This window comes from Pinus tabuliformis, chromosome 5_1, assembly GCF_031772625.1.
Source record: "Pinus tabuliformis cultivar Carrire ecotype Pingquan chromosome 5_1, CPIR1, whole genome shotgun sequence".
In the NCBI taxonomy this organism is placed as follows: domain Eukaryota; kingdom Viridiplantae; phylum Streptophyta; class Pinopsida; order Pinales; family Pinaceae; genus Pinus; species Pinus tabuliformis.
Genome location: NC_142305.1, coordinates 55,179,626 through 55,467,983, shown reverse-complemented (window position 1 = coordinate 55,467,983; position 288,358 = coordinate 55,179,626).

Genomic DNA, 288,358 nt, shown 5'->3' with positions numbered 1-288,358 from the left:
CCTCCCATCATAGATCCAAGGGGCTTGGATTATAGAGAAACACTATCAGTTTAGATACTTGAAATCATTGTCAAAATTAATGTTATACTATTGGATTGATGTTGCTATTGGTGTGATGATGGATTGGACTAAGCTGGATGAGAAACATGAGATGAGAACCACATTGGGTGTAACTTCTCCTACTATCAATCAATAAAGTTGTTTGTTCCTTTTCATACTTTTGTTTATATCTATGATGAATGTATGTTCAAATGTTGTCGATTCCATTTGTCTACAATAAATAGATCATATGCTTTGATTGTTGTTGTCTTTTGCTTATGTTGGCAAGTGCCAATTAAGCAAATTTAGTTTGAGCAGGAGCGACAAGGAGCAACTCAAAGGAGATCAAAGGAAGCGAAGGATCACAATTAGGTTCTTTTATCTTATCTGTTTATTGTAGGAAAAGGTTAAACATCTTTACTTCAGTTTTTCTAAGTGTAACTAACCACTTAGAGAAGATATACTTATCTATAGGTATAAATTCTGTATAAAAAATTGGCGACCATATTGGGGAATGACCATCATTCTTGGTAGTTATCCCTTGTCTTAGTAGCACCAGTAGACTTTGTTTGAGTTCACTTACCTATATTCAGTCATTTTGAAGGTTTTTTGGTCAAAATGTGTGCTTATTTGTGTGGTGATAGTGCTCTCTGGCATCAACGCACTGTTGTTCTTGACACAGTGTGCTGCAGAGTAGCCTTAGCCTAGAGACAATGCTCTACAATGGACTATCTCCCTCTCAAGGCTGCACTGGTCCCTGTTAAAGCCAAAAAACCATATTTTGGGTTGATTTTTTCCAAACTGTTTAACATCTCGTTTGCTGAATGGTCAATGTTTCTCTGTCCCTGAAGTCCAAATTAGAATTTCTTTTCCATGCCCACTTTGGATTTGTTTGTTCAATGTTTCTTTATGTTTTCTTTATCATTGTCGAATCAATTCCAAAGTTATCTTACATTGATTAGTCTTCACTTTTCTGAAAACAGAAATTGTCGTAAAGTCTTCATTTCTTGTGAAAAGCATTGATTGATCGTTTTTGCATTTAGTTTCTTTATGTTCATCTAAACATTAAAGGAATGAAAATAAAAACATGCATAATGCATTTAGAAGTTTGTGTGTGCTTGTAGGAATGGTATAGGGAAAGTTGCATTAGTTGTGTTCTATGCTCTTTGTTTAGAGATTTTGATTGCTCTATCCCTTTTAGTTATGGTTTTCATTGTTTAAATCAAATGAAAAGAATGTTTCCAATATTAGTTGCATTCTAGGAGTTTTAGAAACATCACGAGGTGAACCTGAAAGGCAAACTTTTAAACAAGATCAACTAAAATTTATCTGAATTAACCTAATGGAGCATTGTAACTTAATGCATAACATTTAGAGGTCTAGGCTAGAGACGTGTTCTGACGTTGTTAAACATAACAGCTGTTGCTAATGGCCTGCGATACATTCCGAGTGTGATACCTCATTCCACGTACGTAATTATATCATAGCTCGACCATGTACTTTTGGGTATATCAGGCGGTGTTACAGTGCGAAAAGTATAAGGGAATGCTATCACTATGCGGTTTCGCATTAGATGGTGCTAACACGGATTGGGCCTCCATGTACTTTCGGGTATATTTGGGAGGAATAAATTAGGTTTCTATCCATCCATAGGTAACCGAATCGACCACCTTGTATACTATGATACACCAAAAACAACATTCGGGGAGATTACTTGCATGTATGTTAAGTCCTTGGCTCCTCCAAGGCGGTATATTACAGTTCACAATTACTTGGTAATTATTTTGCCTAGATTAACCTATTTTTGTTTATTTATTTTTATAATAAAATCAATCAACAATCGTGGAAGAAAATCAACCTTTACCCCATCGTTTGTGTAGGACAGCGAGTAAACCGCCTTTACTGCCTGAAGCTACACCTAGTTGGTGAAAACAGTGTTGCTTAACTGAGTCTAGTACATCACTAACTTCTGGTTCTTCATCTGATTTACCAGAGTCACCTTTACCGGTATGTACTGCGATTCGAGTTACTCCTACTATTACTGGTTTATCTGCTACTGAAGTGGAACCTTTACAATTACCTGAGGACACTGAAAGTGAACTTAGTGAAATGGTAACTGAAGTTGTCCAACAAGAAGTTGATCCTCAACCCAAAGTTGTTCAATAAGAAATTACTTCTAAAATTGAGTTTGTTCAGCCAAAAGTTGATCCCAAACCTATCATAGTTCAAACAAGGAGTTACTTCTGAACTAGAAGTTGTTCAAGAAATTCATCCTGAACCCATTGTTCTTTTATGAGAACACTTGGATCCTGAAGTTGAACAACCAGAAGTTGCTCCTGTACTGGAAGACGATTGACCAGTTTATCCTCAAAAATCTATAACTATTGAGACTTCTCCTTTACCATAGAGTCAAACACTGGAAATTTATTATGGACCTGATGGTGAAATCCTTCCACCCGGTTTGATTGCTATTGAAAGTGAACTTGAAGAAAAAACTTCACCTAGAACTCCAACTCATTTTGGACCAGGGCTTTATCTTTATCCTTCTTTTTCTCGGTTAACTTATACTACTCCTCTTGATCCTGTTTACTTTCAAACTCCCGTAGATTCATTAGGAAATTTATTGGGTCATTTGACTATGGCTGAAACAACATCCTAGACTATATCATTTGTTACAACTGCGACAACATCTACTGTCGCTACTTCTTCGATGTTTACCACAACACTTGAGTCACATCTGTATGGTGGTTCGTCCATCCCACTGGGTTACTAATCATTATCTGGAACTCACTCCAGTGTTTCTTCTAGTCCATGGTCTTCACCCATGTCATCCACATGAATTTTACCTTGTTCTTCACTTATGGAGACTGAATAGTTTGATCCATCAAGTCAATATCAAGATGGTCCATGTGGTTACTATCCAATGTATCCACTTAATACTAGATTACATCGATATGGAGAACAATAAGCCTAATCTTCTTATTCTCCATACTCTAGGGGGCCACCATATGGTAGTATACCGTCATCTTTAGGTCCAACTTATTCTGGAATGACTGTTTGTCAATGGAAGCCTACAATTCCTATTCAACCAAGGCTTTTGTATTCATCACAACCAATACGACCTATTTCATCCATACCTTCTATGCCTGTCGTTACAACTTTACCATAGTCACAAGCTCAGTTGATTGTATCTCAACCTTTGCAAGCTGGTCCTTCAACCTCTTACCCTCAAGTTTTAGGTCTACAAACTCAGTCTTCTCAGACCATTTCACAACAATCGTTTGTGTTTGGAATCCAACAACCTCAGGCCAGTTTACCATTAACTAGGATGACTTAGACTTATATAGGTCCAATTTATCCACAACCTGGTCAAACTCATACTGGTGGGCAACAACCGTTGTATCAATAGCCATTCTATCAACAACTGTGGCAGCCACAATACCAACAACAACAATTCCAATAGTACCAAACTTATCCTAGACTTGGTCAACAAGCCTTTTCTAGGTTTGGTCAACAACAAGCTTACCCAAGTTCTAGACAACAAGGCTATGTTGGTTTTTGTCAACAAAAAATTTATCCTAGTTCACAACAACAACCTTATACTAGATATGCTCAACAAACCTACCCCTATCAAGGTTACTAGAAATAGATTCCTTATGCTGGTATGCAAAGGTCTATTTGCGAGGAAATTCCATCTAAACCTAGTTACGCTCAACCCGACCTAAACCGACAGTTGCATTTTGTCCTAACACTTGATTTACCAGATTTAAATTGGCTTACCAATTATCCCATTCTTTATTCAGCTTGGTGGCTGGTGATTCCACACAAATTGTTGGGTTGTGTTATATTATTTCCATGACTAACCCACGTAGTGAACTAGGGGGTTAGAGGGGGGCGGGTAGCCCGCCTCTACAAGGTTTGGGGCGGCGCACTAGGAAATTTTTTTTTGGACCCTATATTAGGTTGGGCGAACCTACCTATGGTTTTCGGTCCATGGTTTTGGACGCGATGGTTTTTTGGTCCATGGTATTGGATGCTTCGGCATGTATAAATATGTATTGTAACATTGAAAGGAATATAATGAAAAATTCAAGGTGGTAGTCCCGGTTTTGGGATCCAGGGGAAAATCTCTGTGTATATGTGTTTTATGTGTTATGCTCTCGCGTTGTTTATTTTCTATGTTTTAGAATTCGTATGCAGGTAATTTCTGTTCAGGGTTAAAACCTACATTTGGTATCAGAACTGTTTTGGCTTCAAGGGGACGCCTTTGTTGCTGAGGGGTTTCGCTCGGGCCTGTGGTAGACCATGTTCAGTGGGAGATCTGCGAGATCGATTCTGGTGGTGAAAGAAGATGGCGAGCAGCGGAAAGATAGAGATCGAGAAGTTCAATGGTCATAGTTTTGAGTTGTGGAAACTCAAGATGGAGGATCTGTTGGTGGATAAATATCAGTGGATCACGGTAGATCTAGGTACTAAACCAACGGGAGTGACCGATGAAGAATGGAAGAAGTTGAATCGGAAGGCAAAGAGCAAAATACAATTGTGTGTCTCCGATTCAGTATTGTTGAATGTATCAGGGGAAGCTACAGCGAAGGCTTTGTGGGACAAGTTAGGGACTTTGTACCAATCTAAGTCTCTGATGAATAAACTGTTCCTGCGGAAAAAGCTGTATAACCTGAGGATGAAAGATGGAGACTCAGTGACAGAGCATCTGAACGCATTTAATACTGTGGTAAGTCAGTTAGCGTCTGTTGATATGAAAATTTCAGATGAAGATAAGTGCATCAGTTTGTTGTGTTCTCTACCAGATTCGTGGGATAGTCTGGTTATTGTAATAGGTAGCAATGCAACTGCTTTACAGTTTGATGAAATAGTCTTAGCCTTGCTGACAGAGGAGATGAGACGGAAAAATATGGAGAGCCAGAATGGTGATGCCTTGTCTGTACGAGGACGGTCCCATCATAGAAACAAAAATAAGTCATCGAGTGGGAGATCTAAATCTAGAGGGAGATATAAATCTCCAGGAAAACCTGTAAAGGTGGTGTGCTGGAAATGCGGAAAGGAAGGGCACTTCAAAAGGGATTGTAAATCTAAAGCTCCTGATAAAGGAAATGGATCTGATGATGCTCCTTCTGCAGAGGCGAAAACCACCTCAGATGAAGGGGGGGATGTGTACTTGGCTTCTTCAAGTACACATGTAGATCATGAGGCATGGTTGATTGACTCAGGTGCATCCTTTCACTTCACTCCCCATAGAGAGTGGTTCTGCAAGTATAAGAAATACGATGGTGGTGATGTCTTCTTAGGAGATGATAGGAAGGCTAGAACCATTGGTTGCGGAAAAGTAAAGTTGAAGTTGCAAGGTGGAAGGGTTAGAACACTTCTGGGTGTTCTGCATATTCCTGCATTGGCCAGAAATCTGATTTCTGTAAGTAAGTTGGATGATGCAGGTGTAAAAACAATGTTCAAGAAGGATACCTGCAAGATGGTTCAGGGAGCACTGGTATTGATGCGGGGAGTTCGGACTGGAACTCTGTACAAGCTGCAAGGTAGCACTGTTGTTGATGGGTGCAACATTTCTGTGGTTCCTGAAAGTGGAGCTGAAAATCTAGTGGTCTCTGGAGAGAAGACCATGCTGTGGCATCAAAGGCTTGGACAGATTGGAGAGAAGGGCCTTCGAATACTTCATGGTAAAGGTATGGTAGAAGGTATGAGTAATAGCTCTCTGGATTTTGATTTCTGTGAAAATTGTGTATATGGGAAGCAGAATCGGGTGAGTTTCCCCTCTAGTGCTAAGAGGGCGAAATAGATATTAGAGCTTGTGCACAATGATGTGTTTGGACCTGTGAAGATTCCATCACTGGGTAAATCTGTGTACTATGTATCATTTATAGATGACTTCTCAAGGAATACATGGATATATTTCCTTAAGAAGAAATCTGAAGTCTTTGACAGGTTTAAAGAGTTTAAGGCTCTGGTGGAAAATCAGACAGAGAAGAAGATAATGGTGCTGAGGACAGATAATGGTGGAGAGTTTTGCAGCAAGGAATTTTAAGAATTCTGTAAGAAGTGTGGTATAGCATAGCAGAAGACTACTCCATATACACCTCAGCAAAATGGAGTCGCAGAAAGAATGAACAAGATGTTGATGGAAAGGGCAAGAAGCATGCTCGGTGGTGCCAGGTTAGGATAGGAATTCTGGGCAGAGGCGATGGATACTGCATGTTACTTGGTCAACAGGTCACCTTCATCAGCGTTGGAGGATAAGACTCCACAAGAAGTATGGACTGGTAAGAAACCCTCTCTTTCACATCTGAGGGTATTTGGATGTGATGCATATGTACATGTTCCAAAGGCGAAATGAACCATGTTGGATAGTAAATATGAAAAGTGCATCTTTATTGGGTATAAGGATGGTTTAAAGGGTTATAAGCTTTGGAACCCAGTAACAAGGAAGGTTGTGTACAGTCAAGATGTGGTGTTTAGAGAGGTGAAAGATGTTATTAAACATGAAGTCCAACCAAAGGAACCTGAGAAGATAGAGTTTGAGCTAAAGGAGGAAGAATCAGACTCTACAACGGAGGAGGAATCAGAATATGAAGAGCCACAAACTCCGGCTCTGAGAAGATCAATTCAAGAAAGAAGGCAGCCAGAAAGGTATAGTCCATCTGCTTTTTATTCAAATTTTGCTTTGTCTGTTATTGATGATGATCCTAGAACTGTGAAGGAAGCAGTGGATTCAGAGGATGGAAAACTCTGGAAAGAGGCCATGGTTGATGAAATGGAATCTTTGCACAAAAATGAGGCTTGGGATCTGGTGGAGTTGTCAGCTGGAAGGAAACCCATTGGCAGCAAATGGGTGTTTAAAAAGAAGACAAATGCAGAAGGGAAGGTGGAGAAATACAAAGCTCAGTTGGTAGCAAAAGGATATTCCCAAGTGCCAGGAATTGATTTTGGTGATATTTTTTCTCCTGTTGCCAAGGTAACTTCTATTAGATTACTTTTATCTGTTGCTACTGCTTTTAATTTTGAGGTAGAATAGATGGATGTGAAGACAACATTTCTTCACGGGGATTTTGAAGAGGAAATCTACATGAAGCAACCTGAAGGATTTGCGGTGAAGGGTAAGAAAGAACTGGTATGCAAGTTAAAGAAGTCTCTGTATGGGTTAAAACAATCACCAAGGATGTGGTATCAGAAATTTGATACGTTTATACAGAGACTTGGCTTCACAGAAGCAAAGTAGATCACTGTGTGTATTTTAAATTAATTGGTGACCGTGTTATTTATCTGGTCTTGTATGTGGATGATATGTTGCTGGTTGGAAATGACAAAGAAATTATCCAGGATTTGAAGACCCAATTGTCCTCCAAATTCGACATGAAATATCTTGGTGCTACTAACTATATTTTGGGCATGGAAATTAAAAGAGATCGGGCAAAGAGGAAGCTCTGGTTAAACTAGAGGAAGTATGTCAAGACAATACTGTAGAGGTTTAAAATGCAGGATAGTAAACCAGTGAAGGTTCCTATTCCTGTAGGTGTGAGGTTATCTGCTGAACAGTGTCCTAAGACACAAGAAGAGGAAGAGGACATGTCCCGTGTTATGCAAGTGCAGTCAGTAGCTTGATGTATGCAATGGTCTGTACTAGACCAGGCATTGCACATGCAGTGGGAGTATTGAGTAGGTTTATGTCAAAACCAGGGAAGGAGCACTAGACAGTAGTGAAGTAGGTTTTCAGGTATTTGCGTGGCACTAGTGATTATGGTTTGTGCTACCAAGGAAGACCAGGATTGGACAGAGTGTTGGATATTCGTGGCTTTGTTGATGCAGACTGGGCTGGAGATCTGAATCCGAGAAGATCTACAAGTGGTTATGTGTTTAACCTATTTGGAGGTGTAGTCAGTTGGATGAGTAAGAAACAATCTGTAGTGGCACTATCAACTATAGAGGCAAAATACATGGCAACCACTCATGCAAGCAAGGAAGCAGTTTGGTTGCAGAGATTGTGTTCAAGTATGGGGTTAGTACAGGGAGCTATAAGAATAGACTGTGACAGCCAAAGTGCAATTTTCTTGGCAAAGAACCCTGCTTATCATTCAAAGACAACGCACATTGATGTTCAATATCACTTTGTGAGGGATATGATAGAAGACAAAAAGATGTTGCTGGTAAAGGTGGACACTTTGAAGAATACTGTAGATGCATTGACAAAATCTGTGAGCTCCAAGAAGTTCTCTTGGTGTATAGAAATAATGGGAATTTCAAGGCTGGAAAAATGACTAAGCTCTCCTGTGGCCCCCTGTGGAAAGAAAACAACAAGTGGGAGATTTTTGGGTTGTGTTATATTCTTTCCACGACTAACCCACGTAGGGAACCAGGGGGCTAGAGGGGGGGTGGAGCCCCCCCTTCGTTGCACCGATTGCACAGCGGGGGGGTCACAGGGGGGGGCGGTAGCCCCCCTTGTCCGGGGGGTTTGAGGGGGGTGGGTAGTCCCCCTCTACGGGGTCCGGGGCAGTGCCCCGAGAATTTTTTTTTTGGACCCTATATTAGGTTGGGCGAACCGACCTATGGTTTTCGGTCCATGGTTTTGGACGCGATGGTTTTTTGGTCCATGGTATTGGATGCTTCGGCATGTATAAATATGTATTGTAACATTGAAAGGAATATAATGAAAAAATCAAGCTGGTAGTCCCGGTTTTGGGATCCAAGGGAAAATCTTTGTGTATATGTTTTTTATGTGTTATGCTCTCGCATTGTTTATTTTCTATGTTTTAGAATTCGTATGCAGGTAATTTCTGTACAGGGTTAAAACCTACACAAATTGCCTTATGATATTCCTAAGTTCAATGGAAACCCTAGAGAATATCTGTCCAATCACGTTATGAATTTTCATTAATGGTGTTCATCCAAATCCCTAAATGATGAGCCAGTAAGACTATGTCTTTTCCAGTGAATGCTCACTGGTCTGGCTGCAAAGTGGTATATTGAATTACCACGAACTTCATTTGACAACTTCACAACCTTAGCCACTACATTTTTAACCCATTTCCAGTTACCCATTAGACATGAAACTGGAACGGAACTATTGATCAACTTTAAACAGACCACTGCTACTCACATTTCTGATCATATTCATGAGTGGAGTCATCGTCATCGAATGGTCAAAACTTTTGTTCCTGATCAGCTTTTAGCTGATTGGTTTATTAAATCCTTGTTGCCATCTATCACTGAGGATGTGGCCAAAGGAGGAGTTGTTACTGAAGAGAAAGTAATTGCTTGTGCCCAATACTTAGACTTGATTTACACCCAGTTTGGCACACTCTATGAAAATATTCGAAATGCACCTAGACCAGATTTTACTATTCCACCACCTCCATCCAGTAAGGACTCTCATGTCAGTGACAGTGTGATAGTTCTTCAAGCACTCAAACAAAAAGTAGAGCATCTAGTCAAACACTTGTTATTTCAAATCAAACCTCTAATACACCCGATAATACACTTGCTTCCGAAATAAATGTCGTGTCATCTGACAAAGGTAAAAATGAAAAGTAGCCTAGAAACAAGAAAAAGGAGAAAACCAAAAAGAAACAAAATTCTCCCCCTCAAGAGAAATCATATGATTCCTTTTCTCCAGCTAGGAAACCTCGTTACCCATGTTTAATTTGTAATGGGGAGCACTTTACGCGAGATTGTCCTCACTGCTCTGAAGTCTCAAAACTTCTTAAGACTTCTAGTACATTCATTGTGTTAACAAACCCTTTTCCAAACCCAAAGATTCATTTGGTTGCTACAGATCATGCATCCACTTCACAAGTGCTTATGCTATCCGCCACTAAGCATAAGATTGATGTTTTGGTGCTTCAAAATTGTCCCTCCCAAAAGCATGCTTTATTGTCAGCAATTGGTGGAATTGATCCAATGGATTCCAATCTTGTAGTTTTTAACCATTCGAGTTATATGCCACAATTACCAGCACAGTTAGCATTCTTGATCCAAGTAAATTCTTTGAATCACCTCATTCACCGAACCATTGTTGACAAAGGTGCATCTACTTGTATCATGTCAATGAATTGCTGGAAAACACTTTGTTGGAGAGGTAAATCCCCTCTACGGATAGAGGCGATCCCTACTAGCCCAGAATGGGTCTAGCAACAATCAATCAATGCTACTGTGCAAGTTCCTAATTGCAGATAAAAGAGAGGCAATGAACACCTACTTGGATTCCAACGCTATTGTCTGATGAAGAGATGCCGCTCTCGCTCCTTCGCTCTGGCCGGTCACGATCCTCCACGATCTCCGTGAATAGATACCTGCACACACGAAGAGAAAGACAAACACAAGCGTGAAATCTAATAAGAGCAATTATACATCATTCAGAAAGGATGTAATTCACATTGACCATTATAAAGACAAATGAGAATGGAACCATAACAGTAGTCATCTATTATTAAATCAATAACAGAGAAAGGTACAACCAAAGTTCTGACGCTGAGTCCTTCTCTAGAGGGTCCAGCCAGCAAGTCTCTTAAGCATTCACCCTTGGAGGTAGATTCTCCCACCACAAAAGCTCTCTCTCACACAAGCAATACTCACAACCTTCCTTAAGCTTCCTCTAGCAAAACCACACTTGTCACACCAACTACCTACTAGCAGCAGCAATCCAAGCACTATGAATTCCACACTATCCAAAACTAGCTGCTCATGGCAATGGTGGAGGTTTAAATAGGAGAAGGAGTCTCCATGAATGGTGGGAGGATGAGCTTATCCTCAAGGAAGGTGGTTTCAAATGACGAATAGACATGCCATAGAAGGGAGGGCGATACTCACAAGGCCAACGACCAAGTCTGGAACCATCTGGAAGGCTAGCTGTTGGAACAAATTCGCCCAAACTGGATCAGCGCGGGTGTAACACTGAACTGGAGCGCTGACAGCGCATCATAATAACGGAGCAGGCTGTGTCAGCATGGCTTAATACTTTAATAGGATGCGCTGGCTCATGAAATTCGACCAGCGCGGAAAACCCGTGTGCTTCCGCGCTGGCAGCGCATCAGTTACATTATCAGCCACCCGTCAGCGCGGTTATTTTAATAACAGACGCGCTGATGAAATAAACTTTGGCAAAGTGGGTCATTTGGCCAGTTTAGAGAGCATGAGCATGGTGCATTTGATTTCATGACACAGTAGGGAGACTGACAAGGAGACAGTGACAATTTACTGCGTAACAGATGCCCCCTAAAGCATGAAGCCCGAGAGAGTGGGAGGGGTGAAATGCTTTACAAAACTGCTGAACTGGAACACCACCAGGAAGGACCTGCATGAATGTACAACTGATATCTCGATCACATGTAGTCTAGGCATGGGCGCAGCCATCCAAAAGACATACGAAGAAGGTCTGTGGTATGGACGCAGCCACCCAGCTGAAGAGACCATGATGATAAGAAGGTATGGTCGCAGCCATCCCAAAGACTCAGGTATGGTCGCAGCCATCCATCAATGAGTCATGTAATAACAATCCACAAAATCGCAGCCTGGTTCGTAACAGACAAAAACCAGGGTCTTGCGCTCCATCCCAACCCGAACAAAGTACAAGTCCAAGAATGTGAATACATGAGCTGGTGTCGAACATGCATGAACATCGTCTGATTACCAGTCAATGACGAAAACTGTTAACAGACGCGAGAGGTACCACCAATAATGACAATGGTCCTCAAGGTACTTATAGGTACAATCCGCGGCGTGTGAATCAATGAGCCGGTGTCGAACACCCGCAGAATCATCCGATCGGAGGCCAATGATGAAAACCTCACGTCGAACACGAAGAACCTGCCATTGAGGCATGCAGGCTCTAAGGCACCTGAAGGGAGTCTCTAGGTCTCTTTCCTGGATAATGAGCTGAAGTCGACAGGAAGTAGCCTTGATCGAAGGTGGGCCATAATGTTTCCCACATCATTAACACGAGACAGAGAAGGCTAAAATATTTTGTGTGAGACATCAGAGGGAGGTGGTAAGCTTGCAGAGGCCAACTTCTCTTGAACATATCGGCGGCACAACAGCGGATTTGGCAGTATCTGACATCAAATGAGCAGAGGTCATGGTGACAAGGCAAACAAGCAGATGAGAGGCCAAATAGGATAACCCAAACCCACGGAGGTCAGTGTAAAACAAGATGAGAAATCCCCACCCAGACATGAATGCAGACGAGTGCCATGTTCAAGAGCGACATACTGCCGACACGACCATTATTACAGTTTCATTTTCCCCACCATTTCTGGCAGGTACCCCGGTTATTTTTGGGTGACAAGCTTGATGGGGATAGCATATGCTTGGAAAGCATCATTTCAACGGTATCCGATGTCATTAAGTTTTAACGAGCCTGACAAAGGAAGAACTCGGCGTCTTTTCCTATTTAGAGAGTTTGAAAAGACAGCGGAAAAGGAAACTCCAAGGGGGGTCCTTTTTCGTAAAGTTGTGTCTCTCGAGCCCGAAAAAGTATAAAACAATGCCCGAAAGAACCGCCCGACCAGTATGATCGAGGAGTACTTTTCGTGAATAGTGACTTCGACCTGAAAAAGTAAAAAAGCGGTTGGAAGCACGTCGTTTTAGAGCCAATAACGAGCGCGAAACGAAAAACACCCGACAATATTTTTAAGTTAAACGGTCGAAAAAGAGCTTTAAAAGTGACCGCCTCTCGTTCCTTTTAACGAGCCGAAAGGAAGCTCAGCCATCTTTTCTTGGTTTATGTCGGAAAAGAGCTTAAAGACGACATTTTTTGGGACCAAGTGTACATAGAATCGTTACCACCACGCCGGTTACTAGAACCTGCACAAGCACTCCACCCGCATAAACCTGTTCGACATGCTTAAAAACATAGTAAAACATGCATAAAAGCATCATATAGTGACATTAGTGCCAAATCCATGGTGAAAATACGACAAAAACCCACATTGATAAGAAACTATAGTTAATTATGAATTTTTTACCATAAATAGGGGGGTAAAAGTCATTTTTACCATAATTACCATTTTGAGTTGTGAAGAACGTTGTGGAGCTGCAAGGTTGACGGAGCGATTTCCAGCCCGTACGGACACCATTCATCCGGCAGCTTGTTCCAGGTAGGTTCTCCTCTCCCCGCATTTCATTTTGAGTCTTTTTGAGAGCAATTCCACGGTGGGATTTGGCCGTTTGGGCAAATTCTTTGAGCGTTGATGCGCTCTCGGTCAGCGCGGATTTCCTGCTCGGGTCCGCGCTGATCGATTTAAATTTACACATACCACCTCTTGGGTCAGCGCGGAAAACACGTGTGCTTCCGCGCTGACCCAAGGAAAAAACAACGGTGCGCCATGATCAGCACGACTGTTTTAAAAACAGCCGCGCTGACGCCATAAAACTTTGTTTTTAAGAAAATGAATGTACAAAATCCAACGATTAGCGCTCTAATGTTTTTTCATGGTCTTGCAGGACATAATGTCTTTTGTTTGGCAAGAGAGAGCTCACGATGATGAGGATATAGCTGCTTATGCCATTGCCGAATGCCGAAATGCAATGCGGGCATGCGGGTTCCTGAAATTCTTCCTCACTCCGCGCCTGAGGGCGCAACCTGATCTCCTCGAGCTCTTAATCAGAGCTTGGAACCCAGTTGACGGAAAATTCACAATCCGTGGCCGGGACATTGAGTTTGATTCCACGGATATCTATTTTTTGACTGGATTATCACGCCGGGGCCAGATGCCCATCCTGGAGGGGCAACGACCCAGCTGTGAGACTCTTGACCAGCTGATGGCTTGAGTGTGCCCATGGGCTGTTAAAACACGGAGCGGGAAAGTTGGTATTCCGACGGTGGACGACATGGTTCTTCGCACCATACTCTTTATGGTGACATGGGCAGCGGGCTCTTTGGCCAATCATGAGGCCTCAAAGACCCATCTACTACTGGCTCTTGAGTGCTTACAGCCTACCATTTTCAACTGGGCAGCAGCAGTGACGACCAGCATGAAGAGGCAATTGAGCAACTGTCGACGCGGAGAGTCGAAGCAGTTTTCTTACGGGTCGCTCTTACTTCCGCTCATGCTGGAGCGGGTGCCGGCCCTACAGCTGCAGAACATGGTCGTGGATCCACCCAGAGGTCCCCGGGAGACGAGGGCCAGCCGATGGGCCCGTGTCATGCCGCGCGGAGGTGGCGGCCGCCCAGTAGCTTGGGGAGTGTACTTTCGAGAGTGGCTGGATTAGCAGGTCATTTTCGTAGAGGACTGGCCATATGCCGGTATGGACTTTCGCAACGATCTCGACATGCCACTGCCCGCGGGAGAGCATTGGGACGATGGAGGTATGACACTTGATCTCTTTTTAATATGTTTTTTTAATGTTTTTGATTTTTCATGTACATGTCTTGATAAATGTCACGGTGCGCAGATGTGGGACCCATGAGACCCATTGGTCTAGCCCCAGAGGCATGGAGAGAGGGGTAAGGTGCTGGAGTCCTGGCCCTGGCTCCTCCAGGAGTTGACACGTCGAAGACTATAGCTCGCAACCTCGAGGGTTTACTGGAGGGGGTGCCAGATTACCAGGGGGTCGAGGAGGTTCCCATAGCTCATCAGATCCACACAGTGGGGGTGGAACCCAGGATGCACCGCCTTTTGAGGCGGGTGGCACGGGCAGCTGTATGCTATAGAGAGCATAACCCAGCTCAGTAGTCATCTAGGTTTTATTTCCACTGATGTTTTGAGAGACATATGTCTCAGATGTACTGAGGACACCGGTTTTACTTTTGGACATATACACTTATTTTTGAGCGCCTTAGCGCGCCACACGATATATATATATATATATATATATATATATATATATATATATATATATATATATATATATATATATGTTGTTTTTGAATGGATCGTTTCACATGTGATGATGTTTTTTAATATGTTATGCAAATGTCTAATACAAATGTGATCTAATGTATCAGTTGCACAACACACGACCCATGTATTTTAATTTTTATGCAAGCTTAAAAGCACATATGCAGGCACACATGCAAACTATGCTTGGAAAAGAAATTATTTACACATGCTTATTCTACAGTCTTATTATGTTTTCTATCTCTTCTTGTATGATGTTTATCTATTACGCAAATGTCTGTCCAACACATGGTTTGCCAATGCATCGGTTAACGTATTTAATCGTCTCGGAATGTGTTGATATGTGATATAATCAAAATTCCTTTCTAACAATCTCACACGTAAATACAATCTTAGAATGCGTTGGTCTCTGATGGAATATCGCCCGTTGAGTTGATGGACGACAAGTTGAGAGTCCAGGTTTACCACCAATGCACGAATGCCAAGATCAACTGCTTCGGCTAGTAATTCAATTACAACACTGTATTCGGCAACATTGTTGGTGGTACGGCCCAAGCACACGCCTTGAAGATCTAGCAACTCGCCGTGAGGATCGTAGATCGCCCACGCCGCAGAAGACAAATTGCAAGTACTACGGCAGGCGCCATCGGCAAAGCCAACATAAGGTGTACTAGACATCTGCACAAGAAGCAGAAAACAAAATAAGAGGCAAACACGCCTTCAAAGCAAAACAAGAAATCATGCACATATAACACACTTGCTAAGAACACACGTATGTACAAACTAGGTGCACGAAATCATGCATAATATTTTTTCAAATAGAGCCCGTTACGGGGCTTGTCGAGAGGATTTCCTTCGTAATCGATCAGCTCATATGCCCCCTTTTGCAAAACTCTCTTCACGATATAGGGGCCTAGCCACATGGATTCGAGTTTACCTGCCCCCAGCTTATCCTTAGCTTGATCATAGAGCAGTACTAGATCTCCCTCAACAAAGGAACGAAGTTGAATGGTATTGTCGAAGTGAGCCTTAACCCTCTTCTTCTGTGCTTCAATAGCTAGAGAGGCTAAGCGACGGGTCTCGTCTAGCCATTCTAAATAAAGAAGTCGTTCCTCCACCGGAGTGGTGTTTGGAAGCAACTCGACAGCTAACTTTAACGAAGGGATCTCACACTCAACAGGAAGGGTGGCCTCCAGTCCATAAACAAGCTGAAAAGGAGTGAAACCGGTGGCATCCTTCACAGAGGCCCGGTAAGCCCACAAGGCGGGGAACAACATCAGATGCCAGTTAGACTTGTGCGTATTCACGGTACGTTGGAGCATTGTGATCAAAACTTTGTTCACAGCTTCAACTTGGCTGTTGGATTGAGGGTAATACGACGTCGAGCTATCTTGACGCAAGCCTAGCTGGGTCGTTAGTTCCGTCATCATGTGATTACGGAAATGTTTTCCATGATCCGTGACGATAGCCTGGGGGACTCCGAACCGAGTAATGACATGATTAAACAAGAACTGCGCCACTGTGTAACCATCTTCGTTTAATGTAGGCATCGCTTCGGCCCATTTGGTGAAGTAATCCACGGCAACGATGATATATCCATGCCCCCCAACCGAACGAGGGTTACAAGATGTATAATCGACGCCCCATTTGGCAAATGGACCTATGGTAACAACAGGGTGTAGCGGTGTAGGAGGTGCACGCATTTTCCGGTGGTAGACCTGACATTCATGACATGCACGGACGGCAAGGATGCAATCCTTGAAGATAGAAGGCCAGAAATAACCAGCATGGAGGATTTTCTGGGCGGTGGCATATCCGAACATGTGGCCGCCACAAGCACCGGAGTGGCAGTCATTCAATACCCGCTCAGCCTCCTCGAGAGTCAAACATCGGCGGAGAACAGAATCAACGCCGAGGCGGTACAGGGTATCGCCAATAATGCGATAGGGTTGAGATTGGTGACGAATCCTTCGTCGAGCGTCTTTTGATGCGTTAGGACGGAAGTAAGACATCTGCAAATATACTATGATGTCCCCATACCAAGGGTCGAGGGTGCTGATTAGAAACAATGTTTCACCCGGGATATGCTCTTCCACATGAGATGGTACAGAAGGGGATGGCAAAGAACAGAGCAATTCGGCAAAGACCAGAGATTTCTTAGACTTGGCAGCAGTAAATTCCAAGTCAAACTCTTGTAGGATGACAATCCATTTCGAGTATTTGCCCCCCAGCAGCTGACGCGACAAGATGTAGGTCATTGGGTTGCAGTCGGAAATCACGGTCGTAGTGCGCAACAGGATATAGTGCCGGAATCGTTGGACGGCGCAGACAGCTGCCAATGCCAACTTCTCGACATAAGCGTAACGAGTTTCCGTATCCAAAAGATTGCGACTAAGGTAATAGATAACGTGCTCATTGCCATCATCATCATCCTGCACCAGAACCATGCCGATGGTGGTGTCAGCGGTAGCTAGATAGAGAGAATAATCACGGTGGTAGTTTGGAGGTCTTAAGAGTGGAGCCGAGACAAGGAGGTCCTTGAGTCGCTCGAAAGACTCTTGGGCGATGGCATCCCAATGAAAGGGTGTGTCTCGCTTTAATAACCGTGTGAAACCCTTAGCCACCTCGGCATAATTCAGAATGAATCGTCTAAGGAAATTCGCTTTGCCTTGCAAGCTCTGCAATTGCTGCAAAGAGGCAGGGGGAGGAAGATTCAGGATGGCATCAACTTTGAGGGGATCCAGACGGATGCCTTCTCGGGAGACGATGAACCCAAGTAGTCGGGCTGATTCTACGCAGAAGACACACTTATGAGGATTAAGCCTTATGCGGTAGTGTCGACAGCGGAGAAAAATCTCGCGAAGATGAGAGGGATGGTCCTGACGCTTAGCTGAATGAGCCGGAAGGTCATCCAGGTAAGGTTGTACAATGTGACGAATATCATGAAAGGCATAAGACATTTCACGTTGAAATGTAGCGCCGGCATTCTTTAGACCGAAAGGAAGCTTCTTATAGGCAAAGGTGCCCCAAGGACAAATAAAAGTTGTCTTATGCTGGTCCGTAGGTGTAATGTTGATCTGGTTATAGCTAGAGAAGCCGTCCATAAACGAGTAAATTTCACTTGCTGCGCACACGTCAATAAGCTGATCGATGAAGGGCGTAGGGAAGTTATCCTTCAGACAGGCACGATTGATATCACGATAGTCAACACAGACCCGGATAGTGCCCTGCTTTTTATTCACAGGGACTATATTAGACACCCAATCCGTAAGGGGAATGGGGTAAATGAAACCAGCTTTAAGAAGCTTTTCGACTTCGGCCTTGATGGCTGGAGCCTTTCGAGGGCGCACAGGGCGTAAGCGCTGACGAACAGGCTTAGCACCTGGATATGTAGGTATTTCGTGCACCACTATACTAGGATCGATGCCGGGCATTTCCTCATAGGACCATGCGAAAACATCACGAAATTCGCGAAATAAAGCAGTATAGAGTTGAACTTCCTCAGGAGTGCAAGTGACTCCGATATGAATATGCTCGACAATCCCTGGTTGGACAGAGATGTCAATTGGTTGGGTTTGCGTGATATTTCCCATATTGCCCTCTGAAGACACTTGATAAAGCTGAATGGGCGTTTGGAGGGGTGGGGATGGGACACACGAAGCAAACTGCTTGAGACATACAGTCATTTCCGGATGGGGAGGGAGAAATGAAGAGCGATGGTGGTGATTTGACCAAGGGAGCTCTTCGAGAGACATGGTCTCTATGATGGCTTCGTCGGAAGGAAATATTTCCTTCAATGGATCCGAAGTAGCCTCATCTCCTAGCCAAGGGAAATGATCATATGAATCGGGAACACTGCTCGGGAGAGCAGGTTCATCAGGGGGAGCCGATGCAGCGACAATCTCGATGTAGTTGAGTTCAACAGGACTCAACGGCATCATATCACCCCAAGAGTCTTCCTGATTAGCAGGAGGAAGAACCCACGGATCAGAGCGTACAGAGATCATGTTGATAGGGGCGAGATTCGGAGGTGGGAGGGGAAAGACTCCCATTAAAGTGGGATCTTTGAAAAGTCCAGCACCCACGTTCACGAGGGACTTTGAGGTATGCTCCACGAATGGCACATTACCTTCAGAAGAAGAGGCGAAGAAGGAGAGCTGGTCCACCGTGACAATCTTCCCCTGATGAGGGAAACGAATGACCCGGAACAGGGAAGAAGCCACGGCTTGCATGGAGTATGTCCAGCTCCGCCCGAGGAGGAGGTTGTAGGTAAGATTGGCGTCAACAACTTCGACCTCCACTTCTACGGTCTTTCCTTCCAAAGAGATGGGTAAGCATTGGAGGATACCGTAAGGACGGGACTCTCTTCCATCGAAAGCTTCTAACGTCGTAGGGGACTGACTCAAAGCAGGGGAACCAATCGCCTTCCGGCAAGCAACAGACATGATGCAGGTGGAGGCACCTTCATCAATAACCGTACGGTGAATCGTTCTGCTATTGATTATGACCTGTATAAGGAAAGCGACTTGGTGAGGCAGTCTCTGTGTAAAACCCTCGAGATCGAAAGAAATCAACTCTGAATCTGCCGGGTCGATGCCACCAATTGCTGATAGCAGGGACTTCCTCTAGGAGGGGCAGCTCTGGAGGACTTCTAAAGCGGACATAACAGACGGAGCCTGAGCTAAGTCCTCAACAATGCTATAGTGCTGGGCAGCACGAGCATTAGGGTTGTAAGATGACTTCCTGAGTACACCTTTTGGAGGGGGTCGGGGGATCGTCTCAGTGCTGGGCCTTTCGATGTGGAGAGGACCAGAACTAGACGGAGGAGCGCTGGAGGGAACCTCCGGCTCTTTCCCGGCACGAGATGGATAATCTTTTGCTTGAGTTGAAACATGGATGGGAATCATGCCAGCCATGAACACTTGAGAACCAAACGAGGAAGAGGGTTGAGACGGGTCTGCCACCATTTGGGTCTGCTAGGAAGGGAAAGGCTCTTTAAGCACGGCAGGAGTCCCAGGAGCACCTTTCAATAACCGACTAACTTCGGACCGCCTTGGGTAGTCCTTAGTGTAGTGATATTCATCACAGATGAGACAAGGATACTTAGGTTTTCGTTTAGCTCCTTCCTCGGGTGGAGGCTTAGGGGCATCCTGCTTGGGCTGTCCAGATTTATCTTTAGCTTTCCCTTTCTTTTTCCCTTTTGAGGATTTATCCGCCGCGGTGGACTGAACAACGTTTACCTCGGAGGTACTTCCAGGATTAGATTGGCCCTGAGGAGCATTTCCATTAGAAGCATTTTGTTTTTACTTCCCAGGGTTTGCGGCCGATTTCTTTGATGACGAATTTACAGAGCCAATGACTCCATCAACAGATGGTTTGGGCAGAGCCTTGGTCTGTCCAGGCCTCGGGGCATCTGGAAAATAATCATATAGAGTACCCGACTGAGAATATACTAAGTCTAGGTACTGAGCTCTCGCGATCGCTTGCTCTTCAGTTACACAAGCTCCCATGGCTATGTCTCGCGCAATCGCAGGGACAAAGGAAGTCGTGAACCAATCGGTCAAGAGTTGATCAGGAATCCAGAATTTGATCAAACGACGACGCCTTCTCCACTCATGTATATGATCAGATATGTGGGTCGCCATGTCCTGTTTGAGAGACGTGAGGAGATGTGTCCCCGTCTCGTACCGAATGGGTAACTGAAAATGAGTTAAGAACGCCATAGCCAGCGAGTTGAAATCTTGAAACGTGCCGCGATTTAGCTCAATGTACCACTTAGCGGCTGAGCCGGTGAGAGTTCTTTGAAAGAGGCGAAGTCGGATAGAGTCATCAAGCCATGAGTTCGATGAACACCAAAGGTGATAGGTCATAACATGGGCTTGAGGATCTTCACCAGCTTTGCCATCAAATTTTGGACAATCACCGGGTATTTTAGTTGGAACTGGTGGCCAATACAGATTATGCAAAATGGGATCATTTGTTAACTTGGACACATCCGGGAGTTCCAACGTCGCTAAGAATGGCAACTGAGGGTTAAAGGACATTTGTGGTTGTGGATTTGAGGCAGTATTAGGGTTCCAACCAGGTGGTGGTTGCCCCCATGGACTCTGCCCAGATGGACCTGGCCCAAAAGGGCCTGGCGCATAGGGACCTTGTCCGTAGGGGTTCTGCCCATATGGATTCTGTCCATATGCAGACAGTTGACCTTGGGTCTGCCCCCCAGCACCCCACGTGTTAGCAACTTGACCCGCAGGTGCAGCATACTGATAATTTTTGTAAGGAGTGACCTGAATCTGTTGATAATTTTGATAAGGGGTAAACTGAGTTTGCCCCTGGGGTTGCTGGTAGCCATACATTTGCTGGGCTCCATACTGAGCCTGATAAGCAGGCTGCGCTTGGTAGGAAGGTTGGGGCTGTGGCCCGCCTTGCATTTGATAACCCATTTGAGTTTGAGGCCCAGAATAATGTCCTTGAACTGGCTGGGCTTGGATCATTTGGCCGGAAGGTTGGCCTGGTTGAATTTGGGATGGACCTGCTTGCCCAGAAGGAGGTACTCGCTGGGTGCCAGGTTGTCCTTGAGCAACCAAGGGTTGTCCTTGCGGAACAGATGGTCGAGCTGGCTGGATGGCTGGTTGACCTTGCGGTTGGCTAGCCTGTCCAGATGGATGAGTAGGGCGGACAGTGGGTTGGCCTTGTTGCACAAAGGGCTGGCCCGTTTGTCCGGAGGGTTGTACTGGCTGAGCAATGGGTTGCCCTGCTGTACGTAGGGTTGCCTCCCTTGCCCAGAAGGTTGCATGGACTGAGCAGTGGGTTGGCCCTACTGTACGTAGGGTTGCCCCCCTTGCCCAGGAGGATGCACGGGCTGAGCAGTGGATTGGCCCTGCTGCACGTAGGGTTGCCCCCCCGCCCAGAAGGATACCCCTGCTGGACTACTGGTTGACCTTGAGGAGTGTAATTTTGCCCAGCTTGTCTAGCGGGATAACCCTACTGGAAACCAGGTTGGCCTTGTTGGGTGTAAGGCTGTCCTGGCTGACTAGACGGATAACCTTGCTGGGTACCAGGTTGCCCTGGATAACCAGAAGGTTGACTCTGATAGGAAAAAGATGGACCGCCCATGGCCGAAGGTTGTCCCGGGTAGGGTTTTCCTTGTGGGCCCCCAGATTGTCCTGGGTAAGACTGGCCATAAAGTGGTTGCCCTTGGGGGGCTTGCACATAAGGTGGCTGGCCTAGATTAGGTGGTCCTTGAGGCTGTCCAGGAATTGCCTGGCCCCCATGAAAAGAATGAGTACCGGGATCATAAGTAATGTTTAATGGTACCGAGACTTCAACGAAAGGTTGAAGAGGTGCGGATTGAACGAACTGGAGGTACTGACCGGTAGAATCATAATAAAAGAGTGGACCTTGGTAATTCGGGTCCACAATGGGTTGCCCATGGGCATCATACGGCCCCCCTCCTGGAACAGGACCAGAAGAGGGCTGAGCACTTTGTGCAGGATCGATGACTCTAGACGAAAGCCCTGGTTGGCCATTGCTCACTTGACTGTGAGAGGGACCAGCCCCAGGATTTGTAGATGAAGATGCTGTCACAGCACTGACGACTGGAGTTGAGTATGCTACACAAACAGTTGGATTCGTGGGAACTGAGGTAAAAGGTGTATTAGGGGGTTGCGAAAGAAAGGGTTCCGTGGTGGCAATGAGACTAGGATCCCATATAGTCGTAGAAGGCATTCTGGCAGCTATTCTATCCCTCATCGACTGATACCGTGGAGGGAGTGGGGAAGTAGCTGGAATGGGAGATTCAAAATTTGACACCATGGGTGTCTCGCATGCGCTGGGAGATGTCTCATCCATGTGGGAAGTGGACATCGGAGACGACATACCAGGAGGGGTAACAGGAATATCGTCCTCGTCAGGCTCCCAGATAGGGTTCCAATCTTCTTCGTAATCCTCGTCGCCCGGGGCACGTACATTGATAGGTTGGATACTCGGGATAACCGGAAGAGTACGGCTTACAACTAGTACCTCAGGGCAACAGAAGATGGAGAACCTTGATCACTTGGACGGGGAGTTGATGGGTCAGCCAAGATGACCAACCCCACACAAAACCCTAAAGGAAACTAACGACAAAGACCCTACTCAAACTAACGCATACAAAATATAACCAGGTAATGTTATCGTGGCTGAATAAATTTTTAAGACACAGGAACTGAACTTGACCTTTTCATGTTTCAAGAGTCGAGAAAAGGACGAAAAGATGACTCTAGTCTCCTTCGAATGTTTAATGAGCACGAAGTGACAAGAAGCTCACTGGCACCTTTTCATTTAAGGAGTTCGAAAAGGATCAAAAGTGACTACTCTGGAGATTCTAGGCAAAGGGTTTGCCAAGCAATCCGTAAAACTGCTTATACACCTTGGCAATCGTATGAGAACCAAGGACTTTCCGTACTGCAGTCAATCTTCCCGAATGCTGTGTTCGGTGCGTTACGGTTCGCAGGGCGGCAGACTCGGCTTCCTATGGATCAAGAATAAAAGCCTAGTGGGGTCTCCCTATATACGCGACGGTACGTGGGAGCACAGTCCGTGTTAGACCACTATCGAGTCACAGAAGGAGGAATCACCCAACCGTAATGTGAAACAATAGTGACTATGTTTAAAGACGCCGGAACACGTCTCTAACCTAGACCTCTAGATGTTTGCGTTAAGTTCCAATGCGTTTTTAGGTTTATTCAGTTTATTTTATGGTTGATCTTGAATTAAGTTTCGGTTTCAGGCCTTATCGTGTGATCTCTCACAATTTCCTAGATGCAAACTACATGCCAAAGAATACCATTTCGTTCGATGAATTCTAATTACGAGAGGGTTAAGAGTTTTCAATCAAACAAAATGAACTCAAACAATCAAACAATCTAATGCAGCTAATGACAAAGAAACGAACTTTTTCTTTTGAGAACACAAATCAACGAAATGCTCTTCTTTTCACTAACTATTGAATGCAAAAGACATTAGTTTGATTTCTTTTTCAACGGCACTGTGCACTTTAAAATGAATTTTGAGAGACAGCAACACCGAGCAAAAGAAGTAAAATCACTCAATGACGAACACAACAAGCGTGAAAAGAGCTGATTGAACCCTAGCAACTGTGATCTGTGTCTTGGGTAGCAAAACAATCCGAGGATCGGTTCGATGACAATCACCTCAAACAAACAAGCAAAGAAAGCAAAAAGAGGAAGGTTTCCGCAATAGCAAAGGCAAGTAGCAACGAACTTTTGTGAACAAGTGAACAAGTGAATAAAACAAGGTCGGTCCAGTGAAAGCTGGATGATGGCACTAGGTCACGGGACACAAAAACGAAATTCGTCCGACAAGACTTTGCAAGCAAGTGTGTCACAATTCAAACAATAAATATCAAGTCATAAACCAAGTAGAAAGAGCTGGAGATAGTCGAACCAACAGGCTCAGGAGGCAAAATTGAAACAAATTCAATTTTACAGGATCAACGCGGGTAGCGCTCAGCAACAATGCGCTGACAAGAGGTCACGCGTAGCAACTAGGCGCTGTCAGCACGGAAGGACACGACTTAAGCGCGCTGGTTCGATTTCAGAACCGTCGCGAATGTTTTACGTACAAGCGCGATGACAACAGGGTTAAAGAAACAGCTATGCGCTGTCAGCGCAACTGTTTTGATATAAACCGCGCTGAGGCTAAAAAGAGGCAGCATCAAGCCAAAAACTCCCAAACCAAGGCCAGAACTCTTTAAACAATTTATACACCTCCCAGACTGAACCAGGAAGCCTAAAAGCAGAGAACTAATCCTCAATTTTGAAAAGAGAGAACAATCAAACTCAAACACAATAATGAACAAAAAGAGACAAAGGCCAGCTCCCCAGCGGAGTCGCCAAATTGTTGGAGAGGTAAATCCCCTCTATGGATAGAGGTGATCCCTACTAGCCTAGAATGGGTCTAGCAACAATCAATCAATGCTACTGTGCAAGTTCCTAATTGCAAATAAAAGAGAGGCAATGAACACCTACTTGGATTCCAACGCTATTGTCTGATGAAGAGATGCCGCTTTCGCTCCTTCGCTCTGGCCGGTCACGATCCTCCACGATCTCCGTGAATAGATACCTGCACACACAAAGAGAAAGACAAACACAAGCGTGAAATCTAATAAGAGCAATTATACATCAGTCAGAAAGGATGTAATTCACATTGACCATTATAAAGACAAATGAGAATGGAACCATAACAGTAGTCATCTATTATTAAATCAATAACAGAGAAAGGTACAACCAAAGTTCTGACGCTGAGTCCTTCTCTAGAGGGTCCAGCCAGCAAGTCTCTTAAGCATTCACCCTTGGAGGTAGATTCTCCCACCACAAAAGCTCTCTCTCACACAAGCAATACTCACAACCTTCCTTAAGCTTCCTCTAGCAAAACCACACTTGTCACACCAACTACCTACTAGCAGCAGCAATCCAAGCACTATGAATTCCACACTATCCAAAACTAGCTGCTCATGGCAATGGTGGAGGTTTAAATAGGAGAAGGAGTCTCCATGAATGGTGGGAGGATGAGCTTATCCTCAAGGAAGGTGGTTTCAAATGACGAACAGACATGCCATAGAAGGGAGGGCAATACTCACAAGGCCAACGACCAAGTCTGGAGCCATCTGGAAGGCTAGCTGTTGGAACAAATTCGCCCAAACTGGATCAGCGCGGGTGTAACACTGAACTGGAGCGCTGACAGTGCATCATAATAACGGAGCAGGCTGTGTCAGCGCGGCTTAATACTTTAATAGGATGCGCTGGCTCATGAAATTCGACCAGCGCGGAAAACCCATATGCTTCCGCGCTGGCAGCGCATCAGTTACATTATCAGCCGCCCGTCAGCGCAGTTATTTTCATAACAGACGTGCTGATGAAATAAACTTTGGCAAAGTGGGTCATTTGGCCAGTTTAGAGAGCATGAGCATGGTGCATTTGATTTCATGACACAGTAGGGAGACTGACAAGGAGACAGTGACAATTTACTGCGTAACACACTTGGCTCACCACCTTTTTCACGATCACCTATGATATTAAAAGCTTTTGAGAGTCACACTTATAGACCTTGTGGAATTTTAAGTAACCTACAGATAGAACTAGGGGGAAAAACTGTAACTGTTGAAGTTGAGGTCATTGACGAACCCCTTGACTACAACATTTTACTAGGAAGACCATGGGTTTATGCTATGGCTGTTGTGGTTTTGAAATACTTTCATATGATCACTTTCCCTCATAAAGGCGAAATCACAGTGATTGATCAACTCGCCTTCTTCGCCTCTAGTTCACAGGAAAATAGAAGTGTTCCATTAGTTCACAGACCTCTACTATCTCTTCATAACATTGGAGTAGGTCTCTTCAAATATTCTTCCCTAATGGGCACCTTTTCACTACCGTCACCATCACAAATGGCGGAAGTTGCAAAAGTTGAGACCTGTAACATGATATCTTCCACTTCATCTGACTCATGGAATATTTCCAATAATTCTGAAGTTGATATGCATAATGAAACCATGCTGCTAAGTCCAATTGAGCTTGCATAACAATCAATATTTTTGTCTTGTGCAACAAATCCAAATCCATCATCACCAATTGTATGGGTTGATCATTCGTTAGAATATGGTACTTCCTCTGATCCTTTTTCATGTACATTTTCTACTGATGAAGGAATCATCCAATCAATGATGACAGAAGAAGAACCATGGGCAGATTATCATCATTGATCCCATCTTCCAGATCACATAGAAGATATTCCAAATGAACTAAATCATCCTTCAATTGTCGATTTCCTTTCAAATTCTGTATTTATAGACACACTCGATTCTGAACAAAACTTATTAAATATCGAAGAAACCATTTCTATCGATATTTCGACCAAACCTGGAATTGTAGAAAACATCCATGTTGGCAAACCTTGTTCTCCATCGGAACTTGAAACTTACCATGCTCTTTTTTGTGAATTTCGCGATATATTTGCTTAGTCATATGAGGAAATTCCAGGTATTGATTCTAGTAAAGTTCAATACGAGATTAAAATGTATCCTGTTGTCAAGCCGGTATGACAACACCTCAGTCCTATTCATTCGAAGAAGGCTGCTGCCATAAAAGAAGAAGTTAAAAAACTTTTTCATGCTGTTTTCATATACCTCGTTCCTCTTACCAATTGGGTTTCCAATATTTTTCATGTCAAGAAGAAACAAGGAACAATACGAGTGTGTGTTGATTATAGGGATGATAATCATGCTTGTCCAAAAGATAACTATCCCACTCCCGTTATCGACCAGATAATTGATGAATGTGCTGGATGTAAAATATTTTCATTTATGGATGGCTTTTCCGGCTATAATCAGATCAATATCCACCTAGCAAACCAATCTAAAACTTCCTTTATTTGTCCCTGGGGCACATTCGCATATAGGAAACTCCCTTTTGGTTTGGAGAACACTAGGGCAACTTTTTAGAGGGAAATGAATTATGCCTTCCACAACATCAAACACATCATTCAACCCTATCTAGATGACTTACCTGCTCATTCATGGAAATGGGCTGATCACCTGCAACATTTGAGAGGCATCTTTTTACGTTGCCGACACTACAAAATTTGACTTAATCCACATAAATGTGTGTTTTGTGTTGGTTCTGGTTGTTTGCTTGGTTTCGTAGGTCCAAAGAAGGAATTTGACTCGACCCCTTCAATCTATACAGAGATTTCGCCATTATATCCTACTCCGAAAGACCACTGTCATTTCGGATTGAAACCCTATGACATACATCTTGTCATGTCAATTGCTAGGGGACAAATATTCAAAATGGATCATCATTTTGCTAGAATTTGATTTGGAATTCATCAAATCCAAGTCAAAGAAATCTCTAGTTTTTGTTGATCTTCTTTGTGACCTTCCCTCTACTGCCATCGACTCAACAATGGAACCATCAATTCCAAATGAGTCTCTATTTTTGATCTCGTCATCTAACCCCTGGTATGGAGATATACTGATCTATCTCCAAACCCAAACTTTCTGGTCTGATACCTCTCGCTTGCAATAATGACGTATTCGACATCAAGCCAAAGATTATTTGATCATTGGTGACACACTTTACCGTCGCAGTATCGATACGATTTTTCATAGGTGCCTCAAACATGAGGAAGTCGAGAAAGTTCTAAATGATTGCCATTCTAGTGCTTGTGGTGGAAATTTATCTGGTTATGCTACCACACAAAAAATTCCCTGTGCTGGTTAATTCTAACCTACCATATTTAACGATTGCATTACTACTGTTCGAAGTTGTCATTCATGCAAGATTTTTGACCGTAAAACTCAATTACCACCTACACCACTGCATCCTGTCATCACTGTTGGACCATTTGCAAAATGGGGCATTGATTTCATGACATGTAATCCTCACTCGGCCGGGGGGCATGGGTAAATTATTTTCGTCGTTGACTATTTTACGAAATGGACCGAGGTGATGCCTACATTAAACAACAGTGGTGAGACAACTGCACGTTTTTTCTTCAACCATGTGGTTGCACAGTTTGGTGTACCACAAGCTATAGTTATAGATCATGGTTCGCATTTTTGCAATCACACGATGACTGAATTAACTGCCAAGTTAGGACTCTCACATGATAGTTCTACTCCTTATAATCCACAGGCTAATGGACAAGTTGAAGCCATTAACAAAGTCCTTAAGTGAATGCTTCAACAAATGATAGGAGTTCACAAACAAAACTAGCATTTGATCCTATACTCCGCTTTGTGGGCTTACTGAACCTCAGTAAGAAACACAACTGGATTCATACCTTTCCAATTGGTGTATGGTCTTGAGGCAATCTTTCCAATGCAATGTGAGATTTCATCACTAAAACTCGCAATTGACTTGTTACCTAACACTTCTGATGAGGAAGCATGTTTCTTAGAACCCATCCATCTAGATAAAACACGTCGTGAAGCCGCATTGGCCAACGAAGCACATAAGAAACAAATTAAGGCACAATATGACCGCAATGTCAAGCCTCGCATATTCTCAGAAGGAGACTTTGTTGTAGGGAAAAGTATCCGACTCGGATGACCCTATCCCACTCTAAGGGTGATAGTTCCTTAGCAACAACTGTAAAACAAACTACTTAAGGTTTACTTCTTTATGAAAGCAAAAGAGAATGGAGAAAAGCACTAACCGTTGCCTTGCGCTTAATGTCGAATCCAAACTCTTCTCTTTGGCCACTTGCTCCTAGCTCCTTGTTCTTTTGCTTGCCCAGCTACAATGAGATCCTGCAAAATAACAAAGAAGGAAACTACAAGAGGCATGCAATCATAACTGGTTCATGGATTAGTGTAAACCAAACATGCAATCATCACAATATATTATTGAAACAAGAGCACATAGAAGAACCTCAATAGCTTTTATTAATGAAGAAGTAAAGGTTCTGAGAGTATTACAACCATTGAAGGCTCCAACCCAGCAACACCTCCCAGCAGAAAGAATTTCTCCTCTTCACCTCTCTCAAACAATCACCCAATAGTTCTATAGTGAAACCAACAACATATCATTACTTTGCACAAAATTCCAGCCTCCTGAGCTCATAGGAGAGAGCTCAATATATAGATGAATTGAGAAAGGATGAGTCAGCTTGCAACTGATGTGTAGCTGCCTTGTGTCCTCTCTCTCTTCAGTTAATCTTTAGTTGATCTTCAGTTCTTGAGTCCACTTGGAGAACCTTGCTTCCACTTGGAGAAACAGAGCCTCTGACTCATCACAAGGCGAAATACCTGATCCAAGTGTCATTTTTGGAAGATTCCAGAGCAATGACTCAGTGTGCCACTTGTCCCATCTCGCTCAGCGCAGGTGGCCTTTGTTCCACTTGCTTTGCAACGCAGGTACACCATGGAGCAACTGAGTTTCAGCGCAGAAACCTAGTGGAGCACCTGCTTTGATTTCAGGATTGCTTGTTTTTGAGTGTTTTCAGGTGGAGAACTGATCTGAGAGCTGTTGGTTTGCTGACCTTGTTCCTCTAGGGGTAGGAACATCATGTTTAGGGAACTTTGGATCCCTTGGATTATTGACAATTCATGCTTGTTGCTGTAAGGCACAAATTTGTCTATAACAGATGCCCCCTAAAGTATGAGGTCGTTTATCGGGTGAAATGCTTTATTGAGAGGATCCGAAGTTCATTCAATCTACTGAGAAGTGTCCTGTAATAAGATACAATACGATACATTATTTTTCATACATTTTCATGATCTAGCTGAGGCGGGCATTCCCATGCTCAGCTTTATAAATACATTTTGGTACATAGAACAGACGATCGTCTGATTGTAGACTGATAATTCTCTGCTGAAATTATCATCCTTTGAGAAGGATGATCATCTGCTGCAATGATGTACATATCAAATGTCTTTATATCCTGAATATATATCGCAGCCCGGATGGATGAAACTAGATCCGGGGTCTTCAATCTCTTCCGATCTTCACTCGATGTACAAGTCGATCCATGTGAGAATTTCTTGAAGTCGAACATGGAAAGACATCGCTTGATTACCGGCCAATGATGTAAACCGTTAACAAGCGCGAGAGGAATCACCGATAAGGATGATGACCCCCAAGGTACAGCAGTACAATTCACATGGTGGGAATAAAGGACTTGGCGTCGACCACCATGCAAAATCCTCTGGTCGAAGGTCATTGATGTATACCCATCGCCGGAAGTGAGAAACTTGCCATTGAGGCATGCAAGCTTCAAAGTACTGAAGGGGTTGTTCCTAGATCAACTCCTTGGATAATGAGCTGATGTCGACAAGGAGCGATCCGTCAAAGGAGGGCCTTAATGAATCCCACATCAGTGACATGGAACGGAGCTAGTGATTGTGATGAGGTGAAAACAAACTGTGATGTATGATTCAGGGTGGCGGTCATGAAGTGGATGAAGGATAATGTATGGCAGTGGATGGGACACGATTGACTCTTTGCAGAACCACATCTCTTGAACATATAACGACACTGATGTGATGGATCGGTAGCATTACCCCAATTGTGGATGGTGTGGCGAGGACCATGGTTATGAGACCGGTGAATGAAACAACCCAACCCGATGTGATACGGAGGACAAAGTGTCATGTTCAAGAGTGACTTGCTACCATTAATGCTGTGAGGTTCTCCCAATTTTTCCCCAGTCATTGCTGACCAGTACCTCTTTATTTTTGTCAAGCTTGAGGAGGATAACATATGCTTGTTCTATAACCTGCCCTTCGGGCAAGCCCATCGCTATGTTTTAACGAGCCTAGCGATAGGGAAACTCGTTCTCGTCTAAAGACAAGTTTGTCGCTATTTAATCATTTTAACGAGTCTAACGACAAGGAAAACTCGGTCCTTTTCATTTTTAGAGAGTCTGAAAAGGTACGGAAAGTTAACTCCAAAATTCCTTTTTCGTCTTCTAATCCCTTAAGTCCGAAAAAGTATAAAACAATACAGAAGGGATGAATTTTCGATTGCTTTAACGAGCTGAACAAAACAAGCGCTCGATCTTTTTGTGCAATAATCCCTCAGGTCCAAAAAGATTAAAATCTAGAGGAGGGATAGCTTTCCGGTCGCTTTAACGAGCTGGAAGGCCAAAACTCGGCAATCTTTTCATATTTTACGAGTCAGTGAAAAGAGCTTAAAGACGACTCGTCTTTCGAGGAACGAGTGATTAACAGGGCAACAGCAGATTCCAGGTACAGGTTGGAATATTCCAATCACAGCAGTGTCACAAGGATGGCTTAGTGAAATCACTCTTCGCAGCTGTTCCTCGAAATGGGTAAACAAACATATGGAGATGAACGATTGGCCAAATGAACGGATGGAGGTGAGACTGCAAGAACACGACCAAGGGCTTTAATATGGCTGTCAAAGGTTACATTTACCAAGGTTATTTACCGGTTCATTTTTTCTGGGTGAGCTTGAACTCTAGGGGAAGATTGCTCACAACTTATGTTTATTTTTTAACGAGCATGAACTATGTGCTAAAACTGCTCGGATCTTGCGTTTATTTTTTAACGAGCATGAACTGTGTGCTAAAACTGCTCGAATCTTTTGCATGCCCCCCAGACTCCAAGGGGCCGCTTCATTTTTTAATGAGGTTGACACAACAAAGAACTATCCTCTTAATTTCTCATTTTTTAACGAGGTTGACCTGAGATAGGAACCATCCTCGATCTTTTAGATCCATTAGAAACAAAAGGTTTCATATTCCACTGTGGCCATTTCCGCCAGATTACTTGAAGGCGGCAATGCGAAAGTACCCATTAAATTAGGGTCTTTTAGGAAAACGACTCCGATATTTCGGAGAGAATGATTCCTTCCTTGGATCATCGGAATGCTTCCCGTAATAAATGGTGGCACAACTTCTGTCGAAGTTGTCGTCGAGCTGCTCGGTTGATCACTTCCTTTTCCGTTCAACGACTGCGGATTCCCGCAGTTTTTGCATTTTGTCGAAATCAAAGCATCATCCTGTTGCTCAGAGGTCGACACCATTAGCACCTGGCGCGGGGAAGCATTTCCACTATCAACCAGATTTTGACCTTGATTAGGAAATGGATCAGTTAACACAGCTGGATTTTTAGGACTCTTGAAGAATCTTTTTATCTCAGCTTTGTATGGATAGTCCGCTGTCCAATGATCTTCGTCACATATAAAACATGGACTTTTTGGTTTCCCTTTCCGAGGAGAGTTCGAAGAAGACTTTTTAGGAGATGATTCTCCTTGGTCTTTCTTCTTCCCTTTGTTTTGTCTCTTCTTGCTTCCTGGTTGATTGGTTTCTTTGCCTTTATCTGTCGATACGGCATTTACTTCCGAAGCAAGAATTTCCTCATGCGCATTTTGATTCGAATCCTTACGGGCTTTCTTTTGATTGGCCCTTTTTGGATTCATGTTTGCCGTGCCAATCACGCCATCGCCGGCATGAGAGTCACTGTTTGATTTAGGAGGAGGAGGGATTGAAAACTCTGGTCTAGGGGCGTCTGGTATTTTGTCATAGAGCGTGCCGGACTGAGTATATACTAAGTCCAAATATTGCGCACGAGCAATAACCTGCTCTTCTGTTACGACTCCCCCCTTCGCCACATCTTCCGTTATGGCCGGAAGTAACGACTTTATAAACCACTCAGCTAAAAGCTGATCAGGAACGTATGTTTTAACCATTCTTCGTCGACGTCGCCACTCATGTATATGATCTGATATATGAGTTGCGGTTGTCTGTTTGAAGTTAGTCAATATTTCTGTTCCCGTTTCATACCTTATTGGTAATTGAAAGTGGGTTAAGAATGTCGTGGCAAGGGAGCTAAAATTGTCGAACGAAGCTCTTGGCAATTCTATATACCATTTTGCCGCTGGACCTGTCAATGTCCTCTGAAAGAGGCGAAGCCTTATCGAATCATCATTTAGAGTGTTCGACGAACACCACAGATGAAATGTCATCACATGATTCGACGGGTCTTCACCTGGATTTCCATTGAATTTAGGAATGTCGGATGGAAGTTTGTGTGGGATCGCTGGCCACCATGGGGCGTAAGCAATTGGATCATTGGTTAACCGATGTAAATCAGGCAACTCTAAAGTCGCCACGAATGGTAACTGTTGATTCAAGTTAGGTGAAGCGTAACCAGGGTACGATGGAATCGCCTGGACAGTTGGTCTTTGCATACCAGCATAATGGAGTTGATGTTGGTATGACTGATACGGTTGACGGACTTGACCACTATAAAGTGGTTGTCTAGTATTCGCAAAGATTTGCTGTTCAGAACCTTGGTACACTTGCTGGAATTGTGGCTGTTGGTATTGCACTATCGATGGTTGCGATACCATGGGTTGTTGTGCTACACTAACCATTGGACCAAGATGTGGGGTACTTGTACCCGATTGTACTTGTGTTGCCCCACCAATAGGCGATTGTGGTTGGGTTGCAGGGTCAAGGGGCTGTTGCATGAGAACCTGAGAAATCTGAGGTTGACATACAACAGGCATCGTTTGAACTTGCAACATGGTTACAATAGCCGGTGTAGTTGGGATGTTCGTCACAGGTACACACTGTTGCATAGAATATACAACTCTTGGTCGCTGGGATAGCATAGGTACCCAACTACTCGTTGCAATTCCACCATAACTTGAGTAAGGTTGAGAACTCCTGTATGGGTACCCTCTCGGAGGGGGTAATGAAAAGGCATACTGCCCCCCATACGGTGGTAATCCAGAACTCAAGGCAATTGATTGTCCTGGAGGACTGGATGGCCTAAATTGATTCCCAAAAGGGTCAATTTGATGAGTCTCACCATAAGAGTTACCAGACATTACTCCGGAACAGACAGGAACAAACCATACTGTCGAGATAGTCCCTTGGTGGACTCCTTCTAGCGATTGAGAGCTAGTTGGGACAGATGGTATGCCGGCGAACATTGTTGGATTTGTAGCAGGTAATTCTGCTGTCGCCGTGTCATTTGACACAGTCCTAGATGTCGACGGTTGTTCAGACATTTTGAGTCTATCCAATTGATTGCCTAGTGATTCTACAGGAACTTCCACTGGTGACGGACAAACTTCTGTTGTAGCAGGAAATAGAGTGACCTCTACTCCAAAATGAATTGGAGTGGATACTTGCGGTTCCTCTATAATTTCCTCTATCGCAATCAGACCAGGTGGAAGAGGAAGACCGTCAGGTCCGTAAAAGATTTCCGGTACCGAAGAAGGGGTTGTATCAACAGCGACAGATGTTTGAGGAACAAAACTCTCTGGACCAGTTACAGATGGAACTGGTTCAGTTATACAAGTATTTGCCCCCAGACTAGGATCAGTATTACTGTCCTTCTGTGGCGGTTGAACTTCTTCTATAGAGGCAGGATTTCCGGAAATGTTTGGAGTAACCAGAATCTCAGATGTTGTCGGAACACTTGTTCTAACTTTTAAAGGAGATTTTGAACTAGTTTCACGAGCTCGCTTTGTCCGGATTGTTTTCGATTCCGGAGACAAAGATGGTTGACTCGCAAGCCTCCGAGAACGACGGATATTCAATTGACTTTCTTCCACGATTGTGGATTACTTGATCAACTAAAATATAAAGGGGGAAATTTGTGTTTCCGATTTGAATGAATTTTATTAGACGCTTTTAAACATAACTTTGCTTTTTCATGTTTTAAGAGTCGAGAAAAAGCTAAAGATGACTCTAGTCTCCTTCGATGTATTAACGAGCCCGAAGTGACAAATGCTCGGTTGGACCTTTTCAGTTATAGAGTTTGAAAAGGGCCAAAATAAACTGCTCTGGAGATCTAGGAAGAGGGTGTGCCAAACCTTTCGCGAAACCACGGAATACGTTTTACGGTACGGGTGGTCGATCTTCGTGAATGCTGTGTTCACTGCATCGCGATCAGTAGGGCGGCCGACACGGCTTCCTAAGGATAAAGGATAAATGCCTATAGGGGTCTCCCAATATATACGCGACGGTACGTGGGAGCACAAGTCCGTATTAGTGCCACCGACTCTCAGGAGGAATCACCCACCTTCGTGGAGATCGACAGTCACTATGTTTAACGACGCCGGAACACGTCTCTACCTAGACCTCTATGTGTTTGCGTTATGTTTCAAATGCGTTGTTAGGTTCATTCAGTATATTTTAAGTTGATCTTTTTTTAAAGTTTGCCTTTCGAGGTTCACCACGAGATGTATATGAACAATTCCTAAATGCAGCCTAAGATGAGAAGCAAGCTTTTTCAAATCTTTTTGACTGATGAAAATCTTAACTACTGAGGGAGAAGAAAGGCAAATCTTTTCACACAGTTCATACAGCACAAACTAATGCACTTTCTCCTAAATCATCATGCAAGCTTTTTCAAATGCAAAATGCACAATGCATGTATTTTCTTTTCCCCTTTCTTAATGTGGATGGGTTACAAAAAGAAAGTTGTTATATAACTTTGATTTCGATTTAAAGCGAAAGTAAACAAGTTTGTCCAAAATCAAAAGACACCTTAAGATTCACTTGCTTAATCACTGGAAATGCATGAAATCAAACAATAATGACGAAAGTAAATGACTAATCAGCTATGGACAGCAAACAAGCTAACTCTTTAGACCAGCAAAATGCCTAACACAGGTTCAGATCTAAGAGGCCAAAAGCAAGACTAGTTTACTTTTCGTTATGGGAAATTGTAAATGAGTAAGAAATACAAAGAACAAGTACAATTTCGTTATATAACAGAGGCGGAATGATGGCAAGTAATATTGGTTTCAGAACAGGTGCAAGATTGGTAACTGGCAGCCAAATCAATAGTGAAAACAGGCAAGAGAAAAGGAGGAAACCCCAACAGCACTAGGCAAAATTGGGCCAACGCAGGTGCTGCACAGCCAATCTGGCTCTCAGCGCAGGTAGCCCCTTCGGGACCTGCTTTGCAAAGCAGGTAGCCTGTGTACTACCTGCTTTGGAAAACGAAAGTTGCGTTTTCTTAGTTTCCGGGTCACAATTTTCTCAAAAATGCACAGTTTTTGCTCAAATCAGAAGCAATCAGTCAAGCACACTCAAAGGGATGATTAGGAAGGTGAAAAGCTATCACTAAGAGCTTACAAGGATCCTTGTAGATCAGCTCTTCAAATCATGAACTTGCTCAGAAATGAGCCAGAGTAGCTGCCCTCTACTTCGCTTTTGATATAGTCAAAAGCTTTTCGATTTGGTACTCTCTTGTTCAGGAAATGAATAGCAAAATACTACAAACACAATCAAATGGATACGATCCCCAGCGGAGTCGCCAGTTTGTTGTAGGGAAAAGTATCCGACTCGAATGACCCTATCCCACTCTAAGGGTGATAGTTCCTTAGCAACAACTGTAAAACAAACTACTTAAGGTTTACTTCTTTATGAAAGCAAAAGAGAATGGAGAAAAGCACTAACCGTTGCCTTGCGCTTAATGTCGAATCCAAACTCTTCTCTTTGGCCACTTGCTCCTAGCTCCTTGTTCTTTTGCTTGCCCAGCTACAATGAGATCCTGCAAAATAACAAAGAAGGAAACTACAAGAGGCATGCAATCATAACTGGTTCATGGATTAGTGTAAACCAAACATGCAATCATCACAATATATTATTGAAACAAGAGCACATAGAAGAACCTCAATAGCTTTTATTAATGAAGAAGTAAAGGTTCTGAGAGTATTACAACCATTGAAGGCTCCAACCCAGCAACACCTCCCAGCAGAAAGAATTTCTCCTCTTCACCTCTCTCAAACAATCACCCAATAGTTCTATAGTGAAACCAACAGCATATCATTACTTTGCACAAAATTCCAGCCTCCTGAGCTCATAGGAGAGAGCTCAATATATAGATGAATTGAGAAAGGATGAGTCAGCTTGCAACTGATGTGTAGCTGCCTTGTGTCCTCTCTCTCTTCAGTTAATCTTTAGTTGATCTTCAGTTCTTGAGTCCACTTGGAGAACCTTGCTTCCACTTGGAGAAACAGAGCCTTTGACTCATCACAAGGCGAAATACCTGATCCAAGTGTCATTTTTGGAAGATTCCAGAGCAATGACTCAGTGTGCCACTTGTCCCATCTCGCTCAGCGCAGGTGGCCTTTGTTCCACTTGCTTTGCAACGCAGGTACACCATGGAGCAACTGAGTTTCAGCGCAGAAACCTAGTGGAGCACCTGCTTTGATTTCAGGATTGCTTGTTTTTGAGTGTTTTCAGGTGGAGAACTGATCTGAGAGCTGTTGGTTTGCTGACCTTGTTCCTCTAGGGGTAGGAACATCATGTTTAGGGAACTTTGGATCCCTTGGATTATTGACAATTCATGCTTGTTGCTGTAAGGCACAAATTTGTCTATAACAGACTTGGTCTTGCTTTATGATCAAGAAGCCGATAAATTAGGAACAGGAAAATTTGAACCACTATGGATGGGCCCCTACATTGTCAAGCGTGTTTTGGCAAAAGGTGCTTACGAGTTGGTTGATTATAATGGAATTCCATTTTTGGCAGCCTTGAAATAGGATTTATCTTAAATGTTACTATGCTTGATTATGCGTAGTAAAAACACTATATATATGCTTTGATTGAGTTTGTGTGTCATAGTGTGACTTTTAGAGTTTTTATGTGGTTAGTAATCCATTTTGCATTTGTTGCAGATGTCAGAATATTTGGAACCATTTGTTGGTTATGTCAATGGTGCTAATCATAGTATGCAAAACCTATCCTCTACAGCATGGGCCATATTCGCTCCAAGTGGCGTGTTAGTGAGTTTTCAAGGGATTTGTATCGGTTGTTATACGAACAATATCGCTAAGTATATCGCATTGATTGAACTCCTCTCTGATGCCATTTCACTTGGCATTTGTCGAATCATAATTAGGCTAGACTCACAACTTTTCGTACTACAACTTACAAATGTTTATACCCTCCGAAATCCAACTATTCATCGTATATTCCTTTGAGTTCGTCTCTTGGAAAGACATTTTGATTACATTCAATATCAACACATTTCCATAAAATTTAACACATTGACTGATTCTTTAGCGAATTACGTGTTAAATAGACATTTACGACATATGTAAAGAGTAAATTTTTAATTCACATCAACAGTTGAATAGGATTACACATAACCATACAAAAACACTGAAAGTAAAATAGATAGATGTTCAAAGTTTTTACAAAAATTTGTGTCCAAGACATGTTGGTCATCTAACCTCAAAACCTCAAAATGCATATAGTAAATCATCCTAAGTAGATCTAATGATGCTCATGATAACAAGTCACTGCCTGAGCTATCATGCGCAATAGCCTCATCCAACGGCTAGGTACACCAATAGTATGGCATTGTAGTCTCATTGGTAACTCCTCGATCTGAACATCCAATATACCGAGGGTTAACCCCTCTATATGATGCTACAACTCTGCCAGTGTCTCGATTAGATCTAAATCCTGAAGAACTTCTCTTCCAAAATTTCTCCCTGCTAGTCCACCTACCTCCTGTTGATGACCCATTGGTCGAATAGTGCCAACATCTGTATACATGAGAACACTTTTAGTTTAGTCTTGGAAACATCAAGAAACACAAAAACATGTAAAAACCCAAAAAATAAAAAATACATGGTCAAAAAAATTTACCTATAGCACCCCATTGAGCACCCACTGGTAATCTCAAATCTGGATCTTTGTGGAAATCCATCCCTGCATATGGATGCACCTCTATGACAATATGTTGTCGATGGATCCAACTGAAGGATGCGGTAGAAAATGAGATTGATGACTGACCAACATGTCTAGCCATCAACTCTACCATCTTTGCATTCGTAGATCTCTAAGACCAGCTAAACTCAGTGTCACATGTTGAGGTTGCATCAATGGAATTCTCTCAAAAGTAAAAGCGATCAAGATCAGTCTGTAGCTGAAATTTTTCATCTTACCACTTTTTACTTTAGTCAGCTGCTCTTTCATCAAAGAGAATACTGCCTCACACTAGTTGAACATAGTTGGCTCGAGACACTCGAGCGCATACTACATGTATGATCTATTCGCGACATGAAGTGTCACGCCACCCACCAACTTTGTGATAGTAAAAAGGGTTGTTCACAAGGGCGTATCATAAAAATCCTTGATGTTTATCTTTCCATCTTTTCTAGGCCATGTACTTGGCCGACAGAATTTTCAAATGTAGTCCCTCACTGATTCACCCAAATGGGTGGAACCTAAAAGAGAAATGGGGGCACCACGTATTGACAATCCTATGAAAAAGTAAATATCATCGATCAATATAGGGAGCACTTTGTCCCCTATGTGAAAAACTTGTTCCACCGGATCCCATGAATGAACCAAGAACTGCAATAGTTCTAACTGTTGCCTCATCTCGGATAACCTGAAATATTTGAGTAACCCACAATCTCTGAGGGCCTCAAAAATACCAGGATCATTTAGGGCAACCATATCCCATTCTTCATGTTCTCTTTCACGCCAAGTGATAGCCATTCTGATCCAATCAAAGTATGAAATCACACCATAGGCTTATTTAGGATCCATTTCTTGCAAAAAATTGAAGAGATTTTGCGTAGAAATGATTATTCAAATTTCTAAATTGTTCCTAATGCACCCCTAATCTTTAGACAATGCGATGCAGAGCAGTTTCTCTTCTGTTTGACTACTTTACATCACAGTTTTCGATTTATAAGGGTGTGTTGATCCCAGGGAATGATAGGGAATGATATATTTACCATAGGGACCCCAAAACCCTAAAAATTTTGCCTGAAATTGAAAAAGAATGACCTTAAATGAAAGAGCAGAGGTAGATATCCTACCTGGTCCTGATGGCACGAAGAATGATCCACAGAATCTCCCATAATCAACTACTAAAGTTTGAGGTAAAAAACTGGTTTAGAGCACAAAACTGAATGGTAAATGTCAAATGGTAAAATGACTTGGTAAATTATTGTTTTATGGTTATTTCATGTTCATTAAATGAATAAATTATAGTTTTTACCTATTTTTACTAATGAAACAGGTATGTTTAATCTGTTGGTGGTTCTCTGAGCAGGTTTACAAATGACGTAGTGAATTTGACGTGCACGATCGTAAAATGTACTTTTGACCATAGAGCATACTTTTATCTCTTTTTCGAGCTCTGTTAAAAATTGAAAAAGGAACCCCCTAGAGTCCTCTTTCAGCTCTTTTTAGACTCTCAAAATATGAAAATATTGCCAGGCGCTTGTCCTTTTCAGCTCGTAGATAGATTGGAAATGACATCTACTCAGTATAAGTTTAACCCTTTTCCGAATTGAGATAGATTACTTACGAAAAAGGAATACATTGATCGAACATGGTCAATAGGTTCTCTCTTGTATTATTTTACGCTTTTTCAGACTTGAAAGACAAATTTATGAAAAAGAACTTGTGGAGTTTTCTTTTTGTCCCTTTTCAAACTCTCTAAACATGAAAAGGACTGAGTTCTCATTGTCGTTAAACTTGTTAAAGGATAAAATAGCGACAAACTTGTCCATCATGGCAAGACCGAGTTTCACCTTCACTAGACTCATTAAAATATCACATAGGGATGGATTCACTCGAAGGGTAGAATTCTGCATCAAGCATATGTTATCCTCCTCAAGCTTGTTACAAAATAAAGAGGTACTGGTCAGCAATGACTGGGGAAAATGGGAAAATGGATAAATCACTTTATGTTAGCAAGTCGCTATTGAACATGACACTTTCACTTCATCTCTGTGACTATTTAGGTTGGGTTATCTGCTTGATGGTTATCATACCTATGGTCTATCACACCATCCATCACTTTGGTTTTGGGTCAATGCTACCAATTCATTCAGTGTCGCCGACATGTTCAAGAGAAGTCACTCAGTAAATTTCATCCTTTGCAATACTCATAAACCTTCATTTTCATGACCGCCATTCCTGAACATTGTGTCATTAGTCACATTCTGTCTTCAAAATCATTACACTTGTTTCATGTCGTTGATGGGGGAATACTGTTATCACTCCAAGAAACTCTCCTAGGTTGCAGCTCGGAGATGCCTGGTAACACATAATCTTCAATCTTGTTCTCTGAACTATTGGAATGAATGATGGTTTGGATCAAGTCAGATAACCATTTCAACTCTATTCTCACTCAAGACATGCATGAACACCCTCAATAATACAAGGCTTTAGACTATTAATGCTCAATAGTTTATAGACTCAATGGATATATGGAAAATACTGACTGTACCAACAGATGCATACATAAACATATATGAATGGCCAGCTACAAGAAGCAAATCAAACTTGCAAATCTAGTTTATCAATGCAGAGATAAGATGATAGTTGTATGGCATTAGACATAGTAGAAAACATGAATAACCTATTCATGTGCAAGCATAGAACATCAGAGAAAATGGAACTGAACATGTAACAACAAAAGAAGCTTGTATTCATTAGAATGAAGATGAGAAGCTTGAAGGAACAGAGTATTAATAATCTCCAGAAGTTGAACCCTTCATACATTTAGCTTTCAGCCTTTTATAGGCCTTTTACAATGCTCTTGAGCTCTCAAAGGCTCAGAGTGTCTTAATCTTCCTCTTTGTCTTTTCAACAGTTTGATGCCTTGACTAGACATGCATGGGCTCAGAAGTTTCTTCTTCTGACAGCTGAGTAACTGCTTTAGGGTAGTTTGATGCGCTGTCTGGGAACTCTCTCATGCCAGAGATGCTCCATGATCATTTTTTGGCTTTGGATAAGCTACGCTGTTGATGCTTTAGGACCAATTCTGTTTTGGGCGGTGTTATGTTGTTGATGCCCATGATATTTCTGTTTCAGGCTAGTTGCGTTGTGTTGCTCCATGATTGCTTTTTTGGTTTTGGATGAGCTACTCATGCTGTGGCCCTTGTTATTCTCTTTCCGGTCTCTGTTTCCCTTTAAATATTTAGAATGACTGTTTTTCTGTTTAATACAGAGAACACAACAACACTGTAAAAATCCTGCCAAGCTCTGCTCTCCCAGACTTCAAAAGTCCTTAATCATGGCCTATCTTCCTATTGGGTCCACCTTTGTAGTGATATTACCTCTCCACCATTGATCTGGGAGTTCAAGATTCAACGGTTGTGATCCATTTTAGCTCTACTGGAGTTAACCTCCCAATGAGGGTGGTTTTCTCTCTCCTCATCGTAGACATGTGGCATCTGATGTATGGCATCAGGTGGAGCTCGACCTAAACCACTTATCACCTTTGGCTCTCCTGAAATCTTGCTGGTTTTGTTATTTTCCCTTTATATTGGAAAATACATAAAAATGTGAAAATCCCGCTTTATCGAACTTGAAATGGTGTTCAATTGCCTTAATAAACCCTTTCATGTTCAGGTCTTATCACATATCGCAAATGAAGCTTCCCTTTTTATTTCATTATATAACAAAATACATTAAAAACGGCCTCCCTCGGACTTCAAATTTTATGAAATATACATATATATATATAACCGTCAGGTCTGGTCATTGGGTCACACCCATATATATGTAAAGCCCCACCCATTGGTGTTGTTCTGCTACAATACGACGATGCAATCTAATCGCAATCGCACATTGCCCAAGCTAGAGGTCCATGGTTAGCGCTCATAGTAATCCCTAATAGCGATATCACGATGCGACGTGGGCCGTCAATCTGCGCGCTTGATCGATGGACCACGTTGAATCGCCAATCGTCGTCGCCATTTCCATGCTATCTGCGCCGATTGCCACTATCTGCGACAGCCAATTACGACCATCGATTGCGCTCATTGGCGATCGCTGATCGGGAGTGTCTTGCGCCCATCCTTAACTCATCCTCTCTGCTTGCCGATTTTCGATTTTCCACTTAGATCTGGGCCATTGATCAGCCAGATCTAATGACTGCTGTGCTTTATCAGTTTAAACCTGTGACAATGGGTTTTTCACTGTTTTTCTCTGTTTTAGCCTCCCGATAGTGTTTTTCCTCCCTTTTAAGGGCTCTTGGCATGCGATTGTTGTGATTTTTGCATGATCCTTGTGCAATTCTTGAAGACTTCAAGAGCATATTTGGATCCATTTTTGGGCCATTTTCCAACAAGGCTAACATTGGCTCCTTTTGGGGATGACATTATCCCTATGAGGTTTCAAGAATCTAAGACCGATGCCTTTCCTGTAACAACAAAATTAAAGATTCCTCGTATTTCATTAGGCATGGAGTCTATTTTGTAATGAAAATAAAAGATGGAAAAAACATATTTACAATAACAAGGCTTTAAAGCCTTAAATGAAACAAAGTTTCAAGAACCGCCCATTTACTGGGCTACCAAAAGTATCTCCTCCTTCCAGACTGTGCAAAATGAATGTATTGTTCTGCTAAATTTGAGTGATGACAAATAGACCTGTCCATAAGGAGTCAAACTTGCCATGATTTCCTTTCTTTTCCTTAAATGCATCCCATTTAAGCACCCAATCACCAAATTGGAAATTATCCACTTTTTCCTTCCTGTCAAAGGTTTCTTTGATTTTCTTCTGATGATATTTTGACTTCTCAAACAACTGCTCTATGATTTGCTATAGTTCAAACAGGTTATTCATTCTTCTTACCATGTCATTCTCTTCATCTTGTTCTTCTTGCAAGAATTTAGCCATAGGGAGAATCAAATGGATAGGGAAAACAACATTAGCGCCATAAAACAGTTTAAATGGAGAACTCCCTATGGACTTTTTGATGGTAACTTTGTCAGCCCATAGCGCAAACTTCAACTTGGAATCCTAGCTCTTTTTGTTGTCCTCTAACATTTTTTTGATTACCCTTACCAGACTCTTGTTATATGATTCTACTATGCCATTGCCTTGACGATAATATGAGGTAGAATGCACTACTTGAATGCCCATGGATTCAGTCATGCCCACCAATTCATTTTCCTTGAAATCTATTGCATTATCAGTGACTAGTTTGGTTGGGCAACCAAATCTAGTGAAAATATTCTCATTTAAGAACTTTATGACAACTTGATGATTGGCATTCTTAGTGGGTATAGCTTCAATCCACTTGGTGAAATAATTAGTGGCTACTAATATCCATTTGTATTGGCCATTGGAATGTGGGTTGGTCTCACCTATAAAGTCCAAGCCCCATTTTTGGAAGGGACCATTGACATGTGTTGACCATTGACATGTATTGGCTTCAAGGGTAGAGATTTTAGCTGCTGTCTTCCTGCAAACCTCTGACACTTGTCACAATATTTCACAAAAGAAAACACATCAGAGAATAGAGTAGGCCAATAATACCCAACCCTCAGGATTTTGTGGGTTGTGGTTTTCCAATAACAATGCCCTCCACAAATGCTAGAATGGAACTAGTGTATGACTTCCACAGATTATTCTTTATCTAGACATCTCAAGAGGATTCTTGATAGGTCTTTCCAATAAAGAAGATTTTGTATTAATGTGGAATTTGGCTGATCTGAGTTTAATGGCCCAGGCTTGACTTGAGCTAAGCCCTGTAGGGACTTCTAGCTTTTGCAAAAAATGAACTATGCTGGAATACCATTCACAGGTGGCTACATTTTTAGCCAAAGACTGATTCTTCTTTTGCTCTTCTACTACTCCCTCTATCTTCTCATCATCTAAAGTTAGACCCATGCAATTTATGTCTAACAAGCTACAATTTTCTTCAGCCATAAGTTTAGCCAAGCCTTGGTCTTTGACAAGCTTAGTGGGCTTCACCTCTATGTTAAAGTCTATGAATTTGGCAATCCATTTAGCTCTCTTTCCATCAATATCTGGCTAAGTTAAGACATATTTTACTGAGGTTGAAGGTACATATGCAACCACTTTGGAATGCATAATATAAATTATGAATGTCTTTAAAGATTTTATGAGAGCATAAGCTTGTTTTTCAATAAGGCCATACCTCAGTTTAGCATCCCTTAGAGTTTTGCTGAAAAAGGCCACAGGGTGTTCTATGCCTTCATCATTTTTCTACAACACAACTACTGCAAGTGTATCATAAGAGGCAAAAGAGAAGATACAAAACTCCTTAGTGTAATCTAGGTTGATTAGAGTGGGAGCTTCCATGATAACTTTCTTGATGGCTTCAAAAGAGTTTCTTGAAGCATATATCCATTTTATTTTTGATCCTTTCTTCAACATGGAAGTGATGTGTTTTACTAACTCTGCAAAGTTTGGAATGAACCTCCTTACAAAGTTAATAATACCCAGGAAGGATTGAATGTCCCTTTTTGACCTTGGGATGGACAATGTCTAAATAGATTGAACCCTTGTTGGATCAATCTTCACACCTTCAGCAGAAACAATATGTCCCAGAAGTTTGCCTTCTTCTAGAGAAAACTGTGACTTCTTTGGGTTCACCGAAATTCCAAACTCTCTGCACTTTAGGAAGACCTTCTTCAAATGCTACAAATGGTCTTTGTGACTACTGGAGAAGAATTTTATATCATCATGATAAATAAGGACAAACTTGTCCTTCTCTCCCATGAAGGCTATGTCCATGGCCCTCTGAAAAGTAGCCCCAACATTCATCTGTCCGAAAGGCATCTTGGAATACATTAAAGTGCCCCAAGGAGTAGTGAAGGTAGTCTTTTCCTGATCTTCTGGATGTACAACAATCTAATTGTACCTTGAAAATCTATCTAAGAAGGACATGACTCTAGCCCCTGAAACTCTTTGCAGCAAGTGTTCCATCTTAGACAGGGGGTAGTTATCTTTTTTAGAGCACTTGTTCAAATTTCTGAAGTCAACACAAACCCTGATTTCTCCATTTTTATTTCTTACTACCACAAGGTTAGCTATCAAATTTTAATACCTTAGGGGAACTATGATTTTTGCATCCAACAGCTTCTTGATTTCTTTCTCAATCAAAGGCAATGAGAGAGGGCTGATAGGTCTTAATTTCTACTTAAAAGGGATGGTGTTCTTTTCCAGTGGAATCTTATGCTGAATGATGTCTATGTCATAGGTTTTAAGATTGTTGTAGAGTCACACATGGACAATCATATTTTGATATATCATCTCTTGGGAAAAAATCCATTGAAGAACATGATTCCTTACTTATTCGATGGGTTATTGTTGAAGATTTCTTCCACTTGATCATAAGGCATAAATATTTCTTGTCTAAAGAAGTTAGAGGATTTTATATAGGCAGGGGGAGTTGGTTCATCACATGAAGAAATGTAAACACATCTATCATGGATCACATTGCCAAAAGGAAGAGCACCATGATATCGGGAGTAACATACCTATGAGTAAATACTGTTGATGAAGAAAAGAAGTAGCTTGACAGGGGGAGTATTTGGGCACCCTGTTTGCCACTGATGTCAAAGCCAGAGCGAATCTTGGAAGGGGAAGAATATTTCCATCAATGAAAAAGGGGGAGATTGTTAATCAAGGTTGTCATTGATGTCAATATGGCATTGGCCAAGATGGAAAATATTCTTGAGATGCCTGGTTCCAGATGATGATGTCATAACTCTTATTTGATAAATATGCCATTAATGAAGATGCCAAGCTATTAATGATGCCATTATGATGTTAAGCCACTAAGAAGAAGTCTTGTCCTAGATGCCTATTTTTCATAATGTCCTTGAACTAACCATGAAGACATCATAACCTCTTGTATCCTTGCTCTTGATGAAGAAGCTCTCCTTGTGATGATCTAGCCCTTGCTCTAACAAATTGATGAATGTTGCATATGGTTAATGACATATCACTGCACTATCTTGATGACATGGTAACATTGATCGCACACATGATGACATATATGGTGATGTTACATTTGATGACATGGAAAATGAAGGAATTGGAGATCACTTGACGAATGCATGATGACATGGATGACTCACATACACTATGGTGAAGAACTTAGAAGCTCTAATGACCTCTTGTTGTCCTAATCACCCTATGCACTAAATATTTCAAAGAGAAGTCACAAAGAAAAATAGCTTTTGACACCTTGGATGTATCTTTCCACAATGAGACCTATACCATCTTATAGAGTATATTTTTCCCTTTCTAATGAGCCCTCACTTAACCTCAATCTCTTGATGGTTTAGGAGATAATGAATTTGTAAGTTAGAAAAATTTATTTGGTAGCCTAGCCGACCTACAAAAAGTCATTCAAGTCAGCCTACTCCCAGAAGACGTGTCCTTTCATTTCTAGACGAAATCACTATAAATATAATTCAAAACATTTCATTTTAGATCATAAAAAATTGAGTGATTATTTCATAAACAAGACACAAAACAACAAGGAAAGTTCACGTCTTGTGAACCAAGGCCGAGGAGGATTTTTAATCATAGTTTGGGCATTTAAGATATCTCCTATATATTTGGATCTACACCTATGAGTATTGTGTGTGGACAAAAGTGCATTTAAGATATCTCCTATATATTCAGATCTACACCTATGAGTATTGGAAGCTCATGGGAGACTCACTCATGAGCCAGGGGCCATGGTATTGTATTAGGAAAGCTATAAATATTTGAGTCTTAGTGATTCTTAGAGAAATTTTTTGATAGATAATTGGGTACATTAAAGAGTTTTGTTGTCTTGGGCAAGAACTAAGGCATGAAGGATTTGCTTCTTGTGCTTTGGTAGAGAAGGGAAGGCTCCTGCAACAGAGTGCGCAAGATGTCTAGGTAGAGTCCGCAGTTGAGTGCATGGACCCTTGCAGCTATGTGTGTAGGGTAAGAAGAGTCGGTAATCAATGACTTGAAGATCAATAAAAATGGGCTTTCAAAGAATTACTGACTTTTTCCGTTGTATATGTTTATATTATATGCTGCCGATTAATGATATGTTTTATGAAATAATGATTGAATGCTATGAAAATTCACTGAATCTACCTTAATAATGTATGAAATGAATGCTTAGCCACTTCCGCGAAGTTACATGCCATTTCTCTTATGTTTTCTAATGAATTAAGTATATTTACACAAACTCTGATCTAGGGTTGCTTGTTGATCCACAAAAGTAGGTCAGTTGGCTGTTTAAGGTCTGGAAAGATTGATCATGGACCTCCATCAAGGTTTGAAGGCGCTTTAAATTAGTTATAGTAACAAGCCATAGAAGTATATCGATCTACGCAGAGGCAGATATAAGGCGCTGGAAGACATCACACTAGTCTTCGGATGCAAAAACTTGGTTCTTACATCCCCCAATAATGCTTCGGGTGAGACTGTATCCTGCACTCTGCGGGTTGTTGCCAAAACGGCCAGAAATGTAGGTTTTTTTGGTTGGTGCAACTAACTCTGAACCTGGGTCAGGACCCCTTAAGCCAAAAAATGGTTTTGTTTCCAGGACCTGCATCTGCTTAAAAGAGATGTGTGATGTCGCATAATTGGAATCTGACCAAGAAAGAGATTGAAAAGTGGCTAGATCGAAATATTCACGAGTTTGCAGCTCAAGAAAATAGGAATCCGCGACTGTTGAAGGAGGATTGGTTAAATAGATATCTGTATATAAAAGTACATGAAACCTTCTTCTGCACTTTCCCAATTGAACTGTACAAGTGGTTAGCTAAATTGACAGACAATCAAGGAAGGTTGAAGCTTGATAGTCCTATAGGGTGGAATCCAGAATTGGTGCAGCGACTAGAGGCCCCTAAAAACAAGACCGCATGAGTTGTCGATCATTGGATTGATCGAATTCTAGGAGGATTTGCTACAGAATTTAAAGTTGACACCTTAGTCAACTTTAGAGAAGTAGAGCAAAGATTCTTCAAAGGACCGCGAGGTAAGTATTTAAGGTCATTGAACACTTGGATTAAAATGCAATTATGTGAAAATTAGGTAATTTCATTACCTTGATGTTAGGAGCTACGCGAAGTGGAAAATTCTTTAGAAATCACGAAGAATCAGGACCAGAGTATAGCCCATTGATTGGACCTCCTTCAAGTGGTGATGAAGGGGTGGTGCAGACTACACTACGAAGTGTTGTTCAGCTAATAACTGAGGGTATTCATAGAACACATGCTCCATCCACTCCACCTCCACCTCCACTTCCACCACATACACCTTCACCCACACCTCCACCGCCACCATTCAAAATGGCGAACACAATGAAGATGTCGATATTCAAGGGCATAGGACGTGAATATCCATAACAATTTTGGTGTTTTGCGAATGTTGTATGGAAAACGCAGAAAATCACAGATGATAATATAAAGAAGGTGCAGTTGGTTACTGCCTTGCAGGATCGCATGCTAACATGGTACATTAAGTATTGTGTTGACAATCCTCATGCATTGCTAGTGTGGAGCACTGGAAAGGTATGTTTTTGATGAACAATTTAGTGACTTTTCAGTAACAATTGTAACCCTTTCTGCATAATGAACTTAAAGAAATAAAGAATTTTAATAGAATGTGTGAGAATTAGTATGGAAAGCTTAATCGCTGATAATTGTTATTTTTCCATGAAGGAAAGGGTGGAAACGAAGGGCTGCCATTCGAAAGGAAAAGACAAAGGAGGAATAACTGCTGTCCCTTTAGGAGGGAATCGGATGCGAACAAGATCGAACAGATCGAAGCAGAACGACCTTGGAAAGAAAGAAGGGTTATCAATTCGGTGGAACAGGGGAAGAAAAGTAAAGGATTAACGGCTTGGCGAATCCCTCAGGATCTTTGATCCTGAGGGATCGCTGTTTTGCTTATTTTTGCTACCTAGATACCTCCACCGTTATTCTTATAAAAAGGGACAACATTGTTAAGCAAAGGGATCTCCTTTTTCATATATGTAACTGTGAATTTCAGACTCAACTTTGATCATCGACTCTCACTAAGACTTGTTTTACTGTATATTTGTTGATGCATTAATACAAAAGACTTGGTGTTTATTTCATCTCTGCGTCTGGAGTAATCTAGGGCGGTGTACCGTTGAAGCTAAGGGCCCGGCTCCGAAGGACACTTGATTTTGTATCATTATAATTTGGATTCTGTGTGGTTTGTTTATCTTTATAGTTTGGTAATCTGACATGTTTTTCATATGCTATTCCATGCTCTGTTACGATTAATTCATTAATGGTTTCTTTCAAGAGATTTATGTAGTGACTCTGTATTGTATGAGTGAATCTTTTCAGAGTTGATTGCATGTTAACAATCTAAGCCAACTGTTTCTGTTACAGAGCCTTCATATTGAATATTGCTGTATTGGATTCATTCGAAATCTCAATTATTGGAATCCGGATGTAATGTTATTCCATTTGGAAACATAGTCATATTCTCTTTAATCATCAGATTGCTATATTAAGCGTGTTGTGTATATATGGTTGATGATTGTTGTTCCATAATTCATTTGTGAATACTGTTCCATAAAGTATAATCCATTGAAGTTGCTTTAAGGGAGGAGACTGCTATTTTATTACAGAGTGTGAGTTTGGATCAATAGAACAAGTTTAGTTCGGACTCGCGAGGTTTAGTTCCATTTATTGTTGTTCCATTTACTGCTGTTCCATTTCAGATTTGCTGTTCCATTTCCTGTTTGCTGTTCCATTTCACTTTCTGCCGTTCCATTTACTTGCATTTGTTGTCTTGGTGTGAGAGAAGGTCTAAGGCTGTAGTGAGCCTCAGCAGTCGCTGCCTAGCTCCCAGACCTATGGTCCATGCTCTAATTTCCTTTCCATCAGTTTCTAGAGGGATGGGTTATCGCTTCCGTACCCTTGACTGATAAGCTGCTTTGTGTGATTTTATTCTTTTAGAGCAATTTAGTCATAAGTTTAGCATCCGTTTACTCTTGTATTTTCTAAACACTGTACTACTAAGCATTACTCTGACGAATAGCCTCGGATTGAGATACTCTTTGCAATAACAAAGCATTCCCGGATTGACTTATTAATGTGGCATAACTAGAGGTGAAAGAGACCCTTGTTACAGCTCTACATTTTGGCGCCGTTGCCGGGGAAAGAGTATAGCCATTTGTCTTTTACAGAGTAGTGTACGAGTCTGCTAGGGGAGAGTTGGATTTTAAAAATGGAAGGTAAGAACCTGCGTACGGAGCATGTAAAAACCCTACTCCACCGTCCACTTTCCTGGCAGAATTGTGGGTTGAATAGAATTTGGTAGTTTATAGAGTGCATGACTAAGCAGAAAAAGCCCGAAAAAATTATCAAACCTCCGTTCAAACCCGAAAAAACCAAAGGGCCGGTGACCCTTGGCCGAACAACCTTCATAGACGAAATCTATAAGAAAACTGAATCTCAGCCATCAGTAGGGTTCAGGAAAACCAATTCTAAACAACCTACTAGCTCCCTTCAGGCCACATAATCACCATCTGTAGCCTTCGCTGGGGTGCATAGTCAGACTGATGAACAGGACTTTCAAGAAATTGAAAATTCTATTCCAGAACGACTGCAGGAAGGGAATCTAAGTAATCTTTGTGAAGGAGAAGGGGAAACAGGAGAAGTTGAGGAGCCAAGATCTCCTCCTAGGATAATTCAGCCATTAAAAAGCCCAGATAAAGGAAGCGCTGTAAAAATCATTGTTGAAGGGATTCAGTCTCCTCCAGCAACAGGGACTCTCGTTATTCCAGACGAAGGAAGTGCTATTAAAACAATCCCTGTTAAGGCCGTTCCTTCTCCACCTAAGAATACCCTCATAGAAATCCTGGAAGGTTACTGGCACATATTCGATCCCATGGCACAGAATCAGCCAAACACTCAAACTTCTACATTACAATACCCTATAGTGGATTCCGCAGAAAATGCTCCTATGAAAGCAATTCCCCTTCAACACATTCCTACATTTCACGGACTTACATCAGAGGACCCCGATGCATTCTTATTCGAATTTGATGTATTATGTAGGGGATATGATTACACCACTGACCCCCAGAAATTAAAGTTGTTCCCCTCCACTTTGAAAGGAGCAGCTTTAAGATGGTTTATGGGTTTAGGTGGTGGGGTTATAAATAACTGGGAGCAAATGAAAGAATCTTTCCTAAAGAAATATCAAGATTATTGTAGGTCTAGAGAACTGAAAGATGAAATATTTCAGATGACAGCTAGACCAAATGAAACACTAGAAGAATATGTAGAACATTTTCAGTATAATTTGCAAAGATCTCCATATGCATCACTACCTCTGCCTGATAATGTGTTAAAAACAACATTGATTAGAGGCATGAAGGAACAATGGATTGAAACATTAAATATCATGGGAAAAGGGGATATTTATCAAGAAAATTTTGCTGACATCATTGATTTATGTATCAGGAGCTCGAGAGGTAGCACAAGGATAAAACCAGCAGAATATGATCCGTTTGTCAGAGATAACAAAATATCAACAGAAGGAGTAACACGTGTAGAACTTGGAAATTTATTAGAAAATTTTAAAATGGATATCATGGGGACATTGACTACACAACTTGATATTGTGCAGGCTAAACAGAAGCAGATAGAGGCAGAACAGAATTTGGCGAACTTCTGCCCCTGATGTAGAAGAAAACATAGCCACAAGGAATGTCCACTGGATGCAGTTCAAACATGTGCTATCTGTACAAAAGATCACCTTACTGAAAGTTGCCCCTCACTTCCTGGATTGAAGGCAGTATATAAGGAAGTAGAAGAAGAGCCAGAATCAGCATACTTCATTAACCAGCATCGCCAATGGCAACCAAGGCAATCGGGTATGTTTTCAGACCCAACTTCTTCTTTTCAGCCTCCACAGTATAACGCTCAGCAATATAGTATGTGGCAAAACCAATCTCAACCCCCATTTCCGAACTGGTCATCACAACCATTTCCTTCTCCAAATCCATGGATGAATCAGCCAAGCCAATTTGGTTGGCCGAATTTTCCTTACGCCCCACCATATTGGCAGAATAGCTCATATCCTCCACAATGGACCCCCCCTACTTCACAAAGTTCACTCTGGCAGACAAATTGGCCAAGATCGACATATCAGCCAACAGGAACTATTCCGCTCCCTCAACCGACTCTGCCAGCTTTGCAACAAAATCCCCAGTCTAATCTGAGACCGCAACTCCCAGCCCAACCCAATCCTAATCCTAATAATAGGCCGGTCCAATCCCTCCAAATTATAGAATCAGCAGAAATCGGACCTGAACTGAGGGAGTGCAATGATCTTCAGTTAAGATCTGGACGTATAATAGAAACAGAGGGAGATAAAACAGTTCACATTGAAGATCAGTTACCAATAGAACAACCGTTACAACAAGAGGGTGCAAATAAGGAGCAAACTCATCATCAAGCGAATACCCTTCCCAGAACGAATAGTCATACCACGACCTGTACAATATCTAGACTTTGACATTCTGGGAGAGCTACAAAACCTGTACATACGAATTCCTTTCCTCCAAGCCATTCAAGATATCCCTATATATGCAAAAACTATAAAAGAATTATGCATAAAAAAACCAAGGAGGAATGTAACCACTAACCCAAGAGTCCAAGTAGTCGGTACTTTATCTGACCTGTTATCAGGAACACCCATTAAATATGAAGATCCAGGAAATCCAATCGTAACTGTTCAAATCTACGGTCAGACTCTGACTAATGCTTTAGTTGATTTAGGAGCTGCAATTAATATTTTGACAACTTCTACTTGCCAAAAGCTCGGTATTACATCAGTAGAACCCACTTCTACTTTGTTAAAATTGGCTGACCGATCTATAGTTCGACCGGAAGGAACTCTATACGATGTCATGGTCTCTATAGATTCTTGGGAATACCTAACTGATTTCCTGGTAATTAATCCAAAAACCCGACTGGATGGACACCCGCTAATTTTAGGTAGACCTTGGCTTGCTACCGCTGATGCTTACATTGGTTGCCGACAGGGGAATATGACCATAACTAGAGGACCAGATATTAAAAATTTAGTTCTATACCCTCCAGCACAGCCAAGTCTTACAATGATAAAAACTAACCAGCACCCTGTATCATACCTTACTGACAATATCAGATCACCATTGACTATACAGAAGACCCTAGACTTTAAAGACCAAATAGAAGATGATGCCATCAATAACTTCGTTAGTCAAACTGAATCTAGACCTCATGCACAGTGTTTCATGATAGAGGCTGCATTCTATAGCGAACTAGAAGAAGATCCCTTGAAAGATACACATGACCAAACGATACCTGTGACTTCTGTTGCCAATAGTAAAGCAGTGGAAATTGAACCGGGAAAAACTCTAAACATCAATGCCAAGCTTACACCGGACCAAGAAATAAAACTCATCCATCTGTTACGGAAGCATCAAGAAGCATTTACGTGGGATTACCCTGATATGAAAGGGATTGACCCCCAATTGTGCACTCACCATATTTATATAGAAAAAGATGCAAGACCTGTCCATCAACCGCAAAGAAGACTCAACCCTCATCTAAAAGATGTTGTAAAAGCAGAACTTCAGAAGCTTTTAGATGTTAATTTTATCTATCCTATTTCTGATAGTAAGTGGGTCTCTCCACTTGTGGTTGTACCCAAGAAGAATGGGAAATGGAGGATTTGCGTGGATTATAGAGAGTTAAACAAAGCCACACAAAAAGACCATTTTCCCCTCCCATTCATAGACCAAGTATTGGACACTTTAGCAGGGAAGAAATTCTTTTCTTTCCTGGATGGCTTCAGTGGATACAATCAGATTCAGATTGCCCCTGAAGACCAGGATAAAACTACCTTTACTTGTCCTTGGGGAACGTTTGCCTATAGAGTTCTACCCTTTGGCCTATGTAATGTCCCTGCCACATTCCAAAGGGCTATTCTCAGCATCTTTGCAGATTTAATAAATGATGGACTTGAAGTATACATGGATGACTTTACACCATATGGAGATGATTTTGATTCAGCTTTGGACACCCTAGAGAAAGTCCTACAGCGTTGCATTGCTACCAGGCTTTGTTTAAGTCACGAAAAATGCTATATGATGATGACTGAAGGGCTCATTCTAGGACATTTCGTCTCAGCAGCTGGCATTCAGGTAGATCCGGCCAAAATTCAAATTCTTTTGCTTATCCCCACCCCCACTACTCAGACAGAGGTACGCAGCTTTCTTGGATTTTCTGGGTATTACAGACGATTTATAGAACATTATTCACACATTGCTGCACCTTTATATGCATTAACTGGTAATGTTGATTTCATGTGGACAGAGAAATGCGACCACGCTTTCTAGGAATTAAAGAAGCTTGTATCAACAGCTCCAGTCCTTCGAGGACCAAACTGGAATTTACCATTCCAAATCTCATCTGATGCCTCAGACACAGCAATCGGTGCAGTCCTTGGGCAGGAGGAGGATAAAAAACCATATGCTATTTATTATATCAGCAAAAATTTATCCCCTGCTGAATTAAATTACATTGTCACCGAAAAATAATTCCTCGCTGTAATACATGCTGTCAATAAGTTTAGACATTATATTACAGGCTATCCCGTTGTTTTATATACAAATCATTCTGCTATCAAATATTTAGCAAATAAGCCTGTTACAAATGCTAGAATAACGAGATGGTTGATCTTATTGCAGGAGTTCGATATCACAATCAAGGATAGACCCGGCAAGGAAAACCCTGTAGCTGATTTTCTCTCACGAATACCAAAATCAATTGAGGCAGCAGCAGTGGAAGACCAATTTCCAGATGAGCACCTGTTTGCTGTTGCTGTTCAAACACCTTGGTATGTTGATGTTGCAAACTACCTTGCAGTAGGTAAGCTACCAAAACACTTAACCCCTAATGAACGTAAGCAGATTGTTCAGAAGAGTACTCGATTTTCATGGATCGGGGGTTATTTGTTCCACACTGGGCAGACATGCAAATTAGGAGGTGTATTCGAGAAGATGAAATTTTTGACATCTTAAAAGCTTGTCATAATGGACCATGTGGAGGACACTTTGTCGAGAAAAGAACAGCACATAAAGTGTTGCAGTTGGGATACTACTGGCCTACAATTTTTAAGGATTCGAAGAAATTCGTTCAAGCCTGCGACAACTGCCAGCGAGCAGGACGACCTGGTCAAGTCGACGAAATGCCTCTGAGGCCACAATTAGTCAGTGAACCATTTGAACGATGGGCCCTTGATTTCGTTGGACCCATCAACCCATCATCAAATCAGAGAACATATATCTTGGTAGCCACAAAATATGTTACCAAATGGGTTGAGGCCGAAGCGTTGCCTAGAGCTACAGAAGATTCGGTAATACAGTTCCTGTTCCATTTGTTTGTACGATATGGCCTTTCGAGAGAAATAATTACAAATGGAGGACCACAATTTTCCAGAAACAAATTAGCTGCAACACTTAACAATTATCACGTCCAGCATAAAATTAATACCCCATATCACCCGCAGGTGAATGGACAAGTAGAAAGTAGCAATAAGGTAATAGAATCAATTTTAACAAAAACCATTGCTTCACATAGGCGTGATTGGGCCGCCCGACTACCTGAAGCACTCTCGGCCTATAGAACCACCTGGAGAAGTACCATTGGTTATTCACCCTATCAATTAGTGTTTGGGAAACAACCTATTTTCCCCATAGAATTTGAAATCCAAACGCTACGAACTGCACATGAAGTCGGCCTAGATTTAAGTGAGGCACAAATCAATCGACTACAGCAGATTAATGAATTGGACGAAATAAGGCTCTCTACATTACAAAATACAACACTTATTCAGCAGCAGCGAGCTAAATGGCATGATGCACTTATCAAGAACAAAGTCTTTCATGAAGGAGACTGGGCTCTGTTATATGACTCTCGGTTTCAGGATTTCCCGGGGAAACTGCAGACTCGTTGGCTGGGGCCATACGAAATCCAGAAAGTACATGATAATGGGACCCTTACTCTCATCACAATCGATGGTTCTGTATATGCATTCAAGGTAAATGGCCACCGATTTCGTCTCTATCGCAGGCCACTCACTCGGGAATCCTTCTGTCAGCAGCTACGTCAAGACACTAACATGGAAATTTTAGGGGAGGAAGTAAAATCTTCCTCACCTGTAATTCAGTAAGGAACGCATTTTTTTGACTTGTACATAAGTTCTTGTATATACGTTTTCTTAATATTTCTTTGATCTTTCTTTTTTTAAGTTTTACAGTCAGCGTGTCTTTGCTGTTCCTTTTTTCAAAAGGAACAACAGTTGCTTGTTTTCGTGTTTTTGCTGTTCTTTTTTCAAAAGGAACAACATTTCTGGTTTTTATTGTTCCTTTTTCAAAAGGAACAGCATTTCTGAGTTTTTGCTGTTCCTTTTTCAAAAGGAACAACAGTTGCTTGTTTTCGTGTTTTTGCTGTTCCTTTTTCAAAAGGAACAACATTTCTGGTTTTTGCTGTTCCTTTTTCAAAAGGAACAACATTTCTGAGTTTCTGCTGTTCCTTTTCAAAAGGAACAACATTTGTGAGTTTTTGCTGTTCCTTTTCAAAAGGAACAACATTTCTGAGTTTTTGCTGTTCCTTTTCAAAAGGAACAACATTTGTGAGTCTTTGCTGTTCCTTTTCAAAAGGAACAACATTTTTGGGTTTTTGTTGTTCCTTTTCAAAAGGAATAGCATTTGTGAGTTTTTGATGTTCCTTTTCAAAAGGAACAGCATTTTTGGGTTTTTGCTGTTCCTTTTCAAAAGGAACGACATTTATGAGTCTTTACTGTTCCTTTTCAAAAGGAACAGAATTTGTGAATTTTTGCTATTCCTTTTTCAAAGGAGACAGCACTCATGATCTTAGGCTGTTCCGTCTCAAAGAACGACATCTCAACTATTTGTTTGCATGGATTCTTCTCTGTTGTTCCTTTTTTTTCAAAAGGAACATCATAGCCATGTCTTTGCTCTCTGTGATGATTCATATTGAGGATTCTTTTCGCCCATCTTCTCTCCAGTCTTTAAGATACAACTATGCACTTATGCAATGAACATAAATTACGACATACCGAAATCAACAGATCATAAGATCGCTATCTTTATAGAACCTAGTATTGATAAGAGGACAAGAGGAGTGACATACTTACTTCTCATCTCCGTTGTCATTGACTTATTCCCATTGTTCTGGTTGGTTATCTTTATCATGGCAATTTCCCTAATTTTTTTTTTTTTTTTTTGATTATTATTCAGGAATAAGAACAGAGGATTTATATCTTCCTGTTGGGATGATAAGACTTCTTCCACCATTCCCACTCTTAAGGAGGGCTGAACCACCCTTATGTGTAACTAAATAAGAAAAAGTGATGTGCAAAAAAAAAAATGATGAATATATTGTCAAATGCATGATAGGGGGTCTCATCAAGAGCCAGCCTACCATGATCATCAGGTTGGAAGCGAAGTGGCATTCCCACTATGGCCACCACACCAGGGATATGGTCCAAAAGGTACACTAAATAAACAGACCTTGGAACAGGGGGTCTCATCACGAGCCAGCCTGTCCACATTTCGCACCTTCCTTATGAATGGCATTATGGCTAACTGGTTACCAAGCCAGCATAATGGCCTGCGTTTTGAAAAAATACTTTTTATACACATAAAGGATCATGGTTCCGGGGGTGAAATAAACAACTCTGCCAAGGTTATGAACACCTGTCGGCAGCAGAGCTCTGTTAATGGTATCGAAGTCATAATGGTTACACCAACAGGGATGATATTAACACCTCTTTGTCTCTTCTATCCCATGAATAATTCATATTTTATTTCCCGATGAACATATCGCACGAACATTCATTACTACCAATCATGGCAAAGGAACTGACAATGACCTCTGGGGATTTCATACGATTGACAGATGTCCCATCCCCCGGCCTCGAATCATATTACGCAGGCTCTCATGTAAAACGCGATCCACCTTTTTGCCTTGATTTCGGTATTTCGTTGTCCATCTAAAACATGGCGTAATTTTATATGATGTTCCTTTATGACTGGTTATATGATGGCTGCTGCTCCTCTATTTGATGGTTGGGGCAGCCTATCACATCGCGGGGGGGAAGGTAATCTCATTACTCCACGAGTTACGTGTCAGCACATCATTCGGGGTAGATAGTGTACGAAGGTATGGCATGGTTTAACGGTATGATAATTCTATTTTACGCAAAGTTGCCATCCACAATCCATTTTTGTTGCATACTCTGTTTTTTTTCGCAACGATCACCTTCTCTGCGTCTCAAAACAGCACAGGCAGTTGCTGTTCCATTGGAAATCCTTAGTAGAACCATGGGAGGAAAGGCAGTTCGAAGCGAACCTTAGGAATTGACAGTCTCTGCTGCTGCTCGGGAGATCCTGGAAAAGGCTGGATGGCTGAATTATTTCAGTCGCCTACAAGAATCAAATGAGACAGTGGCGTTGGAATTTCTGCAAAACTTGCAGGAGGACTACTCCATAGTGAGAGAAAGGCGGATAGCGGTCACTGACGATGTAATTGCAGAAGTCTCAGGACTACTAGCCACCGGACCTGTATGGACGCTGAGGAAAGAAAGAATACAAAAGATTATGGAGATTTTCAGGATGAAGGCCAAAGCTTGACAGTGAAGGGGAAGGGAGTTCTGCCAGCAACGTTAGGAGAAACTTGGACCGAACTAGCAAGGATAGTACAGAGCTACATTACTTGCGAAGGAAGGAAAGACGTGGTAAGACCACGCCATCTTAAAATCTTAGCTGTTTTGAAAGAAAAATGTTTTGTAAATCTGCCTGCACTTTTAAATTCACTATTGCATGATGTGGCCCGAAGCCTAAAAACGGCACAACACGTAGAAGCAGTTGTTAGCCACCATGGATTGATTCAATTGATAGTGAGCCATAGTATCACTCAACAGCAGAGCAACTGGGTCCGCTCGTTGCATTGATTGAGGGGAGATTGGCTGCACCATCCCCAAAACCTAAACATTCCTCTAGCACACTAGAACGATCAGAGAAACGCAGAGAAGTGGCAGTAGGAAAACGTGTTGCTCCAAAACGTAAGCATTCTTCAAGTACACCGGAGCGACCAGAAAAACATAGAGAAGTGATAGCAGAAAAATCTGTTGCTTGTACACCTGAACAACCAGAGAAACCAAGAAAATCAATCCGGCTAGCTCGAATACAGGGGAGGCTAGAAAAGATTCGGGAAAGCACCAGCCAACCAATTGAGATTATAGACGAACCTCTAGAACTAGAAGGAGGACCTTCCGAAGGAAATGTTGGACAATCTGGGGATGAGGCTGAGCAATCCGGAGAAGGAGGTGAGGAGAGAGAAGTGCACTCCGAAACAAGAACAGAAGCTGAACACTCCAAGGCAGTCACTGAACAGGACAATCGGGAGGAGGAAGTAATACAGCCAGAAAGCAGCCCGCTGCGAGACCCTGTGGGCGAAGAAGAATTGGCCGCAATCCTGGCCAGTATGGGGGAATATGGCCAACCCTCCAGCCCAGCAGGTCCTCCTGATGGACCTCCAGAGGAAGACATACCTGAGAATTTACATGCAGAAAAGGAAGGAGAAGAAAACCCGCCCGTTCATGAGGAAGAAATAAGGGACACCAACCGGGAACAATCTGTTCCCAAGGCACCAGAAGAAACTCTAGATAGAGTAGGAGCAGATTTAAGGGCCAGTCGTAAACCCTCTGCTGAGGCAAGGGAAATAAAGAAATTAAGGACTAAACAACAAATGCTGCTGAACACTATAGCCCGGCTCCGACAGCAAATTTGGATTTTGAAAGCCAGTCTGAGGATACGAAGGACCATAAGGAAAAGAAAGAGGACCACTGCAGCAAAATCCCGTAGAACAAGAAGACGAAGGACTTATAGTCGCCCTATTGGTCGAAACCCGGCTGGAAGACCTGCTGCTGTTCCAATTGTCACTGAAGAACAGACTGCTGTTCCAAATGACGCTGAGGAACAAACTATTGTTCCAATTGTTACCGAAGAACAGACTGCTGCCCCAAATGATGTTGAGAAACAGACTGCTGTTCCAATTGACAATGAGGAACAGACTGTTGTTCCAATTGATAATGAAGAATAGACTGCCGTTCCAATTGGGACAAAGGGACAGGATGACGTTCCATTAACAGAGGAACAACAGCAAACTTTCATTCGTGTTAAGAAAGAAAAGGAGAATAAGGAGATCCAAACAGAGGCACCGCCCTTAGAGGTGATCCGGGTTCTGAACTCCAAAAAGTATAACAAAAAGGTTCAGGTAAAACTCCCGGCCTCTACAGCCCTATGGAAAAAGGATCCAAAAACAAGAACCTTGCACAAGATGATGAAGCAAGCTCAGCAAGAAGCTGAACAGTTGAAGGAACAAACAATCCCCCGGGAGAAATATGAAGAATTGCAACAACAACTTCGGGATATTAGTCAGTCCGAGAGCCAGGCCTTCGAAGGCTGGCAAAAGGAGCAAGAAAAGGTTGCAAAGGTAACTCATCGATTAGATATTGTTGTTAGGCAGATGGACACTGTGTGTTCTTTGTATAATGACGTTCTGGCCTGTAGGGCCCCTGCTAAAAACTATGCTTTATTTTTGCTTGAACGGTATTTACGATTAAAGATAAAAGCTGTCAGGGCAGGTGCCCCTATACAAATCAATACTGTTAATGATTTCATAGATTGTTGCAAGCATTATGGAATTAAGGTTCAAAGATTATTATGTGAATTTTACTTGCATAACCTCGTGCTAGACCAGGAAACTGATTTAAATCCTGGCCCTTTTTTTGGGGACATCCAATTGCAAGCCTTCGTTTCATTCGGGGTTAATCAGCTAAAATGGCTCAGGGCTTATAACACTTTTCAGAGACAGGAAAATAGCCTAGACTTGTGGGTAAGAGCCGAGCCTAGAGACCCAGTACTGTTATGGAGAGCACATAGGAACCTTATGAGAACCCCGGGTGTTATGGGGACATTAGGACCCATGCACGAGGACCTAATCCGAAAAAATCTGGAATATTTTCTGACTATTAAGGACCTCGCCATCGATGCTGCAAAATTCTGATACCAGACTTCGAACCCAAACATCCAGCTCAGGGAACTGTTCAGATATGAAAATTTTGAGCTAGCTGCCAGCCGATTGAACCTTTATGGCGAGCGTATTTTGCAAGCAGGGCCATCCTGGTCAGGGTATCGATTTCGTAGTCCAATTATTTGGCACCCTGCACCCGGATATCAGGCCTTGTATGAAATGCCTGAAGGTCAAACAAATCAGTTCTTTGATGATCTAGTTGCTCATCATGGCTGTAGGCCTCCACACGAGGTTCCCTCTCCAACCTATTCTCTTACCGCCTTGCATGTCAACTATAATGTTTTCATGAGGGCATGAAACAGGGTTAGAAGGGGGTGTGTGGAGCACTGGAAAGGTATGTTTTTGATGAACAATTTAGTGACTTTTCAGTAACAATTGTAACCCTTTCTGCATAATGAACTTAAAGAAATAAAGAATTTTAATAGAATGTCTGAGAATTAGTATGGAAAGCTTAATCGCTGATAATTGTTATTTTTCCATGCAGGAAAGGGTGGAAACGAGGGGTTGCCATTCGAAAGGAAAAGACAAAGGAGGAATAACTGCTGCCCCTTTAGGAGGGAACCGGATGCGAACAAGATCGAACAGATCGAAGCAGAACGACCCTGGAAAGAAAGAAGGGTTATCAATTCGGCGGAACAGGGGAAGAAAAGTAAAGGATTAACGGCTTGGCGAATCCCTCAGGATCTTTGATCCTGAGGGATCACTGTTTTGCTTATTTTTTCTACCTAGATACCTCCGCCGTTATTCTTATAAAAAGGGACAGCATTGTTAAGCAAAGGGATCTCCTTTTTCATATATGTAACTGTGAATTTCAGACTCAACTTTGATCATCGACTCTCACTAAGACTTGTTTTACTGTATATTTGTTGATGCATTAATACAAAAGACTTGGTGTTTATTTCATCTCTGCGTCTGGAGTAATCTAGGGCGGTGTACCGTTGGAAGCTAAGGGCCCGGCTCTGAAGGACACTTGCTTTTGTATCATTATAATTTGGATTCTGTGTGGTTTGTTTATCTTTATAGTTTGGTAATATGACATGTTTTTCATATGCTATTCCATGCTCTGTTACGATTAATTCATTAATGGTTTCTTTCAAGAGATTTATGTAGCGACTCTGTATTGTATGAGTGAATCTTTTCAGAGTTGATTGCATGTTAACAATCTAAGCCAACTGTTTCTGTTACAGAGCCTTCATATTGAATATTGTTGTATTGGATTCATTCGAAATCTCAATTATTGGAATCCCGAAGTAATGTTATTATATTTGGAAACATAGTCATATTCTCTTTAATCATCAGATTGCTATATTAAGCGTGTTGTGTATATATGGTTGATGATTGCTGTTCCATAATTCATTTGTGAATACTGTTCCATAAAGTATAATCCATTGAAGTTTCTTTAAGGGAGGAGACTGATATTTTATTACAGAGTGTGAGTTTGGATCAATAGAACAAGTTTAGTTCGGACTCGCGAGGTTTAGTTCCATTTATTGCTGTTCCATTTACTGCTGTTCCATTTCAGATTTGTTGTTCCATTTCCTGTTTGCTGTTCCATTTCACTTTCTGTCGTTCCATTTACTTGCATTTGTTGTCTTGGTGTGAGAGAAGGTCTAAGGCTGTAGTGAGCCTCAACAGTCGCTGCCTAGCTCCCAGACCTATGGTCCATGCTCTAATTTCCTTTCCATTAGTTTCTAGAGGGATGGGTTATCGCTTCCGTACCCTTGACTGATAAGCTGCTTTGTGTGATTTTATTCTCTTAGAGCAATTTAGTCATAAGTTTAGCATCCGTTTACTCTTGTATTTTCTAAACACTGTACTACTAAGCATTACTCTGATGAATAGCCTCATATTGAGATACTCTTTGCAATAACAAAGCGTTCCCGGATTGACTTATTAATGTGGCATAACTAGAGGTGAAAGAGACCCTTGTTAAAGCTCTACAGCTAGCAGAAACTCAAATATCTTTGAACAAAGAGTTTAGTAAGCCTAAATCCAAGGCATAGTTGATACCTTGGGATTTTGATCAGAGGTTGAAGTGCCATATTAGATAGGCTAACATGAAATATCAGATAGCCAGTATCGCGAATGGTTTATCACGTTGCTTCTACCCCATTTAAGAATTGCTCTGTCACAACAGAAGCCTTAGAGATCATGATGAGGCTGAATGCATCGCCTATTGAGGATACAAAATGGGTACAACAGATCCACTCAGTTAGTAAGCCTACAACTAGAGTTACATAGTTTGAAGAAACAAAAGGAGACTAAGCCAGAAGTGCACAAAGAGATTTGGTGCTTGAAGTGCAAGGGCTATCAACATGATAAGGTTCATTGTCCAGTATACATAAACTATCTTATGGGGGAAGGGCCAACCCCCTGAAGCCAGAAGCCCCAGCTGGGCCAAGCACAGGAACTACACTATGTTGCCCCATTTGTTAAGTCACTGAGGAACATGCGACGAATAACTGCCACTTTCTTTAGAAGTTCGTTTAGACACCTTAACAACTGTTCTATAATTTCTGTAAATCTGTGGGCCACGATGAGCACCATTGTTGAAGCTATGAGATGATGATGGAAAGAACCCCTACTTACCATATGCAAGTAGAAACTCAGCCTCCAGATCAAGGCGTTGAAGGAGCACGTGTGGGTTTTTAAGGCCGAGGACGAGGGTAAGGAGGAAGACCTGGTAGAGGTCATGTAAATACTGTAAATAGTTCGACTATGCCATAGAATAATTTCCAGTGTTAATAGCTAAGATGAAAGAGAAGAAAACGCAGCCTCAGTAGCCTACACAAAATTTTTAAATTATGAGGGTTGAACCTTGCGAGGAGGATCAGAGCATTAATATTGTACTAAGAAGTGGTATGATGGCTAGCACAAATAAGGGTAAGAATCCTAAAGAAGATGGATGGGTCCACAAAGCTCCTGAGAAATAAGCCAGCTTTGACCTTAATCACACTAAGGAAACATTCATGGAAGCCAAGAAGAGCTTTATTGAGGCCTCCACCTCAGGAATCTAGGATGAGACGCAAGAAACCAATGCGACACAGGAGGTCGATCCTTCTTTACTCACTACCTTTTTGGACACCTGCATAAAGCTATTGCGTGACAGGAAGGTTGTGGAAGGATTGAATGACCCGATAGAAAAGTGCACCAATAAGGAAAATACTCCTTCAGAGCAGTGCGTGGTTAGAAAAATCGGTATGCATAAGGCACGAATAGGATGAGAGATGTGGTTAACATTATAGAAAGGTTAGTATGAAATGGAGCAGGTCATTTTGGATTTTGGGTCCAATGCTAATGTCCTACCATAACAGACATGGGAAAGGATGGGGAGACCTACACTGCAGTGGTTTTCGATTCAACTCGGAATGGCGAATGAGCAGAAAATCATCCCCATGGGATGCTTATACAAAGTAACGGTTGATATTGAAGGTGCAAGTGTAGTCACAGACTTTGAAGTTATAGAAATTATCAATGACATAAATCCCTACCCTACGCTCCTAGGAATCGACTAGGCTATTGACATGAATGGGGTAATTAATTTTAAAAATAGGACAATGTCGTTTGAAAGAAAGTCACTTAGGGTTATAGTGCCACTGGATCCTACAGAAGGGGCATGCTATACTGAACCAGTCTCTGATTATGTGGAAAGTGACGATGAGCTGGACCAAATCTACAAGATAACAATGTGAGATAAGGATTGGATCAATCCAACAACAGATGGATGGATTGCATGGGACTGGGAGAGTTCCTGAACTTCTGGTTTAGATGAGGAATTAGAGCTTGGCAAAATTGCTTACATGAAGTTTCTACATTGCGATGTAGTATGATGATGAAGTCACTACGCTATGTTTCGTCAAAGGTAAGAAAGTTACCTTATTATGATGGTTTGACTGACGTAGATATATTTTTAGATGAATTTGAGTGTGAAGTCCCTGAGGACCACCACTTTCAAGCATTAGAACTGGCACTGCGAACTAAGCCCACATGATGGTGGGGTACATAGAAGGATAGTTTTGCTAGATGATGAGATTACAGGAGAATGATGAAGCTACGATTTGGGAATGCTAATACTAGAATGACTAAGAAGTACAATGGATGGGATAATCCGCACGATCACCTGGCAAAGTGGACTCAAGCATGGGGGACAAAACCATGACCAGAATGGGTACATACATTTCGCCATACCTTAGATATGATCCCCATGAACTGGTACCTTGAAACAGAGCTTCCTGATGACGCTGCAGAAGGGGATGTATTGAAGGAAGGTTTTTTATTGACTTTCAGCTTCGAAGATGGATTTGCAAGCATCGATGAAGTGCTTCAAGAAATTAAATTGGTTATATTCAAGACACCAAAGGAAGCGATGGAATGGACCCAACCAGACTAGAGCACCCAGTTGCGCCATGCCTTGGAATGTTATAATGTGACTGCAGAAGAGGAGTAAGAAGACCCGATGAATATCAATATTCTGAAGATAGAAGGGCATCACGAAGTCGAAGGCCCACAAGTAGAGAACCCAGACATCTTTGCACCTTTGAAAATGAAGCAAGTAAACATTGGCACTAAAGAAGAATTGAATTTCACGAAGATTGGTGACTATTGGGACGATGCTACATTAGACAAAGTTGTTGAATTACTTCACGAATACCAGGATCTCTTCCCCACTAAGTTTTCGAACATAAAGGGCATACTTGGTGATTTGGGCATTATGAAGATCACATTGAAGCTGGACGCAAAGCCTATTAAATAGAGGCCTTATCACCTCAACCCTAAGTATAAGGAAAAGGTTTGCCAAGAGCTAGATAAAATGCTGGAGGCATGCATTATAGAACCTATTAAATATTCTGATTGGGTGAGCCCGATGGTGGTCCAAGAGAAGAAACAAAAGGGCGAAATAAGGATTTTTGTAAATTTGCGAAAGCTCAATGATGCCTGTGTTCACAATCCATTTCCAATGCCATTTACAGATGAAGTGCTAGACAATGTCGGAGGGAAGGAGGCTTATTCCTTTACTAATGGGTTTTTTGGGTATCATCAAATTAAGATTGCCCCAGAGGATAGAAGGAAAAACACCTTCACAACAGAGTGGGGCTGCTTTCAGTATATTGTTATGCCATTTGGATTGAAGAACAACCTGCAATATTTTCTCATGTACTCATAACAACGTTCAAATAATTCATTCATAAGTTCCTGGTAGTGTACTTTGATGACTAGACGGTGTTTGGATTGGTGAAGCACCATGTGGCAAGCCTGCACCTTATGTTGGATACATGTCGAAGATACTAGATAGGGTTGAATTTAAAAAAAATGTATATTCTATTTTCCTTTATGGATCTTACTGGGTCATGTTGTGTGCAATCAAGGATTGATGGTGGACCTTGTTATCACTCCAGGAAACTCTCCTAGGTTGCAGCTCAGAGATGCCTGGTAACATATAATATTCAATATTTCTTTCAGAACTATTGGAATGGATGATGTTTTGGATCAAGTCAAATAACCATTTCAGCTCTATTCTCACTCAAGACATGCATGAACACCCTCAATAATACAAGGCTTTAGACCATTAATGCTCAACAGTTTATAGATTTAATGGATAGATGGAGAATACTGACTGTACCAGTAGATTGCATACATAAACACATATGAATGGACAACTACATGAAGTAAATGAGAATTGCAAATCTAATTTATCAATGCAGAGATAAGATGACAATTATCTGGCATTAGACACAACAAAAAGCATGAATAACCTATTCAAGTGCAAGCATAGAACAACAGAGAAAATGGACATTGAACATATAATAGCAAAAGAAGCTTATATTACTAGAATGAAGATGAGAAGCTTGAAGGAACAAAGTAGCAACAATCTTCAGAAGTTGAACCCTTGCTCCATCTAGTTTTTAGCCTTTTATAGGCCTTTTACAATGCTCCTAAGCTCTCAAAGGCTCGAAGTCTTGATCTATCCTCTCTGTCACTTAACTGTTTGATTCCCTAAATAGGCAAGCATGGCTCGGAGGCTTTCTCTTTATGACAGAGCCACCTTCAAGTAGTTTTATGCGCTGTCTGGGAGCTCTCTCGTGCCAAAGATGCCCCATGATTGTTTTTTTGATGAGCCGCGGTGGGTTGTTTATGCTTCTATTTGTTTCGGGAAAGCTGCATGTGATGTGGCCCTTTCAAATATTTAGCAATGCATGCTTTCTGTTAACATAGAACAACACTGCCATATTGTGGACTTCTACCGAAAATAATGATTGTTTCTATTTTAAACAAAAAATACAACAATATTGAGAAATCCTGCCTCTCTCTGTCCTTTTTGGACTTCAAAAGTCCTCAAAAATGGTTTATTCCTCTATCGGGTCCACCCTTCGGGTCACTGTCACCTATCACAAGTGGCCTGATCCCTTTCTTCCTTTGTATTTTGAATTACGCTTGAAAAAATCTGAAAACACTTGAAAATGGCCTTTGGCAGACTTTAAATATTATATATTTCACTTCTCGGACCCTTTCGGGTCTGGGCTTCATCGCTATTGGCGCTGCCAAGTTCCCCTCTGTATTTCGTTATATAACAAAATGCATTGAAACTGGACTTTCTGCGGACCTCAAATATTATCAAATACTATTTAGAATACCATCGGGTCTGCATCATTGCATCGCCCATATGAAGGTATAAAGGCTCTACCCCTTGGTGCTGCTCCACTACGATATAGCTATGCGATCCTATCGCAATCGCTTATAGCTCATACTTAGGGCCCTTACTTAAATCGTCGATGCCTCCCCCAATGCGACCCGTCGATCTAATCGTTGGAGATCACTGATTGATGGTGTTTTGTGCCCCTTCTTTAAGTCGTCCTCTCTGCAGTGCCGATTGTGATTTGTTGCTTAGATCTGGGTCATTGATCGGCTAGATCTAACGACTATTGTGCCTTGACTATTTTTCATGGTTTTTCCATGGTTTTGGAGTGTTTTTTCCTCTTGATAGTGTATTTCCACCCTTCCAAGGGCTCTCCTCTTGTGCTTATTTTGACCTTTGGATGATCTTGAGAAAATATTAAAGATTTCAAGAGCATTTTTGGATCCATTGGCATGATTTTAAGCAAATTTGGATACTTTAAGAGCATATATGGATCCATTTTTGGGCCTTTTGCCAGAAAGGCTAACACTGCCTCCTTCTACAGATGAAATCCTCCCTATGAGGTTTCAAGGATCACAGATCAATGCCTTTCTTGTAAAATCAAAATCAACTCTTCCTCCTAGTGTTCCATTGGGTATGGAGTCTATTTTGTAATGAAAATAAAAACTGGAAAAAACATATTTACAATAACAAGGCTTTAAAGCCTTAAACAAAATAAATTTTCAAGAATCACCCATTTACTGGGCTACCAAAAGTATCTCCTCCTTCCAGATTGTGGAGAATGAATGTATTGTTCTGCTGAATTTGAGCAATGACAAATAAACCTGTCCATAAGGAGTCAAACTTGCCATGATTACCTTTCTTTTCCTTAAATGCATCCCATTTAAGCACCCAATCACCAAATTGGAAATTTTCCACTTTTGCCTTCCTGTCAAAGGTTTCTTTGACTGTCTTCTGATGAGCCTTTGACTTCTCAACCAGCTACTCTCTGATCTACTGTAGTTCAACTAGGTTATTCATTCTTATTACAATGTCATTCTCTTCATCTTATTCTTCTTACAAGAATTTAGCCACAGGGAGAATCAGCTGGATAGGGAAAACAACATCAGTGCCATAAACCAGTTTAAATGGAGAATTCCCTATGGAATTTTTGATGGTAACTCTGTCAGCCCATAGCGCAAACTTCAGCTTGGAATCCCAGCTCTTTTTGTTGTCCTCTGATAGTTTTTTGATTACCCTTACCAGAATCTTATTAGATGATTCTTCTAGGCCATTGCCTTGAGGATAATATGAGGTAGAATGCACTACTTGAATGCCCATGGATTCAGTCATGTCCACCAATTCTTTTGCTTTGAAAGTTATTGCATTATCAGTGACTAGTTTGGTGGGGCAACCAAATCTAGTGAAAATATTCTCATTCAAGAACTTTATGACAACTTGGTGATTGGTGTTCTTACTGGGTATATCCTCAATCCACTTGGTGAAATAATTAGTGGCTACTAAGATCCATTTTTGTTGGCCACTGGAATGTGGGTTGATTTCACCTATAAAGTCCAAGCCCCACTACTCGAAGGGACCATTGACATGTACTGGCTTCAAGGGCAAAGACTTTAGTTGCTATCTTCTTGCAAACGTCTAACACTTGTCACAAGATTTCAGAAAAGAAAAGACATCAGAGAATAGAGTAGGCCAATAATACCCAGTCCTCTGGATTTTATGGGCTGTGGTTTTCCAATAATGATTCCCTCCACAGGCGCTAGAATGGAAATAGTGTATGACTTCCACAGATTGTTCTTTATCTAGACATCTCAAGAGGATTCCTGATGGGTCTTTCCAATAAAGCAGATTTTTATTAATACAGAATTTGGTTGATCTGAGTTTAATGGCCCGGGCTTGACTTGAGCTAAGCCTTGGAGGGACTTCTAGCTTCTACAAAAATTGAACTATGCTAGAATACCATTCACAGGTGGCTAGATTTTCAGCCAGAGACTGATTCTGCTTTTGATCTTCTGCTGCTCCCTCTGTTTGCTCATCATCTGAATTTAGACCCATGAAATTTATGTCTAACAAGCTGCAATTTTATTTAGCCATAAGTTTAGCCAAGCCCTCGCCCTTGACAAGCTTAGTGGGCTTCACCTCTATGTTAAACTATATGAATTTTGCAATCCATTTAGCTCTCTTTCCATCAATATCTGGCTGAGTTAAGACATCTTTTACTGAGGCTGAAGGTACATATGCAACCACTTTGGAATGCAGAATATAAATTCTGAATGCCTTTAAATATTTTATGAGAGCATAAGCTTGTTTTTCAATAAGGTCATACCTTAATTCAACATCCCTTAGAGTTTTGATGAAAAAGGCCACGGGGTGCTCTATGCCTTCATCATTTTTCTGCAACAGAACTGCTGCAAGTGTATCATAAGAGGCAAAAGAGAAGATACAAAACTCCTTAGTTTAATATGGGCTGATTAGAGTGGGAGCTTCCATGATAGCTTGCTTGATGGCTTTGAAAGAGCTTCTTGAAGCATCTGTCCATTTTATTTCTGATCCTTTCTTCAGCATGGAAGTGATGTGCTTTACTAACTCTGCAAAGTTTGGAATGAACCTCTTTACAAAGTTAATCTTACCCAGGAAGGATTGAATGTCCCTTTTTGACCTTGGGATGGACAATGTATAAATCGCTTGAACCCTTGCTGGATCAATCTTCACACCTTCAATAGAAACAATATGTCCTAGAAGTTTGCCTTCTTCTAGAGAAAACTGTGATTTCTTTGGGTTCACTGAAATTCCAAACTGTTTGCACTTTAGGAAGACCTTCTTCAAATGCTGCAAATGGTCTTTGTGACTATTGGAGAATACTATTATGTCATCAAGATAAATAAGGAAAAAATTGTCCTTCTCTCCCACGAAGGCTGTGTCCATGGCCCTCTGAAAAGTAGCCCCAGCATTCATCAATTCGAAAGGCATCTTGGAGTACATGAAAGTGCCCCAAGGAGTAGTGAAGGTGGTCTCTTCCTGATCTTCTGGATGTACAACAATCTCATTGTACCCTGAAAATCCATCTAAGAAAGACATGACTCTAGCCCCTGAAACTCTTTGCAGCAAGTGTTCCATCTTAGGCAGGGGGTAGTTATCTTTTTTAGAGCACTTGTTCAGATTTTTGAAGTCAACACAAAGCCTGATTTCTCCATTTTTCTTTCTTACTACCACAAGGTTAGCTATCCACTTTGAATACCTTAAGGGAACTATGATTTTGGCATCCAACAACTTCTTGATTTCTTTCTCAATCAAAGGCAATAAGAGAGGGCTGATAGGTTTTAATTTCTACTTAAAAGGGATGGTGTTCTTTTCCAATGGAATCTTATGCTAAATGATGTCTACGTCATAGGTTTTAAGATCATTGTATTCCTAGGAAAAAATATCAGCGAATTGCTTCATGAGGGTGCAATACTCAGAATTTTGTGCAGAGGACAAATTTTTGTTATGGTTCATTCTTAATTTCTTTTGCCTTAGAAAGAATCCCATGGATGCAATCACAGCATGTTCCACTGGGTGTGGTTGGTCCTAGAGATCCACATATGCAGAGGTGGATTGAATTGATGGCTTGACATGTGGGTCAGTCAACAATCATTTTCTCCCCTACACTTTTTAGCTGGCTTAAGCGACAACATCTTGTTATCGAGAAGCATCCATACTCAGGGATGGATTTCCATGGAGATCCAGATTTGATTTTACCAGTTGGAGCACAATGGGGTGCTATGGGTAAGTTGTTTGACCAAAGTGTTTTTTTTTTTATTTTTTCAATTTTCTACATGTTTTTTGTGTTTTTAATGTTTCCAATACTAAACCAAAATTACTCTTATGCATGCATATGTGGGTACTATTCGACCTGCGGGACACCAACAGGTTGCAGGTGGGCCAATGCAAAGAAACATCAGGAGAGCAGTTCTCCAGGACTTGGATTTGGCCGGAAACTTAGCAGAGTTGCAAGATCACATATAGGGATTAACCCTTGGTATTATGGATATCCGGATCGAGGAGTTACCTATGAGGCTGCAGTGCCACACTATTAGTGTTCCTAACCATTGGGCTAGGCTTTTGTGCATGATAGCACAGGTTGTGACCTATTACCATGAGCACTACTAGATCTACTTAGGATGTTTTGTATGCATTTTTGAGTTTTTTGGTTAGATGACCAAATGTGTCTTGGGCACAAATTTTGTAAAAACTTTTAAAACGCCTATCTATTTTACTTTCATAGTTTTCTATGGTTATATGCAATCTTATTCAATTGATGATGTGAATTGAAAATACTACTTTTACATGTGTCGCAAATATCTCTTTAACACATAATTCGCTAGAGAGTCCGTTAATGTGTTAATATTTCTGGAAATGTGTTGATATTGAATGTGTTCAAAACGTCTTTACAAATACGAACTCTAAGGAACATACGAAAAATTGTTGGATTTCTGACAGTATAAATGTTTGTTAGTTATAGTACAATGAGTTGCGAGTCTATCTTAACGATGATTCAGCAAATTCCAAGTGAAATGGCATCAAAGAGTAGTTCAATCAATGTGATATACTCAATGATATTGCTTGTTGATCAATCAATACAAATCCCTTGGAAACTCACTAACTTGCCACTTGGAGCAAAAATAGCCCATGCCGTAGAAGACAAATTTTGTGCACTACGACTAGCACCATCGGCATAACCAACAAAATTTTCCGAATACTCCGACATCTGCAACAAATGGAAAGTGGATTACTAACCATATAAAAATCTCTAAAAGAAACACACACACATGCAATGAAAGCATATATACAGTGAGTTTTACTACACTTAATCAAGCATAGTAATGTTTGAGGTACATCCCGTTTCGGGGCTGGGACAATGGGATCCCATCATAATCTACTAACTCATAGGCACCTTTTTCCAGAACACAGTTAACAACATAAGGGCCCATCCACATTGGTTCGAATTTTCCTGCTCCAAGTTTATTAGCTTCCTGATCGTAAAGCAAGACCAGGTCTCCTTCTGAGAAGATATGATGCTTGACATTTCTATCATATTGTGCCTTAATACATTTCTTATGCACTTTTTTAGCCAATGAGGCATCATGAAGGGTTTCATCCAGATGAATTAATTCCAAGAAATGCGCTTCTTCTTCATAAGTGTCGGGTAACAGGTCAATCATGAGTTTGAGCGATGAAATTTCACATTGTATAGGTAAGATTGCTTCCAAACCATACACCAACTGAAAGGATGTGAATCCAGTTGCATTTATCACCGAGGTTCGATATGCCCACACGGTAGAGTACAAGATTAAATGCCAGTTTTTTTTATGAACCCCTATCATTCTTTGCAACATCTGCTTCAGGACTTTGTTGATGGCCTCAACTTGTCCATTTGCTTGCAGGTACTATCGGGTAGAACTATCATGTGACAGTCCTAACTTAGTAGTCAATTCAACCATCATGTGATTGTGAAAATGCAACCCATGATTTGTAACTATGGCTTGTGGTACACCAAACCGGGCAATTACATGGTTAAAAACAAAAAGAGCAGTTGTTTTGCCACTATTGTTCAATGTTGGCATCGCCCCAGCTGAGGTGGGTTACATGTCATAAAGTCAATGCCCCATTTGGAAAATGGGCCAACAACGATGACTGGATGCAGTGGTGCAAGTGGTAATTTGGTTTTTCAGTCATATAACTAGCATGCATGACAGCTTCTAACAGCAATAATACAATCTTTAAATATAGTTGGCCAGAAGTAACCAGCACGGAGAATTCTCTATGCGGTCGCATAGCCTGATAAGTGTCCACTACAAGCACCGAAATTTCAATCATTCAATTCTTTCTCAGCTTCCTCATGTGTGAGGCACCTCTGTAACACTGATTCCATGATGGTAAAGTGTCTCACCAATTATTAGATAATCTTTGGCTTGGTAATGAATAGGTCACTATTGCGAGTGACAGGTATCTTACCGGAAAGTTTGGGTCTAGATATAGATCAGTATATCTCCATGCCATGCATCAGATGATGAAATTAGAAACAGAGACTCATCTAATATTGATGGTTTAGATTTTGAATCAATTGAGGTCGAGGGAAGATCACATAGTAACTCAGTGAAAACTAGAGATTTCTTTGATTTGGACTTGATGAATTCCAAATCAAAATCCTATAAAATAACTATCCATTTTGAGTATTTCCCCCCAGCAATTGACGTGACAAAATGTATGTCATAGGGTTGCAATCTGAAATGACAGTTGTTTTCCATAACAAGATCTAATGGTGAAATATTTGAACAGCTTGCGCAACTGCCAAAGCTAGTTTTCGACATAAGAGTACTTACTTTGTGTCATTGAGATTACGGCTCAGGTAATAAATCGGATGTTCAATCCCATTTTCATCTTGGAATAAAACCATGCCAATGGTTGTATCTACAGCAACGAGATATAGGTAATAGTCATTTTGGTAATTTGGAGAATACATTAATGAAGCTCTAATCAAGGTATCTTTAAGAGCATCAAAGGAAGCTTGTGCGACTTGATCCCAATGAAAGGGTATCTCCTTTTTCAAAAGATGTGTAAAACCTTTAGCCATCTCAACATAATTAAGAATGAACCTCCTCATAAATTTTTATTTCTCTTGGAATCTCTATAACTGTAAAATATTTGAAGGTGAAGGCAAATCTAGAATTGCCTGAACCTTTAATGGATCAAGTCAAATCCCTTCTCTAGACACTACAAATCCAAGAAATCGGCCAAAACCAATGCAAAACACACATTTGTGTGGATTGGGTCATATCTTGTAGTGTTGGCATCATAAAAATATTGCGGGTGATCAGTCTGCTTTCATGAATCAACAGGTAAATCGTCAAGGTAAGGTTGAACAATGTGCTTGATGTCATGGAAGGCATAATTCATTTCCCTCTGAAAAGTGGCTCCAACATTTTTCAAACTGAATGGGAGTTTTCTATAGCTGAATGTGCCCCATGGACAAATAAAAGTTGTTTTCGATTGGTCCTATGGGTGTATATTGATTTTATTATAGCCAGAAAAACCATCCATAAACAAAAATATTTCACATTCGGCACATTCGTTAATAATTTGGTTGATAAAGGGAGTAGGATAATTGTCTTTCGGACATGCCTGATTTACATCCCTATAATCGATGCACACTCGTATTGTTCCTCATTTTTTCATGACAGGAATAATATTGGAAACTCAGTCAGTAAGAGGAATAGGGTAAATAAAACCAGCCTGCAAAAGTTTTTCAACTTCTGCTTTAATTGCAGTGGCTTTCTTTGGATGAACAGGTAGAAGTCGCTGTTGAACTGGCTTGACATCAGGGTACATTTTGATTTCATGTTCAACAATACTTGAGTTAATGCTTGGCATCTCCTTGTAAGACCATGCAAAGACATCTCTAAATTCATGAAAGAGAGCACGGTAATTATCAAGTTATAATGGAGAACAAGATTTGTCGACATGAATATTCTCTACAATATTAGGCTTGGTCGAAATATTAATAGAAATCCTTTCTTCAATATTGACAGTTTTAGCTCAGATTCTATTGTGTCTATGAAAACTAAATTCGATAGGAAATCAACTACTGATGGGTGGTTTAGTTCATTTGAATAATCTTCGATGTCATCTGGAAGATGGGAACGATGATGATAATCTTCCCATGGTTCTTCTCCTATCATCATTGATTGGATGATTCCTTCATCCGTAGAATGTATACGTGAAAAAGGATCCAAAGAAGTACCATATTCTAATGAACGGTCTACCCATACAATTGTTGAGTGCAACTTTGGGTTTGCTGCACAAGCTCGAAAAATTGATTGCTATGATGATTCAATGGGGCTTAATGGCATCACCTCAATATTACTATCAACTTCAAACCTGTTGATAATCCTCCTTAAATCATATGAGGTGGAGGAAATCATATTACAAGTCTCTACTCTTGCCACTTCCACCAAATCAAATGGTGATGGTAGGGTAAAAATATCCATTAGAGAAGGATCTTTAAAGAGACCTACTCCAACACTTTGAAGTGACAGTGGGGGCCCGTGTACCAACGGAATACTTCCTGTAGCCTATGAACTATTGGAAAAGAAGGCTAGCTGATCAATGATTGTGATTCCACCCTTAAAATGGAATGCAACAGTATGAAAGTATGTGGAAACCATAGCAGCCATAGCATATACCCATGGCCTTCCCAATAAAATGTTGTAATCGAGGGGTCTGTCAACTACCTCAACTTTTACAGTAACTGTTTTGCCCCCTAGTTCAATTTGTAGGTTACTCAAAATCCCACAAGGAGTATATTTTCTTCCATCAAAAGCTTTCAACGTGTTTGGTGATCATGACAATGATGGTAAACCAATTGCTTTCCAACAGCTCATTGACATAATGCAAGTAGACGCCCCCTCATCAATAATAGTTAGGTGAACATTCTTATTGAGAGATTTTACTTGAATTAGGAAGGCTAACTGTGTCGGTAACTGTGGTGTATATCCCGCATGGTTAAAAACCACAAGATTAGAATCCATAGGATCTACTCTGCCTATTGCTAACAGTAAAGCCTGCTTCTGGGAGGGACAATTTTGTAACACCTCAAGTGTTGACATAGCAGAAGGTGATTGAGCAAGATCTTCCACTATGTTATAATTATGAGTTGCTCGAGCCTGAGGGTTAAATGTCAATTTGTGCATAACTCCCTTTTGTGATTTTATTGTCAATTCTGGTACAATAGGTGGAATATTTTTAGATGAAGTCGAAGTCAAAGGATGAGCTTGATCAGTGGCCTGATTATTCGACGATGATGGAGGATTTCCATAATCTTTGTTTCTCGTTGACACCAAAACTTTGTTTTGTGGCTTTGTGATGGATAACATGAGTACTTGGGATGTGGAAGCATGGTCTATTGCAACCAAATGTGTCTTTGGGTTTGGAAATGGATCAGTCAACACTGCTGATGTGTTTGAATTCTTTAAAAGTTTAGAGACCTCGGAGTGGTGTGGATAATCTCTTGTAAAATGCTCCTCATTACAGATTAGACATGGATAATGAGGTTTCTGTGCCGAAGCAGAGGAATCAGATATTTCTCTGGAGGGGAATTATCTTATTTCTTCTTATTTTCCCCCTTTTTATTGCTTCCTGGTTGCTTTGGATTTTTGCCTTTGTTAGATGACACGGCATTAATTTTAGAAGCAAGAGTATTTTCTGATGCATTAGTAGTTTGATTGGTAACGGAAAGGGTTTTACTAGATGGTCTTCCTATCGTTTCTGTGCTCAAAGAACTGATCACACCATCGCTAGCATGAGAGTCCTTACTCGATTGTGAAGGAGGAGGAACAATGAAATCTGGTTGGGGTGCATTGGGAATTTTATCATAAAGCGTGCCAGATTGTGTGTAAATCAAATCCAAGTATTGGGCATGAGCAATTACTTGCTATTCTGTGACAATGCCACCTTTTTCCACATCCTCAGTGATTGATGGCAACAAGGATTTTATGAACCATTCAGCTAAAATTTGATCGAGACCATATGTCTTAACCAGCCAACGCTGTCATTGCCACTCATGAATATGATCTGATATATGGGTAGCAATCATCTATTTAAAGTTGGTTAGGAGTTCCGTTCCAGTCTCATATCTGATGGGTAACTGGAAGTGGGTCAAAAATGTAGTGGCTAAAGTGGTGAAATTGTCGAAAGAAGCTCTTGGTAACTCAATGTACCATTTAGCAGTTGAACCAGTAAGTGTTCTTTGGAAAAGGCGAAGTCTAACCGAATCATCATTTAAGGAGTTTGATGAACACCACAAATGAAAGGTCATGACATGATTTGATGGGTCTTCTCTAGGATTTCCATTAAATTTCGGAATGTCAGATGGTAACTTGTGCGTAATTATTGGCCACCAAGGTGCCTATAATATTGGATCATTAGTGAGCCGATTTAAATCTAGTAATTCTAAAGTTGCTACAAATGGAAACTGTCGATTCAACTTAGGTTAAGAATACACAGGATATGATGGAATTGCCTGAGCAATAGGTCTTTGCATACCAACATAGGGTATCTGCACTTGGTAACCTTGGTATGGTTGTTGTTGAACAAAACTTGCATAAGGTGGTTGTTGATAACCAGGTTGAATGTGTGGTTGTCCATAACCTGCAAAGCCTTGTTGACCAGGACCTTGGTAAGCTCGATATTGACCAAACCCGGGTTGAGCTTGTTGGGCAAGTCCAAAATGGGGTTGGATTTTTTGGAATTGGGGTTGTTGAAATTGAGGCTACCACGGTTGTTGACTCAACTATTGTTGTTTTTTATACAACAGTTGTTGTTGCCTACCAATGAAAGGTTGGTGTTGGGCAGCAGATCCCCCCATAGTGGATTTTTGGGGCTTGTAGCCTGAATTTTGGTCAAAAGTAATGTAAGACCCCAAAAAATGCGGGCACGGAGCACGAGATGTTGAAAATGCAACAAGATGATGGAGCTTAGTAGAAAGGAGTTGCCTTCACTAAGTGGGCTCGCAGGCTATTTTTGGCGCAAAGTCTATTTTTAGACTATGTCAATTTTTAGACATATGGATCATGGTCTACGAGATACAAGATGCTATTTGTGGATGATTGGTCATGCTGGTAAAAATAGATGGACTTATATTTTTAGACATATGGGCGGAGTCTATTTTTTGACTGCCAAGCTAAAAATAGAACAGTCGAATATTATTAGCTCTTAATAATATTTGGACTATAAACATTATTTTATCCTCTTGGAGCACTTCAGTTTGAGCTACAGATGTGGCACATGCAGCTGTCAAAAGAAAATACGCTTTTCTTGTGGGTTAGTTGAGCTATTGCATGTAGGAATTTAGTTAGAACTCATGTAGTTGAGTTTGGTGGAGTTGATTGAGGAGTTGATGGAGTTGTGTTCAGTTTGACTTGGTTAAACTAGTTGTATTTAGTCTAACTACATAATACACTAGTGATGAGTGATGTGAATTAATTGTTAAATTAATTCACTAATTATTAAATCATAAAGCAACTAAAGGATACATCACTTAACTCAGTGCATGGACAGTTCAGTGGAGATAGGTGTTAGAGGTTGAGATTGCTATTAGTTGTGACTATAGTTGTGCATGATATCTTGCACAATCAATGGGATTGAGTTATGCCAATGAGGATTGCATGGTTCAGCCAAGGAAATACGAGTTTTCTTCAGCCATTCATCATTATTCTCATGCAGGATTGCGCAGTGGAGGCAGGCAAAGCAGTGGAGGAGATTTGAACCTATGATTGATTCAGATCTGAGCTAGTTTTGTGTGTAACAGGTGGAGATAGTACTGAGTACTTGTGAGGAGTATTGTACTATGTATTGTTACATGTTATCAATCATTATAATATACAGATAGTGTGGGGTTTTCAGTTGTATTCTTTCCCCGGGTTACATACTGTGTTAATGTGCGCATGTGATTGATGTTTCATTGTTTTTAATTCCGAAAAATTGATGATCAACATAGAGGAGGTTATGTATTATGAATGCATTCCGCAATAGTGTATAATCAGGATAATCTGTATGAATAAGTGTCATATTATTCAAAATTTCTACATGGTAGCAGAGTTGTTGATCATCAGATCTATTATTCAGAAAGTGTTTACATGTTATTTCTTCAGGCAAAGTCTGTAATCAGGCCAGGTAGCCCCTGGATTCATCCTTCTTTTGGAAGGTGAGATATCCGGTAAAATCCCATACAGTCAATCTCTGTACGAGAAATACTTTGTTCTCACGAATTTTATATCAGAAGCGGTTGAGTTTTGAGCTGGTGGAATTCGAATTTGCAGCAGTGTTTTCTTGGTGTCAAAGTTGAAATGTCTTTCAACGGATTGTAATTGTAGTATGCTCTTGAAGGCAACTCGAATTATATTGCATGGAAAGACAGGATGGAGGCGGTGTTACATGACAATGGGCTGAAGGAGTTCATAGAGGTTGAGGTCCCAAAACCTACTAATGCCGCTCACGTTGAGGTTTGGCAAAAGAAGACAACAAAGTGTCGAAGGATTCTATTGGAGGGTGTGAAGGATCACATTGTGTCCGGCCTGCATGGAAAGGCTTCTCCATACTTGATGTGGAAAGCATTGACATATCTATTCCAAAGCAAGAGAGACCAGAGGAAGTTGGCACTCAAGGATAAACTCAGAAATATTAAGTGTGAGAGTGGAGACAGTATGCCCAAGTATCTCATGAAGTTCACCTAGTTCCAGGATGAGCTGGGAAGTGTGGGGGTGACTGTCGATGATGAGGACTTGGTGAGCTTGGCTCTCCTTGGTCTTCCAAAGAGTTGGCATTCCTATCAGGACTCTATCAATGGTCGGGAGAAATTGCCAGGATGGGAGAGACTTTGGTCGGATCTTGTGCACGAGGAGATCAGGCGGAATAGCAGGGACAAAACTTCATCAAAGGCATCTGATGAAGAAAATTGTGCTTTGGCTGCCAAAGCAAAGAAGGGGAAGGATAAGGGTTCTCTTTACGAATCCAGTTCTTCCAATGATGGGAAGAAGGTTGAAAAATCGAAAGTGCGATGCTTTCGTTGTCATGAGGTGGGCCATTATGCTTCAAATTGTCCACGGAGGAAATCCAAGAAGGGATCCGGGGAAGGATCTGAAGGTGAGGGACTTGCTTCACAGTTTGAGTTGGATTTCACACTCTTTTCATGCATGGTTTCATCCATGGTGGGAAGTGGTTGGTTTCTTGACAGTGGAGCTTCTTTCCACATGACCGGTGACAAGAGTTTGTTCAGTACTTTGGAGGAGAAAGAGCTCCAGATACTCATGGTGATGGGTAATGATGAGAAGTATAGTGTCTCAGGTGTAGGCACGGTTATTTTTCATAGGGAGCATGGAGTTCGCCTTACCTTGACCGATGTCAAGTATGTACCAGGACTGAAGAGAAACTTGGTGTCGATCACGATGCTGGAAGATTGAGGCTATGATGTAGTCTTTAGTAAGGGAAATGTTTTCCTTAGACACATCATCACTAGACAGGTGAAGCAGATTCGTTCACGGGTCAAGAACCTGTATGCTCTTGAAGTTCAAGATGCATGCAAAGCCTTGAGTAGCGAGGTAAATAATGGAGACTTGGTGGTTGAGAGGGAGCATATATTACCTCTCAACATGTAGAGCCAGAAGAAGTCTTAGACGATTGTGGAGGAGCCACGATTGGTGCAGCAGCTTCAGGAGGTTATGGAGCAACCACAACAAGGGAAGCTGAGAGGAGATCAAGTAGAGACATCTACTCATGCAGAGACCTCTAGTAGGGGGAAACTTCGAGCCAGGTGGGCAGAGGGATCGCATGCAACCATACCTCCAGGTAGGAGATGGGGTGATGTGGATTGATCGTCCCAAGGAGGAGGGGCAGGATCCTTGAGGTACCCAACCTCTTGGATGAGACCTTGCTACAGGAGCCCCGATGTGGAGTAGCAGGAACTGACTGATTGGGTAGAGACAGATGTGGATGGAGTAGCAGAGAGAGCGACAGTGTAGGGAATCCCAAGACAACGCGTAGCTAGCAGGCTGCAACAATACGAGAGGCACAAGTGTCTTGCATAGTGCTAGGTGGCACAGAGAAGTGTGCAATGGTGTGAGATGCATGGAGGTGTTGCAGTAGCACAGATGTCAGAGAGGGAGCACTTGTCAGCAGCAGGTAGAGCTTCAGCATCAGAGTATGTTCCTAGCCCAACAGAGTGGTCAGTTGGGAGTGTTTTTGTTCCAAGTGTTGTTGGAGCAAGTGTACTGGGCAAATGTGTTGCATGCAGAACATTCCAGAGTTGCAGGATAGGGGTTGCAGATAATCCATATCTTGTTGAGAGGGAGTGTTGAAAATGCAGCAAGATGATGGAGCTTAGTGGAAAGGAGTCACCTTCACTAAGTGGGCTCGCAGGCTATTTTTGGCGCAAAGTCTATTTTTAGACTATGTCTATTTTTAGACATATGGATCATGGTCTATGAGTTGCAAGATGCTATTTGTGGATGATTGGTCATGTTGGTAAAAATAGATGGACTTCTATTTTTAGACATATGGGCGGAGTCTATTTTTAGACTTCCAAGCTAAAAATAGAACAGTCGAATATTATTAGCTCTTAATAATATTTTGGACTATAAACAATATCTTATCCTCTTGGAGCACTTCAGTTTGAGCTACAGATGTGGCACATGCAGCTGTCAGAAGGAAATATGCTTTTCTTGTGGTTCAGTTGAGCTATTGCATGCAGGAATTAAAGTCCTATATGCAATAGCTCAACTAACCACATGAGCTATTGAGCTATTCTGCCCTAAAATATTGTAATTTAATATAGAATATGTCGGCCTACCCATAGTCCGTGAACCATGGGAATGTATCAATAGAGCAAGGCTCTAAGTGTAGAAGTCAGTTTTTGAGTTTGAGTTTTGATATTAAGTGATATGGGTCTCTAAAAGCGATATTTTCTCTAAGTCTTTAAGTCTGAGTCTTGGGTTGTAGGAATAGGAAGAGGCTATGTAGCTGTGTGCGCAAAGGCCTGGTAGAGTCTGCAGCTGTGTGTGTGGACCCTTGCAACTGAGTGAGTAGGGCAGAGTTGGGATTGTAACGAAACAAAAGTTTAATAAAAGCTAAGTTGATTCTTAAATATTATGCTTCTATTCATAGATCTGTATGTTTATGCTTCTGTTATATGTTTATGCATCTCCTTACAGTTTATGATTGCGCGCACTTGTTATGAATGTTGAATGATTGATAAGAATATCGGGCCCACAAAATTGAGTTAAGATCTATAATAATAATGTAGAAAGGATAAAGGATCAAGACCGTGCTTCTTCGCGCTTTGTACAGAGCTACGCATAGGTTAGAAAGCTGTAATGTGAGCGCACAGGATCGGTTCGCAAACTTCCTAGACTTCATCAAGACATCCCTAGGGTGTGGAAACCTGGTTCCAACACCCTCCCATACTACCCCGGGTGAGACCTCAATCCACGCACTACGGGCTATTGCTAAAAGGACCGGTAGTTTAGGGATTTGTTTAGCTAAATCACGTTTGAACCTGGGTTAGGCCCCAACAAGCCAACAAATGGTTCCATTGCTAGGACTGGGATCTACCTAAGGGATGTCTGATGTCGGAACACTGGAATCCTACGAAGAAGGAAATTGAAGAGTGGTTGGATCAGAAGCTTCACGAATTCATGACACAGGAAAACAGAACCCCGTAGATATCCAAGAAAAGGTGGCTGGATCGCTACGTATATACGAAAATCCACGAGATATTCTTCGCATCGTTCTCATCAGAGCTATATTATTGGATTGTGAGGTTAGCTGACAGCCAGGGAAGGTACAAGTTCGATCAACAGATAGTGTGTACTCCAAAGTTAGTGCACAAACTAGAGGCATTAGAATATAAGATCGCACGAGCTGTGGACCATTGGCTCGATTGGATAATAGGGGGATTTATCACTAAGTTTGCGATAGACACAACCGTGAGCTATAGCAAAGCAGAACGAAATTTTCTCAAGGGACCACGAGGTAAGTACATTAAATCCCTGAATACCTGGATTAAGATGATGTTATGTGAAAAGTGGGTTATGCGAATACATTAATGATTGGAATGATGCGGAGCGGAAAGATCTACAAAGGTATCGAAGGATTAGGAAACAGCCCCTTAATTTCACCTTCGTGAGAGAGCGAGGAAGAGCACACTGGTGTTTCTCTGAGAAATGCGGTTAGTTTGATAAGGCAGCGCATTCCGCAGCTATCACCTCCACTTATGCCATCACCCACTTCACCTATTTCACCTCCATTTTCACCCACCCCACCTCCACCACCCCCACGGTTCAGCATGGCGAGTGTGATCAAGCTACCTGTATTCAGAGGAGTAGGGAATGAGGATTCGAACCAGTTCTGGTTCGTGGTAAGAGCAGTATGGGAAGCACAAGGGGTCATAGATGACAACACTATGAAGGCCACATTGGTGACCGCACTGCAGGATCGCGCACTGACATGGTATATCAAGCACTCAAATGATCACCCAAATGCAAGAATAGCGGAGATCCAGAATGCATTGAAGAAATAATTTAGCCAACCGAAATCAGAGACACAGTCAATCATTGGATTTAAAGAGATTGTGATGCTTCCAGGCGAGACCCCCTGGGATCTGGATTAGAGGCTAAAGAGTACGATCCGCAAGGCTAATATGGCGTTGATGGATGAGCAGTAGCACGCGTGGTTTGTGGCGTCTTTGACACCACACCTGAGGATGTTGCTGTCACATTAGAAGCTTTCAACTCAGGCAGAAGCGTTGGAAATGGCAATGAGGTTGCATGAAACACCGATACAAGATCCAGGGTTGGGAGTTCAATAGATCCATGTGTAGCTTTAGAATATCTACCTGGAAATGCAGAGCTTGAAGCAGGATAGGGCACTTTGGCCCAAGGCATGTGAAGAAGTGTGCTGCATAAAATGTAAAGGCCAGGGCCACGATAAGGATCATTGTCCAATATTTGAGAACTACTTGGCAGGAGGGGGGCCCATTCCATTAAGACCGGAGGCACAGGCAGGGCCAAGTATAGTACCCATTCTCTAGTGTGCAATCTGTCAGGTGGGAGCAAAGCACACGATGGAAAACTATCATATGTTGCAGAAGTATACACAGACTCCCCAACAGATGTTTTGCAATTTTTGTAGATCGGTGGGCCACGAAGAGTTTACTTGTCATAGCTATGAGTTAATGATGGACCAGACCCCAACATATAGAATGCAAACATAAACGTGAGGCCTTGACCCAGCCACGGGGATGGTGCGCGCTAGATTTCAAGGGTGAGGTCGAGGATGAGGAGGAATGGGGCTAGGAAGGGGCCATGGACAATTAATCTATTACAATTGTGGAGGACCAGGGCACTACGCCTACGATTGTACCAACCCAACAAGAATATCTTGTTCTTACTATTCTTAGTTTGATCATGAAATGGTAGATTTTCCTACCTTGATCACACAAATGTGCGAGAAAGGGGTACTATAGCCTACTCCAACTCAGAATATCCAAATGATGAGGTCTGAACCATGCAAAGAAGACCCCAATGTGAACATGATGCTCAAAAGTGGTGTGACCACAGGGGAGTACAAGGAGAAGCGGCCTAAGGAAGATACATGGGTTGGAAATTCTCCTACAAAGGAATCTAAGTTTGACTTGGAACGCGCAAAGGAGACGTTTATGGAAGCTAAGAAGAGCTTCGCGAAGGCCTCTACTTCAGGTAGTAAGGATCAACTAGAACTAGGAATGGATCCTTCTATGCTTACTACCTTTTTAGAGACATGTATGAAGCTGTTGCGTGATAATAGGGCAATGAAATGACTACAAGAACAGATAAATAGGTGCGCAGGGTTAGGTGAACCGTGTGTTACACAAAAATATCGTTACTATGATTATTTACAGTCAGTATGGGTCTATCATCACTTGTACTGACCTCCTAAGCAAGTCTAAGACCTCAACTCTTCAAATCAAGCTTTGGAAATGGGAGAAAGACATTAAAAATCAATGTAACTCTGGTTCCGCACTTTCTCCCATGGTCACCTGCGGTCCCGCACCTTCTGTGTACAAAAGCTGCGTACCTACCCGCTCTGTCCCTAACTGTGTAGGTGCGAACTCCTGTGAAAGTCAAAAGGCACAATTTTTATCTTAAAAAACTCACTTTGGGTTAATTCTAGAGTTTTCTAGAAGGAATTTTGACGTGGATTGTTCGCTTTGAGGTGGTTCATGCATCCCAAAAGAGAAGGAGCTAATCCCTTGAATAAAGGAGCTATCCCTTTGAAGGAGGACTTTATCCCTTTGAAGGAGGACCTAGTAACTTCCCTCCATTGCACTATAAATACAGGCATTGGGGTGAGGACTAGGGAGGTTAGAAGCTGAACATTTTGAGGGTAAATGCTGGTGAAATTAAGAATCTTTGGTTGAGCTTGAGAGGAGAGATCACATGCCTCTTGGTTCCATTGGAGAGTGAGTGAAACTTGTCAAAGTAGAGGATACATCTTGTTGGACCCTGGGAGGAGCTTGTACAGCGTCAAGGCAAAGGTTGTAAAGTTCTTCTTCTTTTGAATTAATACAATCAAACTCATTTTTCTCAACAAGTATCTTATGCTATTTGTTTCATGGACTCCTTGACTTTCATGTTAAATATGTTTTATGCAATTGGATTTTCAGGTGCTATTTAATTTGTTTGCCTTGTTTGTGTTTGCAGATTCGCGAAAAGGAGCTCATTTGGATCAAAGGAGCGAGGGCATCCACAAGCTTGCGTTGGACCAAAGGTAGGCCCTAAAAACACCTGTTTGCTATTGTTTATTAAAGCATATTTAGAGAAAGATAGTGTCTGGTTGGTTTGCTTGTCGTTAGGTCTTCTTGAGATTCTAGGAAGGTCTATCTTGTCCGCAAGATCGACTCATTCCGTGCGACAAAATGGCGACTCCACTGGGGAATTGATTGTTTTCCTTGTTTATACTTTGACCTGAGAAACTGTATTTTCTATTTATGTTTTTGACTTGATGATTGTGGGATTGGGTGAATTTAGTTAATTTTGAGTCATTTTTTATTTTTCATAGTTTTGGGAGAGGTACGCACCCTCTGAGTTACGCACAGTGCGTACTTGTACGCACTTTTCCTTTGTGCACAGAGCGTGGACGCACCTGTGTAAACAGGTTGCCTGCGTACCCTGTCAAAAATTTGAAAAATTTTAATTTTTTCTCTTTTTATCAGTTTAGAATTTGTTTATAGGTTTTAGCCATTGCCCAAACCTGCTTGTTCCCTGTCAAAAACTTTCCTTGGTTTAATTTCATTAGTGTTATGGTTTTAGGTGGAATTCCTAGGAATTTTGCTTGTTGGGTTTGTTTTTCATTTTGGTTATGTAGTGGCTCTGAGCTTGGAAGCAGTAGGGACCTCAGATTACCTTGGTGTCTACTAGTCTTCTTATGAGTCTGACCATTTATGAAATCTCCCCTTGTTGAGGAATCCGCTTTGTGTTTTCTCATTTCAAAATTTCGAAAAACTTGTATTTGAAAGTTGGAATTTCCATTTTTAAAAAAGAAAAACAAAAGATTGGTTGTTTTTTGACTAATTCTGATTCTGCATAAATTCGTCCTTAGCTCACATTTAGCTAAGTAAAACATCCTCAAAAAGACTTTTAGTAGGCTTTGACTTCAAGTAGCTTTTTATAGTTTGTAGCTCTCAAAGTTAGTCGTTTTCATTAGTTTTGAGTGTTTTATTTACAAAATATAAAAAAATCTTTTTGGAAAAAGTTTGCTTTTGTAGTGATTGAGTGCTTTGAAAAGAAAAGGGAAATTTTTGTGAAATAACTAGTTGTCTCGTTTTGAGTGCTTTGGAAAGGAAAAAGCTCTTCTTTAAATTTGTTTAATTGAGAAAGATTTGTGTTTACAAAGTATTTGCATTCTCAAACTCTTTCTTAATATAGAAGTTCATCGAAGAGAAAAGATTGTTTAAATCATCTTAGGTGCATCTTTTTAGTGATTTCGAGTCGAGTCTTTACACCACGAGTTTCATCTCCGCCACCTCTTGACTTAAACAATAACCACTAAAATTAACGCTTAAAGTAAAATTCACCTAGTAACATTTTATTTCTAGGGCTCTGATACACCAACTTAGCTTAGGCTAGTGTCTTGGAGTAGGAGAGTAATTAACTCTCCAAGACAGTAAAAAAAAACAAGTAGCTGTATCTTGTGGTAGGAAGAAATACAATTGTTGCATTTATGCTCTGGGAAAGCTCCTCTTAAAGGAGAAGCACGAGATCGTATCCAAACCAGTGTGGGAATCAATCCTTCCTCATTGGGAACGACGCCAGATATTCACGTATTAAAAACGGTAAACCTTGGATTAACCATTGTCGAGGAGCCTGGGGTCACTTGTTGGTAAACCTTGGATTATGTCAAGGAGCCTTCAAGGGGATTGAGCTTGCTACTCTGCCCTTGCGTGCGTATCGGATCGTAGACTATTCCCCCAGGTGTATTTGTCTCAGTTGGTAGCCTTAGTGACCATATTCTTTAGGATTCTTACTAAGGTGACAGTGGTGGGAAGATCCCACTGTACCTGGAGCAGACGTTGGCTAGACTCACTTGGATTTTCTGGGGGGTTCACTTCACTCGAGATGGTTAAGTGGAGGAACTTGGTCCAGTCTATTCATTAAGTAGGTTGCCGGGGTAACTGTTCCAACCGCCATTTCTGTACTGAATTCTACGACGTTGGATTTCATCACCAACTAGTGTTTTTGGTCCGGAAAGTTACTGTTTGTGTGTGTTTGATCTCTAGATTCTTTAGGCGTGTGATTCAAATTTGTTTGGTTCTTTAGAGGCTTTAGGTGTTTTTCATTGAGATTTTACTTTGCTTGCGTGTGAAGTAGTTAAAAGTTTTTAACTGTGGCTGAATTACCAAGACAATACCATAGACTTCGGGGCCAGTCTCCTGAGGTTGTAACCGTGGCTGATTTACTGAGGAAGTCCCGTAGACTTCGGGGCCAACCTCCTGAAGAAGTACCGAGCCAGCTTGAAGGCTTGAAAGTCCTCGTAACTGCTAGTGGTAGTAAAGTTGGGTCACCTGAAGAAGGAGAGTCTTCATTGGTTGTACATCTTGATTACCAAACTCTAGTAACAGGTTATAATCCTGAATCTATTTCGGTTTCCAAACTTGCTGGTAGCTTTTCATCTACTAGTGATATAGGTGAAGAACCTGAGATATCTGAACCTGTTACTCCAACATCAGGGTTTGTCTCTCCAACTTCTAGTGGTCCTAATTCACCTAGGGTAGAAAGAGTAATCACTGAAAATCTTCCTTCTGGTTTGATAGCTATTGAAGAACTTGCTCCGGAAGAAGAAGTAGGCATCCCTATCCCTGAAAATCAACCTGTTATTGATCTAAGGGAGCGTGAATCAATTTTTTACAGTCCACCTAGAAGTACTACTTGGTATCTTTCTTTGACTAATTATTTGGAAAACCCAGCGTTAAGTTTTTCACCACCTCGTGCTCCTTATCATCCTAGAGGTTTTTATACTCCCGTAAATATGTCAGGTCAGTCATCCATGTTTACTCAATCGCCTGAATCTTTTTGTACGGCGGTCCTTCTGTTCCCCCTAGGTATCAGTCACTTTCTGGTACTTTTTCGGGAGCATCTCCTCAACCCATTGAACAAGGGTTATTCACTGGAAGCAATGGTGCAAAGCCGTTGAGCGTAGAAGACATTCTTATGATGTCAGGTTCTATTCCCAATTCTCAACCTCAAGGTGGCCAGTTACCGCCTGGGGGGCAGCCTCAATTAACGCCTGGGGGGCAACCTCAAGGTACACAATTTGCATCTGGGGGGCAACCTCAAGGACAGTACGTACCTACGGTACAATACGTTCCTCAAGATCAACCCCAGACTCAATATGTACCCCAAGGTCAACCCCAGTATCAATTTATACCTCAAGGTCAACCCCAGTATCAGTACGTGCCTCAGGGGTATCTACCCCAAGGTCAGTACTCGAACCAAGGTTTCCAACCACCCCAAGGTCAATCTTATGTTCAGGGAACGGGAAATGTACCTTTCAATTATCAATCCTACCCTCAACTCGGTTATGGTCCTCAATATTCTCAACCTGTTATGGGTCAGTACCCTGGAATGAATATAGTGTGGGATCCATCGCAAACTCAACAGGTGTTGCAGCCAAGTGTACAGTTGCCATCTCAAACTGGATAACCCTTAGTTTCTGGTTCACTCCAGCAACCAGTCCAGTCTAACATTCAAACTTCTGTACCTTCGGTAGTTTCTCAGTCTGGGCCTACTGCGCCTCGTACTCCATCTCAAACGACTGCTGCAACTGCCGCAACATCTGTTCAATCTACCCCACCTACTTCTGGAGTATCGACAGCTTCGGTTTCTACTATTCCTGTATCTACTCCTCAGACATCTTTACCACCGTCTGGATCCACGATTCAAACTACGGTTCAGATGCCTGTAGGACAACCTGGTTTAAGTACGGTTGTCACAAGTCAACCTCAATTCACCTACCAACCGTACCAGGGACAGTACCAATTCGGTCTTGTTGTTCAGCAACCAGTCTATCAGTATCAACCGTACCCTAGGTACACTTATCAACAACCTCAACAACCCCAGTACGGTCTGGTTAATCCTGGTTTTCCGGGAGGATACAATATCCCGAACGCGATTCCTATTCCGATTTATCCTGGATATCCTCCTCCTGGGGCTGGTCTCATGACCCAGAGTTTTAGGGATCCTAATCGGCAGTTACCGTTTATCACAACTTTGGATTTACCAGACTTGTCGTGCCTAACGAACGATCTGATTAATTATCTTCCGTTTTGGCCGCCAATGCCGAATAAGTTGCCCAGTGACATTCCCAAGTTCGAAGATAAATCTGGAGGGGACCCATCGAACCATGTGATGACTTACCACCTCTGGTGTGCATCTAACTCCATCACAGATGATTCGATCCGTCTTAGACTTTTCCAGCGCACTCTAATTGGTCTCGTGGCCAAGTGGTACATTGAGTTACCGCGAGGCACTTTTTATAATTTTAGTCAGTTAGCTACCTCGTTTTTAACTCATTTCCAGTTGCTAGTCCGATTGACAATGGCACGGAATTGTTAACTTCTCTAAAACAATCGACATCCACGTATATTTCAGATCATATTCATGAGTGGAGACGTCGACGACGTTTAGTGAAGGTATTTATTCCGGATCAAATCTTGGCTGAGTGGTTTGTAAAATCTTTGTTGCCAAGGATCACTGAAGATGTTGCTAAAGCCGGAGTTGTTACTGAGGAGCAAGTGATTTCTCAAGCACAATACCTTGACTTGGCTTATACTCAGTCAGGTACGTTACACGAAAAGATCCCCGATCTTCCCAAGTCAAATCAAATCACTGCAGCTCCTTCGGGATCTCATGCCGCTGACGGTATGATTGGTACGGTTAACACTAAAAGTAAGAAGAAGTCTTCCAAGAATTCTTCTCCTATCATAACCTTGCCTGATTCCCCGACAGGAGATTCTTCTGCAGAGGTTTCCGCCGATATTCACGTTGTAGAGTCATCTACGGCTAAATCAAAATCCGGTGGGAAGAAGAAAGGAAAGAAGAAGAATAAAACGGACAAAAGTTCAAAAGAGAAACCTGAAAAGGTGGAATCCAATGATGAAAAGTGCAAACCTCGTTATCCTTGTCTCATTTGTGACAAAGAACATTTTACAAGAGACTGCCCTCATCGTGCAGAGGTTGCGAAGATTGTCAAAGGTTCCCAAACTCCTGCTGTCTTGAAGGATCCATTTCCAAGTCAAGGCAGTAAGATGATAGGTTCTTCCTCGAGTGCCAATGAAGAACCCATATTGATGATGTCCCATGTTAGGATTGCGACTCGATCGCAAGATTATGGTAGTAAAAGTCCTGTTGATGGCAAAGAAGCAGAATCTTCTCATTCTAATCCATCAACCTTAGCTCTCGGTTCCGATCCACTACAGATCGAGAAACCTAATCCAGACTTAGTAATCAAACCACCCGCCAAGGGTATACTTCGAAAGTCAGCTTTCAATCCATATGCGAGAGCGGCTCAGAATTATAACATTGTTGAGGATTTAGTTGTTTCACCCTCAGCAATGTTGGCTTTGGAAGTGCTGCAATCATGCCCAGCACAGCGTAAATTACTTTTGTCGGCTATAGGAGCTGTTGACGTTTAGGACCCGAACCTAATAATCTTTGATCTAGAAATAACACACCACGTTTGCCTCATCAAATGGCTTTCCAGATCCCAGTGATAGTAAAAAATAGGCCTATTCATCGGACTGTAATTGATGAGGGAGCCTCAACGTGTATTATGTCGATACAGTGTTGGAGATCACTTGGTTCTCCTTTACTAAATCAATCCCCGACAATTCTTAAGGCCTTTGATGGCCGTGGGTTTCATCCTTTTGGAATTCTACAGGATTTGCCTATAGGGGTTGAAGGAAAAACCGTTAGTCTAGATGTGGAGGTGGTTGATACCCCTCTAGACTACAACCTTCTCTTGGGTCGAAGTTGGTCTTACACTATGACAACGGTCGTTTCATCGGTCTTTCGAGTAATAAAGTTTCCACATAATGGAAAGATCGTAACAATAGACTAGCTGGCTTACTTTTCATCCGACCCGGCCTCTTCGGAGAGTATTCATCATGTCGGTAAATCGACTATCCCATATAAGGATGTTGGAGTAGGATTAGTTAAAGATGCCGGTTTACTGGGAACTTTTCCTTTTCCTCCAATCAACGCATCATCTTCATTTGCAACTATTCATATGATTACATCAGACACCATTTCTTATGACGATCCTTGGATCGTTCCTTCTGAATCTGAAATAGACTCATTTGGTGATTCCATGCCTTTGAGTCCATATGAAATTGCCTATGAAGTCGTGCTGTCTTTTGCCGACCCGTGTTCAACCGAAAATGACTTAATGAATGTGGTCCGTGAGGAGTCACTTTTCACATCAACCTCGGATTTAACTACGTTTTCTGAACTTGTTCACTCTGACGAGCAAATTCGTGAAATCCTATGTGTAGATGATTTACCATGGGAATATCTCCATCACAGATCTTCGTTTTTACCCGAGAATGATCGTTTTGAAAATGATTTCTCATCAATTTTTACAACTGAATATGTCAAGGAACCTCAGAATCCAATGAAACATCCCGATTCAGAGTTAAATTTGGGAAACATCTCTCGAACTATCCCCATTGACATTTCGGTTAAGCTCGGAATTGTTGAGAACATTCATATAGGTGCCTCGTGTACAGATGACGAAATTCAATTATATAAGGCCCTATTTCAAGAATTCCGCGACGTGTTTTCCTGGTCCTATGAGGAAATGCCAGGAATTGATCCCACGATTGTTGTTCATGAGATCAAGACTTACCCGGACGCTAAACCCGTCCGGCAACGTTTGTGTCAGATTCACCCATGAAAAGCTGCTGCAATTAAAGCAGAAGTTGAAAAACTGTTGAAAGCAGGTTTCATTTATCCGATCCCGTTAACGGATTGGGTATCGAATATTGTTCTAGTTAACAAAAAGTAGGGAACAATAAGAATATGCATCGATTATAGGGACATTAATCGAGCCTGTCCAAAGGACAATTACCCAACTCCCTATATCGATCAAATTATTGATGATTGTGCCGGCAGTGAAATATTTTCCTTTATGGACGGTTTTTCCGGATACAATCAAATCAACATTCTACCTGCCAATCAACCAAAAACGGCTTTCATTTGTCCATGGGGGACATTTTCTTATTGAAAATTACCTTTTGGGCTTAAGAATGCCGGAGCAACTTTTCAAAAGGGCGATGTCTTATGCGTTTCATGACATCAAACACATTGTGCAACCGTATCTCGATGATTTGCCTGCTCATTCATTACATCGAGCTGATCACCTCGTCCATTTACGAGCAATCTTTATGAGGTGTAGGCATTATCGTATTCGGTTGAACCCACACAAATGTGTCTTCTGTATAGAAATGGGTCGATTGCTGGGATTTGTAATTTCGAAAGCCGGCATTCGCGTTGATCCCTCGAAGGTCGAAGCTATCATCAATTTGCCTCCTCCTTCGAGTCTTCGCCAACTCCAAAGTTTGCAGGGGAAAGCAAACTTTTTACGACGATTCATTCCTAACTACGCCGAGGTTACAAAGGGTTTTACACGGTTGTTGAAACAGAACACTCAATTCTCTTGGGATGAGATAGCTCAGAAATCTTTTGATGCACTCAAACACGTGTTGACCCATGCACCGTTGTTGCATCCTCCCAACTACAACCATGATTACTTATTGTATCTCGCCGCCTCCCATTCTACCATTGGAATGGTCTTAGTTCAGGAAGATGAATTCGGAACAGAACATGTGATATATTACCTTAGTCGAACGTTAAATCCAACTGAGCTAAAATACTCACACGTGGAGAAATAGGCATTGGCAGCCGTTCAAGCTGTCCAACGTTTTCGTCACTACATTTTACTACGTAAAACTACAGTAATTTCGGATTGCAACCCTATGATCTACATTTTGACCAAACAATTGCTAGGGGGCAAGTACTCTAAATGGATCATTATCCTGCAAGAGTTCGACTTGGAGTTTGAAAAATCTAAGTCTAAGAAATCTTTAGTTTTTGCAGAGTTAATGTGTGACTTCCCGCGTGCTGACACGGAAACTGTGGCAGAGGAGCCCATTGCGGACGAATATTTGTTTCTAATCAACACTTTAGATCCTTGGTATGGGGATATCATCGTCTATCTCTAGACCCAATCCTTTCGGCCAGATATTTCAAGGTCGAAACGTCGGAAAATTCGATTCCACTCCCAGAAATTCAAAATTATCGGAGATACTATTTATCGCCATGGGGCAGACTCTATTTTTCGACGTTGCTTAACTCACGAAGAGGCTGAAAGGGTTCTAAATGACTGTCACTCTGGAGCATGTGGCGGTCATATGTCTGGGTATGCCACAGCCCAAAAGATATTACGCGCTGGCTATTTCTGGCCGTCCTTGTTTAAATATTGTATTACCACGGTCCGAAAATGCCACAACTGCCAGATTTTTTATCGTAAGATGCGCGCTCCACCTGCTCCTCTCCACCCTATAATTGCCGTTGGTCCTTTTGCCAAATGGGGTATCGATTTTATTACATGTAACCCTCACTCAGCCGGGGGGCATGCGTATATCATCCTTGCGGTAGATTATTTTACTAAGTGGGCCGAGGCGATGCCTACATTCGAGGCAGACGGCAAAACAGCTGCAATTTTCATGTTCAATCATATAATTGCTAGGTTTGGTGTCCCACAAGCGATAATCACTGATCATGGGCGTCATTTTCGAAACGTTATGATGACCGAACTTACATGCCATCTTGGTTTACGTCACAATAGTTCAACTCCTTATTATCCACAAGCAAATGGTCTGGTTGAATCCATCAACAAAGTTTTAGTTATCATGATCCAACGAATCATTGGGATTCATCGGTCGAATTGGCACAACATGCTATTTTCAGCGCTTTGGGCATACCGAACTTCAGTAAAAACATCAACAGGGTTCACTCCTTTCCAACTAGTCTATGGTTTGGAAGTTGTGTTACCCATTGAGTGCGAAATCCCGTCACTGCAAATGGCCATCAAGTTACTTCCAGCTACTTCCGAAGAGGAAAAACGTTTGTTATACTTAGCTCAATTAGATGAGAATCGACGTGATGCTGCATTGGCGATCGAGACTCACGCAAAACGTATGAAAGCTCAGTATGATCGGAATGTGACCCCTCGAAATTTTTTGGAAGGAGACCTAGTGTTATTGTATGATCAAGCTAATGATAAATTAGGCACTGGGAAATTCGTTCCTATGTGGCATGGTCCCTATATTGTTAAGTGAAAGCTAGCAAATGGGGCCTATGAATTGGTAGACTTTGATGGGGACTCTTTGGGTAAACCCAGAAATGGTCTTTACTTGAAGAGGTACTATGCTTAAAAGAATGGGTATGGAGATTTTTAGTTAGGATAGTTTTTTTTTTCTAGCTGGTGTGTTTTAGTTTAAAAAAGTGTGCTTAGCTTAGAGAGTGTTTTTTCGTCATTATTCCTGCTTATCTTGGTTCTACTCTTGATATTGCAGATGTCGATGCCTCTCCAAACATACATTGGATTTGCTGATGGTGCTTGTCGTAATACACAGAACATCTCTTCCGCAGCTTGGGTTATCTATTTTCCCTCTTACGAGTTAGTTTCTATGCATGGGGAAAGCCTAGGTCAAACAACAAACAACATTGCAGAGTACAGTGCAGTGATTGAGTTATTATCTGAATCTATTTCATTTGGGATTCGGAGTTTGATAGTGAGGTTAGATTCTGAACTCGTTGTATTACAACTTAATAGAGTGTATGCCATTAGAAATCCAGTGTTATTAAGATTATTTTTTAGAGTGCGTCTCTTGGAACATGAGTTTGATTATATTGAATATCAGCATATTCCAAGGTCTTTAAATACATTAGCAGATGCAATTGCTTCTTGAATGTTAAATAGACATTTGCAATAATCATACATGTAAATTTAAAACCATTCCATAACATGATTTACAAGATAAGCTGGTAAAGTGATATATATATAGGAGTGTGTCAAAAAATACATCGTCTTCGATCATAGGTTGAAAAACACCTTATGATCAGCAAAAATGATAAGTACAAAAAGCAAAATGTCACATGTGCCCACAATAGGGGATCATCCTATCACTGGTGATGATCTCTATAAGAAACCACTGCACGGGCCATCTTGCAAAGGAACCTCCTAAAAGGTCCCGGGACTCCAATCACATAGCGCTGAAGTCGACGAGGAATGTCGTCTATAGTGGTCTCAGGAATATCTCCTGTCAAGTGCTCGAGATGACCCTCCAACTCGGCCAAAACCTCTGCCGATTCATCATGTGGGGATGGCGCGGGTGCAACTGGTTGCCTCCTCTCGAAAGGCTAGAGAGCGGCTGGTCGCTGTGGAACCACATCTGCATTTGAAATTTTTACTATCAGTTTTGAGACGATGGAAAAAATAAAATAAAAAATTTAAAATAGGAAAAGTTGAAAAGGATTTTACCTGACTCGTCCCACTGCTCTCCTGCTGGAAGAGCCATGTCTGGGTCACCACGAAAATCTATCCCAGCGTAAGGGAAGTCCTGAATGGAAAAGACCTGGTTTTCCAACCATTGGAAATACTCAGGTTTGAACCGAGCAACCTCTGTCCTCTCGTCCGGGTGACGGGCCATGACTGCGACCCATCGCATCAGTTTGGGCTCTCGAGGAAGCCCAGCTCCAACAGTAAGGTGCTATGGGATCAGCATAGGAACCCTCTCCAGGGAAAAACTCACGACCAAAGCCCCATAACCAAAGGTCTTTAGTCGTCCGCTCTTGGCCTTGGTCAGTTGGCCTTTCATATTGGCCAGCACAGCATTGCACCAGTTGAAGATGGTGCCTCGAAAGCAATCAACTGCCATACACATCTGGGATCCGGTGGCAATATGCAATACGGCAGCTCCCCAAAGTCTGGTGACAGTAAATGTAATCACCATGAGCTCAGGACGGGATATGGTCTTTATGTCTATCCCTTTGTCTTTAACCTGGCTGTTGCAGTACTCTAGCCGGAGGCTATCGACAGACTGGCCACCTGGCCTAGTCCCGTACAGAGTCAAGTCTTCGCCTCTCTTAGGCAAACTAGTCAAGAAATAAATGTCCGTCGGCTCGATTTCAAGCCGGTGGCCGCCAATGAAAAAACACTGGTCCTGTATGCTCCATCTGTCAACCAGCCACTGTAAGAAATCCACCTGAGCCCTCATGCCAGGAATGGTCCAGAATTTGTACAGTCCGCATGCCCTCAAAGCATCAAGTGAAGGCTGATGATTCCATGTGGCAGTATCCACGTCCTCATGCTCTCGTTCACGCCAATCTAGCATGATATACTCTCTGCATCAAGTATAAAGATTAATTAAATTGCTAGAAAACATTTTGATTGGTCTATTTTTTAGAATTTTTGGGTTCAAAACCCTTGCGGCGGGGTACGCACCCTCCAAGTTAGACACAGTGCGTGGGTCCGCACTTTGTCCACACGGAAGGTGCAGACCCCGAGCTTTTTCCCAATGGAGAAAAAGTCGGGGTCCGCAGGTCCGCAATGGTAAACCTGCGGACCCCCGCGCGCGGGTTTTGCGCCTAAAAACCCTCCCAAAAAATGAAATGAAGGACTAAATCAAAAAACTAAACGGTTGAAAATGAAGAGTAGGATGATGTGGATTACCTGGAGAAGACGGCGCTCGATTCCGACGGTTGGATTTTCCGCAATCTTCATGGGAAGTTTTCTAAGCAAAAGCACTAGTTTCTCACCCAAACTCGAATGGTAAAAATGAATCGACAAAGGCCCCTTTTATAAGTTTTTTGAGTAAATAAATCGTAAATTTGTTTATATTTCACTTTAAAAAGGTATTTTGTGACATTTTTATCCATTTCAAACAGGTATGAGTAATGTTTGTGTTTTTGTGCAGAATAAAGGATTATTCAGGCGAAATCTATCATTTTCAACGAAAAAACAAGTAGAGTCATCTTTAAGCTCTTTTCTGACTCCTAAAATATGAAAAGATTGCCGAGCGTTTCTTTTACACTTGTTAAAAAGAAATTAAAAGACGGTCCACTTACAGCTCTTTTCCGACCATAAAAATACGAAAAGATTGCCGGATTTTTCTCATTTCAAATTCGATATTGGTTATAAAACGACGTGCCATTGATCGCTTTTTTACTTTTTCGGGTCAAGGGCACTATTAACGAAAAGTACTCCTTGGTCGTAAAAGATCAAGCGGTTCTCTCAAGTATTATTTTATACTTTTTCGGGCTTGGGAGACACAAATTTACGAAAAAGGTCAACCCTGGAGTCTTCTTAAGTTTTTTCAGACTCTCTAAAATTGAAAAACGCCGAGTTTCTCCTATACTGGACTCGTTAAAATTTCACAGTAAAGGACCTGTTCAAATACAAACAGGAACGAACCACTCCTTCTTAGGGTTCGAAGTTAAACTAAGTTGGACTCATCCGAAGGATGAGCTTATAATCAAGCAAATTTTATCCTCCTCAAGCTTGTCAAAAATAAAGATGTACTTGCCAGAAATGGTGGGGGAAAAGAGAGAAAAATGAATCTGTTTGTCATACTTTGTAACCACTCTTGAACACGACACTTTCATTCATCTGGGTTGGGAAATCCTTTGCCTAACAGTTGGTCAAACCACATTGAAAGTCTTTAGCCAGTTTTTGGGTATTAACTTGGGGTCAATTGTCACCAAGCCATCTGTCGTGTCGTTATGTGTTCAAGATGTCACTGCCAATAATCCATTCATCTGCAAAATATCTGTCATCCATCTTGACCATCCCTGAGTCAGTCCTTGCAACTAAATTTCTTCAACTTGATCTATGATTTCGTGTTGTGGGCTTGCCTGCGACGGATCGCTTTCTATCGACATCAGCACATTATCTAGAAAGATGATCTAGGAATCGTCAGTACCTTGAGATCTGCATGCCTCAATGGCAGGTTTCTCGCCTTTGATGACAATTTACATCATTGACTTTCGATCGAAGGATTCCATGATATGTTCGACATCAACACATTTATTCACATCTCATAGATTGTACTCGGTACTTTGAGAGCCATTGACATCACTGGTGGTTTCTCTCACACTTGTTAACAGTTTACATCATTGACTGGTAATCAAGTGGTTTCTACCATGTTTGACATCAACACATTTATTCGCATGGATAGAATCGTACTATTTCGGGAAGTAGAAATGAAGACCCTGGATCTAGTTTCCACCATCCAAGCTGCGAGGAATTTTGTATTCATTGTGTTGTGGACTATTTATAAACAGATGGCTACGTCCATACTGTGTTCACATGAGTCTATACTTGTGATGTCTTACAAGATCATTCCTATATCAGAGCAGTAGATAGTTTTCTAGTTAGTTTTGATCTGAGTATGGGAATGCCTACCTCAGCGACGACATGATCTCATATATATATCTTGCATTTAATGTTTTTACAGGTTCCAACCGGGCTCTCCACAAGATGATCCTCGAAATGACAAAGTGCTTCACTCTTCCTATATGATAAATGAAATCCTCATCTACTACAGACTTCACACTTTAGGGGGCAATATGTTACACAAAAATATCGTTACTATGATTATTTACAGTCAGTATGGGTCTATCATCACTTGTACTGACCTCCTAAGCAAGTCTAAGACCTCAGCTCTTCAAATCAAGCTTTGGAAATGGGAGAAAGACATTAAAAATCAATGTAACTCTGGTTCCGCACTTTCTCCCATGATCACCTGAGGTCCCGCACCTTCTGTGTACAAAAGTTGCCTACCTACCCGCTCTGTCCCTAATGGTGTAGGTGTAGACCCCTGTGAAAGTCAAAAGGCGCAATTTTTATCTTAAAAAACTCACTTTGGGTTAATTCTAGAGTTTTCTAGAAGGAATTTTGACGTGGATTGTTCGCTCTGAGGTGGTTCATGCATCCCAAAAGAGAAGGAGCTAATCCCTTGACTAAAGGAGCTATCCCTTTGAAGGAGGGCTTTATCCCTTTGAAGGAGGACCTAGTAACTTCCCTCCATTGCACTATAAATACAGGCATTGGGGTGAGGACTAGGGAGGATAGAAGCTGAACATTTTGAGGGTAAATGCTGGTGAAATTAAGACTCTTTGGTTGAGCTTGAGAGGAGAGATCACATACCTCTTGGTTCCATTGGAGAGTGAGTGAAACTTGTCAAAGTAGAGGATACATCTTGTTGGACCCTGGGAGGAGCTTGTACAGCGTCAAGGCAAAGGTTGTAAAGTTCTTCTTCTTTTCAATTAATACAATCAAACTCATTTTTCTCAACAAGTATCTTATGCTATTTGTTTCATGGACTCCTTGACTTTCATGTTAAATATGTTTTATGCAATTGGCTTTTCAGGTGCTATTTAATTTGTTTGCCTTGTTTGTGTTTGCAGATTCGCAAAAAGGAGCTCATTTGGATCAAAGGAGCGAGGGCATCCACAAGCTTGCGTTGGACCAAAGGTAGGCCCTAAAAACACCTATTTGCTATTGTTTATTAAAGCATATTTAGAGAAAGATAGTGTCTGGTTGGTTTGCTTGTCGTTAGGTCTTCTTTAGATTCTAGGAAGGTCTATCTTGTCTGCAAGATCGACTCATTCTGTGCGACACCATGCGTAGTCTGGAAACTAGGAAAGCATACATTGCGCATCAGGAGGGAAATGATATTAATGGTGTAGATTGGCGAATATGAAATGGATCAAGTAATTCTATACTTGGGTTCGAACATGAATGTGTTACCAAAGGAGACATGGGAACGCATGGGAAGGCCCGCATTGCAGTGGTCCCCCATTCAATTGTGAATGGTGAACAAACAGAAAATCTTGCCCATGGGGAGGTTGCAAGGGGTAACAATTGATATCGAAGGCGCGAGCACGCAAATGGACTTTGAGGTGATAGAGATTGTTGATGACAGCAACCCTTACCCTGCTTTACTAGCAATAGACTGGGCCACTGATATGAATGGAGTCATCAACCTGAAAAAGTGGAAGATGATATTCAAGAAAAAATATCTACGCGTAGTAGTTCCACTAGATCCAGTCGAAGGAGCGCGCTACACTGAATCTGTGTGCGATGATGAAAACAACAATGAATTGGATTGCATTTACCAGATAATGGCGCAAGTCTAGGATCGGGTGAACCCAACAGTAGATGGGAGAATCTCATGAGAGAGCGACAATACCTATACTTTGGACTCAAATGAAGAAATAGAACGCTAGCAGAATTGATTACACGAAGTAACAATGTTGAATTGCAACATGATGATTACATCACTATGGTGTGTGATGACCGAAGCAAGGGAACTGCCAACATATGATGGGGTAACAGGAGTGGATGAATTCTTAGGCAAATTTGAAAGTGCAGTACTAGAACATGTTGAAAAATGTGCAACAAGAAATGTTAAATTTAGAATGTACTAAAAATAGACCTGCTAGAAATAGCATGTCTACAAATAGCAATTTGGCCAGTGAGGGCATTGGCCACATTGGGTGAGAGGTGAAACTGCTAAAAATAGAAAGTTCTAAAAATAGCATTTCTAGGTCCCTTCCTCTTTATAGCAGTCCCTAGTCTATCTATAGGAAGTAAAATTAATTTTGGTCTTAACAGCAGTTGGAAATATTAATTAATTAATTCAATTGAGTTAATTAGTTAAGGAAATTCGAATTTGAAGTCTTTGTGAGCATGCACATGAGTTGTCCCACTGATTGAGGAATTTATCCTTAATTTCCTCCACTGATTGAGGGAATAAGTATGAGTTCTATAATGAGAGAATCAAATGATTTAGTTCTAACTAGTCAAGTCCAGTTAGATTAATTTAACAAGTTGTTAAAATAATAAAATATAGTTTGTTAATGCTTGCATGCATGTGACAACTATTATTTTAGATAACTAAGAATTCACTCATGGATAACTGTTGCATGTCAGTTCTATCAGAGACCTAGTTGAGATCAGATGTGGGACAGTGTACTATCAGATGCTTGGATATTTCTAGTAAGTATTCCTTGCATGGAGAAGGATCTATTATAGGAGATTGGAGGACTTGTGGCCAATATATTGAGGCCTAGGCAGTCCATGATTTTCATCTTCTGATTGAAGATCATCAGAGTACAGAGAGAGCAGGATAGCTATTGAGATGATTCTTTTTGTATGTTGAAGAGGATTTCCAATTGATTGATAATATAGTGTTGGGGTCTTATGATGGTGCTTTCCCCAGTGATATATTCTATGTTATGTGTGATTTATTTCTCTTGATTAGTTATGCATGTTTCTACTTGATGTTGCTCATGAATTCGATTATTCTTCCGCTTAATGTTTTGTAGAAGTAGAACAAGTATTATGCTTTAGGTAATTGCATATATCGGTTTGTTCTACAGGTGAAATTTCTACATGGTATCAGAGCACATGTGATCAAGCAAGAATAGTATACTGAGAGGAGATTTCAAATTTTTAAGTTTTGGGCCAAGAGTTTGCATAGCAGATCTAAAAAATTTTGTACAAAATTTTCAAAAATAAATAGCATATTTGGATTCCTTGTGGAAAAATACCCAAAAAAAAAAAATTGGCTGAATCAGAGTTCGGATGAGGGAGATATCGTTGATTTAAAATCAGCTCCTTTTCTAGAATATTTCGTGACGGCGGGAAAGTGGAAATAGATTGGTGTGCTAGCCAAGAACTTGTATGCACTTGAGGTACAAGATGCATGCAAAGCCTTGAGGAGCAAGGCAAAGGTTAGAGAGTTGGTGGTGGAGAGGGAGGGTATATTACCTCTCAACATGCAGAGCCAGAAGAAGTCTTAGACGATTGTGGAGGAGCCACGATTGGTGCAGCAGCTTCAGGAGGTTGTGGAGCAACCACAACAGGGGAAGCTGAGTGGAGATCGAGTAGAGACATCTACTCATGCAAAGACCTCTAGTAGGGGGAAACTTCGAGCAAGGTGGGCTAAGGGATCACATGCAGCCATACCTCCAGGTAGTAGGTGGGGCGATATAAAGTGATTGTCCCAAGGAGGAGGGGTGGGATCCTTGAGGTACCCAACCTCTTGGATGAGACCTTGCTACAGGAGCGTCGATGTGGAGTAGCAGGAACTGACTGATTGGGTAGAGACAGATGTGGATGGAGCGGCAGAGAGAGTGGTAGTGCAGGGAATCCCAGGATAGCACATAGCTAGCAGGCTATAGCAATGCGAGAGGCACAAGTGTTTTGCACAGTGCTAGGTGGCACAAAGAGGTGTGCAATGGTGTGAGATGCATGGTTATGTTGCAATAGCGTAGATGTCAGAGAGGGAGCACTTGTCAGCAGCAGATAGAGCTTCAGCATCAGAGTATGTTCCTAGCCCAACAGAGTGGTCAGTTGGGGGTGTTGCTGTTCCAAGTGTTGTTGGAGCAAGTGGACCAGGTAGAAGTGTTGCATGTAGAACATTCCAGAGTTATAGGATCAGGTTCGAGAGAAAGCCTTTCTTGTTGAGAGGGAGTGTTGAAAAATGTGCAACAAGAAATGTTAAATTTAGAATGTGCTAAAAATAGACCTGATAAAAATAGCATGTCTAAAAATAACAGTTTGGCCAGTGAGGTCATTGGCCACATTGGGTGAGAGGTGAAACTGTAAAAATATAAAGTTCTAAAAATAGCTTTTCTGGGTCCCTTCCTATTTATATCAGTCCCTAGTCTATCTATAGGAAGTAAAATTAATTTTGGTCTGAACAGCAGTTGGAAATATTAATTAATTTATTCAGTTGAGTTAATTAGTTAAGGAAATTCGAATTTGAAGTCTTTGTGAGCATGAACATGAGTTGTCCCACTGATTGAGGAATTTATCCTTAATTTCCTCCACTAATTGAGGGAATAAGTATGAGTTCTATAATGAGAGAATCAACTGACTTAGTTCTAAATAGTCAAGTTGAATTAGATTATTTTAACAAGTTGTTAAAATAATAAAATATAGTTTGTTAATGCTTGCATGCATGTGACAACTATTATTTTAGATAATTGAGAATTCACTCATGGATAACTGTTGCATGTCAGTTCTGTCAGAGACCTAGTTGAGATCAGATGTGGGACAGTGTACTATCAGATGCTTGGATATTTCTAGTAAGTATTCCTTGCATGGAGAAGGATCTATTATAGGAGATTGGAGGACATGTTGCATATATATTGAGGTCTAGGTAGTCCATGATTTTCATCTTCTGATTGAAGATCATCAGAGTACAGAGAGAGAAGGATAGCTATTGGGCTAATTCATTTTATATGTTGAAGAGGATTTCCACTTGATTGATAATACAGTGTTGGGGTTTTATGCTGGTGATTTCCCCAGTGATATATTTTGTGTTATGTGTTATTGATTTTTCTTGATCATTTATACATGTTTCTACTTGATGTTGCTCATGAATTCGATTATGCTTCTGCTTAATGTTTTGTAGAAGTAGAACAAGTATTATGCTTTAGGACATTTCATATCTCGGTTTGTTCTACAGGTGAAATTTCTACAGAACAACAACGGTATGGTGCGATGGAATTGGCGTTACTCGTGACACCCACACGATGGTGGAATACACACCAGAAGAATATTGGAAACTAGCACGAAAGAAGAAGATGGATGCGCTTACGGTTTGGAAGTCCCCAATGTCAAACACGAGCCAAGTAGCTAGGATGAAGTAGTTTACGTGCCCACCTGTGTCGATGGGTGTAGTCGTGTGCTGTGCAAGCATGTCCTGAACTAAGGATTAAAAATCAGAACCCGATGTGGTAGCAGGAAAAGCGACAAACATTCCATGTCAAAGCCTTCACAAAGCTATGCGGAATCATGAACAGAGTCTACCAGATGGGATGAACTGATTGGGACCAGCGCATGCCAGTGGTCCAATGGGCCTATAGCACCATGTGCAAGAACCTGAGCGCGGAAATGGTTCTAGAGATGATGAGCAGAGTCAAGGCCATAGCTTTTGGAAAGAATCCTCACGCAATCACTCCCATAATTGCAATAGTGCACGAGGACCAAAGCGAAGATATTATGCAGTGGTGTAAGGATGAACATATGCAGATTCAAGAAGCCATTCAGCGAGGGAACCTTGAGCTTCGCGAACTTGAGGAAGATCGGGTACGACTGAAGCAGGAAAACATTTTAATGGAAGAGGATATCAGAAAGCTGGAAACCAAAATATCACAAGCAATACGCGTTGACAGAAGGATGGGGCCACGTATGGGAAACCCTACCACCGCACTAGAATATTGTCGCCGAGAGTTTTTGGCTATACTACCATGGCTACAACCACACCTTATCAAACCAAGTCACCAAGGAAGCGCACCACATACAGAAGAACATGAGGCACTGATGGGCACGAGGGTAACTAAGGGAGGTCCGCGGACCAGATTGCGAGGTGACTTGAAGCCTCGCACCAGTAGTGCAACCACCTAACTATCTGTAGGAAGCATAGTCTTAGCACTCCAAGCAATTGGAAGAGAGCGTGGGACTATAAAAGAGTTTGTCTAGGAGCTACGCGACACGGAAATTGCGCATAGGATTAGTATGATGCACGGGTCACATTCGTGCACAAGAGACTGCGATACTGCGCGGGCAGGCCAAAAAGTGATCGTTGGTGTCACTTTTCATGACAAGATGGCCAATTTAAGACAACAAGGAGCGGATGGCAGGCAATTAAGACACAAAGTCAGAACTAGATTTGGGACTATCTACTACCAGTCTCACATTAATGAGCCGAATCTGGGGGGAATGGTCGAATTTGAATTCAAAAGGGCCTTTAAATCATAGGTGGACCTCTACCGAACAACCCTTAGCATTTTGAGAATTCAATTGTTGTGTTATCAAGTGGGCATGAACCTGACGAATTTGGAGGTTGTAAGATCAAGTCTATGGTTTGAAGCATTACCAAAGGAGACATAGGATTTCTTTATCAGAATAATGACAACCACCAAGGGAGCCACGCAGAGTTCTACGCCACTAATAGGGGATGCACAAAAAATCCCTAAATCACCCTAGACGCCGAGTCCCAAAAAGGACCCACAGGCAGCAGGACCAGTCCATATGTCCCTGTGAAATTTGCGGTTTGGCAAACTATCGATGGAAGAAAAGGGAAAAATAGTTAATATTGAGAGCGATGATGAGGAAGAGGATCCTCAGACCTTTGTAGAAGAAATGGAACCAAAGGAAGAGATGGAAGAAGACATCCAGCCAGTACGTGCCACAACAAAGCTTCCCAAGTATGTCCCTTCGTGGAAATGGAGGGTAAAGGTACCTAAAGATTTGGATGTCGTTAAAAGCACACTCAACACCCCGTTCCTCCCTGTGGGAGTTCTGCTCAAAGGTTTGGTTGTGGGCTGCGTACCCATTATGAATTTTGAAGACTGGGATCTCATGGATAGTGAGAAGTTCCCCCATTTGGAAACTAGCCAGCTGATGGAACAAAGCACGGAGGGGGCAGTTACAACACTGCGGCCATGGAAATGGTTGTGCGAGGTGGAGGAGGCCGGGCTACTCCACCTCCTATCAATTCCACACTTTCAACGGGCCCCAATCACGATATTTGTCATCGGGCAACTGCTTTTCCTAGTGCACGATGGGTACTTGTGGCTGGAAGATCCCATTCGTATCATGATGGAGCTCATTAATAGGATTTATCGGCTTCCCTGTACAGGAAGGGACCCCACAAAAATAGTTGGAATGAGTGGAGACTTGGCGATTGCGGAGGCCATGAAAAAGAAATATAAGTTGGAGAAAAAGTAGATGGGTTACGTTATTACTAGTATTCCAGACAAAGGGGTCCGTGTCCCTACCCAGTTTTTGACAGGAAAGGTGATGAGAAAATGTCATGGCAATGAGGTTCCCGTAACGGTCATCACACTGGCCGAGTAATGCACCGAAGGGGTACGGTTCAACTGGGCATAGTTCCTCTGCAAGGAGTTCCTTACAAACTGCAGGGAGGCCCAAGAGCAGGGTAAGACATTCCACTACGCGTGGTTGCTCTTATCCATCCTGTTGGTTACAGGGGAATTACCTAAGGATAGTTAGTTTCCTCCCCTTGATGAGGATTGGCTAGAGGCAGCAAAATACGCGTCGTTATGGGAGACGAAGGATGCCATGCAAATCCGAGAAAACAAGATCTTCTAGGTACTAATGGAGGTGAGTGTACGAATGTGGATCAACAAACGGTCACGTCTATCTACCTCGGTATATGATAGTCTGAGGAACTTTGTAGACTTTAAAGAAAATATGCATAATGTATATATCAGGGCGCAGAAGGATCAGGAGAATAAGTGGACCACACTCTTCTTCATCACAATAGATGATGTTGTTTTCATGGTGCTCAACACATGGCCACTAGAATGGCATGCACTAGATGTGGTAGCGTGCGATGAAATGGAGATTCAACGACAAAAGGGTTCTGCCAAGCTGCTAGCACAACAGAAGTGGAATGAGCAGCTAGCTAAAGAAGTACGGGCTTCCTGGGAGGCAGCGAAGGTCGTCACGGAAAAGGCAGTAGCAGTAGGGGTCGCTATGACATAGGCTGAAAGAGGCCCGGACTTGACCACGGGGCATGGGACAGAATGAACAGGGCCACGAAAGAAGACCAAGGCTTCCAAGTTGGATGGGGAGCCTATTACACTGACCGATGGTGACCTATACGACATTGGTGACACAGTTCGCAAAGTCACTAGGGAGGCGCTCCAGGAAGCAATGACAAAGCAACAGAATGTGTTGGGGGCACTCGGGGCACAACTCCAGGAACTTCAGGTGCAGCCCCCACAGTAGGGAATGGTAGCCGCCTACGAGGCTACAGGTACATCAGCAACCGAGCAGTTGCTGTAGGCTAAAATGGCTAACACCGTCATGGTGCTAGAAGGAGCACTGACAATGGACAATACGGAGGACAAAGCCATGGTAGGCCAGCTCAAGGGACTTGGCCTAAACTTGGCCACCCTTCCGCGAGATATATTATACCAGCTACAGGATGGAGTGACGACAGAGCTCCATGCTAGGGAAGAATGCGCAGTGCAGATGCTCAAAGAATAGCGAATCAACATCAAGCAACTAAGCCTCCAACGCGCTGAAGCGGTAGCGCAGACTCAGCATTTTGTGCAAATTGTCGAGGAAGCATGTAGTCGCGTCCCCGATCTAGAGATTTCAGCAGACTTACCAGCAGGTATAAAGATCCACAAATTGTCTAGTGGATTCCACAAGGCGAAGGAGGAAGCAATGAGGAGCCAATTGGACCTCAACTTGCAGATCACGGAGCTGAGACAGAAGACATAGCCCTATACACCACCAGAGGTCATAGAGTAGTGGAACCGCACCATTCAGTCAGGGTTGGAAGCAATATAGCATGACATACAGGATTTCACAGGCTTGTTAGATCATTCACTCCTCACCCTCACTTCACTACAAAAAGACCCAACGCTACAATGGTTAGATACAGAGGCGCGAGAGTTGTAGCAGGCCAATGAAAATGTCTGGGGGACCGCGTAGACAGTCGCCCTTACTCAACGACTGGCCAAGATGAGGGAGGCCCAGGCTGTAAAGGCACAGGTGGACACCGCGCATCAGAAAGAAGCAGTGCTTAAAGAACACATCCATCCTTGGCTCGAGGAAGCATTCACGGTCACCGCCAAGATCGAGGGAAAGCTGGCACAGATGCAAGGCGTATACGCACTCAAGCAAGGAATTGCACCTAACAACAAAGCATCGGAGATACATGCACAATGGGTACAACGAACAATAGAGGAATATGTAGTAGACGCCAACAAAGTGTAGAAGTTTTTGGATCTACTCCGAACAAAGATCACCGCACCAGCCGAGTCACTTGGGACAAGTCACGATGATTGTGTTGGGGGCCTGTTGGGTAGCGGATCCCCCCATAGTGGATTTTTGGGGCTTGTAGCCTGAATTTTGGTCAAAAGTGAAGTAAGACCCCCCAAAATGTGGGTGTGGAGCACAAGAGTCTAGGGTTTTCCACGCTAAAATATTGTAATTTAATATAGAATGTGTCAGCCTACCCATGGTCCACAGACCATGGGAATGTATAAATAGAGTGAGGCTTTAAGTGTAGAAGTCAGTTTTTGAGTTTGAGTTTTGATCTTAAGTGATATGGGTCTTTGAAAGTGATATTCGCTCTGAGTCTGTAAGTCCGAGTCTTGGGTTGTAGGAATAGGAAGAGGCTCTACAGCTGTGTGCGCAGAGACCTGGTAGAGTCTGCAGGTGTGTGCGTAGAGGCCTGATAGAGTCCACAGTTGTGTGTGCGAACCCCACACAACTGTGGACCCCTCCCATACTACCTCAGGTGAGACCTCAGTTCGCGCACCGTGGGCTGTTGCCAAAAGGGCCAGTAGTTTTAGGATTTGTTTGGCTAAATCAATTCTAAACCTGGTTCAGGACCCAACAAGCCAACAGTTGGCTAGGTTGTGAATAAATTATACCGGTGTAAGCTTGGTTCAGTCCAAATAAGGGTGTACTAACCTGAGGTTGTTGTTGAACCTCGGAAACAAGTGGTTATTGTACGACAACTTGAGGAATTTGAACTTCTTGACCTGAAACTTGTGGTTGCAAGGTATAAGGATCAGTTTGTACCAGTTGAGATACAATAGCTTGAACTTGTGACTGTGGTACAGTAGTAATAACAAGTGTAGTAGGAATATCTGACACAGTTTGCATTGGTTGTGTTGGATACACAAGCCTTGGTTGAACTAGCATTGTTGGTTTCCATTGACAAACTCTAATTCCAGATTGACTCGACTACTACATGATATTACCATATGATGGTCCTCAGGATAAGGAGGATATGGTGAATAATCATATTTCTCTCCATATGGTGGAAATCCAATATTTAATGGATACATAGGTCTTTGTTGACCAGATTGCCCAGATTGATATTGATATGTAGGATCAAATGGTTGAGTTCCTGTTAGAGAAGAACCAGGTAAAATTTTGGTTGAAGACATGGGTTATGACCATGGTGTAGAAGCAACCCCTGAGTGGGCTCTAGATAAATATTGGTAACCAACCGGAATGGCCAGTTCACCATATAGGTGCGACTCAGGTGTGGTAGAAAATGTTGAGGAGGTTACAATAGAAGATTTTGTCGTAGCTGCATCAAATGATACAGTCTGAGATGTTGACGGTTGTTCAGCCATAGTTAACTGACCCAAAAGTTGTCCTAAAGAATCGATGGGTACTTGAAAATAAGCAGGATCAAATGAATCAGTAAAATGAGGAGTATGAGGGTAAAGATAAAGCCTAGCTCCAAAGTGGAAAGGGGTTCCTGGTGTAGAATCTTCTTCCAATTCTTCCTCTATAGCAATTAGACTTGGTGGAAGAACTTCACCGTTAGGTCCATAAAATATTTCTAGTGTTGATAAAGTTCAAGTATCAGTATTTACTAATGTATGAGGGGTAACCAATTGATCGTCCTCTGGTAAAGTAACAACTTCTGAATGTTCAATTTCAAAGTCCAAATGTTCAGCTAAATGAACAACAGTTTCAATAAGAGGTTCCTGAACAACTTTAGGTTCAGATGTAACTTTCGTATGAACTGGGATAGGTTTTGGATTAACTTCTGGTTGAACTGATTCAAGTTAAGAAGTACTTTCTTATTGAGCAACTTCAAAATGAGGATCAACTTGTTGCTGAACACCCTCGGTTACTGTTTCACTAGGATCACTGCTAATGTCCTCAAGTAATTGCGAAACTTCTTCTTCAGGAACAGATGTACCAGAAATAGTTAGAGTAATTGGAGTCTCAGTACTTACCGAAATAGATTATTTAGGTAATTCAGATGAAGAACTAGGCTTTCTTGATGTACTAGACTCAGTTAAGTGAGATCGCTTTGTCTGAATAGGTGTCACTTCGGGTGGAAAAGGCAGTTTTCTCGCTATTCTCTGCGAACGACGGGGTAAGGGTTTATGTTCCTCCACGATTGTTGATTAATTTTATTGTCAAAAAAGAAATAAACAAAAAGGGGTATACTAGGCAAAAGGTTTACCAAGCAATTGTGAACTGCAAAATACCTCCTGGCGAACTAAGAAGTACGGGCAGGCAATCTTCCCGAATGTTGTGTTTAGTGTATCATAGTTTACAAGGTGTTCGACTCAGTTACTTAAGGATGGATAGCAACCTAGATTTTTCCTCCCATATATACTCGAAGGTACGTTGAGGCTCAGTTCATATAAGCGTTGTCTAATGAAAAATCACAAAGTGAGAGAATTCCCATATACTTTATGTATTGTAACACCGCCCTATATACCCGAAGGTGTGTGGACGAGCTACGATATACTCACGTACGTGGAATGAGGTATCACACTCAGGATGTATTGTAGACAAGTTAGCGACAGCTGCTTTGTTTTACGATGTCGGAACATGTCTCTAGCCTAGAACCACTAAATGTTCTTGTTAAAGACAATGCTCCATTAGGTAAATTGATGTTAATTTTAAGTTGATCTTGCTTAGGAATTTTCCTTTCAAGTTCACCACGTGATGTATTCAGAAATTCCTAGGAATGAAACTATCATGATAAGCATTCTTTCCATTTAATTTAATGATGAAAATCCTAGCTACTTAGGGATAGAGCAATCAAATTTATTTTTATCAAAGAGCAAAGAGCACAATCTAATGCAATTTCCTTACACTATTCCTATGAGCACACACAAACTTTTTAAATGCATCATGCATGTATCTCATTTCGACTTCCTTAATGTGAATATGAACAAAAGGAAATATGCACATACAATCAATCAATCTTTCATAAGAACGAAGACTTTTACAATAGTTCTAATTCGAAGGAAGAAAAGACTTTACGAAACTTTCTCTCAAATGAAGATTATTCAATTATATCCTAACTTTGACTATTGATTGATATTGACAAAGAAAACGTGAATAAACATTAACCAATCCAATCAAAGTTGGGCTAGACCAGGAGATAACAACTCATTTTCTGAGGCATAGCATTCATTGATCAATCAACAAACAATCAAACAAAGAAAATTTGGCAAAAAACTCTTTCCAAAGCTGGGAAAATGATCCTAGGAGGATCAGCGCAGCCCAGAATGGGAGACAATGTGCTTCAGAGCATTGTCTCTAAGCCAGGGGTGCTTTGCACCACATTGTGTCCCTCACAAGCCTGCGCTGGTGATAGTAAGCAATTTCAAGAGGCAACTTGACATAGTTTTGACCAATTTTTCAATGTAAACAGTTGAATTACAATCTATGATCACAAGTGATGTCTACAAGGATGTCTTAGGAGGTGGATAAGCTACTAGGAAAGAGGATTCTTCCCCATTATGGTCGCCAATTTGTTTTGGAGAATTTAGCATCTACGGATAAATACTAATTCCCTAGATAAGTAGTTGTATCTAGAACAATAGTTTAAAGTGTTTTAGACTTTTCCTATAAGCAATAGATAATATGAGAAGATAGAAGGCCTACCTGTAGTTCCACTTTCCTCTCGTCTCCCTTGTATTGATTCCGTCGCTCCTTCCCATACTTAATCCGCTTGAGAAGTACCCTGTAAACACAACAGAAGACAAAAACCGATCAAAGCATACGATCTATTGAATATAAGTGAAATGAATCAGATACAATTCACACACATAAGAATTATAAAACAATAAAAACATATGGGAAGAAGGTTCAAACAATTTATTATATAGAAGAAGGAATTACAACCATTGGTGTCTGATTCAAAGCCATTACTCCAGCTTGGATCCCATCCAAATCACATCAAAAGCATGAAAAACATGTTGCATCACAATACTTCCTTCAAAGCCAAATCTCATAGCAACATTATGTCCTTACAATTCAACATAGTCCAGCCCCTGATCACTTAGATGAGTGGTCAATTTATAGGAAGATGAAGGAGGTTTTGTCATTAATGGTGGCATTGAATGGCCTTCCATACTTAGAATTAGTTCCATGAAGGAAGGGATGAGAGGATAGGATGCACCTTAACTCATTCCTCGTCCATTTTCGAGCTCATAGGAGTTGATAAGTGAGGGAAACTTCTAGATGACTCCAAAAGATAAGAATATTCCCCAAAACCTATGTGAATTTCACTCATTCTCGCCCAATGCAGGTGAAAGGAAGCCTAAGTGCTTTGCAGAGCACCCTAGCAATGGACTTAACTGCTCTGCAACGCACCTTCATAAGGGCTTACCTGTGTTGGTCCCTCTAGAGGCTATTTTTGGATGTCTTCAAGCCATGAAACTGTCTAGGAAGGAGGCATTCAAAGGGGTGACTTGTTTAGGGCATGAAGAAACTGAAATTAAGGTTTTATGAGCCCGAAAACATTGATCTGAATGTTGGGATTTTATGTGCCTAAATGGATCTGTAACAGAAACCAAGCTCAAATTTCGTTCAAGACCAAATATCAACTACCAACTAGCAAGACTCTACAACTAGTACATGTGGATTTTTTTGGGAATTCTAGAACAGAAGCACTTGGGGGTGAGTGATAATTTATACTTGTAACTAATGATTATTCCATTCTGACATGGGTAGCTTTCCTGGGAAAAAAATCAGAAGCATTTGAGAAATTTAGGGTCTTCAAGGCATTAACAGATAATCAAATAGGATGCAATATAATGTTCATAAGATCAGATAGAGGAGATGAATTTTCATGCTTTTTTAATGGGCATGGAATAAAATGGTAATATATTATTGCAGACACTCCTCAACATAATTGAGTTGTTGATAGGAAAAACAAGTTTATACAACAAATGGCTAGATCCATGATGCACGAAAGGAACATTCCTCAGACTTATTGGGAAAAAGCACTTCACAACAAAATCCACATACTGAATAAGGTATATCTCAGACCCAATTGTGATAAGAAACCTAATGTATTATGACATGTTAATCTAGCATCAATCAAACATTTCAAATTTTTTGGCAATAAGTTTTATATTTAAAAAAATAATGAGAAATTGGGAAAGTTTGATGCTACGTTAGATGAAGGAATATTCCTAGGGTTTCAATGAAAAGTAAAGGATATAGGTGATACAATAAAAAATTGTATAAGATTTTTCATTGTATAGACATGAAGTTTGATGAGGAACAACCTTTCAAGAACAAGAACACATGCTTTATCAATCCTCTAGATCAACAAGTTAGTGAAGAACAAGAAGAACAAGTTGAAGATCCAAAAGAAACATGGATCCATTCAAGAGTTTCGTCAAGGTATGTACAAAAAAACCATCCTTATATTCAAGTTATTGGTGATAAGAATGTATGGGTTCAAACAAGAAGGAAAATCGTAGAGACAATAGAATAGGCCCAAATTTCCATGTTGCCAAAGAATGAACCATAGAAGTTTTATAAAGCAAGAAGAGATAAACATTAGGTAGATGCCATGAATGAGGAACTAGACCAGATTGAGAAGAATAAAACTTGGGAGTTGACACCAAGACCTGTAGGTAAGAACATCATAGGCACAAAATTGGCATTCAAAAATAAAATTAATGAACAAGGGAAGATTGTTAGAAATAAAGCAAGACTAGTATGCAAGGGTTATTCAAAAGTAGAAGGATTGGATTATGAGGATTTTTTTTCTCCAATGGCGAGGTTAGAGGAAATCATACGGTGTTTCTTACTTTTTCCTATTATAAATATTTTAAATTATACCAAATGGATGTGAAGTCTTCCTTTTTGAGTGGACAACTTGAGGAGAAGTTTACATAGAACAACCTGAGGGATTTATATATCAAATAATCCCAATGATGTGTATAGGTTAAATAAGGAACTGTATGGGCTCAAGTAAAAACCACAGACATGGTATTCTCAATTGGACTATTATATTCAAAAATAGGGCTTCAAGGAAGATACAATTGGTAGTAACTTGTACATAAAGTCAGATGAAAAATAGCTTCTAATTGTAGTTGTGAATGTTGATGATATTATGTTTGGAAGAAACAAAGACTCTTTAGTTCAATGGTTTTCTTGTGAAATGAAGTTAGAAGTTGAAATTTAAATGATTGGAGAGTTATCCTTCTTCCTTCTCTTGCAAATCACACAAAAGTTAGAAGGCATATTTATCTCTCAAGAGAAATATCTAAAATAAATGTTAAAGAAGTTCAAAATGGAGGGTTGTAAACCTATCACTACTCCCATGGTTATTGGATGCAAGTCATGCAAAGATGATGAATCATAGGAGGTTGATAAAAAGCTACACATATATATGATAAGCACCTTATTATATTGTAATGCTTCTAGAACAGATATAATGTTAGCAGTCAGATTAATTGCAAAATATCAATTAGAACCAAATAAAAGCCATCCACTAGCAACAAAAAGGATCTCCAAATATTTAAAAGGAACAACAAATTATGGAATATGGTACCCAAAAGGAAAATATTTCTCACTTACAACATACACAAATGCAAATTGGGCCAATTGCATAAATGAAAAAAAAGGTGTGAGTGGTGGTGAATTTACTTAGGAAAATCATTGGTTTCCTGACTAAGCAAGAAGAAAACCTTAATATCACTATTTATTATAGAATTTGAATACATAACAACTACAACTTGTTGCACATAACTAATTTTGATGAATCAAACTCTACAAGACATGAAGGTAACATACAACGAACCAATCTCTATTAAGTGTGACAATACAAGTGCAATAAGCATCTCAAAGAATCCATTGTTACATCCTAAGACTGAACACATCCCCATAAAGTATCATTTCCTTTTAGAGAAGGTTGCTGAGAAATTAGTGAAGGTGGAAAATATATCAACTGAAGAGTAAATAGTTGATATATTCACCAAGCCATTGGTAATAGAGCCATTAACATCTAACGTACAAGTTTTGGATAGTCCCTACTCCTTCTTCTCATTAGTTTGACTTCAAAGAGGAGCATTGATGGACTGTAGAAAAATTGAAAAGGATGAATAATCTAAGGGGGCACCTCTACAATCATATGAACTGCAACAAGAAGAAGAGAAGAATGAAGCATTGAAGTAGACATCAAGACCTGGAGGTAGTCAGAGAAGCAATATTGCACATGCAAAACCACGAAGCTTAGAGAAACTTCATCATGAAAATAAACATCAATTTGGTTCTTCATTCATAATACCAACTTTAGATACAAAAATCTTGTGCAAGAAATGTATATATGACCTATATTCAAAAAATGAATAAGCATGTTCAAAATGCATATAACCTATCTTCAGTAAAACTTAACATTTACATACATGGCCAAATAATTTTGAATATGAATCAAGCTCAAAATATACTCTTTGAATCATGTTGACAGTGCTGGACCCACCAACATGTAAGGAGATCTCCTCGGTAAGAAGTCCCAATTAGACCTCAAACTGTTTGGTGTAGGAGTCCTAGTAGTGGGTCATACAGTAATGCCTTGACCGCGATTTCGCACAGAGGTAAGTAAGATGTATGTGTTGGTAGCAAGGGTGTGTCAGCTGCAGTAAGTCAAGGAAGGTGCATGAGAGGTTTTAACACACTGAGGGTGAGGTGAGTGTTCTCCTTGGAAACCTATAATAGTACGTGGCTTGGAAGGGAAGACACGAGAAAATATGCATCACAAGTTGGAAAGCAAGTTAGTGAGCAATCCAAAGTGATGGTTAAACCAATAATAGATTTTAAAAAGATTCATGCATACTTATACAGAACAATCCATACATGCATGTGTAAGCAAACAAATACATATATAATTTATAGTAAACCAGATAGTATAGAATACAATACAACATATGCATGAAACATGTCACCTTTGTTATATTAAGAAGTGTAAGTTCCATTCATACAATACATTCATGTCCAACCCCTAGTTCTGATAGTGGAACGTTATAGCCACAACTGCCTGTTCCTCCAAAGAGATATACTAGCTCTGCGTAGTGGAGAAGCCAAGGCTTGTTACAATATTGTCCAAGCTCTCTCCAATATAGTCTTATCAGAAGCTTGGTTGACCAAAATCCATTACAATGAGTTATGGGGTTCTATTTATAGAAAATGGTGGGGTGACCCTTGACATTCCCCTTTGTGACAATTCATCTACCCTCATGACTCTTCATCTACTCTATGACTGTTACAACCAACTATCGAAACTTTAACTTCCACTTAACAAGACGTTACATTACAATGCACATGTGCTCATGTGAGACAAAATGGATTGAGCAAGCCATGCAAGACATCACTAACACTTGGTCCTATTGTGGTTTGACCAAATATTTGACATGCCTGTGATGGTGAAGGTGGTGAGATGATGCCAAGCTTGGTCTTGTGTGATGGTGTGCATGCACTCAATGGTGACATCTTGCTGAAGCAAACTCTTGCCTTCGTTGTATCCAGGTTCATTGGTATGGCTCCTCTGTCCAACTCATCTGCTAGAATGCTCGTGGACTTCTTGGGTGCAGCTGAACTGGAAATACATTGATTCATAGTGTCTGTGTTGATCTTCTAGTGTGTGTTGGTGGTCATGCACATCAACTGTCAACTACATGTTCAACTCCAATCAGACTTGCTTCTTGTCTTCGCGTTGGTGAGTGTGTTGAATGGGTGGGATCAGATGCATCCACACAATGACATACATGATTTTTCATTCCCTTGCATGTGAACAACAACACTGCTCACCTTGTTTGCTCCGTGCCAACTGCTGGGATGGATCTATAACTTGTAAGGGTGTAGTTTCATCTGTGAGTGCATGTTGCACCCCCTGTTGTTCCTGTTCCTTCTGCAACTCATTCTCTTGTCTGTGCAACTCATGTTCTTCCTTGAGTTGTTGTTTCAGGACATGAAACTCCTTCTTTTTTCCATTCTCTATCTTCACGCTATCTTCATGTCGCACCATCGCCTCATAGCTTGAGTCTCCAAAGTTGCTTTTATCACCAGAGGAGTTTCTTGAGCCTACAATTTTGTTCTGCCTATGTGTTTTCAACAACCTTCCTCTTACATTTGTTGCATCAGGTATGCTGCCTTCATTTGTTGTTCATGATTCTACTTGTTGTGATGTTGTTGTTGTCATATAGTGATGTCCTTGGTAGGCAAGTCCATAGACACTTAATCAACTACATCTCCAAGTGTGCTCTAAACGGTGTCTTCGACTCTGCTCTCTTGGAAACCATTATACCTATACTGCTGAGAGGCATATGAAAACTTGTGATACCTAGAGACATAGCAACACTAATGGCAAGCAATTTGTCAGTCAAAAACTAAAATTCACTTGAGAACTGACGTGCAACATACATGTATGACTGATCATGAAGGTTGTTCAATTTTTGTTGGGAGCTTGGGAGACTGACTTCCGAGACTATGCAAGGCACAGTCTAGGTTGATGGGAGGCTGACTAAATGTTGGAACTACGGAATGCATAGTCCAATCTATTTGATGATTGCTAGAATTGCGCAATGCGCAATCTCAACTTGCAATTTTTGCATGCTCAGTGACTGCATTGCGCAATTTTCTGGGCCAACAGTCACTGTCCCCCATAAATGCACAATGAAAGACTGGAGCATAGTCACTGGGTAGAAATGCGCATTTCCTGAGAGGAAGACAGAGCCTTCCCTCTTAGGATTGCATAATGTTGTCTTGGTGAGGTAGAGTCTGGGCCAAGACCACACAGACTCGCCAATGAGCAACTGAAAGAGAATGTGAATTTGAATGCATGGCAATACTGAGTGTAAGCATAAGTGAATTATCATGCATGCAAATAGTGAATGAAATATTCAGAAAATGGAACAACATGCATGTGGGTGAGGCGAGTCACCGAATCAGCAACCATTCCTGAAAAATAGTTTCATGCATGCGACAATAGTGAGATGATAACGAAAATTGAAACGGTGCTAAACACAAGCTAGTATGTATCGAAATGACAGCAAGCACTCATTGAAATCAAGCAGACAACGTTCATACATAGTGAAACACAAGAAGCACTAGAAATGCAACACAAGACATGGAAAGTGGGCTTACCCAAAAACAATTGAGTTAAATGTGCCGATGGCTCCTAGATATGATGTGGGATGACAAAGCTGCAAGGTTGATGTTAGGAATGAGATCTGCAGTGTTTGGTTCATAAGTTTTGATAAAATCGAAGATGTGATGCACATGACACAAATATAGGAAGAGCAACACTTGGTGGGAGGCTTCCGAGATGATTCTTGCATGCAACCTCCAACTACTAAAAGTAGATCCCTCAATCAAGGGATGCCTTTACATGCTGCCTTGGGAGAAGTAGCCCAAGCATGCAAATCTGTTGAAATATGGCAATAAGAATATTCCAATTTTAATTTTTCCTTGAGTTAAAATTGAGAATTAAAATTAAAACTTAGTCTCACCAGCTGTTTGAAAAATAATTAAATCATTCATTTTGAGTTAATTAGTTGGATAAATTCAAACAAGAAGTATTTATGAAGTCATGCAACAATTATCCCTTTGATTGAGGAAGTTATCCCTTAATTAAGGAGATAAGGATGAGTTGTATTTGAGTTGTAATTAGTTAGCTTAGTTAACTGAGTTAAGTCCACTTAAATTAGTTCCAAATAGTTGGAGGAACTAATTGTGAGTTCAGTTAGTTAATGCATGCATGCATGAAACTAGTGTACTCCAGATAACTGAATATTCTCTCATAAATAATTCATGCATGTTAGTTCACACAAAGGCCCAATTGAGATTAAAGGCAGGGACAGTGTACTATCAGTTGCAAGAATTTTCCTATAAGAAAATCTCTTGCATGCAGAAGGAATTCATTCCTTGAGATTTGTGCAGTTTTACAGTGTGTTCGAGCAGTATGTGAGATAAGTGTCACACAAGGTTATAGCTGGAGCACCCAGGGAAAGATGCGCAAGGAAATAGGAGGCTTGGAGGATAGGGGAGAAGGCATATGAGTTGTATATTCTCTCTATGAGCAGCGGTGAGGGATTGTATTGAGAGTTGGATAGCTGTGAGAGATAAAGCTTTGTGTAATCTCGAGATATTTCCACTTGTATGATAATACAGATAGCGAGGTTTTTAGCTGAGGCTTTCCCCAGAGCATTCTTCTATGTTTCATGTTTATTCTTCTTCTTTGTTATATGTGTTCTGTTTAATCTTGTTCAAAATCGATTAAGCTTCCGCAAGTTTGATTGTAGTAGATTAAGTATTTTTCTTTAGTCTATTGCATTCTCAGGTTAATCTACAGTGAGAATTTCTACATGGTATCAGAGCAAAGGTGATCAGAGCTGTGAATGACATACTGAGAAGGAAAAAAATTCAAAGTTTGAAGCTCTTGATTGCGGGTACAAATTCGAATTCTTATCACACCTCAAAGTTCACCAATGGCGTTCAATCGCTCAAGACTCAAGTATGCATTGGATGGCAGCTTGAATTACATAGCATGGAAGCATCGCATGGAAGCGATATTAGCAGACAATGGTTTGAAGGATTTCATTGATCAAGAAATCCTCAAGCCAGCTGTAGCTAATGCACAAGAATTGGCGGAATGGAAGAAGTGTGTGGCAAAGGTGAGGAGTATTCTTCTGGAGGGAGTTCGATACCATATTGTCTCAAGTCTCCATGGGAAGGAGACTTCATTTTCAAGGTGGAAGACCTTGAAGGACCTATATCAGAACAGTAGCGACCAGAGGAAACTGGCGCTCAAGGACAAGCTTCAGAAAATCAAGTGTGAAAAGGGCAACGCTATTTTTACATCTCTGAACAAGCTCACCACCTGCAGAGATGAGCTTGGTAGTGTAGGAGTAACGACAGCCGATGAAGATATGATGAGCTTTACTCTCCTCAGTCTTCCAAAGAGCTAGAATAGCTACCAGGACTCAGTTAATGGAAGAGAGAAACTACAGGATTGGGAATGACTGTGGTCGGATCTGATGTAGGAGGAGATCAAGAGGAGCACTAGATATAGTTCTTCATCTAAGCATGATGACGAAGAAAATCTAGCCTTAGCAAGTAAGGCAAGGAAAGGGAAAGGGAAGGCTTCCCATTCCAAATAAAGTTCTTCCCATGGTGGGAAGAAGATTGACAATTCTAAAGTGAGATGCTTTAATTGTCATGAGGTGGGCCATTATGCTACTAATTGTCCATTGAAGAAATCCAAGAAGGGATCCTCGAAAGGATCAAAAGGTGAGGCACTGGCCTCTCAATTCAAATTGGATTTTACCCTCATCGCATGCATGGTTTCATCGATGGGTTTGTTGTGTTTGGTACCTCAATAGTGGAGCCTCATTCCACATGGCCACCGATAAGAGTTTATTCAGTACCTTGGAGGAGAAAGACCTCAAGATGCACATAGAGATGGGCGATGATGGAAAGTACTATGTTTCAGGTAAAGGCACAGTTGTTTTTCAGAAGGAGCATGGAGCTCCTCTCACCTTGACTGATGTAAAGTATGTGCCTGGACTAAAGAAGAACTTGGTTTCTATCACAATGTTGGAAGACAAAGGCTATGATGTAGTCTTCAGTGAAAGAAAGGCGTTATTGAGACACATAGCCACTGGTTAGACCAAGAGGATTGGGATTCGAGTGAAGAATCTCCACTATCTGGAGGTAGATGATTGTGCTGCATTGAGTTCAAAAGAAGAATTGGTGCAAAGCCAAGACATTGGTGAGTTATGGCATAGGCGGTTGGGCCACTTGCATCATGGGGCCTTGAAGATAATGCAACAGATTTCTACCGGACTTCCCAAAGGTAAACTTGAGCAACTGGACACATGCAAAGGTTGTAACTTGGGGAAGTATGCCAAGTCTTCCTTTCATGATCGAGACAGTCGAGCTGAAGCAATCCTGGAGCGAGTTCATACAGATGTGTGTGGACCATTCTCAATAGCCTCCACCGTGAAACAAAGGTATTATGTGATTTTCATTGATGATTTTAATGGCAGAAGTGTCCTCAAACATGTAATTTTATTAATCAGAAAAGAAAAAAAACAAAATAAATAAATAAATAAATAAAATAAAAAATAAAAAATTACATAATTTGATATTGCAAGATTTTACACCCGAACATCCAAACACTCTTGCAATGAGCTATTTATAAGCTCCATGCCCTAACTACCTCTAATTATGGATCACTTATTAAATAACAAGTGTCCATTTACAATAAATGCTATTCAAACCAACTAGCTAACAAATCTCCTAAAATAGAGCCTAAGATACTACACATTTGGAGAGTCATATCTAGTTACAACAATAAACTAATTCTAAATAATTAAACATTCTAGAATAATAATTATTAATTTAATATCTTAAATTAATAATTATTTTATTCTAATTTTATAACCTATGATAAGATTGTATTTTTGGGTCATATAACATTCCCCCCTATGATCCAAAGATACATTACAACAGATACCAAGTTCATCCCTAAACTTAGTAAATTTTATTCTGCCAAGCGGTTTTGTGAAAATGTCAGAGATCTGATCTTCGGAAGGACAATAAACTGGCTTGAGGACATCTTTGGCAATGAGAGATCTAATATGATGATACTTGGTGTCCACATGATTTGTCTTTGAATGAAAAACTGGGTTCTTGGCAAGTTTGATGGCTGACTGGATGTCAATGAATAATGATGTAGCTTCTACTTGAGAAATGCCCAAGTCCTGCAAAATTCTGTGCAACCAAACAATTTCACATGCTGCTTCCCATGCTTAAATATAATCTGCTTCTGCTGAAGAAGTGGCCATTGTAGCTTGTTTCTTACAACTCCAAGATACTGCTGCTGACCCCATGTTCATTAAATAACCTGATGTGGATGCTCGATCATCAATACTCCCAACAAACTGGGCATCAGAATATCCACCAAGTACAAAAATTTTAGTCTTTGTGTAAAGAAGACCAAAATCTTGTGTTCCTTGGATATATCGAAGAACTTTTTTGGCTGCATTCCAGTGGTTGTCTTGTGGTTCTTGCATAAAACGTGAAATAATATTGACTGCATAAGATAGATCAGAACGAGTATTTGTCAAATAAATCAAGCTGCCAATCAACTGTTTGTAAGTTGTACTGTCCACCTTTCCCCCCCTTCAAATTTTGAAAGTTTCAAGTTTAGCTCCATGGGGGTGAGAACGGGCTTGCAATCCTACATGCCAAATCACTGAAGAACCTCTGCTGCATACTTACTCTGAGAAATGAAAATATGATGTGGACATTGGAAGACTTCAACTCCAAGATAGTAGTGAAGCAATCCCAAATCTGTCATCTTAAAACCTGCATGTAACTCCTTTTTCACCTATGCAATATGATCATCATGGTTTCCAGTAATGATCAAATCATCTACATACATAACAAGAATTACTAGATATTTTCCCTATTTTTGCACATACAAAGTATCATCAGATTCACTTCGTTGAAAACCAACTTTCTTAAGGTATTCATCCATCTTTGCATACCAAGCTCGGGGAGCTTATTTTAATCCATATAAAGCCTTGATCAATTTGCAGACTTTATGTTCTTGTCCTTCAATTTCAAAACTGGGCGGTTGGATCATATACACTTCCTCCTATAAATCCCCATTGAGAAAAACATTTTTCACATCCATTTGATGAACTTTCCATCCTTTCTGAGTAGCCAATGCAAGTGTTAATCGGATGGTGTTCCATTTAGCTGTAGGAGCAAAAGTTTCATCATAATCAATGCCTTCCTACTACGCAAAACCTTTTGCGACAAGTCATGCTTTATACTTTTCAAGTTCTCCCTTTTGATTATACTTAATTCTGTAAAGCCATTTGCATCCTATGGGTTTAACATTTGATGAACAATCAACAAGTTTCCAAGTGTTTTTATCAATTACTACTTGATATTCTTCAACCATAGCCTATTGCCATTCCTTATGTTTTACTGCTTCTTTGTATGTGGAAGGTTCAATAAAATCATTTGCTATTAAGGCAAAATTGCCTTCACTTCTATGTGCCCTTCTGGTGCCTGTTTTATTCTGCTCATCATGCTTTACATCTTTCAAAATTTGAACTGCCCATTTCGGTAGTTGGTTCTCACTTGTTTGTGCTTCTTTAAAATCTCCATCATTGTAAAGAGGATTAATATAAACTGATGTTCTTCGTTCAGGTGAAGAGTGTGGAGAATCACTGTCAGAAGAACTGCTGCTGCTTGGAGATTCAGATGAACTGCTAGAAGACCCAGATGATGTTGTTGATGTAGATGGACTGGATGACTCATCTTCATAGGAAGGAAAATCAAGTTCATACCAATTTGGTGAAGTTGGTTGACTTTGCATTTTTCCATTTCTTTTACTTCCCTTAGTTTCTAACTTGTGAAGAAGATTTTCAATTTCTTCAGCACTCTTACTCTCAGTTTCATCAAAAATGACAACCCTGCTCACAATTAATTTTCCATTGGTCAAAAGACGATACCCTTTCTTCTCATCAGAATAGCCAATCATTGTGCATTTTAAACTTCTTGAGTCAAGCTTAGTTCATTTTTCTTTCCAAACTAAGGCATAACATACTGACCCGAAAACTCTAAGATGTTTAACTCGAGGTTTGAAACCAAACCAAGCTTCATAAGGTGTAATTCCATCTAAAGAAGCAGTTGGAGATCTTTTTCTTAAGTAGACAGTTGTAAGTATTGCTTTTGCCCAATATGTTGGACTTAACCTCTTGAAAGCTAACATGGATCTCGCCATTCCTAACAAGGTGCGGTTCATTCTTTCAACTACTCCATTTTGCTATGGAGTGTAAACATTAGTAAGATGTTGTCTTATGCCATTTTCACTGCAATAAGTTTTGAATTCATTTGAAGTGAATTCTCCCCCATTATCCATCCTGAGAGTACCTATCTTTTCTTTGACTTCATTTTCAACAAGTTGGCGAAAAATTTTAAACTTATCAAATGCTTCTGACTTGTTCTGCAAGAAGTAAACCCAAGTCATTATGCTAAAATCATCAATGAATAGTAAGAAATATTTACAACCACCAAATGAAGTTTGTAGTGGACCACAAACATCACTGTGAACTAGTTGTAGCCGCCTGTTTGCACGCCATGAACTAGTTGGAAAACTTTCTCGACTTTGTTTGCCATAAATGCAAGCTTCACATTTTGCATTTTCCCTTTTGAAAGTGGGAAGTCCTTTAACCATTCCTTGTTTCTGCAATTGAGAAAGACTCTCAAAATTTAAATGTCCATATCTTACATGCCATAGTCTTACAAGTGAAATACCTGTAGTCACTACCCCTGCAAAATCAGAATGCCTTGGAATAACTGTCCCTTTCATCCGTAACATTTTTCCATCTTCATATGTCATGACAGTTTTCAAGTTCTGTTTGACTGAATTAATCTTGACTAAACCATCTTCCATAATCACCTGATGTCCAGCTTGTCGAATCGTGACTAAAGAGAGAAAATGCTTCTTAAAAGTTGGTACATACCATACATTGGAAATCATTTTTTCTCCAATGCCAGGGAGAAAAACTTTAACCGCTCCTTTTCCATAAGGAGTATGTTTTGTATCATCAACAAGAAAAATGGAATTAAGTTGGCAATCTTGAAAATTCCAGAAAAAATCACGTCGACAAGTCATGTGTTGAGTTGTGCCGGAATCCAAGATCCAGGCATCTTCATAATCACTTCTAAGATGGGATGAAAGTTGTGATACTGGTGAGGAAGTAAAAACATATTCTGAGTTATCATCATCTTTATCATTTGCAAATTGCACTGAGTGCTGCTGAAACTTGGGAATTTTATTAAGAGATGTCCGATAATCTTCAGCATAATGGCTAACTTTATTACATCTTCGACACACAATTTGACTTAAGTCTCTTCCTCTTCTTGAAGATTTTCCTATGCCTCTGCTTTGACTTCTATGTTGAGATTGTCCTCTACCTTGATTGTTATTTCCTTGTCCCTGAAAATTGCCTCTTTTTTGGTTGTTTCCTCTACCTTGAAAATTACTTCTTCCTAAACTGTTGCCTCTATTAAAATTGTTTCCTCTGCTTTGGCTTCGACCTCGACTTTGTGCTATTTAATTCTGATTGACTCTGCCTCTGCCTCGAGAATTGTCTGCTGATGATTTACTAGTGCTGGCCTTTGTGAAAAAAACATCTTCACAAACTTTCTTCTTCTTCCCAAAGGTTTTATCGTGTTGGGTCAACATTTCACAGAGCTCATCAAACTTTAGTTTCTCTAATTTCCCAGTTAATTGTAGAGTCTCCAAAAAATGCGTGTAGGAAGAAGGAAGTCCAGCAATTACAATTGTTACCATAAAACTATCATCGATTGCTGGAAAACCAGCATTAATGATTTCCTGCCTAATATTCTTAAGTCTTGAGATATATTCAAGAACATCACCTCCCTCAGTCAAATTTTGTTGTAACAATTTTAATTGTAGATCAACTTTCTTTGATTCAGGCTGTGTATCAAAGAGTTCTTTAAAGGCTTTCATAGCAAACCATGCATCTGTAGAATTTTCTATATGGACATACATTTCATCATTCACATAAGATTTAATAAGAGCTAAGGCTTTAGCATTCTTAACTTCCCATTTTGCTAGTGCAGCTACATCTCTGGGTTTATTCGGCTTAATATCTCCATCACATATACCCTGCCATAATTCATTGTAAATGAGAGTGCTTTTGATGAGATGGTGCCATGTTTTATAAGATTTTGTGCCTTCAAGTTTGTCGGAATCAGAAAACAAATTAATCAACTTAGACATTGTAGCATTGAAGCTTCGCACCAAGAATCAGAACAAAAATGTCAAGATGGGCAAAACAACACACCATGCAAAAAACATGATCTATCAAGGCTTGGCCTTGACCCTCGTATTGTCGTTGAAGAAGGAGAAAAAATGACTGAGCTTTGCACTTGGCTCTAGTCAATTTCTCAAAAATTACAAGGTAACTTTCAAAAGTTGACTTTTGCAATGATGCTCTTGCAAAACTTGGTAAAAAAAAAGTTACCCCCCTCAAAGTAAAATTACTTTGAGTTACACTAATCCCTTCAAATAAAAATGACAAAGGAAAAAAACTCCTTATTACTCCAAAAATTACAAATTTCAATCGCACCTTATTTCTCCACTAAAATACAAAATTTCAAAATATAATTACATCTTATCACTCCATCAACATTACAAAATTAAACAAAATATTTCTTATTGCTTTGCAAATTCATTTTTCACCAATGGAGATCTTCATAGAGTTGGATAAAGGCCAAAAAGCATTGTTTTTCTTCTGCTCTTGAATATCACGCAATCCAATCTGAGAGGCGAGGAAGGGCGGGTGAAAATTTAGCGAGAGACCCAAAAATGGATGAGTAAAGCGAATCAAAATAATCACTTAGGGAAATGAAATCATGGGGTTCCCCATAACCCAATTGCAAAGATACCCATGTGATGAATAGGATTGACGATGGCTTACGCCTCTTCAATTCATTCCGACTACCCTACACATCTTTTACTATTCACAGGTACGTACCGCTTGCAACTGTAATGGAGTTCTCTCCCCGTACGTCATCTTATTTCAGTACACAATCACTCCAATCTCTACGGCCATGACCAGAGGTCTGTCAGTCAACGCCGGACTACTGAGCCCGATCCTAGTGAATAAAGGGTATAAGCTAAACATGTTGGAAACCGCTCCTTTTGATGTTTGAAAAACTCAATCGTGGCAAAAGTTTCGTTCAGCTGCTACTCCAAAAAATAGAGGAAGCACGTAAGGAGTAGCAGAGTGACCTCAGGCTTTCACAACACAGGGAGTTGTCACCGTCGACCATGCCATGCAAGTGAACCCGGTTCCTGCTTCATCCACAATTGAAATAAACCAAGAAAATGATATGAAGAGCACCTTGAGTTCAAAATTGAGTGGGGGAAATCATTTCAATATCAAAGCAGAAAATAATATGAGGCAGCAGGGCTTGAGTTTGAAATCGAGTGATAGTATTTTCAAATTTGACAGTAAAAAAAATAATACGATGCTGCAGGGCTACATTACAAATTCAGATTTTTAACATAGATTTCCAACATAAACTGGTCATGCTGCCTGACCAAAACAGTTCTTCCATTGAAGTCGAGATGTGGCAATATGTTGTAGGTGGATGTCAAAAGGATATTGGCCAATCGCCAGTCTGCTTCATGCTCCAAGGAAAGCAAGATGCGTTATATCTCAGAGCTGGAATGCAAAGTCTAAATCTTGCAAACTGAGGCAACGACTTTGTTCGCACAGCTGACTCTTTTGTAGAGGGATTCAGCTAGACTGGATAATCAGAACCATGAGCTCAAGTTATGCCTACAGGCCATGGAACAACAAGCGCAACACTTTCCCTGCATTTGATTTGTATTATGCCATCAAAAGACAATTTAATGTCTCCAGGTCCAAGTCTTCTCCAGACTGGAATTCCTGACACCAGTCGGAGTCAAATGGTGGCAGAAATAATTCTTACCAATGATTCTCAGATTAAAAAAAAAAAAATCTAAAATCACTAAAATAATAAAGTTTCTTCTCTTTTGAACAAAAACTTGACAAATTTCATACCAATCATTCGTTGAACAATTCAATGGAGTTTCCAAAAACTTGTAGAGTTGGAATCTCCTCCTCACATCAACTGCAACATTACTGGAGCTCTAATACCACAATAATGGCAAAAGTGTCCTTAGACACGTAATTTTATTAATCAGAAAAAAAAAAAAAAATAAATAAATAAATAAATAAAAATAAAAATTAAAAAAAAATTAAAAAAAAATTAAAAAAAAAAAATTAAAATATATATATATATATATATATATAAATTAAAAAAAATTAAAAAATTAAAAAAAAAAATTACATAATTTGATTTTTCAAGAGTTTACACCCAAACATCCAAACACTCTTACAATGAGCTATTTATAAGCTCCATGTCCTAACTACCTCTAATTATGGATCACTTATTAAATAACAAGTGTCCATTTACAATAAATGCTATTCAAACCAACTAGCTAACAAATCTCCTAAAATAGATCCTACGATACGACACATTTGGAGAGTCACATCTAGTTACAACAATATATTAATTCTAAATAATTAAACATTCTAGAATAATAATTATTAATTTAATATCTTAAATTAATAATTATTTTATTCTAATTTTATAACCTATGATAAGATTGTATTTTTGGATCATCTAACAGATTTTTCATGTAAATGTTGGATCTATTTCATGCAGAAGAAAGATCAAACCTTCTCAAAGTTTTGTGAGTTCAAAGCTTTGGTTGAGAAAGAATCAGGGAAGAAGATCAGGGCCCTGAGAAGCGACAATGGTGGAGAGTATGTCTCTCAAGAGTTTAAGGACTTCTATGCAACTGAAGGAATTAAATGGGAGTTGACGGCACCTCATAGCCCACAGTAGAATGGGGTAGCTGAGAGGAAGAACACAACAATTGTGGGAGCAGCTCGGGCGATGCTGCATGACCAAGGCCTACCACTTCATTTGTGGGTTGAGGCATGCAACACAGCGGTCTATTTGTAGAATAGAATCCTGCATCACATACCTAGGATGAAGACACCAAAGGATGCTTTCTCTGAGAAGAGACCAGATGTGGGTCACTTCAAGATCTTTGGCTCATCGATATATTTCCATGTGACCAAGGATGCCTGAAAGAAACTTGAGCTGACAGTTGAGTTGGGGTTACTTGTGGGGTACAATGATACACCCCACAATATTGGGTGTACTTGCCTACTAGTCAGAGGATAGTGGTTCGCAGAGATCTTAATTTTGATGAGCAAAAGGCCATGTGAGTTTCCCTTGAGAGGGAGCTCCAACTATAGGCTGTGGAGGAACTTTTGGTTCCTAAGGAGGAGGAGCCTTAGACTAATGTGGAGCAGCCGCATACAGAGGTTCCAGGAGTGGATACATCCACTTAAGTAAACTCTTCAAGAGAGGGATGGAAGAACATGAGAGAAGTTGACAGATTGTTGTTGGTTGCAAGAGAGAATGTGGGAGAACCATCTTATCAGCATAGACAGAGGAGGTCAACTAATAGGTACACTGGATACATGGCACTTATTGGGGAATGTGTTGAGACCCAGCCATCTTCCTTTGAGTAAGTAGTGCAACAGCTGATTTGGATTGATGCTATGGTGGAGGAGTATGACTCCATAGTTCGGAACATTGTTTGGGATGTTGTTCCAAGACCGGAGAACAAGTCAGTTGTGAGTTCTCATTGGCTTTACAAGGTAAAGCAAGCTGCTGATGGTAGTGTGGACAAAAACAAGGCAAGATTTGTTGCCCGTGGTTTCTTTTTCTTCTGTAGCAAGGTACTCATCTAACAGATCGATGTTGGCACTATTAGCATAGATGGGTTTGAAGATCCATCATATGGATGTAAAGACTGCGTTCCTCAATGGAAATATTGAGGAAGAGGTGTACATAGAGCAGCCGGAAGGTTTTGAGACCTTTGATCAAGAGTCACATGTGTGCCAACTCAAGAGAGCTTTGTACAGGCTCAAGCAAGCACCTCGTGCTTGGTACACTAGGATCGACAACTACTTCACTGGGTTGGGCTTCACAAAGAGTGAAGTGGATGCAAACCTGTACCACATCATGGTAGAAGGTAAGAAGTTGATCATTGTTCTTTATGTTGATGATCTCATATTGAAAGCTAATGATAGTTGATCATGTCTTGCAAGGAGGACCTTGCAAGAGAATTCGAGATGAAAGACATGGGTCTCATGCACTACTTCCTTGGCATGGAAGTGTGGCAGAAGGATGGGGAGTTGTTTGTGTCTCAAGGCAAGTATGCTAATGAGATACTCAGGAGATTCCACATGGAGAAGTGCAAGCCCATGCAGACTCCTTTAGTAGGTAACTAGAGGAAGGAGGATGCTACTTCAGGAGAAGTAGTAGATGCTACTGTGTATCAGCAGCTTGTGGGTTCACTAATGTACTTAGTGAACACATGACCAGATTTGTGATATGCATTGAACCAGTTGAGTCAAGCTATGGTTCAACCTACCAAGATGTTTTGGAAGGAAGCTAAGCACGTTTTGAGATACCTCAGAGGCACATCTTAGTATGGATTATGGTACAGGCGGACAGAGTGAGTGAAGCTACAGGGATTCACAGATGTAGATTGGGCAGGGAGTCCATCAGATCGGAAGAGCACATTAAGAGGGATTTTCAACCTTGGGTCAGCTACAGTTTCTTGGTACAGTAGGAAACAAAGGTCGGTTTCAATCAGCTCAGCAGAGGTTGAATACATGGCTGCAAGTCAGGCAGCATGTGTGGCCATTTGGATGCAGAAATGCTAGTTGGTTTGTTTGATCAGAGGATGGATCCAACTGTGATATATTGTGATAATCAGAGTTGTATCAAACTCTATGAGAATCTAGAATTTCATGACAGGTCCAAGCACATCGACATTCATTATCATCATCTCAGAGACTGTGTTGTGAGGAGGATCATGTTGTTGCAGTATATCTCGACCGAGGAGCAAGATGCTGACATTTCGACTAAGGCATTGTCCAAGTGTAAATTCGAGCTCCATAAAGACAAGATCGGGGTGGTAGATAATCCCTTTCTTGTTGAGAGGGAGTGTTGAAATGTGGCAACAAGAATATTCCAATTTTAATTTGTCCTTGAATTAAAATTCAAATTTAGTCTCACTAGTTGTTTGAAAAAAAATTAATTCATTCATTTTGATTTAATTATTTGGAGAAATTCAAACAAGAAGTCTTTGTGAAGTCATGCAACAGTTATCGCTTTGATTGAGGAAGTTATCCCTTAATTAAAGAGATAAGGATAAGCTTTATTTGAGTTGTAATTAGTTAGCTTAGTTCACTGAGTTAAGTCCAGTTAAATTAGTTCCAAAAAGTTGGAGGAACTAATTGTGAGTTCAATCAGTTAATGCATGCATGCATGAAACTAGTGTACTCTAGATAACTAAATATTCTCTCATAAATAACTCATGCATGTCAGTTCAGACAAATTCCCAGTGGATATTAAAGGTAGGGACAATGTACTATCAGTTGCAATAATTTTCCTATAAGAAAATCTCTTGCATGAAAAAGGAATTCATTCCTTGAGATTTGTGCATTTTTATAGTGTTTTGAAGCAGTGTGTGAGATCAGTACACAAGGTTACAACTGGAGCACCTAGGGAAAACTACGCAAGAAAATAGGAGGCTTGGAGAACAAAGGAGAAGGCATATGAGTTGTCTATTCTATCTATGAGCAATAGTGAGGGATTGTACTGAGAGCTGGATAGCTATGAGAGCTAAAGCTTTGTGTAATCTTGAGATATTTCCACTTGTATGATAATACAGATAGCGGGGTTTTTAGCTGAGGCTTTCCCCAGAGTATTTTTCTGTGTTTCAAGTGTATTGATTCTTCTTCTCTACTATATGTGTTCTGTTTGATCTTGCTCAAAATCAATTAATCTTCTGAAAGTTTGATTGTAGAAGTAGATTAAGTCTTTTTCTTTAGTCTATTGCATTATCAAGTTAATCTACAATGAGAATTTCTACAAAAACAGTTTATCTCAGTTTCAAAGGGAACCCATCTGTTATCACCAAAATAGGACCCTGATAGGCTGCTCATCAATTCAATCTCAATGTAACTATTTCAAACCAATCTTTTGGCTGAGGGTTAGCCTCCTCAACCTGAGAGGGCTCACTCACTAGGTTTAGGGTTTTTGATTAATGATTAGATGCCTAACTCTATGAACAAAATGAATGGAAGTATAACTTATTGATTGGTTGAAAGTATGTTTAGAAAAAATATATTGGGCTATGGATTCAAATTGGTCTTCAACAAAACAACATGATTAGCAAGATATGGAAATCAAGGCACTTAGAGTTTAGGTTTATGAAGAAAACTGTAACACAGTGAAACAACACAGTTTACAAGCATGTGAAGGAAGTTAGAGCATTTTCCAATGAATTCTAAGTATCACAAGCTCATACCATTGCAAATAAGTAATTCTATAAAGCCATAAGAACATCAAACATATAAACTCTTTGTGAATCTTGAGTAGTCAAATTGATCACTGTATTAAGTATGAAAAAACACAGTTTTTACAATAACACAATCTTTCCTTTACTAATAAAAACTCCAACCCTTTCTAATTTCATCTCTTGCTTCATATATAGCTTTTACAATAAGTATTCCATGATCCTTCATCAAGAGAATTCGAATTTTCTTGACCTGACACCTACTCATACCTAAAACAAACTATTAATTACAACTAGCTGTTAACTGACAGTCCTAGAATCCTAATACAACTAGGAGTGTAACTCCTTATTATGCTGGAAAAAACCTTGACTGTGGAATAAATTCGGTTTTTGATAGCTGCTCCTTCTTAAATTCGAACTTGGTGATGTCCATAACCCCCCAGCTAGCCTCCAATAGCTTCTCCTTCATCTGCCCTGAAAACTAGGAAACTGTCCCCTGCTCTGTTCTGGCTGAAAAATAGGTGTTGGGACAGAGCTTTTTTCTGCTCATCAAAAATGTTTTTTGCAAAACTGAAGGAGGCTTTTGTAGACCACTCTATGATGAACAAAAAACCCTCCTAGTTTTTTGCGATAGCTTTCCTACTGCCCAGAAACTGTCTTTGAATATCAGGTGTAAACTGGAAATTGTGATTTCTGAAAAACTACTCCTACAGCAGTTTCGTTACACAATTTGAGTCATCACCTTCTCCTAGATCATAATGAATTTGAAGAAACTGAAAGACTTTTTTGTATTTTAGTAGGTTAGGAATAAAAACCTCTTTCAGTTTTCCAAAATATGCTTTCAGTTGCTCAAGAGACCTCCTAGAAGTTAACTACTTAAAACAAATTTTCTGCTGAAAAAGGCTACTTCAGTGATTTCGTAGCACATCCAGTGCAAATTCTGGGTTTTGTGCTACAAAAACTCCTAACTAAGAATCCCTGATTTCATAGTGCACATAGTGTTTTTTCTGAGTTTTGCGCTACAAAAACTCCTAGGTGATTTCGTAGCGCATGTCAATTTTGAAACAGCCTTAACACATGACACCTTTGAATTAATGTGGGATCAATGATAGGTAAAACAAGATTGTTGACCTTATTTGATAATGGGAAAAAGACTCCACTCTATGTTTTAGACTTCTAAAAACATTAAAAATGACTTGACCATGTTTAACATAAAAACTTTGGAACCATGCGGGCTGTCCAAAATTATTAAAACTTTTATAGTGATAACACCATCAACTCAACTACACATGCAAGAGGCTGCTCAACTGCTGGGAGAAAATGTGCATTTTTGGAAGGGAGATGGGATGGCTACCTAGGAAATTTGTGCAATTTCTAGGTAGAGAAGTTGACTGCTACCCAGCATTGCATAATTCCTGGGCTGAGTAGCCCTATTGGAGGAATTGCACAATTTTCTGGATGAAGCCCGACTAGCAAAATTACGCAATTCCGGAGCCTAGTAGGCTGCCATATAGAATTGTGGAGTTTTTGGAGGGAAGGATGGTTTCCATCCAGAATTGCATAATTCCTTGAGGAAGTTGTTTAGCCTATAGCTAGACCAAGTCTGGAGGAACAACCTGTGAGGGGAGTGCAACAAGCATTGATGAGCAGGATGTCATTCTGCAAGAAAATCACTGAAGATTGTGTACTTGACGAAGCAAGACATGCTACTGTGAAAGGTTGGTAGGGAGGATCCAAAACGAAGCTAAGGAAAAATTTTGCAGGGTGGTTGTAACCGCTACAACACTTGGCAACACACTGGTAGAACTATAGCTCTCTTAATGGACCTTGTTCATGAAAACCAAGTCTAACACCTCCAGAAGTATTGTTCAGTTCTCATTTCATCTTGGTTTTCAAAATTGCTTAATTGTAAGATGTAGCATCTGCCAAGATCTTGGTCAATTGACACACATTTCAAGCCAAGTCAACATAGTTGTTTTAATTGGGGTTGAGGGGTATATTGGTGCACAAGCAGTATAGTTGTGAGAGTCTTAGTTTCATCTCTAGTGTTGCTCCGTTACCAGCAGGCCTAGAAAAATATCCTGATAGAGTCACATAGGAACACAAGCATGGCTCCGCTTCCAGCGAGCCTGGTCAGTACCCCAGTAGAGTTACTTTCATCACCTATCCGTGCTAGAATCCTTTCTCTTCATTTGCCTTATTCATTTTCATTTTTTTTCAAACATTTTCACTTTTTCATTTTTTGATTTTTCATCTTCCTAACTGTGCATAACACTTATTCATTTCAGAGGCGGAAGAGGGATCCCAACTTATTGAGAGCAAAAGAGGTTGTTCCTGCATAGAAGTAGTTTATTATACCTTTGGCGTTCCTGTGAAGGTTTCCCCCTCACCTTTATCTACTTTATTGGGCTGACAAGGGTTAACCCAAAATAAACCGACTAGAGTAGGTGATACTACTTAGCAACAAGCAGTGTGCTTTCACCAAGGTTTACTTTGAACAATACATATTTTCCATTGATGTATCATGGACTGAAGACAACAAGTTTTTACATAAGAGGGTGAACAACAGATAACCAAATGTTGATAGTTGTACAAGTCCTCTTGTACTTTACCCAGCTTGCTTCAAGAATCATACCTGGTTTCATGTGAAACTAACCTACGAAAAAACAAGCAAACAAACCACAAAGCAAAGTAGAAGTAGAAGAAAAAGTGGAAGCAAAGCGAGTAAGAAATCAAGAAAGCAGACAATCAAACCAACAAAGCAAGTAAGCAAACAAGCATACAAGAAACATACTGAAATCAAACACTACTCCTACTCCTAAGCTAACGGTGCATGGGCCATCTCACATGAAGTGATACTTCCAATGTAGCCACCAGTGCATTGGTTGACCCATGGTGGTGAAGGCATGATTCGTGAACAAGACAGTTGTGTGAACCAGTAAATAAGAAAGATGTAACAGTGAAGACAAACACACTCCGAGTTTAAAAGTGTCCACAGAACAAAAATGAGTGAAAGCGCATGACATGCACTTTGTGGACTTGCCATGGTGCTATGCTACACTACGTGCAGATGTTGAGTGTATGCATTATCTTGACTATGACAAGCAAGAAAACGTGAGAAAGGTAGACCACTTACAATATGCATGTGTGCTTGTTGTGTAAGATTCCTCCAATGCATGAGCGATGGGAGCTTGTAGTTTGAGTGGAGGAAGAAAAATTTGGGTGTTTGGTTGATCATCAATGCAAAGCAGAGAGTGATGAGGAGCCTTGAGTGTTTCAACAATTTCCTAACTGAAGGTGAAGCCAACCTTAGGACAACAAGGGCCTGACATAACCATGAACTCGGGCTAAAGTGCCTTGATAGTCTGCAAGGTTTTGACTTCATTGACAGGTAGATCATCGTAGACTAGTGTCTTAGATAGATTAACAACGATTGAATTAACATCGTGATCAGATGAAGAAGTAGAGAGATCATGACAACCAAGGTCAGAAAATTCAGGATGTTTGTCAGCATCCTGATGATTTGATGAATCATGCAGAGGGGTAGATGAGAAGCTAAGATGTTCACCCTCTGTGTTTTCAGAAATGATAGATGACATATTGGATATATTTTTGGAGGAAGATGTGTCCTCTCTGCAATGTAATGACATATTGACATCCAATTTGTCATGTGAATGATCATAAGTAGAAACATCCGGAAATGAGTTTTCATAGGGGAAATCGGCAGTTACAGAATCACAAGGGATGTCCAGATAAAGCGGATGAGGCACGATTGGAAGGGAGTCATCCTTCATCGTGAGTTCTTCTTTAGATTCCTGCACACACTGATCAATAATGATGGCGCAGGTTGTGTGCACAACACCAACTCCTTCTATAACTTGATCCTCGTTCATAGTAGGTGAGGAGTCTGGTATGGAAGAGAACAAGACAGTACAATACGAAGGATCAACAGAACGCAGGGACGAAGATTGATGGAACAAATACATGTGACAAAAAACAAGCTTACAAGCTAACTTTGTGCAGATATCAAGAGTAGGTGGGGTGGGAGGATGTGACAGTTCAACAGATGTGTGTGCATGTTCTCCCACATCACTCTGTAGTGGTGGAGCTATTTGATGAGGTGAAGGCAGACAGTCACTTGTGACAGCAACTGTGCCTGCCTGTGACTGCGCAGCTACATCACCGAAGTGTGATGAGCAGGGTTCGAATATGTGAATAAGATAATAAAATCTTCCATCAAGAAATTCCCAATCAATATCATCCTCGGGGAACTGATATGCAAGATTACAAAAGCATGTGTAAAAGTGTTGAACAGATCCATCGAGTGCTTTCCATAATTTCAGAATTTCTTTGTTGAGTGCTTTACGGTTGAATTTATTGAAAGCACGATCTATCTTTGCGACCAGATGAGCAAGAGAATGAATAGACTTTTTGGGCAGCGTGGCACACGAGTGCATTGGGTGCCCTCAAAGCATGTAGACAAACAATGCATAGCTCATGTATTCTTCAAATAATCCATGTCTTTCACATGAGCCTACAACATCGATCGCATTCCTAACCAAGGCTACATGGCCTCCACCATCATATTTTTCATGCGACAAGTTATCTGAGAGATTTTCTGAGATTATGAAATCGTTTCCATAAGACATACACTCTGGAAGAGTAACTTGATAATTATTCATGATAGATATGTAGGCATTCAAAATAGATGTGAGGACTCAGCTTGTCATCTGGACCTTTTTCTAGCACCAAAATGTTAATGGTGCTGGACCCGCCAACATGTAAGGGGATTTCCTCGATAAGAAGTCCCAATTAGACCTCAGACCATTTGGTGTAGGAGTCCCAACAGTGGGTCATATGGTAATGCCTTAACCACGATTTCGCACAGAGGAAAGTAAGATGTCCCTGTTGGTAGCAAGGGTGTGGCAATTGTAGTAAATCAAGGAAGATGCATGAGAGGTTCTAACACACTGAGGGTAAGGTGAGTGCGCTCCTTGGAAACCTATAATAGTATGCGGCTTGTAAGGGAACACACTAGAAAATATGCATCACAAGCTGGAAAGAAAGTTAGCGAGCAATCCAAAGTGATGGTTCAAACAACAACAAATTTCAGAAAGATTCATACATACTTATATAGAACAGTCCATACATGCATGTGTAAGCAAAAAAAATACATATATCATTTAGAGTAAACTAGATATCATAGAATACAATACAACATATGCATGAAATGTGTTGGCTCCGTTATATTAAGAATTGTAAGTTCTAGTCATACAGTACATCCATGTCCAACCACTAGTTCTGATAGCGGAACATTACAGCCACAATCATCTACTACTCCAAATAGATATACTATCACTGTGTAGGTGAGAAGCCAAGGCTCATCACAATTCTATCCAAGCTCTCTCCAAGATAGTCTTATCGGAAGATTGGATGACCAAAATCATTTACAATGAGTTATGAGGTTCTATTTATAGCAAAGGGTGGGGTGACCCTTGACATTCCCCTTTGTGAAAGTTCATCTACCCTCATAACTCTTCATCTCCTTTATGAATGTTACATCCAACTATCAATACTAGAACTTCCACTTGATAAGAAGTTACATTACAATGCACATGTGCTCATGTGAGACAAAATGACTTGAGCAAGCCATGCAAGACATCACTGACACTCGGTCCTATTGTGGTGAGACCAAATATTTGACATGCTTGTGATGGTGAATGTGCTGAGCTGATGCCAAGCTTGGTCATCTGTGATGGTGTGCATGCACTCAATGGTGACATCTTGTTGAAGTGAACCCTTGCCTCCGTTGCATCCGGGTGCATTGGTATGGCTCCTCTATCCAAGGGGTCTTCTAGCATGTGCATGGTCTTCTTGGGTGCTCCTGAATTGGCAATACATTGATGCATAGTGTCCATGATGATCTTCCAGTGTGTGCTAGTGGTCATGCACATCAACTGTCAACTACATGTTCAGCTCCAGTCGGACTTTCTTCTTGTCTTTGCATTGTTGAGTGTGATGAATGGGTGGGATCAGATGCGTGCACACAATGACATGCATGCTGCTACATTCCCTTACATGCGATCAACAACACTAATAACCTTGTTTACTTTGTGCCAGCTGTTGGGGTGGATCTATAACTTGTACAGGCATAGTTTCATCTGTGAGTGCATGTTGCACCCCCTGCTATTCCTATTCCTGCTACAACTCATTCGCTTGTCTGTGCAATTCATGTTCTTCCTTGAGTTGCTGCTTCAACACATTCAAATCCTTCTTTGTTCCATTCTATCTCTTCGTGCGATCTTCATGTAGCATCATCACCTCATAGCCTGAGTCTCCAAAGTTCCTTTCATCAACAATGGACCTGCTTGAGCTTGCAACTTTGTTCTGCTTCATTGTTGTCAACAACCTTCCTCTTGCATTTGTTTCATCTGGTATCCTACCCTCAAGTGTTGTTCATGATGCTTCTCATTGTGATGCTACTACTGTCATATCTTGATGTCCTTGCCTATGAACAACTTGATGTCTTTGTGGGTAGGCAAGTCCATATACACTTGATCCACTGCATCTCCAATTGTGCTTTGAACAGTGTCTTCGACTCTGCTCTCTTGGAAACCATTGTACCTGTACTATTGAGAGGCAGATGAACACCTGTGATACCTGGAGACATGGAAACACTCATGGCAAGCAATCTATCAGTAGAAAACCAAAATGCTCTTGAGAACTGACTTGCAACATACCTGTGTGACTGATCATGAAGGTTGCGCAATTTCCGCCGGGAGGTCAGGAGACTGACTGCCGAGACTATGCAAGGCATAGTCTGGGCTACAGGGAGGCTGACTGACTACTAGAACTGTGCAATGCATAGTCCAATATGGCTTCTCACTAGTGGAATTGCCTCATGCACAATCTTCGTTGGAAATGGTTGCAGGTTTAGTGACTTCATTGTGCATTTTTTTGGGCCAACAGTCATTGTCCCTTAGAATTGTGCAATGCAATACTGGATGACAATCACTGGGAAGAATTGTGAATTTCCTGAGAGGAAGACAGAGCCTTCCCTCTCAGGATTGTGCAATGTTATCTTGGTGAGGCAGAGTCTAGGCCAAGGCTGGCCAGACTTGCCAACGGGTAGCTGAAAGCAAATGTGAATGTGGATGCATTACAATACTGAGTGTAAGCATAAGTGAATGATCATGCATGCAAATAGTGAATGAAAGATTCATAAAATGGAGCAACATGCATGTGGGTGAGGCAAGTCGCAAAATTAGCAACTGTTTGTGAAAAATAAATTCATGCATGCGACAACAATGAGATGCTAACTAAAAATGAAATGGTGCTAGAACAAGCTAGTATGTATTGAAATGAAAAGAAGCACTCACTAAAATCAAGCAGACAACATTTATATGAAGTGAAACACAAAAAGCACAGGAAATGCAACATAAGGCATGGAATGAGGGCTTACCCAAAAACAGCTGAGTTGAATGTGTCGACGGCTCCTAGATGTGATGTGGGATGTCAGAGCTGCAAGGTTGATGTTAGTAATGAGCTCTGCAGCGTCTAGTTTATGAGTTTTGATAAATTCGAATATGTGACGCAAATGCCACAAATCTAGGAATAGTGACACTTGGTGGGAAGCTTTAGAGATGATTCTTGCATGCAACCTCCAACCGCTAAAAGTAGATCCCTGAATCAAGGGATGCCTTTGCATGCTGCCTTGGGAGAAGTAGTCCATGCATGCAAATTTTTTTGCTCAGTTCCGGAGGGAACCGGTTAACTCAACTACACATGCAAGAGGTTGTTCAACTGTTGGGAGAAAATGCACATTTCTGGAAGGGAGCTGGGTTGGCTACCTAGGATATTTGTGCAATTTCTAGGCAGAGAAGCTGATTGTTGCCTAGGATTGTGCAATTCATGGGCTGAGCAGCCCTGCTAGGAGGAATTACACAATTTTCTGGATGAAGCCTGACTAATAGAATTGTGCAATTCTAGAGCACAGCAGGCTGCTAGACATAATTGCGTAATTTCTGGAGGGAAGGCTGGTTGGCCTCCAAAATTGCGCAATTCCTTGAGGGAGCTACTCAGCCTGTAGCTAGACCAAGTCCAGAGGAACAACCTGTGAGTGAAATGCAACAAGCTCTGATGGACAGGCTGTCATTCTGCAAGAAAATCACTGAAGCTTGTGTACTTGACGAAGAAAGTTATGCTGTTGTGAAAGGTTGGTAGGGAGGCTCTAAAACAAAGGTAAGGAAAAAATTTGGAGGGTCGTGTAGCTACTACAACAAATCATTATAATTCTTAAAAATATTTCATTATAGTCATTACATCCTTAATGATTTTGAATACTATGCTCATATATGTAAATTGCTGCATTATATTACTAATGTATTCAATTGATGTTTTCTGAATTTTGAAGAAAGTAAATCAAGAAAACACTACTACTATACGAATAAAAATAAAAAATTATGTCATCAATTGATAAATACATTGGCCTAAGGTGGAGCAGAGACTGTATAGTTAGCACAAAATAGGAGAAATACCTCTCACATTCACGTGAATGACAACGTAAACCATATTTTGTTGAATGTATGGTATCTAATGCTACCACAGTGAGAGACTCATCGATGTTTTGAGATCTATACAGAGATTGAATGTCGCATATTCTAAGACTACAATCATATACTCAAAGATAACATATGCAGAGATTGAAAGGGACTTGATATTCATAAGAAACAATCAATGCAAACCTACCAAACCAGTGCCAACCAGAGAAGAGGATACAAATGTCAACCACCCAGTTTAGTAAACTCCACACAATTCAAAACATAAACACCATCTCCATTTAGCATAGATTATGTTGTCAAAACTGAAGCAAAAAAGCATGGGATGAATGTTTCAGAACTTGTGATGGCTTCTCTCGCTGACTTAACATTCAAGTTCATAGAGAAATTAGCAAGGGACAAAGATTTTTGCACAACATGCAGGTCATAAATTAGTTAACATGGATGATATCTTCCTTGCGGCACATAGAAATGAAGATGTAACTACATCACTCAAGTATCTTTCCTATGAGTTACTGAAGGAAAAGGATCAACAGATGGAAAAGAAAATAAAGAAAAAAAAATGACAAAGGGAGAAAACTTTATAGTGGACTAAGGGGCCATTTCAACAAATAATTTAACAAGTATTTCCAATAAATAATTTTCCATTGACGATGTCTTATCCCTCATGTATGACTGAATTTGAGTCAATGCAAACACAAAATATGATGTTTCTTTAACTGAAACAAAAGAATAAGTGAGCACGCTTCAATCTATTGTAGATGAAGATTAGTCCTAGATTCGAATCCTCTTAAAAAATATTTAGGAAAATTTATTAGCATGTGAGCAAAAAATCAATACAATAGACGAAGTCTTTTTGGATGATAAAAAAAAAAGTTGGAAGCACCACGTCATGAATTGAAAGAAGAGTTGCAAAATGAACAAATATTGAATCTAGAGATTAGGTAGATTAAGGATTAGATGTATAGGTTTGAGTTGTAGAATGCTAACATTGAAAACCACAAGAAAGTATTGAAGGATGCAATAATTGAAGATGCAAGGGAACATATTGTTGAATATTCCAACAATTAGATTCCAAATGAATGCATTATAACTGAAAGGGTATTAACTAAGATTTCAGAGACACAAATGTCAGATGAATGTGTTATAACTAAGATGCTAGTAGAATGCACAAACACACATATGTGAGACACAAAGATGCCAAATGAATGTGTTACAAGTCAGAATGAAATGTTACTATCCTGGGACCTTTGTTGAATGAAATATTATTAAGATAACATGGAAAATTATGTAGATATCTTGGAAGCTAGCTCTTGGGATAATTTATTTAGCGAGGGGTTTTTTGAGAATCTGGGAGCATTTATTGTGAGTATTCACAGAAAAAGGGCCAAATACATCAAGCAGATGAAGAAGCAATCTATCCCATAGGCTATCTTTAGCCTCGTGGACGTTAAAATAATTGTATTTCTTTCTTTCTTTTAATATTTATATTTCCAATGTGTATCATTAATTATATCGATTTCATACTATGCATTATAAGAAGTCAAAGATACGTTACATTGGTGAAAGAGTAGCTTCAGATGATTGACATAGGAAACTTATGAGTCAAAGACACGTTATGGTAAAAGGATGACAATGCATCAGATGCTAAAGAGAATGCATTATAAGATGCTAGATATACAAATACTCCTTACATTAATTAGTTTTCATTATGTGATAGAAGTGTGCAGACATGAGTGTTATGATAGTGGTTTTTATTACCATGATAGTTATGTGGAGCTTCATTGATTATCATCGTATTTGAAATCAAGGCTAAATTACTCATGTTTTCCTCTCATAAGTGCTTAAAAATATGTTATTGGTGGAGCATGTTCGTACCTTTCTAAGCTCGTTATTGGTGGAGCATGTTCGTACCCAATAAAAGAAAATATTCATTTCTTTCCTATCCATCATGATTTTACATGTTTTCTTTAACTCACATGGAGTTTTCATTTTTTAAACTATATATGTTTACAATTCGAGACACAATCGACTATAAGACGAGAGGTGCACACATTTATGTGCATCCAATAAAAACTTTCATATTTTTCCTGTTCAATATTTTACATCTGATATGGGCTACAACTAGAAGAGGACAAGATAGGTACATGTTCACAAGTTATGATGCTAAAAAATTAAAAATAAACAAACAACTATCCACCTTGGTTTTTGTGAGCACCTCCTACACTTATATAAAAAAATTCTCATAAAAATAAGGGCATCCCTACAATCTAAGGACATCATTGTATAGGTAATATTTTCGTCCATGATAGTGCTAGTTTCTCCAATTCATATAGAGGAGGATGAAGCTTATTGAGAATAGAAACAACATTTGATTAGAGTGACAATATTGTAATAATGAGCACATTGGAAATGGTTACCTAGTTCACCTTCAAATTTGTCACATTGGAAACAAATGTTTGATGGAGGTAGTGCAATCACTAGAGGGATATATTCATGTTGATTTTCATTGTAATCTAAACCCCCTTTCCATTGATGGAAAAGGGGGAGGTATGCAAGTGTGGGAGAAATTATTCTCAGAACAAAAGGGGGAGGAGTACAAAGTTGTCATCAATTCCAAAGGTGGAAAATGTTGGTAAAGTTGGCATTGATGTCAAATGGATATAATGTTAATTTAATGATGATTCTAGTGATTCAAGATTGATCTAATGAAGGCTGATTAAAGTGATGTGTAAGGCTGATCAAATTATACAATGTGTGTTTCATGAACAATGATTCTCATATCAACAAAGTAAATACATGGCACATGATAACTTGAGAACAAGGTCTAGATAACATGACATTTCCGTTGAATATTACATGTTGACTTTACATTTGCAAGCATGCACTAATATGTACAATAATATGTGTTGAATTTTCATTTCTAAGCCATATAGTGAAAACATTATTGTTCGATTATATTATTTCAGTTTTTTATTATCTAATATTACAAAATAAATTTGTCTTGACTTGATATTCAAATTTGGAAATGAACAGGTAGACCACAAAGAGCCTTGGAACACAAATAGGCAACCTTTCACTTTAGATTCCGACATGAAATAGAAACATTTAGAAAATATTATATATAAAAATATGCATTTTTAAATAATAGTTTGTTAGAGAATTGAATTAAGAGATAATAAGTTCATGAATTTCCTTGTAAAGAAAGAAAGAGAAACAAGAGCGGAAGTGCAGTAGAATTGAGAAAGAAAAGTAGAGTATGAGAAACTGAAAAGACGACAAAAACAAAACTCAGAATGGAGACAAAGACTAGGTTAGTGCTTGCAAAAGAGGGAGTAGAATCTTCCCAAGAAGTTGTAGCTTGCATAAGAAACTCAAGGTAGAAGCATCCTGTATGTAGAAGCCTACAAAAAATTTGATGTAAAAAGGAAATAAGAGCTTACCTTCACATCACTTCGGCGAAAATTTGTGGTTTTTCCATTTATGGGTTTCCACTTATATCTGGTGTCTTCCTATGTTGAATGTTGATTGTCTTGCTTGTGTGAATGACTTTGAATTGATTGTTATATGTTGAATACGTATGCAACTCTTCTAACTACAAAATAAAATATTAGAAGCCACTAAGTAAATTTGAATTTGGCCATTTGAAAGAAGAGATTACTGATTCACCTACCCTCTCAGTAATTTCCAAGTACTCACTAGAGGAAGTAGAAAAAACAAGAGATAATTTAGAAGATAACATTTACATGGACCAATAAGAGATTACTACAAAGGAAGAACAAGAAGAAGAAGCACAATCTTCATCCAAAATAACTTTCAAATTTGTGAAAAAAACATCACCCAAAGAAGCAAATCATTGCAGATGTTGATGTAGGGATACAAACCCAAAAATAATGAACAATACACCAAGAAAAGATGATTTTTCTTTGCTATCCAAAATAGAACCAAAGATTTTGTGGAATCTGGTAAGGACCAACATTGGGTAAATTCTATGGAAGAATAATTGAATCTGATTGAGAAAAAGGGAACCTAGAAACTTGTTCCATGACTAAAATATAAAAACATGATTGGGACTAAGTGGGTATTCAAGGACAAGATGAATGAAGAAGGAAAAAATATCATAAATAAAGTAAGACTTGTTTCCAAGGGCTATGCACAAATTCAAGGAATTGACTTCAAATAAACTTTTGCTCTAGTTTCCAAATTATAAGTAATAAGAATTTGCTTAGCATTTGCATGTTCGAAAGGCTTCAAATTTTATCATATGGATGTTAAATCATCCTTTCTAAATGAATACCAACGGAGGAGATATACATCGAACAACCAAAACATTTTGACTTAATCGAAAATAAGACTATGTGTGCAAATTGAAGAAATTTATTTATGGGTTAAAGCAACCTCCAAGTGTTTGGTATACTATGCTAGACCACTATCTTCAACAACAAGGTTTCAAAAGAGGAGTTGTTGACAATAAAATATACGTCAAGATGGAAACGAAATGTTTATTGATTACACTTGTATATGTGTATGATCTTATTTTGAAAGCAATATTCATGATATAAGTGATGGATTTGTTTAGGAAATGTCAAATGACTTTGAAATGTCAATTATTTAATAATTTTCCTTCTTCCTTAGAATATCAGTTTCTCAAAACAATGAAGGAATATTCATTTCCTAAACCAAATACCTCAATAAGATGCTCAAAATATTTGGAATGGAAGAATGTGCACAAGCAAATACCCTTATTATTATTGAATGCAAGTTAAGAAAGGATGACAAATCCCCTAAAGTCAATTTAATACTACAAATCTATGGTTGGAAGCCTACTATACTTAACAACTTTGATACTAGACATTATGCAGGAAGTTTGAATGGTTGCAAGATTTCAATCTGCACCAAAGGAATCACATATTAAGGAATAAAATGATATTTTGATACTTAAAGGGAACACTCGATTTTTGGCCATACACAGATTTTGATTGGGAATGTAACGTTGATGATAGAAAAAGAACCAGTGGGAGTGCATTTCTCTTGGGAGATTGCCTTGTATCTTGGTCGAGCAAAAAGAAATCATCAATTTATCTTTCTACAGCTAAAGCCAAATTCATAGCAACAACATAATGTTGTATCCAAGTTCTATATATGAAACAAAATTTACAAGACATCAAAGTGGAATATGATCATCTCATTGTTTTTTTGTGTGTGACAACACTAGTGCAATCAATATCTCAAAAAATCTTGTCATGCACTAAAAAAAAGAATATTCCAATCATTTACCATTTCCTTAGAGAAAAACTCATCAACTAGAATGTCAAGATGGAATATATTGTCACCAAAGAACAAATTTATAACATATTTACGAAACCTCTACCGAAATAAATTTTTTAATATCTCAGACAAAAGTTGAGAGTGATCTCCCATTTATCTTAGTAAAGGAAGCACACACTTTGGGGGATCACCCTTTGATATTGATGTCAAACCAGGATATAATGCATATAGGGGGAGCAATTGGAAATAAGTATGAAGATAATGTAGTTAGGGGGAGAAATCATCAGAATAAACATATATCAAAGTATTGTTATCAATAATAAAGGGTGATATTGTTGAAAATGGTTGTTACTGATGTCAAAGGTTGTCCAAATGAAAGTGGAAATTACATAGTCAAGTAACATACTTTGAAAACTTTCCAACGATATATTGCACTCCCTCTAATTCCATAGGAATGAGGAGATATGAAATATTTTGTCAAGGTGACCAAACCAAAGTACAAACAAGCTCCATTGAATACCCTATTTTTGAATGAATTTTTACTATAATTAACTAGCAAAAATGGGAGCATAAGATATATGGTTGGAAATATTATTATAATATATTTCCAATGGTATATTGTATGCCTTCTAACTCCTCACGATTGAGGAGAAATCATTTTTTTAATATTCACAATAAATAATGCCAATTGCACTAGTCGACCCAACAAGTAGACAAGTCAACCATGCCCCAACATCCAAATGCACTATAAATAGGCATGAGAAGGAGAATTTATAACCATTTAACTCGAAAATTTGGTTATGTGTTTAGAAGAGTGAGGGAGTAGATCCAAAGTTCATACCTCATGAACTAAGAAGAAGTGGAGTGAAGCTGAGTTGAAGCAACTTTTTGTGGAAGGGTTTTGGAACATCTTTTGAAGGGTTTTTGGCATTGTTCTTTGGAAGGGTTTTCGATATGTTTGAGATTTTTTTTGGGGGATGAGTTGTTGGCTTATTGGGGCCTGACCCAGGTTTAGAAGTGATTTAGCGAAACAAATCTTGAAACTAATGGCCCTTTCGACAACAATCTGTGGTGTACAGACTGAGGTCTCACCGGAGGTAGTATGGGAGAGTGCTAGAACAAGGTTTCCACACCCTAGGAATGTCTTGATGAAATATAGGAAGTTCGTGAACTGAACTTGCACTCTTGCACTACTCTGCGCAACCGTCTGTCCTTTGCAACTTGTGCAACTATTTCCGTGCAGCTCTGTAAAGAGCGTGAAGAGGTGTTGTCTAGATCCTTTATCCTTACTGTGCTATTATTATAGATCTTAACTCAATTATGTGGGCTCAATATTCTCATTAATCATTCAACATTCATAACAAGTGCGCGCAATCATAAAACTGTAAAGAGATGCATAAATATAACAGAAGCATAGACACAATATTTCATAATCAACTTATCTTTTATTAATTCTCTGTCCAAGTACAATCCCAACTCCTCCTTGTTCACTCAGTTGCAGGGGTCCACACACTCAGCTGCGAACTCTACTAGGCCTCTTTGTACTCAGCTGCAAAGCCTCTACTTATCACTATGAACCAGTACCTTCAAATCTACTTCTAACTTCTAACCATGCCTTCGCATCTATCTGTTACTTGTCAAAACTAAGACTGACTTTACACTTAGAGCCTCGCTCTATTTATACAATCCCATGGTCCGCGGACCATGGGTAGCCTGACACACTTTACATTAACTTACATTATCTTAGGGTGGACAACCCTAGAACTCTTGCACTCCATGCGCACATTTCACGGGGTCTTTACATTACACTTGACCAAAATTCGTGCTTCAAGCCCCAAAAACCTACTATGTGGGGATTTGCTACCCAACAGGCCCCCAACACAATCATCATTACTCATCTAGAGTCACTTTGTTGGTGTTGAAATCTTTCCGCGAAGTCCATTCAACTATGCCTATGGTGCGCGAAGATCTGCAGCACTAGATCCACTCTGCTCGCTCGGCTGAATATTCATTGGCAGGGTCAAATCCATGTCTTAGATCATGCATCGCTTTCATTTGTGTGAGTTTTCCTTTGATGTCATCCATGATGAGGAAGGCCTCATCAATCCAAGGTTGGACGCGTGCTTTAAGTACTGCCTCTTTTTGGTGTGTTGTGTCCACTTTCTCCTTCAATGCCTTTGCCTGTTGTAGCCTTGCGAGCCGCTGAGTTAGGACTACTGTCTGTGTCATCCCGTGCACACTATCATATTGCATTTGAAGCTCTTGCGCATCTATTTCCAACCGCTGTATGGTGGGATCCTTCTATAAGGTTGTAACGACCCTGAAGGATTCTTCCAACAAAGTGGTACAGCTTTGCACTACCTATTCAATTTCTCCCAACCCTTTTCGGATATCGCCTGTGCGCTATTCTCAAACTTCTGGGGCCGTGGAGAGCTGCACCTTTAATCGTAGTTCAAAAATTTACAGGTTGAGGTCCAGCTGGATCCTCATAGCTTCCTCCTTTGCCTCGTGAAATCCATTGGCCAATTTGTGGATCCACATTCCTATTGGTAGATATGTACAAATTCCAGTTGTGGGACACGACAACATGCTTCTTCTACGATCTGCTCTAATTGCTAGTTCTGCGCTACTGCTTCATCGTGATGTATGCTAAGTTGTTCAATGTTGATTCGTTGTTCACTTAAAATTTGTATTGCGCATCCCTCCCTAGCGCGGAGTTCTACTGTCGCTCTTTCCTGTAGCTGGTATAAAATATCAAATGGAAAGGTGGCCAAGTTTAGGCCGAGTTCCTCGATCCATCCTACCGTGACTTTATCCTCCATGTTGTCTGCTGGCAGTGCCTTCTGTTGGGTTGTGTTATATTCTTTCCACGACTAGCCCAGGTAGTTAATCAGGGGGTTAGAAGGGGGGCAGAGCACCCCCTTCATTGCGCCGATTGTGTTGCAAGGGGGGGTCACAAGGGGTTTGAGGTGTACCCGTAACCCCACTTTATGGGGTCCAGGGCAGCGCCCCAGAAAATTTTGGTTTTGGACCCTATGTTAGGTTGGGAAGACCCACTTATCGTTTTGTGCATGATTTTTGCACACGTTTTTTGGACGCGATGGTTTTCGGTCCATGGAATTGGATGCTTCGGCATGTATAAATATGTATTATAACATTAAAAGGAACATAATGAAAAATCAAGCTGGTAGTCCCAGTTTTGGGATCCAGGGGAAATCTCTGTGTATATGTGTTTTATGTGTTATGCTCTCGCATTGTTTATTTTCTATGTTTTAGAATTCGTATGCAGGTAATTTCTGTACGGCGTTAAAACCTACATTTGGTATCAGAGAAAATTTGGCTTCAAGGGGATGCCTTTATTGCTGAGGGGTTTCGCTCGGGCCTGTGGTAGACCCTGTTCAGTGGGATATCTGCGAGATCGATTCTAGTGGTGAAAGAATATGGTGAGTAGTGGAAAGATAGAGATCGAGAAATTTAATGGTCATAGTTTTGAGTTGTGGAAACTCAAGATGGAGGATCTATTGGTGGATAAAGATCAGTGGATCACAGTAGATCCAGGTACTAAACCAATGGGAGTGTCCAATGAAAAATGGAAGAAGTTGGATCGTAAGGCAAAGAGCACAATACAATTGTGTGTCTCAAATTTAGTATTGTTGAATGTTTCAGGGGAAGCTACGGTGAAGGCTTTATGGGACAAGTTAGGGGCTTTATACCAATCTAAGTCTCTAATGAATAAACTGTTCCTGCGGAAAAAGTTGTATAACCTAAGTTTGAAAGATGGAGACTCGATGAAAGAGCATCTGAATGCATTTAATATTGTGGTAAGTCAGTTAGCATCTGTTGATATTAAAATTTCAGATGAAGATAAGTGCATCAGTTTGTTGTGTTCTCTACCAGATTCGTGGGATAGTCTGGTTATTGCAATAGGTAGCAATGCAACTGCCTTGTAGTTTGATGAAATAGTCTCAGCCTTGCTGATGGAGGATATGAGACGGAAAAATATGGAGAGCCAAAATGGTGATGCCTTGTCTGTATGAGGATGGTCCTAGAACAGAAACAAAAATAAGTCATCGAGTGGGAGATATAAATCTAGAGGGAAATCTGAATCTCCAGGAAAACCTGTAAAGGTGTTGTGCTGGAAATGCAGAAAGGAAGGCCACTTTAAAAGGGACTGTAAATCTAAAGCTCCTGACAAAGGAAAGGGATCTGATGAGGTTCCTTCTGCAGACGTGAAAACCACCTCAAATGAAGGTGGGGATGTGTACTTGGCTTCTTCAAGTAAACATGTAGATCATGAGGCATGGTTGATTGACTCAGGTGCATCCTTTCACTTCACTCCCCATAGAGAGTGGTTCTGCGAATATGAGAAATATGATGGTGGTGATGTCTTCTTGGGGGATGACAGGAAGGCTAGAATCATTGGACACGGAAAAGTAAAGTTGAAGTTGCAAGGTGGAAGGTTTAGAACGCTTCTAGGTGTTCTACATATTCCTGCATTAGCCAGAAATCTAATTTCTATGAGTAAGATGGATGATGCAAGTGTAAAACCAGTGTTCGAGAAGGATACCTGCAAAATGGTTCAGGGAGCACTAGTATTGATGAGGGGAGTTCGGATTGGGACTTCATACAAGCTGCAAGGTAGAATTGTTATTGATGGGTGCAATAGTTCTATGGTTCTTGAAAGTGGAGCAGAAAATCTAGTGGTCTCTGGAGAGAAGACCATGTTCTGGCATCAAAGGCTTAGACATATTGGAGAGAAGGGTCTTCGAATACTTCATGGTAAAGGTATGGTAGAAGGTATGAGCAATAGCTCTCTGGATTTTGATTTCTGTGAAAATTGTGTATATGGGAAGCAGAATCGGGTGAGTTTCCCCTCTGGTGGTAAGAGGGCGAAACAGATATTAGCTTGTGCATAGTGATGTGTTTGGACCTGTGAAGGTTCCATCACTGGGTAAGTTTGTGTACTATGTATCTTTTATAGATGACTTCTGAAGGAATACATGGATATATTTCCTTAAGAATAAATTTGAATTCTTTGATAGGTTTAAAGAATTTAAGGCTCTGGTGGTAAACCAGACAGAGAAGAAGATAAAGGTGTTGAGGACAAATAATGGTGGAGAGTCTTGTAGCAAGGAATTTGACGAATTCTGTAAGAAGTGTGGTATATCATGATAGAAGACTACTCCATATACAGCTCAGCAAAATGGAGTTGCAGAAAGAATGAACAAGACATTAATGGAAAGGGCAAGAAGCATGCTCAGTGGTGTCAGGTTAGGACAAGAATTCTAGGCAAAGGCGGTGGATACTACATGTTACCTGGTCAACAGGTCACCTTCATCAGCGTTGGAGGATAAGACTCCACAAGAGGTATGGACTGGTAAGAAACCCTCTATTTCACATCTAAGGGTATTTGGATGTGATGCATATGTACATGTTCCAAAGGAGAAAAGAACCAAGTTGGATAGTAAATCTAAAAAGTGCATCTTTATTGGGTATAAAGATGGTTTAAAGGGTTATAAGCTTTGGAACCCAATAACAAGGAAGGTTGTGTATAGCCGAGAGGTGGTGTTTAGAGAGGTGAAAGATGTTATTAAACATGAAGTCCAACCAAAGCAACCTGAGAAGATAGAGTTTGAGCTAAAGGAGGAAGAATCAGACTCTACAGCAGAGGAGAAATCAGAAGATGAAGGGCCACAAACTCCGGCTGTGAGAAGATCAGTTCAAGAAATAAGGCAGCCAGAAAGGTAGTGTCCATCTGCTTTCTGTTCAAATTTTGCTTTGTCTGTTATTGATGATGATCCCAGAACTGTGAAGGAAGCAATGGATTCAGAGGATGGAAAACTCTGGAAAGAGGCCATGGTTGATGAAAGGGCATCTTTGCACAAAAATGAGGCTTGGGATTTGGTGGAGTTGTTGGCTGGAAGGAAACCCATTGGCAGCAAATGGGTGTTCAAAAAGAAGACAAATGCAGAAGGAAAAGTGGAGAAATAAAAAGCTCGGTTGGTAGCAAAAGTTTATTCCCAGGTGCCGGGAATTGATTTTGGTGATATTTTTTCTCCTATTGCCAAGGTAACTTCTATTAGATTACTTTTATCTATTTCTTTTGCTTTTGATTTTGAGGTAGAACAGATGGATGTGAAGACAACATTTCTTCACGGGGATCTGGAAGAAGAGATCTACATGAAGCAATCTAAAGGCTTTGCGGTGAAGGGTAAGAAAGAACAGGTATACAAGTTAAAGAAGTCTCTGTATGGGTTAAAACAGTCACCAAAGATGTGGTATCAGAAATTTGATACATTTATACGGGGACTTGGCTTCACCAGAAGCAAAGCAGATCACTGTGTGTATTTTAAATTAATTGGTGATTGTGTTATTTATCTAGTCTTGTATGTGGATGATATGTTGCTAGTTGGAAATGACAAAGAAATTATCCAGGATTTGAAGACCCAATTGTCCTCCAAATTCGACATGAAATATCTTGTTGCTGCAAACTATATTTTGGGCATGGAAACTAAAAGAGATCATACAAAGAGGAAGCTTTGGTTAAACCAAAGGAAGTACGTTGAGACAATACTGCAAAGGTTTAATATGCAGGATAGTAAACCGGTGAAGGTTCCTATTCTTGTAGGTGTGAGGTTATCTACTGAACAGTGTCCCAAGACACAAGAAGAGGAAGAGGAAATGTCTCGTGTTCCATATGCAAGTGCAGGCAGTAGCCTGATGTATGCAATGGTCTATACTAGACTAGACATTGCACATGCAGTGGGAGTATTGAGTAGTTTTATGTCAAAACCAGGGAAGGAGCACTGGACAGCAGTGAAGCGGGTTTTCAGGTATTTGTGTGGCACTATTGATTATGGTTTGTGCTACCAAGGAAGACCAGGATTGGACAGAGTGTTGGATATTCATGGCTTTGTTGATGCAGACTGGGCTGGAGATCTGGATAAGAGAAGATCTACAAGTGGGTATGTATTTAACCTATTTGGAGGTGCAGTCAGTTGGATGAGTAAGAAACAATCTATAGTGGCACTATCAACTACAGAGGCAGAATACATGGCAGCCACTCATGCAAGCAAGGAGGCAGTTTGGTTGTAGAGATTGTGTTCAAGTATGGGGTTAGTATAGGAAGCTATAAGGATAGTCTGTGACATCCAAAGTGAAATTTTATTGGCAAAGAACCCTGCATATCATTCAAAGACAAAGCACATTGATGTTCAGTATCATTTTGTGAGGGATATGATAGAAGACAAAAAGGTGTTGCTAGTAAAGGTGGACACTTTGAAGAATACTGTAGATGCATTGACAAATCTGTGAGCTCTGAGAAGTTCTCTTGGTGTAGAGAACAATGGGTGTTTCAGGGCTGGAAAAATGACTAAGCTCTCTTGTGGCCCCCTGTGGAAAGAAAACAACAAGTGGGAGAATGTTAGGTTGTGTTATATTCTTTCCACAACTAGCCCATGTAGTTAACCGAGGGGTTAGAGGGGGGGCGGAGCACCCCCTTCGTTGCGTCGATTTTGTAAGAAAGGGGGGTTCACAGGGGGTTTGAGGTGTACCCATAACCCCACTTTATGGGGTTGGGGGTAGCACCCCAGAAAATTTTCGTTTCGGACCCTATGTTAGGTTGGGCAAAACCACCTATGGTTTTGTGCATGATTTTCAGACATGTTTTTTGGACGTAATGGTTTTCGGTCCATGGTATTTGACACGATGGTTTTCAGTCCATGGTATTGGATGCTTCGGTGTGTATAAATATGTATTATAACATTGAAAGGAACATAATGAAAAATCAAGCTGGTAGTCCCAGTTTTGGGATCCAGGGGAAAATCTATGTGTATATGTGTTTTATGTGTTATGCTCTCAAATTGTTTATTTTCTGTGTTTTAGAATTCGTATGCAGGTAATTTCTGTATAGGATTAAAACCTACACCTTCGAGCAGTGTGACGGTGTTAGCCATTCTGACCCGTAGTAGCTACTCCATTGCCAATGTTCCGACGGCCTCGTAGGTGACTACTGTCCCCTTTTATGGGGCCCGCACCTGAAGTCCCTGGAGTTGCACCTTGAGGGCCCCAAATACATTTTGATGCTCTATCATTGCTTCCTGGAGCGCTTCCCTGGTGACCTCGCAAACTATGTCACCGATGTTGTATAGATCACCCTCTCTTAGTGTAATAGGCTCCCCATCCAGTTTGGACACCTTGGTCTTCTTTCATGTCCCTGTTCGTTCCGTTCCGCGTGGCCGTTTCAATTGTGTTGATGTCGTGCTCACGTCCACGCCTTCCGTTGTCTTATCTATCCCCTGTCCTATGGTCAGATCTGGGAATGTGCCTCCTGCGTTGTGGTTTCCCCAGTTAACGATGCTATTGCTACTTTATCCGCGGCCTTGGTCTACTCCGTAGTGGCCTTTGCTGCCTCGTGGGAAGCCCTTACCTCCTCAATGAATTTCTCATTCCACTTCTGTTGTACCAGCATCTTGGAAACATCCTTCTGTCTTTGTATTTCTACCTCATCACGCACTACCAAATCCAGGGCGCACCACTCGGGTGGCCATGAGTCGATCACCACGAACACCGCATCATCAATCACGATGAATGGGAGTTTGTTCCATTTCTACTCCGGATCCTTCTGCACCCTAATATACACATTGTGCATATCTGCCTTAAAGTCTACAAAGCTCCATAGACTGTCGTATACCATGGGTGATAGGCATGGTTGTTTGTTGATCCCCATCTGTATGCTTGCCTCCATAAGTATCCAGAAGATCTTGGTCTCACTGATTTGCATAGCATCCCTTGTTTCCCATAGCGACACGTATTTCGCTGCCTCTGGTAAGTCTTGATCAAGAGTAGGAAACTGAATGTCCTCCAACAATTCCCTTGTGACCAACAAGATAGATAAGAGCAACCACGCGTAATGGAAGGCCTTACCCTACTCCTAGGCCTCCTTACAGTTCGTCAGGAACTCCTCGTAAAGGAACTGCACCCAGTTGAACTCTACCCCCTCAGCGCATTGCTCAGCCAGTGTGATGACCGTTGCTAGTACCTCGTTGCCTCAACATTTTCTCATTACTTTTCCTACCAGCAGCTGGGTGGCTATGCGCACCCCTTTGTATTGAATGCTAGTAATGACATAGCCCCTTTGCTTCTTCTCCAAATTATATTTCTTCTTCATGGCCTCTGTGAGCGCCAAGTCTCCGCTTTGGCCAGCTATTTCCATGGGGTCCCTTCCCGTACAGGGAAGCCGAGAAATCCTATGAATAAGCTCTGTCGTGATGGGAATCAGCTCCTCCAGCCAAAATTACCCATCATGCACTAGGCAAAGCAATTTCCTGATGATGAATATCATGATTAGTGCCTAGCGAAAGCATGGAATCCATAGTAGGTGGAGTAGCCCAGCCTCCTCCTCCCCGTGCAGCCATTTCTGTGGCTATAGCGCTGTAAATGACCCCTCCTTTCTTTGTTTCATAAGTTGGCTAGTCTGCAAATGTGGGAACTTTTCACTGTCCACTCCTCGTTGCCTTAACTTGGACATCTTGTCATGAACAGTGACACCAATGGTCACTTCCCAGCCTACTCACGCGGCAGCACAGCCCTCTATGCGTGGTTGTGACCCTTGTGACATATCAGTCCTACGTGCAACCTTTGCCTTGCGTAGCTCCCATACAGACTCTTTTATAGTCCTGCACTCTCTTTCAACTGCTTGGAGCATTGATACTGTGCTTCCTACAGCTAGTCAAGTGGTCATGCCACTAGTGCGAGGCTTCAATTCCTCTTCCTTAGTTACCTTTGCACCAATTAGTGCCTTGTGTTCCTCCTTTTGTGGTGCTCTCCCTTGTTTACTTTGTCTAGTAAAGAGTGGTCGCAGCCATGGTAGTAGGGTCATAACTTATTCTACTGCAATAGTATGGCTGGCTATTCCTTGTCCCATCGTGCTTAGTTTCTCGATGTAGCATGCTTGCACGACTTCGGTTTCCAGTTTGCTAATTTCTTCGTCCAATATCATGCTTTTCTTTCTCAACCGTATCCAATCGTCTTCAAGTTCGCAAAGTTTCAAGTTCCCTTACCGAATGGCTTCCTATAACTACATAATTCCTTTACCTGGGTCCTCGCACACTGTCCCAACTGTGGGAGCTGTTGTATGAGGATTCTTCTCTACTCTTATGGTTTCGTCTCTTCTCGTCAGTGCTGGGATCACTTCTGCGCTCCGGTCTTTGCTTATGGCCCTATAGGCCTATCAAACCACTGGAAAGCGCAAGTCCTAGTCAGTTCATCTCACCTGGTGAAATTTTTTCATGATTCCACATAGCTCTTTGAATGCTCCAACGTGGAATATTTGTCGCTTTTCCTGCTACCGCGTCTGGTTATGATTTTCGATCCTTAGTCTGGGATGTGCTTACACAGCACACATTTGCACTCATCGACACAGGTGGGCACACAAGCTGCTTCGTCTTGGCTGCCTGGCTCTTGTTTGACACTGGGGGCTTCCAAACCGTAAGTGCATCCGTCTTCTACATTTGCACCAGTTTACAATGGTCTTCTAATGTGTACTCCACCATCGTAAGGGTGTCGCACGCAGTTCCCATTCCAGCGCACCGTACTGCTGTTGTTCCGGTACTGCGCTTTCAAATTTGTCCAGGAATTCATCCACTGCCATCACCCCATCATAGGTTGACAGTTCCCTTGCGTCTATCGTTATGCAACGCAGTGATATAATCATCATGTTGCAATTTAGCATTGTCACTTCATGCAACCAGTTTTTTTAGCGTTCTACTTCTTCATCTGAATCTGAAGTACAAGAACTATCGCGCTCCCATGAGATTCTCCCATCTACAGTCGGGTTCACCAGCTCCTGGTCTTATGCAATTATCTGGTAAATACAATCCAGCTCATCGTCGCTTTCATCGTCATGCATTGGTTCAGTGTAGCATGTTCCTTCGGTTGGATCTAGCAGAACTACTACGCGTAGGGAATTTTTATTGAATATCATCATCCGCTTCTTCAGGTTGATGACTCCATTCATGTGAGTGGCCCAGTCTATTCCTAGCAACGCGGGATAAGGATTTTTGTCATCGAAAATCTCTATTACTTCAAAGTCTATCTGTGTTCTCACGCCTTCGATATCAACTATTACCCCTTGCAACCTCCCCATGGGCAAAATCTTCTATTGGTTCGTCGTTTGTAATTGACTAGGGGACCACTATAACATGGGCCTACCCATGCGTTCCCATGTCTGCTTCAGTAATACATTCACGTCTGAACACAGGTCTAGGATTACCTGATCCATTTCATACTCACCAATCTGCATTGTCAATCTCATTTCCCTCCTGGTGCGCAATGCATGCTTTCCCAGTTTCCGGACTATGCACATTTCCCCTGACCCCACGCACCTAGTGATCAGCTGCTGCAGTCCCTTAACTGCCTTGTTTTCACGCAACATTTTCATGCATGTCTCCAAAAAGGTAGTAAGCATAGAAGGATCCATCCCTGGCTCTAGTTAATCCTTACTACCTAAAGTGGAGGCCTCCACGAAGCTCTTCTTAGCTTCCATGAATGTCTCCTTTGTGCGTTCTATATCAAACTCAGGTTCCTTTGTAGGAACCTTTTGAACCCATGTATCTTCCTCGGGCTGCTTCCCCTTATCCTCCCCTCTGGTCACACTACTTCTGAGCATAATGTTCACATTTGGGTCTTCTTCGCATGGTTTAGACCTCATCGTTTGGATATTCTGAGTTAGATGAGGTTGGAGTACCCCTTTCTCACGCATCTGTGCAAATAATGTAGGGCAACCTATCATTTCATGATTAAACTGAGCACAATATGAATACGATATTCTCTTCGGGTTGGTACAATCGCGAGCATAGTGCCCTGGTCCTTTGTAAATGTAACAAATTAGTTGTCCACAGCCCCTTCCTGGCACCATTCCTCCTCATCCTCGACCTTGCCCCTGAAATCCGGCGTGCGCCATCCCCATAGCTGGGTCGAGGGCTCACGTTTCTGTCTGCATCCTATAGGCTGGGGTCTGATCCATCATTAACTCATAGCTGCGATAAGTACACTCATCATGGCCTACTAACATGCAGAAATTACAAAACAACTACTGGGGAGTCTATGTACACTTCTTCAACAAATGACAATTATCCATCGTGTGTTTTCCTCCTATCTAATAGATCATGCACCATAACATGGTTTTCACACTTGGCCATGCCTGTGCCTCTGGTCTCAATGGCATTGGCTTCCCTCCTACCAAGTAGTTCGCGAATACTAGAGAGTGGTCTTTGTCATGGCTGTGGCCTGTGCATTTTATGCACCATACTCCTCGTGTGCCTCTGGATGTGATTCCCTATCCTCCTTTAAGCTCTGCATTTCTAGGTAGAGATTCTGTAGTTTCATGTGGATTTGTTGAACTCCCAGCCCCAGATCTTGTATCAGTGTCTCATGCAACCTCATCACCATTTCCAATGCTTAGGCCTTGGTAGAAAGTTTCTGTTGCGACAGCGCTGTCCTCAGGTGTGGTGTTAGAGATGCCACAAACCATGCACGATGTTTTGCATCCGTGAGCGTCATATTAGCCTCACAGATCATACTCTTTAGCCACTAATCTAGATCCTAGGGGGTCCCACTTGGAAGAATCACAATCTCTTTGAACCCAATGATTGACTGTGTCTCTGATTTCGGCTGGCTAAATTCTCTATTCAGCACATTCTGGATCTTTGTTATTCCTGCATTTGGGTGGTCATTAGAGTGCTTATATAACATGTCAATGTGCGATCCTGCAGTGTGCTCACCAATGTAATGTTGTCATTTGTGACCCCTTGCGCTTCCCACACTGCTCTTACCACGAACCAGAATTGGTCTAGATCCTCATTCCCTACTCCTCCGAATATAGGTAGCTTGATCGCGCTCACCATGTTGAATTGTGGGGTTGGTGGAGGTAGAGTGGGTGGAGATGGAGGTGAAGGAGGTGAAGTAGGTGTTGGCATGGGTGGAGGTGGTAACTGAGGAATGTGTTGCCTTATCAAACTGACCGCACTTCTCAAAGAGACCCGAGTGAGCTCTTCCTCACTCTCTCGCAAAGGTGAAATTAAGGGACTGGTTCCTACTTCCCCGCTACCATTGTAGATCTTTCCACTCCACGTCGTTACAAACATTAATGTATTTGCATAACCCACTTTTCACATAACAACATATTAATCTAGTTATTCAAATATTTAATGTACTTACCTTGCGGTCCCTTGAGAAAACATCATTCTTCTTCATTATAGCTCATGGTCGGGTCTATCACAAACTCAGTGATAAGTCCCCCTATTATCTAGTCGAACCAATGGTCCACAACTCACGTGATCTTATCATCTGATGCCTCTAGTCTGCGCACTAATTCCAGAGTCCACACTATCAGTTGGTCGCGTTTATACCTTCCTTGGCTGTCGGCTAACATCGCGATCCACTCATACAGTTCAAAAGGAAAGGACGTGAAGAAGATCCCGTGGATTTCCGTATACACATAGCGATCTAGCCACCTTTTCTCAGATACCTGCGGAGTTCTATTTTCCTGTGTCACGAACTCGTGAATCTTCTTGTCCAACCACTCTTTAATTTCCTTCTTTGTTGGGTTCCAGTGGCACGACATCAGACATCCCTTAGGTCGATCCCAATCCTGGCAACGGAACCATTTGTTGTCTTATTGGGGCCTGACCCAGGTTCAGAAGTGATTTAAACAAACAAATCCTGAAACTACCGGCCCTTTCGACAATAGTCCGCAATGTGTGGACTGAGGTCTCACTTGAGGTAGTATGGGAGGGTGCTGGAATCAGGTTTCCACACCCTAGCGATGTCTTGATCAAATCTAGGAAATTCACGAACCGAACCTGTGTGCTTGCGCTGCTCCGCACAACCATCTGTCTTTCGCAACTTATGCAACTGTTTCCGCGCATCTCTATAAAGAGCGTGAAGAGGTGTTGTCTAGATCCTTTATCCTTACTATGTTATTATTATATATCTCAACTTAATTTTGTGGGCTCAATATTCTCATTAATCATTCAACATTCATAACAAGTGCGTGCAATCATAAAACTGTAAAGAGATGCATAAATATAACAGAAGCATAGACACACAATATTTCATAATCAACTTATCTTTTATTAATTATCTATCCAAGTAAAATCCCAACTCTGCCCTACGCACTCAGCTACAGGGGTCCGCACACTCAGCTGCGGACTCTACTAGGCCTCTGCGCACTCAGCTGCAGAGCCTCTACCTATCACTACGACCCAATACCTTCATATCTACTTCTAACTTCTAACCATGCCTTCGCATCTATCTGTTACTTGTCAAAACTAAGACTTACTTTACACTTAGAGCCTCGCTCTATTTATACAATCCCTTGGTCCGCGGACCATGGGTAGCCCAACATACTTTACATTAAATTACATTATCTTAGGGTGGATAACCCTAGACTCTTGCACTTCGCACCCACATTTCGCAAGGTCTTTACATTATAGTTGACCAAAATTCGGGCTTCAAGCCCCAAAAAACTACTATGGGGGGATCCACTACCCAACATGAGTATTGTTTTTTAACGAGTGAATTTTTAGGGAATGATTTATATTGTTTGAAGGCCGATTTTTATGGGACAAGTTATGTCATTTGAAGGCAAAGTTTCAGGGCTGCGTTTTGCTATTTGGAGATATAGTTCATGCCTCATTTGAAGTCCATTTTCTAGTGTATTTAAGGTTGAGTTTAGGTTGGATCCTGTAATTATTGTAAGTTGGTTCTCATGGAGGAATGGTATCCTCATCTTCTTGACAGGGTGGAGCCTAGAATTTTTGTAAGTTGGTGCTTATAGAGGATTGGTGTCCTCACAAGAGATTATGATAAATTAATGATTATTTTCAAGTATTTATTCATCAAATTTTGATTTGCACTGTAATATTTGTGTTCGTACAATGTGGATGAATTATTATGTGATGAGAATTCAATTTCAATATTAACTTAGAGAAAAATTGTCAAAAGTAACAAAATATTGATTTACCCCCCTCTCAATATTTCTAACAACATTTGTCAAGGACTATAGCTTTTGCTTAAAAATCAAGGGGCTTTGACCATATATAAATTCACGTAATTTTGAAAATCATAACCATCTCTTTTATAAAATTAAACATTAAATTCATTTATTATTAAACACAAAGTAATTTTTCAATCTATCAAAATTGTCTCATAAAAATTTTATTGGTTTAATGATAAATGATATGACATTATTCCCTTGGTGTATCTCATTTTCTCTTTTGAATTATTAAAGTTTAAAAATTATTTAAAAATTATAAATTTATTACTGGCCTCCAATTAGTTCTTACTTAATTCTCAAATGATGTATTGTATCATTGAGACCATTCTTGGCTAGGGAACTATGCCAAGGTACTAGAGTCTGATTTTATAAATGATTGAAACATATTATGTATAATCTAAGGGTTATGAGACAATATGTCTTAGAGATATCCATAAAAGGCTATCTATCAACCAAAATAAGTGCTTAAGTGTATATAGGAATGAATTGCATAATAAGAAGTATAAATTGAAAGTTCTTTAGCATTAATTTTTTTCCTAGTCTCTTAATGAAGATGACAAAATGAAATAATATTGCAGTTGACACACACTTTCATAAACAATAACTACACGAAATACTCAATATACAAACTGAACAAGAAGAGGTATAATAGAAACATATTGAATCCACTCATAAATCTCTTTCATTTTAAGTTTGTTGTATTTGAACTAAGGGGAATTGAGCCTCTCAAAGAGTACTTCATATAACTAGATATTTTATGGATGCATAAGGTCTTTATTCATAAGATAAAATTTACACAAAGAGACATAAAAAAATGCAAGTGGATGAAAGAAGAATCTATTGTAATTGATCCACTTCAAAATATTGTCCACACACTTTTACAGAGATAATACAATCTAGTTTTTTCTCCAAAATTCCAACCCTTCTTATGAGTTTCTTTTATTTATTTATACAAAAATATTACAAACAGAGATTGTTACAAATGAAAATTTTTAGGATCTACTATACAAAATAAGAAATTTTTTTAACAAATTGAATTGAAAATCTAGAAAATATCCTGATCCAAATGCATCTGTTGAGGATATCTCAGAATATTCATGAATAAATTTTCTCTAGCCTTTCATAATATTCTCTAATTGAATGGTGAAATGTTGATATCTTTACGTAGGCAACATCCAACTTAGTTTACGTCTGATAATTAGGAATAGTTGGAAAACAAATTCTTACTCAACAAAGAAAACATAGATAATTAATTAATTTTATCCACTCCAATTTGTCCTTTTAATTCTCCAACCATGTCTCTAAATGTATCCACCTTGTTTCTTTCCCTTAGTACTAGCTCTTTGTAGGCATCCAAAGATGTACAAACTTGACATACATCCCAATAAGATGGGAGAACCAGTTGTAACAAAGAATAAAAACTATTCTGAAAAGATTCTACATTTTTCTTTACCATCCTACATTTATCCTAAACCTATTGAAGTAAATGTCAGTTAAAGAACCTACTAGCCTCTATTACTAGTGAAGTTTTTTCTTAGAATATTAAAGCATCTAATTGCTCCTAGGTTCTAGAATTTAAAATTTTCACAATTCTATTGGCCTTCTGAGATTTATATTCTAATTGATATTGGGATTGTTGAATGGCTTCATCAGTAATGCATACCAAATCATATTGATCACCTATAACTCTGAAATAATTCCACATCTTTGAGAGCTCGATGAAAATTTAGACCCATATGGTTTGCCTTACTTCAATCAAGGTTGTTGTGCCTACCAATTGATTTTGTAAATGTTGTTTATCCTGTTGCAATCAAGCTTTAAGATCATATTCTATATTTATGGTAACGTTTGTATCAGCTATTTGCTTGAGATTATCGGTTTTTGTATTTTTCACTGAGATTATTTTCTAGAGTTTTTCAATTTCAACATCCTTTATACTTAAACCTAACATTGTTTGAACCAAATTATTAGATGGGTCAACTAGTGTTGATGGTGTTGAAGAAGATGATGGAAAAACATGTTCGCTTTTCTTTTGATAGGATTTCAATCCGTTGCTCATAATTTTCCACCTTTTTATTTAACTCAATAATTAAAAACAATAATTCTTCCTTATATTTGTGCACAACTTCCAATATAGGTGTTTGGACATGTTCTATACTTGGAATTTTCAACTTCCTTTTTAATACCTGAATATTTGTAACTTAAGATTTAATTAGGGTTTGTGTTGGAGATGAGTCTTTTGGGTTTTCTCTCAGTGTAATAATCTGTTTCTCGAGTTCATTGATCTTAATTTTCTTAGTCATGGTATTCTCTTGTTTTAACTGATTTGTAATCTTTGTCACCATATTTTCTACTTTTGATGCATTCAAGGAAACATTTTTTAAGCTTCTAAAAATCATCTCTCCAATTTGTCTATGTAGATCCCACTGATCTACCAAATGTATCTTTTTTAGGTATATGGTATACTTGGCTACCCTATAATCATCTTCATTTTTAATTGTTTGAAATTTAGGTTCTAAGGGAAGCATATTCATTTTCCCTTTTCATATTCTAAGGAAGAAAATAATCTAGTTTGAGATAATCTTGAACCTTGTCTCCATAGTTCTAAATAAGAATCTTGCTTCATTTTAATATTTTTATTTTTAATCTACATAAACTATGAATACATTTTATCTTTCTTCCCTGTAGTTGAAGGTGACTATTGAGGAAATTATATGTGTTATAATTCCAACATTAAATTATCAATATGAGATTTGTAAGCTTCAAGGCACAAGCACATGTAACGTAGGATCAAAGCATCTAACCTAAACTAATATCAAATTCCTATTTCTGAATTAAGTAAAGAATGAAAACAAACAATTTTAATCTCAATCTAAATCAATAAAACTTAACTTCAACGCAAGTAAAATGTAGCTACAACGAAACTGTTGGAAATATTGGGGGGGGTGAATCAGTATTTCTTTTTATGTTGTTCTTTTTATCACCAAAACATATACATATACATATACATATACATATACATATACATATACATATACATATACATATACATATATATATATATAGAGAGAGAGAGAGATATATATAGATATATATATATGGAACACAGAAATAGATATCTGAAATAAATGCTTTTATTAACACAAACAGTGTAATGAAATAAATACAATATATATCTGGTTGCAATTAGTTGCCAAGCACCAACTTGGACTTTTGTGAGGCTCCAACCTCCAAAGAACCAACTCTGTTCTTCCAAGGCAATAGTTCTGCACTTAGGAGCACCAACTCCCAAGGATTCCAATCCTTTCAGTTCTAAGGCTCCAACCCCGTGAGCTCCAACCCAAACCTATTATTATTAAACTATTTTGCTATAGTATTCTGCTCCCAAACCTGCTAAGCTTCTACTTCACTCTTGTTCTCCTGCTTCTCCTGCCTCTCCTACCTCTGTTGCCTCTGCCTGAACTTCGGCTTCCTCTCACACTGATTATTCGCACCCAATTCCTTGTCTTTTCCTATTTTTGTATTCATGATGCCTCTGATTGTTTGTTTCCGCTTCCCACTGACTCTTCAGCTTCTTCAATGCTTGCTTCAGCTTCCTCTCCACTAGCTTGTCCTTTGGCTTCCCTCTTCTTTATTGATTTGGCTTTTCGATTTCCTCTGAGCTAGCTTTCCATTCAGCTTCCTAGCTTTTCGGTCACTATGTGTTAAAAAACTATAACATAGCCTTGTTTTTTCAAAGATAATAGGCATACACAGAGATTATATTGTTTAACAAACATGCCATGTCCCAATCACAATCGAAATCGACTTTAGTTTAGCCTCCTGAACTATTGGAAGCAATTCTTAATTCATTTTTTCCTTCAAAACGCTGAGCAAGGCAAACATTCAAATACATAGGAAATATGAGAAAAACCGACGAAAACGTTAAAGGGCGGACTTCAAATTTATTGCACCCTCATCTATACTTGCATCAGGTCCATAGTGAAATCGCAATCGGCAGTCACAGCATATCGTGCCATCCCTTTATAACTTGCAATGGTCACTTCCGACATGGTAGACGTGATATCATATTAAGCCCAACTATAATTTTGCATTAGGTCTGGTCTTGTAATCGCCATCGGCGCTTTACGGAGTACATGCCTTTGGGAATTATTGCGATGGGCAAATGCGATATACAATAAAATGTTTCATAATGTGCAGCGGGTCCGCACATATCACAGTTATATGATATCCATATATATATCGCAGTCGGGGGTTTTGGGGTGATGGCATTGTAGAACCCGCTGATTTCACTGTCACCAATATATATATATATATATATATATATATATATATATATATATATATATATATATATATATATATATATATATATATATATATATATATATATATATATATATATATCATATTTCTCCGCTCCGATAGTGTATTCTAATACAACTATGATTTCTGCCTCCGATAGTGTATTTGCAATACAACCAAGTCCTTCACCTAAGATAGTGTATTTGCAATACAACCAAGTCCTTCACCTAAGATAGTGTAAATGCATATATATGTGAGTTTTGGCCTCCGAAAGTGTTAATGCATGCATATATTCTCTCTAATAGCTCTGTTTTTCTCTTTGCTCCTCCGATAGCTCCCGATAGCTCGATTTTGCTCTCTGCTTCCTCCGATAGCTCTTTTTGGTCTGTTTGCTCCTGTGTTTGACCTGTTTCCTCCTCTGATGGCTCTGTTTGTTCCCTCAATGGCTCTGTTTGCTCCTCTTGGCTCCTCTAATATTTCCATATTGACATCAATGACAATCTATGTCAACAGAAACCACACTCACATGTTAACTACGAAATTCTCAGAAGCTAATTACAAAATTAAAACTATGCTTAATGAAAGAAAAAAATCATATAACACACTTTGATGCTAATCAAAAATAGAGAATCCTATTCTAAAAGCATGCACACTAAATCTAAATCTCAGGTCTCACAAATCTACTACTTTACTTAATCATCAAAAGATTAAATTCCTACAATGACCATTTCAAGAGTAAATTACTTCAATTACAATGCCAATTCAAATCTAGACTACTCCTAATTGAATTTAAATAGTTTAAATACAAGATTCAGATTGAATCTAATGGAAAACAAAATCATTGAAATCGAAATGAAAATGTTGAACTATAAGATTCATATTGCATCTAATGGAAAACAAAATTACTCTAATTGAAATCGAAATGTTGAACTATAAGATAAAGATTGCACTCATCAAAACATTCGTTAATGAAAATCACTCTACAAATATAATCCCTATGATTTAAATGAACTACATAAATTTCTTCCAGGTGATGGTGGGCGCTTGCCAATGTGGTGCAGTAAAATTTTAAGTGCGGTCATGAACGAATTCCTATAGCCCAATAATGGGTCTAGCCACAACAGACACATTCTATGGAAGATTTCTTTAGGTTAGAATCAATCAAGAGGACCTACCTCTTGGTCGCTTATCCTGATTTATTATGTCCTCTTTTACTCGCTCCAACAATCTCTCGCTCCCTTCTTCAAGCTCTTTAAACAAGTAAACAACAACAACACACAAACATAATAATAGACAAATTGCAATTCAACCTACTTAATGAGTCAAGAAGCATCAAGACACGAATATGTAATATTAAAAAACATGTAAGAAATCAATCGACAGTTGCATATATTAATATCAAAGAGATATTACACCCATTCTTCTTGATGTCGCAGTCTTCCTCTGACAAGACTAGGTTCCCACACACTTCTGCTAGCATTCCATGATGGTTTCAAACAACAATAGTTTAAAGGTTCTTCCCTTTAGAATTCACTCCAAACCAAGTGTTATAGACATTTTTGGGCACTACAACCCTAAGCATGAAATTTCCATAAACCAAGGGCTCCTAAGTCCCTAAAAGTGTTGTTCTAATCCCTAAAGGAACAAGGTCAACTGGTTACAGCTTCTCCGAGAAGTTCTCCATGAAGAACTCCTCAGAATTGGTCAAAACAGGATCATTTCAGCTGCTCCACAGGCCAGGTGTGTTGCATCTCACCTAAGTACACTGTGTCGGTGCGTTGCATTTCAAAAATCCCTTCTATGGGGTGCGATGGGCGAGAAATGACAAATGGCAGTGTCATTCCGCGAGGTGGAGAGGCAATGGAAGCTTCCAGAAACTTCTCCTGTGACACTTGCCTCTCTGAATTCTACCAAGGATGAGTAAGAGATCATCAATCTCCAAGTGGAAGCAAGAACTATCAGAGGGAAGACACTAATCAAATCATAAGCTGACTCATCTCCCTTACAGATATCTATATATGGATCCCTCATCCCAGAGATCCGGAGGCTGGAATTTTACATATTGTAAGGAATTGTTGTTGGTTTCTTGAGACAAACATTAGATTGTTGGGTGATCTAAGCTTTGTATGAGGTGAAGAGGGGCTTCCTTGCTGAGAGGTTGATGCTGGGTTAGAACAACTAGTTGTAACTCCTCTTGGCTTTTTCTTGTTTATCAATAAAAGCTATTCAAGTTTTCCTCCATACTCTTGTGTCATTTATGTTTGCTGCATTTGTATGGTCAATTTACATCTGATCCTAGATTGTTTATGATTATAGATCCATGTCTTTGTATAGTGCTATGCTACTGTGATCTTATAGGTACTCTGTGAAACTGGGCGTGCAAGGGAACAAGTAGCGAAAGACTATCAAAGAAGAGAGGAATCGAACCAGGAGATTAGCGCAAGACAGAGGTTGGTCTTCTTTCTTCCTCTCTATCTATACTTTATAAAGGAAAAATGAAAGTAGCTTTAATTTGTTTGTTTCTAAGGTAGCTATCACACCTTAGTGGGATAAGCAGTTCTAAGTAGACACTTTTCCCTGTAACAAAATGGCGACTCCGCTGGGGATGAATTAGTTTGTTTGTTTATCTTCCTTGTTGTCTATTTCATAAACTTACAGACGGATTCTGAAGTTGTGCCAGGTAGCATTCGAACTGCATTTGCCATAGCAAATGCAAAGTAGATAAATGCCACTTCAGCCCATCTCCAGGATCTGTTTATGATTTAAACAACTGATTCACAAACTCTCTGATTTCTCTTGTGATAGCTCTTAGATCCTCCTTAGATCTACCCTTGATTGTTGAATTACTGATTACCTTTTGCTCGGCCAAAACCCATGAACTGAACTGCAAACTGTGACCCGGAACCCAAGTAAAGTCTCGTTTCTAGCCCAGCGCAGGTACTGTTCTAAGAATCTGAAATTCAGCGCACTTCCCGAGTGTAGAAGGTGCACTGCATTTCAAATTCCCTGTGTTACAGGTGTGCTGATCAGACTAGGATTTGTGCAGTGTTGGTTTCTGTGATTCATTCTTTCCAGTTCTATTCATGAATTTTGATGCCTATGATCAGTATATGTCTGTTTGAAACCCCTTTTCCTTGTTGTTATTCCGCCTCCTTTGTATAAAAGAACTATAAATGTTTTTGTGTTTGTTGAGTCATTTGCAGTTCTCCTTTGCAAAAGTAACATAATCATACTGTCGTCCTTTGATTTGAGAGTGTCGCAACTGTCGATTTCAATCATAGGAAAGAGTTTGATTGCTGTTTATAGTCGATTATCCTATTATTATTCTCTTTGGTCTGAATTTGTAATTTTTCTAGTGTCAAAAACAAGTATTCATTTCAAAATCGTAAGGTGTTGTGATCGTCTCCATTTTTTATTTCGAAAAGAAACTTGTTGATATTTGTCGCTTGAAAAGAAATTCATATTTGTGCATCAACTTTCTTCTTATCCTTCATATACTAAGAAAGTCGAAAACAAATACATGCATGTGCATTTGCATTTAGACAGTCTGATTGGTTTGATTTAGGAAAGTGCATTTAGAGTATGCTCTTTGCTCTTTGTGAAAGGATTCTATCTTTCTTTCCTTAGTAGCTAGGATTTTCATTGCACAAAGAAGATAAAAAGGTTGTTTATCATCTTAGATTACATTTTAGGAATTACATCTACATCTCGCGGTGAACCTGAAAGGCAAACTTCATAAACAAGATCAACTATAAAATAAATTCAATGAATCTAACAACGCTTTGGAACCTAACGCACAACATTTAGAAGTCTAGGCTAGAGACGTATTCCGGCGTCGTAAAGCCTGGTAATTGTTGTTCTCACTGATGGTTGGGTGATTCCTCCACTTTGAGACGATTAGTGCCAGTACGGACTTGTGCTCCCACATACCGTCGAGTATATTTTGGGAGACCACAATAGGCTTAATCCTTTATCCATAGGAAGCCGTGTCTGCCGCCCTATCGATTGCAATGCACTGAACACAACATTCGGGAAGATTGACTGCCGTACCGTAAAAAGTATTCTACATTTTTGCGATTGGTTTGGTAATCGCTCTACCTAGATTTCCAGAGTAGTCCCTTTCGTTCCTTTTCAGACTCTTTAACAGAAAAGGTCCATTTGAGCACTTGTCGCTTCAGGCTCATTAAAAATTGAAGGAGACTAGAGTCATCTTTTGTTTTTTCTCGACTCTTAAAAATTGAAAAAACAAGTTGTGTCAAAGTGTCTAAAATTTATTTTAAACGGAATATTCATTACCCTTTCCTACGTTGATCTTGGATTGAGAAAATGGAATCCACCAACCAAGGAATTCCCCTTGGAGGAAATCCTAGTCCCTTCTCCTCTTGGGGAGATGTTGGTGCACCCCACATGGCCACATTTTCGCTTCCAGGACTGAAAATCGGCTTGCCTGTATGGCTCTTCTCAACCTCTGTCATTCAGAACACCGCAATTCATGAACAATCAAGTCAGCAACTAGACGAGTCCAGAGTTACCCACAAACCTTCTGTTTCCTCTAATTCTTCCTCTCCTCCTTCCTCTTCGCTTGATGAGGTTGGTAAAGCCAAAAGTCAAGTACCTGAGAAGAAGAAGGAAAATAAGAAGAAGAAGGAGCCAAAAGCAAATGGGGGCAAATGAGCGTCGTCTAGCGAAAATCCACACACTGCACCGACCAGGCCTAAATCGCCATGTGTCATTTGCAAAGGAGACAATTATCATAGAGATTTTCCTTGCATCCCTCAGATCTTAAGGGATTGGTCTCCTTGTTTGCACAACCTGGTGTCATCAACCTCTGATGATCATGTTGAAAACACACCGTCGACTAGTGAAAGTGAAGCCCCAAGACAAAAAGGAAAATATAGATTTCCTTGTAAATTGTGCGAAGGCGATCATGCTGTCCACCATTGTCCCTTCTTAGACGAAGCTAAAAGAGTTTTGGACGATCGTCCGGTTTCACCATTACGACTTCCTCCTGATTTTAAAAAACTCTTGCCGAGTCCGTCACTAGTTGAAAATCCAGCTGGCCCACTCAGGTGGTCAGCTGAAGCATCTATCATTGAAGACAAACCATCTGAACCCATACTAGATGAAAGTCAAAAGGTCGAGGCGGCAGTTGACCCGGTCTTGCCTTCAGAGGTTCCATCTTCAGATGATATAGTCACCGAAGAGAACAAGGATGACACCGTCCAAATTCTTTTCGTAAGCACAGACTCCAACAAACATGGGGGAAATTTACCCGTTCCTTTACCGGAGGAAGGAAGTTCGTCAGAGTCATACCTGGCTGTCTATTCGGTCCCACCTCCAAGCAACCTAGTTTTCTCCTTTGATTGGAATCAACTAGGCAGACCCCGTTTACCAGCTAGTGTACCATTCTAAATCATTGTTCAAATATATAGAATGGTTATGGTTGGTACAATCATAGATGAAGGGGCTTCTGTGAGTATCCTTTCCTCGACTGCTTGGAAAGTGCTTGGTTCGCCATCACTTTTGCCTGAGATGAGAAATCTAATAGGCTTTGATAAAGGAACCAGTCGACCGTTAGGGATCCTTCCCAATGTACCCATAACATTGAGAGGAAAAACTATTCAAATGAACGTAATGGTAGTTCAAGGACCCCTGGATTATAATCTACTCCTTGGACGAGACTATATTTATTGCATGGGAGCAATTGTCTCCTCACTCTTTAGAGTAATGTGTTTTCCGCATGAAGGAAGAGTGGTCAAGCTCGTAGACCAGCTTTCATTTCCCGGATCACACAGAGAAAATAGTCATATACCATCCCTGAATGGTCTTTTCACGCAAGAAATGTCTCAACCGCCAATCCGTCCGTCTGATGAGCGCGAGTGATTTGGCGGACATGACTGAAACCCAGGGGGCATGCACCCTGGTTTGCTTCGGCAGGAAAACTTCAGGTATAGGGTAGGTTTCTGTGAGAAAATATGGCTAGTCTGTTCCCCCGTCCGTGATTGGAAAAGGGGGTTATTCTGGAATAAGATTCTCTTGTCAAAGTTATGTGGGTTGGCAAGCATCGCCACTCACCTTTGTTTATTTAGAGAAACATCGCCGAAGAAGTATTTTGTTTACGCCGTAAATAGAACAATCTTTGGTAACCTGTAAGAGGTAGACCTCTCCCGGTAAAACAAATGTTTTAATGGAGGGAAGAAGAGGTAACCTTGAAACTCTGTTTTATACCTGGGGGCATGCAAACCTTTTAGCATGCAAGCGAAAAGAAACTATTTATTTTTTAAATTTGTAGGTCCTCTAACCCTTTAAACTCATAGGATTTGTAGTTTCCTAACTTGCATAAAGAAAGGATGTGGGGCAAAACTCTAAAAGTTGTCGTTTTTATATATGAGACATTCTTATCACACGACTGGATTAATCAAGCAGTTTTAACGTGGACTTCACGCTCGTTAAAAAATAAACATAAGCAATGAGCACATGTTCCCCCAGAGTTTAAGCTCATTAAAAAATGAACCAATTTCTGGTAAATAACCATCGTGAATGTAATACTTCAGCCGTTAAAGCCTTGGTCATGTTTGCACCGTCACCTCCACTTTTGCATTGGCCGATCATTCACCTCCATTTGATTGTTTACCCATTTTGAGGAACAGCTGTGAAGAGTGATCATGTTAGCCACCCTTGTAACACTGCCGTGATTGGAAAATTCCAAACCTTACCTGGAATCAGTTGCTACCCATTTTATCACTCGTTCCTCAAAAGACGAGTCTCCTTTAAGCTCTTTTCAATTGACTCGTAAAATATGAAAAGATTGCCAAGCCATTGGCCTCTCCAGCTCGTTAAAGGGATCGGGAGTGCTATCCCTCCTCTAAATTTTAAACTTTTTGGACCTGAGGGATTATTACACAAAAGGATCCCTTCTGTATTGTTTTATACTTTTTCGGACTTAAGGGATTAGATGACGAAAAAGGAATTTTGGAGTTTCCTTTACGTTCCTTTTCAGACTCTCTAAAATTGAAAAGGACCTAGTTATCTTTGTCGTTAAACTCGTTAAAATTTTAATAGCGACAAACTTGTCTATAGACGAGAACGAGTTTCACTATCGCTAGGCTCGTTAAAACATAGCGATGGGTTTGCCCGAAGGGAAAATTATAGAACAAGCATATGTTATCCTCCTCAAGCTTGATAAAAATAAAGAGGTACTGGTCAGCAATGACTGGGGAAAAATTGGGAAGAAAACTTGAAGAAACTTTGTTGGTAGCAAGTCGCTCTTGATCATGACACTTTCACTCCGCATCCAAGTCGGGTTGGGTTGTTTCATTCACCGGTCACATCACCATGGTCCCATCATACCATCCACATTTGGGGTTAATTCTACCAATCCATCACGTCAGTGTCGCCAATATGTTCAAGAGAAGTCATTCAGATAATTCACCTATGTCTCACCCACTACAATACATTTATACCCCATTCTTTCATGACCGCCACCTAGAACCTTATATCATCAGATCGTTTTCACCTCCATTAAAATCATTTGCTCTGTTCCGTGTCATTGATGTGGGATTCATTAAGGCCCTCCTGTGACGGATCACTTCTTGTCGACATCAGCTCATTATCCAAGAAGTTGATCTAGGAACACCCCATTCAGTACTTTGAAGCTTGCATGCCTCAATGGCAAGTTTCTCACTTCCGGCAACAGGTTTACATCAATGACCTTCGATCGAAAGATTTTGCGTGGTGTTTGACGCCAAGTCCTTTATTCACACCATGTGAATTGTACTGCAGTACCTTGAGGGTCATTATCATTATCGGTGATTCCTCTCACCCTTGTTAACAGCTTATATTATTGGTTGGTAATCAAGCGATGTCTTTCCATGTTCGACTTCAGAACATCTCTCACATGAATAGACTTGTACTTCGAGTGAAGATCGAACGAGATTGAAGACCCCGGATCTAGTTTCATCCATCCGGGCTGCGATATATATTCAGGAAAATAAAGACATCAAATGTACATCATTGCTGCACAGATAATCATCCAATCAAAGGGATGATGGCTCTATCAGAATCATCAGTCTACACTCAGATGATTGTCTGTCTTATGTACATGAAAATGAATTTATGAAGCTAAGCATGGGAATGCCCACCTCAACTAGATCATGAAAATATTAAAAAGATAATGTATTGTATTGTATCTTATTACAGGTCTCCTCCCATCTTGAAAGAACTTCGGATCCTCATAATAAAGCATTTCACCCGACATCAAAAGATTAATGACCTCATGCTTTAGGGGGAAACTATTATAGACATTTTTGGGCACTACAACCCCAAGCATGAAATGTCCATAAACCAAGGGCTCCGAAGTCCCTAAAAGTGTTGTTCTAATCCCTAAAGGAACAAGGTCGACTGATTACAGCTTCTCCCAGAAGTTCTCCATGAAAAACTGCTCAGAATTGGTCAAAACAGGATCATTTCAGATGCTCCACAGGCTAGGTGCGTTGCATCTCACCTAAGTACACTGTGTGGGTGCGTTGCATTTCAAAAAGCCCTTCTATGGGGTGCGATGGGCGAGAAATGACAAATGGCAGTGTCATTCCGCGAGGTGGAGAGGTAATGGAAGCTTCCAGAAACTTCTCCTGTGACACTTGCCTCTCTGAATTCTACCAAGGATGAGTAAGATATCATCAATCTCCAAGTGGAAGCAAGAACTATCAGAGGGAAGACACTAATCAAATCATAAGCTGACTCATCTCCCTTACACATATCTATATATGGATCCCTCATCCCAGAGATCCGGAGGCTGGAATTTTGCATATTGTAAGGAATTCTTGTTGGTTTCTTGAGACAAACATCAGATTGTTGGGTGATCTAAGCTTTGTATGAGGTGAAGAGGGGATTCCTTGATGAGAGGTTGATTCTGGGTCAGAACAACTGGTTGTAACTCCTCTTGGCTTTTTCTTGTTTATCAATAAAAGTTATTCAAGTTTTCCTCCATACTCTTATGTCATTTATGTTTGCTGCATTTGAAATGGTCAATTTACATCTGATCCTAGATTGTTTATGATTATAGATCCATGTCTTTGTATAATGCTATGCTATTGTGATCTTATAGGTACTCTATGAAGCTGGGTGTGCAAGGGAACAAGTAGCGAAAGACTATCAAAGAAGAGAGGAATCGAACCAGGAGATTAGCGCAAGACAGAGGTTGGTCTTCTTTGTTCTTCTCTATCTATACTTTATAAAGGAAAAACAAAAGTAGCTTTACTTTGTTTGTTTCTAAGGGAGCTATCACACCTTAGTGGGATAAGCAGTTCTGCGTAGACACTTTTCCCTGTAACACCAAGCACAATTCTCCCTCACACAACTAGATGGCTACAACTAGTAATAGCTTGCTTGTCTAATCAAAATAGTATACTCACACTCAACCAACACTCTAACTAGCTTGTGCTTGGGAAGAAAGGAGGTTTATATAGGAAATATGGATGGAAGGTGGATCCTCTTCTCATGGGAGAAGGACTTATCCTTTGAGGTAGTTCCATAATTGTAGGGGAAAGGAGCCCAAACTTTCATCCTCGACCCCATCCGGCCAAACCATTTACCAGACTTCCGTTACGAAGCTTCTAGAACTGGAAGCTTCGGCTACAAATTTAAAAAACTTTCCATAGCAGGACCAACACAACTGGAACATAGCTCAGTCGCACCGATCAACATGGGAAATAGTGCTATCTCTACACATCAGTGTGGGGGAGACAAAGGTCATTAACGTTGACCTTGTAAACTGGGCAAAACAGAAGTTTTAGGGGAAATGGTGCAAAAGGGAAATGATCTGCTCATGAAGAGGGACATAATGGGAGTTTCTTCATGAGGGAAAAGCATGTGGGGTTCACTGTAGAGGTCCTTCAAGATCAAGGAATGGGGAGTATAAGGAAAGTGACAAAATGTTGTGTAACAGATTCCCCCTAAAGCGCGAAGGCTGAACTGGAGTGAGGGATGAAATGCTTTATAAATCAGTGCAGGGAATCAGTCTGCCATCGAAAAACCTACATGAAAGTACAAATTCATATACATAAAATGAGATCTCTATCGAATGATGCATGAATCGTGGCATGGATGCAGCCATCCAGAGAATGATCATGTAAATGGATCCAAGTATGGGTGCAGCCATCTGTCAAAGAGGATCATAATGAAACCAAGGTATGGTCGCAGCCATCCAATAATGAGAAGGATCACATATGATAACTCATGGTTTGGTCACAGCCAGCCATCTGATAGATACATGCATATCATCACAATCATGTCACACCACTTCGCAACCTGGACTTTTGTGATCTAAGTCCATGGTTTTATGCTCCAACACGACCCGATAAAAGTACAGATGCTACCATGCGAATAGATGTGTCAACGTAAAACATGCTAGAAAGTCGCTTAATTACCAGTCAATGATGTAAACTGTTAACAAGCGCGAGAGAAACCACCAATAATGAAAATGGTCCTCAATGTACTATCAGCACAATTCATGGAATGTGTATACAAGAACGGAAGTCGAACACCCATGAAATAACTCGATCTAAAGCCAATGATGTGAACTTGTCGTCGAGTGCAAAGGACTTGCCATTAGGGCATGCAAGCTCTAAGGTACTGGAAGGGAGTATCTCGGTCAACTTCCCGGATAATGAGTCGATGTTGACGAAAAGCAACCATGTTGAAGGAGGGCCATAATGAATCCCACATCATTGACATGAGACAAGAGGATGTAAAATGATTTTGGATGATACAGAGAATCAGAGGTAAGTGTAACTGCAGAAGGACAACTCTTGAACATACCAGTAACACAACTGAAAGTTTGGAAACTTTTGGATCCATGGGATCGGTGGTCATAATGACATGGCAGAGATCAAATGGAAGGAAAAAATGAACGGCCCAAACCTGGGAAGGTCAACGATGCAAAGGAGGATGTCCCAACCCGACACATAGCAAAAAGTGTCATGTTCAAGAGTAAGTTTTCAACAGGACTCGATAGATTTCCAAATTTTCCCCCACCATTTCTGGTGAGTACTCCAATTATTTTTTAATTGCAAGCTTGAAGGGGATAGCATATGCTTGCACTGTAAGTTCATCCTTCAAATGAATCCAACCTAGTAAGTTTAACGCTCCCTAGGAAGGAGAAGCTCATGTTCCTCATGGTGATGAATCTGATGTCGTTTAATAGTTTAACGAGTCCGACAAAGGTGTAACTCGGTATCTTTTTCATGTTTAGAGAGTTTGAAAAAGACATGTAAAATAAAACTCCACATGGTCCCTTTTCATACGTTTGTGTCTCTCAAGCCTGAAAAGGTAGAAAATAATACTTGAGAGAACCACTTGACCATTTCAGTCAAGTAGTACCTTTTTCGTAAATAGAGCCTCCCAGCCCAAAAAAGGGGTAAACTTATACTGGGCGCACAATGTTTCGCATCCATTAATGAGTTAAAAACAACAAGGGCTCGACCATCTTTTCATTTTTAAAGGGTCGAAAAAGCGCTGAAAATGGACCCCCCATTTTTATTCTCTTTAACGAGTCAAAAAGGGAAAAATACTCAACAATCTTTTCATATGAGTTTAATGAATCAGGATAAGAGCTGAAATGTGACTCATCGCCATCTTCGAGCATCCATCACCTGTTGCTGCACAAGTAAGGCAAAGCGTATTATGGATTCCCTGAGATAAAATAGGTCAAACATATTTACAAAACCTAATCTTTTCATGAAAAATGAATAAAAAGGGGAAAGTAAATATATTTTTACCATTTACCATTTTACCTTTGCAGTGAAGACTTTTCACCCATTTTTTCCCTAGTATTTTCGGAGCAGATTATGGGAGATCCAGGAGGTCAATCGATGAGCCGTCAGTTCCAGGTAATAGCCGAAGCCCTGAGCTCCATTTTCATGCTATTCATTTCTCTTTTTAGCCATTTTTTAGGATATTTAGGGAGGTTTTTGAGAAATTTTTTCGCCCTCAGTCAGGGCAATTTCCAGGCATGGGATCGTGCCAATCAAGGTTATTTATATTACCATCCACGCCGACTGGTGCAACTATTTCTAAAATAGGCATGCCAACACCGTGGATAGGGAAAAATCATCTTTCTTCAAAAACTAACAGTTAGAACTTGAATTTTAGGTTCCAAAATTGATGATTGACTCAAATAAATGGCTTTTGCAGCAGAGAAATTGTCGAAAATGGTGGATTGGAAGGAAAGGGAACACGAAGATGTTGACACCTAGGCATTGAATGATCCAAATTTCCTAGAGGCTTTGAGGGTTTGCAGGCTCCTCAAAGTTTTCCTTACGCCAGGGATGCGGGCCCAGACCGAGTTGCTTCGATACTTGATAAGCCTTTGGGACATTAATCGCGAGATTTTTTTCATTGGGGACTAGGAGTTGGAGTTGACAACTTCAGATATCTACTTCATCACTGGACTATCTTGCAGAGGTGAGCCAGTGAACTTGTATGGGTCACGTCCGGTCAGGTAAGCATATCTTCCCTTCTTGCCGAACATTGTCCTGAGGACCTGAAATCCAAGAGTGGGAAGATAGATATTTCCAGTGTGCGGAATCTGACACTGAGGGTGCATCTGTTGACTATCAAAAGAGTGGCAGGGTCCTAGGTGGAACATGATACTAACAAGTCGAAGTTCCTTTATGCTATTGACTGCACAGCTCCTACGGTTTTCAAATAGGTAAAGGCCATGAAGATGAACATCAAGCACCAGTTATCCAAGGCCAAGGTGGGGAATATAAAGCAATTTGGCTTCGAATTAGTACTTGTGACTTTCTTCCTAGAACGAGTGCCATTGTTCCAGTATCAATTGAGTGAGGTTGATCCTCCTGCACCAAGCCATCCGCGAATGGCCCGTTGGAGTTGTTTGATGCCTAGGATCAATGGGGGTCAGCATATGTCATACCGACTGACATTCTTCTCATGGCTAGAATGACAGAAGATCGTCATGGAGGATTGGCCGTAGTACAGCACTAATTTTTTTGGAGACACAGATATGCCCTTACCAGATGGAGAGGACTTCAATGACGAAGGTAAAAAATCAAATTTTTTTTATATTTTTTAATTGTTTTTGGTAGATGCATGCTTATAACATTTCTCTTGTCTATGTAGATGTTGGACCAAAGCGGCCAACTGGGATGTCCCTGATAGCCAGGCGCGTACCTCGCCCCATTGATGTTGTCACCCCTTATCAGGAAGGAGTGATAACGAGGAGGAGATCGTGAGGAACCTCGAGGGGTTGACTAATGGTATCCCGGAGTATGCTCGAATAGTAGACATGCCTCGACGGTACCAAAGGCACACAGTGGGAGTCTCAGATCATATTCACTAATTACTGAGTCATGTTGCACGACCTGTCTCGTGCTATCATGACCACCATGATGAGTAGTTCCTAGGTCCAATACTTACATATTTTTTGAGGCCTACGTGCCACAGATGTATGAGGCCTGCGAACCGTCGATGTTATTATCGACATACATATTATTTTTTGGGTTCTGATGTATCAAACATTCTCACATATATATATATATGTGTGTGTGTGTGTGTGTTGTATTTTCCTATCTATTATGGTACAATGGTTTGTCTTATCTTTCACATGTTTCGTAAATGTCTATCCAACACGTAATTAGCTAATGCATCTGTCAATGTATTCATGCATCTAGTAATATGATGATATATAATATAATCAAAATGTCTTTCCAATAGACGAATATGGAGATACATTCATAATATTTGAGGGTTCCTGATGGAATATTTCCTGTTGAGTTGAAGGTTGACAAGATGTGTATCCAGGTTTACAACCAATTCTCTGATCCCCAAAGCAATGGGTTCTTATAATAGTTCGATGATCGCATAGTATTCAGCAATGTTGTTAGTTGTACAACCTAGGTAGATACCTTGAAGGTCAATCAACTCACTGTTAAGGTTGTAGATAGCCTATGCCGTGGATGATAGGTTCCGGGTACTTCGGTAAGCACCATCAGCGAAACCAACATGAGGAGTTGCAGACATCTGCAAAGCAAGAAAAGCATAGTAAACAGGAAATCTATTTGAAAACTATCACACAAAACCATTTTGTACAAAAATGAATCACACTAATGTACATAAGTAACCATGCAAGATGTCCTAAGCATAGTACTTTTGAGGTAAAGCCCGTTTTGGGGCTTATCGAGAGGATTTCCTTCATAATCAATAAGCTCATAAGCTCCTTTCTGCAAAACACGTTTTACAATATAGGGCCCATGCCAAATAGGTTCGAACTTGCCTACCCCAAGCTTATCGTTAGCTTGGTCATATAGCAGGATTAAATCACACTTATAGAAAGCGCAAGGGGAGACCAACTGATTGAAATGGGATTTGACCCGTTTCTTTTGTGCTTCAATGACCAAGGCAGCAAGACAGCGAGTCTAGTCCAGTTGTTCTAAATATAAGAGGTGTTCTTCTTGAGGTGATGTTTTGGGGAGGATTTCAACAACTAACTTGAGCGAAAAAATCTCACATTCAATCGACAATGTTGCTTCCAGACCATAGACCAGTTGGAATGGTGTGAACCCAATTGCGTCTTTGGTTGAATTTCAGTAGGCCCACAGAGATGAAAAAAACATGAGATGCCAATTCGACTTGTGCATCCCAATACTATGCAAAAGCATGGTGACCAAAACCTTGTTCACAGCTTCAACTTGGCCGTTGGCATGAGGGTAATATGGGGTCAAGCCATCGTGGCACAAGCCTAATGCATATTTCTGTTTTTCGTTCATGTAATCTCTGAAATGGGAGCCATGGTCTCTGGCAATGGCTTGGGGTACACTGAACCTGGAAATAACATGGTTAAAAAGAAATTGAGTTGTTTTCTTACCATCTTCCAAATATGTAGGCAACGCTTCGGTCCATTTGGTGAAATAATCCACATCGACGATAATATAGCCATGCCCCCCAGCCGAACAATGGTTACATGTCATATAATCGATGCCCCATTTGGCAAAGGGACCAATGGTAATGATGGGGTGTAGGTGAGCGGGTGGGGCACGCATCTTGTGTTGGTAAATTTGGCATTTGTGACACTTGCGAACAGCAAGAACATAGTCTTTGAAGATAGACAACCAGAAATAACCAGCGCAAAGGATTTTCTGAGCTGTTTGGGTGATCTTGGCACTTACGAGAATGGGCAGGAAGGTCATCCAAGGAAGGTCATCCTAAAGGGAACAACACTTCTTTTGGAGTTTTTTTTTTTATGTTCCCTCAAGGGAATAGTTGTTGTTCCCTCAAGGGAACACTTTTTTGAGTGTTTTTTGTTGTTCCCTCAAGGGAACAACACTTTTAGAGCTTGTTGTTCCCTAAAGGGAACAACACTTTTTTTCGAGTGTTTTTTGTTTTTACCTCAAGGGAGTAGCACTTTTAGAGTATTCATTGTTCCCTCTAGGGAATAGCTCTTTTTTGAATTTTTTCTATTCCCTCCATGGAACAACACTTTTAGAGAGTATTTTTTCAGTTTTTTCTATTCCCTCTAGGAAAAAAAGCTTTTAGAGTTTTGATGTTCCCTCTAGAGAAGAGCACTTTTTTTAGCATTTTTGAGTTTTTGTTGTTCCCTCTAGGGAATAACACTTTTAGAGCGTTTTTTTGTTCCCTCTTCAGAACAGCATTTTTGCTTCTTGTGATGTTTTGTGTGTTGTGAATAGCACCTCCTTCCTCTTGTGGGATTATTCCTAGTTCATCTTCAACCACATTTTACTGATTCCCTTTCATGGCATGAAGTACACTGCTTTTATGAGGACAAGAATTATAGATTCTATCGAAGCGAGTTAATATGATTCACGTTATGATCTTTAACAAGACAACTTCTAGATGAGAGATTCTTTTTAAGAAAAGGTACACAATTATTTATATACTACTTTACTGCATCATTTTCTGTTGTACATGATACTGATTGATCATCTTAATACCATTTTGGTTCCACCCTTCCTACTTATAATCTTCTCTGTCTGTAATAAATGAGATTATGGGTATACTTTTTTCTATTGACATCTTCAACTTCTTCGACCATCCCTACTCTTAAGGGGTACTGAGCCTCCCTTTATTTATCATAAAAATGTGTAATAATAGCAAAATTTTGTTTGCAGATGGAGGATAGTAGCTCTCATTAAGAGCTAGCCTACCATGTTCATAAGGCTGTAACAAAGTGACATTCCCATTATGGCCACCACACCAGGGTTATGATCCATTGGATAGCCAAAATATTCTTGAACAGGAGGTCTCATCATGAGCTGGCCTGATCACTTTTGCTACATCCTAGTGAATGGCAGTGTGGTTATCTGGTTTCCATGCCAGCACACTGATCTTTTCTGTAGAACAACATTGGAACTCTCCATTTATAAATTGAGGATCCTAGCTCATATGGGTTAAAAAGCAACCCTGTCGAGGCAATGGATGCTTGCTACTAGCAGAGGCTCTACTTATGGTATTGAGGTTATATCTTATCGTCAATTATTACTATAATACCCTTTTCTTATCCTCTCTTTTTATCAGATATTTTATTTCCTTAATTTTTCCCTATTTTGAACCTTTACGCATGAGAAATTGTTTTCCGATCAATTGCATCATTCTTGGCTAGAATACCATCAGCGAAGCATCTTTTTAGCATATTGTTGTCCTTTTTCTTTTTCACATAACTTATCATCGATCCAAAGCATCCTATCTCTTATTCATAACTATCTATACACACTTTGCTCTCATTATAACCATACCTCTTGTCGTCCTATCATTGATATGTGTACTCTGCTTCATTTACTATCATACTATTCATTCCCTTGCCTTGCTATCAGAACAACACTTTTCCTATGTTTTATGGTCATGAATGCCCTTTTCCAATTGGAGGGGGAAGGTATGCATTATGGGATAGCATGCGATATTATTAATGTACTCTACCATAACTTGTTCATTTGACAAAATCTTAGTATTGCATTTATACAAAAGTTTTTTTGATTGAAATTTTTGCATGCGGCTTATCTATTGCTATTCAAAACTAAAACTGTGGATTCAAGAAATTTGCATGCAGCATACTGATTTGTTTACAGGAGAACAACAAGTATGAGGGGAAACTTTATTCACAGCAAGGACACACTATTGCAACTAACAGAAGAGGCTCGAGAAATTCACGCACGCGAACAATTGTTCAGACATGATGTGCTTGCCTGGATTCCACCTTTTGCATCACTTTCAACATCAACTCAACCTACATCAGCTTCAACAAACGCCAATCCATACATGTAATTCCACATTTTTTAAGAGGTAAAACTTGAGGTAAAATAGCATAAGTTTCAGATTTATTGAAAATTTAGGAGACTTTCATAAAAATCCATTTAGCATTATTTATCATCATTCATTCCACATCTTTACCACTTCCCATTTTTCAGAGCCATATCATCTTTCAATTTGAGGGAGTGTTACTTTCCTTCATTTCTTTCTTATGACCATGCCATTAATATTCTTTATCATCCATTGATCTTCTTTTTCATTCTCAACATCTCCCTTATTCCATGTTTTCTTACACCAAGCATAGATTTCAACAGATTTTCGCAAACACCTCAATTTGTTTTTTTAACATTGCATAAGGGCATGCTAATTCTCCAGTTTGGGGGAGGAATTGCTACACATGATGGATGTTTTCTACTTTCTTTCTCATTTAAGGCACAAATTTCATTTTTGTACAGTGCAGAAATTTATTTGTGTATATCTTTAAAAATATGAACTGAATTCTTGTGATTTCTGGAAAACAAAGAGGTATCATTAAAATACACAAACCCAGAAAATTTCAAGTTAAATTAGTTTGTCAAATTTCAGAAATCATGCACTGTCACCTACAGCCATTTTGTTTATATCTCATGATCCATGCACCACAACGATCTGATTTTTGGATCATAGAAGCATTAATATAGTAGAAATCTACTTGCAAAATTTCAACAAAATTTGGTTTGTAGTTTTTTGAGAAAATGGTTAATGAAGTTTGTTGTTACTTATATCATATTTTGCTGCAACTTCATATACATATAGTTGAACGTCAATGTAAAAATTGTTACGCCTTCATCAACATTGCTAAAATTGAATATTCATTATTTGAGGAAGAATTCATTTGTTCCATCCATTTCATGAGTTGGGATGAACAATTTTTGTATTATTGCTTGGTTAATACAGAGTCTTTGGGTTGCATGAGGACATGCAATATATTCAGTTTGAGGGTATGTTGGGCTGCTAGTTTCTCATTATTATTATCACTCTTTAACGCCTATTTCATCCATTTCTACCATTCTTTATCACGTCATTTATCATGGTTTATCATATAATTCCATTTTATCATTATTTATGCTCTTATGGATAAATATTATTTCTTCTCCTTTATTTTTAATGAATTGATGATTATTATGCATGATTTTACCAATGATGGTTTATTAATAAATTTGTTGTAACATCACTCACCATTTTAGCCTCCAATACATTTCCCAGATTGCAGATTTGATCTCCAACTCATCATTAAATATTCCAACTCAGAAATTCGTTGGAATAAGAAGTGACAGTTTTGCATTGGATGTTTCGGGCAAATGGAGAAGAATCTGGAAAATCCAAAACATGGGTTTTGTCCAAAACAAACCGATTTAGTTTTTGATGAGTTGTTTTCCCAAATTCAGTCTGTATTAAGAGAAACAGAAGATTCTTTGAAGATGATTTTCTCAGATTCGCTGTTGCAGATGTTTTCTTAGTTGCAATACCAAATTCGGCCTGTTCCTGTTGAATGTTGATGGAAATATATTTCAGGCATGATCTTGCTAATCAATTTGTTGTGAACAATCCAATTTTGTTATGGGAATAATTTTGTAATCATCTCTGTTGTAACTTCTCTTTGCTCTCTATGTATTTAAATGAGAACAGAGATCAAAGATCAATATAGATTATTAGAGATAGGACAGGATAGGATAGGAGGAGAGGGGATAATGGAGAGATTTAGCTTTTCTCTTGGGACCTCAATTGTAATTTCAATATACAGAATGTTATTCTAAAGGACAGATCGTATTGTAATGAGGATTGAATTTAATGATTAATATATAATTTGTGTTGCTTGTCATTCGGATATTCTGAAGTACCTCGGCAGTATTCGCTGGTGGCTAGGGCTCGGTCTCTGGCAGATCTTACTGCTATTCCCTGTTTGATACTTTTCCATTTCCTGTAAGGTTATTCTATTTTGTATCTTTTCATTTCCTACGAGTTTATTCTGTTTGATATCATCTGATTTCTTGTGAGATTACATTGCAGTTAGTTTACTTTCCTTTATTCTGATCTCATGTACTTCGCAACTTTTCCATTTGATTTCATTTATGGTTATTGTAGGTTGAATTAATTATCAGTTAAGACATTGACTTTTGTTGATTACGTAAGAGTGTGGTTAGTATAGAATCAACGGAAAGAGATTGGTTAATGCTACTAACTTCTCGGTTGACATCATTTCCATTTGAATTGCTTAATTGAGATAGAGTGTGATTCATAGAGAATCAGCTGAAAGAGATTGGTTAATGCTACTATGCTCTTGATTGATGTTATTTTCAATTGAATTGCTTGCTTCAGATTTGATTATGGTTTTGCTTGAGATTAAGTCTTAAGGTTTAGAATTGTATTATTTCCTTTAAAAGTTACAGCTTGAGATTTATGATTGCATCTGTTTACTCTTGTATTTAATTTAATAGATTATCTTAAATCATTACTCTCTAGATTTATAGCTTGCACATATTGTGTACACTCTTGAAATAAAAAGACTTACCCAGGTTGATAATTAATGTGAGGCAATTAGGAGTTTTAAAAGACACCTTTTACACCCAACAGGGTCCACTCAGAATATTAACCTATGTGCACTTTTCTGCGTGATTATCATCTGATCCGTCGACCCATGGATGATCTTGATTACCGGAACTCAACGAAGACTTAACCCCACTATATAAACTCTCATCGGGTCCAATTTCCAAATTAAACCCTATTCTTGCTTGCATGCGATATGTGTCCAATCACCCTTTTAACAGACCGTTCGATCACCTTCGGACTTCAACTGGATCAAGTTATTGTTCATAACTTCATCGGGTCTATTTTTCAATTACTACTTATGATTTTGCGGCTGCACGAAAACCAATTCCACCTACGAAATCCACTCCGTCCTTCTACCAACACGTGGCTTAATCTCTGTCACTCATCTTCTTGACTCCATTCTACGTAACTTAATCCCGGTCGCTTATCGCAAACAATATCGTCCATTGATCTAGTTGATCCAATGGTTCTTGTGCACATTTACTTCATTCCTTCATGCCTTTTATTTATTCACCTTTACGTGGTTCCTCAAGGTTCTTCTGTGGTTTTGGTTCCTCCCGGGTTTCTTGTCTTTGGTTGTTCTACAGCACAACTCCCTCTTGGACTTACTCAGCGTATGCTTAAACACTATCACTCCTGAACTTCACATTGATCCTTCAATCAGATTCAACGATCTGACACGATCCTCCATCCTCACTTCTTCTCTATGTACTGCTCGAACCCCACCTGCATACATATACTATGCAGAAAGTCTAATTCACACACAATTTATCATTTGATTACTCAATCCACACTTACACAATTTAGGAATCGAATTCTCTATATTGATAAATAAATATTTACATAAAGAGTCTCTCTCTCTCTGGCCTGATTTTCTAATCAGTGGCCTTTTTTTTCCTACCTGCCCGTAGGCTTACATTCAAACCTATCTAACTCTCGAACTAATTCCTAGTTAGCTAACCCCTAACAAGCTAACAACTTTCTATGCCTTTTAGGCTTACATTTATACAAAACGATTCTATAACCAATTCTAGGTTTAAATCCATAACTTTCTCAACAAAATCCTAAAATCTCTTCTTTATCCCTAAGGCTCCTCCTTAGTTCCTCAAATCATGAAACCAACTCCTAATCTAGATTTACAACTGATTCCCAAATCTTTCAACTATCCTAAATCTCTCATGTTCCCCAACATTAGAGAATATTTACAAATATGCCTCACAATACTTAATTAATTCCTATTCTCATTAAAATCACTCAAAATCCTAAATAATTACATTAATTTAACACTTAGGAAACCAAATTCCTTAAAACACAAGACCCCCTATGTCTACTAAAATACAATGATATTTCTGAGCTGAATGCTCCTACATCACTCAGACTTGGTCCAGCTGCGGGCTGAACAACTCCCTCAAGAAATTGCGCAATTCTGGAGAGGAACTAGCATTCCCTCTATAAATTGCACAATTTTGTCTGGCAATCTATTGGACTCAAAAATTGCACAAATCTGTCAATCAAGCTTCACTGAGAAAATTACACAATTCCTCCCAGTATGGTTGTTCAGCCTAGGAATTGCGCAATCCTGAGCAGCATTCAGCTACTCTGCCCAGAATTGTGCAAATCTCCTAGGCAGCTAGCCCAGATCGCTCCCAGAAATGCGCATTATTTTTCTCCCAGCTAAGCATACTGTTGCATGTGCAGTTGAGTTGATCGGTTCCACCCAGGACTAAGAAAACTTGACTTTCATCCATGGCCTGCTTTTTTCCCATAATAGAAAAATCTATATGCAAAAAGCATCCCTAAATTTCAGAGAGCTATTTTTAGCAGCTGGAGGTTACATGCAAAGATCATTTTAGAATCTTTCCTCCAAGTGTTTCTTTTTCCCAGATTTGTGGCATGCGCATCATGAGCTTCAAACTTATCTATTCAATGCTTTTGTTAGGTTCCTATACCAATAGGTTTCATTTTTCATGATTGAATGTGGAAGTGCCAAATATGTTCATCTTTTCATGCTGCAAAGGTTCCATATTTTGTAGACAAATGAAGAAAATCAAAAAATGAAAACAGGGTATGCCCTAAAAGAATAATCAAAGGGCAAGAGAAATGAATTGGTCAGATAAAATAATAGAAATGAACCCCAAACCAAAAGACCAGAAAAGTGGCCAGTCAAAATGCCACTACTATCTTATTTGCAAGTTCACAATGTGCAAATATTGTTGTTTATCACACTTGATCGATGGCCCAACAGTTCAATCTGGACCACTCCATATTTGAATTTACTATTGTAGAATAGAGAATGAATATCTGTCCAAACAGTTCAAGCTTGGCAGATGAGTAGATAGATAGAGAAAATAAGGAGCCCAACTACTTAATCTGGGCCCTTGGAAGAGATAAGGGTAGATTTAGATAGGAGGGCAGTCAAAAGAAAAGAGTTATATCAGGGTTTGCAAGTTCAAATGCACCCAATCGAAATGAAGAAAAAATGCTAGGTGTATTAGGCTGGGTAGGTAGTTTGAGGTTGCAGAAGCAAGTTTGTGATCATTTTTTGTCTTGTCAAGAAGGATTCATCTCATCAATGACACAAGTACCATGGCAATGTGTGGTTGGAGGACAATGGAAGCATGACTAACTCCCCTTTCATTCCCCCATAAATCACTTACTGACATCCCTTCAAGGACCTTGGGATCTGCCCAATAGTCCTGCTTCACTTCATTCTATGAGAAATACTAAGTTAAACTCTGAGTTCACTTAGTGAAAAGAAGCCACATTTCTTGTGTAAAAATCATCATTCCATACCCCTTTCATTTCCCGTTGCCTAAGTTTTTACTCTATAAACTTAGCATTCACTCATGCAGTTTCATTCTAGAAAGTCATATTAACATTTAACTTTATTATTTAACTCCCTCAATCATTTTCCCCACCCCTATTCTACAAAAACTATATAAAAACCCAAAAAAATACTAAATACCCTTTCCCTTGGCAAATATAGCGATACAACAGTTTTGGGGATTATTAAGTCCACTCGGGACTTTAATAATAACCCTTCCGCGTGTAAACCGTCGAGTTTATTTAACCTCCCATTAAATAGATAACCACAGTTGACCCCTCCACACATAAACCATACCTAAGAACCCCACGCATATATCTTTATTTGGGATTGGTTTAAAGTTTGGTTAAACTAATAACCGCAGGCACTTGTACACACCATATAACCCATATAACCAAAGTTTATTACCCCCTGAAACATTATTTAACGTTAGATAATAGGCGGGCCCCCTCGTTGTGAAACCCCGCGGCTTTAAACTCCCATCTGCCATTCGATACTACACCCTCAATCCAATGGCTGGCGGCGAATATCGCATGCCCCGATCTGCCGACGGTTAGCATCTAGGGGATGGGTGGTATTGCTATCGTACCCTCGCCACACGTCAATCTCCCGGCGTGATCGGAGCCCCCCTCTGCAAAACCACCCCGAGGCAAAGGCAGTGAGGGGAAAACCGCTTACCGCCCACCACCTGCCCCTTGACGTCATGCCCACGTCACCAATGACGTTGCGTCCGCGTCGGCCCCCCACTCCTCTACAGTACTGCCACATCACCTGCGGACATCATCGCCCCGCCAACGTGTCGTCCGCCATGTCACCATACACGTCAGCTGCCACGTCACCCTCCATACCCACTACGTGCCAAAAATACGTCATGATGACATCATTCCCGAAAAGTGCCAAAAGCGCTAAAATGTCCAAAATTCAATAAAAAGTCGTGAAAACGACTATTTTGTTTATTTTCTATTGTTGCGCTTGTGGAGCTGCTTGCATGCGATTTTACGTTCAAATCAGCCACCAACGTGTATAGTCCACCACCCTATGAATTCGGCTCCATAGCTCGACCCCACAGCTTGAGCTGTACCTGCTAATTTCCCTCTGCGCCATAAAAACAGGTATTTACCCACTGTTGACCCTTAAACCCTATTTTTTTTTTTTTTATTTCACCATTAGAATTCACTCAGGAGCTAGAATTCACAGAAAATTACACTCCTACCTGTGCATCACCACCTGTTAATGCACTGTATGAGCTATTGATTCAAAGCAAACCCGCAAATATGCCCTCTTCTGCAAACTGCCCATCAAAATGGACTTTGAGCCCATTTCTGCCGACAGATTCGCCAAACTTCCCATACATTGAGTCCCTTTGTCAAGATCCTCTGCAAATTTTCGCTTGTTTGGTTAAAAATCAATCCCATTCCCTCTGTAGTTTCCTCACAGAGTCTATGAATCCAGTGAAATCATTTAAAAACATGTCTAAATTATGCATAAGTTGCTCTTTTATCATAAAATTTACATAGTGGGGCCATATCTATATCAAATTCTAGTCTGCCAGCTCCCTTACAAAGCTTCATAGACAATTTTTACTGTTCAGTTGTTACACCAATCCAAATTCCAGATTACAGACACAGAGCAGTCAAGATGGCCACTCTAGCAGCCTTGAATATTACTCCTCTCAATGCTCCTCATAAGGAACTTGAAGCATTACCTTTGGCTGATAGGGACCACTTAATTCAAGATTTGGTTGGTGAGAGAAACCACTTGCAGACCTTCTGTCAGTTGAGGAACCGTTATTTGAACAACAGTGATATTTATGGCATTTGGGAATCAAACTTTCCCATCTACTTCCTCCCTTCTATCAATGTCTTCCCTGAAATTATTCGCCTCTGCTGTGAAAACTACGACCCAACTCAAAGAGTAGTCAAGTCTCCATCTCGGAGCACCCTCTTCCAAATAACTCCTAACTCAATCAACCAAATGCTAAACTTCAAGCAAACTCAGCTTCTGGTCCCTTTTTCTATGAAATTCCTGCTTGATGAAGGTCCTAAACTCTCCAACTCAGAGATAACCAGAATTTCCAAAACATTCATGAGAGCAGACCACCAGCCTATAGGACCACCTCCTTTTCTCTATGTGTGCTTCAGTGAAGTGGGCAAGTTATTAGTTGATATGATATCCTATGTACTAGGTTTCAAAACAAGTGAGCACATTGATGAAACTATACCAGTCTTGTTGTCTGCATTTACCCCAGGACAGCCCCCTACTGTCAAATACAACTATGCCAAATTTATTGCCAATAAGATACATGACCAACTGTTAAAGCTGGATAGGGAGGGAGTCTTCAAATATTCATCCTATATCTATCATTTGTTCATGTATTATCAGCGAGACTGCTTCCAATGCCCCATCAAAAGATTGGACTCTAATGGAGAAAAGAGGTATGTGATTTTCTGGACCTCAGTCTTTCATGAAGTCCAGAACTCCCCCTACTCTTACTGTGAGTTCATTGACCTGTTTGTCTATCCAGTCTCTTGTCTCCTGATTAGAACTCCTCCTGCTAGGCTATCCTACGACATGCAGAAAATATTGCAGCTTTCAAAGAACTACAGAATAGGTGACTGGTACTTTTACCAGAATCACACTGTCATTAGGATATATGGCTGTGAGCTCTGTCCCTACAGGCTCCCAAGATATATGCCAATGAAACTGTTTGCCTTGGAGTATTACAGGCAGCTCATCAATTCAGATTTAACTCATTTTCATAGTGCCAAGAAAAAGGCTCGCCTGAAATTCAAAGACCAACTAGGCCCCTTTGTCATGAACAAGAAAGAAGGTTGGCAAGATGCTGATCAAATATTGGGGGAGAAACTCAAGTTGAAAAGGAGTTTTTTGTGGGTCCCTTATGACCCAGATGGCTTTATTAATGCCAGAAAAATAAAGTATAGGCTGTCAGCCTATGAACACTGCAAAATCCCACAAATTGAACAATTTTCCAACCAAGATGAGTGGATAGCAGGGACACTAGTTGAAGAATTCACCCAAGAAGAAATAATGGAGCAAAATGTCAAAGATTTGGAAAAGACTCTTGACTTGGATTCTTTTGAGCAGGTAACGTTCAAACTGCCACAACAAGTTGGAGAAGGTCCATCAACTGCTGCAGCTTCACAAGCTGCCCAAGAAAGATCTACACCAGCAACAGGTACAGCAAAAGGCAAGGAGGTAATGGATGCAGAGCAGGAAATAGTGACAGAACAGCCTACCACCTCAATGGAGCAGAGTCAAGGGCAGGCCCCTCCACAGTAAACTGAGGCACTACAGGTGCCAGCTTTATAGACTCCTCTTAATGAGGAAAGAGGTAAAAAGAGGGATAGGGAAGAGACCACACCTCCAAGTGGGTCAATACAGCAGCCAGAAGCCAAAAGACAGAGAGTTGATCCTCAAGTTGAGGAAGATATTAGTGAAGAAGTCATAGAGAGTCCGAGGAGGGGAAGAGAAGCTAGTCAGCAAACACCTACTAGCTCATTCCAGCAAGAGCAAGAGAGGGAGCATGGTATGGAGGTATCTTCCTCAAGGCAGCAAAGCAACCAACCGCCTGGCATTAAAGGAACTTTCATGGAAATCAAAGATCAAAATGAGTTGTTAAGAGTACAGATGTATGACCAATTCCTCAAGACAACACCCTCCAAATAGTAGAGATTAATGGCAGCTTATGAATTTAAGGAGGAAAAGATGATTCTGAGTCATTTCAAGCCTAAGATACCACAGCCACATGCAGCTGCAGACTATATAAAGACCAACTTAGAGGTCCTCTCCAAGGACATACACCCCATGGACCAAATTGAGCTACACAAGCAAACAGGGGAAATGGTCTATGCCACTCTAGCAGACAAGGCTATGTTGGCCCATCAACTGAAGGAATCATTGAAAAATACAAACACTCAATTGAATTTGGAGAGAATGTCTTTCTCAGCCAAAGATAACAGAATAAATACATTGGAATAAATCATTGTGGAACTAGGGCATGACCCTAAGAAGGATGCCAAAGGCATCCGGACCCTTATAAAGAAAAAAGAGGAAGATATTGTTGCACTGAGAAAGCAATTGAGGCTGCCTACAACTATGCACCCTCAAATTGCAGAACTTGTACAAGAAAAGGAAGGAGAAGATACCAGGGATCTGTTAATGAAGATGAACCAAAGAATAATTCAGACGGAGGGAGAATTGGAGAGAGCATTGCAAGGCAAGCAGGGAGAGTCGACCTCCCAGCCACCTCAAATAGCTCCAATTGTTGCCACTGTTCCTTCCACACAAGCAGTAGCAATCCCTCCTGTTATCCCAGCATCCACAACAACTACATCAACTACAGACGCTACAGCAGCAGCAACAACAACCGCACCAGAATCTAGCATGAGTATGGAAGAAATAATGAAAGCAGTCAAAGAGATAGAAGTTCAGGTGACAGAGGTGAAAGAGGCCAAAGAAAAGTTGGCCAAACTGGAGGCAAGCTATGACAAGTCCAAGATGACAGTGGCTGAGAAACAAAGAGAAATAAAAGCCTTGGACAACAAAATAAAAGTCTTAGAGAAGGAACTTACTTTGGACAAAACTCTAGCTGAAATTAAGAAAATTTTGTGGGCCAAAATTAGCCTGTCAATCACTGACCAATGGCAATCAATCCAGACCATACATGAACAAATAGAATTGATAGGCTTAGCTCAATTTGAGACTCAGAGGGCTACAGCAGCATTGGGAAATATGCCTGAGTAAGCCAATAGAATGATTCACTTCCTAAACACTCATACCAAAGAGGAGTTGGCAGCATTAGATATCAGTAACATGACAAATACTATTTTGACAGTAAAAAAGGTGTTGACCCTGAGAAATTTTGTACAAACTCTAGAAAGAAAGTGCCAAGAAATGCAATCAAAAATAAATGACTTCAAGCTAAAAATTGCATCATTGCAAAGCAGAGGATTACCCAGCTTATTAACCAGTAGTGGCAGACTACTGACCCGTGAACAGTATATTACCAATATGAATAACTATGTTTCCAATCAGATTACAGCATCCTCAAGTACCTCAGAAGAAACAGGGCCTCCCTCTGGACAGACTCTTTATGACAAGCTAGAGAATCTGTTCTACATTGAACATGAGATAAATCACTTGTTTGAGGTTCAGCCCAACTTTTACAGATACACTGAAGTTGATGAAACACTCATAAAGATACAAAGACATCAGCTGCCTATAGAGGATTGGTGGCAGGCAATGCTGGAAATTCTACCCAGGTAATTTGATTTCTGTTCCTTCTTTTGGGTTAGCTACAGATCAGCAACTTTAAATGCATGGGCCACCAGTTAAAGCATGAAAACAACAGACAGAAGGAGTCAAATTCTGACTATAGCTCTTTAATGAAAGACCAAGTATGGATGACAAGGCCAGGACAGCAAAGCGGTGACGCAACAAAACAGCAAGACAGCAAACACAGGAACCACAGATTAAAGACGCAGCTCTAGCCGTCTCATTCAGTCTAGAAAGTCAAATATCTCTGACAAATTGGACAGCTAGCACACCAACAATTACTGCAGCATTTATTTCTCTCATTTAATTCTTTTGAAAAGTTGGTGAAGAAATTTATTGCACGAAGACTTATCTACAAGATATTTTGTATATAATTTTTGTATAAATACCTCCCAATAGAATGTATTTGGGGTTGGTGTTTTTCTCTCTAGACTGCGCTGTAAATTCTCAAACTGTTTTAATACAAAAGCTATTGAAGTTCACTGTTGATGACCTTCTGGATGTGGATTTGATGTTCTGGGACCTGCTACAGAATTCCTGTGTCATTCTATGGAACAATAAGTTATTCTAAACTGTGTTTTATGTTTTTTGTGCTTGTAAAGTTCAAATATGTTCCATATTCTTGGTAACAGAGAAGAAAGAATAGCCCATGATTTGTTTGAATGCACCCTGTGTTCAATCTCTGCTATTAATTGTGTTTTCTTCAGAATTAGTCATAAATATGAATTCTTAATTGCTCATGTTTGCACTAATTCCTTCATTTTGAATACTATTTAGGAATTCTTAACTGCTCCTGGATAATATTCATGCACTTTCCCTCTGCCAGCATAATGAAATATTCTTGATTGCCTTTCATTCCCTGACATCATTCCATCAATTTCCAGATTTGAAAATTGTTCCAAAACTGCCTATCTTGCTCTGTAGCGTTACCATTAACCCAAGAAACAATTCCAGCAGTACACCATCATTGACTTCATTGCCCAATGGAATAGACTATTTTGGACTTGCATCTCAGCTCTATCTGAAATCATCATCCAACAAACTTAAAACAAAACCCTGTGCATCATAACTAGCCTAAAATATTTCAATACAAAGCTAAATTAAAAAGAGAGAGCCCTCTCTGGTTGCAGATTGGCTAGAATATGCAGCTAAAAGATTGGTTAGTGGTTAGCTCGGTCATATTCCCTACAGGAGGTAGGGAACAACCTGAGTGATAACATCAATGGCAACTCAGCTAGGGACCGAACGACTATTTGTAACTGCTGTCTATTTTCTAAAGCTACAGATGGAGCCTAAAGTCAGCCATGTAGCCTCTGAAACTGTCTTTGCTTTGCATTTATAGGAGTAAATAAAAGCTGCTTCAGTCAATCTCCAGTATAGTTTTAGGCTTTAAACAGTTGTTCCAAATATTTGATCAATTTCCCTATTTTCAACATATTCAAAGGAAAGCCCAAAGCCTCCCATATTTCAAAGAAACTCTTATAGAATATTGTGAAAAACTATGATCTTAAAACATTCCCAGAAAATACTAAAAAACTAATTTAGAAGCTGGCTCCAAAGAAGAAAACCCGGTACACCAGGTCAAACCCTAACCCAGATCCTCCAGTTGTTTTTGAAAATCCCAACTTTATCCCTAAGACCCTTAGGAAACAAGAAGCTCAAGAAAATTATGCTGGTTTATACCTTGAAACAGTTCAGCAGAACTATATCCCAACTCCTGCTAAAGCCTTAGTCCGTCCTCACATTACTGTTGCTTCTCCTAGTTCTTCATCCACCTCTCAAAGCACCTTCTCCACACCACCATGTTACACTAAAAAATGTCACCATGACTATTTGCAGTTAGTATGGCTCCATCCACTGTCATACTATCCTCCTTGGCAAGTCTCATGCCTCTGCTCTTCATGTCAAACTTCAAGAAAGAGAGAAAAGTCATTAAAAGTCAATTATCTCGGGTACGCAGTTTCTCTTAGCCTTACCTGCGTGTACGCAACCCAAGTTCACATTACCTACGTACTTGTACGCTCTGTATGTAAAGGGGTGGGTGCGTACTCCTGTAAAGGTCAAAAGGCGCAAGTTTCACTCCAAAAAAGTTACTTGTGGTCATTTCTAGAGTCTTCTAGAAGCTTGTTTGACGTGTATGAAGCGCCTCCAGATGGTTCATGTATCCCGACCAAAGAGGAACTTATCCCATCAAGAGGGGAGCTATCCCATCCAAAGAGGGGCTTATCCCATTGATGGTGGACCTGAATAACTTCCTCTAGAGCACTATAAATACAGGCATTGGGCCAAAGGGAGGGGAGGTTGAAAGCTGAATATTCCTAAGGGTAGATGTTGCTGGAATTAGGACTTCCTTGTAGAAGCTTGTGAGGAGAGATTACCATCTTTGCTTGTTTCCATTGGGAGGTGGGTGAGCTGATCAGAGTAAAGGAGAACTCTTGTGGACCCTGGGAGGAGCTTGCACAACACCAAGGCTCAGGTTGTAATGGTTCCTTTTGTTACCTTTTAATACAAATTAGTCCATTCTTCTCAACAATTTGTCATTTATGAGTTGTTTCATATACTCCTTGGTCTATATGTTAAATATGTTTTATTTTATGTGATATTCAAGTGCTATTTAATCATTTGATTGTTAGTGAATGCAGGTTTCGAAGGGAAGGAAGAGCTCATCCGGATCAACGAAGCTGGACTACTACAACAGCGTTGGATTACAGGTAGGATATAAACACTTGATTTCTCATATTGTAAAAGCATATTTAGGGAAGGATTGCTCTTATTTGTCTTGTTTGTCATTAGAAAGTCTTAGGCTTCTAGGAAGGTCGGTTGTGTCTGCACTAACGACTCTTTCCGTGTGACAAAATGGCGACTCCGCTGGGGAATCCATGAATGTGTTTGAGTTCTTTTTGATTTGATATTTTGGTCTGAGAAAAACCGCTTGTTTTCTGATTTTTGGCTGTCTAACTGTGTATTTGGGTGGGTTAGCTTAGAGTCAATTTAGATTTTTATTTTTCTTAGCTTTGCCAGCAGTACGCAGTCTTTGAGTTTGACACAGTGCGTACTTGTACGCACAGCGTCTTGGTGCACAGGGCGTACCCGCGCCTGTGTCAACAGATAACCTGCGTACCCTTGTCAAATTTGAGAAAATTTCATTTTTTCTCTTTTTGCTCTTTATATTTTGTTTTTACTTTGTTTTTACTGCCCAGATCCATTAGTTTACTGTCAGAGATCTTCACCTGAACTTGTCCCGTTAGTGTCGAGGGTTTTGGTGGAATTCATAGGGATTTTGCCTTAGGGTTTGATTTTTAACTGGTCCTGTAGTGACTTTGGCGTTAGAGGTTGTCAAACTTTGGATCTCCTTGGTTTTGTTCAGTCCTCTTAGGAGTCGGGCCTGTCATAGAAGTCACCCTTGTGAGAGACCTACCTTTGTGTCTTCTCTTTGCAAATCTCGAAAAGTTTGTTTGTTAAAACCTTGAATTTCATTCTTGAGAAAAAAGAACAAAAAGATTTCGATTTTGTTTTTTGATTAGTTTATGATTCTGCATGAACTGATCCTTAGTTGCATTTTGACTGAGTAAAACATCCGGGAATTATCCTAGTAGGCTTTTGTCCTCATTATTTTTTGCTTTTAGGTAAATTTACTTTTGATTTGATTTTTTATCAGGTGTTCATGTCCTAAGTGTCGTAAAAATGCTCAAAATTCAAAGTGCTCAGAACTGGTTCAAAGCTGAACAACTGGAAAGTGCTCGTCCTCCCGATTCCGGCACCGCAAACGGTTCGAAAAACGATCGCCGTATGAGGAAGATATGGCCAAAAGAATATTTTGCCCAAAACATTAGAAAATTTGAATTTAAAAAAAAAAAAAATTAAAAAAGGAATATTCCACAGAATATTCCAGGGAATATTCCCTTTCGGCAGCCAATCACAGGCCGCCACGTGGCAGGCCTGGAGGGCACCACGTGGGCCAGGGTGACGTCAGCGAGGGTATGATGGCATGTTTAAAACTTTTGTGGGCGTATGAAGGTTTGAACCTGTGACCGCATGTGTATTAACCAAACATCATACCGTTAGCCCACAACAGTCAATCTTGTTTGATGGGTGGCCACAAAAGGAAATAATTCTGCTATGCTTAGATGGGTCATAAACAACTGAAAATTTCATGTGTTTCTTTTCTGCAAGACATGGAAGTCTTTTAAACATGTTTATTTCTGAATTGAATACCTTGCAAACAAATTTCAAGTAGTTTCAAATTCAGATCAAGTTGGTATCAGAGCTAGATTGTTGCTTCTTTGTATCAAAATCAGTCAAATAAGCTATAGACAGAGCCTGAACTGAGCCAGGAAGCCTTCGAAATGCTCTTGTTATACAATTGCAAAGTAGATAAATGCTCTTTTCAGTCAATCTCTAGTGTAGTTGTCTTTTGATTGTTTTTGTGCAAAGATCTTCTAATTGTCTTGCAAGTATTGATGCTTACCAGGTTGAAACTTAAAAGAGGGGAAGGACAGTTGACTAGAGAACGAGAGAATCCTCAGTCAAGGAAGGCCAGAGAGCCATCACCTCCACCTTCAATTTCACCCTCAAGAGTCTCAGCAGAAGCTTCAAGGATGTCTGAACATGAAGGAGAAATTCCTATAGAGACAGATCCAAGAGAAGAAGAAAGAGTCTTCAAAAAGGCTTTCTTAGATCTCACTGAAATGGTGAGGATATTGTACCAAGAAAGAAATGAGAAATTGGCTGGAGAAGGGTCCAAACATCCACATGAAGGAGAGGGCTCTTCAGGAGGTAAGAAGGATGATGATCATTCCAAGAAAGGAAATGGAGGTAATGGTGATCCACCACCCCCATCTTCACCTTCTTCCTCTTCATCCTCGTCTTCTTCTGTTCATAAGCATAGATCCTCTGGAAAAAGTCCTTTTTTGAAGCTTGATGTAAAATTCGAATTATCTATGTTTAATGGTGAAGTGAATGCAGAAAAGCTTGACAACTGGATTAGGCAGTTGGAAGTTTACCTGAGGATCCAAAATATGCATGATGATGCCACAAAGATTCAGTTGGCTTCTTTGAGAATGGATGGAGCAGCCTTGGTCTGGTGGGAGGCCAAGACTAAAGAGGAGATCAAGAAATTTGGTAAGGTTACCTTAACATGGCCTGAATTTCTGTTAGCCATTAAAAAACAGTTTTATCCTCTTGCTCACATGCAGAAAGCCATTATGAACTGGCAAAATTTCAGACAACTTAAGGGTCAGAGTGTCCAAGACTACACCCAAGAATTCAGGAGAAGAGCTCTCTTGTTAGGGGTAGATTTGCAGACCCGGGAAACCTTGCTGAAATACATTGGTGGCTTGCATAGCTACCTTAGACACACCATCTTGATGTTTAACCCTACTAGCCTGGACGAGGTTTGTGTCCAAGCTACCCATTTAGAGGCAAGGGGAAAAAACACATTTGAAGAGGGTAGAAACAAGCCCCCCAAGAGAAAAATCAAAGAGAAAACCTCCAAGGGAAAGGGCAAAAAGAATGCATCTGTCAAGCAGGAGAGTGAGAAAGTGATCTGTAAACACTGTTCTAAACCAGGCCATGAGGAGAAAAACTGTTGGAAATTACATCCTGAAAAGAGACCTCAATCTAACAAATCCAAAGGGAAACAGAAAACTGCTGCTGCTACATCTACACCACAAGATTTAGGGGAAGATTCAGGTGATGAAACCAAAATTACAGCCATGGGTTTGAAAAACTTGAAGGGAAAAGAAATTGAAACTCAAACCAGCACTAGTACCTCAAACTGCCATTTACAAGCTCCTAACGAGGAAGAAAGAATTGAACTGTTTCATGCGAGGGTGATTTCAAAACATACTAAGATAAGACACACTTTTTGATAGTGGGTCACAAGCAAACCTTATATCAGAGGACTTGGTCAAGCAGCTTAAACTTGAGACCGTTCCACATCCGAAGCCATATCCACTTGGATGGATTTGCAAGGATGCAAATTTACAAGTTTCAAGAAAGTGCACATTGCGCTTTGCAATTACTGCACATTTTATTGACACAGTTGAACTTGATGTGGTACCTTTTGACATAGCAGGAATTGTTTTGGGAAGTCCTTACTTGTTTGACAGGAAAGCTATCTTTCATCGAGATGAAAACAAATATCATCTGTTCAAAGATGGCAAGGAGTTCATTGTTAGAGCTCATCGCAAGAAGACAAATATAGCGATGGTGAATGCAGGACAGGTAAAAAGGCTGGTCAATTCAAGTAAGAATTTTGTTCTTCTTATGATTAAGCCCAAGGTTGATGTGAATCATGAGTCATTTGACAATTGTGATCCAAAACTTAAATCAGATCTATATGATGTAGTTGATGCATATCATGAGATGTTTCAGGAGCCAACAGGTTTGCCTCCTAAGAGGGAGATTCAGCATGAAATCCATTTACATCCAGATTGTCCTCTTCCAAACATAGGCATGTACCGCATGTCTATTATGGAGAATGCTGAAATAAAGAAGCAAATCAAGGACTTGTTGGACAAGGGTTTCATAAGGCCAAGTACTTCGCCATGTGGGTCACCGATTGTATTGATTCCAAAGAAAGATGGCACTTGGCATATGTGTGTTGATTTCAGGGCCTTGAACAAGATAACGGTAAAGAATCGTTACCCACTCCCAAGGATAGATGATTTGCTAGATCAGCTGAAAGATGCTCGATATTTCACTAAGCTAGACTTGCGTAGTGGATATCATCAAGTAAGAATTGAAGAAAGTGACATTTGGAAGACAGCCTTTAAAACCAAACAAGGACTCTTTGAGTGGCTTGTGATGCCATTTGGTTTGTGCAATGCACCTGCAACTTTCATGCGGGTAATGGATGATGTCTTGCGTCCTTTTCTTGATGATTTCGTTATTGTCTACTTAGATGATATCTTAATTTTCAGCAAGTCTAGAGAAGATCATGTCATGCATGTTAGAAAAGTACTTGATGTTTTAAAGAAGAATCAGTTATTTCTTAAAATGTCAAAGTATGAATTTGGAAAGACTTCTTTGGTTTATTTGGGACACATAGTAGGAGGAGGTGCTTTGAGAATTGATCCTGCTAAGATTGAGGCTATTGTGAAGTGGCCTAATCCCAAATCCATAACAGAGGTAAGAAGTTTTTTGGGTGCAGCTCAATATTGGAGGAAGTTTATCTCTAACTTCTCTTCTATAGCAGCTCCTATGCATGCAGTGACAAGTGTGAAGCATGCTTTCCAATGGGGAGGCAAGCAGCAAAAAGCTTTCGAATCTTTGAAAGAGAAGATTAGTTCAGCTCCAGTCCTTGCATTACCGGATTTGAGACAGCCATTTGAGATACAAACTGATGCTAGTGATTATGCTATGGGTGCAGTTCTTCTACAGCATGGTAAGCCTATTGCTTTTCATTCTGAAACTTTTAATGGTGCTGTTGTAAATTATCCTACATATGATAAGGAGTTGTATGCGTTGGTACAAAGCGTCAAAAAGTGGAAACACTATTTGATGGGCAAAGAAACTGTTATACATATCGACCATCAGCCCTTACAGTACTTGCAATCACAAAGCAAGTTACAACAGTCACGACACTTCAGATGGATGGGCTTCTTGCAACAGTTCCATTTGGTAATAAGGTACAAGAAAGGTACTTTGAATAAGGTTTCTGATATGCTTTCAAGGCCTATTATTGGTGCTGTTACTTTACTTAAGAATGATTCCATTGTACATGATAGTTACATAGAACAATATGCATCTGATGATGACTTTAAAGATGTGTATGCTAACTTGAGTAAAGGGAATCATGTAGAGGAAAATGACTATCACATGCATAACAATTTGTTGTTTCATTTGGGCAAGTTGTGTATACCACAGGGGGAGAGGATAAACGTCATAAGAGAAGCTCATTCTTCTCTTATTGCTGGCCATTTTGGTGTGAGCAAAACAGTTGCACATCTACAGAGGTATTGCTATTGGCCTCGCATGGTAGATTCGGTTTCAAGGTTCATAAGAGGTTGTTCATTATGTGCTACAAGCAAGCCTAGCAATAGGAAGCTTGGTTTGTATACTCCTTTGCCGGTACCTTCTAGACCATGGGAGAGCATCTCTATGGATTTTGTAGGAGGTTTGCCAAAATCTCGAAAGCAGCATGATTATTTATATGTAGTAGTTGATCGTTTCAGCAAAATGTGTATACTTATGCCTTGTAAGAAAACTATAACTGTTGAACAAACTGCTGAATTATTTTTTCATCATGTATGGATTCACTTTGGTTTGCCTACTTCCATTATTAGTGACAGGGATTCCAGATTTGTGGGGAATTTTTGGTCCAACCTATGGGAGATGATGGACACCAAGTTGAAGAAAAGCACTGCTTTCCATCCGCAAACAGATGGACAAACAGAAGTTGTGAACAGAACCATTGTGCACCTCTTGAGAGGTTATTGCAGCAAGCATCCCAAGTTTTGGGATGAACATTTGCACTACATAGAGCATGCTTACAACCGTGCCAAGCACTCTTCCACAAACACCTCACCGTTTGAAGCTTGTTTTGGTTACTTGCCAAAATCACCTCTTGATTTCATTCTTTAGAAAGATGTTGCCATTGAGGGACATAGTGACATTGACAAAGCTCGTTCATTCATTGAAAGAATTCAACAAATACATCAGCAAATTCAAGAACAGCTTGAGAAGAGTCAAGGCAAGTACAAGGAAAGACACGACAAGCATAGAGTGGATCACAAGTTTCAAGAAGGGGATGAGGTATGGTTGTACATTAGTAAGGAAAGGATGCAAGGAGAAGGTAAAAATCTGAAGCCTATTCGTTATGGTCCATTCAAAATCCTCAAGAAGGTTGGAAATAATGCTTTTCAATTAGATTTGCCTTCCTACATGCAAATGTATTCTGTTGTCAATGTGGAGAACTTACGTTTGTATGAACCTCCTTTGATTGCTGATCATGAAAGTGTTGTTCAGCTGCCATCTATAGAAGATTTCTCGCCAGAATTCTTAGATGAGCTAAAAGAAGATACAATCCTTGACAGAAGGACACGCACTTCAAGGAAGGGCAGTGTAGATTATGTTCGGGTTGGTTTCAAAGGCAGCAAACCGAACAAGGCAAAGTGGATGGAGGTGGACAGAGTGAGGGAGCTGTACCCTCACCTCTTTAACAGGTAGTTGAAGGCTTTTGGGGTCCAAAAGCTTCCCAATGGGGAGGCGTGATCAGGTGTTCATGTCCTAAGTGTCATAAAAATGCTCAAAATTCAAAGTGCTCAGAACTGGTTCAAAGCTGAACGACTAGAAAGTGCTCGTCCTCCCGATTCCGGCACCGCAAACGGTTCGAAAAACGGTCGTCGTATGAGGAAGATATGGCCAAAAGAATATTTTGCCCAAAACATTAGAAAATTTGAATTTTTAAAAATAATTAAAAAAGGAATATTCCTTGGAATATTCCAGGGAATATTCCCTTTCGGCAGCCAATCACAGGCCGCCACGTGGCAGGCCCGGAGGGCGCCACGTGGGCCAGGGTGACGTCATCGAGGGTATGATGGCATGTTTAAAACTTTTGTGGGCGTATGAAGGTTTGAACATGTGACCGCATGTGTATTAACCAAACATCATACCGTTAGCCCACAACAGTCAATCTTGTTTGATGGGTGGCGGTGAATTTTTTTAAAGTTTGAATTTGGCTATGGGCGGGAAAGAAGGGGGCCAACCCCGCCCTCCATGTGACCTCGGCCCGGGAACCAGGAGCTAAACCCCTAACCGCCGGCACAAAATCCGAGGGAAACCGCCATTATGGTCACATGCGCATTTATGAACTACAGTTACAGTTGGCGGCAGAATTGGCGGAGCGCCAAATTTGGCGGTCCCGCCATATTTGGCGGGCTTAACTGGCCGTCACTAAATGTAACTGGGGTTTTGTTAGGCAAAACTGGCAGTCAGGAGTAAATGGCCATAACTTTGGCCCAGAAAGTCGGTTTTGGACCCAGCAGACGTAGCCCTGGAGGGGGTGAACTACTTTATCAACTTCTTTTGCATATGTGGTTGGTTTATTTTGCAGAACAAATTCGTTTTAATGTGTTAAACAGTAAAAGGAAATAATTCTGCTATGCTTAGATGGGTCATAAACAGCTGAAAATTTCATGTGTTTCTTTTCTGCAAGACATGGAAGTCTTTTAAACATGTTTATTTCTGAATTGAATACCTTGCAAACAAATTTCAAGTAGTTTCAAATTCAGATCACTTTTGAGTGAATTTGATTTGATTGTCTTAGATTTGTTAAATTTCATTTGATAAATAGTTTTTACATGCTTTATTAATATAGAAAAAACACAAAAAATTCTTTTGGAAAAAGTTTGCTTTGGTAACATTTGTAGACTTTTGGGAGAAAAAGGAAATTTCGTAGAGTAATTAGTGGTCATGAGTTATATGTTTTGAAAAGATAAAGGGAATTGTTTCTTTGATTGTCTTTACTAAGAAAGTTGTTTTCTATAAAAGTTGCATTTTCCAACTCTCTTAGTTAGGAGATTCATTGAAAAAGAAAAGTAGTGTAAATCATCTTAGGTGCATCTTTGTAGTGGTTGTGAGTCGAGTCTACACACCACCAGTTTCATCTCCACTACCTTTTGCCTTTAAGAAAAAACATAAAATTAACGCTTAAAGTAAAATCAACTTAGTAACTTTTATTTACTAGGGCTCTGAAACACAAGTAGCTTATCTTGTAATAGAATAAATCCAATTGTTTCATTTGTGCTCTGGGAAAGCTCCTCTTAAAGGAGAAGCACGAGCTCGTGTCTGAACCAGTGAGGGGATCAATCCTCCCTCATTGGGAACGACGCCAGACATGCACGTATTACAAACGGTAAACCTCGGATTAACCATTGTCGAGGAGCCAGGGGTCACTTGTCGGTAAACCTTGGATTATTGTCAAGGAGCCGGCAAGGGGATTGAGCTTGATACTCTGCCCTTGCGTGCTGTCGGAGTGTAGACTGTTCCCCCAGGTGCATTTGTTGCGGTTGGTAACCTTAGTGACCATTATCTTTAGGATTCTACCGAGGTGACGGTGGAGGGAAGATCCCACTGTACCTGGAGCAGACGTCGGCTAGACTCACTTGGATTTTCCGGGGGGTTCACTTCACTCGAGACGGTTAAAGTGGAGGAACTTGTGCCGGTCTATTCATTAAGCAGGTTGCCGGGGTAACTGTTCCACCCGCCACTTCTGTACTGAATCGGGCGATGTTGGGTTTCATCTCCAACTAGCGTTTTCGGTCTGGAAGGCTACTGTTTGTGCTTCGTTTGACGCCCTAGATTCTTTAGGCGTGTGATTCAAATTTGTTTGGTTCTTTAGAGACTTTAGGTGGTTTGCTTTGAGATTTTACTTTGTTTGCGTGTGCAGTAGTTAAAAGTTTTTAACTGTGGCGGAATTACCGAGACAGTCCCATCGACTTTGGGGCAAGTCTCCTGAGGTTGTTGCTGTGGCCGAATTGTTGAGGAAATCCCGTAGACTTCGGAGTGAACCTCCTCAAGATGTCCCAAGTCATTACGAAGGTTTAAAGGTCCTTGTAACTCCTCCTACTGGCAGTAGAGTAGGTTCACCTGAAGAAGGAGAGTCGTCGTTGGTAGTCCATCAGGATTACCAAAGTCTAGAAACAGGTTATAATCCTGAAGCAGTTGCAGTTTCCGAGCTTACTGGTAGTTTTTCATCTACTAGTGATATAGGTGAAGAACCTGAAGTATCTGAACCTGTTACTCCAACTTCTAGTGTACCAGATTCACCGAGGGTAGAAAGAGTCATCACCGAAAATCTTCCTACTGGTTTGATAGCTATTGAAGAACTTGCTCCAGAGGAAGAATTAGGCGTATCTATCCTTGAAGATCAACCTACTATTGATCTAAGGGAGCGTGAATCTATCTTTTACAGTCCTCCTAGAAGTACTACTTGGTACCTTTCATTAACCAATTATTTAGACAACTCAGGGGTATGCTTTTCTCCACCTCGTACTCCTTTTCCACCTGGAGGTATTTATACTCCTGTAAATATGTCTGGTCAGTCGTCCGTGTTCACTCAATCTCCTGAATCTTTCTTGCACGGCGGTCCTTCTGTTCCCGCCGGGTATCAGTCACTTTCTGGTACCTTTGCGGGGGCATCTCCTCAACCCATTGATCATGGGTTATTAGCTGGGAACAATGGTAATAAACCGTTGGGTATAGGCGACATTTACATGATGTCAGGTTTAGTTCCCGTTTCTCAACCTCAAGGTGGCCAATTACCGCCTAGGGGGCAGCCTCAGTTAATGCCTGGGGGGCAACCTCAAGGTACGCAAATCGTGTCTGGGGGGCAACCTCAAGGCCAGTATGTACCCATAGTACAATACATGCATCAAGGTCAACCCCAGCCTCAATATGTACCCCAGGGTCAACCTCAGTATCAATATTTACCTCAAGGGTATCAACCTCAAGGTTATCAACCTCAAGGTCAAGGTCAACCCCAGTATCAGTATTTACCCCAAGGTTATCAACCTCAAGGTCAATACTCGAGTCAAGGTTAGCAACCACCTCAAGGTCAGTCATATGTTCAAGGTATGGGAATTGTGCCTTTCAGTTATCAATCCTATCCTCAATCTGGTTATGGATCTCAGTATCCTCAACCCGTTACGGGTCAATACCCCGGAATGACAGTGTGGGATCCATCACAAGGTCAACAGGTGTTGCAGCCAAGTATACAGTTGTTACCTCAAACTGGACAACCCGTAGTTTCTGGTTCACCCCAGCAATCGCAACCTGTCTAGTCAAATGTTCAAACTTCTGTAACTTCTGTAGTTACTCAGTCGCCAATTGCACCTAGTACTCCATCTCAAACGGCTGCTGCAACTATCGCAACATCTACCGCACTTACTTCTGGACTATCGACAGCTCCGGTTTCTACTGTCTCTGCAACCACTCCTCAGACATCTTTACCGTTGTCCGGATCTACGATTCAAACCACAGTCCAAATGCCTGTTGGGCAGCCTGGTTTAAGTACTGTTGTAACAAGTCAACCTCAATTTACCTATCAACAGTACCATGGACAGTACCAATTCGGTCCTGCTGTCCAACAACCGGTTTACCAGTATCAACCGTATCCTGGGTACACTTATCAACAACCTCAACAACCCCAGTATGGTCCGGTTAATCCTGGTTTTCCAGGAGGATATAATATCCTGAATGCGATTCCTGTTCCAAGTTATCCTGGATATCCTCCTCCTGGGACTGGTCTTGTGACCCAGAGTTTTAGAGATCCTAACCGGCAATTACCGTTTATCGCAACTTTGGATTTACCCGACTTGACGCACCTAACGAACGATCCAATTCAATATCTTCCGTTCTGGCCGCCAATGCCAAATAAGTTGCCCAGTGATATACCCAAGTTCGAAGGTAAGTCTGGAGAGGATCCATCCAGTCACGTGATGACTTACCACCTCTGGTGTGCTTCAAATTCTATCTCGGATGATTCAATCTGCTTACGTCTTTTCCAGCGTACGCTCATTGGTCTCGCGGCCAAGTGGTACATTGAGTTACCACGGGCCTCTTTTTACAATTTTAGCCAGTTAGCTACCTCGTTCCTAACTCATTTTCAGTTGCCAGTCAGATACGATAACGGCACGGAACTATTAACTTCATTAAAACAGTCGACCTCCACTTATATTTCCGATCATATTCATGAATGGAAACGTCGAAGACGTTTAGTGAAAGTTTTTATCCCGGACCAAATCTTAGCTGAATGGTTTGTAAAATCATTATTACCAAAGATTACTGAAGATGTAGCTAAGGCCGGAGTAGTTACTGAGGAGCAAGTCATTGCTTAAGCCCAGTACCTTGACTTAGTTTACACTCAGTCGGGTACGTTGCACGAGAAGATCCCAGATCTTCCTAAGTCGAATCAAATCGCTGCTGCTACTTCGGGGTCTCATGCTGCTGATGGCATGATTGGTACAGTGAATATTAAAAGTAAGAAGAAATCCTCAAAGAATTCTTCTCCAATAATAACCTTACCGGACTCCCCGACAGCAGAGTCTTCTCCTGAATTACCGTCGATATTCACGCTGTAGAGTCATCTACGGCTAAATCAAAAAACGGTGGTAAGAAGAAAGGTAAGAAGAAAGAAAAAGCAGACAAGGCTCCAAAGGAGAAAAAAGAGAAGTCGGAATCTAACGACGAAAAGCGCAAACCTCGCTATCCTTGTTTAATTTGTGAAGAAGATCATTTCACAAGAGATCGCCCTCATCGGGCAGAGGTTGTGAAAATCATTAAAGGTTCCCCAACTCCTGCTGTTTTGAAAGATCCATTTCCAAAGCAGGAGAGTAAAATGATAGGTTCTTCCTCGAGTGCCAGTGAAGAACCCATATTGATGATGTCTCATGTACGGATTGCGACTCGATCGCAAGATTATGGTAGTAAGAATCCTGTTGATGGCAAAGAAGCAGAATCTTCTCATTCTAATCCATCAACCTCAGCTCCCGGTTCCGATCCACTACAGATCAAGAAACCTAACCCAGACTTGGTAATCAAACCGCCCGCCAAGGGTATACTTCGAAAGTCTGCTTTCAATCCACATGCGAGAGCAGCTCAGAATTATAACATTGTTGAGGACTTAGTTGTTTCACCCTCAGCAATGTTGGCTTTGGAAGTGCTGCAATCATGCCCAGCACAACGAAAATTACTCTTGTCGGCTATAGGAGCTGTTGATATTCAGGACCCGAACCTGATAATCTTTGATCTAGAAAATAGTACACCACGTCTCCCTCATCAGATGGCTTTCCAGATTCCAGTGATAGTAAAAAACAGACCTATTCATCGGACGGTAATTGATGAAGGAGCTTCTACGTGTATTATGTCGATTCAGTGTTGGAGATCACTTGGTTCTCCTTCAGTGAACCAATCCCCGACGATTCTTAAGGTCTTTGATGGCCATGGGTTCCATCTGTTTGGCATTCTACAGGATTTGCCTATAGGGGTTGAAGGAAAAACCGTTAGCCTGGATGTGGAGGTGGTTGATGCCCCTCTAGACTACAACCTTCTTTTGGGTCGCAGTTGGTCTTACGCTATGACAGTGGTCGTGTCATCGGTCTTCAGAGTTATAAAGTTTCCACACAATGGTAAGATCGTGATGATAGACCAGCTGGCTTACTTTTCATCCGACCCAGCCTCTTCAGAGAGTATCCAGCATGTCGGTAGAACAACTATCCCTTACAAGGATGTTGGTGTAGGATTAGTTAAAGATTCCGATTTACCGGGGACTTTTCCTTTTCCTTCGATCCATGCAGACACTTCATTCGCATCCATTCATATGATTACTTCAGACACTGTTATTTACGATGATCCTTGGATTGTCCCATCTGAATCTGAGATAGACTCATTCGGTGATGCCATGCCTTTGAGTCCATATGAAATTGCTTATGAAGCCGTGCAGTCTTTTACCGACTCGCGTTCAACCCAAATCGACCAAATGAATGTGGTCCGTGAGGAATCACTTTTCACATCAACCTCAGAACGGATAACGTTTCCTGAAGTCGTGTCATCTGACGAACAACTTCACGAAATCCTAAGTGTAGACGATCTACCATGGGAAGATCTTCATCATAGATCTTCGTTTTTACCTAAGGCTGATGACTTTGAAAATGATTTTTCATCAATTTTTACAGCTGAATATGTCAAGGACGCTCAAAATCCCATGAAACATCCTGATTCAGAGTTGAATTTGGGAAACATTTCCCAAACTATTGCCATTGACATCTCAGTTAAAACCGGAGTTATTGAAAACATTCATATAGGTGCCTCGTGTACAGATAACGAAATTCAAACATACAAGGTCCTATTTCAAGAATTCCGCGACGTGTTTGCCTGGTCCTATGAGGAAATGCCAGGTGTTACACTAAAAAATGTCACCATGACTATTTGCAGTTAGTATGGCTCCATCCACTGTCATATTATCCTCCTTGGCAAGTCTCATGCCTCTGCTCTTCATGTCAAACTTCAAGAAAGAGAGAAAAGTCATTAAAAGTCAATTATCTCTGGTACGCAGTTTCTCTTAGCCTTACCTGCGTGTACGCAACCCAAGTTCACAATACCTGCGTACTTGTACGCTCTGTATGTAAAGGGGTGGGTGCGTACTCCTGTAAAGGTCAAAAGGCGCAAGTTTCACTCCAAAAACGTTACTTGTGGTCATTTCTAGAGTCTTCTATAAGCTTGTTTGACGTGTATGAAGCGCCTCCAGATGGTTCATGTATCCCTACCTAAGAGGAACTTATCCCATCAAGAGGGGAGCTATCCAATCCAAAGAGGGGCTTATCCCATTGATGGTGGACCTGAATAACTTCCTCTAGAGCACTATAAATACAGGCATTGGGCCAAAGGGAGGAAAGGTTAAAAGTTGAACATTCCTAAGGGTAGATGCTGCTGGAATTAGGACTTCCTTGTAGAAGCTTGTGAGGAGAGATTACCATCTTTGCTTGTTTCCATTGGGAGGTGGGTGAGCTGATCAGAGTAAGGGAGAACTCTTGTGGACCCTGGGAGGAGCTTGCACAACACCAAGGCTCAGGTTGTAATGGTTCCTTTTGTTACCTTTTAATACAAATTAGTCCATTCTTCTCAACAATTTGTTATTTATGAGTTGTTTCATATACTCCTTGGTCTATATGTTAAATATGTTTTATTTTATGTGATATTCAGGTGCTATTTAATCGTTTGATTGTTAGTGAATGCAGGTTTCGAAGGGAAGGAGGAGCTCATCCAGATCAACGAAGCTGGACTACTACAACAGCGTTGGATTACAGGTAGGATCTAAACACTTGATTTCTCATATTGTAAAAGCATATTTAGGGAAGGATTGCTCTTATTTATCTTGTTTGTCATTAGAAATTCTTAGGCTTCTAGAAAGGTCGGTTGTGTCCGCACTAACGACTCTTTCCGCGTGACAAAATGGCGACTCCGCTGGGGAATCCATGAATGTGTTTGAGTTCTTTTTGATTTGATATTTTGGTCTGAGAAAAATCGCTTGTTTTCTGATTTTTGGCTGTCTAACTGTGTATTTGGGTGGGTTAGCTTAGAGTCAATTTAGATTTTTATTTTTCTTAGCTTTGCCAGCAGTACGCAGTCTCTGAGTTTGACACAGTGCGTACTTGTACGCACTGCGTCTTTGTGCACAGGGCGTACCCGCGCCTGTGTTAACAGATCACCTGCGTACCCCTATCAAATTTGAGAAAATTCCATTTTTCCTCTTTTTGCTCTTTAGATTTTGTTTTTACTTTGTTTTTACTGCCCAAATCCATTAGTTTACTGTCAAAGATCTTCACCTGAACTTGTCCCATTAGTGTCGAGGGTTTTGGTGGAATTCATAGGGATTTTGCCTTAGGGTTCGATTTTTAACTGGTCCTGTAGTGACTTTGGCATTAGAGGTTGTCAAACTTTGGATCTCCTTGGTTTTGATCAGTCCTCTTAGGAGTCAGGCCTGTCATAGAAGTCACCCTTGTGAGAGACCTACCTTTGTGTCTTCTCTTTGCGAATCTCGAAAAGTTTGTTTGTTAAAGCCTTGAATTCCATTCTTGAGAAAAAAGATTTCGATTTTGTTTTTTGGTTAGTTTATGATTCTGCATGAACTGATCCTTAGTTGCATTTTGACTGAGTAAAACATCCGGGAATCATCTTGTAGGATTTTGCCCTCATTATTTTTTGCTTTTAGGTAAATTTCCTTTTAATTTGCTTTTGAGTGAATTTGATTTGATTGTATTAGATTTGTTAAATTTGATTTGATAAAATAGTTTTTACATGCTTTATTAATATAGAAAAAACACAAAAATTCTTTTGGAAAAAGTTTGCTTTGGTAGCATTTGTAGACTTTTGGGAGAAAAAGGAAATTTCGTAGAGTAATTAGTGGTCATGAGTTGTGTGTTTTGAAAAGATAAAGAGAATTGTTTCTTTGATTGTCTTTACTAAGAAAGTTGTTTTCTATAAAATTTGCATTTTCCAACTCTCTTAGTTAGGAGATTCATTGAAAAAAGAAAATTAGTGTAAATCATCTTAGGTGCATCTTTGTAGTGGTTGCGAGTCGAGTCTACACACCACCAGTTTCATCTCCACTACCTTTTGTCTTTAAGAAAAACCATAAAATTAACGCTTAAAGTAAAATCAACTTAGTAATTTTTATTTACTAGGGCTCTGAAACACCAATTTAGATCAAGCTAGTGTCTTGGAGTAGGAGAGTAATTAACTCTCCAAGACAACAAAACCAAACAAGTAGCTTATCTTGTGATAGAATAAATCCAATTATTTCATTTGTACTCTGGGAAAGCTCCTCTTAAAAGAGAAGCACGAGCTTGTGTCCGAGCCAGTGAGGGGATCAATCCTCCCTCGTTGGGAACGATGCCAGACACGCACGTATTACAAACGGTAAACCTCGGATTAACCATTGTCGAGGAGCCAGGGGTCACTTGTCCGTAAACCTTGGATTATTGTCAAGGAGCCGGCAAGGGGATTGAGCTTGATACTCTGCCCTTGCGTGCTGTCGGAGTGTAGACTGTTCCCCCAGGTGCATTTGTTGCGGTTGGTAACCTTAGTGACCATTATCTTTAGGATTCTACCGAGGTGACGGTGGAGGGAAGATCCCACTGTACCTGGAGCAGACGTCGGCTAGACTCACTTGGATTTTCCGGGGGGTTCACTTCACTCGAGACGGTTAAAGTGGAGGAACTTGTGCCGGTCTATTTGGTGGGCTCCAGTATTGTAGCAATAATGCTACAACTCCTAAAGCTTCCTATCTCTAATTTTATCAACCCGGTAGTTCGTAACAAACTTGGAAGCGACGGTGCTGTATGCACAAGTACTAGCTCTTGTCGCAGCTGTCACTTGGTCAGCTGGCACAAGTCCGCTAGGGCTCAAGCCAACTTCTATATGTTCTCAGAAGAAGCTTTCTAGATGATGAACGAAGACTATCTGAAAGGAAATTGACCTACTTTGCAAGAATGAACTGAAAGCCAACAAAACATGGGAACCCTAGTAAACCCTAATCTGAGTAGTCTAATCTCTATGATGCAATGGTGGGAGTGCAAACTTCTAGAAATGATGCCATTACTTCTAGTGATATGAGATGCATGAATTTAAACTACTTCTACTGAAAAGAACATTGTTTTTGTATTTTTGCTTAAGTGGTTGGAGTTATTATGATTTTGTTTCTTATTAGGGTTTGACTGTGCAGGGGTAGTTCGAAGGGAAAGAAAGCTTGGGAAAGGTCAGGAGGGCTAGGAAAGGTTCCAGGGGATCCAAAACATCATTCCACAGAAGTCCACAACGTTCAAGTTCTTGGCAACCGAGTTTGCAGGCTTCTACAGGATGTCTGCAGGGGATCCTACAGGATGTTCAGAGATTTCTACAGGATGTTCTGAAATGGGATTTTGGAGCATGGGTGAATGAGGGAAGATGCATGAGTGGATATGGAGGTAGGATAGGGGTCTGAATTGGCCTAGGAATTGATGGATGGAGCTAAGGAATGGCGAGGATGGTTCAATTTGTTCAAGGGAGAGTGAAGCAATGTTGCACAAAAATTAGGGTTTTGGGAGCGAATGGCAAACGTGAAGCAAGGGTTCTAAGTAGAGGGTGGAGTGGATGGTGCTGATGGAATATAAGCAGATGAAGGAGTGGTACAGGCGCTCTGCAAGTCGTTTTTCCAATCTGAACCAACAAAGACTTATGAATTCAAAGACCTAGTTACGTTGACCTAATTTGCTAGCTGTTAGTAAAGAGAATGAACAGAAGTGTGACCTGCAATGAAACCATGTATTTTAACTCATGCAAATAAGAAAATCAAAGTTTGAACTTGTAACCAACTTCTACACATGAAAATCAAACACTAGTGATTGCATGGCAAAGCAAAATCAGTGTTTTTGTGGGCAACAAAGTCATCCTAGTCACAGCTCCTGATCCCACTAAGGGAGAGGTGAAACCACAGATGTTTGATGGCCCTTTTCTTGAAGCTTTTTCTGTTAACAACCTTTCAACTAAATCTGAGCATGAAAATCTATTTTACACATAAAAAACAAACTAATTAACACAACAAGAGTTAGATCTAAATAGCAGATTTTATTCTAAGAATGCAGCAAAAACACATAAAGATAATCAAAGGAGGTATTGGGCGCTTGAGATGGGCCCAACCCCAAGAGCTACAGCCTCCTAAGAGAGATTTAGAGCTGGTGCAAAGCTGGATTCATCTTTATTGATCAAGGAATGAAGAGTTACATTAAAACTGTCCACAAGGAGAACTTGAAAATGAGCTGACAGCAAAACTAATCTATTGCCTAAAAATCGAATTACAAAATGACTACAACAAGACTATGAAATGACTAACTACCAGCTACAAAATGACTAACCACTAGCTAACCAAAATGAGGCCCTGAGCCTTCTTATTTATACAATTTGAGGACCCAACAGTCCTCCTAAAATTTAGGGACTTGGCTGCCCAAGACTTGTAGTTAACAGTAGTCCTACTTGACTTGCTTGGCTGCCCTTGTGCTCATTGATTTGGTGGCCTTTGAACTCCGAGCTGATGGTGGAGAATTCGAGGTAGGGGCCCATAAATGAGGGGGACACCTTCCTACAAATCCTCTAGCTTGTTCTCCCACGAATTTGGCTGCCAAGTGCTCATTAAGACCTTCAATTTTGTCTCCAAGTGGACCAAAAAGGCTACACAAAGCACCCATTAGACTTGTTGGCATAATGACTAACCAAATTCACTCTATTAACATAAAAATAATCAAAAACATGTAATAAACCAATGAGAATGGTGGATTAAGTCAACTTAGGAGGTTGAATGAGCCCAAATAATTGTCCATTTTTGGGGCTCATCATCACCCCCCTACTGAAAGTGTTGCTCATCCTCTGAGCAACCAATCTCTCTCCTCGTCTTTGATGGCCCTGGTGGCTTCTTTGGCTAACATCTCGGCTGATTTCTCCTTTGGCTTCCCTCTTTTCAAACTTCCTGTAGAAACAGTTCCCTGTCTTCCTGTAGAAACAGTCTGCTAACAGTTCTCTGTCTTCCTGTAGAACAGTCGACACTGTCTTAGCCTGCTTGGCTGAGGGTGCTTTTCCTTTCAGCTTGGCTGTGGCAGCCTTCGTCTTCTCGCCCTTCTGCTCTTCTTCCTCACTGTCTGCTGCTTTTCTTAGTGAATCCTCAGCCTTGTTATGAGTGCACAAGTATATGCAATCATATGGAAGAAATGGTGCCCTCTTCTCTGTCAAAGACAATTCACCAGCATTTTGTGTGAAAGCAAATATACCATCAAACTATCACCTCTCAGCTCCAAAGTAAGATCTTCACAGAAATCACCAAAGATGAACATCTTGCCAACAATTCCTCAAATCCTAAGTTGGACCAGTTAGCAGAATGAAGCCATCACCAAATCACCCCACTTTTCAAAGGCTTTGGTAAGCAGGTTATTGTGCTTAAGCATATTAGTAAATGGAATAAGTAGCAATATACGAACGCACCCAAGTCCCAAGTTGAAAACACCTTCCTCTTTTATAAATTTCACAAACATCAGTGAAACAAGGAGACACAAGACAATCAATCAGAACCAAGCCAAAATAGTGTTTTCAGGACTTCCCGTAGAAAGTCCTGTAGCTGATTTCTGGCTTCCTGTAGAAAGTGTCTTCACTGTTTTTGTCTGCGTGGCTGGGGGTGTCTTCCCTTTTAATTTTGGTGTGGTTTCCTTGGTTTTGTCTTCACTTGTTTGGACTTTTTCAGTCCTCTCTGCCCTGCTTTGCAATTGTTTCTTCCGGGCTGTTTGTGTCTTTATTTCACCCGCAGCTTTGGTCTCAATAGCTGGTCCTTTTTCTTGCTTTTTCTGTGGCTTCTCCTGTGATTTTTCATGTGATGGTCTGCCCTGGGTTTCCTTACCCTTATCTTTCTTCCCCTCTATTTTCCTCTTTGCCTCGATGTGCTCCTTGTCCTCGCTGCTGGATGAGGTGAATTCTTTGGCCAGAGACTGGATGTCATCACCCTTGGACATATTGTGGAAAACCTCCCAAGAAATAGGGACAGTATAAGTATGGAGGGCATCTTCTACAAGGATCTTGATAAGCCCATGATGGGCCAGCTGGTCTGGTGCTCCCTCCTTCAATTTCGTGCTACACTCAACTAATGACTATAGGAGGAAGTATGGAATGCTCAATTTTTTATTTTTTTTTGTTTTGAGGGCAAATACATCGTGTGCCTGAGCTCTGTTAACAAGCGGAAGTGATAACCATACACAATGCTAAATCGCCCATCACAGGTAATATACTTCATAATTTGAAGGCTGACCTTGCTACAAAAAGGATGTAAGCTGGTTGGTCTGGTTTGGTGAGAGTGCCCTGTTTCAATGCTCTGAGCAGAAAGGGACTGCTTTTTTATGCTTTCCTCTTTTGATCCTCAGGACAAGATTTCTCGGGTGTTTGTATTTCAACTTTGCACCAATTCCCTGGTTATAATGCTTTTGCTGCCCAAACCCGACTGTCAAAAGGGAATCAGGCTCCCACAGACAAAGTGTAGAGCTTCATCCTCAGCATGCATACAATCACATAAAATTCATATTCTTCATGCGTAGGTTAACCCTCATAGTGGTTTATCGTTTCTAGCAGAGGAATTTCTTAAGATGAGCTGTGGAGGAGAATTTGACGCAAAACCAACTAAAACATTCCATGTAACACACAGGAAAACTACTATTCTGGATTCACAAGCAGACTTGTTTCATACATTCTTATTCAAAACAGTTTAATTCACCACCTTCCGAAATATCATGCATGGGAATGGTGTTTTCCAGCCTACCTTTCTTCAATCTCCAAACTGGATGAAGAAAAACTCGGGCTTTTCTGCTCTGGATGACTTTGCTATACTTTCCTGTAGGACGTCTTCCTGTAGAAACGCCTGTAGAGTGCCCCTGCGCCTCTGAGTGAGCCCGATACGCTGGAGAATTGTGAACCAGGCCACAAATCTCAATGGAGGATGATGGGTTAATCATTTTGTGGAAGCAGAGGATGCATACTTCAGTTGAAAATGTTGCAAGTGCAAGTTAACAGCAGTCTGTGAGTTTCAGCTGAGCGTTCGTTAATTGTTGCGTGATTCACGTGAGAGAGTGAAGTGGCCAAGTGTACGTGGCCACATGCAACTGGAAGTGTTGTTCCCGAACTGCATGTTTTACCCCTGTAATCACTGCCGTGAATTGAACTGAAGTTTAAATGGCCAACACTCCTGGTTGCTTTAATTTTCACGTAAGTCAGCTGCCCATGTGTACTGCGTGACTTCCAGCTGAGTGCTAGAGAAGGAAATTGACTTAACCTTGCTATATTCGTGGCTTAATTCCATCATTCCATCAATTCATGCAGTTTTCAAATTAAATTTATGCAATAGAAGAATGAGTTTGTCACATACCTCGAAGTTGAATGGCTGTCGTGAGCTGCTGTGGCCTGTCATTGCTGCATGCATTGGTTTTTCTGATTGCATGTGGCTTGGCTGCTAATCTTTGATTGTTTTTTCCTTGTGCAGGTGTCCTTTGGCCAGATCTAAGCTGCATGCCATTGTTTCCACGTTCAGATCTGCACCTCCAAGCTGCTGCTGCTGCATGGTCACAAAACCAGAACTTGTTTTCGCCATTGCTCTCAAACGGTAAACGGGATTGATCTGAAACTCGGTGAGCATGTTCCTATCATCATTATGCATCTCCCATAGCCAAATCGTGATCAATGGATGCACGGATTTCGAGAAAAATGGAAAATGGCTGAATATTTCAGAGCTCGATTTCTCAGAAACCGTGCATCGGAATCGGCTGAAACTACTTGGGTAGGTTACCATCACTCACATGCATATCCCCATGAAACAGGTTTTGAAACGGATGCACGGATATGGAGAAAATGCAAAAATGGCTGATGGTGATGGAGGCTGATTTCTTGGAAACCGTGCACCAGAATTGGCTGAAACTGCTTGAGCATGGTGTCATCACCCTTGTACAATTCCCCATAAAGCGGTTTGTCAAATGGATGCATGGTTTTCAAGTTATGGCAAAAACAAATTTTGTTCTATGGATTTTTGCTTCAAGGCATTTTTGCAAGTGTTTGCATGGAAGGAAAAACTGAGCTTGGGCTGTGATGCAGGTATGGAGATGATGGAGGAGGAGTTGGAAGATTGCATGAGGACTTCTGAACCCTCGAGGAAGCTACCATGTTCGCCAAACCACTTTTTGAAATGCATGCCTAGTTTCCCACAATTTCTACAGGAAGTTCCTGTAGAAGCACAATCAGAAGCACAATGAGGTGGAAAAAATGATGGAGAAAGGCAAGGGATGGACACACAAGTGCTTGTAGGCCTAATCAATAGATTCCCACCATCAGATTCCATTTTAGACTTGAATTTGGTTCGTCCAAAGGTTCTACATGATGTTTCCTGTAGAAATACAGAGCTTCCTGTAGGAGGCACAAGAAAAATTCCTTTAACCTTGATTTGAGTGCTCCTCCTGTCATGAAACGTCCTTCTTGCAACCTGCAATTAGCCAATGGAATTAGTTTTATTTTTCTTTTTCTTTTTCTCTTCTTTTTTTTTTGAAAGACAACTAGGGCGCCTCATGGAGGTTTTCACCCTAATTGCCTGCCCTGGGCGCCTCCAAGGGAGGTTTTCACCCAAAGATCTTATTCTCTTTTCTCTTTTTTTTTTTCCAACCCATTGACCGCCTCATGGAGGTTTTCAACCAATGAGCCAATCCAAGGCGCCTCCGAGGAGGTTTTCACCTTAGATTTCTATTTTCCTCTTTTTTCATTTTTTTTCTTTTTCTTTTTTCTTTTTTCTTTTTTTTTTTTCTTTTTTCTACCCTACCCTACTTGAAAAACAAAATCATTTTCAAGTATAAGAATACTTCCAATGGAGCCATGTGCACATCGAGATTAGAGACAAAATGATGTGAAGGCTCGAAATGCATGCTTGGAAAACTATCCGGACTTTAGAGACCAAATGATCTGACTTTGAAGGGATCAAACATAGCTGAGGAAGAGAGTACCGCTGCAACTTAGTGACCGTCTGAAACCATATCTCAATATAGCTTTGATATCCATGGTCCTTTTGCTGATCTGGATCATTCTTCATGTCACCTTCTATCATGACCTTCTCATCTTCCTCTCTTTACTGATCTTTCTCTTGAGTACATGGAAGATTTGATGGTAACCATGAGGAAACTCTCTCGGTCTTTGATTCTGATCTATTCTCTTCATCAAGTGCAGCCCATGGTTCTTTGATCTCCTCTTTTGAATCTTGTTTTTCCGGATGTGGTCCTTCAATGCTTTCAAGATAATCTCTTTTTTGCAAGGCTCTTCCTGAGCTATGGTGAAGATCATTGAGCTCAAGAGGAGTCATTTGAATATTTTGTGCCTCAGCTTTGCAATTGGGTTGAGCTGCTCCATTGTATGGTTTTGGAAATGGTGGTACGGGTAGTTGAGTGGAGGTGTGTACTTGAGATGGATGGCATTGTGGTTGGGTAGGCATTTGGGGTTGCCTTGGTGGAGGAGGAGGCGATGGTTGTGGATGAGCAGGTGGTGGAGGAAAATGAGCGGGATGAGAGTTGTACTGGGGCCTCCACACCTGATAAGGTGCATTCCACTGAGGCTATGGCTGAGCATAAGAGTGAAATGAATGAGCAACTGGTTGGGCATAATATGGATCTGTGAAGGAACAAGGAGAATATGACCAAGGAGGAGGTGTAGACCAGGAAGGATGAGCAGGGGGACCCCAAGAAGGCATGAAAGTGGCTTGATAGGGGTCATAATAGGTCTCGGATGTCCCTCGCACTTCCTGCTGATAAGATCTAGGTTCATGTGGCCTCCTTTGGTTCATATAACGGAGTGATTCAGTGGCTCCTTTAACTCTTTGATATGTAACTTTAAGTCCAGGTAAGGAAGGGCACTGATTTGTACGATGGTATTCTTCACAGATGAAACACACTTCTAGGGAGTGCATTGGACATTCGTTCCTAGGATGCTTTCTAGTGCACCTAGGACAAAAAATGGCCAAAGCCCTCTTGGCTTCTTCTTGCTTCTTTTGGATCCGCAAGGTATCCAGTTGCATGGCAAGAAACTGCCTCATATCACTCTTGAAATCTTCAATCTGATTTTCAAATTCATCTTTGGACAAGGGACTGCTCCCAACATTTCTACTTGTAGCCATTTGCTCCAAAGGAATGGTTTCTTCTTCTTCTCCCCTTGAGGTTCTTCAAATATGTCTTGTTGTCCACCTAAGGGTTCTTTAATCACAGCCATCGAAGAAGAGAGAGAAGGTTGGCTGTGTGAAGCAGTGGGGGTGTTGTGCAATCATTTTTCTAACTTATCTGTACTCCTACAAGGCATGAAATGAAATCTTTTTGGTTGATTTTTGCTTTTTTCTACTTCTACTTGCAAAACTGAAATAGATTGAACTACAACTAACTATCTTGCTAAAATGAAAATTCGGAATTGAAATGAAAGCAGGAAAGGACTAATCTATTTTGCTCAAATGAAATTGCAGGAATGAAATGCTAGGCTACGCTTGCGGAATTGAAATGCTAATCTACGCTTGCAGAAATGAAATTGCAGAATTGAAATGCTAATCTATGAAAGCGGGAAAGGCTAATCTACTTTTGCATAAACGAAATTGCATAATGGAAATGAAATAAACTACTTAGCAGAAGATTGTAGTGGAAAATAGAAGAAAAGCGACAATCACCAATACTCTGACGCTTCCCCGGCAATGGAACCAAAAAGATGGTGGGCTCCAGTATTGTAGCAATAATGCTACAACTCCTGGAGCTTCCTATCTCTAATTTTATCAACCCGGTAGTTCGTAACAAACTTGGAAGCGACGGTGTCGTATGCACAAGTACTAGCTCTTGTCACAGCTGTCATTTGGTCAGCTGGCACAAGTCCGCTAGGGCTCAAGCCAACTTCTATATGTTCTCAGAAGAAGCTTTCTAGATGATGAACGAAGACTATCTGAAAGGAAATTAACCTACTTTGCAAGAATGAACTGAAAGCCAACAAAACATGGAAACCCTAGTAAACCCTAATCTGACTAGTCTAATCTCTATGATGCAATGGTGGGAGTGCAAACTTCTAGAAATGACGCCATTACTTCTAGTGATATGAGATGCATGAATTTAAACTACTTCTACTGAAAAGAACATTGTTTTTGTATTTTTGCTTAAGTGGTTGGAGTTATTATGATTTTGTTTCTTATTAGGGTTTGACTGTGCAGGGGTAGTTCGAAGGGAAAGAAAGCTTGGGAAAGGTCAGGAGGGCTAGAAAAGGTTCCAGGGGATCCAAAACATCATTCCACAGAAGTCCACAACGTTCAGGTGCTCGGCAACCGAGTTTGCAGGCTTCTACAGGATGTCTGCAGTGGATCCTACAGGATGTTCAGAGATTTCTACAGGATGTTCTGAAATGGGATTTTGGAGCATGGGTGAATGAGGGAAGATGCATGAGTGGATATGGAGGTAGGATAGGGGTCTGAAGTGGCCTAGGAACTGATGGATGGAGCTAAGGAATGGCGAGGATGGTTCAATTTGTTCAAGGGAGAGTGAAGCAATGTTGCACAAAAATTAGGGTTTGGGAGCGAATGGCAAACGTGAAGCAAGGGTTCTAAGTAGAGGGTGGAGTGGATGGTGTTGATGGAGAATAAGTAGATGAAGGAGTGGTATAGGCGCTCTGCAAGTCGTTTTTCCAATCTGAACCAACAAAGACTTATGAATTCAAAGACCTAGTTACGTTGACCTAATTTGCTAGCTGTTAGTAAAGAGAATGAACAGAAGTGTGACCTGCAATGAAACCATGTATTTTAACTCATGCAAATAATAAAATGAAAGTTTGAACTTGTAACCAACTTCTACACATGAAAATCAAACACTAGTGATTGCATGGCAAAGCAAAATCAGTGTTTTTGTGGGCAGCAAAGTCATCCTAGTCACAGCTCCTGATCCCACTAAGGGAGAGGTGAAACCACAGATGTTTGATGGCCCTTTTCTTGAAGCTTTTTCTGGTAACAACCTGTCAACTAAATCTGAGCATGAAAAGCTATTTTACACATAAAAAACAAACTAATTAACACAACAAGAATTAGATCTAAATAGCAGATTTTATTCTAAGATTGAAGCAAAAACACATAAAGATAATCAAAGGAGGTATTGGGCGCTTGAGATGGGCCCAACCCCAAGAGCTACAGCCTCCTAAGAGAGATTTAGAGCTGGTGCAAAGCTGGATTCATCTTTATTGATCAAGGAATGAAGAGTTACATCAAAACTGTCCACAAGGAGAACTTGAAAATAAGCTGACAGCAAAACTAATCTATTGCCTAAAAATCGAATTACAAAATGACTACAACAAGACTATGAAATGACTAACTACCAGCTACAAAATGACTAACCACTAGCTAACCAAAATGAGGCCCTGAGCCTTCTTATTTATACAATTTGAGGACCCAACAGTCCTCCTAAAATTTAGGGACTTGGCTGCCCAAGACTTGTAGTTAACAGCAGTCCTACTTGACTTGCTTGGCTGCCCTTGTGCTCATTGATTTGGTGGCCTTTGAACTCTAAGCTGATGGTGGAGAATTCGAGGTAGGGGCCCATAAATTAGGGGGACACCTTCCTACAAATCCTCTAGCTTGTTCTCCCACGAATTTGGCTGCCAAGTGCTCATTAAGACCTTCAATTTTGTCTCCAAGTGGACCAAAAAGGCTACACAAAGCACCCATTAGACTTGTTGGCATAATGACTAACCAAATTCACTCTATTAACATAAAAATAATCAAAAACATGCAATAAACCAATGAGAATGGTGGATTAAGTCAACTTAGGAGGTTGAATGAGCCCAAATAATTGTCCATTTTTGGGGCTCATCACTATTCATTAAGTAGGTTGCCGGGGTAACTGTTCCACCCGCCACTTCTGTACTGAATCCGGCGATGTTGGGTTTCATCTCCAACTAGCGTTTTCGGTCTGGAAGGCTACTGTTTGTGCTTGGTTTGACGCCCTAGATTCTTTAGGCGTGTGATTCAAATTTGTTTGGTTCTTTAGAGACTTTAGGTGGTTTGCTTTGAGATTTTACTTTGTTTGCGTGTGCAGTAGTTAAAAGTTTTTAACTGTGGCGGAATTACCGAGACAGTCCCGTAGACTTCGGGGCAAGTCTCCTGAGGTTGTTTCTGTGGCCGAATTGTTGAGGAAATCCCGTAGACTTCGGGGTGAACCTCCTCAAGACGTCCCGAGTCATTACGAAGGTTTAAAGGTCCTTGTAACTCCTCCTAGTGGCAGTAGAGTAGGTTCACCTGAAGAAGGAGAGTCTTCGTTGGTAGTCCATCAAGATTACCAAAGTCTAGAGACAGGTTATAATCCTGAAGCAGTTGCAGTTTCCGAGCTTGCTGGTAGTTTTTCATCTACTAGTGATATAGGCGAAGAACCTGAAATATCTGAACCTGTTACTCCAACTTCTAGTGTACCAGATTCACCTAGGGTAGAAAGAGTCATCACCGAAAATCTTCCTACTGGTTTGATAGCTATTGAAGAACTTGCTCCAGAGGAAGAATTAGGCGTATCTATCCTTGAAGATCAACCTACTATTGATCTAAGGGAGCGTGAATCTATCTTTTACAGTCCTCCTAGAAGTACTACTTGGTACCTTTCGTTAACCAATTATTTAGACAACTCAGGGGTAGGTTTTTCTCCACCTCGTACTCCTTTTCCACCTGGAGGTATTTATACTCCTGTAAATATGTCTGGTCAGTCGTCCGTGTTCACTCAATCTCCTGAATCTTTCTTACACGGCGGTCCTTCTGTTCCCACCGGGTATCAATCACTTTCTGGTACCTTTGCGGGGGCATCTCCTCAACCCATTGATCATGGGTTATTAGCTGGAAACAATGGTAATAAACCGTTGGGTGTAGGGGACATTTACATGATGTCAGGTTCAGTTCCCATTTCTCAACCTCAAGGTGGTCAATTACCGCCTGGGGGGCAGCCTCAGTTAACCCCTGGGGGGCAACCTCAAGGTACGCAAATTGTGTCTGGGGGGCAACCTCAAGGCCAGTATGTACCCATAGTACAATACATGCCTCAAGGTCAACCCCAGCCTCAATATGTACCCCAGGGTCAACCTCAGTATCAATATTTACCTCAAGGGTATCAACCCCAAGGGTATCAACCTCAAGGGTATCAACCTCAAGGTCAAGGTCAACCCTAGTATCAGTATTTACCCTAAGGTTATCAACCTCAAGGTCAATACTCGAGTCAAGGTTATCAACCACCTCAAGGTCAGTCATATGTTCAAGGTATGGGAACTGTGCCTTTCAGTTATCAATCCTATCCTCAATCCGGTTATGGATCTCAGTATCCTCAACCTGTTATGGGTCAATACCCCGGAATGATAGTGTGGGATCCATCACAAGGTCAACAGGTGTTGCAGCCAAGTATACAGTTGTTACCTCAAACTGGACAACCCGTAGTTTTTGGTTCACCCCAGCAAACGCAACCTGTCCAGTCAAATGTTCAAACTTCTGTAACTTCGGTAGTTACTCAGCCGCCAATTGCACCTAGTACTCCATCTCAAACGACTGCTGCAACTACCGCAACATCTACCGCACTTACTTCTGGAGTATCGACAGCTCCGGTTTCTACTGTCTCTGCAACCACTCCTCAGACATCTTTACCGTTGTCCGGATCTACGATTCAAACCACGGTCCAGATGCCTGTAGGGCAGCCTGGTTTAAGTACTGTTGTAACAAGTCAACCTCAATTTACCTACCAACAGTACCAGGGACAGTACCAACTCGGTCCTGCTGTCCAACAACCGGTTTACCAGTATCAACCGTATCCTGGGTACACTTATCAACAACCTCAGCAACCCCAGTACGGTCCAGTTAATCTTGGTTTTCCAGGAGGATATAATATCCCGAATGCGATTCCTGTTCCTAGTTATCCTGGATATCCTCCTCCTGGAACTGGTATTGTGACCCAGAGTTTTAGAGATCCTAACCGGCAATTACCGTTTATCGCAACTTTGGATTTACCCGACTTGACGCGCCTAACGAACGATCCAATTCAATATCTTCCGTTCTGGCCGCCAATGCCAAATAAGTTGCCTAGTGATATACCCAAGTTCGAAGGTAAGTCTGGAGAGGATCCGTCCAATCACGTGATGACTTACCACCTCTATCTCGGATGATTCGATCCGCTTACGTCTTTTCCAGCGTACGCTCATTGGTCTCGCGGCCAAGTGGTACATTGAGTTACCACGGGCCTCTTTTTACAATTTTAGCCAGTTAGCTACCTCGTTCCTAACTCATTTTCAGTTGCCGGTCAGATACGACAATGGTACTGAGTTATTAACTTCATTAAAACAATCGACGTCCACTTATATTTCCGATCATATTCATGAATGGAGACGTCGAAGACGTTTAGTGAAAGTTTTTATCCCAGACCAAATCTTAGCTGAATGGTTTGTAAAATCATTATTACCGAAGATTACTGAAGATGTGGCTAAGGCCGGAGTAGTTACTGAGGAGCAAGTCATTGCTCAAGCCCAGTACCTTGACTTAGTTTACACTCAGTCAGGTACGTTGCACGAGAAGATCCCAGATCTTCCTAAGTCGAATCAAATTGCTGCTGCTCCTTCGGGGTCTCATGCTGCTGTTGGCATGATTGGTACGGTGAATACTAAAAGTAAGAAGAAATCCTCAAAGAATTCTTCTCCAATAATAACCTTACCGGACTCCCCGACAGGAGAATCTTCTCCTGAAATTACCGTCGACATTCACACTGTAGAGTCATCTACGGCTAAATCAAAAAACGGTGGTAAGAAGAAAGGTAAGAAGAAGGATAAAGCAGACAAGGCTCCAAAGGAGAAAAAAGAGAAGTCGGAATCTAATGACGAAAAGCGCAAACCTCGCTATCCTTGTTTAATTTGTGAAGAAGACAATTTCACAAGAGATTGCCCTCATCGGGCAGAGGTTGTGAAAATCGTTAAAGGTTCCCCAACTCCTGCTGTTTTGAAAGATCCATTTCCAAAGCAGGAGAGTAAAATGATAGGTTCTTCCTCGAGTGCCAGTGAAGAACCCATTTTGATGATGTCTCATGTACGGATTGCGACTCGATCAGAAGATTATGGTAGTAAGAATCCTGTTGATGGTAAAGAAGCAGAATCTTCTCATTCTAATCCATCAACCTTAGCTCCCAGTTCTGATCCACTACAGATCGATAAACCTAACCCGAACTTGGTAATCAAACCGCCCGCCAAGGGTATACTTCGAAAGTCTGCTTTCAATCCACATGCGAGAGCAGCTCAGAATTATAACATTGTTGAGGATTTAGCTGTTTCACCCTCAGCAATGTCGGCTTTGGAAGTGCTGCAATCATGCCCATCACAACGAAAATTACTCTTGTCGGCTATAGGAGCTGTTGATATTCAGGACCCGAACCTGATAATCTTTGATCTAGAAAATAGTACACCGCGTCTCCCTCATCAGATGGCTTTCCAGATTCCAGTGATAGTCAAAAACAGGCATATTCATCAGACTGTAATTGATGAAGGAGCTTCTACGTGTATTATGTCGATTCAGTGTTGGAGATCGCTTGGTTCTCCTTCACTGAACCAATCCCCGACGATTCTTAAGGCTTTTGATGGCCGTGGGTTCCATCCGTTTGGCATTCTATAGGATTTGCCTATAGGGGTTGAAGGAAAAACCGTTAGTCTGGATGTGGAGGTGGTTGATGCCCCTCTAGACTACAACCTTCTTTTGAGTCGCAGTTGGTCTTACGCTATGACAGCGGTCGTGTCATCGGTCTTCAGAGTTATAAAGTTTCCACATAATGGTAAGATCGTAACGATAGACCAGCTGGCTTACTTTTCATCTGACCCAGCCTCTTCAGAGAGTATCCAGCATGTCGGTAAAACGACTATCCCTTACAAGGATGTTGGTGTAGGATTAGTTAAAGATTCTGGTTTACTGGGAACTTTTCCTTTTCCTTCGATCAATGCAGACCCTTCATTCGCATCCATTCATATGATTAGCTCAGACACTATTATTTACGATGATCCTTGGATTGTCCCATCTGAATCTGAGATAGACTCATTCGGTGATGCAATGCCGTTGAGTCCATATGAAATTGCTTATGAGGCCGTGCAGTCTTTTTCCGACTCCAGCTCAACCCACTTCGACCAAATGAATGTGGTCCATGAGGAATCACTTTTCACATCAACCTCAGAACGGATAACATTTCCTGAAGTCGTGTCATCTGACGAACAACTTCGCGAAATCCTAAGTGTAGACGATCTACCATGGGAAGATCTTCATCATAGATCTTCGTTTTTGCCTGAGGGTGATGACTTTGAAAATGATTTTTCATCAATTTTTACAGCTGAATATGTCAAGGACGCTCAGAATCCCATGAAACATCCTGATTCAGAGTTGAATTTGGGAAACATTTCCCAAACTATTGCCATTGACATTTCAGTCAAAACCGGAGTTATTGAAAACATTCATATAGGTGCCTCGTGTACAGATAACGAAATTCAAACATACAAGGTCCTATTTCAAGAATTCTGCGACGTGTTTGCCTGGTCCTATGAGGAAATGCCAGGAATTGATCCCTCCATTGTTTTTCATGAAATCAAGACCTACCCAGACGCTAAACCCGTTCGGCAACGTCTGCGTCAGATACACCCTAGAAAAGTGGCTGCAATTAAAACAGAAGTCGAGAAGCTGTTGAAGGCAGGTTTCATTTATCCGATCCCGTTAACGAATTGGGTATCGAATATTGTTCTGGTTAACAAGAAACAAGGAACAATAAGAATATGTATCGACTATAGGGATATAAATCGTGCTTGTCCAAAAGACAACTATCCCACGCCCTATATCGATCAAATAATTGATGATTTTGCCGGCAGTGAAATATTTTCCTTTATGGACGGTTTTTCCGGTTACAACCAAATCAATATTCTACCTGCCGACCAACCAAAAACGGCTTTCATTTGTCCTTGGGGGACATTTGCTTACTGCAAATTACCTTTTGGACTTAAGAATGCCGGAGCCACTTTCCAACGGGCAATGTCTTACGCGTTTCACGACATCAAGCACATTGTGCAACCGTATCTCGATGATTTGCCTGCTCATTCTTTACATCGAGCTGATCACCTTGTCCACTTACGCGCTATTTTTATGAGGTGCCGGCATTATCGAATTCGGTTGAACCCACACAAATGTGTCTTCTGCATAGAAGTGGGACGAATGCTAGGATTTGTCGTTTCAAAAGCCGGTATCCGCGTCGATCCCTCGAAGGTCAAAGCCATCATCAAATTGCCTCTCCTTCGAGTCTGCACCAACTCCAAAGTTTGCAGGGGAAAGCAAATTTTTTACATCGATTCATTCCTAACTATGCCGAGGTTACAAAGGGTTTCACCCGGTTGTTGAAACAAAACGCTCAATTTTCTTGGGATGAGATAGCTCAGAAATCTTTTGATGCACTTAAGCACGCGTTGACCCATGCACCGTTGCTGCATCCTCCCAACTACAACCAGGACTACTTTTTGTATCTCGCCGCCTCCCACTCCACCATTGGAATGGTCTTAGTTCAGGAAGATGAATTCGGAATGGAACATGTGATATATTATCTTAGTAGGACGTTAAATCCCACTGAGCTAAAATATTCGCATGTGGAGAAATTGGCCCTGGCAGCTGTTCAGGCTGTCCAGCGTTTTCGTCATTACATTCTTCTCCGTAAAACTACCGTGATTTCGGATTGCAATCCTATGATCTATATTTTGACTAAACAATTGCTAGGGGGCAAGTACTCCAAATGGATTGTTATCCTGCAGGAGTTCGATTTGGAGTTCGAGAAGTCCAAGTCTAAGAAATCCTTAGTTTTTGCGGAATTGATGTGTGACTTCCCGCGTGCTGACACGGAAACTGTGGCAGAGGAACCCATTGCGGACGAATCTCTGTTTCTTATCAGCACTTTAGATCTGTGGTATGGGGATATAATCGTCTATCTCCAAACCCAATCCTTTCGGCCCGAAGCTTCAAAGTTGGAACGTCGGAAAATTCGGTTCCAGTCCCAACAGTACAGAATTATTGGAGATACTCTTTATTGTCGTGGGGCGGACTTAGTTTTTTGTCGTTGCTTAACTCATGAAGAGGCAGAAAGGGTTCTAAATGACTGTCATTCTGGAGCATGTGGCGGTCATATGTCTGGGTATGCCACAGCTCAGAAGGTGTTGCGTGCTGGCTATTTCTGGCCGTCCATGTTTAAAGATTGTATCATTGCGGTCCAGAAATGCCACAATTGTCAAGTGTTTGATCGCAAGATGCGCGCACCACCTGCTCCTCTCCACCCTATAATTGTCGTTGGTCCTTTTGCTAAATGGGGTATCGATTTTATCACATGTAACCCTCACTCGGCTGGGGGGCATGCGTATATCATCCTTGCGGTTGATTATTTTACTAAGTGGGCCGAGGCGATGCCTACATTCGAGGCAAGCGGCAAGACAGCAGGGATTTTCGTATTCAATCATATTATTGCTAGGTTTGGTGTCCCACAAGCGATAATCACTGACCATGGGTGCCATTTTCGAAACATTATGATGACAGAACTTACAAGCCAGCTTGGCTTACGTCATGATAGTTCTACTCCTTATTATCCTCAAGCAAATGGTTTGGTTGAATCCATCAACAAAGTTCTAGTTATCATGATCCGACGAATCATTGGTATTCATCGGTCGAATTGGCATAACATGTTATTTTCAGCGCTTTGGGCATACCGAACCTCAGTAAAAACATCAACAGGGTTCACTCCTTTCCAACTAGTTTATGGTTTGGAAGCAGTGTTGCCCATTGAATGTGAAATCCCATCACTTCAAATGGCTATCGAATTACTCCCAGCTACTTCCGAAGAGGAGAAGCGTCTGTTATACTTAGCTAAATTAGATGAGACTCGACGTGATGCTGCTTTGGCAATCGAGACTCACGCAAAAAGGATGAAAGCTCAGTATGATCGTAACGTGACCCCTCGTAATTTTTCGGAAGGAGACCTAGTGCTATTATATGATCAAGCTAACGATAAATTAGGTGTTGGAAAATTCGTTCCCATGTGGCATGGGCCCTACATTGTCAAGCGAAAGCTAGCAAAAGGGGCCTATGAGCTGGTAGATTTTGATGGGGACTCTTTGGGTAAGCCCATAAATGGACTTTACCTAAAGAGGTATTATGCTTAAATGGTGGGTATGGAGATTTAGTTAGTTTTAGTTAGGTTACCTTTTCTTTCTAGCTGGTATGTGTGCTTAGTTTAGACTGTGTGCTTAGTTTAGAGAGTGTGTACAAAAAACCAAAAATGGCGCATGTGTCTTCAAAAGTGACTAGCCAATCACTGGTGGTGCTCTCTATACGAGACCACTGCCCGCGCTACCCTACACAGGAACCTCCTGAAAGGTCCTGGGACTGCGACCACGTAGCGCTGAAGTCGGATAGGAATGTCATCTATAGTGGTCTCTGGTATACCCGCCGTCAGACGCTCTAGATCCTGTTCCAGCTCGGCTAAGGTCTCTGCGGCCGCATCCTGTGGGGCTGGTGCTAGTACAGCTGGTACTCTTCTCTCAAAAGCCCGGAGGTTGGCCGGATGCCGTGGACCTACATCTGCATTTTGAAAATTTGTGCTGTCAGTTTTGAGACGATATATAAAAAACAAAAAAATAGGTAATTTAAAAAACTTGTGAAAAATGAAATACCTATGTCATCCCATTGTTCTCCCTGTGGAAGAACCATGTCCGGATCATTGCGAAAATCCATTCTGGCATAAGGAAAATCCTGGATCGCAAAGACCTGGCCCTCCAGCCAGTGAAAGTAACCATAGGGAAATCGAACAACTGCTACTTCCTCATCAGGATGCCGGGCCATTACCGCAACCCATCTCGTCAACTTAGGCTCCCGAGGAGGCCCAACTGGAACTGTAAGATGCTCGGGGATCAGCATTGGAACTCTCTCTAGGGCAAAGCTCACCACTAAAGGCCCATATCCAAAAGTCTTCAGTTGTTCGTTCTTTGCCCTGGTTAGTTGGCCCTTCATATTGGCCAACACAGCATCGCACCAGTTGAAAATGGTGCCTTGGAAGCAATCTATAGCCATCCGCATTTGGGAACCAGTGGCTATGTGCAAAGCGGCAGCACCGCAAAGTCTGGTAACTGTAAAGGCAATTACCATAAGTTCAGGTCGGGATATGTATTTGATTTCTATCCCCTTATCCTGGTTTTGATTGTTGCACCACTCTAGCCGGAGACTAGCAAGGGATTGGCCACCCGGCCTAGTCCCGAATAGAGAGAGTTGCTCACCCCTGTTAGGCAAGCTAGTGAGAAAGTATATGTCGGAGGACTCTATCTCGAGCTGGTGTTCTCCAATGTAAAAACATTGATCCTGAATGTTCCACCTTTCAACCAGCCACTCTAAGAATGGCACCTGGGCCCTCATGCCAGGTATGGCCCAGTACTTGTAGAGACCGCATGCCTTTAAAGCATCAATGGAAGGTTGATGACCTATTGCGGCCAAATCGACATCTTCGTGTTCTCTTTCACGCCAATCTAGCATGGTGGGCAATCTACACACCAAAAAACATTAATTAGAATTCATAAAATAAAATTTTGATGGTTGATTTTTGTGTTTGGGGTTTGAAAATCCGCTTTGCGCGGAGTACGCACCCCGCATTCAGAAAACAGAGCGGCGGGACGCAGCTGTTCTGAAGGTGGGCTGCATCCTCCGACCATTTTCCCATATACGAAAATGTCGGGGTACGCAGGTCGCCCATGGGGCACCTGCGTCCCCCGAAAAGCGTACTCTAAAACCCCAAACCCTCCAAAAAATCAAACTAAGACTTGAAATGAAATTCTAAACGGATGAAATTGAAGAGGAGGATGTTGTGAAATACCTGAAAGAGACGGCGCTCGATTCTGACGGTCGGATTCTCCGCAAAGTCCACGAGAAGTTTCTTTTCAAAAGCCCTTTTCTCAACCTCAACAGTAAAATGGTAAAAATGACATGGTAAAAAGTATTTTTATAGGTTTTTTGGATGAATGAATACTAAGTTTGTTTATTTTTCACCATGAAAGGATATTTTTCAATGTATTTTTTCCCATCTTAAACAGGTATGAGTAATGTGTTATTTTTGTGCAGGACAAAGGGGCTTTGGGGTAAAATCATCATTTTTCACGAACCAAGACATCAGAGTCATCTTTTAAGCCCTTTTCTGACTCCTAAAACATGAAAAGATTGCCGAGCGTTTCTTTTACACTCGTTAAAACGGAATTAAAAGACGGTCCTCTTACAGCCCTTTTCTGACCGTAAAAACACAAAAAGATTGCCGAATTTTTGTCGTTTCAAATTCGATACTGGAAATAAAACAACATGCCTCTGATCACTTTTTACTTTTCAGGTCAAAGGCATTAATCATGAAAATACTCCTTGGTCGCAAGATCAAGCGGTTCTCTCAGGTATTATTTTATACTTTTTCAGGATTGGGAGACACAAATTTACGAAAAGTTCACCTTGGAGTCTTCTTTAGTTTTTTCAGACTCTCTAAAATTGAAAAACGCCGAGTTTCTCCTATACTGGACTCGTTAAAATTTCATAGTAAAGGACCTGTTCGATTACAAACAGGAACGGACCACTCCTTCTTAGGGTCCGAATCTAAACTAAGTTGGACTCATCCGAAGGATGAGCTTATAATCAAGCATATGTTATCCTCCTCAAGCCTGTAAAAAATAAAGAGGTACTTGCCAGAAATGGTGGGGGAAAAGAGAGAAGAATGAACCTATTTGTTATCCTTTGTTACAGAAGAACCTTATCACCACTCTTCAACACGACATGTTTCATTCACCTGGGTTGGGAAATCCTTTGCCTTAAAGTTGATCAAACCACTCTGAAAGCCTTCAACCATTTCCGGGTATTAACTTTGGGTCAATCGTCACCAAGCCATCTGTCGTGTCGTTATGTGTTCAAGAGGTCTCTGCAAATAAACCATTCATATGCAAAATACTTGTCATCCATTTGACCATCCCTGAGTCAGTCCTTACAGCAACATTTCTTCAACTTGAACAATGATTTCGTGTTGTGGGCTTGCCTGCAACGGGTCGCTTTCTATCGACATCAGCACATTATCTAGAAAGATGACTTAGAAATCATCAGTACCTTGAAGTCTGCATGCATCAATGGCAGGTTTCTCGCCTTTGATGACAGTTTACATCATTGACTTTCGATCAAAGGATTCCGTGACGTGTTCGACATCAACCCATTTATTCACATTTCATGGATTGTACTGGGTACTTTGAGAACCATTGACATTATTGGTGGTCTCTCTCACACTTGTTAACGGTTTACATCATTGACCGGTAATCAAGTGGTTTCTACCATGCTCGACATCAACTCATTTATTCGTATGGATAGAATCGTACCAATTCGAGAAGTAGAAATGAAGACCCTGGATCTAGTTTCCACCATCCAGGCTGCGAGGAGTTTTGTATTCATTATATAGTAGACTAATCATAAACAGATGGTTGCATCCATACTGTGTCTACAAAATTCTATAATTGTGATGTACTGCAAAATCATTCTTGTATCAGAGCAGTAGTTAGATTGTTAGTTAAAGTTTTCAATATGAGTATGGGAATGCCTACCTCAGCGATGATATCATCTTATATATGTATTTTGTGTTGAATATTTGCAGGTTCTGACCGGGTCCTCCACAAGATACTCCTTGAAATGATAAAGTACTTCACCCTTCCTAGATCATAAAAACCCTAATCTACTACAGGCTTCGCACTTTAGGGGGCAATCTGTTACACTAAAAAATGTCACCATGACTATTTGCAGTTAGTATGGCTCCATCCACTGTCATACTATCCTCCTTGGCAAGTCTCATGCCTCTGCTCTTCATGTCAAACTTCAAGAAAGAGAGAAAAGTCATTAAAAGTCAATTATCTCTGGTACGCAGTTTCTCTTAGCCTTACCTGCGTGTACGCAACCCAAGTTCACATTACCTGCGTACTTGTACGCTCTGTATTTAAAGGGGTGGGTGCATACTCCTGTAAAGGTCAAAAGGCGCAAGTTTCACTCCAAAAAAGTTACTTGTGGTCATTTCTAGAGTCTTCTAGAAGCTTGTTTGACGTGTATGAAGCGCCTCCAGATGGTTCATGTATCCCTACCAAAGAGGAACTTATCCCATCAAGAGGGGAGCTATCCCATAAAAAGAGGGGCTTATCCCATTGATGGTGGACCTGAATAACTTCCTCTAGAGCACTATAAATACAGGCATTGGGCCAAAGGGAGGGGAGGTTGAAAGCTGAATATTCCTAAGGGTAGATGCTGCTGGAATTAGGACTTCCTTGTAGAAGCTTGTGAGGAGAGATTACCATCTTTGCTTGTTTCCATTGGGAGGTGGGTGAGCTGATCAGAGTAAAGGAGAACTCTTGTGGACCCTGGGAGGAGCTTGCACAACACCAAGGCTCAGGTTGTAATGGTTCCTTTTGTTGCCTTTTAATACAAATTAGTCCATTCTTCTCAACAATTTGTTATTTATGAGTTGTTTCATATACTCCTTGGTCTATATGTTAAATATGTTTTATTTTATGTGATATTCAAGTGCTATTTAATCGTTTGATTGTTAGTGAATGCAGGTTTCGAAGGGAAGGAGGAGCTCATCCGAATCAACGAAGCTGGACTACTACAACAGCGTTGGATTAAAGGTAGGATCTAAACACTTGATTTCTCATATTGTAAAAGCATATTTAGGGAAGGATTGCTCTTATTTGTCTTGTTTGTCATTAGAAAGTCTTAGGCTTCTAGGAAGGTCGGTTGTGTCCGCACTAACGACTCTTTCCGCGTGACACCAGGAATTGATCCCTCCATTGTTGTTCATGAAATCAAGACCTACCCGGACGCTAAACCCGTTCGGCAACGTCTGCAACAGATACACCCTAGGAAAGCGGCTGCGATTAAAGCAGAAGTCGAGAAGCTGTTGAAAGCAGGTTTCATTTATCCGATCCCGTTAACGGATTGGGTATCGAATATTGTTCCAGTTAACAAGAAGCAAGGAACAATAAGAATATGCATCGACTATAGGGATATAAATCGTGCTTGTCCAAAAGACAACTATCCCACGCCCTATATCGATCAAATAATTGATGATTGTGCCGGCAGTGAAATATTTTCCTTTATGGACGGTTTTTCCGGTTACAACCAAATCAATATTCTACCTGCCGATCAACCAAAAACGGCTTTCATTTGTCCTTGGGGGACATTTGCTTTCTGCAAATTACCTTTTGGACTTAAGAATGCTGGAGCCACTTTCCAACGGGCAATGTCTTACACGTTTCACGACATCAAACACATTGTGCAACCGTATCTCGATGATTTTCCTGCTCATTCTTTACATCGAGTTGATCACCTCGTCCACTTACGCGCTATTTTTATGAGGTGTCGGCATTATAGAATTCGGTTGAACCCACACAAATGTGTCTTCTGCATAGAAGTGGGACGATTGCTATGATTTGTCGTTTCAAAAGTCGGTATCCGCGTCGATCCCTCGAAGGTCGAAGCCATCATCAAATTGCCTCCTCCTTCGAGTTTGCACCAACTCCAAAGTTTGCAGGGGAAAGCAAACTTTTTACGTCGATTCATTCCTAACTACGCCGAGGTTACAAAGGGTTTCACCCAGTTGTTGAAACAAAATGCTCAATTTTCTTGGGATGAGATAGCTCAGAAATTGTTTGATGCACTTAAGCACACGTTGACCCATGCACCGTTGCTGCATCCTCCCAACTACAACCAGGACTACTTTTTGTATCTCGCCGCCTCCCACTCCACCATTGGAATGGTCTTAGTTCAGGAAGACGAATTTGGAATGGAACATGTGATATATTATCTTAGTAGGACGTTAAATCCCACTGAGCTAAAATATTCGCATGTGGAGAAATTGGCCCTGGCAGCTGTTCAGGCTGTCCAGCGATTTCATCACTACATTCTTCTCCGTAAAACTACAGTGATTTCGGATTGCAACCCTATGATCTATATTTGGACTAAACAATTGCTAGGGGGCAAGTACTCCAAATGGATCGTTATCCTGCAGGAGTTCGATTTGGAATTCGAGAAGTCCAAGTCTAAGAAATCCTTAGTTTTTGCGGAATTGATGTGTGACTTCCCTTGTGCTGACACGAAAACTGTGGCAGAGGAACCCATTGCGAACGAATCTTTGTTTCTTATCAGCACTTTAGATCCGTGGTATGGAGATATAATCGTCTATCTCCAAACCCAATCCTATCGGCCCGAAGCTTCAAAGTCGGAACGCTGGAAAATTCGATTCCAGTCCCAACAGTACAGAATTATTGGAGATACTCTTTATCGTCGTGGGGTGGACTTGGTTTTTCGTCGTTGCTTAACTCATGAAGAGGCAGAAAGGGTTCTGAATGACTGTCATTCTGGAGCATGTGGTGGTCATATGTCTGGGTATGCCACAGCTCAGAAGGTGTTGCGTGCTGGCTATTTCTGGCCGTCCATGTTTAAAGATTGTATCATTGCGGTCCAGAAATGCCACAACTGTCAAGTGTTTGATCGCAAGATGCGCGCACCACCTGCTCCTCTCCACCCTATAATTGTCGTTGGTCCTTTTGCTAAATGGGGTATCGATTTTATTACATGTAACCCTCACTCGGCCGGGGGGCATGCGTATATCATCCTTGCGGTTGATTATTTTACTAAATGGGCCGAGGCGATGCCTACATTCGAGGCAAGCGGCAAGACAGCAGCGATTTTCATATTCAATCATATTATTGCTAGGTTTGGTGTCCCACAAGCGATAATCACTGACCATGGACGCCATTTTCGAAACATTATGATGACAGAACTTACAAGCCAGCTTGGTTTACGTCATGATAGTTCTACTCCTTATTATCCTCAAGCAAACGGTTTGGTTGAATCCATCAACAAAGTTCTAGTTATCATGATCCGATGAATCATTGGTATTCATCGGTCGAATTGGCATAACATGTTATTTTCAGCGCTTTGGGCATACCGAACCTCAGTAAAAACATCAACAGGGTTCACTCCTTTCCAACTAGTTTATGGTTTGGAAGCAGTGTTTCCCATTGAATGCGAAATCCCATCACTTCAAATGGCTATCGAATTACTCCCAGCTACTTCCGAAGAGGAGAAGCGTCTATTATACTTAGCTAAATTAGATGAGACTCGACGTGATGCTGCTTTGGCAATCGAGACTCACGCAAAAAGAATGAAAGCTCAGTATGATCGTAACGTGACCCCTCGTAATTTTTCGGAAGGAGACCTAGTGCTATTATATGATCAAGCTAACGATAAATTAGGTGCTGGAAAATTCGTTCCCATGTGGCATGGGCCCTACATTGTCAGGCGAAAGCTAGCAAAAGGGGCCTATGAGCTGGTAGATTTTGATGGGGACTCTTTGGGTAAGCCCAGAAATGGACTTTACCTAAAGAGGTATTATGCTTAAATGGTGGGTATGGAGATTTAGTTAGTTTAGTTAGGTTAATTTTTCTTTCTAGTTGGTATGTTTTCTTAGTTTAGACAGTGTGCTTAGCTTAGAGAGTGTGTTTTTTGTCGTTATTCTGGCTTATCTTGGTTTTACTCTTGATATTGCAGATGTCGACGCCTCTCCAAACGTACATTGGATTTGCTGATGGTGCTTGTCGTAGTACATGGAATATCTCTTCTACAGCTTGGGTTATCTATTCGCCCTCTGACGAGTTAGTTTCTATGCATGGGGTGAGCCTCGATCAAACAACAAACAACATTGCAGAATACAGTGCAGTGATTGAACTATTATCTGAATCTATTTCATTTGGGATTCGGAGTTTGATAGTGAGGTTAGATTCTGAACTCGTTGTATTACAGCTTAATAGAGTCTATGCCATTAGAAATCCAGTGTTATTAAGATTTTTTTTGAGGGTGCGTCTCTTGGAACGTGAATTTGATTACATTGAATATCAGCATATTCCAAGGTCTTTAAATACATTAGCAGATGCAATGGCGTCTCGAATGTTAAATAGACATTTGTAACAATCATAAACGTAAATTTATAAACATTTCATCACACATGTTTAACAAAATAAGCCGATAATAATGATATATATAGATAGGAGTATGTCAAAAATATACATCGTCTTCGATCATAGGTTGAAAAACACCTTATGATCGGCAAAAATGATAAGTACAAAAAACCAAAAATGTCACATGTGTCTACAAAAGTGACTGGCCAATCACTGGTGGTGCTCTCTATACGAGACCACTGCCCATGCTACCCTACACAGGAACCTCCTGAAAGGTCCTGGGACTGCGACCACATAGCGCTGAAGTCGGATAGGAATGTCATCTATAGTCGTCTCTGGTATACCCGCCGTCAGACACTCTAGATCCTGTTCCAGCTCGGCTAAGGTCTCTGCGGCCGCATCTTGTGGGGTCGGTGCTGGTACAGCTGGTACTCTTCTCTCAAAAGCCCGGAGATTGGCCGGACGCCGTGGACCTACATCTGCATTTTGAAAATTTGTCACTGTCAGTTTTGAGACGATATATAAAAAAAAAGAAAAAATAGATAATTTAAAAAACTCGTGAAAAATGAAATACCTCTGTCGTCCCATTGTTCTCCCTGTGGAAGATCCATGTCCGGATCATTGCGAAAATCCATTCCGGCATAAGGAAAATCCTGGATCGCAAAGACCTGGCCCTCCAGCCAGTGAAAGTAACCATCAGGAAATCGAATAACTCTTGCTCCCTCATCAGGATGCCAGGCCATTACCGCAACCCATCTCGTCAACTTAGGCTCCCGAGGAGACCCAACTGGAACTGTAAGATGTTGAGGGATCAGCATTGGAACTCTCTCTAGGGCAAAGCTCACAACTAAAGGCCCATATCCAAAGGTCTTCAGTTGTCCGTTCTTTGCCCTGGTTAGTTGGCCCTTCATATTGGCGAACACAGCATCGCACCAGTTGAAAATGGTGCCTTGGAAGCAATCTATAGCCATCCGCATTTGGGAACCAGTGGCTATGTGCAAAGTGGCAGCGCCGCAAATTCTGGTAACTGTAAAGGCAATTACCATAAGTTCAGGTCGGGATATGTATTTGATTTCTATCCCCTTATCCTGGTTTTGATTGTTGCACCACTCTAGCCGGAGACTAGCAAGGGATTGGCCACCCGGCCTAGTCCCGAATAGAGAGAGTTGCTCGCCCCTATTAGGCAAGCCAGTGAGAAAATATATGTCGGAGGGCTCTATCTCGAGCTGGTGCTCTCCGATGTAAAAACATTGATCCTGAATATTCCACCTTTCAACCAGCCACTCTAAGAATGGCACCTGGGCCCTCATGCCAGGTATGGCCCAGTACTTGTAAAGACCGCATGCCTTTAAAGCATCAATGGAAGGTTGATGACCTATTGCGGCCAAATCGACATCTTCGTGTTCTCTTTCACGCCAATCTAGCATGGTGGGCAATCTACACACCAAAAAACATTGATTAGAATTCATAAAATAAAAATTTGATGGTTGATTTTTGTGTTTGGGGTTTGAAAATCCGCTTTACGCGGAGTACGCACCCCGCGTTCAGAAAACAAAGCGGCGGTACGCAGCTGTTCTGAAGGTGGGCTGCGTACTCCAACCTTTTTCCCATATACGAAAAAGTCGGGGTACGCAGGTCACCCATGGGGCACCTGCGTCCCCCGAGAAGCGGACCCTAAAACCCAAAACCCTCTAAAAAATCAAACTAAGACTTGAAATGAAATTTTAAACGGATGAAATTGAAGAGGAGGATGTTGTGAAATACCTGAAAGAGACGGCGTTCAATTCTGATGGTCGGATTCTCCGCAAAGTCCACGGGAAGTTTCTTGCCAAAAGCCCTTTTCTCGACCTCAACAGTAAAATGGTAAAAATGACATGGTAAAAAGTCTTTTTATAGGTTTTTTGGATGAATGAATACTAAGTTTGTTTATTTTTTACCATGAAAAGATATTTTTCAATGTATTTTTGCCCATCTTAAACAGGTATGAGTAATGTGTTTTTTTTGTACAGGACAAAGGGGCTTTAGGGTAAAATCATCATTTTTCACAAACCAAGACATCAGAGTCATCTTTTAAGCCCTTTTCTGACTCCTAAAACATGAAAAGATTGCCGAGCGTTTCTTTTACACTCGTTAAAATGGAATTAAAAGACGGTCCCCTTATAGCTCTTTTCTGACCGTAAAAAACAGGAAAAGATTGCCGGGTTTTTGTCGTTTCAAACTCGATACGGAAATAAAACGACATGCCTCTGATCGCTTTTTACTTTTCAGGTCAAAGGCATTAATCATGAAAGTACTCCTTGGTCGCAAGATCAAGCGGTTCTCTCAGGTATTATTTTATACTTTTTCGGGCTTGGGAGACACAAATTTACGAAAAAGTTCACGTTGGAGTCTTCTTTAGTTTTTTCAGACTCTCTAAAATTGAAAAACGCTGAGTTTCTCCTATACTGGACTCGTTAAAATTTCACAGTAAAGGACCTGTTTGATTACAAACAGGAACGGACCACTCCTTCTTAGGGTCCGAATCTAAACTAAGTTGGACTCATCCGAAGGATGAGCTTATAATCAAGCATATGTTATCCTCCTCAAGCTTGTAAAAAATAAAGAGGTACTTGCCAGAAATGGTGGGGGAAAAGAGAGAAGAATGAACCTATTTATCATCCTTTGTTACAAAAGAACCTTATCACCGCTCTTGAACACGACACTTTTCATTCACCTGGGTTGGGAAATCCTTTGCCTTAAAGTTGATCAAACCACTTTGAAAGTCTTCAACCGTTTCCGGGTATTAACTTTGAGTCAATCGTCACCAAGCCATCTGTCGTGTCGTTATGTGTTCAAGAGGTCTTTGCAAATAAACCATTCATATGCAAAATACTTGTCATCCATTTGACCATCCCTGAGTCAGTCCTTACAGCAACATTTCTTCAACTTGAACAATGATTTCGTGTTGTGGGCTTGCCTGCAACGGGTCGCTTTCTATCGACATTAGCACATTATCTGGAAAGATGACTTAGAAATCGTCAGTACCTTGAAGTCTGCATGCATCAATGGCAGGCTTCTCGCCTTTGACGACAGTTTACATCATTGACTTTCGATCAAAGGGTTCCGTGACGTGTTCGACATCAACTCATTCATTCACATTTCATGGATTGTACTGGGTACTTTGAGAACCATTGACATCACTGGTGGTCTCTCTCACACTTGTTAACAGTTTACATCATCGACTGGTAATCAAGTGGTTTCTACCATGTTCGACATCAACTCATTTATTCGCATGGATAGAATCGTACCAATTCGGGAAGTAGAAATGAAGACCCTGGATCTAGTTTCCACCATCCAGGCTGCGAGGAGTTTTGTATTCATTATATAGTAGACTAATTATAAACAGATGGCTGCGTCCATACTGTGTCTACAAAAGTCTATGATTGTGATGTACTACAAAATCATTCTTGTATCAGAGCAGTAGTTAGATTGTTAGTTAAAGTTTTCAATCTGAGTATGGGAATGCCTACCTCAGCGATGATATCACCTTATATATGTATTTTGTGTTGAATATTTGCAGGTTTTGACCGGGTCCTCCGCAAGATACTCCTTGAAATGATAAAGTACTTCACCCTTCCTAGATCATAAAAACCCTAATCTACTACAGGCTTCGCACTTTAGGGGGCAATCTGTTACACTAAAAAATGTCACCATGACTATTTGCAGTTAGTATGGCTCCATCCACTGTCATACTATCCTCCTTGGCAAGTCTCATGCCTCTGCTCTTCATGTCAAACTTCAAGAAAGAGAGAAAAGTCATTAAAAATCAATTATCTCTGGTACGCAGTTTCTCTTAGCCTTACCTGCGTGTACGCAACCCAAGTTCACATTACCTGCGTACTTGTACGCTCTGTATTTAAAGGGGTGGGTGCATACTCCTGTAAAGGTCAAAAGGCGCAAGTTTCACTCCAAAAAAGTTACTTGTGGTCATTTCTAGAGTCTTCTAGAAGCTTGTTTGACGTGTATGAAGCGCCTCCAGATGGTTCATGTATCCCTACCAAAGAGGAACTTATCCCATCAAGAGGGGAGCTATCCCATCCAAAGAGGGGCTTATCCCATTGATGGTGGACCTGAATAACTTCCTCTAGAGCACTATAAATACAGGCATTGGGCCAAAGGGAGGGGAGGTTGAAAGCTGAATATTCCTAAGGGTAGATGCTGCTGGAATTAGGACTTCCTTGTAGAAGCTTGTGAGGAGAGATTACCATCTTTGCTTGTTTCCATTGGGAGGTGGGTGAGCTGATCAGAGTAAAGGAGAACTCTTGTGGACCCTGGGAGGAGCTTGCACAACACCAAGGCTCAGGTTGTAATGGTTCCTTTTGTTACTTTTTACTACAAATTAGTCCATTCTTCTCAACAATTTGTTATTTATGAGTTGTTTCATATACTCCTTGGTCTATATGTTAAATATGTTTTATTTTATGTGATATTCAAGTGCTATTTAATCGTTTGATTGTTAGTGAATGCAGGTTTCGAAGGGAAGGAGGAGCTCATCCGGATCAACGAAGCTGGACTACTACAATAGCGTTGGATTACAGGTAGAATCTAAACACTTGATTTCTCATATTGTAAAAGCATATTTAGGGAAGGATTGCTCTTATTTGTCTTGTTTGTCATTAGAAAGTCTTAGGCTTCTAGGAAGGTCGGTTGTGTCCGCACTAACGACTCTTTCCGTGTGACACACCATCCACTCCACATATTTCTATCGTTGTCCCTGCAGTTTCAACTATCCCATTCCTTCATGTTCCCCCATTTATCCCTGTAAATATGGCGAATTGTTATGATCCTTTACAGTTGCCTGGAAATCCAAGGGCTATGCCACAGGATTATCATAGCAAAATCACATATTTTGATGGTACTGGCTCCTACACAGCCCAGCAACACACTAAGAAAATGCAAGATTATTTTGAGAATTATGAAATAGATGATGATGATGTGAGAATGAAGATTTTTGTCCAAAGTCTAACTGGTGATGTAAGGATTTGGTTTAGAGAACTTGCTGCAAATTCTATAGCTGATTTAGAAGCTCTCTATCAGTCTTTCTTAAACAGATGGGAAAAGAAGAAAGACCCTTTACACATCTTAACAGAATATGACAATTTGAAAAGAGGCCCACAAGAAACTGTCCAAGACTATTGTGCTAGGTTCAACAATATTTATAATGCTATTCCTCAAAACCTTAGGCCTCCACCTGATTTAGCTTTGATCAAATTCCCTAATGGATTTGATTCTGACATGGCATACCAACTAAGGGAAAGAGCCCCTCCAAGCTTAGTAGACATACAAAATATAGATGTTAGTGTGGAGGCAAACCTAATTGCTAAACGAAATCGGGCAAGAGCTGAAAGAAGAACAACTTTCAAAGAAGAGCCTTCAGCATTTGAACAAAAACTGGATGCAAGCATCAAAGATATGGACAGACTTGGGGATAGGGTGGAAACTATTGAAAGGAAATTGTCATGGGAAGGTCAACCAAGTAACACTCCAAGAAACCCAAACTTTGGAAAAAAATCAAAATCCAAATGTTGGAAGGGCTGGCCCTGACCAGAATATCAGACCTCCATTTCAAGAGAACTATGCAGAAGCCTCAACATCTAGCGAACCAATAGAGGACACCCAAATCAACCTAATGGGGTTAAACAGTGAGCAACAGATTTTTCTAACACAAGATGACCAAGATGCTCACAATTTCAATCAATTTCAAACCAAATCCGGAGAGTCATTTGATTTTAGGGAAGGCTATGATGCAGCAGTCTATGAGGTTCATAAATAGTACAAACTTAGAAGCAGAACCATAGATGTTCCTGAACCTGCCAAGCTAAAGGATACCAAGCAGCCAATGAAAACAAAAGATAAAGTTGTCTTGATAGAACCCTCTTCTAAAATAGACCAGACCAAAAGGAAGTCACTGTGGAAGACATATCAGACTTACAGCCCTCAAAAAATCAGCCGTACATATCCCGTGCTTCAAAAGAAAATCTAGACTGCTCTCCTGAAAATAATTTCGAATCAGATATACCTCAAAACAACACTCATGACCAAGAGAGAATCACTGAAAATTCAGCTCAAAAGGAAAAGTCTGATGTCCATAATACAAATATTTATATAGAAAAACCTTTTAATTTACAGACAACAAATCAATAGGTCACTACAAATACCAGAGAATAGGGATGCAGTCAATGTTCTAGATGATCAACCAAAACTGATTTTTGGTCCTGAAGTTAATGGTAAATGGTAAATGGAGGGGTTCCTCCATTCTATGTAAGCTTAAATATTCATGACAAAGTGCTGCATAATGAAATGTTTGATTCTGGAGCTTCTCATAACCTAATGCCGAAATCTGTGATGGAAAAACTAGATCTAGACATCACAAGGCCCTACAAAGACTTGTTCTCATTTGATTCTAGCCAGGTCAGGTGTCTAGGCCTAATCAAAGACCTTCGTGTATCTTTAGTCCAATATCCAGCTAAGACAATCTTGATGGATGTGGTGGTAACTGATATTCCACCTAATTATGGTATGCTTTTGTCCAGATCTTGGGGTGCAAAACTCCAAGGATCTTTGCAACTAGACATGTCCTATGCCACTATTTCAGTCTTTGGACAGCCAAAGAGATTATACCAGGAAACACTAATGAAATATGTGGTTAGTAGTCAAGAAAAACCCCAAAACTTCCCCATCTATTCTATGCTTTCCGATATGGGTTCATTCATTTTATATAATGCTGGGATGTGTCCCAAAACTGATGTCAAACTCCTAGAAACAGCACAAGCACGAAGCATAGATGAACAATCTAGAGCCCAAGGCCAAAAAACTATTGATATGATTGATGCAACAAAGAGAAATGATATATCATATGAAATACAAGAGCCAAATCTGCCCATTGAACAAGCTTCTAACACTCGTAAGGCTAGTCATAATCAATAAATCTTATGGTACTTAGAGTTTGATGGCTCAGTAAACAAATTAGGAGCAGGGGCAGGGGTTTGGATACACAACATGCAAAATGACCATGCTAAAGGTCATGCATATAGGTTGAATTTCAGATGCACAAACAATATGGCCGAGTATGAAGCCCTGTTATTAGGACTCAAACTGATCAGATGTCTACGGGCAACCAAGGTTTCAATTCTAGGGGATTCAGATCTAATTATACAACAAATGAAGGGAAACTTTGTTACAAATGATCTTAGGTTAAGGGCTTACAGAGGGTCAGCCATTGAAATACTTAACACTTTCTCAGAATCTCAGCTCCCCAAAATTCCTAGAAATCACAATTTACATGCACATAGCTTGGCAACCTTTGCCAGCACTTGCAAGCTACCATTTGAACCCAACCACCATTTCACTGCTGAAATCAAACATAGACCCGCTGTCCCAGATAATGTCAAAAATTGGCAGGTCTTTGAAAATGATACACAGATAAATAACTTCCTAACTTTGAAAGAGGAATTCTCTAGCATAAACATTGATACAAGCACCATGGATCATCAACAACAGATAGACAAAATTGAACAAAATATATCAGCTAAAACAGCAAATATGATTTTGCACCCAACAACTTTTGATAAAAAGAATTTAAATGAACTAAAGCAAACATATTTTGATGAAATAGCTGAGCCAGAAGCTGAAGTAATTGAACTAAAGGATAATTTTCTGCCCACGGGCTTAACTCCTTTAGATGATATATTTTATTCAAATGACATTCCTAGAAAACCAAAGATGCAACCTCTCAACGCAGAGATTGAGGACTGCAACATTGGAACCACAGAAAATCCCAAAATGGTAAAACTCTCCAAAGCATTACCTGCTGATCAAAAGCTAAAGTATATTGAGTTGTTTAAGGAGTTCCAAGATGTCTTTGCCTGGAGTTATGAGGACCTCAAGTCCTATGATACTTCAGTCATCCAACATACTATACCCTTGAAAGAAAATCAAAAACCTTTTAAACAAAAGCTTAGAAGGGTGAATCTTGTCCTCCTTCCCCTGATTGAAAAAGAAGTTAAACAAATGTATGAAGCTAGAATCATTGCACCTATCAGGTTCTCAGAGTGGATTTCAAATCTAGTGCCTACTAGGAAGAAAACGGGAGAGATAAGATTGTGTGTTGACCTAAGAAATTTGAAGAAAGTCGCTCTCAAAGACCACTACCCCTTGCCAAAAATGGATCATATCCTACAAAGGGTAGTAGGAGCTTCTAGGATCTCATTGTTAGATGGATTCTCAGGATTCAATCAGATTTTAGTCCACCCGAATGATCAGGATAAAACTGCCTTCGCAACACCTTGGGGAACCTTCAAATATGTCAAAATGCCTTTTGGACTCAAAAATGCAGGGGCCACTTTTCAGAGAGCAATGGATATAGCCTTTGCCAAAGAGATCCATGATTTCTTAGTCATATACCTTGATGACCTCATTGCTTTTTCAAAATCAGAACAAGAACATTTAGAAAATTTAAGGCAAGTGTTCCTAATTTGCAGAAAATATGGCATATCATTGAATCCAAAGAAATCACTTTTTGGCCTAGAAGAAGGCAAGCTCCTAGGTCACATAATTTCAAAAGATGGCATTAGGATTGACTCAGATAGAATTCAAGCTATTCTCCAAGTGTCTCATCCAAGAAACATCAAAGAACTGCAAGCTTTTCTAGGCAAGATCAATTTCCTAAGAAGGTTCATTCCCAATTTGGCTGAGCTAATAATATTGTTGAACAATATGTTGAAGAAAGATTCTAAAGTAAAATGGACCATGGAAGCTAAACAAGCCTTTTAGGACATCAAAAACAACCCTAACAAAAACACCAGTCCTCACAAGCCCAAGTTTGATAGAGATTTCATCATTTTTTCCTTTGCATCTGAGCATACTATTGTTGCTATCCTATTACAAAAAGATGACCAAGGATGTGAGAAGCCCATTGCTTTCTTCAGTAAAGCCCTTAGAGATGCTCTCTTAAAATATCAGATCATGGAAAAGCAAGCTTATGCCCTTGTAAAAGCCATCAAGGATTTCAGAGTTTATATCTTATACTCTCATGTGATAGCCTATGTTCCAAATGTTGTGGTTAAGGACATTTTAACTCAAGAAGGAATTGAAGGTAATAGGGGCAAATGAATAGCCAAAATCTTAGAGTATGACATTGAAATCAAGCCTACAAAACTCATAAAATGACAAGGATTAGCCAAACTGATGACTGAAACCAATTTTCGAGCCCTTGACATCAATGAACTAGATAACGAATAGGAGATGGTGACTCCATAGATCAATCAAGCCTTTTTACAATCACCTTGGTATGCTGACATATGTTTTGTATTGTTAAACCTGCAAGCTCCTCCAGGGTTGTCCAGGACTAAAAAGAGATTCTTGAAAATGAAAGCATCAAAGTTCTGTATTATAGATAATGTGTTGTTTTGGAAAACTCATGAAGGTATTTTGCTTAATTGCCTAACATTGGATGAAACTGACAAAGTTCTCAAGGAATTTCATGCAGGTGATTGTGGAGGACACTTATACTGGAAATCAACAGCTGATAAAATCCTAAGGGCTGGATTTTATTGGCCCTCCCTGTTTGATGATGTGAAAAAAATTGTAATGTCTTGCCACAAATGCCAGAGTTTTTAAGGCAAGAGAAAGTTGTTACCTTTGCCCCTTAAACCTATTTCAACTGAAAGACCATTTCAACATTGGGGTCTAGACTTCATCGGTGAAATTCATCCTTCCTCTTCTGGCCAACACAGGTGGATTTTGACTGCCACAGACTATTTTACCAAATGGATAGAATCCATCCCTTGTAGGCAAGCCAATGACTCAATCATCATGCAATTTTTAGAAACCAACATCTTGTCTAGATTTGGTTGTCCAGAAAAAATTATTACAGACAATGCTGCTGCATTCAAATCCAAAAGAATGATCAACTTTTCCCATAAATACCACATTACCTTGGGCCACTCCACAGCCTATTACCCCCAAGGTAATGGTTTAGTTGAGTCTTCCAACAAAAGCTTAATTAACATCATCAAAAATGTCTTGGAGGAGAATAAAAAGAATTGGCATAAGAAGCTTGTAAATGCACTATGGGCAGATAGATTGACCACCAAAAGATCTATTGGTACAAGTCCATATGAATTGGTATATGGTCTGGAGGATGTTTTCACCTCCTCGTGAGGAATCCCTGTGATCAAATTATTACAAGAAATACAAGCAGAACCTAATGATATTCAGAGAAGGATCAATCAAACTATTCACTTGCAGCAGACAAGAGAAGAAGTATATCAGAGAACCCAGGTTCTGCAAGATAAACTCAAGAATATCTTTGATAAAAGAACAAAAGCTAAAGATTTCTTCATAGGAAAAAAAGTGCTAAAGTGGGACTCTAGGAGGGAAGATAAAGGAAAACATGGCAAATTTGATTTTCTTTGGAAAGGACCATTTGTCATTCAGGTTGTACAAGGTAACAACACCTATTTTTTGAAGAGTTTGGATGGCACAGAAATTAAGGAAGGCCCAGTCAATGGGCGAATGCTCAAGCACTATTTTGATTCCCTTTGATCAACACAACACAATTGTATATTGTACATAAATAGTTGTATTTCCATCAGTTTTCATTTACAGCAATTAGATAAGGAACAAAATGCAGTAGATTTTGAGGAAAAAGTCAAGGAATTACACCACTTTTGGTGTATATTTTGAATTTACCACAAGAGATCAAGAAGAAGATTTGAGAAGTATAAAGATGATGATGAGCACTCAGAGAAAACAGCAAAGATAGAGCTGTAATTTTGCACAGATCAGCTCATAAGGACTGCATACAGGCTACAAAGGTGTAGATCATTGGTTCCCAGGAGAGGGAAGTTTTGAAATTACAACAGCCAACTAAGAATAAGGCCATCTGACCTGTTGTTCTTGGCTTTTCACCAGGAAAATCCATCCCCAAGTGGAGCCACTTTTAGGTTCCTATACCAATAGGTTTCATTTTTCATGATTGATTGTGGAAGTGCCAAATATGTTCATCTTTTCATGCTGCAAAGGTTCCATATTTTGTAGAAAAATGAAGAAAATCAAAAAATGAAAACAGGGTATGCCCTAAAAGAATAATCAAAGGGCAAGAGAAATGAATTGGTTAGATAAAATAATAGAAATGAACCCCAAACCAAAAGACCAGAAAAGTGGCCAGTCAAAATGCCACTACTATCTTATTTGCAAGTTCACAATGTGCAAATATTGTTGTTTATCACACTTGATGGATGGCCCAACAGTTCAATCTGGACCACTCCATATTTGAATTTACTGTTGTAGAATAGAGAATGAATATCTATCCAAACAGTTCAAGCTTGGCAGATGAGTAGATAGATAGAAAAAATAAGGAGCGTAACTGCTTAATCTGGGCCCTTGGAAGAGATAAGGGTAGATTTAGATAGGAGGGCAGTCAAAAGAAAAGTGTTATATCAGGGTTTGCAAGTTCAAATGCACCCAATCAAAATGAAGAAAAAATGCTAGGTGTATTAGGCTGGGTAGGTAGTTTGAGGTTGCAGAAGCAAGTTTGTGATCATTTTTTGTCTTGTCAAGAAGGATTCATCTCATCAATGACACAAGTACCATGGCAGTGTTTGGTTGGAGGACAATGGAAGCATGACTAACTCCCCTTTCATTCCCCCAGAAATCACTTACTGACATCCCCTTAAGGACCTTGGGATCTGCCCAATAGTCCTGCTTCACTTCATTCTATGAGGAATACTAAGTTAAACTCTGAGTTCACTTAGTGAAAAGAAGCCACATTTCTTGTGTAAAAATCATCATTCCATACTCCTTTCATTTCCCTTTGCCTAAGTTTTTACTCTATAAACTTAGCATTCACTCATGCAGTTTCATTCCAGAAAGTCATATTAACATTTAACTTTATTATTTAGCTCCCTCAATCATTTTATTCTACAAAAACTATATAAAAACCCAAAAAATACTAAATACCCTTTCCCTTGGCAAATATAGCCATACAACAATTTTGGGGATTATTAAGTCCACTCGGGACTTTAATAATAACCCTTCCGCATGTAAACCGTTGGGTTTATTTAACCTCCCGTTAAATAAATATCCACAGTTGACCCCTCCACACATAAACCACACCTAAGAACCCCGCGCATATATCTTTATTTGGGATTGGTTTAACGTTTGGTTAAACTAATAACCGCAGGCGCCTGTACACACCATATAACCCATATAACCAAATTTTATTACCCCCTGAAACATTATTTAACGTTAGATAATAGGCGGGCCCCCTCATTGTGAAACCCCGCGGCTTTAAACACTCGTCTGCCGTCCAATCCTGCACCCTCAATCCAATGGCTGGCGGCGAATATCGCATGCCCCGATTTGCCGAAGGTTAGCGTCCGGGTGATGGGTGGTATTGTTGTTGTACCCCCGCCACGGGTCAATCTCCCGACATGATCGGAGCCCCCCTCTGCAAAACCACCCCGGGGCAAAGGCGGTGCGGGGAAAACCGCTTATCGGCCGCCACCTGCCCCTTGATGTCATACCCATGTCATCGATGACGCCGCGTCTGTGTCGGCCCCCCACTCCTCTGCAGTACTGCCACATCATCTGCTAACATCACCGCCCCGCCAACGTGTCGTCTGCCATGTCACCATACACGTCAGCTACCACGTCACCCTCCGTACCCACTACGCGCCAAAAATACGTCATGATGACGTCATTCCCGAAAAGCGCCAAAAGTGCAAAAATGTCCAAAATTCAATAAAAAGTCGTGAAAACGACTATTTTGTTTATTTTCTATTATTGCGCCTGTGGAGCCACTTACATGTGATTCTACGTTCAAATCAGCCACCAACGTGCACAGTCCACCACCCTGTGAATTCGGCTCTATAGCTCGACCCCGCAACTCGAGCTGTACCTGCTAATTGCCCTCTGCGACATAAAAATAGGTATGTACCCACTGTTGACCCATAAACCCTGTTTTTTTCGAAATTTCACCATTAAAATTCACTAAGGAGCTAGAATTCATAGAAAATTACACTCCTACCTATGCATCACCATCTGTTAATGCACTGTATGAGCTACTGATTCAAAGCAAACCCGCAAATGTGCCCTCTTCTGCAAACTTCCCATCAAAATGGACTTTGAGCCCATTTCCCCCGGCAGATTTGCCAAACTGCCTATACATTGAGTCGCTTTGTCAAGATCCTCTACAAAATTTCTCTTGTTTGGTTAAAAATCAATCCTATTCCCTCTGTAGTTTCCTCACACAGCCTATGAATCTAGTGAAATCATTTAAAAGTCTGTCTAAATTCTGCAAAATTTTCTCTTTTATCATAAAATTTACACAGTGGGGCCATATCTATATCAAATTCTAGTCTGCTAGCTCCCTTACAAAGCTTCAGAGACAATTTTTACTATTCAGTTGTTACACCAATCCAAATTCTAGATTACAGACACAGAGCATTCAAGATGGCCACTCCAGCAGCCTTGAATATTACTCCTCTCAATGCTCCTCATAAGGAACTTGAAGCATTACCTTTGGCTAAGAGGGACCACTTAATTCAAGATTTGGTTGGTGAGAGAAACCACTTGCAAACCTTCTGTCAGCTGAGGAACAGTTATTTGAACAACAGTGACATTTATGGCATTTGGGAATCAAACTTGCCCATCTACTTCCTCCCTTCTGTCAATGTCTTCCCTGAAATTATTTTCCTCTGCTGTGAAAACTATGACCCAACTCAAAGAGCAGTCAAGTCTCCATCTGGGAGCACCCTCTTCCAAATAACTCCTGACTCAATCAACTAAATGCTAAACTTCAAGCAAACTCAGCTTCTGGTCCCTTTTTCTATGAAATTCCTGCTTGATGAAGGTCCTAAACTCTCCAGCTCAGAGATAACCAGAATTGCCAAAAAATTCATGAGAGCAGACCGCCAGCCTACAGGGCCACCTCCTTTTCTCTATGTGTGCTTCAATGAAGTGGGCAAGCTACTAGTTGAGATGGTATCCTATGTACTAGGTTTCAAAACAAGTGAGCACATTGATGAAACTATACTAGTCTTGTTGTCTGCATTTACCCTAGGACAACCTCCTGCTGTCAAATACAACTATGCCAAATTTATTGCCAATAAGATACATGACCAACTTTTAAAGCTGGATAGGGAGGGAGTCTTCAAATATTCATCCTATATCTATCATTTGTTCATGTATTATCAGCCAGACTCCTTCCAATGCCCCATCAAAAGATTGGAATCTAAAGGAGAAAAGAGGTCTGTGATTTTCTGGACCTCAAACTTTCATGAAGTCCAAAACTCCCCCATACTCTTACTGTGAGTTCATTGACCTGTTTGTCCATCCAGTCTCTTGTCTCCTGATGAGAACTCCTCCTGCTAGTCTTTCCTACGACATGCAGAAAATATTGGAGCTTTCAAAGAACTATAGAATAGGTGACTGGTACTTTTACCAGAATCACACTGTCATTAGGATATATGGCTGTGAGCTCTGTCCCTACAGGCTCCCAAGATATATGCCAATGAGACTGTTTGCCTTGGAGTATTACAGGCAGCTCATCAATTCAGATTTAATTCATTTTCATAGTGCGAAGAAAAAGGCTTGCCTGAAATTCAAAGACCAACTAGGCCCCTTTGTCATGAACAAGAAAGAAGGTTGGCAAGATGTTGATCAAATATTGGGGGAGAAACTCAAGTTGAAAAGGAGTTTTATTTGGGTCCCTTATGACCCAAATGGCTTTATTAATGCCAGAAAAATAAAATATAGGCTGTCAGCCTATGAACACTTCAAAATCCCACAAATTGACCAATTTTCCAACCAAGATGAGTGGGTAGCAGGGACACTAGTTGAAGAATTCACCCAAGAAGAAATAATGGAGCAAAATGTCAAAGATTTGGAAAAGACTCTTGACTTGGATTCTTTTGAGCAGGTAACATTCAAATTGCCACAACAAGTCAAAGAAGGTCCATCAACTGTTGCAGCTTCACAAGCTGCCCAAGAAAGATCTACACCAGCAACAGGTACAGCAAAAGGCAAGGAGGTAATGGATGCAGAGCAGGAAACAGTGACAGAACAACCTACCACCTCAAAGGAGCAGAGTCAAGGGCAGGCCCCTCCACAGCAAACTGAGGCACTACAGGTGCCAGCTTTACAGACTCCTCTTAATGAGGAAAGAGGTAAAAAGCGGGATAGGGAAGAGACCACACCTCCAAGTGGGTCAATACAGCAACCAGAAGCCAAAAGACAGAGAGTTGATCCTCAAGTTGAGGAAGAAATTAGTGAAGAAGTCATAGAGAGTCCGAGGAGGGAAGAGAAACTAGTCAGCAAACACCTACTAGCTCATTCTAGCAAGAGCAAGAGAGGGAGCATGGTATGGAGGTATCTTCCTCAAGGCAGCAAAGCAAGCAACCGCCTGGCATTAAAGGAACTTTCATGGAAATCAAAGATCAAAATGAGTTGTTAAGAGTACAGCTGTATGATCAATTCCTCAAGACAACACCCTCCAAATAGTAGAGATTAATGGCAGCTTATGACTTTAAGGAGGAAAAGATGATTCTGAGTCATTTCAAGCCTAAGATACCACAGCCACAGACAGTTGCAGACTGTATAAAGACCAACTTAGAGGTCCTCTCCAAGGACATACACCCCATGGACCAAATTGAGCTACACAAGCAAACAGGGGAAATGGTCTATGCCACTCTAGCAGACAAGGCTATGCTGGCCCATCAACTGAAGGAATCATTGAAAAATACAAACACTCAATTGAATTTGGAGAGAATGTCTTTCTCAGCCAAAGATAACAGAATAAATACATTGGAAGAAATCATTGTGGAACTAGGGCATGACCCTAAGAAGGATGCCAAAGGCATCCGAACCCTTATAAAGAAAAAAGAGGAAGATATTGCTGCATTGAGAAAGCAATTGAGGCTGCCTACAACTATGCACCCTCAAATTGCAGAACTTGTACAAGAAAAGGAAGGAGAAGATACCAGGGATCTGTTAATGAAGATGAACCAAAGAATAATTCAGATGGAGGGAGAATTGGAGAGAACATTGCAAGGCGAGCAGGGAGAGTCGACCTCCCAGCCACCTCAAACAGCTCCAACTATTACCACTGTTCCTCCCACACAAGTAGCAGCAATCCCTCCTGTTATCCCAACATCCACAACAACTACATCAACTACAGATGCTACAGCAGCAACAACAACAACAGCACCAGAATCTAGCATGATTATGGAAGAAATGATGAAAGCAGTCAAAGAGCTAGAAGTTCAGGTGACAGAGGTGAAAGAGGCCAAAGAAAAGTTGGCCAAACTGGAGGCAAGCTATGACAAGTCCAAGATGACAGTGGCTAAGAAACAAAGAGAAATAAAAGCCTTGGACAACAAAATAAAATCCTTGGAGAAGGAACTTACTTTGGACAAAACTCTAGCTGAAATTAAGCAAATTTTGTGGGCCAAAATTGGCCAGTCAATCACTGACCAATGGAAATCAATCCAGACCATACATGAACAAATAGAATTGATAGGCTTAGCTCACTTTGAGACTCAGAGGGCTAGAGCAGCATTGGGAAATATGCCTGAGCAAGCCAATAGAATGATTCACTTCCTAAACACTCATACCAAAGAGGAGTTGGCAGCATTAGATATCAGTAATAGGACAGATACTATTCTGACAGTAAAAAAGGTGCTGACCCTGAGAAATTTTGTACAAACTCTAGAAATAAAATGCCATGAAATGAAAGCAAAAATAAATGACTTCAAGCTAAAAATTGCAGCATTGCAGAGCAGAGGATTACCCAGCTTGTTAACCAGTAGTGGCAGACTGCTGACCCGTGAACAGTATACTACCAGGATGAATAACTATGTTTCCAATCAGATTACAGCATCCTCAAGTACCTCAGAAGAAACAGGGCCTCCCTCGGGACAGACTCTTTATGACAAGCTAGAAAATCTGTTCTACATTGAACATGAGATAAATCACCTATTTGAGGTTCAGCCCAACTTTTACAGATACAGTGAAGCTGATGAAACACTCATAAAGATACAAAGACATCAGTTTCCTACAGAGGATTGGTGGCAGGAAATGCTGGAAATTCTACCCAGGTAATTTGATTTATGTTCCTTTTTTTTGGGTCAGCTACAGATCAGCAACTTTAAATGCACGGGCCATCGGTTAAAGCATGAAAACAGCAGACAGAAGGAGTCAATTTGTGACTACATGATCTGGATCTTGGGAGGAGACCCCCAAGATCTAAAATATTGAAATGAATCTTGGGGGGAGAGACCCCCAAGATCTAAAAGATTGAATTTCCAGAAGAAAAATAAGGAGAATGCCCAATAAACAAAACCACAAAGAAACTTTTATTTTAAATAGTAATGGAAATAAACCAGCTAGGGCGATGGTAGCTTATCTCTGAGAAGAGATGTGTGGCTACATGCCTCTGAACTGTAAAGACTACATTGTGGCGGACAATCTGTCCTTTTACAAAATGTGACTTGTTACTTATAGTATCTTTCAGTTACAATACCACGGGTCAATTCCATGGGTGAATGAATACCATGGGTGGATTTTACAATACCACGAGCGGATGCCATTTACAATACCATGGGTAAATTCCATGGGTCGATGAATAATATGGGTGGATGAGTACCATGGGTTGATGCCATTTTCCATTCAGATCATTCCTCCCTCCTTAAGAAGCAATGGTCCCCATTGCGTAAAGTTCCCTCCTGCTAAGCGTTTGTGGAATATGAAGAGCCACTAAAGATAAGGGTTTTATGTGGTTAACCCAAAACCTTGATAAACGAAGATCCGAGGATAGAGATACCCTGTAATGCTTGTGACCAACTGTGATTCTGACAATGTGCGGCCTAGCAAATGGACTTCGATGACAAGAATTTTATGTGGTTGACCCATAACCATGATGTTGGTTGTTGATGAAGTAGTAGGTGCCTACATAGCCTGGGGTGGGAGGGCACATCTCCAAATAACCCAAGCCAAATGCTGCTATGTTGAAACTGATGAATGTGAAGCAGGTGCCTACTAAAGTGGGGTGGGAGGGCATGTCTCCAATGGAAACCCACTCTGAATGCTGCTCCAAAATTAAAATGGACATAACTCGGCCAATATAATTCAGAATATTTATTATAACCTGTTTTCGGAAGCAGAAGGATCATTTTGCATCTTCCCATGAGTTGGAAATCCTTATTTGGACACTCTGAGATCTCAGATTCGTGCTGCAACAGTTCCGTCGTCACAAAAATTCTGATAAAATAGCTGATTTTAAATCAGCGATATCTCCCACATCCGGACTCCGATTTAACCCATTTCTTTTTTGAAATTGGGTGATTTTTCGAGAGGAATCTAGATCTAGTATTTTGTTTTGTAAATTTTGTACTAAATGTTTCAGATCTGATCTGCAAAGTCGCCGCCCAAAAAATTCCTGCAAAAAGAAAAATTCTTCCTGCTTGACCCAAGAAATCATAACCTGCTCTGATACCACTGATCTGGATCTTGGGAGGAGACCCCCAAGATCTAAAAGATTGAAATGGATCTTGGGGGGAGAGACCCCCAAGATCTAAAAGATTGAATTGCCAAAAGAAAAATGAGAATGCCCAATAAACAAAACCACAAAGAAACTTTTATTTTAAAAAGTAATGGAAATAAACCAGCTAGGGCGATGGTAGCTTATCTCTGAGAAGAGATGTGTGGCTACATGCCTCTGAACTGTAAAGACTACATTGTGGCGGACAATCTGTCCTTTTACAAAATGTGACTTGTTACTTATAGTATTTTTCAGTTACAATACCACGAGTCAATTCCATGCGTGAATGAATACCATGGGTGGATTTTACAATACCACGAGCGGATGCCATTTACAATACCATGGGTAAATTCCATGGGTCGATGAATAATATGGGTGGATTAGTACCATGGGTTGATGCCATTTTCCATTCGTATCACTACAGCTCTTTAATGAAAGACCAAGTATGGATGACAAGGCCAGGACACAAAGTGGTGACGCAGCAAAAAAGCAAGACATCAAACACAGGAACCACAGATTAAAGACACAGCTCCAACCGTCTCATTCAGTCTAGAAAGTCATATATCTCTGACAAATTGGAGAGCTAGCACACCAACAATTACTGCAGCATTTATTTCTCTCATTTACTTCTTTTGAAGAGTTGGTGAAGAAAGTTATTGCATGAAGACTTATCTACAAGATATTTTGTATATCATTTTTGTATAAATACCTCCCCATAGAATGTATTTGGGGTTGGTGTTTTTCTCTCTGGACTGCACTGTAAATTATCAGACTGTTTTAATACAAAAGCTATTGAAGTTCACTGTTGATGACCTTCTGGATGTGGATTTGATGTTCTGGGACCTGCTACAGAATTCCTGTGTCATTCTATGGAACAATAAGTTATTCTAAACTGTGTTTTATGTTTTCTGTGTTTGTAAAGTTCATATATGTTCCATAATCTTGGTAACAGAGAAGAAAGAATAGCCCATGATTTTTTTGAATGCACCCTGTGTTCAATCTCTGCTATTAATTGTGTTTTCTTCAGAATTAGTCATAAATATGAATTCTTAATTGCTCATGTTTGCACTAATTCCTTCATTTTGAATATTATTTAGGAATTCTTAATTTCTCCTAGATAATATTCACGCACTTTCCCTCTGCCAGCATAATGAAAGATTCTTGATTGCCTTTCATTCCCTGACATCATTCCATCAATTTCCAGATTTGAAAATTGTTCCAAAACTACCTATCTTGCTCTGTAGCATTACCATTAACCCAAGAAACACTTCCAGTAGTACACCATCATTGACTCCATTGCCCAATGGAATAGACTATTTTGGACTTGCATCGCAGCTCTGTCTGAAATCATCATCCAAAAAACTTAAAACAAAACCTTGTGCATCATAACTAGCCTAAAATATTTCAATAGAAATCTAAATTACAAAGGGAGAGCCCTCTCTGGTTGCAGATTGGCTAGAATCTGCAGCTAAAAGACTGGTTAGTGGTTACCTCGTCCGTATTCCCTATAGGAGGCAGGTAACAACCTGAGTGATAACAGCTTCGCAGCTCATTTCTTCACATCAATCTTGGAGCTCTGACATCCCATAGCACATCCAAGACTCTTCGACATATCCAACTCAAATATTCACGGGTAAGTGGTCTTAACTTGTCTTTTGCAACATTTATGTCACTTTTTGTGTTTTTCCTTGTGTGAGTGTTGTTTTCTTTATTTATGTGAACACTTGTTGCCATTTACATGCATACTAACTTGTACTAGCACCATTTCAGTTTTCATTGGCATCTCACTGTTGTCACATGCATCAAACTCTTTTGCATGAACAATCACCGATTCAGTGACTCATTTCACCCACATGCATGTTGTTCCACTTTTGAATCTTTCATTCATTGTTTTCATGCACGGTCATTCACTCCTACTTCCACTCGGTATCACCATGCATTCACAATCACATTCGCTTTTAGTTTCTAGTCGGTGGGTCTTGGCAACCTTGGCTCGGACTCTGCCTCACCAAGATGGCGTTGTGCAATCCTCAAAGGGAAGTGTTACAGGGAAAAGTGTCTACTCAGAACTGCTTATCCCACTAAGGTGTGATAGCTACCTTAGAAACAAACAAAGTAAAGCTACTTTCGTTTTTCCTTTATGAAGTATAGATAGAGAAGAACAAAGAAGACCAACCTCTATCTTGTGCTAATCTCCTGATTCGATTCCTCTCTTTCTTGATAGTCTTTCGCTACTTGTTCCCTTGCATGCCCAGCTTCACAGAGTACCTGTAAGATCACAGTATAATAGCACTATACAAGAACATGGATCTATAATCATAAACAATCTAGGATCAAATGTAAATTGACCATACAAATGCAGCAAACATAAATTACACAAGAGTATGGAGGAAAACTTGAATAACTTTTATTGATAAACAAGAAAGAGCCAAGGAGAGTTACAACCAATTGTTCTGACCCAGCATCATCCTCTCAGCAAGGAAGCCCCTCTTCACCTCATACAAAGCTTAGATCACCCAACAATCTGATGTTTTATCTCAAGAAACCAATAGCAATTCCTTACAATATGCAAAATTCCAGCCTCCGGATCTCTGGGATGAGGGATCCATATATAGATATCTGTAAGGGAGATGAGTCAGCTTGTGATCTGATTAGTGTCTTCCCTCTGATAGTTCTTGCTTCCACTTGGAGATTGATGATCTCTTACTCATCCTTGGTCGAATTCAGAGAGGCAAGTGTCACAGGAGAAGTTTCTGGAAGCTTCCATTGCCTCTCCACCTCGAGGAATGACACTGCCATTTGTCACTTCTCGCCCATCGCACCCCATAGAAGGGCGTTTTGAAATGCAACGCACCCACATAGTGTGTTTAGGTGAGATGCAACGCACTTTGCCTATGGGGCAGCTGAAATGATCCTGTTTTGACCAATTCTGAGCATTTTTTCATGGAGAACTTCTGGGAGAAGCTGTAATCAGTTGACCTTGTTCCTTTAGGGGTTAGAACAACACTTTTAGGGACTTAGGAGCCCTTGGTTTATGGAGATTTCATTCTTGTGGTTGTAGTGCCCAAAAATGTCTATAACAGTTGCCCCTTAAAGCATGAAGTCATTAATCTTTTGATGTCGGGTGAAATGCTTTATTATGAGGATCCGAAGTTCTTTCAAGCTAGGAGGAGACCTGTAATAAGATACAATACAATACATTATCTTCATAATATTTTCATGATCTAGCTGAGGCGGGCATTCCCATGCTCAGCTTTATAAATTCATTTTCATGTACATAGGACAGACAATCGTCTGAGTGTAGACTGATGATTCCGGTAGAGCCATCATCCCTTTGATTGGATGATTATCTGTGCAGCAATGATGTATATTTGATGTCTTTATTTCCCTGAATATATATCGCAGCCCGGATGGATGAAACTAGATCCGGGGTCTTTAATCTCGTTTGATCTTCACTCTAAGTACAAGTCGATCCATGTGAGAGATGTTCTGGAGTCGAACATGGAAAGACATTGCCTGATTACCAGCCAATGATGTAAGTTGTTAACAGGCGCGAGAGGAATCACCGATAATGATAATGACCCTCAAGGTGCTGCAGTACAATTCACGTGGTGTGAATAAAGGACTTTGCGTCGAACACCACGCAGAATCTTTCGGTCGAAGGTCATTGATGTAAAGCTGTCACCGGAAGTGAGAAACTTGCCATTGAGGCATGCAAGCTTCAAAGTACTGAATGGGGTGTTCCTAGATCAACTTCTTGGATAATGAGCTGATGTCGACAAGAAGTGATCCGTCATAGGAGGGTCTTAATGAATCCCACATCAATGACACGGAATGGAGCAAATGATTTTAATGGAGGTGAAAACGATCTGGTGATATAAGGTTCAGGGTGGCGGTCATGAAAGAATGGAGCGTAGATGTATTGTAGCGGGTGAGACACAGGTGAATTCTCTGAATGACTTCTCTTGAACATATCGGTGACATTGATGTGATGGATTGGTAGCATTAACCCCAAATGTGGATGGTTTGATGGGACCATGGTGATGTGACCGGTGAATGAAATAACCCAACCCAACTTGGATGCAGAGTGAAAGTGTCATGTTCAAGAGCGACTTGCTACCAACAAAGTTTCTTCAAGTTTTCTTCCCAATTTTTCCCCAGTCATTGTTGACCAGTACCTCTTTATTTTTGTCAACCTTGAGGAGGATAACATATGCTTGTTCTATAATTTTCCCTTCGGGAAAACCCATCGCTATGTTTTAACAAGCCTAGTGATAGTGAAACTCATTCTCGTCTATAGACAAGTTTGTCGCTATTAAGTTTTAACGAGTTTAACGACAAAGATAACTCGGTCCTTTTCAATTTTAGAGAGTCTGAAAAGGGACGTAAAGGAAACTCCAAAATTCCTTTTTCGTCATCTAATCCCTTAAGTCTGAAAAAGTATAAAACGATACAGAAGGGATGAATTTTTGATACTTTTAACGAGCCGAACAAAACATGCACTCGATCTTTTTGTGTAATAATCCCTTAGGTCCAAAAAAGATTAAAATCTAAAGGAGGGATAGCACTTCTGGTCCCTTTAACGAGCTGGAGAGGCCAATGGCTCGGAAATCTTTTCATATTTTACGAGTCAGTTGAAAAGAGCTTAAAGGAGACTCGTCTTTTGAGGAATGAGTGATAAAATTGGGTAGCAGCTAATTCCAGGTACGGTTTGGAATTTTCCAATCACGGCAGTGTTACAAGGATGGCTAGTGGAATCACTCTTCGTAGTTGTTCCTCAAAAGGGGTAAACAATCAAATCGAGGTGAATGATCGGCCAATGCAGAGTGGAGGTGATGATGAGAACACGACCAAGGCTTTAAAGGCTGAAGTACTACATTCACGATGGTTATTTATCGGGAAATAGTTCATTTTTTAATGAGCTTAAACGCAAGGAGAAACATTTGCTCATGACTTATGTTTATTTTTTAACGAGCTTGAGCTATGTGCTAAAACTGCTCGATGTGGGTTTATTTTTTAATGAGCTTGAACCCTGCAGTAACACTGCTCGTGGCGGGTTTATTTTTTAACGAGCTTGAACCCTGCAGTAACACTGCTCATGATAAGTTTGCATGCCCCTAGCATAATAACACAAATCGAGATGCATGCCCCCCAAGCTTCATTGCATTCAACTCAGTGGTTGGAATGAAGGTTTACCTTCAAGATCTTCGAAAGACTCAACTTTGATTTTACGAGATCGTAATCAAAGACTCGATTTGGAAAGGGAGTCGTTTCATTTTTTAATGAGGTTGACACAGTAAAAGAACTATCCTCATGACTCCTTGTTTCATTTTTTAACGAGGTCAACACGAGATAAGAACCATCCTCGAAATCCACTGTATTTACAGTGTTTGATAGAAAATCAAAAACTGATGGATGATTAAGGTTTCTGGAATAATCTTCATGGTAATCTGGAAAATGGGAGCGATGGTGGTAATCTTCCCATGGTGCCTCTCCTATCATCATTGATTGAATGATTCCTTCATCTGTAGAATGTACATGCGACCAAGGATCTGAAGAGGTACCATGTTCCTTAGACCTATCTATCCAAACACTCGATGAGAATTGATTTGGGTTTTCCCCCCAAGCCAAGAAAATTGATTGCTATAATATTTCTAAAATGGCGATGATCCATGCTGACAAAATGTTTAGGAATCTTCTGAATCCATTAGATATAGAAGATTTCATATTGCGGGTTTCTACTATGGCCACTTCTGCCAGATTCCTCAGAGGCGGTAGGGCAAAAGTACCCATTAAGGCAAGGTCTTTTAGGAGACCTACTCCGATATTTTGAAGCGAATGATTGCTTCCATGGATCATTGGAATGCTTCCCGTAACTTGTGAACTGTTGGGGAGAAATGTTTGTTGGTCGAGGATTGTAATTCCTCCTTGAAAGGGAAATGCAATCTTCCTGAAGTAGGTTGACACAACTTTGGCCATGGCATATATCCAGGGTCTTCCCAGTAGAATGTTGTAATCGAGGTTTCCATCGATTACTTCAACATCAATTTCTACTGTTTTGCCCAACAGTTCAACTTGCAAGTTAGTAAAAATCCCGTATGGAGTGTATGATCGTCCATCAAATGCTTTTAACGTCGTTGACGATCTCAACAAGGGTGGTGAGCCTAAATTTTTCCAGCAACTCATCGACATAATACATGTAGATGCCCCCTCATCAATAATTGTTCGATGAACAGTTTTGTTGAGGGCTTTCACTTGAATAAGGAAAGCTAGTTGAGCTGGTAACTGAGGGTCATATCCTTTATGATCAAAGGCCACAAGATTGGAATCCATTGGGCCAATCCCACCTATTTCTAATAATAAAGCTTGCTTTTGGGAGGGGCAATTTTGCGGTACCTCAAGTGTCGACATAGCGGACGGCGATTGGGCCAGGTCCTCTACTATATTGTAATTCTGTGCTACTTTTGCATGAGGATTAAATGTCGATTTGTGTACTACTCCCTTTGGCGACTTTATCATTTGTTCAGGAATGATGGGTGGCACAACTTCGGTCAAAGTTGTTGTCGAACTACTAGGTCGTTCATTAGCCTTGTTATTCAACAGCAGTGGATTCCCGTAATCTCTATTCCTTGTCAAAGCATCATTTTGTTGCTTTGAGATAGACAACATAAGCACTTGGGATCGGGAAGCATTTTGATTAGAAACCAGATGGTTCCCGGGTTTGGAAACGGATCATTCAATACTGCTGGGGTTTTTGAACTCTTAAAGAGTTTCTTAACTTCAGCTTTATGTGGAAATCTCTCGTCCGATGATCCTCATCGCATATATGACACACCGCAGGGGGTTTCCTTTGCCCAGAAGGGTTTGCAGAAGGTTTTTCAGGAGATGAATCCTCCTGTTTCTTATTTTTCCCTTTCTTTTTCTTCTTGCCTCTTGGTTGCTTCAGTTGTATGCCCTTGTCGGTTGACACAGCATTTACCTCCGAGGCGAGAAGTTTTTCATTTGCATTTTGATCAGGAATCTTACAGGCTTTCTTAGATGTAGCCTTTGTCGATTTCGTGTCTATCGTACCAATCACGCCATCGCCGGAATGAGAGTTATTGTTTGATTTAGGAGGAGGAGGGACCGAGAATTCCGGTCTAGGTGCATCAGGTATTTTATCGTAGAGCGTGCCAGACTGAGTGTAAATCAAGTCCAAATATTGCACACGAGCAATAACTTGCTCTTCAGTGACGACTCCCCCTTTTGCCACATCTTCTGTAATGGAAGGTAACAAAGACTTAATAAACCATTCAGCGAAAAGCTGATCAGGAACATACGTTTTTACCATTCTATGACGACGTCGCCACTCATGAATATGATCAGATATGTGAGTGGTCGTTGTTTGTTTGAAATTAATAAGAATTTTTGTTCTCGTTTCGTACCTTATCGGTAACTGAAAATGGGTTAAAAAGGTTGTGGCTAGGGTACTGAAGTTGTCAAACGAAGCTCTGGGTAACTCGATATACCATTTTGCTGCCAGACTAGTTAACGTCCTCTGGAAAAGGCGAAGCCTAATTGAATCATCATTTAAGGTGTTTGATGAACACCACAGATGAAATGTCATCACATGATTTGACGGGTCTTCACCCGGATTTCCATTAAATTTAGGAATATCTGACGGAAGTTTATGCGGAATCGCTGGCCACCAAGGGGCATAATCAATTGGATCATTTGTCAGCTGGTTTAGATCTGGTAATTCTAGAGTTGCTACAAAGGGCAACTATTGATTCAGGTTAGGTGAAACATACCCAGGATAAGATGGAATCGCCTGAGCAGTGGGTCTTTGCATACCAGCATAATGTATTTGATGCTGCCAACTTTGACAAGGTTGATGGGCATAACCATTATAATATGGTCGTTGATAACCACTTTGAAAATGCGGTTGCCCATTAGTTACAAAGACTTGTTGCTCAGGTCCTTGATATGATTGCTGGAATTGCGGTTGTTGAGATTGAGCCAGCCATGGTTGTTGGACCATTTGCTGTTGCCCAATACTGAATGATTGACCAAGATGAGGAGTCATAGTACTTGTTTGAGCCTGAGTCGCTCCAGATAAGGAGGCACTAACCTGAGGTTGTGATTGAGTCGTTGAGAAAAGAGGCTGTTGTATTGCAACCTGAGAAATGTGGGGTTGACGTACAATAGGTAGCGCTTGTACTTGCGATGCAGTCACTATAGCAGGTATAGTGGGAATATTCGACACAGGGTGGACTGGTTGCATTGAATATACAACCCTTGGTTGTTGAGGCAGTATTGGTACCCAACCACTGGATGTAATTCCAGTTTGACCTGAACTTTGTTGTAAACTCCCATATGGTTGTTCTCTAGGAGGGAACAATGAAAAGGAATACTACCCTCCATATGGTGGAAATCCATTACTTAAAGGGTAGATTGGCCTTTGAAGACACATTGGATCAATTTGTTGAGTTTCAACATAAGAAATACCAGATGGTAATCCAGATGAAGAAATAGGAACTGACCATGTCGTCGAAACAATCCCTGATTGGACTCCGGCTTGTTGTTGATAACTTGCCGGGACAGATGGTATACCGGCGAACATCGTTGGAGTAGCAGCAGGAGGATCTGCCGTTGCTGTGTCAGATGACACAGTCCTGGATGTCGATGGTTGTTCAGACATATCTAGTCTATCCAAAATATTTTCTAGCGGTTCTACAAGAACTTGCGATGAAGAGAGACTAACTTCTAAGACCAACGAGGGAACAGTGATGTTATTCCGATTAAAATAAATTTTAGATGCTTTGACACAACTTGTTTTTTCAATTTTTAAGAGTCGAGAAAAAACAAAAGATGACTCTAGTCGCCTTCGATTTTTAATGAGCCTAAAGTGACAAGTGCTCAGATGGACCTTTTTCGTTAAGGATTCTGAAAAGGAATGAAAGGGACTACTCTGGAAATCTAGGTAGAGGGATTACCAAACCAATCGCAAAACTGCAGAATACTTTTTACGGTACGGCAGTCAATCTTCCCGAATGCTGTGTTCAGTGCATTGCGATCGATAGGGCGGCAGAAATATATTCGACGGTACGTGGGAGCACAAGTCCGTACTGGCACTTATCGTCTCAAAGTGGAGGAATCACCCAACCATCAGTGAGAACAATAGTTACCAGGCTTTACGACGTCGTAATACGTCTCTAGCCTAGACTTCTAAATTTTGTGCGTTAGGTTCCAAAGCGTTGTTAGATTCATTGAATTTATTTTATAATTGATCTTATTTATGAAGTTTTCCTTTCAGGTTCACCGCGAGATGTAGTATAATTCCTAAAATGAAATCTAAGATGATAAACAATCTTTTTATCTTCTTTGTGCAATGAAAATCCTAGCTACTAAGGAAAGAAGGACATAATTCTTTCACAAAGAGCAAAGAGCACACTCTAAATGCACTTTCCTAAATCAAACCAATCAGACAGTCTAAATGAAAATGCACATGCATGTATTTTTTTCAACTTTCTTAGTATGTAAATGATAAAAAGAAAGTTGATGCACAAATCTGAATTACTTTTCAAGCGACAGTTATCAACAAGTTTCTTTTCGAAATCAAAAATGGAGGAAATCACAACACCTTACGATTTGGAAATGAATACTTGTTTTCGACACTAGAAAAATTACAAATTCAGACCAAAAACAATAGTAACAGGATAATCGACTATCTACAGCAATCAAACTCTTTCCTATGCCTGAAAACGACACTTGCGACACTTTCAAATCAAAGGACGACAGTGCGATTACATTACTTTTTGCAAAGGAGAACTGAAAATGACTCAACAAACACACAAAAACATTTACAGTTCTTTTGTACAAAGGAGGTGGAATAACAGCAAGGAAAAGGGGTTTCAAACAGAGATATACAGATCACAGGCAGCAAAATTCATTAATAGAACTGAAAAGAATGAATCACAGAAACCAAAACTGCACAATGCCTAGTCTGATCAGCGCACCTGTAACACAGGGAATTTGAAATGCAGCGCACCTACTACACTCGGGAAGTGCGCTGAATTTCAGATTCTCAGAACAGTACCTGCATTGGGCCAGAGACGAGACTTTGCTTGGGTTCTGGGTCACAGTTTGCAGTTCAGTTCATGGGTTTTGGCCGAGCAAATGGTAATCAGTAATGCAAAAATCAGGGGTAGATCTAAGGAGGATCTAAGAGCTACCACAAGGGGCAATCAGAGAGTTTGTGAATCAGTTGTTTAAATCATAAACAGATCCCGGAGATTGACTGAAGCGGCATTTATCTACTTTCTATTTGCATAGCAAATGCAGTTCGAAAGCTACCTGGCTCGACTTCAGGCTCCGTCTGTAAGTTTATGAAATAGACAACAAGGAAGATAAACAAACAAACTAATTCATCCCCAGCGGAGTCGCCATTTTGTTACAGGGAAAAGTGTCTACTCAGAACTGCTTATCCCACTAAGGTGTGATAGCTGCCTTAGAAACAAACAAAGTAAAGCTACTTTCATTTTTCCTTTATGAAGTATAGATAGAGAAGAACAAAGAAGACCAACCTCTATCTTACGCTAATCTCCTGATTCGATTCCTCTCTTTCTTGATAGTCTTTCGCAGGGAAAATTTTAAGAACCCCCCCTAAATTTATAAATATAATAAATGGGCGAATCTCCATGGTATATAGGAAAAATGGAAGCCGATTTTATCAATAATATAATATGTATATATAATTTTTTGGCGAATCTCTCACCAGGCATGGCGAATATTTTACTCAATTATAAAATCTTGTAAGATCTTGGCGAGTCTTTCACTAAATAATAAAACTTTGTAAAGTCCTAGTGAATCTTAGCATAGGCTAGATGAATAATAAAACTTTGTAAAGTCCTAGTGAATCTTAGCATAGGCTAGATGATGGTTTAATTCCGCCACTTAAATAGGCTACATTCCAGGTGAATACCATGGGTCAATACCATGTGCCATTTTTATTTTTATTAATTCTAATATTAGGGTTAATAATGGTTTTTTGCATGGTATTAATAACAATCTAGTCCATGGTATTTGTCCCATAGTATTTTGGCCATAGGTTTCACCTAATATAACCCATTTTTTGAGTGTTCGTAAATATAAGGTGACTTATGGAGTAAATATAAAAAAATGTTTTATTTTTTACCATACCTCTCGTTTATTTATATTTTTATTAATTTACCATACCTCTTTTACAAATATGGTATTTGGCCCATAGGATTCACTTAAATAAAACCTCTTTCTTGAGCCTTCATAAATAAAACTAGGGTTATGGACTAAATATAAAAAGAGTTTTTATTTATTTACGATACGTCTAGTTTATTTATATTTTTTTTTATTTACCATACCTTTTGAGTAAGTATAAAAAGACGTTTTATTTATTTACCATACCTCCACTTTATTTATACTTTTATTTGTTTACATCCTTACATGTATATAAGGTGACTTATGGAGTAAATATAAAAAATGTTTTATTTATTTACCATACCTCTCATTTATTTATATTTTTATTAATTTACCATACCTCTTTTATAAATATGGTATTTGGCCCATAGGATTCACTTAAATAAACCTATTCTTGAAAATGGGCGAATGGATTCACTTAAATAAAACCTATTCTTGAAAATGGGCGAATGGATTCACTTAAATAAAACCTATTCTTGAAAATGGGCGAATGGAAGGTTGTAAGTCCTAATTTCAAGGGCTAAATTTACCTTTTTTACCCTCTCCCTTAAAATAAGGTGGGCTATTTGAGGTGATTTGCAAAAATGTACTATGATACAAAATATTCGCCCACTAAAAATTTAAAACCCCTTAATTTCGCCAAAGGGCGAACATTCGCCCCTAAAATTATCCTTGGTCTTTCGCTACTTGTTCTCTTGCACGCCCAGCTTCACATAGTACCTGTAAGATCACAGTAGCATAGCACTATACAAGAACATGGATCTATAATCATAAATAAGCTAGGATCAAATGTAAATTGACCATACAAATGCAGCAAACATAAATTACACAAGAGTATGGAGGAAAACTTGAATAGCTTTTATTGATAAACAAGAAAGAGCCAAGGGGAGTTACAACCAGTTGTTCTGACCCAGCATCATCCTCTCAGCAAGGAAGCCCCTCTTCACCTCATACAAAGTTTAGATCACCCAACAATCTAATGTTTTATCTCAAGAAACCAACAACAATTCCTTACAATATGCAAAATTCCAGCCTCCGGATCTCTGGGATGAGGGATCCATACATAGATATCTGTAAGGGAGATGAGTCAGCTTGTGATCTGATTAGTGTCTTCCCTCTGATAGTTCTTGCTTCCACTTGGAGATTGATGATCTCTTACCCATCCTTGGTCGAATTCAGAGAGGCAAGTGTCACAGGAGAAGTTTCTGGAAGCTTCCATTGCCTCTCCACCTCGCGGAATGACACTGCCATTTGTCACTTCTCGCCCATCGCACCCCATAGAAGGGATTTTTGAAATGCAATGCACCCACATAGAGTGTTTAGGTGAGATGCAACGCACTTTGCCTATGGGGCAGCTAAAATGATCTTGTTTTGACCAATTCTGAGCATTTTTTCATGGAGAACTTCTGGGAGAAGCTGTAATCAGTTGACCTTGTTCCTTTAGGGGTTATAAAAACACTTTTAGGGACTTAGGAGCCCTTGGTTTATGGACATTTCATGCTTGTGGTTGTAGTGCCCAAAAATGTCTATAACAGGAAGGCTATGTCTTCCCCTCAGGAAATGTGCATTTTTTCCTAGTACTTGTCCTCCATGCTTGCTTTGCACAATTCTGAGGGACAATGACTGCTAGCCCAGAAAATTGTGTAATGCAATCACTAAACCTACAACCATTTCCACCTAAAATTGTGCATTGTGCAATTCCAACGGCCAGTCAGCCAACCTATATTTTGCATTATGCAATTCTAGCCGTCAGTTAGCCTCCCAGATAGTCCAAACTACCTTTTGCGTAATTCTAGAAGCCAATCAGATAGCCTCCCAAAAGAAATTGTACAATCCTTTCCAGTCAATCCCCAGGTATGTTGCATGTTGTTCCTCATGTTCGATTTGGTTTTCACAGATATATTTCTTTCCATGCATGTCACTTTGTCTCCAAATCTTATAGGTTTTCATCCACCTCTTAGCAATTCAGGATCAATGGCCTCTAAGAGAGCAGGATCAAAGGACACTAACGGAAGTGCAACTGGAGCAACAATTGAGAGAGTGCCTACAAGTTTTCCGATCTATGAAGACACAAAGCTGATTGTAGACAAGGACATCAAGCTGAAATGGCAAGAGGTCGATGATGCATTTGCAAGCACACGTGGAGAAGACCTTGAAGACCAACAAGTATATGTGAACATTCACAAGTCTAGCTTGTATCGGATTGCATGTAGATACCCCGCATTCTCGTGCGCAGACATGATACAATGGATCGTCTCGCACACTGATCCCGAGATGATGAAATTGAGTAGTGTCAGTGAGATAGAGATTGCTACCTTTAGGGCATAGGATTATGATGAGATCTATCAAATGTCAGATCATCATGGAGACACCCTTCAACTTACCCAGCAGCAATACCAACTCAAGGGACATTTTGAAGAACTGGGTAAAGGAGCCGGCTAAATTCAGGATGACACCCAACCATATCTACAAGACAAAGATATTGCAAAAGTTGTATCAATACTTGGTCATCTTTTCATGTCAACTGTATGGCCAAGGAAGCACAGAAACCTTCCCACGGAGTTGGGTTATCACACTGGACCAAATGGCCAGAGAAGGAAAAGTATGCAACTGGTCTGGCATGTTGGCTCATCAGCTAAAGGAACAGGTAACAAGGGCTCGACAGCCACCCAAAGGTATGCAAGCATAGATCTACATGTTTGCCTACATATTGGATGCAATATGTGCCCGACAGGAGTTCCCGGGCTTGAAGTGGGCATGGACCCCGGCGGAGACTGCTGCGAACACTTATTGTAAGATGTTTTCTGAATGTAGCATCAGAGGAGTTATCACATGGTTGTTCAATCATTTTTTCACCCCAGTTTACAGGATGATATTTGAACATTAGCCACCCTGCATGTTGAAGGCAACAATGGAGGCACTAATAGACATAGCTGATTGGTATGCCTCATCGTCCGACAACTTCATATGGATGTAAATCATAGAGAAGCCTCTGTATGTTCTAGCGAAGTTTTCCTTGGACATACTCGTCTTGCAAGAAGTAGCATATCACATCTTGGCAAGATTGAAAGCTAGGCTGCACCGGAAGAAGAAGGCACATTGGCCCGCTCTTCTGCTGTGCATTGGGTTATACAATATTCAGAGATTCAAGCATGCGGATGTTGAAGCAGAACAAATGAAGAAGTACCCTTTCGACCTCCAAAGTTACAATCTATATGACCTGCATTATCATGTTAAAGATCACTATGCGAGAGTACAATTCAACTGGATCCACAGGGAATTTCATTGGCCGAAGGAGGACCCATGGAGATATTGTTACAACTCTTCTGGACTCAATGAACTAGTCGACTTTGCTATGGAATGGTTAGCGAAGAAACATGAAGCAGGATCTCGGAGAGCACCAGAAGATGCAGAAACAACAGAGGTGGACACACCAGTACATGACAAGGGCAAGAGGAAGATTTTTTATCGCATGGAGGAAGAGAAAAGCTACAATTTTTAAAAGATCCACTTGTGGAGAAATCAGCTATGGCTATAGAGGCGAAATGAAATAGCGCGACAAAAGAAACACACAAAGGCAGAGAAATAAATGGGGAATGGAGGAAACAACGAAGGAATTGCATTAGTTAAGGAACATGATTTGCATAGATAGGAGAAGGAAGCACATCAAGAACAAGTACAGCAGGGGTCGCAACTTGTGCAGATGGATGAAACAACACCCATACAAATAGGGGACTCATCAGAATAGCTCTCATCAGGCAAACAAGGCTAACCATCACAGGAGAAGGACTTCGCTCAGGAGATAGAGAGAGCACTTGAAATATTGGAAACGGATATGGAACAGCATGAGTTAGAGCAAGACATCGACCTCATGCCTCATCACCAAGAGGTCAACCCACCAACTTCACCACATCCAGAAGACGAGCAAGTCCCAAGTGACCAAGGAGACACTAAGATCCTTGGAGATCAATCAGAAGGAGAGATGCGCAACATCTCATTCGATGAGACTCAACATAGATTTGTGAAATTCCTCGGTGTTAGAGTCCAACCCTAACCCCATTATTTATTTAATAAGGTCGTGTCCTATTTTGTAATTGAGCCCAGCTCTATTGGAGGTTGCCCCCTCGAAGAGGCAAGTGAACATTGCTTTCCTTTCTGAATAATAAAATACATGCTGTTATTTCTTATTTTTTTGTGTTCTGGGTATATTTCTTCACATATTTGGTATTTTGGTATCTTCTCGCAGTCAAGAGCATAACAAGTGGTATCAGAGCACTTTCCAGGGCCGGTGGGACCTCCATTTTTAGCAGAAATTTTTTTTGGCTAGAGACGTGTTCCAACTTCTTTAAACCACGAGATCTGTCATTGAGCGCATAAACCTGCGGATTTGGGGAGGCATGCATGTAGGAAATACAAGAGGTGGTCATGCTTGTTGGACTCCCTTGTAACCCCTATGGGTACCCCTTCGAGTAGTAGAGCATTTGACAGAACCGCACACGAACTATCTTCCAAGTACTCTTTGGGTATATCGGAAGCCCCCTAGACTCTCTTGAAACCTTGCCACAGATAAACCGTTGGTCGTATTGCTACTATAGTACACCGAGAACAACACTCGGGGAGATTACTCGCATGTGCAATAGGGTAGTCAGGTTGTATGGATAAGGGTATGGTTGATCCTTCTTGGTTAGTGCCCTGAAAGATTGGGCCAAGTACTACTGTCGGACCCTTATGTATATTGAGATCTGTAGCACCTGACACTCCTTGAGACCATAGTTCCCTTGTCTCTCTATAGATCACGCATCATCTTTGCCAGATCAGATCTAGTAGATTGGGTTCTGTCATAGCCGTAACAATCAGTTCCGCCATTTAGATCTATTAGATCCGCCATTCAGATCTATCAGATCTTCCAATCAGATCTATCAGATTTGCCATTCAGATCTATCAAATCCGCCAATCAGATCTATCGTATACGCCATTCAGATCCAGCAGTTTGGGTTCTGTAGCAGTCGCAACAATCAGATCTGTCATTCGGATCTAGCCACAGGGGTTCGATCACTACCACATTCCTACTCATACTCTGCAGTTGAGGGTTTCGCCGATAGATCTGACTATTTGTGTGGCTCCTATACATAGGCGTGATTCTTGCAAGACATTGGGCAGAATTAACTTTTCTAGGAATAAGCTACTGCAGTATTCCTAAGTAAGGAGTAAAACTCTGTTCGGAGTAAAAAAACAAAAACAAAAACAAAACAAAAAACCAAAAAAAAAAAAACAAAAGAAAGCCCTCCCAGGACACTTATAGGAGACTTAGCCCATAAGAATTAGGTCTACAAGCTGAGCAAGGTGGTACCATTCACTTGTCAACGTCAAAATTTCGGGTGGTCCCAAAAAATTCTCACAAACACAACAAGTGAACTGGATCTGTGCATGGTACAAACCAGAGCTCGAGCTATGGCCAATGAGAAGATAGACACCCTTGAACAAAAGTTGGAGGCATTAACGAAGCATATCCAGACCTTCAATGACACAATCACAAAGGGAAAGTCAGGGGAACAATTGGAGGCATACGATTTTAATGAAAACCTTGAGGGTGAGTCTAGCCATTCTCTTCACTTCTATGGAAACCACCAACAGTCCCAGCCTCGACCACCCAAGCTGGAAATGTATAAATTTGATGGCTCTCATCTAGCGATATGGCTAGCACAAATGGAGCAATATTTCACATTGAATCACATCAGAGATGATGTGACTAAGCTAAGTGTTGGAAGCCTGTACTTGGACAAAGAAAGATGGCAATGGTGGCAGTGGAATAAATGCTATTATGCAATGCCAATGACTTGGCAGATATTCTCAAAATCCATTTCTAATCGCTTTGACCATGAATCTAACCTTTTGGGTCATCTTACTAAGCTCCGACAGACAGGCACAGTGCAAGAATATATTAAACCATTTGAAGCATTATCCTTTCACACAGGAGGTCTAGCAGATGAATTCTACTTGGAATGTTTTGTCAGTAGTCTCAAAGATGCCATACAAGCCCATGTCTGACTACAACACCCAGTCTCGTGGCTGGCAGCTTGCAAGATAGCTCCTGAAGTAGAACACGTGTTAGTGGCCCAATCAACTCGTCCAAATTTCATAGCCAAGAGATACCCCACCTAGGCTCCGAGCAGTATCCAAACACTTAAGGTTAAAAAGGTGTCACCAGCGGAAATGGTGGAAAGAAGAAAGCAAGGATTGTGTTACTACTCTGATGAGAAATACTCCTCGGGGCATAAATGAAAGGAACCCAAATTCTTTCAAATTGATGCTACTGATCACAGTTCATTTGAGGAAGCCCCACTATTTGAGGAACCAGAGGAGGAAGATGAGGAAAACCAGCCAGACAATGAGCTCCTAGCTACACCTGAAGAACTAGTTATCTCGCTTCATGCTTTGGTAGGAATTTCGTCTCCCAAAACTCTCAAAATCAGAGGTTTTATTAAGCATCGCCCTATAGTAGTCTCGATTGACAGTGGCAGTACGCATAACTTTATCCATCAAAGAGTCGCTGAAGTAGTGCATTGTTTTGTCAGAGCAGTGTCTAATTTCCAGGTCCAGATTGTTGATGGGGGGACAATGAAATGTGAAGGCCACTTTGAAAATGTCAAACTTCAAATGGGGTATTATCACCTAAAGACCCACATGTTTTCCATCAACATGGGTGGGTGTGACATTGTCTTGGGTGTTGAATGCCTCCACACGCTCGGGCCAATCACAATGGATTTCTAGGAATTATATATGAGCTCTAAGCAGAATAACTACACACATACCCTCTGCGGACTCCAGGCAGGTGCTCCTTCTATCATCAGCTTGCATAGGATGGAAAAATTGTTAAAAAAGGGCCACCATGGAGTTATAGCCCAATTTAATGCCATCCAGATCTTCGAACCCACTTCCCTTCATATTCATCCTGAGATGCAATAGGTCTTAAACAACCATCTACAGGTCTTTGACAAGCCTCATGAGCTTCCACCCTCAAGAGGGGAACATGATCATAGCATTACTTTGGTCGCATGGGAACAACCACCAAATCTATTCCCATATAGATATCCTTTCGTCCAAAATAATGAAATTGAAAAAATCATCAAGGAACTCCTGGAAGTCGATGTCATTCGTCGTAGCATTAGTCCTTATTCATCGCCTGTGGTCATGGTGCTCAAAAAATATGGGGAATGGCGTATGTGTCCGGACTTCAGGGCCCTCAACAAGCTGACGGTCAAAGAAACATTTCCCATCCCGATTGTTGATGATTTGCTAGATGAACTAAATGGGGCTCAATTCTTTACTAAGCTCGACCTTCACTCGGGCTATCACCAAATTCGTATGAAAGAAGTGGACATTCCAAATACTGCTTTCCGAACTCATGAAGGCCATTATGAATTCTTGGTCATGCCATTTCTATAATGCCCCATCCACTTTTTAGAGCCTCATTAATCACCTCCTCAAACAATATCTCAGAAAATCTGTCCTTGTTTTCTTTGATGACATCCTCATCTACAACCTCACCTAAGAAAAACATCTTCAGCATGTAGATCTACTCTTGCAACTGCTCCGGAAGCATAAATTATTTGTCAAATTGTCCAAGTGCTCTTTTGGCATGGAAGAAGTTGAGTATTTGGGCCACATTGTGGGGCATGAAGGTGTCAGGGTGGATCCCAAAAAAATCCAGGCAATGCAGGATTGGCCTCAACCAAAAACCTTGAAGAGCTTGAGAGGATTTTTGGGTCTCACCAGCTATTATCACAAATTTGACCACAATTATGGTTGCATTTCTAGACCTCTTACTCACCTTCTCAAGAAAAATTCATTCCTCTAGAATGATGAAGCGCAACAGGCATTTATAGCTCTCAAACATGCCATGTATTCCACTCCCGTATTGGCACTACCCGACTTCACCAAATCTTTTGTGATTGAATGTGATGCTTTAGGTACGGGTATTGGGGCTCTCTTAATGTAGTAAGGTCGACCCTTAGCCTTCACTAGCCAACAAATAAGTGGGACAAATCTAGGACAATCTACCTATGAGAAGGAGATGATGGCCATCTTACATGCAGTGGATACCTGGCGACCGTACTTATTGGGGTAGCATTTCCTAATCCGCACAAATCATCAAAGCCTTAATTATTTTTTGGAGCAACGCCTATCCTTGCCACAACAAAATAAATGGCTAGCCAAAATTTTGGGATATGATTATGAGATAATTTACAAGAAAGGGCATGAAAATGTCGTAGCAGATGCTTTATCATGCCAATTTGAGGAGGAAAGCACCCTGCTAGCAATCTCTCTTCCCATTCCAGAATGGATTGAAGAGGCTCGCAAGGAATGGTTTTCATATCCTTTGCTCTCCCAACTCATTAATAAATTGCAGGTGGATCCAAATTCCACAGTGGGCTACTCTTGGCAGGATGATATTCTTCGCTACAAGGAAAAAGTAGTGATATCACTAACATCTACCCTCAAAATTCATATTTTGGTAGAGTTGCACTCATCTCCCACTGCAGGCCATTCAAGCTTTCAGAAGACTTATGCTCGCACTCGACGTTCATTCTTTTGGACAAACATGAAAAAGGACATTTTTACTTTTGTAGCTGAGTGTGATGTGTGTTAGTGCCACAAAGGAGAAACAGTCAAATCCCCAAGCAGATTACAGTCATTGCCCATCCCTACCTCAATCTGGATGGAGGTTTCTATGGATTTCATTATGGGTCTTCCAAAGTCAGGCAACAAGTCAGTCATCATGGTGGTTGTCGACAGACTTTCTAAGTATGCTCATTTTTGCGCCCTACCCCACCCTTTTACACCGGCTTTGGTGGCTCAATCTTTCATGGACTAGATCTTCAAATTGCATGGAATGCCCACTTCCATTGTATCTGATCGTGACCTGATCTTCACCAGTAACTTTTGGCAGGAACTCTTCAGGCTATAAGGTACCCAACTACAACTCAGTACTTCCTATCATCCCCAAAATGATAGTCAAACTGAAGCAGTCAACAAATGTCTAGAGACCTACCTCAAGTGTTTCACTTCAGAAAAGAAACATCTATGGGTAAAGTGTTTACCTCTAGTCGAATGGTGGTATAATACTAACTATCATGCCACCACCAAAATGACTCCATAAGAAGCAATTTATGGTCAACTCCCTCCTTCACCTACTTCTTATATCCAGGGATGCTCGAAGGTACAAGCAATGGATAAACTCCTACAGAACGATGCAACCATGCTGGCCCACCTCAAAGAGAATCTCCATCAAGCTCAAAATCGCATGAAGCAATAGGCAGACCAACATCATTTAGAGTGAAAATTTCAAGAAGTGGATCAAGTATTCTTAAGGCTGCAACCATATAAGTAAACATCACTCAAAGACAAGGGTTGTCAGAAATTATCTCCAAAATTCTATGGACCATATCAAATACATCAACACATCGGAGAAGTAGCCTACAAGCTAGCCTTGCCACCCACTGCAAAAATCCATCCCGTCTTCCATGTCTCATGCCTCAAGAAAGTGGTTGGGAACCATTGCAAAATATAAACCAGTCTACCGGAATTGGATGAAGAAGGTTTGATCTGGCTTCAACCTGAATAGGTTCTTGACACGCGAGAATAGCACCTACGCGGCCGCACGATCAAGGAAGTCCTCGTCAAGTGGAAAGACACCTCTCCAGAAGATGTGACCTAGGAACCAGCCACTATTCTTCAGCAGTTTCCGTAGCTTTAGCCTTGACGACAAGGTTATTTTTATGGGGGAGGACATGTTAAGGTCCAACCCTAACCCCCTTATTTATGTAATAAGGTCGTGCCTTATTTTGTAATTGAGCCTAGCTCTATTGGAGATTGCCCCCTCAAATAGGCAAGTGAACATTGCTTTCCTTTTTGAATAATAAAATAAATGCTGTTATTTCTTATTGTTCTGTGTTCTGGGTAAATTTCTTTGCATATTTTGTATTCTGGTATCTTCTCAAAGGTCAAGAGCATAACATGTGGAGTGTCAACTCCAGAAGATCATACATCTCCTGTGTAGTTCAAGGAATAAGTGATCGTGTCTAAAATGCACAAACATCCAACAACATTTGCCAATTCTACCAGAGCATATGTCGAAGCCACTAGCTCGAGTGTTCGCTTTCTGATAGCTGAGTACGAGAAAATGGTGAAGGAGATACAGATGGCCAAGCAGGGAGGAGAATTGGTTACAACATCCACCTGATCAGAATTGAAGAATGCAATACTCTATGAAGTATTGTCCATTGACACAGTCATGTGGGCATTGTATTCCAAGTTTAGTACATGCATAAGGTAGTCGTTCATCTCAATGGATGGCAGCAGCAATGTGCTAGAAGAGCACGTATCTTATCAAACGTGCATGTTGTTGTTGATTAAATGCAAACATGGATGATGAGATATAAGGGATCCCTGCTTCACTTGCCTAAGATGATGAAACCTAGAGTGGTCGAGCTAAAGTCACACATCTAAAGTCAGATCCGGAACTATGAAGAGCTCCCGCGGCTTGTCACTAGTCTACAGGCTCCCATGCACATCTTTTCAAGATTATGGATGTTGTGTGTGAACATGTGATCCCATCTATTGGGACTCTCACCTAGGCGAAGACAAAGGCACAGGTCTGACCAGAGCTTGACTCGTACTTTGACGAGTTGATGCACATAGCCACCAGACCAGACTTGTCAATAGTACAGACACCATGCACAAGTATGTTGCTAGTCTAGCCGCACTGAAGACAATGATGCGCATGCTATCAGATGAGTTGGACAGAGGAGCCCGAGAAGTGTACTCAAATGCTATGGAGACAAGAATCTGGTTCTAGAAAGATGTCGCCTTATAGTACATGGATACCATTATGGACTACCGATCTTGTCATCAGTTCGCTACTGTCGACCACCGTGAGGATGTCGAAGAGTTGGTCTTCCAACATTTTTCCGAGTCAAAGTGATGTCTTGCATGTCTTGCTTAAGCCATTTTGTTTCACATGGGTACATGTGTAATGTAATGTAACGTCTTGTCAAGTGTAAGTTCAGGTGTCGATAGTTGGATGTAATAGTCATAGAGTAGATGAAGAGCCATGAGGGTAGATGAACTATCACAAAGGGGGATGTCAAGGGTCACTCCACCCTTTGCTATAAATAGTCCCTCATAACTCATTGTAAAGGATTTTGGTCAGCCAAACTTCAATAGGAGTATCTTAGAGAAATCTTGGACAATATTGTAACGCACCTTGGCTTCTCCACTACGCAAATCTAGTATATCTCTTTGGAGGAGCAGGAGGTTGTGGATATAATGTTCTGCTATCGGAACTAGTGGTTGGACATGGATGTATTGTATGACTGGAACTTATACTTTTTAATATAACAGAGCCATCGTATTTCATGAATATGTTGTATTTTATTCCATCTATCTTATTTACTCTAAATGATATATGTATTTTTTTGCTTACCATGCATGTATGGACTATTCTATATAAGCATGTATCAATCTTTCTGAAATGTTTTGTTGGTTTAACCATCACTTTGGATTTCTTGCTAACTTTATCTCTAGCTTTTGATGCATCTTCGATCATGTGTTCTCTTCCAAGCCGCGTGCTATTACAAGTTTCCAAGGGGCGCACTCACCTCACCCTCAGTGTGTTTAACCTCTCATGCACCTTCCTTGACTTACTACAGCTGTCACACCCTTGATACCAACAAGGACATATTACTTGCCTCTGTGTGAAACCACGGTTAAGGCATTACCCTAGGACCCACTGTTGGGACTCCTACACCAAACGGTTTGAGGTCTAATTGGGACTTCGTACTAGAGAGATCCCCTAACATGTTGGCGGGTCCAACACCGTCAACATTTATGGTGCTAGAAGGAGAGCCAGATGACAAGCTGTGTCCTCTCATCTTGTTTTGAACCTTTTCATATCTATCATGGATTCTTGCACTCTCCTCCCTCCATAATGTTTTTTGCATGCTGAATCTATTACCATTGTGAGGGAGTTTTTTATCTCTTTTCCACATACATGTACAATGGTGAAGGTGAAATGGCATGTCCTGAGTTCTTACATGACTTCCTTTACATACTTCATGAGGAAGATGGACGTTTTGACGAATAGGCCAGTGTGTTGCTTGCACACACATTTCACGAATCTCCACATCGGTGGCTGTGCAACCTACCATTTTACAGCGTGCACTCACTTGAGCACTTATGTGATCTCATTGAAGACACTTTCTATCATTTTCATCTAGAACATCTTAACCAAAAGTTGTTACAACAAAGGAATGCTCTGCATGAATTGCTTATGGATTTTTGGTAGTGCTTTCGTGATTTGCAGTTTCAAGCTCCGAAGAGCCAGATGAAATTTTTCTATCTTTGGGACCGATTCAAGTACTTTCTTAAGAAATATGCTCATCCCAAGAAGAAGTTTGAACTCAAGCCTCCCTCAGCATTCTTTAGTGATGGAGCTGCGTAATCACAGACATACACGGTCATTGTCGCAAGTGATTGTCCACCTCCCCCTCATCAAATAGCTCCACCACTGCAGAGTGATGTGGGAGATCATGCTCACACATCTATTCAGCTGTCACATCCTCCCAACATTACTCGCTTAATTTTCATGCAGATTTGGCTGCGATTTGATCGAGTTGTCATATACATTTCGTACCACAACCTTCATCTTCATACTCGGATGTTCCTCTGGATGATATTGTCTTGTGTTCTTCCATTTTGGACTCTAGAATTGTTCTGAACGAGGATCAAGCCATCGACGGAGTTGGTGTTGCACAACCAACATGCACTATCACTCATGAAGAGTATGACTAGGATCTTGAGCATCAACACTTGGTGAAGGATGACTCCCTTTTGTCTGAGCCCCCTCCATTCTTTCCTCACATATTTGGTGAACCTGCCATCCATGATTTCGCATGTGTATCTTCATCTATGGATGCACCCATTGTTGATCACTCACAGGACACACTCGATGTTAGTCCATCATCTGACAATGGAGAGGATGATTTATTCCTTGAAAATCCACTTTATCTTTCATCTTCCTTTTCCATAAACACAGAGGATGAATTTTTCTGCTTCTCATCAACCCCTCTGTTTGATTCATCAGATCATGAGGATGTCGATTAAGTCATTTTTCTTTTTTAGCATGTCTATCATGATCCATTTACTCTCATATTCGATCATGATCATGATTCTATTGCAATTTATTTTTCGAAGCCACCGGTTTATGATGATCTATCTAACAATGAAGTCGAAACCCCCCAGGCTATCGAGGCACTTTAGCCCGAGATGATGGCTATGTTAGGCCCTCACTTTCCTGAGCTTGGTTTCACTTCCAATCAGGAATTTGTTCAATCAACCAATGCTCCTCATCACTCATCTGTACGCATTGAATATCAATCTCACACATAGATCATGCTTCCTCCACCCAAACTTCATGATCCCATCGCTCATGCATTGGAGGAATATTACATTGCAAGCACACTTGCACGGCGCAAGTTGTCTTTGCTTCTTTCGCTTGATTGCATGTCACAGTGTGGTCACAGTTAAGAGTATGTGTATGCTTCACGTTGAAAATAGCAACAGGAAATGATAAAAATAGAATCCAGAATATTCAAATTTTAATTTGTCCTTGAATTAAAATTGTCAATTAAAATCGAATTTAGTCACTAACTTCTTGGAAATTATTAATTAATTCAGTTTGAATTAATTAGTTGGAGAAATTCAAGTTAGAAGTCTTTCTAAAGTCATGCAAGAGTTATCCATTATATTAAGGAGATTATTCCTTAATTAAGGAGATAAGATTGAGTTATATTTGAGTTGTAATTAGTTAACTCAGTTTACTGAGTTAAGTCTAGTTAAATTAGTTCCAAACTGTTTGAGGAACTAATAAATAGTGAACAATGAGTTGATGCATGCATGCACTCAACTAGTGTACTCCAGTTAATTGAAGATTCCCTCATCAGAAACTCATGCATGTCTATTCTAAGAAAGACCCAGTTAAGTTAAATGTCAAGGACAATGTACTATCAGTTGCATGTGTTTTCTTATAAACAAAACTCATGCATGCAGAAGGAATCAGTTCCTTGAGGATTGTGCAGTTCTGACAGTGTGTGAGATCAAGAGATCATCCGCTTGGTAAATGAGTTTTCCACTTGGTTGAAGATGACTCTTCCAAGAGGAATAGCGTAAGGAAATAGGAGCTTGGAGGGCAGAGAGGAAGGCTTGTGATAAGCCATGATTGCGTGTGAGCATCTGTGAGGATTGTACTAAGAGCTGGCTAGCTGTGACAGCTAAGGCTTTATATAATTCCTATGCATTTCCACCTTGTATGATAATATAGATAGTGGGGTTTTTAGCTAAGGCTTTCCCCAAAGTATTTTCATGTGTATTTTGCATTGATTCTTCTTCTTTTGGTTATATTGTTCAGCTCGATCTTTAAGCTTCTGCAAATTGATAGTAGAAGTAGGTTATAGTATTCTTCTTTGATTTATATTGCATTATCGGGTTAACCTACAACAAATTTCTACATGGTATCGGATCTGGATTTGTAGAGAATTTATACATGGTACCAAAGCAAAGTTTATTGGAGCTGTGAATAGTATACTAAGGAGAGAATTCAAAGTTTGAAGTTCGGGGTTGCAGGTGCAAATCGAATTCTTATCATACTTCAAGTTTGGCCAATGGCATTCTATGGCTCAAGACTCGAGTATGCGTTGGAAGGTAGCTTGAATTACATAGCATGGAAAGATAGAATGGAGGTTGTATTAGAAGACAATGGCTTGAAGGAATTCATTGATCAAGAAATCCAAACGCCATCTTCAACTAATGCACAAGAGTTGGCTGAGTGGAAGAAGTGTGTGGCAAAGGTGAGACGGATCATCCTTAAGGGAGTTAGAGACCATATTGTCTCAATTCTCCATGGGAAGGATACTCCATTTTCAATGTGGAAGACATTGAAGGACCTATACCATAACAATAGTGACCAGAGGCAATTGGCACTCAAGGATAATCTTCAAAGAATCAAGATGGAGAAGGACGATACTATTTCCACATATTTGAACAAGCTCACCACCTACAAAGATGAACTTAGTAGTGCGGGAATAACTACTGTCGATGATGATATGGTGAGCCTCTCTCTCCTTGGCCTTCCAAAGAGTTGGAATAGCTACTAGGACTCTATGAATGGAAGGGAGAAACTTTCAGATTGGGAGCGACTATGGTCAGATCTCATGCAGAAGGAGATTAGGAGGAGCACACGATATGGTTCTTCATCCAAGGATGATGATGAAGAAAATTTGGCCTTAGCGAGTAAGGCAAGGAAAGGGAAGGGGAAGGCTTCCCATTCCAAATCAAATTCTTCTCATGGAGGAAACAAGGGTGACAAGTCTAAAGTGATATGCTTTAATTGTCACGAGATGGTACATTATGCGACTAATTTCCCATCGAAGAAGTCCAAGAAGGGATCCTCCTAAGGATCGGAAGGTGAGGCATTAGCCTCTTAGTTCGAAATGGACTTTACCCTCATCACATGCATGGTGTCATCAATGATGGGTTGTGTCTGGTATCTTGACATTGGAGCCTCATTCCACAGGACCGGTGATAAAAGTTTATTTAGTTCCTTGGAGGAGAAAGACCTCAAGATGCTCATAGAGATGGGTGACGACGAAAGGTATAGTGTTTCAAGAGTGGGCACGGTTTCTTTTTAGAGGGATCATGGAGCTCCTATCACCTTGACAGATGTGAAGTATGTGCCTGGACTGAAGAAGAACTTGGTATCGGTCGCGATGTTGGAGGACAAAGGCTATGATGTTGTCTTCAGTAAAGGAAAGGCATTCCTTAGACACATCACCACGAGATAGGTGAAACATATTGGTTCATGAGTTAAGAACCTGTATGCTCTTAAGGTTCAAGATGCATGCAAAGCCTTGAGGAGTAAGGCAAATGTTAGAGACTTGGTGGTTGAGAGGGAGAGTAAGTTACCTCTCAACATGCAGTCCTAGAAGAAGTCTCAGACAATTGTGGAGGAGCCATAATTGGAGAAGCAGAGAGGAGACCAAATGAAAAGATCCACTCATGTAGATACCTCCATTAGGGGAAAATTTCGATCCAAGTGGGTAGAGGGATCACATGCAGCCATACCTCTAGGTGTGAGGTGAGGCGATGTGAAGTGATAGTCCCAAGAAGGCTGAAATTGGGTAGGGTCCATTGAGAGGTTTTATCTCATGGATCATACCTTGCTACGGGAGCCCAAAGTACATAGTAGTGAGAGGAATCAATGGGATTGATGCAGTCAGAGATCAAAGTGAGAGAGGCAAAAGTAGTTAGATATTGAAGAGTGTAGAGAAGGATTGACAACAGTGCATAAAGGCAGAGTGAGCAGAAGTGAAAAGTTTTCAGTTGACAGAGGCAATAGCAGTTAGAGACCTTGATGGTAGATGCATCATACTGATTTAGGTTGGATGTTTTTTCTTTCTTTTTTTGTTCTGAAGTTGTTGGAGCAACAACACTAGAGAGAAGTGTTTCATGCATAACATTCCAAAGGTTCACAGTTAGGATTGAGTTGAATTCCTTTCTTTTTGAGAGGGAGTGTTGAAAATAGCAACAAGAAATGATAAAAATAGAATCCAGAATATTCCAATTTTAATTTGTCCTTGAATTAAAATTGTGAATTTAAATCGAATTTAGTCTCACCAGCTGCTTGGAAATCATTAATTAATTCATTTTGAATTAATTAGCTGCAAAAATTCAAGTTAGAAGTCTTTCTGAAGTCATGCAAGAGTTATCCCTTAAATTAAGGAGATTATCCCTTAATTAAGGAGATAAGATTGAGTTATATTTGAGTTGTAATTAGTTAACTCAGTTTACTGAGTTAAGTCCAGTTAAATTAGTTCCAAATTGTTTGAAGAACTAATAGATAACAATCAGTTGATGCATGCATGCACTCAACTAGTGTACTCCAGTTAACTAAATATTCCCTCATCAGAAACTCATGCATGTTTATTTTGAGAAAGACCTAGTTAAGTTAAATGTCAAGGACAATGTACTATCAGTTTCATGTGTTTTCTTATAAAGAAAACTCATGCATGCAGAAGGAATCAATTCCTTGAGGATAGTGCAGTCCTGATAGTGTGCGAGATCAAGAGATCATCCACTTGGCAAATGAGTTTTCCACTTGGTTGAAGGTGAATCATCCTAGAGGAACAACGCAAGGAAATAGGAGCTTGGAGGGCAGAGAGGAAGGCTTGTGAGAAGCCAGGATTGCCTGTGAGCATATGTGAGGATTGTACTGAGAGCTAGCTAGCTGTGAGAGCTAAGGCTTTGTATAATTCCTATGTATTTCCACCTTGTATGATAATATAGATAGTGGGGTTTTTAGCTGAGGCTTTCCCCAAAGTATTTTCATATGTATTGTGCATTGATTCTTCTTCTTCTGGTTATATTGTTCAGCTCGATCTTTAAGCTTCTACAAATTGATAGTAGAATTAGGTTATAGTATTCTACTTTGATTTATATTGCATTATCGGGTTAACCTACAGCAGATTTTCTACATGGTATTGGAGCTGGATTTGTAGAGAATTTCTACACTTCAAAGCTACAGGTAGTGTCACACAGCACCATGACAAGTCCACGGCCCATATGTCATGTACTTGCACTCACTTATGTCCTGTGGATGCTTTCAAACATGAAGTGTGTTTGTCTTCATTGTTATACCTTTCTTGTTTACTGGCTCACACAACCGGGTTGCTCGCGGACCAAGCCTTCACCAACACAGGTCAACCAATGCACTGATGGATGCACTGGAAATATCACTTCACATGATCAGGCCCATGCACCATTAGCTTAGGAGTAGGAGTAGTTTTTGCTTTTAGTTTGTTTGCTTGCATGTTTTTTTTCTTACTTTCTTTTCTTGTTTATTTGCCTACTTGTTTACTTACTCACTTTGCATTTTCTTCTGCTTCTGATTTGCTTTGTCGTTTGTTTGCTTGCTTTGTTCATAGGTTAGTGTCATGTGAAACAATGTATGACTCTTAAAACAAGCTGGGTAAACTATAAGAGGCCTTGTGCAGCTATCATCTGCCATCTTGCCTCTGTATGAAGAACTTATTACTTTTATTCCATGATACGTTGATTGAAAATACGTACTATTTGAAGTGAACCTTGGTGAAAACACAACGCTTACATGCTAACTAGTGTCACCTACTCTAGTCAGTTGTTTTTGGGTTAACCCTTGTCAGCGCAGTCAAGTAGAGTAAGGTGAGGGGGGGAAACCTTAACAGGAACATAATAGATATAAAATAAACTACTTCTCTGAAGGAAAAACCTCGTTTGCTCTCAATAAGTCGGGATCCCTCTTCAACCTTTGAAATGAATAAGTGTTATGCACAGTTATGAAAAAAATGAAAAATGAAAAATAAAAATAAAATGAAAGTGAATAAGGCGAAGGAAGAGAAAGGCTTCTTGCACAGAGAGGAGATGCAAGTAACTCTGTGGGGGTACTGACCGGGCTTGCTGGCAGCAGAGCGATTCTTGTGTTCCTACATGACTCCGTTAGGGTACTACCCAGGCCTGCTGGCAGTGGAGCAACACCTGAGATGAAACTAAGACTCGAATGACTATACTGCTTGTGCACCAATATACCCCTCAACCCCAATTAAAACAATTGTGTTGCCTTGGCTTGGAATGTGTGTCAATTGACTAAGAGCTTGGCAAATGCTATATCTTACAATCAAGCTAGTGTGAACTAAGACGAATTGAGAACTGAACAATACTTCTGAAGCTGTTAGACTTCCTTTTCATGAACAAGGTCCATTCATAGAACTGGAGTTCTACCAGTGTGTCGCCAAGTGTTGTAGCGGCTACAACCACCCTCCAAATTTTTTCCTTAGCTTCATTTTGGAGCCTCCCTACCAACCTTTCACAATAGCATGTCTTGCCTTCTCAAGTAGACAACCTTGAGTGATTTTCTTGTAGAATGATAGCTTATCCATGAGAGCTTGTTGCATCCCCCTCATAGGTTGTTTCCCCGTATTTGGTCCATCTGGAGGCTGAGCAGCTCCCTCAAGAAATTGCACAATTATGGAAGGGAACCAGCCTTCCCTCTAGAAATTTCACAGTTCTGTCTGGCAGCCTAGTGGGATCCAAAATTGCGCAAATCTTCCAGTCAAGCTTCACTTAGAAAATTGTGCAATTACTCCTAGCAAGGCTGCTCGGCCCAGGAATTACACAATCCTGGGTAGAAGTCAGCTTCT